Here is a 288,358-nt window from a genome sequence, read left to right on the forward strand (position 1 = left end):
CCCCCCCCCCCCTCAATCAGAGAGAAGCTAAATTTCCTCATTAAGGGTGGATAGCTACTTGCGATTTTTCCCCTGTAATGCGACAGCGATGATTATGAAGCCAATGGTTTTTAATGGTTTCATACTCGTTTGCGATGTTTCAGCAGAAGAAATCTGCGATATTGCTCAGTGTTATTAATGGGGCCAGCGGCAGCAGCGCTAGCCCCACTGAAAACATAGGGAGAATATCGCGCACTTTTGCCACAGCTGTGACAGCTGTGGCAGGAGTTTGCTTCATCCCCATAGGGGATGAAGGGATCCTCTGCCACAGCTGTGACAGCTGTGGCTGAAGCCCCGGATGTTATCCCATTGCTTTCAATGGGGTCGGCACTGCTGGCGGCCCTATTGAAAGCAGTGGTTTTAGGCAACCCCTGCAACATGATTTTCGGGGAAGGACTTGCTATATAAGCCTTTCCCTGAAAATCATCCCTAGCTGGTGAAAAAAACAAAATAAATCTTTACTCACCTCTCCGCCGCTCAGACGAGTCCTCCGGCTGGCTCCCCTGCACTGCTGTCCAGCACTTTCAGCAGGCGGGGATTTAAATTCCCCGCCTCCTGAAAGGGCTGTGCTGATTGGCTGAGTGCTCAGCTAATTACAGGCAGCGCTTAGCTATTCATTGAAAGCAATGAGATAGCATCCTGGACAGCTGGGACAGCTGTGGCAGAGGATTCCTTCATCCCCGCGGACCCCGCGGGGATGAAGTAAACTCCTGCCCCAGCTGTTGCAGTAGTCCGCAATATTCTCCCTATGTTTCCAATGGGGGTAGTGCTGGCCCCTTTTAAAACACTGGTGATATCGCAGGATTTTTGTTGCACTGCGAGGTGAGTGTTTTCACTCGTGCTCGCAGAGTTAGAAACAAAAACGCCAGCGGGTGTCCACCCTTACGGGAAAAAAATTCCTTCCTTACTCTAATCTAGCAATTGGAATAGTCCCCGGATCACCGACTCTTCTAGAGTTATTAGTGACTAGAACATATAATATTGTATCATTTAAGAAAGGCGTCCAGGCCCGTCTTGTACTCATTTAATAAATTTGCCATCACCACATCCTCAGGCAGAGAGTTCCACAGTCTTACTGCTCTTACAATAAAGAACCCCCTTCTATGTTCGTGTAGAAACCTTCTTTCCTCTAGACGTAGAGGGCGCCCCCTTGTTACTGTCCTGGGTATAAATAGATGATGGGAGAGATCTCTGTATTGTCCCCTGATATATTTATACATAGTTATTAGGTCGCCCCTCAGCTGTCTTTTTTCTAAACTAAATAACCTCAATTTTGATGACCTCTCTGGGTATTGTAGTCCACCAATTCTATTTATTACTTTAGCTACCCACATTTGTACCTACTCAAGCTCTGATATGTCCTATTTGAATACCGGTTTCACAGAGGCAGAGAGGCTTAGGAAAGTGCTAAATTATAATTTTTTTTTTTTTTTTAAATTCAATTTTTTTATTGAGGTTTTACATTTAATAACAATAATACTGTTAACTCTCCCCACATGGAGAAACTTTATGATACCTTCTTTGCCAACATTTGTACATAGAATGCAATAGGAGTAGGACCTGAACCTTACGTCGGATACTAAACGTTTTATGCTATATCAGGTTCCATATGGTTGGGCTCTTTCCATAAGTGCCTGTGGGGATACAGCTATTAACGATAACCAAAAATTATAAAGAAAACGAGTCATTACAATATGGGTGGGGGGGGGGGGGGGGGGAAAGAGAAGGAAGGGAAGAGAGGGGTAGGGTATAAGTGGTTTAGGGGTTCAAGGATGATGACTTCCTCAGTTTCTATTCGGGTATAGCGACAGAATTCACGTCTCAGATACTGCCAGGGTCTATTTGTGATTTCGGAAAAGATAATTGGGGTGAAGGGCATTTCCCTATCCCCAACCTATCTGCCTTCCTTACCAGTACGCCAGTCAGCCAACTTCTGTCCGACTTACTCAAATCGTATCCGCCTCCAGGGGGCCCAGATCTCTATAAAACTGTCATGAGCGTCCCTGTTCCAACTAGACAATTCTTCCATATTGTAAATTTCGTCAACCTTCGTTCTCCACTGGGAGAAGGTAGGGGGCACTTTTTGCATCCAGTAAACTGGAATCAGAGCCTTGGCGGCATCTACCAGAAAGGCCAACAGCTTATCTTTCCGTGGGTGAAATATGGTTGAAGGTTTCCACATGAACAAGGTCTCTGCTTTCAAAACGAAATTCGGTTTGATTTGTTGTAATGTTCTTCCTATTTCCACCCAGTAGGTGGAGATAGCTGGACACTCCCACCAGATATGCATAAAGGATCCTATGTCCTTGTCGCAACGCCAACATCTATTGTGAGGAGCAAGCTTATAGGCATAAAGCCACTGTGGAGTCTTATACCAGCGAACTAGGAGCTTATAATGACTTTCTTGTAACAAAATGCACTGGGATGCGCCAAACGCTGTTTGGAGAATTAATTTTGTATCTGTTGGGGAGATAGAGATGTTAAGTTCCTTCTCCCAAGATTGGAGAAAGTTAGGTTTATAATCTATTGGTGGAGCTATAATTTTTTTCCGGAGTAGCGTTATAGATTTTTTGTTGAATGTGTCTCGGCTAAGAAGTTTTTCGAAAGGGGTGTCCGGTCGTGTGGAGCTATGTTTTTTCTTAAACACCTCGATCGAGTGAGTTATATGGGCTCTTTGCAAGAAGGTGATCGAAGTTTGGGGTAATAGTTTCCCTATAATCTCCGCAGTTTCCCCGTGTATTTGGGTTTGTAAATCTTTTATTTTTAGAGGGGCAAAGACTCTCCAGATATTCCTGGTCATTTCATCCATTGGTTTTCCCAGGCATTTATTGATAAGGTTAAGAGGGGTCATTGGAGATGGCGCGGGAGCCAAGTTGGATCTCAGTTTGTCCCATACTTCTAGGGGGCCCTTCAGCAACGGGTTAATTTTTTTGGATCTATAGAGACCTTTATTGGGAAACCACAGATCCTCTTTTAGTGTTTCCCCGTATGTATCTTCTGCCAGTGAACGTACTATAGTATCTCCAGAGGTAGACACTAGTTCCCTCCAGTAGCTAAGTTGTGAGGCCAAGTAAAAATCTTGGATACAAGGCATGCCTATCCCTCCTTCCTCCTTCCTCCTAACCATAAGGCTGTATGCCAATCGTGGTCTCTTCTGTCTCCAAACGTACCCAGAAAAGGCTGAGCGTAATGATTTAAAGAAGACTGGTGGGAGCGCAACTGGAAGCATTCTGATTTTATACAGGATCGTAGGGAGTACATATGAGTTTAGCACATTCTTCCTACCAAACCATGATATGAACGGCATGTCATATTTATTGAGAAGGTGTTTAACTTGCGCTAGCAAGGGAATGAAGTTATGTTTATAGATATTTTCTACCTCTTTTGTGATAATTATCCCCAGATATTCAACTGATGAATTGGACCATTTAAAGGGTGAGCCTGTGCTCAAAATTTTAAATTTGCTAGGAGGAAGAGTAATGTTCAGGATGGTAGATTTCGTAAAGTTGATTTTGAAATTGGAGATCTTGCTATATTCTTCGAATAAATTTAGTAGATTTGGGATGCTCTTTTCTGGGTCAGAGATGACAAACATCACATCATCTGCGAAGGCTGCCGTGTGTATTTCCTCGGAGCTTGTTTTTAGTCCTTTTATATTGGGGTTTAGTCTCACCCCCTGTAAAAGGGGTTCCATTGAAAGTACGAAGAGGGTTGGGGAAAGGGGGCAGCCCTGGCGAGTGCCGTTTCTAATATTAAATGGCGGTGATAGTAGATTATTTATTTTTATTCTGGCGTGTGGTTCTTGATATAATGAGAAAATCGCTGAGATAAATGTTGGAGGAATATTAAAGTGAGTTAGTACTTTTTTAATGTATGTCCAGTCCACCCTATCAAATGCCTTCTCGGCGTCGGTGCTGATCAAAACTAAGGGGATATTCTTGGTTTTTGCATATTTTGTGGCGTGAAGGAGTCTATAGCAGTTGTTTTTGCCCTCCCTGCCTCTAACAAAGCCTGTTTGTTCCTTGTTTACAAGGGATGGGACCAGATTCTCCAGCCTCTTTGCTAACAATTTCGCCCAGAGTTTAGCGTCTACATTAATCAAAGATATCGGTCTGTAGCTGCTACAGAGTTCCGGATCTTTGTTTTCTTTGTAAATAAGCGTTATGTGCGCTTCTTGCGCTTGTTTCGTAAGTGTTTCTCCGGTCATTAGTGCATCAAAGAGGTTTTTTAGTTTTGGGATTAGTGTTTCTCTAAAGACTTTGTAATAGGTGCTTGGTAGGCCATCCGGCCCCGGGCTTTTCCCAGCGGGACATTGCATCACAATCTCTTCTATTTCTTGCGTGGTTATGGGGGCCAAGAGGGAGCTGTATGCTTCTTCCTTTAATTTTGGGAGGCTTACAGAGTCCAAAAATTGGTCAATATGTTTTTCTCTCTCCATTTGGTTTTCAAGGGGTTTTTGTTTTTTAAGGTTATATAAGTTTTCATAATAGCGTTGGAAACTTTTTGCGATTTCTTGGGATGATGAGGTCGCTTTACCTTTATGGTCTTTAATTGTGGCTATGGTATTCCTTGACTTTGTTTTCTTAATTAAAGCTGTGAGAAGTTTGCTTCCTCTATTACCATGTGCGTATGTCATATGTTTAAGGTGAAGATGTTTTTTATTGTGTCTAGTTTCCAGCAGGTTTTTAAGTTCGCGTCTGAGTTCTAATAAGTCCTTTTGTTTATCTGAAGCTTGTGAAAGCTTTGCAGCTTGTTCCATTTTTGCTATTTTAGATAAAATTGTATCTATTTCTGCCTGTAGCTGTTTTTTGGTTCTAGAACCTAGCGCTATAAAAAGGCCTCTTATATAGGCCTTGTGTGTTTCCCACACAACCGGGAATTTCAGATCCCCCGTGTCGTTTAGTAGAAAAAATTCAGACAACTGTTTGGACAGTTGTTTTTTATTCTCCTCTGAGTCTAGTAGAGAAGTATTTAGCTTCCAGCTCCACTCCCCAGGGCCCTCTCCCTCAAATCTGATGTCCGTATGGACGGGTGCATGATCAGACACCGTGATGGTATCCATATATGCTTTTTCTATTTTTGTTACCAGTTTCTGGGATACGAGGAGGTAATCAATCCTATGGTATGAGGAGTGCATTTGAGAGAAGAAGGAGTAATCTTTTTGAGATGGGTTAAGGGCTCGCCAAGTGTCCACCAGACCCATTTCCGCCAAGGTTTTATTCAGCTTTTGGATTTGTTTTTGGGAGGTCCAGGAACGACCAGTTGAGGAGTCTACTAACGGATTAAGCACCGTATTTAGATCTCCTCCCAGAATTATCGGTCCTTCTGCAAACTCCTTCAAAATTTTTAGTTGGTCTATTAACCAATTGACTTGGTTAGCGTTTGGCGAGTATAAATTAGCAATTGTTAATTTTGCCTTATTTGAGGTGCCTTTAATAAATAGTGTTCTGCCTAATTCGTCCGAATATTTAGCTTTAAGGTGGAATGGCAGAGCTCTATGCAGGAGAATTGAGACCCCCTTGGAGGCAGAAGTCGGGTGGGCATTGTGGAAACACTGACTAAACTGACGCCCCGGGAATTTGGGGCAGTTATTAGCTTTATAGTGTGTCTCCTGTAGTAGAAGCACTTTCGATTTGTACTTCTTGACTAGTTGAGAGACACTATATCTTTTCCGTGGTGTGTTAAGACCCCTGACATTAAAAGACGTGAATCTTACCGTCTCCATGTTTCCCGATCTGGTGCTATTCTTTATTTCTTGGTAGAGTGGTTGTACTGGTGGACGTGTGGGCGCTCTAGATTGGGCAACCTCTGTGGAGTTAGAGTAGAGAGAAGTCAGTGGTTCCCGGCTTTCTTCTGTGCTTCTGAGGTTACGGTCTGCGCCCTGCTTAGAAAGAGTTGTCAGAAGATTAGGTTAGGTAAGTGGGGGGGGGGGGAGGGCTTGATGAGGATAATCACGAGAGGTATAGGAGGGAAGGAAGTGGGGAACAAACAACACTAAACACAAACAAAACGTAAGGACCACGTGCGTAAGAAGTGGTTAGTGCACGCTGAGTCCAAACCCAGTCCTCTTTTCAGAGGGACGACTAGGTTCTGTCACTCGGAGAGGTCTAGCCGTCTGGTCGAGGCGGTTGAAAACGGTGGGATAACGCGTTAAAGCTGAAGTTTGAGTAACTTTAAGATACCGTGAGGTAACAAAAGAAAAGTCTAACAGAAAATAAAACGAAGTTGCCTGGTCGGGAAGGCACGATCGGTCTCCATCTATAGGTGGGGGGTGTGTAGATGGTCCATCGGGTGGATTTCTTGACATCCTGCTGGAACAAGGGAGAAAAGCTCGGATGTAGAGTGTCCAGAGAAAGACTATGTCCTTATGGACAAGGAAGTTGTATTATGTCCTTTATCTCAAGTATCTTCAGGAGTGTTGTCTTCTCTATTCTTCTTTTTTTGTTTCCCTCTGGGAGATTTGGTGTGGTTAACTGTACGCCATTGCTCTGGGGTGGGAAGAGGTGGGAGTTGCGGGAATTCCGATATTGGTAGCCAGTTAGGTAGCTCAATTGGGTCCAAGTCTAGGTGTTTCCAGTTATTATGGAGGTCTTCTGGGGTGCGTATGTTAATTCTCTTCCCCTTGTATGTAATGCCTAGACCAAACGGGAATAACCAAGCGTATCGGATATTTTTGGTTTTGAGGGCCTCCAATAAGGGTTTGAGCATTCTGCGCTTCGCCAGTGTCGAGGGCGCGAGGTCTTGGAACAGTTGAATCGTATCCCCCTCATATGTTAAATTTCTGGCACTTCTGGCGGCATTTAGTATTGCTGCAGTGTCTGGGAAAGCCATGAGTCTGCATATGATATCTCTGGGGGGGTCATTAGCTGTGGGTTGTGGCCTCAGAGCTCTATGAATCCTCTCTATGTTTATGGAGGTTGCTCTGTCCCCCCCCAGTAAGTCTGTAAAAATTTCTCGGGCAATCTTTCCCAGGGTATCCTGCGCCCAAGACTCCGGCAGGCCTTTTATGCGTATATTTTTACGCCTGCTCCTATTCTCCATATCTTCTTGTGTAAGGAGCAGTCTATTAATCTGCAGGTGCTGTTCCTTAACTATCGTGGCAAGCTCTCCTGAGTGTGTAGTTATGGAGGTGGCTGAGCTCTCTAGTTCCTCCACCCTCCTCCCCATGCTCCTTACCTCTTCCTTTATTTCTTGTAATTCAGCCATTACTGGCTTGATTGTGCTGAGCAGAAGGTCTTTCATAAAGCCCTTGGACAAAGGTTCGTCCTCTTCACCTTCTGATGAGCTTTCTCTCTCTCTTGCTGAGACCAGCGCTGCCGCTGCTGCCGGCGCCATCTTGCCTGCTCCGTGCGGGGAGCGGGAGCTCCGGTCTTTTAAGAACCGCTGCATGTCAGTCTGGCTGCGAGCGGGGCGAGGTGTCCCCTGTTGTTCTCCTCCTTTCTCTCTTGTGATTTTCCCCATTGTTTCTGCTTATTGCCGCTGTATGGAGCCGGGAATCGTGCTTAGTGAGGGAGCGCTGCTCTCAGGCGTCCATCACAGTCCGCGGCCAGGCTCCGCCCCCCTAAATTATAATTCACAGAAAAACTCCTACAGAATAATAACCTAAAACAACCGTTTTTTAGATAAATAATTAAAACCATGGGGTGTAAAGGGACAAACACATATACATGTAAAAAAGAAACCACAGTACAAAGGTGAGCAAAACCCAAAGATGTAAAAAGGGGGTGAAGAAGGCCCTGATGGATGGTAGGGCCTAATAAATGGGGGATTGTAAGCTGGATAGACCCCCCACATAGATATCATCAGGCTAGTTAGTACCTTGTTGGGGTGTCTGACCCCAGCCCTCAAAATGGAGGTCGAGGACTGCGGCCAAAGATCCACAACCAAGGAGCCAAAGATGTAAAGAATGCTTGATGATAAACGCTAAAGAGGCCGTCTTTACAGCCATGTAGCACCCTTAGGGGTGTCCAGCAAAGGCCCTCAGTGACATACTGAAGACAGGTAAACCAGACCCACAGAGGGGTACAGACTGAACAGTATAATACAAAACTATTGGATTGGTGTTCCAACAGTATGTAGATATATTGGATGCTCAAAAAGACCGTTAATGCTCCATATGATATCGGGATGCTGTGGTAGGAATGACAGAGCTCATAATAATCCAATTTCAAAATCCACAGATATTTAGAATGCTCGACGCATTTCTCTGGCCGTACGGACAGAACATCAGGAGCTTAATGTGGTTGAAACTATCATGGAACCACTTGCCCTATATATATATCAGACAAGGCAGCTAAAGGCTGGTGAATAAACCTAAGATGTACTAGCCAAGATTATTAGGACATGAATGCCAGATAAGCAGATACAGACATCAGTCCTGATGGTGAACTGATGGAACCACCAGCTCTGATGGTGGGCTGGTGGGAGAAGGAGAGCCACAGAGTGAATGAGCTGTCCCTCCTTAAATAGCCCCAGGTTCACTCCCCCTACATGGGTGGAGTCGCTCAGTTAGCCAATGGGCGGGCGCCACAATTTATGGTCACATGGGTAGCATCCAAGGGTAAGTTGTGGGCAGAGAGATGAACAGCAATGTATTCATCAACACCCATTATTTCCAGGCACAATCTCAGCAAAAGAGCAATGTCAAGAGTCAATATCAACACTCACAGTCTCCAAAAAGTGCGCAGTCAACACTGTGATCGCCAAACTCCCCTTTACCAGTCACCAAATCATTGTGCAGGCAGCCAATTGTGTGTCAGGCACAGTACTGCAGGTTTGGCAGATGCAAGCTACTTCTCTCTGTTATCAGCTCTCACCAGGATACTAATCCAGAGGGGGGATATACCCCACGTAATATGAAACAGGCAAGATACAGCCAGGTTAGAATGATGCCAGGATCAGCTGAAATCGGTTTCACCCATATGTCATAAGTTGTCATGCTCAATAAGGAGTACGAAGCTTGATGCCACCATTAGTTTGTACATACATTGGTACCATTAAGTGAGTTAATAAGAAAACCCAGACATATTTGTAACAAGAAAAATGACACACGCCATGAATTAATCATTACTTCTACCATTGGTTTGTACCATTGGATTGGCGCATTGCCAACGTGGTTCCAATTTACAAAACGGGGAGCAAAAGTGAGCCTGGTAACTACAGGCCAGTAAGTCTCACTTCCATAACCGGAAAACTTTTCGAGGGGATTCTGAGAGACGCCATCAATGAGTACCTCAAGGAGAACAAGGGAATAACTCTTCACCAGCATGGATTCATGAAGGGTCGCTCATGTCAGACAAATCTGATCAGTTTCTACGATGAAGTAAGCTCTAGGCTGGACCTGGGAGAGTCTATTGATCTCATATAGCTGGACTTCTCTAAAGCCTTTGACACCGTGCCACATAATAGGCTGATATACAAAATGAGGCAGCTCGGATTGGTTCGTACTCTGATTGGACCACAGTCACTTGCGGGGTGCCACAGGACTCAGTATTAGGACCCATTCTGTTCAATATATTTATCAACGACCTGATAGAGGGGCTGCACAGCAAAATATCAATGTTTGCAGATGACACAAAATTATACAATATAATTAATGCAACGGAGGAGAATATACGGCTACAAACGGACCTGGATAAGCTGGGGGCTTGGGCAGAAAAATGGCAAATGAAGTTCAATATTGAAAAATGTAAGACTATGCACATGGGCAGGAGAAACGGATGTCACCAATATACACTTAATGGGGTACCGCTAGGGAAAAGTGCTATGGAAAAAGACCTGGGGGTACTAGTGGATTGTAGACTAAACTGGAGTAACCAATGCCAGTCAGCTGCTGCAAAGGCAAATAAAGTCTTGGGGTGTATTAAAAGAGGTATAGGGGCGAGGGATGAGAACATTATCCTTCCATTATATAAGGCACTAGTCAGGCCTCACATGGAATACTGCGTACAGTTCTGGTCACCGGTGCTCAGGAAAGATGTTACAGTACTGGAGGGGGTTCAAAGAAGGGCAACTAAGTTAATACATGGAATGAAGGGACTAGAATACCCAGAGAGGCATCAAAATTGGGATTATTTACTCTAGAAAAAAGACGGCTAAGGGGCGACCAAATAACTATGTATAAATACACGATGGGACAATACAAGGATCTCTCCCATGATCTGTTTACACCCAGGACTACGACGGTAACAAGAGGACATCCGCTACGTTTAGAGGAAAGCAGGTTTCATCACCAACATAGAAAGGGATTCTTTACTGTAAGAGCAGTTAGACTGTGGAACTCTCTGCTGGAGGAAGTGGTGATGGCAAAATCCATAGAGGAGTTTAAAAGGGGACTTGATGTCTTTCTGGAGAGGAAGGATATTATAGGTTATAAATCTTAGTTAATTGTTAATCCGGGTATACAGGCAGGTAGGAACTATTAGGGGTTGATCCAGGGATTAGTCTGATTGCCATTAGGGAGTCGGGAAGGAATTTTTTCCCCAAAAGGGCTAATTGGCTTCTGCTCTTGGGGTTTTTTGCCTTCCTCTGGATCAACACAGGAGGATAGAAGGCTGGACTAGATGGACATTGTCTTCATTCGGCCTAACGAACTATGTTACTATGTATATTGGTGGGTAAAGGGTGTAGACGGGAAACGTTTATAAGAACGCAGTAAAAGAGATGACCTCATTAAGGCCATCAGGAGCAAGAGACCACAACCGGTAGGTCCATGCAGCCTCTATCTGTCGAAGAATTTGTCCACATCTCCTCTTCTTCCTGTGGGGCGAATGAGTTTGACACCCTGGAAATGAAGAGCTTTCAGTCCCCTTTATGGTATTTGTGTAAATGGACCGATAGGCGTTTCCTCGTTGCATTGGATATTGCTAACATTGTCCAAGATGTGACGTCTAAATTGTTGTGTGATTTTTTCCTATGTAGTTAAATGAGCAAGAACATGTTGCCAAATAAACTACATTCATGGACCTACAGTTTATATAGTCACGATGTCTGTAGGTCTTACCAGTGGAGGTGCTCATAAAAGTGCTTCCTGTGTGGATAAGTCATAGGCTTTACACGAACCATCATTCGAAACGTAACCACTGGCCTAGGCTGGTCTAGCCAGGATGCCTGATTGGTAATAGGTTTGGAATGGCTATGAAAAAGAGGATCTCTAATGTTCCTCCCCCATCTTGCTGGCACCTCAGTAAGAAGGCCACCTAGATTCAGGTCCTTTCTCAAGATTTTCCAATATCAGTTAAGAACATGGCGTACCTGTCTAGCCCCTAGGTAAAATGTTCCTATAATCCAGATCTTATTACTTTTTTCGGGTCGGGAGCGAAGGACTAGTAGGTCCTCCTTCCTGCAAGAAGTAACAAAGTCATGAGCATCATCCAGAATTCCCTTAAAGTAACCCCATTGTAAATACCTATGAATTACAGTAAATCACCAGACTCCTTATCATACATAGCTGGCCTTGTCTGAACAGTTACATCGAGCTCTCAAGAACTGCCCCTTGGGGATTTCCTTTTTTAATGAGTACGGATGGAAGCTACGCCTGTCAAGAAGACTGTTGGCAGCTGTCGTCTTATGAACACCTACTTAAATACTGGTGACCAAAACTGTCCACAATATTCCATGTGTGGTCTGACCAGTGACTTGTATAGAGAAAGAACAATGTTCTCGTCATGTGCCCATAGACCTCTTCTGATGCACCCCATGATCCTATTTGCCTTGGCAGCAGCTGCCTGACACTGGTTGCTCTAGTTAAGCTTTCAGTTAACTAAAATCCCCAAGTCCTTTTCCATGCCAGTGTTCCCAGTAGTTTCCCATTTAGTGTGTAATGGGGACATGTATTTCCTCTGCCGATGTGCAGAACCTTACTTTTATCAGTGTTTAAACTTCACTTTACACTTTTCTGCCCCAGCTTATCCAGATCCTCTTGCAATCTCCTTGCATCTTCTCTTGTGTTAATGTCCTTACATAGTTTCGTATAATCTGCAAATATTAATATTTTACTGTACAATCCTTCTACCGGATCATTAATAAATATAGTAAAAAGAATAGGTCCCAAAACTGCTCCCTGTGGTTCCCCACTAGTAATTGTGACCCAATCACAGTATGTACCATTTATAACCCCCCTCTGCTTTCTATCATTGAGCAAGTTATTTACCCACTTTCACACATTCTCGCCGAGACAAAGCATTCTAATATATGTGTGTGTGTGTATATATATATATATATATATATATATATATATATATATATATATATATATATATAAATATATGGATAACGTATAAATCCAATGTACCAGGAGTTGGTAAATCACAACATGACCACATTCACTCACATTATAGTGCAGTCGTTGGTCACATGATGTGTCACGCTCAAAGTTGCTGCATAGCCCTGGTCTAAAAATTTCTCTCTTCTGTTTTTGAGTTTAATGTGACTCCTGACCATCACTTAACATTCAATCTAGCTTTCAAGACACAAAATATTGGGACAGCTGTATTACAAAATGCATTAGTATTTATCCTAACTATCAAGCAGTTTTTCACTACTCCACGATGTTGCAAAGAAAGACTTGTATAAAGAGTCTAACAGAGACTTGCAGGAATACTGCCTTCCAATAGGTGGTGCTGCAGAGGTATTGTTCCATCTCCTATATTTGCATATTATCCAGTGGAGCATGAATGACCTTATAAGTCTTCTCACTCACCTTCTAGGTGCTCTCCCTAAGGAGAAAATAAAACGTTCCTGACCCACGTCACAGGACTCTTGCTAGCTGAGCCAGAAACCTACTGCACACTGATGAAGAGCAAACACCCCAAAACAGCTGTCTGTGTATGGATTCTGGCATGGTGTTCAATTCCCAGTCATTGTTACAAGGCTTGTATAAAGAGTCTAACATTGACTAGCAGGAATGCTGCCTTCAAATAGGTGGTACTGCAGAGGTATCCTTCCATCTCCATTATTTGCATATTACCCAAAGGAGCATGAATGGCCTTAGAAGTCTTTTCACTCACTCATCCTCTAGGTGCTCTCCATAAGGAGAAAAGATAGCATTCCGGACTCATGTCACAGGCCTCTCGCTAGCTGACCCAGAAACCTACTGCACACTGATGAGGGGCAAACACTCCAAAAAAGCTGACTGTGCATAGCTTCTGGCTTGGCTTTCAATTCCCAGTCATTGTTATATAGCTTGTTTAAAGAGTCTAACATTGACTGGCAGGAATGCTGCTTTTCAATTCCTTATATCTCTCATGGAAGCCAAGGTAGACTAAAGGTGATCAAATGATGGAAAATTAACCCTGACCCATAGAAAAGCTGAATTATTTTAGATTAATTTCTTCACATAGGGTTCAACACCATTTATATGACATAATGTATTGGCAATGCAAATTATACAAACAGGAAAATTCATCGTTGTGCGTTCTGTGGCAATAATTAAACTAGATGTGTTCAGAATAGAGATGAGCGAGCACCCAAATGCTCGGGTCCGCGTTATTCGAGTCAAACTTTTCGTAAAGTTCGAGAGCTCTACTCGAGTAACGAACCCCATTGACTGCAATTGGAGACTCGAGCATATTTGTATGAGGCCAGCCGTGTGCCGAGCTTTTTTTTTGTGGTTTGTGTGTTATCTCTCTCTCGTAAGTAAGGTATCTATAGGAACATGTACGAGGATAAGACATTGTACCATATCTATAGGAACATGTACAAGGAGCACATTGTGCCATATCTATAGGAACATGTACAAGGAGAGCATATTGTACCATATCTATAGGAACATGCACAAGGAGAACACATTGTACCATATCTATAGGAACATGTACAAGGAGAACACATTGTACCATATCTATAGGAACATGTACAAGGAGCCCACATTGTACCATATCTATAGGAACATGTACAAGGAGAGCACATTGTACCATATCTATAGGAACATGTACAAGGAAAGTACATTGTACCATATCTATAGGAACATGTACAAGGAGAGCACATCGTACCATATCTATAGGAACATGTACAAGGAGAGCACATTGTACCATATCTATAGGAACATGTGCAAGGAGAGCACATTGTACCATATCTATAGGAACATGTACAAGGAGAGCACATTGTACCATATCTATAGGAACATGTACAAGGAGAGCACATTGTATCATATCTATAGGAACATGTACAAGGAGCCCACATTGTACCATATCTATAGGAACATGTACAAGGAGCCCACATTGTACCATATCTATAGGACCATGTACAAGGAGAACACATTGTACCATATCTATAGGACCATGTACATGGAGAGCACATTGTACCATATGTATAGGAACATGTACAAGGAGAACACATTGTACCATATCTATAGGACCATGTACAAGGAGAACACATTGTACCATATCTATAGGGACATGTACAAGGAGAGCACATTGTACCATATCTATAGGAACATGTACAAGGAGAACACATTACACCATACCTATAGGAACCTGTACAAGGAGAACACATTGTACCATATCTATAGGAACATGTACAAGGAGAACACATTATACCATATCTATAGGAACATGTACAAGGAGCACACATTGTACCATATCTATAGGAACATGTACAAGGAGAGCACATTGTACCATATGTATAGAAACATGTACAAGGAGAGCACATTGTACCATATCTATAGGAACATGTACAAGGAGAACACATTGTACCATATATATAGGAACATGTACAAGGAGAACACATTGTACCATATCTATAGGAACATGTACAAAGAACACATTGTACCATATCTATAGGAACATGTACAAGGAGAGCACATTGTACCATATCTATAGAAACATGTACAAGGAGAACACATTGTACCATATCTATAGAAACATGTACAAGGAGAGCACATTGTACCATATATATAGGAACATGTACAGGAATAGCACATTGTACCATATCTATAGGAACATGTACAAGGAGAGCACATTGTACCATATCTATAGGAACATGTACAAGGAGAACACATTGTACCATATGTATAGGAACATGTACAAGGAGAGCACATTGTACCATATCTATAGGAACATGTACAAAGAACACACATTGTACCATATCTATAGGAACATGTACAAGGAGAGCACATTGCACCATATCCATAGGAACATGTACAAGGAGCACACATTGTACCATATCTATAGGAACATGTACAAGGAGAGCACATTGTACCATATCTATGGGAACATGTACGAGGAGAACACATTGTACCATATATATTGGCTTGTCCAACATGACAAATCACTGTGATATTATAACATAATATTAAACCACAGTGGATGGTTCCATTGACTGTGAAGTACTCTTATATCTTACATTTGAACAGCACCATATATTCCCCTGGTGGCAACATTCAGTAAAATTTGTTTTCTTTGAGAAATTTAACCCCCCTTACCCATTGATTTTGCAGACCAACTCCTATAGGGTTCTGAATTTCTAGTTTGATTATGTTAACCTCGTATATGTGTGTTCATCTGATCCTATATTCGATGTTTGGTTTGCATTGGCATTTTCAGCAACAGAGGAAGCAAGACTGTGCTGTCGTCACATTTTCTTTGGAATGCAGTGTAGAATAGTGGCAGTTGACCTATTGTTACAGTATTTCACATAATATTCTCATGGCTAACAATGTAGGGTTAAAGATAATCATTAACATTTGGTGTTTGTTATGTATTGCTATAACTATTACAATTTATCGAATTTTATGTAGGGTTCATCCTTAATGATCAAATATCCCAGGATCAGGGAGTTTTATATCCATCTTTAAATCCTCAATTGGTTGCCTATGAAAAAGGTCCAATTATACTCCCCACTCCCCTTTTAGTTGACTTCATTACTTCAAAAAGAGATACAGTTATGTTAATCAATATTATGGATATACAGGGTGATTCAAAAGTCAGGGCCACCCAGAATATCTTCTCAACTAAAAGAGATACAAGTAGGAAGCTTTGTAGGAGACGTAGATGGGTAGGGAAATAATTTTGGCACTATCATGGTTCCTGTTGGACATCTTGAATTCAGCCAAAGAAACTTCAATGGAAAGAGGGTCATGGGATAAATGGGATACAGGACTTAAAGGTAGAATTTCATCAGCAATGGATAGGTGCAGTCATTTTTTCCATACTTTCAACCATTTTCAAGTTATGGATGATTTCATGTTGAACTTAGAACTTGATAAAGACCCTTGGATGGAGGGTTGAAACGTCGTGTGGGCACAATAAAGATTTATTCTTTTATTTAACCCCTGGAGTGCTGCTCTCATACATACTTTGCTGATGATTTCATGTTGCGTATAAATAGAGTTATGTTGAATCATGTGGAAAGACTAATTGCATGTCTTTTCAGGTGCTAGAAGATGCCGTTAATAATCCAGGACAGAACTGAGATCATCATGATGATTCAGAATATGGTCACACATTTGTAATGCCCACTGACAGAATTCCAGACTTTCAAGGACATCTTGGCGTAACTTCTGTTGCAGCTGCAGTATGTATGGGTGCCGCTTGTGTGTCTTGAGGATCCTTACAACAGTTGGTTGACTCACACCATTCTCATGTGTCAGTCTCCTGGTGCTTTTCTGTTGACTTTTTATGAAAGCTGCTAGCATAGCTGTCGACACCTGGGAATCGGAAACACTGCTTGGATGATCAGTTCTGAGTTTTACACTACCAGGTTCCCTGAACTTCTGAATCAGTTTCCTGGCACTTTATGCACTCACTGGTTGTCTTCCTGGGTGTTCTTGATATAAAGGCTCGGCAACCTCACATGAGCTTCTGTTACCGACCATCCGAATGATCTCAATTCTGTCCTGGGTTGTTAATGGCATCTTCTGGTACCTGAAAAGACATGCGATTAGTGTTTTCCATGCCACATAATTCAACATTTCAACTTTATTAATACTCAACATGACATTATCCATGACATATGAGATATGTAAAATATGACTAAACCTATCAATGTCTAATGGAATTCTACTCTTAAATCATGTGTCTCATGATCCCCTCTCCATTGATGTTTCTTGGGCTGCCACCAAGATGGCCAACAATCACCACCATAATGCCAAAAAGTTTCCCCTCACCCATCTAAGTGTTCCTACTTGTATTTCTTTTATTCAGGAGATATTCCACATAGCCTTGTCTTTGGAATCGCAATGTATTTTAACTCATCAGTATTTTAGAGGATACCTGACTTATACCAACTTTACAACATAGCCATATATTGAGAGGAGCGTCCAATACTTTCTCAGTTATCTTAACCCTTTGCAATCCAATTGTGGATTCAAGGTTTCCTAGGGGGCTTTCTCTTTCTGCCATTATACAATGGCGCCATCTGCTGGCTAGACCAGTACTGCGGTATGGGACATGCTGGAGAGGCCCCCAACAACAGAGCGGCCATTAATATACAGTAAGAATACCCTGCCAGACGTCTTCCGACATCGGAGCTGTACAGCCTTCAATCAGAACGTCTTCAGATGTCAGACAGTGGATTGGAAAGGGTTATTATAGGTAAGGTTTGTACTATTTATCTTTCCTACTTTTATTTAAATATATGAACATGAAATGTATTTACCTTGATTTGCAATGTATTGTACACTGATAATATGGGTTGGTACTTTTGATGAAAGTTTAATAGAACAACAATAGTATGGCACCCAACACTCCATAATCCCGTTGCTCTGTTATTGTAAAAGCAATAGAAGAATCATATTAAGTCATCAAGTGCTACACTGTCAGATGTTTAAAAGGGGTTTATCCAGGACTAGGAAAAAGGGTCTGCTGTTTTCCAGAAACAGCTCCACATCTGTCCATTGGCTGTGTCTGAAATTGCATTTCATCTCCATTCAAATGAATGGGGCTCAACTGCAATAACCAACACAGCCAATGAACAGAATTGGACCTGTTTCTTGAAAACAGCAGATCCTTTTTTTTTAGTCCTGGGCAAACCTCATTAATTTTCTGGAATATTTATTGATAACCTTGCACATGAAATATACATATGAAGTATCCACAGTGCAGAAAATGTGGAAGGTACATTCCTGGTATCTAGTAACTAATAAGCAAATCTAGATTGCTCTGTGTCATTTGGGATATTTTCAAGGTACTACGTGATTAATATCAGTATAGGTGACTCGCCCTAAAAGGTTAATGTTGCCATGGGGACAAACTAGAAAGGGACAACTAAAATTGCAGGATCGCTGAGATCGGTAGAAGCTGCAACAAATTGTAAGTGAGGCCGGCCTTTGAACAGACTTTGAGACTGTGGGTGTGCGCAGGGAAGGAAAGTACACATGGAAAATAGACAGTTTATAATTTCTCATCTCTCGACCCCCATTCTCAGATTGAGCTATTTTTGCAAAGGGGAAGGTAATATGGATTCTAATCCCGGCTCACCTTTGGAGTGTGCAAGCCCCAGATTTCAAAAGACGTTACATGTAAATTTCTTAACTTCTATTTCTGTGGAACTGTATTATCCATAGTAAGATGATGACAATATTAGTTGGGTGGTATTGCAACATTATAGTTACTGATACAATGTGTCAAGAGAGACACCTGCTGCACCATATCCTGAATTCTGCGTTACTATTCCCCCCCCCCCCCCCCCCCACACCCCCCTGAGACATTATTGTGCATCTAATAGTAATAGAATAGTTGATTCAGATATCACAATGAAAGATACTAACCTGAACGGAATTAGAAGTCCAGATATACATCACTTCAGGCAATAATAGCCAGGAATATGCTTGACAGACAAGGTTGGGTACCATGCATGTCGCCATGTTATTTGTCTTGGTTTTCCTAGTTCATGCATATATACTGCCAGGAGAAGTCGAATCATTCATTTTTCTAGGTAGCAGATGTTGCTATTTGTTCTATAGGATGAGTACATAGGGGCCACACATAAATGTTGGATATAAAACTTATACTGTATTCAAGAAGCTTTCAAGATAGGTAGGACAGCATATGTCACAGGTCCTTCCTTGGTCTAATATATGATGAGACAAGTCGAACTTTAAGCATCTCAAAGATGGTAGGGCGGTTTCTGACTTACCCTGTGTTATGATCCATCAATAAGTCAATGAGTAGATTGCCAGACTATTATTTGTATGATTCAGTGGACTCTATATGCAGGTCTTATACTGGCCAGTGACATGCATTATACATTGTAAACAGCTGATACACGACAATCCGATGCACCAAGATAAAAAATAACCTCATTATTTACCATATTTTTTATTCCACTGTGTCCAGGATTTGGTATTATGGAATCATGTAACATCTACAGTATGATTGACAACTAATTTCTACTGTGCCGCGTTACTCTTGGTGGCCTGTACTGTATTTTTCATACTAGCACACAACTGGCAGGGATGGGTAGATATAATGGTTTGATTTTGGAATGAAAGGACATAGAAAATAAAAGGTTGATGAAATGTAAAATACACATGTCATATATAACTTATTAATGCCATTAGGCATCTAGACATTTAGGATCTAAAGGTCCATGCTTAGATTTTGATTTCTGGCATTGGCTATTAAAGTTTTGCATTAAAGGGGTTATCCAAACTATATAACCTACCACCCCACCAATCCCAAGAACGGGGGTTCTGTGTCCCTCTACTCCTTACTGCACCCCCTAAAGTGAGGCGGAGATTGAGTGGAGTGGCAGTCGCACATGCGTGGTGCTGCTCCATTCATTTTCAATGCGACTGACGGAGATAGCCGAGTACAAGCGCTTGGCAATTTTGGTTAGCCCCATTGAAAAGAATAGAGTGGCGGCTGCACATACGTGGCAAGCGTTCTATTCAGTCTGATGCCACTGTGGGTGGGAGAAGCAACCCCGCAGTGACAAGAGAGAGGGGGACACTGGATTCCCATTCTCAGGATTGTGTATAAGTTGACTTAAAGTATAATTTGATAACTTAAGTATAAATTGACTCAAACAATGTGAGCACATAGAGTGCACATACTGTATTTTTAAAGTTTTTTTGTTGAGAGTAGGGAAATTGGGAAACAGGAAGAAGAGAACGGTCCTAGCAGTTTCTATGCATGTTAGTCAAAAGACAATGGTGCTTATATAGAAGCAAATGTAAAATGTTATAGCCACAGCTATGTCTATATATACTCTAAAACAACTACAAACTTAAGTTCTATTAACCCCTTTAGTGGCACGCCCAGAAAATCTCCGGAACTGACCCTGCAGTTAAACCCTGGAAGATTTCCGTGGACAGCTCTAGTGCTGAAATGCTGGCCAGGACACAGTTATTGTGCCACTCTACACGTTTGCCACTGCGAATAACCCCAGGAAAATCTCCGGGGCTTGCTACACTGACATGGTAATAATAAGCCTGCTACTTAAGGGGTTAAAGGAATTTTTGTATGTCTTTTGATGCATTTTATGAATGATGATTCCCTTATGAATTTATTCATAAAAGTGCAACATTTAAAAAAGTGGAAATTGCAGTTAGTATCTGAAAATGCATTTTGCTTTAAATTTTATAGATTTTTTTTTTAAATTGTGTCTGCCAATCTGTCATCTTAAAAAAATGTCATCATAAATCAGTGTCTGTACTTGTCACAGCAGCAATGCAAAAAACTGAAAAAAAATAAGTCAGTGACTAAAAATATTAAATAAAATTGAAAATATACATTGATTAATTTCATAACATCTACATTTCCATAACGTTGAATACAATTCTAACTGCATCATGATTAATCTTGGGGGGACCATGGGCTCAGAAAAAAAAGTAATTCTGAGGGGACACTTTCCTTATATACAGAGTATTTACATGTCCTACAAGTAGAGATGAGCGAACGTACTCGTTTCGAGTAATTACTCGATCGAGTACCGCCATTTTCGAGTACTTCAGTACTCGAGTGAAAAGTACTCGGGGTCGCTGGGGGGCGGGGGGTGCCGTGGGTGAGTGGGGGGTAGCAGCGGGGAGGAGCCCTCTCTCTCTCCCTCTCCCCCCCACTCCCCGCTGCAACCCCCCACTCACCCACGGCGCCCCCCGAATTTTTTTGCCCGAGTACGGAAGTACTCGAAAATCGCGGTATTCGGGCGGAAAAGGGGCGTGGCCGAGCACGTTCGCTCATCTCTACCTACAAGCACAGATGTAGCTAAGTTCAACTTGACACATAATGCATTAAAACTGTGGGACAGAACCTTTTTTTGCCTTTTCAATGGCTTTTGTTGTGCTAAGATCACTTTTTGCAGCAAGCTATCGGGTAATCTTTGCTATATCTATATAGGATCTGCCACCATGATTGGGGTGCCTTTTTATATAGCAAGCCATCCACTCAAAGTGAATGGGAACAGCTGTGCTATATAAATAGTCTAGAGGGGGTGGCGCACCAGGCCTATATGCATAGTGCACTAGAGATCAAGCTTGCGAATATTACATCTGTACCCTTAGAACAGGCCATAAATATTAGATTGGTGGTGGCCTGACTCTCACCGCCCCACGACAATCAGATGATTGAAGGGACCATGGATTAGTGCATGCACAGCTCTGGGCTTCAATACCAGTCCAAGCCACTCCTTAAAGCACAGATCTGTGCCTGATAAATAATTATGGTGACGTGAAGCTTTCTGAAGCGCCACAGCCCCTTCATCTGATTGGCTGAAGCACTGACAGTCGGACCTCCACTGACCTTACATAAGATGACCATCAATTTTGCATAGTTATTTAACCCCTTTAACACATTTTTGGTGAATCGACTCAATAAAAAATGGTCCCTAGCAGAAAGCCATGGACTCCAAACCAACATTAGGGTGCATTCGCATGTAGCGGATTTGGTGTAGTGGAAATGATGTACCAAAATCTGCACTATTGATGCAGATTTTGATGCGAACCGGCAGCAGACTTCACCCCCTTCAATTGAAAGGATGAAATCTGCTGTAAATTCATGTCAAAATCTACATTAAAATCCACAGTGCAAATTATGCTGTGGATTTAGGTCCAGATACGCCCACTTGTGAATATGCCCTTAAATAGGATTGTCCTCTGCAGGCCCTTTAGGACCCAAAACCTAGAACCAGGATCTACTGGTACTCTAGTGGGCCAATCTATTACTGATTATGACAAATATTTTCATAACAGCTACGACTGTGATGCTTGAAATCATGAAAAAAAAAATAATAATAATTTAATGTCATAACGTCACAAGGTGGACATCGAACAATTCCAAAAAGCTGCTTTATTTGCAAAGACCACTTACAATAAAGTGCAAAATTTGCCAAAATGTTGCACTTTATTGTAACCGGACTTTGCAAATAAAGCAACTTTTTGGAACCGTTAGACTTGGTTACATTGTATTTTCGGGAGGCGGCACTTCATGGTCTCCTGCACAGCGGGGAAGTTTACCTGGCACTGTCCTACATACCATATTGTTGTATATATAATAATAATTCATTCTTCATCGTAAACCAATTTTCTCCAGATGGGTGAATTAAAAAAAAAATACACAAAGTAAGCCCGTTATATATAACCATAACAACGTTTTATTACCATTAAGACTAAACTTGTATTGAAAAGATTTGATATAACAAGACAAGAAAAAGCAATAGCAAATTTTAACTATCAACTAGATTATGCATAGCGAGTAACTTTTCCTAGTACTCAGGGAAGAGCAGAACATTTTTTATTATGTTTTATTTTTTAAAATATAGAACGGTACAGAGCACAAACATACTAAAATTATCAGTGCACTGGATGTGGGAGAGCCGATTCTTCCTTCGTCTTTTTAGCCCATAGCTCTTGTTCTTGTATCCATCAGAAGAACATTAAAAATAAAGACCCAGTTTTTTTGTTTTTGTTTTTGTTTTTTTTGTTTCTACTGTGCATTAAGAAAAAATATTCACGACAAACATGACAACATATCAAACAATATTTCTACACAAGTTACCTTGATACGCTTGTCAATCAAGTAGTATAAGAAAAACATTTTTTTAAGACATATACAAACAGAACTAGCAAAGGAGTACAACTTAATAATAAATTAACAGAAAGTCAAAAAAAGAAAATAACTTTATATATATATATTTATATTATATATACACGTACACACACAAGAAATGACACAATAATATGCTTCTTCCCATAGTTTAAGTAAACAAATAAATAGACTAGCCAAACCTGCTATAATTGATATTGGCCAAATGCATTACATCAGCAATTAAATAAATACGTGTTGCAAGCAACATAAAAACAGTGTTTTTAAAATGTGCCAACGCAGCCCTGTTATATTGGAATGGGCCGTAAAGTGAACTCGAAAACTTTTTTTGTTTTTTTAACAAATTTAAAGCAAATGTTTTCCTTTTATTATTCTAAACACATTACATTTAACTATGATACTAAGATATGTAAATGATTTCGTAGCACCTACAGCTCAAACTAAGGAAGTTTTTGCCCCAACCCAAAACCAAACGAAACAAGAAAAAAAAAAAAATAAGTAAGTTTTCTTTTGTTCTGCAGATATCCCATACTGATGACTTAAAGAAAAAAATTGTCTTGCAATGCACCTCTTGCTTGATTTGGGTTTTGACTGTGTGGTATTTTGGGGACCTGTGTAGTACACTCTCCCTCACTCAATAGTATAGTTTGCATTATGCTATGAAAAGATACGAAGACCAACTGTATGTAACCCATCTTTCAAAAAACATTCTACTAATCCAATTTAAAACATATCTTGTTCTCTAAAAAGTTACCAGTGCAGTATGAATGACAAAGTTGTCAATTTCCCCTAAATTAGCCAGTCAAAATATTATTTTATTTTTTTCTCAAATCCAGATTCTCTTGTAAAAATTCTTTATATTTTATAAAAATAGATTTTTCTGGAAACCCATTTTCAGCAAAGAGACAAACTCTTTGGCAACATTGTTCATTTATTTAAATTGTTTTGCGTCATCAGGTATTCTGACCTAAATGGTCCCCTCAGGAAACTCCTTTCAACACCTAAGTCAAGAAACAATACAATCGAATGCAAAAGTCATTATTTTTGTTCCCTTTTTGCAAAAACTTACTATATTGTTTCTTTTTTTTTTTTTTTTTAATTACCCTTTGAGTGTCAGAACCTTTGCTATATTCCCACACTAAAAGGACTTCTGGAAAGGAGGAAGGAGGGGGAGGAGGGGGGAACCGGTCACCAATCTGAAAGGATTTATTCAGTGAACAGAAAAGAAAAGCTGACAAAGAAAAGAAAAAACACACTTTTTTTTCTTTTCTTTATAGTGTTACATTTGTAAAAATTGTTGTTTTTTTTCAAGTTTTTTTTAATTATTTTTTTTTTTATTTTTTACTTCTTCAAATGAACTCATGGTCATCTTAAAAACAGCCACCTTCAAAGAAGGTGTAAAACTAGCCGGCTGGGTTAAAAAAGCCCTGCTCATTGTAATCTATGTATATTATATTCAACGACAACAGCTATGAAAGAACATTCAATGCATCAAAGTTTTTTTTTCTTATTTTCTTTTTTCTAAGCATTATAAAATCCTTTCCGGTTTATCATAGGATATCCAATGGTAATACTTAGGCAACATTGGCTTATAAAGTCCATGGTTGGTTATAAGCCATTGAGAGTCAGTTTTTTATTTTTATTTTCCGTCTTCTTTTTGTTCGTGAACAGAATTTTTGTTTTCAGGTTGATGTAGATAGGCTAGAAATTCAAGACTTGTGGGTTTTGTTGGTTTTAAAGGAAACCTGCAGAACTCTGTCTCCCAGGCGGTATCCATTAAGGCTGGCAATAGCCATAGCTGCTTCATCATAATTGGTCATTGTGACAAAGCCAAATCCCTTGCATTTGTTGGTGTTGAAATCACGGATGACTTTGACATTGTTGACTGCCCCAAATGGGCCGAAAAGCTGCCAAAGGACACTCTCATCTGAGTCGGGAGAGAGGTTGTAAACAAAGATACACCAGCCAGTACCCGTGTGCCCAGGGATGTTCATTCCAACCAAGCTTGTCATTCCATCAATAGTGATTGGAGAAAACCTAGAAGGTGAGAAAGGAGAGGTCATCAATTATGTGAAAATACTAAGTTATGGTCAAAGGAAAAGAAAAATGTTAAACAACCACGTCCAAATCTTTGAGTCCAAAAACAGTCAAATAAGTAAAATAATAATGCTAGTAATAATAAAGATAATTTTGTACACATTTCCACTTTTCTCAGTAAATGCTAAAGTTTGAACTACTTAGAAACATAAGGGCTTGCTCACATATGTCTCGAGATTGGGGTCAATTGACGTTACTGCTCCCCTTGTTTTCTTAATGGCAGTCGAATTTTTTTCAGTTGGACATCTTTTAAAGCTATTTGCCTTGCCTAAAGGTGGCCTGCATGCTATATTTCTTTGGGTGGGACAATAAGGCCAATGCTCTGCTGGATGCGAAGAATGGGCACCACATATAGGTCTATTGTACCTATCTAGTAGACTTTCTTACCATTGGAGGGGACTTATTTCCCTACATAGGGTGTTTTTACTATGCTTGAGTGTATTTCTTCTCACTTCTCTTGGTTGGTTAATTGGCTTCTTATGGTGTTGGTCCTTGTGGGGGTGTGCGGTATTATTCTTTAATTTCTTGTGTGTTTTTATACATAGGGTACAAATATTAAAAGTGTTTTTTAAGCAGTTTTATTTGTATGTTTTTCGATTTTGTTATTCTTCATACATTGTTAGAATGCACTTAATATACAGTAATAGAATATACATTGAGGGATACTGTAAATGGACTTTTTATTCTTTAATCTGGGCCACTATAGGACTTAAGAGTTGTCATTTTGGTGGAAACACAATATACTAAAGCCCATGTATGGTTTCTCCAAAAAAGATGTGCAGTGTCATTTTTAGGGTTATCTAGGGAAAAAACTTTGCAAACTGCTCACTGGGGTCAAATAAAGACATCATACTCACCCAGTCCCCCATCACTCCTGTTTCACTGTTGTCAGATACCCCACTGCTCTCCACTTTCCTGCCCCATCAATAGGACATGTGATCGGTGCATCTGATCATCGTCCAAAGTGAGCCAGTGATTGGTTGCAGCAGTCACATGTCCCTGGTGTCAGTGACATCATCACTAGCTCACTGCAGCCGGAAGTAGAGAGCAGCAGAGTACCAGGCATCAGAGACACAAGCACAACAAGGGTTCGGGTGAGGTAAGTATGCCTCGTGTTATGCTATTCCACTGCAGTGAGGAGCATTGAGAAAACAAATTTCTGGATAATGCCTTTACCTAGTTAATATAGGCTGTTCTGAACACTAGAGATACATGACATGTTGCACTAGAAATGACCTTGAATTCTAAGTCACTACATGATTTGCCAGCTGGATTGCTGATAATGATATTAAGATTCAATATTACATATTGAGGATAATTATAATTTACATGAATTGTTAATATCTGCTATAATGACCAAACTAGAACTGCGTGTTAGATTTCCTGACTACTGGATGTTTATTAGCTTAAGTATCTCAATTAAATTAGATAATTGCATGCTTCATTGCATATAAACAACATGTTTGGAGAGGTGTACAGAATGTGTGGAAAAAACTCCAAATCAAATATTCTAACAATTTTATCATAGTCATTAAACCTGCAAACAAAAGAAAACTCTGTGACAGTTAAGGTGCCGACAGCTCCACGGATCATTCATATTAATGGATGCTATTCATTCTATTGACACTGAGGTATACCCTAAAGCTCTAAGATTCCAATGCAAATCCTATAACAGCTCCCAGCACCATCATGCAGCATAATACTTGTGTTGTTTTATGTGACAGAGAGGCTTTCGGCTTCCTCAGAGGTGGGGTCTAAGTTGGGCGGTAACCTCTGCACCTCCCTTTAGCCTTGCCCCTGAATTGGGAAAACAGCAATGAACTTAATTTGCTCACAATCTTTTGCAGATTATTTCTAGCATAGTTATTAAAAGAGTGTTTTCTTTATTTAGCTACCATATGTGCTAACATTTTCCCGCAATTGTGGTAAGCATTACTTATAGAGAAAATTTGGGTCATAAATTTCCTCTGCAGATTTAGCAGATTAAATACACAAGTAAGGGATGTACATGTAATTAAAGGGCTTCTGCCATGATTGAAAGTTACTTATCCACAAGATAACTTTCAGATCAGTGGGGTCCAAGCACTGTGATCCCCTCAGATCATGATAATGGGACACCGATGTTTCCTGACACTGGTTGTAAATGTGCACTGCAGCTCCATTCATTACAATGGAACCTTTTTAAATTAAGTATCTCTGGTGGTCAAATTAAAATTAATGGAGCAGTGCTGTGTGTGTGCAACCACTGGTGCCCTCACTTTAAGGCACACCAGAGCCCTGTAGGGGTTCCTACGGTCATACCCCCACAGATCTGAAATCCATACTCGAAAATCATGATGCAACGCCTTCATCCATCAGTGTGCATGTTACCTTTTAAAGGGGTTGTCCCAATAAGACACCCCCTTTTGTTATGATCAATTAGGGTATGGACATCATAGAGTGGGTCCCCTTTTTTCAGGACTCTATATTAGAGTAGAAATCCACAAACGAAGAAGATCTCACTCTGGCAAACTCATCCTGGCCATCTGTTCTATGGTCGGCAATAGTAAAGTTCCCTTGAGTGGCTAGTGAGTAGAAATATATGGGCCGCTAATTGATTTATCAACACAATCCCTGTAAGGACTCCAAACATGGAATCTTGCCATGGTCCTACAACGTGTGGCAGGTCATCCACAAATGGATAACACTTACTATAGACAGTTTAGTTCATGTATATACAACCAAATGCTGCCATATACCTTAAAGACATAACCCCACTGCATTGATATATCTAATAACCAGCGTAACTGTTGCACCTTAACTGCCAATAAAGCCCACCTGTGAATAAAAAACAAAATAGTGAAAAAAATATGGAACACCACAATGTACTGGCATCTTCATAAATGAAAACCAACATAAGTCCCAACGTAAAACAACAGAATGTCACATGCTGGTGGGGAAAAAAAGAGCAATTAAACAAACACAAATAAAGTTAGTGAATTGAAAAAAAATAACAAAACAAACAAAAAAAGAAATAAATTATAGCGCCAATCTGTGCCAACATGGACATCTGGCATTCTGTGAAATTCTAATTACCTCTTAACGCCATAGGCCATATTAAGCAAATTGTCCAGCCTGAAAGAGAAGGAGTGTCTTTGGGTTAATGTCTTACAGATGGTAAGAGAGCTCAATGGAGCTGTTATTAATGACGTCCCTTTTCAACAGAAAGACAAATCGTCTACTATTTGATTAGGCTGATAGCGCTTCAGCCTGTAGGAGTCAATCAAGCCGCATTTCATACTCCGAAAAAAAGCCTCCAGAAATGTAACATGCCATTTTCAACTCTTGTTCTGCACATTTGGCCTTGGCTAGAGAGGAACTTTGGCTTATTATTGCACTACTTGTGAAGAGGCCCTCTTAGATGTAACTATGTAGTTTGTGCAATTTAAAGGGTTGCACAATTTATATATATATATCTGTTTTTTAGAAACAGCACACAATGGTCTAAAATACTCATCTTAGCAATCTCCTACTGCTCCCACGTTCACGCTACCTTGGACTCCATTGATGAAGTGTCGACAAGACATGTGACTACTGCAGTGGTGGCTTCAGTGATGTGGACACATCATATCATCACAGGCGTCCAGTGAATATTACTCCTTTTGTTAATTTTAGACCACTGTAAGCTGTTTGTAAAAAAATGTCATGGGGTTGGACAACCCCTTTATGACCGCTATTGAAGTCACCTGCAGCTTTGGTGTGAATCTAAGCTAGATGCAAGTAGAACTGATGGGACCATTGGCTTCTAAGGTCTCAAGATGACAAATGTTATGCAACTCAAATCATGTGAAAGTCACAGCTTGCTATTTGGGTCATGTATCCATCTATGGTCATATGACCAGTCATTGCCTGCCTTAAAGGGGTTGTCTAAGATTATTTATAATACCACTCTTGTCCAAAACCTCTGTTTAGTATTGTAAGTCAGCCCAGTCACAATGAATATTGTTGAGTACTCGACCAGGAAAACTCCAGTCCATGTTTTTTGTCTGGTATTGCAGTTTAGCCCAATTCACCTAAAAGTGGCTGAGCTGTAATACCAGACATAGTGGTGCAATTCACTGGAAAAGAAAAAAGTAGACATTTTTTTTCTAATCTCAAACAACCCCCTTTTACAGTTAGATGAATCTCATCATTGCCAGGATTGACGCCAGTGGTTTTATCGATGATGTATTTTTCTACCTCTCCGAAACCATCATCCTTAATACAAGTTAAACATTTCCTATTGGAATGGCTTGTATTGGTCTCATTTAACTACCCCGGTATATTGTCGAGAATAGCAGTGCCAAGGGGAAAGCAATTGTGTATTTCCATACATTTAGCTATATGGATAGGATATATCAATTATTCTCTGAACATATGCCATCATTAATAGATGTGCATAATTAAATAAACCATCTCCATCCCTCCAGCTGGGCTTCTTACAATCATAACACATTTTTGGCACATAATATATCACAACTTAGAGCACTAGAAGCATTAGTGGATTTATATCTCAGAAGCCTATAGGCACAGTTTGTCTGCCACCTTATGCCCAGCTCATCAAGTAGGTCACACCTTAAAAGACTAAGAAGCACTGGTCCAGAAAACAGCATCATTCTTGCATGTAGGCTGTACGGTATCTGGTTTTGCAGCTGGTCCCCATTCAAGCACTTTAATAAGGACCAATCGCCAATTTTTTTTAAGGAAAAAAAAATTAAAAATATTAAAAAATAATGAAATTGTTAAGTGGAAGCTATTACAAATTTGGTAAAAAATACAAAAATACCAATTTTTTATGACTCATTCAGATATACTTTGTTACACTACCCTGATGAAGAGGCCCAAGTAGCCTCGAAAGCTTGCACTCTTAACCCTTTGCAATCCAATTTTGGATTCAGGGTTTCCTAGAGGGCTTTCTCTTTCCTCCATTATACAATGGCGCCATCTGCTGGCTAGAGCCAGTACTGCGGTACGGGACCGGCTGGAGAGGCCCCCGACAGCAGAGCAGCCAGTAATATACAGTAAGAATACCCTGCCGGACGGAAGCTGTACAGCCTTCAATCAGAATATCTTCAGACTTCAGACAGTGGATTGGAAAGGGTTAATATCATAATTTTATATGTTAGCAATTAAAAGTTATTATATTTACAAGATTACTTTGTTTCTCTTACTGAGAGCAATACCACATGGCTCATGCAACGTATGCAAATGACCTGACTCCATTATTCCCATAATGCCCTTGACCCCTTCCCATAATCACCCCAGCAGTTTAGAACCGGGAGATCTGGCGGCTCTGAATAAAAGAGCATTGTCTATAGTAGTATCATCATCAATGATGATAACTGTCGTATTATTACTCTAGACACCACTCTTTTACATACAGCTGCGAGATATTGCGATTACTAGTGCGATTTCTCGGCTCTGATACTTTACGCTTTCACAGAGTATGGGAAGGGGCCAGAAGCATTATTGGAGTCTCAGTGTCTGGAAGTGCAGACCTGACTGATGCAGGAAGTCATGTCATTTGTGTATGAGGCACATATATTTTTGTATTTTTTGCCATTTTTTAAATAACTTCCATTAAAAAAGTAATAGCTTTGTTTAAAAAAAATAAAAAATGGTGGTAGGTCCTCTTTAAAGGGATAAATATTTGATCCCTGGGGCCCCGAATGTCCTATATAAATAGAGCATGGTGGTGCACATGCTCAGTCACCTGCTACATTCAATTCTATCGGGTATTCAGAGATTGCCAAGTGCATCGATCTCCGCCCGGGCCAAATAAGTGAATAGAGTGGGGTTGAGCAGACGCACCACTGTGCTATATTCATATGGGGCATTCAGGGCTTTGGCCTTGGGATCGTTGGGGGACCAAGCAGTTGTACCCTCAGCGATCAGACATTTATTTCCTATGTATAATGGGAAAACCCCTTTAAAGGGGGATTTCAGGCACTTACTATCAATGACCTATCCTCAAGCTAGGATATCAATAGTTGATCAGTGGGGGTCTACCACTCGGAATCCCCACCGATTGGCTGATCCTTCAGCCTGCTATAAGTGTAGCAGGGCTGGACATGTAATAGACAGCCTTACTCCCATTGAAATTAATGGGAATGATGCTTTCTATGGCACTTCTGGCTCAAACTGCAATGAGGAGCCATAAGTGTAATAGAAGCCATCGTTCCTATTGATTCAATGGTACTGAAGCCTTCTTTTACACTTCTGGCTCTAATTGATGCAAAGGTCTGGCCCCACTGATTGGCAGGGTTCCCAAGCAGCAGAACCCTACAGATCAACTATTGATGACCTATCTTTAGTAAATGCACAGGATACCTCTTTAAGTATGAGTTAAAAAGTTTTTGCTGACCTTATAAAATGAAACAGAACATTGCAGTGTGCTTCTGATAGCATCTAGTGTGCCTTGCCTGCTTGTCCCTCCCAAGGTATCCTACGAGTACCTACGTAACTTATAAATACCCATAACGGACATAAAAATGCTGAATTTTCAGTGCATTTCTGTGCATGTTTTCCCTTTAGCAGTTCTCCCCTTCCAAAGTGTCAACTACAGGCATAGACCTGCCCCACCTAAATGTAATTCCTCCTTCACTATAGAGAACTGTGTAAAAGTTTTAGGCAGGTGTGGAAAAAAAGCTGCTGACAATTGTTTCAATAACAGTAGGCGTCTGATTGGCTCTTCAGGAGGACAACGACCCAAAACATTAAACCAATGTCATTAAGAACTATCCTTGTTGTAAAGAAGAACAAGGAGTCCTGGAAGTGATAATATGGACCCACAGAGCCCTGATCTCACATTATCAAGTCTGTCTGGGATTACATGAAGAGACAGAAGGATTTGAGTGAGCCAACATCCAAAGAAGATCTGTGCTTGGTTCTCCAAGATGTTTGGAACAACTCCCATGCCGAATTCCTTCAAAAACTGTGTTGCAAGTGTACCTAGACGAATTGATGCTGTCTTAAAGGCAAAGGGAGGTCCCACCAATTATTGATTTGATTTAAGTTCCTATTTCGTTCCTTCACTTTGCTTGTTAATTGACAAAAAGAAACTATTAACACTTCTATTTTTGAAAGCATTCTTACTTTGCAGCATATTTTCCGCACCTGCCTAAAACCTTTGCACAGCACTATAGGTGCTTGGTTATATGTTATAGAAAATGAGTACTCACAAGCAATGAGAGGCTTGATTAGAAATTTTTAATTACAAATGCTTTCCCTTTAAATGGGTATTCCGGAGAATGGGCCAATTTTACCCTAAGATTTACATTTATTGCCATTATTCTAAACGTCCATCTAAATCATCAAACTTAATTCCAGAATCCGTTTTTGCTGACCTGCTTTGCAGCCAGATTTCCACATTATTATTTAAAATCGCCCCCAGAGAGGGAAAAAAATGACATCTTCCATAATGCCCCATGCCAGTTAACGATTTGAGTACACATTCACATTACATAATTTGAAGGCACTGAGCATGCCCGACCTGTAAAACAGCGGACGTAACCACTGAATACCAATGGAGCACTAAGCAGGCGGGGGGCAGGACTAAATCTTTGCAGCCTTGTAAAACATTATATTGCAAAATCCCATGCCATCGCCTTATGAAGCATATAAGTGTCACTTTGAATTGCTGGAATACCCCTTTAAAGGCTGTACAGCCTAAAAAACTGAATTGGATATAGAGGAATACATGACATTGAGTTAATATGCAAAAATGTGCAAAACATCGACACAATCTGCCATCAGTTTCGCCTTTTTCTTCTGGTAGTCAAAAAATGTTAATTATACGTATTGCTTGAATTGCTCCTTGATCGACAGAATATAATAGTTCATGCATTTCGGTCTTCGGCTGTCAGAATTGAGTTGATTTTGCCAGTAGACGGTTGCTCCAATTTTGGAACAGTTACAGAATACAGGATGTTACATTTTTGGAGGGTTTGAGGAAGAGAAGAAGGGGGGGGGGGGGGGGGGAGGGGTTGCGCTCACCAAAAATAGCTATACATTTAGGAAGAAGGCAAGCAATAATTAATCTTTTTTTCCAAGCTCTGCATGCGCAGATATTAAAAAATGATGACCAGTAAAGGATTTCAGCTTCCCGGCTCTGCCTGCCAGCTCTCTGAAGCACCACAGGAGAATATTGGAGAGAGGTTGATCAATACCTTCTGAAACTTGGCAGAAGATTAGTTCTCAGCCTTGAATAAAATGGGCCTTTGAGCAGGTCTGAGTGAATAATCAATCTATCTTATACAGAGATAAGGAGACATCCTCACTTACACCGTATTACCCTCTTTTCACATTAAAAAAGAAGGCATTCACCCTTTTGATGCTGCAGACGTGGACCTTGAGAATACCAGCCCGGTGCCACGCTGCCCGGGAAATGGTTCTTCCTGTCATTTAACGCTGCATCGGTACTGATTTTTCATTCAACGAGTTCTGCATATCCAGACGCTTTGGTCTTTATTTGCATATTTTCCAGCCAGTCGTACAGTAAGTAATCTCTTACTATACAGATGAGGAAACTAGCCAACAAATCAATGACAGAAGATACACATATTAGCATAAACAACGTCTTGTGCTGTCGCTACATATGTCTTACCAGGCCCCAGTGCTCTCCATGGATTGAATTAAAATGAGTGATTTATTATAAAGCGATTAGTTAAAAAATATCACATTCAGTACATTAGTCATTAGAGACTTAGCAACATGATGATCGTGGTAGAATGTACTGAATCCGACTTATAGTTACCTGAACCGCTGTGCCTGGTGATGGAGAGGGCCCGGGTAGCGCCTGTTGGGGGACTGGTAGAGCTGCGAAAGTAGCGCTTGGCTGGTTTTCTGACTGGGGTTGTTGGCGAATTTCACAGTTATCGGTTCAGTTGCTCCACTTGGCTTCTGTCCATTCAAACCCTTTATGGCTTCCTCGGCCTCTATTCTCTTGTCAAAACGAATAAATCCGACTCCCCGAGACACACCTGCAGGAGGAACATTGTGAAGACTTTCAACTTCAGTAGCTTTTGTCTTTAGCGTTGGTCAACAGCATGTCTATTAATGCCGCTCTCTGTAGAAGGAGAATCGCACCTTTACATTGGAGTATCTTAAAGGCACTGGCGTAACTATAGGGGATGTAGGGGATGCGGTTGCACCTGGGCCCAGGAGCCCTGGGGGCCCATAAGGCCTCTCTTCTACGTAGAGGGAGCACAGTACTATGAATAAAGCATTATAGTTGGGGGTCCTGTTACAGGTTTTGCATTGGGGCCCAGAAGCTTCAAGTTATGCCTCTGCGTTAAGGGTTAAGAGAAGTGGGGGGCCCCAAGATAAACTTTTGCACCCGGGCCCATGACCCCCCAGCTACGCTCCTGCAAAGGGGTTCTATAAAAAGAGAAAAGATAGTTTGTTTTTTTTCCCCACAAATTGCGCCATTGTTGCCTCTCGTGGGATTTGGTAGCTCAGCCCTATTCAGTGGAGGGGAGCTGGTTTTAGGATAAATTGGGTACTTTTCTTATCTTCTCATGCAACTCTTTTAACCCCTTAAAGACCAGGTTGTTTTTTACCTTAAGGACTAGACACTTTTGAGGGATTTTACCCATGTGGTGGTTTAACTGCTCTATTTTTCACAGACTTTTTTTCCCCCCATTTTTTAGTTTTATTGGGGGTAAAAAGCTAAAAAAAAAAGTGTGTTTTTTAAATTAGTATATTTACACTAAAATAAAGTATGGGACTAGGTTCCTCATTTTGTGTCAGACGTTTTGATATATAATATGTATGGTTTCGGATTACAGGACGCATATGGCGACGGTTTTGGTTGACCCCCATGACATTTTTTGTTTTTTTATTTGACACTTTCCCACTGTAGCCGGGGCATCCATAGGAGCCCCAGTTACAGGGAAAAACATCCCCCTGTAGTGAAAATAGTCACTAATAGAGCTGATCAGGATCTGCTAGGACCTTGCAGCTCTGCTGTGCCAGGGGACCCTGGCGGTCATGTGATTGTCAGGCTCTGTAGTGGAAGAAACACTTTCACTTCTTACATTGGGTGATCATTGGGTGCTATGTACCTCTCCTCCGGGTTCTCAGCTGTGACTAACAGCTGACAACCCGACCTGCTCCTGCTTGATTGCAGGAGCAGAGGCTTTAACCCCGCGCTATATTTCTGTGATCAGGTAGGATTAAAGCCCAGAACTAAGTGCCATAAATTTACAGAGCTTGGTCCTTAAGGGATTAAGACTGGTTGGTGCAATGGCAGAATTCTGATGAGCAGTAAGACGGACGAGGTGAACAAGATCCAGGATTTGGATTGAAACGCGTTCTCCATGTGAATCTTAACCTATATTGTTTGGCGCAGTAAGAATAAAGCAAGCACTCTTTCGTAAAGTCTCCAGCTCCCCATTATTTGGATTTTCTTATCAACCGCTGTGACTGGGAGGTGTGGCTGCTACAGAAAGAGGCTTGCGGCTACAGAGCCAGTGCAAAGGCAAGAGATAGGCTGAGTTTATTGTTCATTCATTTACTGTGGTGCAAACCTAGTCTCAGCGCCGCTGCTCCCCTACAAGCTGCTGAATACTCCACAGCTTGCACTCTTCTGGGCATCCACTTCATGTGGACACTGTCAGAGCAATTAGGCAACATATGTCCCGGCACTACAGGTGAATGAAATAGGATTCCTTGGCACATGCGGTAGGCCTTTAAAGGATCCAAGAGTTATGGACACCTTTGCATCAATCTGTTTTTTTTATTGAATTGCATCTATTATGTGATAAAACACATTTTTGTAACTGGTTCAAATTTTAAAAATTCTCTACCGTTTTTCTCCTGCAGCCTGCATAGAATCTAGAACAGCCAGTTGGGCTGTTTCCTTAATTCAGGCCACCAGTGGTCATGGATTCTCATCTCTGCCATGATTACCGGAGATGGGAAAACCCCCGTAACCCCTTAAGGATGCGGCCATTTCTTTTATATATATGGTTTCTCCTCCCCGCTTTCAAAAAATCATAACTCTTTTATTTTTCCATAGCTGTATGGGGGCTTGTTTTTGAATTTGGCCATAGTACCATGTATTATAAAATGTACGGAAAAACTTTAAAAAATTTCTAAGTGGAGTGAAATGAAAAAAAACACAATTTTTTGCAATCTTGGGGGTGGGGTGGGGGGTGCCTTGTTTCTGTGGTGTACATACCATGGCAAAAATAACTTGCTAACTTTATTCTATGGGTCAGTACGATTATGACAATATTACATTCATATAGTTTTATTTTGCTGGACTACTTTTAAAAAATAAAATATCTTAAAAAATATATATTTTCTGCCGCCATGACTTCCTTTTCCATCAGTGGGGTTGAGAGAGGGATTGCTTTTTGCGGGATGACCTAAGCTTTCTAGTGCTACCATTTTGGAGTACATATGACTTTTTAATCGCTTTTTCTTAAATATTTTCTTGGAATTGGGGTGACCAGAAAAATTAAATTCTGCCATTCCGGAGTCTTTTTTCTCTGATAGCATTCACCGTGTGGGATAAACACTGTTTTAGGGAGTACAAGAGGGGCCTGGATGCATTTCTTGAGCGATACAATATTATATGCTATCATTATTAATAACTTCAGAAGGGTCGGTGATCCGGGGATTATTCTGATTACCAGACTGGAGTCAGGAAATAATTTTTTCCCTTAAATGGGGAAAATTGGCTTCTACATCATTGGGGATTTTTCCTTCTTCTGGATCAACATTGGTGGTAATAGGCTGAACTGCAAGAATATATGTCTTTTTTCAGCCTTACATACTGTGTTATTTTGATAGGACAGACTTTTACAGATGCAGCAATTTCAAATAAATTTTTTTGGTTTGATATTTTTATTCTAAATCTGGGGAAAGAGTTTTTTGGGGAAAAAAATTCCATCTTTAGGTCCTGCTACACACGGGCGGATTGGACCCGGTGGGAGTCGCGCAGCGGAGTTCGACCCGGTGCCTGTCCGGCGACCCCTGTGTACCTGTCCAGTGTCTTCTGCGAGCCTGCACTCCGTCTCGCGTGCGCAGTAGCCGCCGACGCGTATCCCGCAATACTTCCGCAGTGCTCACTGTTGAAGTGCCGTGGGACGGATGGCTTCCAGTGCCTTCAATAGAAGCCGGACGCGTGTAACCCGCACAAAATCGCAGCATGCTGCGATTTCTTCTCCACGAGCGGAAAATTGCAATTGGTTTCCGCTTGTGGAAATGAAATGACATTTTGCCTATAAATGCTATGGGATTGTATTTCCTGCTGAGTCCGGATCATTTATTCGATATACTACAATACTTTAGTATTACATTATGGTATTTCAGCCGGCAATGTATTAAGACATACAACAGGCCTGTTTTAATAGGCAGAAAGCCTATTACACACAAAAAGGGTTATATTTCCTTAGAGAATGGATAGACTTTATTTACGTAACACTGGAAATTGATGGATTGATCCATAACCAACAACAGTCACTTACCTGTAACTTGATCCACTAAGATTCTTGAGGTGATGATGCGGCCATACTGTGAAAATAACTGTTCCAGTTCCTTCTGCGTCATGGTTTTTGGAAGGCCGCTGACGTACAAGTTGGCATCACGGATTGATGCAGAACTGGGCCGGGCATAGGAAACCTGACAAAAGGGAGGAGTTTGTCATCAGACCGCTGGTAAAGAACCGTGATAGGGACAAGATGGCTGGAAGAACTTTCTGTTTAAAGGGGTATTCCAGGTTCAACAAATCAAGTGTATTAATTGTCTGGTGAAAAGTTATAAAATGTTCCAATATACTTTGTGTATGAATTTCTAACTATTTCCAAGATGTCTGCTTGCTGTAATGCAGTGGGAGCCTTAATTGCTTATGTCTAGAAGTTGCAAATTTGCCCTGGTCATGTGATCTGCGCAGGTGCTCAACCTTTTACTGACTAGGCACCACATGACTAGGAGAGATTCGCAACTTCTGAAAGTGAATGAAATTTCCCATTTATTGACGGCAAGCAGAGATTTTGAAAACCATTAAGAAATGATACAGACAGTATATAAAAAAAAACTACACAACTGGCTTTTACGGATGCAGCAATCCCATATATATATATAATTATTTTTTAATTATAAATACGGGAAGAGTTTTTAAAAACGTTTAGTGTCCTTTATTTTTTACAATAAAAAAAAAAAATTTTTTCACGTATTCATAGAGTTTTTTTTGGTCGTAAAGTGACCTGAACTTGCAATCATTTGATCATGGGTTTTCCCACAAAGGTCATTTAGCACCTATCCATAGAATCTCGGGCACCCATCCAATGCCAACATTCGTCCATTGTAAATGAGCCATTAGGGCATCACTGATTACTAGATCTCCCCCGTTCTTCTTCTTTACATGACTGCAGTGTGGGAGAAATTGACAAAATGCTCGTTCCCACAGTTAAAGGGTAAATAGTATGGGAGCCCTGACTGGAGGAACCCTTTTACCTTATGACCTATTTGAGCACTTCATAGAGGGGTCTGCTTCTTATGACTCCACTCTGCGAACATGGGGCATACACAGACCTTATGGGGTCGCATGGCTAAACTCAGAATGGGGCCCTTCTTGGCTCCCATTCAGTACTTGTCTCCCCCCACACCCCCACCTGCTGAACCATTATCCCCGAACCACTGGCTGACATCAAATGTGTCATTACAATGGCTGTAGTCCTCAGGGCACCATTAGACTCCTGCACACTATCCACTGACAGAAGAAAAGGGAGGAGTCAGATGGTGAAATGAGCACATGTTTCTGTAGGCTGGTGGTTCAGGGGCTAAAGGTTCCACAAATGGGGCCTGTGGGTGCCCATAGCAGTCACAGAGGGACTTTTGTTCCGTGATAGGCAACATGATCATATATAACACTTATGACATGATTGTGGATGGGCACCCCGAGAACCTCCCGCTGATACCAGCTGAGAATTTAGAGAAGCCGGGCATATGACCTATAATATATATTAGCAGCACTAATCAGCTATATGTTTGGCTTCGCTATAATTAAGGGGATGTACCAACCAGGCCACCACTTTTAATGTCCTTCTCTGAATGTTATTAAAGGGAATGCATCACCTATATTTTTGACGAACTACATTCTGATACTGAAATATTTTCCCTTTTTCTAATGTTTTAATTTTTCGATTGAAGATTTTTAAAATTATATTGTCTGTACCTGACAATACGGGCAGCCATCTTGCCTGAGATTATGTTAACAGACATATGCTTTACAGCAACATTATAGGTCAAAAACACAATGAACGGGAGATGACCCATTGACTTCTATGGGAAAGTCTTCCAGGCATGTTTTGTGACCAGTGCAGAGGGCATCGTGCAGGAGGGGGAGGAGGTGAGCTGTGACCATCACTTATTATGACTAGGTGTCACTTATTGTAATCCTGCCTGTGATGATAATTAGATGACTGCCAATAAGTTTTCTGTACAGAACAGCCAGTCTACTATTAAAGCAACCCTCCGATCCTGGACAAACAACCACTTCTCCGCTTACATAATGCATGTTACGTATTAATTAGCATCATTAGTCTAAGACACTACATGCTGCTTTGATTGGCCAGTGCTGTCCACATGATTAGCACTAACCAATCAGAGCAACATGCAGTGTCAGACTACAGATACATACTAATGTACAGTGTGCATCAGGTAGTCAGAGAAGCAGTGCGGCCATCTTTGTTTGTCCAGGATCGGAGGGAGGGTCGCTTTAAGCTTAGGGCTTATTTAAATGAATGTCAGAGATTCAGTTTGAAGCCTACGTCAGAGGCGTAACTATAGGGGATGCAGGGGAAGCAGTTGCACCCGGGCCCAGGAGCCTTAGGGGACCCATAAGGCCTCTATTCCCTATATAGGGAGCCCAGTACTATGAATAAAGCATTATAATTGGGGGCCCTGTTACAGATTTTGCATTGGGGCCCAGAAGCTTCAAGTTACGCCTCTGGCCTACGTTACTGATTTCCATTAAAATACAGGACCAACTAGCACTACATACAGAGCTATTTCATCCTGTAAACTGACAGACAACCTATTATAATCAATGGGATCCTTTCAACGGCCTTCAGCCTCACATAATGGAACAGGAAAATGGAAACTATAAGACACTAATGCAAACGAAGCCTCAGAGCTCAGTGTAAAAACTGCAGGATTTTAGGATCTCATCTTAAACATCAATCATGGCATTAAAAATTAAACGAAAAAAAAAAAAAATGCCGAAAATTCTTAGAAAATATATTTAACATAAAAACTTGATTTTTACAATAGGTCATTTTCTGATGACACACTCCCTTATAATGGAATTGCTTCCTATTGTGAGAGAATGTATTCTATTATTGTACCGCAGAAGCAAGATGACATGTCAACTATCTGCAGTCCACAATGATTACTTTTCACTGCAGGCTGTGCTCTCCTGACAGCAACCACAGGCAATGTAAAACTTCCCTGCAAAATGAAATGAGCATTACTGATAGTAACACTACACTATCCTACCAAAAGTAATTGGACACCTGAGCAAGAATCGAAAGTAGTATTAATTTCCATATGTTAATACTTAGTGGGGCTCTTTTGGCCCTAATGACAGTGGATACTCTCCGTGGTATACTATCTACTAATGTCTGATATACTTCAGCTGGTATTTCCCTCCATCCATCCTGCAAACATCTGGAGAGTTCACTCATATTTTCTGACCCGATGTTCCAGTTCCTCCTAGAGATGTTCACTAAGGTTCAGGCTGGGACTCTGTGCAGCCCGTCCAATCCTTGAACATCCATATCCTCAAACTAACATTTAACAGCGGTGGATGTGTAACGAGGTGCGTTGTGTTGTTGGAAGTATTGCTGACTATTCCCAGAGTATTGTCACATTGTCGGCAACACATTATTATCTAGGAAATCAAGGTACACCTCCATGTTCCTCATTGCTTTTGTCACTACAGCCAACGGACCAAGACCATGCCACGTAAAACATCCCCAGATCATAATGGAGCCTCTGCCATACTTAACTGTTGGCACAACACACTCAGGCAAAGGGTGTTCCCCCAGGCATTCTCTATACCCAGGTACATCCATCTGATATGAAGACCAGGTAACGTGATTCTTTACTCCATAGAACGTTCTTCCATTGCTCAACTGTCCAATGACAACGCTCCTTGAACCCCTGTAGACTGGCCAATGCAATGTTCTTCGTGATGGATGACTAGCATACACCGGCATAACCCGTATATCCAATAGCATGCTGCCCCCGTCACAAACAATGGCTTCTACCTCCAAAGGCTTGCATCTTATTTAGCATGTTTAAGGGCCCGTGACATGCTAATAAGACACAATCCATTCTACCGATAGGGATGTCTAAATTCTTTTGGTTGGATAGTTTAGGGAATTGTTATTTCTGCAACTTCTGAGAAGCTGCATATTAAATAAAGTAACTCTAAACTGCAATCAATGGAACTCCGCATGACACGAATAAAAAAACTGCTTTCCATTAATCTTGATATCCAACAGAGCTCCCTTAAGACACATCAAGCCCAACCAACCCCCAAACACAAGTGATCAGTTTCCATCTTTATCTGCTTCGAGTTTTAAAAATAGCTGTTGACTCAACAGAGAGAATGTGACTAATGTTAGATTCAGCAGAACGGATAAAGAAAGACAAACTTGCAGTTTTGTATGATTGGCTGAATGTGGGTTTTCTAGTTCAGCGCTCAGAGTAACTGTAAATACTGCTTGTAAGATTCAGTCTTGGAAACATGTATCTCAAATGTCATTTGTAGGTCAAACATTGCTTTTGTGATTTCAGCTTCCAGTCTGCAAGAATAGCAGCAATACCGGATAGGAAAACAAGAAAGAGGTTCAATTAAAGAAAAAAAAAAATCAGATTTCTGATTTCGATCCACAGTACCGCGTTATCCACTAAGTCATTTTATGCGTAGGCTGTCTGAGATGTTTATCATAGGCACGTTATACCATCACCTCAATGTTTTCTGTCACCTTCAGTCTGTTACTAATGAGCACATGCCCCTGTTGTTCTTCATGTGAGGGTCCAAGTGCCTTCTACCCTTCAGCATCATTTTGTTTTTAATCTAAGTAGGCTTAAGATTCTGCGCCGATTTATTTCTTAAAGCGATCTTCTGGTCCAGAAACAAAGATGGCCTCACCAGCTTCTCCGCACATTGTGTATTAGTATGCATCATTAGACCAAGACGCTACACCTGCTTTGATTAACCAGTGCTGGTCAGTCGGAGCAGCATGTGTCATAGATTACCAATGAATACGATGCCCATCAGGTAGTCTGAGAAGTGATTTGGCCATCTTTGTACCTCCAAGACTGGAGGGATGCTTTAGAGGGCTTGTGCTAAGTTATAAAGTTATCCCTTATCCACAGGGTAGACAACAGTTTTATGATCGGTGATGGTCCAACTACTGGGTTGGTCCCCACGTCAATAGAGGGTAAGTTGCGAAGCCAAGCAATTTACTTCATTGACAGCACCAGAGATTGCCAAAACACTTGAACTCAGTAATTTCCAGCTCTGTCATCGAGGCAACGGAGTGGCGTAGCGCCTGCATGACTTCTTTTCAGTTTACTTGGGGACCGACCAGAATTCAGGATCGGTGGGGGCCCCAGCAGTCACACCCTCACTATCATAAAGTTATCCCTTATCTTGTGGGTAGGGGATAACTTTATAATTTGGCACAACCCCTTTAAAATATCCTTAAAGCAGTTGTAGCTTAGTTTTTTCTGATCTCCTGAATGGAGGATAGATCATCAATAGTTCATCGACTTGGGTCTACTGCTTGAAACCCCAGCAGATCGAGCACCAGCTGTCAACAACATAGGGATATGGTGAGGAAGCCATTATCTCCAACTCCTGCATAGTGGCTGGTACTGACAATGGCCTCTTCATCAGCTGATTGGCTGAGGTCCTGAGTGGTGGATTCCAACTGATTAATGATTGATGAACTATAGTTACATAGTAATGTTAGGCTGAATGAAGACAATGTCTATCTAGTTCAACCTGCCCCCCCCTTCCCTTGTTGATCCAGAGGAAGGCAAAAAAATAAGGCAGAAGACAACTTAGCCCATTTGGGGGGAAAAGATTCCTTCCCGACTCCATAATGGCAGTCAGAATAATCCCTGGATCAATATATATAGGTAATCAATAGTTTTTGCCCGCAAAAACGCCTTTAAGTTATCCAATACTGTGACTAGGGGGTAACTTGCTATCATGGGACAACCCCTTTAAGTAATGCTATACATAGGTTATATTATTCCGAGCAACGTTTGCAGCACAACTTTTATTAAAGAATACCTCTTACAATTAAAAATGCTAAACGCAACCATTAGCATAACTGTGTCCTCACCTTGATGGTTTTGGTTTGTAGTCTGAGTCCATTTAAAGTGTTAATGGCTTTTTCTGCATCCTTTGGATCAATGTAATTAACAAATCCATATCCTAGGCTTTGCCCTAGATGGGAGAAAGAAACAGCAAATTAGGGACCAATCATCTTATCAGTCGGAACATGATTTACATAGAAATGATCTCCACCAAGGTCAACCAAGCTAGGAAGGTCAAAAGACTTTTTTTTGGTATGACAGTCAGAACAGAAGCTAGAAAGCGACGGGCTGATCTTGTTAAAAGGAAAACGTGAAATTATCTCAAAAGATAAACATTTCAACCTGTCATGTAAAATTAGTGAGGACTAAGAAGCCTGTAATATACTTAGCAGAAGAAGGTTTTCTGGTTTTAATGACATTTTTTGGTTTGTAGCAGTAAAGCTGGCCCGAGGTATTATGATCTCATGGTTGAAGCTATGAATTTTAACAAAGCCATACTCTTGTGATTATTACTGAGAATCCTCAGTAAGAATGATCACTGTATCAGGACATTACCACTTATCATGATTGATAGGTGTCTGAGACCTCTGCAGTTGGGTTTTCCTTATCTGAAATACTCAGTACAAAGGATGAGGTCCATGATGACCTATAGAAATTGTACGGGTGTTCTAACAACTTTTTAAAAATAGATCCAACTCTCTTAAAATAATAAAAGTAGTGATACTTACCCATCCTCAGACCCGCCGATCCTCCCGGTCTTTACTTTGAATGGAAACCACTTGATTGCTGCCGGATATACAAGGAGAATGGCGGCAGTCACCATTCCATAGCAAAGACCAGGAGGACTGCAGAGCTGCAGCACTGGGAAGAGGACTGGTAAATATCACTGCTTGTATTATTTTAACAGAGTTGGATATATTTCTATAAAAGTTGTCACAACACTTGGACAACATCTTTAAAACAGCATCTGTCATCAGAAAGTGCTTATTGTTTTATGGTATCTGAGGGTACTGGTTTTCCTTGTAGAGGCCATCAGGTTGACACAGAGAGTTTTATAGGCCATGCAATGCTCCCTGGGAAAAAAGTATGCAAATGAACTCTCACTCCAGAAAAACTGTCTCTTTATTGCCACCTATTGGAATATAGCTACCCTATAAGTCAAAGCCTGACTTTTTTGCAGACTTTGTAGCATGATTAAGGAAAAGATGTCCTAATTGCAGCATTCTAATGGGTTAAACAGCACCCACTGAGTTGCCCACTGAAAAGTCTACTCCTGATTGGGGGCCAACTGGAGGTATATACTTTAATCTTTATGATAGGGGCAAATGTGGGTTGGGAGTCTGGGAGGTCATAAGCCCCAGGTATAGGGTATGCAAGAGTATCCTCACAGCAGGGGCCGATTGGGAACTTAAAATGGCCCTGGAAAAAAATCTAAAAGTGAACCTATTTTTAGGTGAGTCCAAATAACAGGGGAGGCCAACACAATAATTACTGATGCTGGATCTCTATTTTGAAAGGTCATCCATTCATTGCTTGTTCCTCTGTGCCTGGATGAACTGAGTGTAGTGTACAACTGCACCAGCTCAGATCTTTTTTGCAGCAAAAAGGAAGCAGAAGGAGGTGTTTAGAAGAGACGCTAGCACCATCTTTATGCTTCGCAGCCACGCTACCCTCTGTACTAAAAGGTCCCCCACCACTGCCAGCCTCCAGGTGACCCTGTGCCCCATGAGCCAGCATCAACGCTAGTTGAAGGGAGCAGTGGGTCCAGGAATTTGCCCAAATGCTGATTCCAGCCCTGCTTAAACAGCCCATGACTCAACTGGTCTACCAGAATTTCTTCCTGTAGAGCCTATGGCCCATCTGCCTCTGCCTTCGAGGTACAAACAATAATAGTTACTATTTTGGGTATAAGCTCACTTTACATGGTGCAGAGGATTAAGACCTGTTGTGGGCTAGAAAAGGTTGATCATTAGACCTCTGGGTACAACTCTATAAATGCAGGGGTCGACATATATAGATTTGTATGTTGGAAGGGGCACCAAATAGCTTTTTCCTAGGGTGAAAGAAGTCCTAGCGGTTCTGTAGTTAGGGTCTTCTTTCCCTATGCAAGTCACTGCCCTTGCCCTGTATCAAAATACACCAGTCAAGGCAAAGTAGGTTGTTGGCACCCTCTCACAGGCAGCTAACACACAGAGTGAACATGCCAACAATCCCTTTAGTTATGCTTCTGGGTCTTAGTCCTTTTTTGATTGGCTAAGGGGAATTATCTGACCCACCTACTAGCTTCTTTTAACCCCTTTAGTAGTACGCCCAGAAAATCTCTGGGGCTTGCTGCACTGACCATGCAGTAAAACCCCGGAAGATTTCCGTGGACAGCTCTAGTGCTGAAATGTGCAGAGCACTGAGCTATCATCTGAAATCTTCTAGGGTTTTAATTACATTGTTGACTCATTTAAAAAACCTGCCCTGTGAGGCATGGTTGGTAATAATACACCTGCCACTGAAGGGGTTAAAGTGTTTTATCTGTTTAAGTTAATGAGTCAAGTTTGATAACATATATGGTAAACACATAATATTGTACCCACTAGTATAGTTATTGATAGATATCTATCTTATGATAATTAACAGGAAAACTTTAGTTGGTACTAGAGATGAGCGAGTATACTTGCTAAGGCACATGACTCGAGCGAGTAGTGCCTTAGCTGAGTATCTCCCCGCTCGTCTCTAAAGATTCGGGCGCCGGCGGGGGGTGGAGAGCGTCGGAGGAGAGTGGGGAGGAACGGAGGGGAGATCTCTCTCTCCCTCTCTCCCTCTCTCCCCCCCGCTCCCCGCCGCAACTCACCTGTCACCGGCGCTGGCCCCCGAATCTTTAGAGACGAGCGGGGAGATACTCGGCTAGGGCAATACTCGCTCATCTCTAGTTGGTACCACAAAGGATTGGTTGAACCTGAAGGAAGGTACATAAGCAGTAAACTTTCTATTTTCTACAGCTATTTCCATGCTGAACATTGGAAAATGATCCAATTTTCAACTTTGATGGTCCATAGGACACATTCTGAAGTCACTGAAAGACTAACGACAGCTCAGCAGCCGCCTATTTATAAGACTAAGGGGTTTGTAATTTATGCTTATTAAAATATGTATTCTCTGCCTTATTCTTTGCACATTCAGCAACAACAGTTCCCACTACATCCTACAAGTTTCGGCACCCTCCTCCTAAGCTGCTAACTGCTGGCAGCTTGTCTCTTCCTGTGCAAACTCTTACATAGGACATGATTAAAAATGAAGTATTGAGGTTCAGCCTAATAGGTTACTGCCATTAAATAAATACCTGATTATAATAATTGTACAAATGACAGCTTGTGTCCATATCCAGTAACATTTCAATGTCATAGAGACTCATGCAGCACCACTAGTTTTAGCAATTATTTTAGGAATTAAAGGGCACCTCTACATAAATGTCATCAAGTTTATATATTCATCTTATAAATTGCAACTGTATATCTTGACTAGGAAAGTTGTGTAATTATCTTTATAGCTCACATAGCGGTTGTCTTCCAGGGGTGTAATGGCAGCCATATTGGTTACCACCTATCTGTCCAAGAAACAGATAAAATATGGATAAACAGAAATTTTGCCCCATGAAATTCCTTTTTTTTACTTTTAGAACCTGTCAATCAAACAGTTCATCAAAGTAACTTAGTTGGGAAGGTCATGTTGCTATGGTAACAAACCAATGCCAAAAAAGACCCATTCTTGAATGGAAGATGGGAAGACCATATGCCATCCCATTTTTGATTTACCAAGAAGGCTGCAGAGATTTTCTAACTACCCAATACACACTGAACACTGCCCTCTGATTGGCCAGTGCTGATTATATGAGCAGCTCTGGACAAACAGACAGCAGGTATAGTGCATTGGTAGTCTAACACTTCCAAAGCACTGTAGGGTATTAGGTAGTCTGCAGATTGCATTGGCCATCTTGGACGTCTGAAAATGGGACTAGGAACTGGTAGATCAGAGGGAGGCAGAGAAGAACAGGGAACAGGTAATATACCCCCTCTCTCCCCATTAGGTTCTGGGACAGATGTCTCTCCAAGAACTGGAGTGTTGCTTTAAGCCCAAGTCAATATCCCACTATTATAACTCCGTTTACACCACTCTTTATTAAGGGAGCTGTCTGGTTATTGGATAGCCCCGATGCAATATGGCAGACTGTACTAAAATAATAAACTAAAATATAATCACCCCTCCACGGCCGCTGGGATTCAGAGCTGCAGCCCCGCTGTGGTCCTGGTGAGTGTTGTGACAGATGATGTCATGGGCAATCAGGGGACCACTGCAGCCAATGAGAGGCTGCAGTGCTGAAACCAGGAGAACGAGCGATGCTGCTGCAGCGGTCCTTGATTTCCTGTGACATCATCTGTCACAACACTCACTGGGACCACAGCGGGGCTGCAGCTCTGGATCCTGGTAGTCGTGGAGGGGTAAATATATTTCACTTTATTATTTCAGTACAGCTGATAACCGGACAACCCCTTTAAGTTGGCACATTTAGGACTGCCTAAAAGTCAGCAAATGAAATCTATATATGCTATGACTAGACGTAGAGTTGCACTTAGCATCATCAATCTAATGCTGGGTTTCCCACACTGCAGTAACTGTACGAGGTGAAATCCTGCACAATCGTGGGGTTCAATGGCTGCATCATTTTTTTTTGGTAGAAGGGCAGTATTACTATCAAAATCTTGAGGCCATTAGCCACAGCAAGTGGGTGGGATTTTAACAGTATGTGGTTGTTGTGGAAACCCAGCCTTTAGCGCGAAGGCCATGCCCACTTACTGAAGACCACACCTAACTTTCTGAGCACTTTTCAAAATTGGTAAGTGATGAGAAAAAACTTGTGTGTACCGCTATTTTGTGTCCGGTGTAAACCGATTTATAAATGTAAAATGTCGGAAGCTCGTCTGGAAACAGACCGGCCCCCGTCATAGTCAACGGGATATGTTCAGCGCCACCATGTAACGGTTCTGTCCTGCTACTGGGTGCCGTTTTCCTGCTCCATAAGGGAGCAGGATTATGGTACCCAGAAGTGCAAATGTGAACGACCCCTTAAATAGTCGCAAACGCACCAAAAATATTAAGGCTGGGTTCACACGGGGTGGAAATCTCACGGAATGTCCGCAGCGGCGCTGCACGGAAATCTCACAAGATTTCTATGGCGCGGGATTTGAAGCAGCTTTATTCCGCTGCAGAAATCTCTCTCCATATAGAGAAGTGAGACGGCAGCGGGAACGGTGCTAAAATTGACACGCCGCGGATTTGAATTCCGCGACACGTCAGTTTCCGTGCGGATTGTCGGTAGCGGGGGAATGAGATTTTTGCAATATCTCGTCCCCTTTGCTGGTTAGTTTCGGAGGGTCCGCACGAATATTCCGCGGCAAGTCCACGGCAATTCCACCCCATGTGAACCCAGCCTAAGAGATATGTGCCTTTTAATAACCTCCAACTGCAGAATGTTTTTCTAAAGATGCTTTTACACAAGTTGGGATATTCCATGCGGGAAACATCTGCACCAAAATCTGCATATCTAACATGTGATTTTTTATACGGATTTGCCGCGGAATAGTTGAGGTTTTACAACAGCAGATTCGCCATCGCAAATCCGCAGCTAATCTGTGTCACAACCCTCGTTAGACATGCAGATCTTGGTGTGGATAGTTTCCATGTGGGATATTCTGGCTTGTATGAAATCACCCTAAGACTGGTGTAAGAAATGAAAGTCTTAGTAAATGTGGGCCAGCGTCTTTGACAATGTTTGACCACTGAGTCACTGGGACAAGACAATCTAAATAAGTAGCAAGAGCCCTAAGTGTCTAAACATAGCGGAACCTTCATATAAATGAACAGGCATTTATGTAAAAAGTAATCTGAATATTTTAGTTTATTGCTATGAAAGGACATTCACATTCCAGAAAGATGAATAAATTATACTAATTTTTGTGCTTTTGAAGACTAGAAGATTTTATGCTATTTGCCTTTGTGCAGCTAACAATTGCAGCTCAGTATGTTCTATTTTGTGTTCAGAAATAACCATCATCTCTTCCTGGTCTAAGAAATAGGAAATTGGGTCTCGGCAGTGAAGCATGATTTCTAAAAAGAACTATACTGTCGCTATTTCCGCTCGCTTGGTATGGAAACGGTACTTTAGTTCTACAGGAGGAAAATGTGCAAAATATGATATCCACAAAGTCTATATGATGTTATCATATTACTATTCTATTATACTTTATACATAGAGTATAATAAAATATTACACTCCCCAATATGGCAAGAACACTAGGCGTGACCAAATAGAACATGATCATAGCTCCCAACACGATCTGACCATTGGGCATGATAGTAGTACAAGTCTACAAAGGCATACAGTAGAATATTACATCTCCCAACATGCCCATGTAAAGAACTCCCCTAAAGGGTTAAAATGTTGTTGCGGAGATAGACTGAAAATGTTTCAAAAATTGTGCCACCTGCTTATGCCAAAATTTGGCACAACAACACTGAGCATGCTCACTGGGACTAGTATAGAAGGAGGATTCTCTGCTATAAAAATGGACAACATGTGCTACGTAATGAGTTGTGTATGAGCTGTGCAGAGGAGCAGGACCAGGGGTGGACAGAGGAGTAGAAGAAACAGCTGCTGCTAAGGAGAAGATGCACCAGGATGGCAGAGGAATGGAGCCTGAGCCAGAAGGGTACTGAAAGACCTGCTGTGCCTGTTGATAGAAGCCAAGACAGAGAACATTCTGGAGTATGATAAGGACCAAGGACAGTTCTATCCTGTCCTCAGGCAAGCCGGGGTCGGCAGAAGTGCTGATTCCCACCCCCGAGAAACTGTAAGTGAGGCCGGCCCCGGAAATAAAACACTAGGTATGCACACCAAGTAAAGGGTTAAACTCTAGTTAGTCAACAGGCCAGCTGCAGAGGATAGGGCTTATACTTAGGACACGACAAACACTTTTCCAGAGGAAAAGGATTGAGAAGCTGGTGTGTCGATTAAAAAGGATATGCTTTTCTTTATTCCACTTGTGCCATTGCATATCCACAAGTAAAATCCAACAGAGGACGCGTTTCAGCTAGGTGATCAAAGCTCCAGCAGGAGCTGAAATGCGTCTGATGGATTTTACTTGTGGATATGCAATGGCACAAGTGGAATAAAGAAAAGCATATCCTTTTTAATCGACACACCGGCTTCTCAATCTTTTTTCTCAAGTGTTTGTCGTGTACCTGTTACTGCTTGGGTCTGGGCTGGAGCTGGGACTACGTGGGATGAAGCCAAGGTAGTGGGCAACTATTTATTTTTCTACGTATTATACTAAGGACGCCCAACCTTTGCTAAATGGTTGATACCCGAGTTCATAGACTATGCTACTTAAAGGGACATTACACATATATACGGGAACCAGCTTTTCTAAGAGACTGTATCAGAGTGTTAACCCATAAAGGGAAAGCGGTGTGTTCTATCCTAAACCTGTGTTTCTCTGAGACGGTAACGTTATTAGTCCAGTGTTTTTGATATTGGTAATGAGGTATTACTGTTATTACAGATTGCTCACAGAGTGTTATTATTCCTATGTTTCAGTAAGCCATAGTTAAGGCTCAATCACTTCAAGGTAAAAGTCAAACTGCAAAAGTATTATTATCTTATCATTGTTCATTTCCATTTTTTTTCTTTCGATAAATACTGTACACCTTGGTTACTCCATTTTCTACATCATTTTTTCCCTTCCTCTGGATCAACCATTGGGGAATAGGCTGAGCTTCATATACATGTCTTTTTTTCAGCCTTGCACACTATGTTACAATGTGTCCAGAATCCTGCATGACTATACCACCACCTCCGATACCCAGACCACTGGATATAGCCATTGCTTCATACTTTATAAATAGAATATGACATCTCCCAATATGATCAGACCACTGGACATGATCAGAATACAATGCTATTACACTATATGCATAGAACACCACACCGACCTACATTATCCAACCACTGGATACAACCATTATGCATTCCCATGTTTCAGTATACATGACACATTACACTTCCCAAGAAGATCTGATCATTGGACATGACCAATATGCAATTCTTCTCCAACCTATATCAGTGGTCTCCAACCTATGGCTCTCCAGCTGTTGCTAAATTACAACTCTCATCATGTCTTGCTGACTAATCATACTCTGAGCACATGTGGCATTATAGTAAACATGGTTGACTATGGGAAATCCTAAACCAGTATGTACAATGAGTGGTCCTTTTATTGAAGACATTAGTCCTTTCAAGATTGAAGCTTGGAAATTAGAGCCGTGACCCCAAAGGGCAGAAAAAAAATCACGTGGCAAGTTTTCTGTAGATCAATTTCAGCATGAATCCACAATAGATGGTGAAATCCTGCAATCAGAGACTTCAAACGAGGCCTACTCATCAGTGCCATTAGTACTGAGCAAACCGAACCAGTAGAACCCTGTTTTGAGTTGAAGTTTGCTAAAACAGGGTTCCACTGGTTCGGTTCACTCAACATTCGTTTTGAACACTGGTGTATAACAATGTCTAAGAGCCATAAAAGTCCAGTGTAATATTCTGAGAGCGTATATAGACACTAAATATCCAGCGGGGTTGTTGATCCGGGTCTTGTAGTTAGGTAGGAACTTTAAAACGTTGATCCAGGGATTATTCTGACTGCCATAATGGAGTCGGGAAGCATTTTTTCCCCCCACAATGGGCTAAATTCTCATTGGGTTCTGCCTCATTGTTTTTTTTTTTTGTGCCTTCCTCTGGATCAACAAGGGTTGTTGGAAACAGGCTGCACTAGATGGACATTGTCTTATTTTAGCCTAGCATACTATGTTACTATGTTTTATGGCTCTTGGCCATTAATAAACACCAGATTTAAGGGTTTGTGAATTTCCTGTTCAGTTTGAAGTAATTTGGACCAAACTCAACTGTATGCAAAAATTCGGTGAACCAGCCAAATCGATCTTTTCAAAAGTTCACTCATCACTAGATACTAGACTAGCCGGGAGCCAAGATTTCATACACTGCCAACCTTGTGGGGTTTTCTTGTGTGGAGATTATACCAAGAATGGTGTGATCGAGGGAAACATCCAGCTGAAGGGGATCACGTGCACAACTCCTCGAGAGAAGGGATCAGAGGAGGATGTCAAGAATCGTTCTGACAAACAGGCAATGTGCGGTCAAGCAAATACAATGCTGGTGCTCCAAATAATGTGTCTGCATGCAAAACTAATTGTTTGTTAGCACGGATAGGCTATAACAATAGATGACCAGTTCCAGCGTCATTGCTGTCCAAGAGAAGCAGAAAGGCAAAACTCTGAGGGGTAAAAGAGCACCGAAGTTGAATCACTGCCTAGTGGAAAAACATTGCCTAGTCAAAAGAATCCAGATTTCTCCTGTACTATGCTGATGGTTTGGTTAGAATTTGGCACCAGCTTCATGAACACATGACCCCTTTATGTCAGCTACTCAGAGCATATCAGCACCTCCATCTAATTTGCAAGAAGCTTCCGGTCCTCATAGGCCAATATTTCTATAAAACGATTTCAACACCTAGTAGAATCTATGCCAAAATAAATTGCTGAAGGCCAATGGAGGTCCAACGCGCTACCAGAAGGGCGCTCTAATAAAGCAGCCATTGAGTGTTCCTACGTCTTTGTTGTAACATTATTTGCATCTTTCCAAGTTCCACATAAACATTCATGTATTTTGCTAAATATAACATTCTACATTTCCAGCTTCCTTCTTTGCATCTCAATCCTGCATTAACATTATCAAGCCAAATTATTTCAAAACTCATTTCGACTTGTGCTCAGTCTATTGAATAGAACCGTAGCTTTGTATCCAAGGGCAACAAAAAGAAAACACGAAAGGCAAAATATGCATTCAAAAATATAAACCTGTATATAGTGTACGGTGCAGGATGTTCCAGATGGAAAGTGATTACACTATTGTTATTTGAAGGTGACTTATTATTATAAAACCGTCAGAGAGCAAAACATCTAAAATGTATTTATTCCTCCGTGATGCTACCTACGTGCGATGGCAACCGGCCACCAACGCACAAGATATATTGTCCTGGTCATCCAATCATTACTCAGAAATGGCAAATAACCTGCTTAAGGATGCTTCAGGAGCCTTATCATATGCCGTACCGACCCATGGGCACTGCAACATTGTCACTTCTGCAACATTGTCACTTCCTCTCTATGTGATTGAGAGATAATAACGATAGTTCCACAGAGTACTTTAAACCTCTCAACTGTAATTCAAACAGCAACAGATGACTAATAAACCGAAACAGCGTTTTTGGTGGTTAGTCTGTGGCCTCAGGAACCGGTGGGAACAACAACCGTATATTCTCCAAACTTCTTAAATACACCAGACCCACTACTTCTGTTGGTTGTTGTCGTAGCCCTTGGACCAGTGCATCTTCACCACCCCCTCTACACATACCAGCCGGAGCTCAGCTTCCCATGTCCTAGCACTTTCGGATGGGTTGTCTTTCAGCCTAGTCAACTTATCAATTTCTATGTAAACCTGCCCCTTGGTGCAAGGGTTGCCTGGTTATATGTCCTGTGCACTGATGCTTACTGTGCTAGTGCATTCTATGTTGCAGAGCTCGGAGTGTTGAGTAGTTTGGCTAGTTAGAATAGTACTTAATTTCCCTAAGTTTCCGTGATTTAATGTTTAGTATCAGGTCTTGCCAGTGTATCTCGAACTAGAAATCGGTCCCTCTCCTGCAGTTGGGTCACCCTTTTCAGGGCAGGTGCTCTGCTTAAGATAAGCGTCCAGTTTGAGCAGTTCTGGTAAAGTAGCTTGCCAATTTCTCAGCTCCTCACTGCCCTTTTCTAAAGTACTATTTGTTATTCTGGATAGACCTGGATTACCTGCCCACTGGTTTGACTCTGTGTTTGGACCTAGCACATCCGGTGGTTTTAACTAGTAGTACCAAGCGTGACAGTTGGACTTCATTGTATGAGAATATTTCTGGTGGGTATCATTAGCAGTGAAGCTCTTTTGGGTTACAGAAGGCCACATATACTTTGAACTTAACAAACACACAAATACAGATGCAGCAGTTGCCACCTTGATCGACAATGCGATAGGTTAATAGCACAGCATGCCACGGAGCTCTATTTTCCTAGAATGGCCACTCTCATTCACTTTGAGTAGGTAACGCACCATAAACCATACAAGTACCATAAATGCACCACACTATCGCTGTAGCACACCATGGTGCTAAAGATGACAATCGTTATATCTGTACTTAACCATCGGATGAACATACGATATTACTTTAATATTATGGAAAATTGGTAACATTTCTACTGCTTCAGAACTAGTCATTCGGTCATTATAGACTCAACAATTAATGCTTGACCTCCCCTACCTTTATCGGATCTTCCAAATTTTTAGCACCTCTATGGCCCTACTAGTGGTCTAAACAAATAAAGGCTATTTTCTATGTCCTCTGACTATGACCAATATATTATTTGGTACATATGATGGATAATCTCTTGGGACTGCTTACACTTTAAGGGTCACAGTTGTGTCTTTTTCTTTTCTCCAGCTACGCTATAGGCTTTTAGCCCTTTAACATATGTGTCTTCTATTGTCTGCATGCCTTCATGACTCTATCACATCTTACATTCTACTTCATAGCACATCTCTATGCATACCGTATTCCACCAATCTCAGTATGACTTTGACCTTGTACAGAAGGTGTATGGGTTACGTGGATTTCTATAGGATCTGAATGTATATTGCACAGTGGCTATTACTGGATTCCTGCTGCACAAATGGAAGCCTCTCTCATGAATAATGCAAGCTCTATGCCGTGCAGAAGGCGGCGGCAGCAGATGTGCATAGAGAAGAGTCAGCAGTGTAATTCTAAGGTTAAAATAATGCAATCCACAGGGATCAAAAGGTAAAAATAACCCTCCTCTAACGCAGAGGCAGCAGACTCGGATTCATTCTGCTGCTCCCGTGTATTCTGCTGATAACACACAGTCCTTGTCCAATGTCACCGGCAGCAGACTGGTGGCTCTCCGCATTCAACTCTGATACAAGCAAATGCCGGAAAACGTGACTTATGCACACTTCAATCATTAACCTAATGTATCTCATCCCTGCTGACCACACTGCAAAACAAATGGGAAGAGGGAAGACAATAACCAATACCATTCACTATATTGTTACCGAGAAGGAATTAACCAATGCTTTGCTGCATCTACAAAGCATCTTCTGCATACAGTAACTTCAACTGAATCAGGCAACCTAAGCACTTGCAAGGATGACTTTATACATAGATAGACAATAAGATAACATATATTACTAATATATATACAGTACCCTATAAGTCAATGTCTAATACATAATAGAACCTTAAAGGGGTTGGACCAAAATTGTCTTTTATCACTTAGTCATAGGATAAGTGATAAAAGTGTGGTTGGTGAGGGTCTCACTGCTGAGATCCCTACCAATCCCAACAATGGCTATCCCATATTCTCTCTCTTCTTCAATGTACCCACCACTGTGAGAAGGAAATTGAATGGAATGGCGGTTGCATATACATGATGCCACTCTGTATATCTTCAACCGGGCGGATGGAGATAATCGAGTTCTTGTATTCGGCTATGTCGGGCAGTCCTATTCAAAGTGAATGGAGCGGCACCATGCATATGCAACCACCACTCCATTTAATCTCCTCCTTACTGCAGGGGTTACAGTAAGCCTACAGTGAGGAGTAGGGGTAATACAGGACCGCATTCTCAGGATCAGTGTGAGTCTCAGCAGTGAGACCCCCACCAATCATAAAGTTATGTGGACAGAGGATAACTTTTCATTTTGGGATTACCCCTTTAAGTCATGATTAGTAATAGCAGCCAAACCAGAAAAACTCAGACAGAATTGCTTTAGAGCCCTGGACTACAGTAGTGAGATGTCTGTGAAGCAGTTTTTGGTACTTTTACTTTCTACTTGTGGATGTCAATGGATGGATTGGATTGGCCAGATAGTGGTGGATGGATTGGTTGGCCAGATAGTGTGGGCCTAAGCTGACCAATCACCACCTATATGTACACATTTAGTCCGGGTCTTCGTCATGGAGGACGACAGTTATACTTTGTCTGTAGGTGTCTCTAGTCATATCAGCGGCTTTTGTCCTGCTCCAATGTCAGATAGGTTTGTATATATATATATATATTTTTTTTTTTTTTTTACTCCTGGGGTGTTGTGACATTTAGATAATACTTTCTTGTTTTCACATATATTAAATCTTGGGTTGTTATATACAGATAATATAATCCCTGTATTTACAACTAGGGGAGTTAGGCTTGCTGCAGGTTTCTGATGTGGGGTCACCCTCATCAGGGTGGGTGCTCTGCTTTTAGATAGGGTTTCATCACAGAAGTGGATTAGAGTCAGATTTCCCATCTCCCTGAATTTTGGTTTCATTATTCATATTTTCATTCCTTGCATTAATAAATTCTGTGAATATCCATCCTCCTATAGGACAATAAATTACATCTCATCTGGACAAGGTATTTTACACCCAGACGTAACAGGTTATGGATAAAGGCAATCCATAAAATAACTGGGATGAGGCTACTTAACAGCAATAGGGGACGGAGTTTTTCTGGTGTTTTTGTTGGCAAAAATTAAAACAGTCTGTAGAACTATTTCTGCCATCAAAAATACCGAAACCCGATGGACCTCAGTATATGTCAATGTGGTGCTTCAGGGTTTGTTGGTACCATTTGAGAATGGATTCGACATTGCTGTCATTTCTCCATTATGAATGCCGATCGTGACAACAGTACAAACAGAACCTAATAGGTATAAAACTAATGATAATATAAAATAAAGAAAAGAAAACAGTCCTCTACTATATTAATATAAATGGTAATACACATGCATATATAAACATGTACTGTGGAAGCTAGGTGGTCAGAATAGTGGAAGCATGCACTAGGAAACTCACACCATTGCTTATGCATAAGACCTTATGTCTCATTGAAGCCATTAGCGCTCCCCAAACCGCTGGACGGCATTCTAATAAATTGAATATAATATATATCTATTATGTTTTAACACAGAGGCCAACAGTGTATGATACTGGCTTACAATAGGAATGCTCTGCTTACGAAAAAGAATTATTAATTATGCTCATTAAAAATACCAGCAACTTCCACATCACATCAAATGTGGTTATCTAGAACATGCAGGAAGAGGTCTGAGCAGAGATCAGTCCAGGCTGATACTTAAGCCAATCAAGCAGATCTGTACAGGATAATATCTAATCATCTATTCTGCCCTGTCCTGTGCATGCTCATGAATTAAAGGAGAACAGCACATTAATGCTTCTCCTTTTAGAAGGAACAAGCTTGGTAACATGGGGAAGCCTTCATTAGAATGTCCGTGGCCCCTCCTAATGAGGAACCACATTTGGGTAGAGGACTGTATTAATTAGCTAACAAATCTGGAGATGTAATTGGTAACAGCCTACTTAGCAAGGTCTTAAAGACCCCATTCTGGCTGTCCTTTCGTCTGGTTGCTTGGTTTCCATCAGAGCATCTATGACCTTCTCAATAGGTTCCCAATCTAATAATGGACAAAGAACATTTTATTTCTAGACCATCACACTAGCTGATGGACAAAGAATATTTTTTTCTTGACCATCAAACCAGTTGATGGACAAAAAGCATTTTTTTTCTAGACCATCAAACCGGCTGATGGACCAAGAATATTTTATTTCTTGACCTTCACTCCGGCTGGTAGACAAAGAACAATTTTTTTCTTGACCATCCAATCAGTTGATCGACAAAAAACATTTTATTTCTTGACCATCAAACTGGTTGAGCAAGAAGCGTAAAGCAGAATCAGATAATTTCATACAAATTCCTAGGTAAATAAAGTGAAATAAGTAATTATTATCCATTAGGGACACCAATGCATTTCCCTGGTCTTATGAAGATCCAGTGGTGTCATTCACATTCCAGAGTTGGTGTCACATTAGTAATTAATTAATGCTATTATTTTGGAGGGGATAGGTGATTGACAGTGTAGCCAGAAACTTTTTACTTGCCCCAGTTTTTTTTTAAGTTTTCAGAGCAAAGGGGACAATTTTGGGTGGAATCATTCTTTAACATTGAGCTTCCTGCTATGACCAATGAAACCAAACTTACAGACAAGTCATAGCCAAACCAAGAGTTAACCTTCAGCTCAATGAACAATAAGAAATCCAGTTTTCAGTATCACATACACAAAATGGCCCTGAGCGCAAGGAGCCTTCAATGTGTCATACATTGTAGACCCCTCCGTCACCAAGCGAGATTGTATTAAAAAGCAGTAACAAACACTACTGACCTTTCCCAAAGATAGGGCCCTCTTCAGTAAGGGATTTCCATTTTGTGCCAGTAGCTAAATCCTTCAAGTGTTCCTCCAAATGTGGGCCTATGGCAAAAATCCTTAGTGAATAGGGCCCAATAACAGTTACAGCTTGCTATATTTAGTGTATATATATATATATATCATGCATGCACAATATGAAAATTTGGGAGCATAATCCTCCTCCAGAAATACAGGAGAATATAAAATATAACAATAGAGTATATTTACAGGAAAACCATCATAGACATTCTTATTTTAATTAGTTAATAAGTATCATTTGTAGACATTACTCTATGGATGGAGTCAATACAAAGTTGGCCAAGTGTAACATACGGTAAAGGTCTACTGAACAGCACTGTAACAGAAATGGACGAATAGTGCTTAGCGCTGCTGCTTAGTTGAGGGTGGAAGACTGTTACAACAAAATGACATCAAGAATCGTCACATCTTAAAGCATCCCTCCAGGCTTCCCATTACTAAGGTTCATTCCCTTCAGTCTATGTGTGGCAGGTGCTGAATTATCTTCTTTTTTTCACTAGTAGATAAGTGAACTGTATTTTATAACTATTCTGTCCTTGCTCTGCTGGAAATCAACTCTCCATATTGTACACTGACCTCCTGCTGAGCCTGTGATAGACTTGTTATACACAGCAGCCAATCAGAGAACATGGAGATGCAAGTGAAAGGACAGAGTAGCAGCCTGAACCAATGATGAGACAAGGGGCGTGTCTCCCTGAACCAATGATGAGACAGGGTGTATCTCAGACTCCCTGTAGTTACTGCAGTGAAATGGAACTCACAGATCAAAGCTCTAACCTAATGGAGCTGAGCTGAAAAGCAGCAAAAGAACAAAGTTTGAAGAGGATAGCAGATAAGCATCTCCTGTAGATCCTGATTTATATATAATTTTTGAGCTTCTGACTGGACAGTCCCTATAATTAACTGTTAAACCTACATATAATAGTGGTCATACATGGTCCCATATAAGGTAAAAGAATGGTTCTGATGACTAGGAGCAAGTGATACTACATGAAAGGCTTGGGCTTGTTCATTCAAAACCATTCAAAACCTCAGTCGCAGATTTCCATTAAAATCGAGGGTAAACTAGTACTGCTTTGTCTTAGAAAATGCCAGACACAATTAAAATCAATGGGGCCAGCTTGGTAGTATTCCATTTTGTCAAAGGTTGGAGCCTTTCAGCCTTTTCCTGCTCCCATAATGAAGCAGGAAAACAAAAACTATATGTGAATGAGCCGTTGCACTACATTAAAGAGGCTTTCCCACAAAATGCATTCATTACCTATCCACAGGATGAATGATAAATGTATGATTGCTTGATGTTCATCTGCTGGAAACCCCAAAGATCACAAGGACAGCGTCCTCCTGGTGAGTGCAGTAACGATGCGCATATGTGAAGCCCACTTCATTCATTTCTATGGAATTGATGAAGGCAGCGTCTCCAAAGACAATGCATAGAGCAGTGGTCACGCATGCACACGGCCGTTCCATTCACTGGGAGGACTCAGGGTGCGCTATTCTTGTCACATAGTATGTAAGGCCAAAAACAGACATATGTCCATCCAGTTCAGCCTATAATCCCCCAATGTTGATCCAGAGAAAGGCAAAAAAAAAACAAGGGGGTAGAAGCCAATTTTCCCCATTTAAGGAAAAAAAAAATCCCTCTCGACTCCTATGTGACCATCAGAATAATCCCCGGATCACCAACCCTTCTGAAGGGATCAGTGACTATAACATGTAATATTGTGTTGCTCAAGAATGGCATCCAGGCCCCTCTTAAACTCTTGAAGTGAATTTGCCATGACCACATCCTCAGGCAGAGAGTTCCATAGTCTCACTGCTTTTACAGTAAAGAACCTCCTTCCATGTTAGTGTAGAAGCCTTCTTTCCTCTAGATGTAGAGGACGTGCCCTTGTTACAGTCACAGTCCTGGGTATAAATAGATGATGGGAGAGATCTTTGTATTGTCCCCTGATATATTATACATAGTTATTAGGTTGCCCCTCAGATGGCTTTTTTCTAAACTAAATAACCCCTATTTTGATAACCTCTCTGGGTATTGTAGTCCGCCCATTCCATTTATTACTTTAATTGCCGCTTTGTACCCGCTCAACCTCTGATATGTCCTTCTTGAGTACCGGAGCCCAAAACTGTCCACAATATTCCATGTGTGATCTGACCAGTGACTTGTAAAGAGGAAGAACAATGTTCTCATCATGCGCCCCTAGACCTCTTCTGATGCCTCCCATGATCGTACTTGCCTCTGGGTGTCCCAGCACTTGGATCCTCTGCCAGGATACATTTATCTATCCTATCGATAGGTGATGAATGTATTTAGTAGGAAAGCCTCCCTTCCATAGTTATTACATAACATTAAGGAATCCTTCACATGTGCCTTAGGGCTCTGATCGGGCTTTCTGTTTCTCTGTTCCATTTTTAGAGCAAAAATAAAATGAATTAAAATGGACTTAAATGCTTTAATTTTTTTTCCTCATTGATTTAAAAAAAGTTTTCAAAAAAACTGAAAACTTTTAGTTGCTTCCATTCTGTTAGGTTTCAGTTTTTTTTAAGGGAACAGATAGTGCTGCAGACAGAAACCTAACAGAGCGGAAACAAACTGAAAGCTTTCCTGTTTTTGAAATCCCATTTAAATCAATTGGGAAAAAATGAAGTGTTTAATTTAGTTTTATTTCCGTTTCTCTGCTCCAAAAATGAAACAAAGTGATGGAAAACCCTAATGGAGCCCTAAAGCTGTATTCATGTGGGTGACTGCGATTTTCATGCATTTGCCATGCGTTTTTGCAAATCCTTGGTGCCTACCGTGTTTCCCTGAAAATAAGACAGTGTCTTATATTAATTTTTGTTCAAAAAGGTTTAACCTTTTTTTACATGTATAGCTGCCTGGACACTAAATTGACTTTTTAAATTAACTGTTAGCAGGGCTTAATTTTGGAGTAGGGCTTATATTTCAAGCATCCTCAAAAAGCCTGAAAAATCATTTAGCATCCTCAAAAATTCTGGAAAATCATGCTATGTCTTATTTTCAGGGTATGTCTTAATTTCAGGGAAACAGGGTAGATGTCTGAAGATAGTTAGATATTTGAACACCCTTTGCTATTGGTGAGACATCTTCCTATGTAGGGTGGGCTTAAGGGGGTTGGATGAGAGTAGAAAAAGTTGCCATATTTTTCCCGAAACAGCACTACTCTTATCCATGCCCCATGTCTGGCATTGCAGCGCAGCCACATTCCAGTTGGATGCAATACCAGACACAACCCAACCAGACAAGAGTGGCGCTCACAACCCCTTTAAGACAAGATGATCATTGGACTGTAGAGTGAACCTCTGCTATGTATCCGGAATAAAGAGCCTCTATAAAGAGGTATTTTGGGAATAAACATGTTTTGCAGATCTTATGGTTAATCGTAAAGGAGAAGATTCTAGACAGCTGCCATTTCCTCTGCGCTTTTGTAATGTCCCACACATGGGAACAAAACACATTTGATTGTGATTGAGGGGGGAAAAAAAAAGGACAGAATTTTAAATGCAGAAGAGGAGGGCGCGAGAGAAGGGAAGCGGAGACAAGCAGTCTGGCAATTATAGCTGCCAATGTAGGCTTGATCGGACTATCACAAACAATATACTGGGCCTTGCAGGATTTCGTTCTCATCTGATGCATTGAGGAAAAGATCACGTAGCTTAACTCTTCTGTGGAAAGCTCGGCGGTCTTAGCATGAATTAGATTCTAAGCATCTCCTGATAGAGATTTCCTTGCATACATTGCATGGGATTTAATAAATACAAGCATTCGCTGCATTAATACCTTAGCCGAAACCTTCTAGAGATTTCCCATAGAAGCGGAATGTCTTGTCAGTCACTTCCGATGGTCCATTCCAATAACTATAGTCTGTAGCTGCATATATGTTCTATATGTGCAGGGTACAGAGCTCAACCAATGTATAGCTATCGAGAAAGAATATTATCCGCCGTGTAATATAGATGATACGAGTTATTACATTTTCCATGTGGCGTTGGTCATAAAGAATAGTTTTTCATTATTATATGTGGTACATTGATAGAAGAGCAAAATATGCAAAAAAAAGCTTATTAAAGGTATGTCAGATATATAGGGTGGGCAATGGAAAAGTAGACCTCCTATGAAAGCTGTCTTTGTTGTCCATAGCAGCCAATCACAGCGCATCTTTCATGTTACCTCGGAAGTATAAGAAATTAAAGATGCGCTGTGATTGGCTGCTATGGACAACAAAGACAGCTTTCATAAGAGCGGGTGCTGGGCTCCCTTTTTTGTGCCTGTTCTGTATATACTCATTGTCAAAAAAAGTCCAGATCCTGGAAGGAGTTGTCAATTTTTTGTAAAAAACTCAGCATGCAGTTACAAATGATGAGAGTTGTGGTGATTAGATGAACGGCGTTGCCACATGAGGTTCTAAAAGTGGTTCCCCCCATGGCCTATAAAACGCTCTCTAGTCGCCTTGTGTGTAGTGATCTCTTCTGTAGAGCTTGTTGACCACTAGACGCCTCTACAAGTTTGAGAGGTTTATCCAGGTTTAGTTTGGGCACTGATGGTCGTGTTCATGTCTAGAAACCTGGGGGTGAGCACCTCAATCCTGCTTTGTTGTGGAGTAGCACACCACTGCTGGTGTAATGGTCGGAAGGGGGGGGGGGGAAATCGCATACGACAGTCAGTCACCCCCAATAGAACATGTATGGGACCATCTGGGACGCCAACTTCGACAGCCTACGAATTTGCACAATCAAAAGGCTCAGTTACAGCAAATGTTTAGCAAAATGCCACAGGATACCATACAGAACCTGTTTGCCTCCATACCCGCCCCTATCAAATCTTGTATGCCAGCTAGATGCAACCCAACATAGTACTAGAGCCGCCATGCCCCCCATATCACATCTTGTATCCAAGCTAAAGACGATACAACAGGGTACTAGAGCCTCCATGCTGTCCGTATCACATCTTGTATCCAAGCTTGAGGCAGTCCAACAGGGTACTAAAGCCTCCATGCCCACTTATATCACATCTTGTATCCAAGCTAGAGGTAGTACAACAGGGTACTAGAGCCTCCATGCACACTTGTATCACATCTTATATCCAAGCTAGAGGTGGTACAACAGGGTACCAGAGCCTCCATGCCCACCTATATCACATCTTATATCCAAGCTAGAGGTGGTACAACAGGATACTAGAGCTTTCATGGCCGCCTGTATCACATCTTGTATCCAAGCCAGAGGTGGTACAACAGGGTACCAGAGCCTCCATGCCCACCTATATCACATCTTGTATCCAAGCCAGAGGTGGTACAATAGGGTACCAGAGCCTCCATGCCCACCTATATCACATCTTATATCCAAGCCCAAGCTAGAGGTGGTACAACAGGATACTAGAGCTTTCATAGCTGCCTGTATCACATCTTGTATCCAAGCTAGAGGTGGTACAACAGGGTACCAGAGCCTCCATGCCCACCTATATCACATCTTATATCCAAGCCAAAGCTAGAGGTGGTACAACAGGATACTAGAGCTTTCATGGCTGCCTGTATCACATCTTGTATCCAAGCTAGAGGCGGTACAGCAGGGTACTAGAGCCTCCCTACAAGAGATCAGTTCTCTGCAATAAATTCTCCTTTTGCTCTGATATTGTAATCACTTACTTATATTAAAGGGGTTGTCCCGCGCCGAAACGGGTTTTCTTTTTTTCAATAGCCCCCCCGTTCGGCGCGAGACAAACCCGATGCAGGGGTTTAAAGAAAAAAACGGATAGTACTTACCCGAATCCCCGCGCTCCGGTGACTTCTTACTTACCTTGCGAAGATGGCCGCCAGGATCTTCACCCTCGGTGGACCGCAGGTCTTCTGTGCGGTCCATTGCCGATTCCAGCCTCCTGATTGGCTGGAATCGGCACGTGACGGGGCGGAGCTACGAGGAGCAGCTCTCTGGCACGAGCGGCCCCATTCAGAAGGGAGAAGACCGGACTGCGCAAGCGCGTCTAATCGCACCATGGAGACGAGGACGCTAGCAACGGAGCAGGTAAGTGAATAACTTCTGTATGGCTCATAATTAATGCACGATGTATATTACAAAGTGCATTAATATGGCCATACAGAAGTGTATACCCCCACTTTGTTTCGCGGTACAACCCCTTTAATGTTACAATTACACATAAAACGTTTCATTGCATTCTGACAACCTATATTGTTTTGGACAATGAGTGTATTCGACATCCATCAAATTAACTATTATATTTATTATATGTCCTTGTATCAATGTACCATGTGCAATAATGAACAAACTATTCTTTCTGACAAACACTACATGAAAAATGTAATTATAACGCACATCATTGTTTGATACTATATTTCCCTTTTTCTTGATAGCTATACACTGACTTAGTTATTTATCTTGCACACAGTAAAAAGGAAATTCTACTGAATCAGCAGATTTTTCTGCTGGAGGGATACATGAAAGTGATGCGGCTTAGTTCTTTATTCCGCAGTGTATCTGTCCTGTGTGCACCTAGTGATATGCTCTCACCTGGACTGGTTGTGCAAGATATGCATACAACTACCCTTAGCGTTTTATCCCAGAACAATGGTGGTATCCTGGTGAAAACAGGAAGCCGGAGCTGAAAGCCCCTGCTGGTTACCGGGCGAACAGCCTCTCCCACTATGAAGAACTTTATTAAAGCTATGTATTAGGACCCCGGATTGAAGTCTTCCTCAGGCATAAAATACGTGGATATAAACAATACCTACCTTCATATTGTATAGTAATCTATTGAGAGTGTTTTATCCTGAGGAAGACTCCTATCAGCGGTCGTAACGTGTATCCACTTAAGTGAAAAAAAGATGTTAACTGCATTTAGGAAACTTTCTAAATCAAACCACCCCTAGTATAGATTAGATGTCTGCAGCTCGAAGTTTTTGGGCCCATAGATTCCTATGTGGGAAGACATGTAGCAGCTATTATCGCCTAAGTATGGAACCAACTCTCACTAAAATATATGGTACTCACTTCCTTCTTATGATGCAGATTATGACGTTTTCTTCCAAAAATAACCCCAAACCTGTCCATGGGTTGTGTTTTGTTGCAACTCAGTTCCATTAAAGTGAACAGGGCTGAGCTGCTATACCAAGATGCTATCTTACCAAAAGTATTTGGACACCCCTATTAGTAGAACAGATCATGTCTTATTAGCATGTCAATATGTCCTAAATCATGCGACATAAGATGCAGACCCTTGGAGGTGTCCGCCATAGTTTGCTTTTCTTTGTTTCATTTTAAGAGGTTTTCCGGTTGTAAACTATTGATGACCTATCTTAGAATAGGTCATCAATAGCAGATTGGCTGTAATCTGTTGCTTGGGACCCCTGCTGATCAGCTGTTCACTGGGCTGGTGCACTCATGTACTGAACTGAATTTGGCAGGAGGCAAACAGCTCTGTTCCCACTGCAGTGGCCACGCTTGGTATTGCAAGCAAAGTTCCCATTCATTCCAATAGGAACTTGGCCTGCAATATGAAACCTGGCCACTACAGTAAGAATGGAGCTGTCTGCTTCCTGCAGAATTCAGTTCAGTACATGAATGCACCAGCCCAACTAAGAGCTGATCAGCAAGGGTTCTGAGCACCAGACTCACGCTAGTCTACCACCGATGACCTATTCTGAGGATAGGCCATCAATAGTTTAGAACCAGAAAACCCCTTTAACACGCCTCGGTCAGAGGAATTTACAGAGGTTAAACATGGCAGATAGTTGTTACATTAGTTTACTCGCGGTTCGTGACATTTCCTCTAAAACCCAGGTGGCCAAATTAACTGTGAGTTATGTGATCACAAGGTGGAAGAGAGAAGGACATACCACGGCTAAAACAATAACCGGACAACCTAGGGATTATTCGTGGCGCTCGCTTTTCCACTATCCAGGAGCAAATTGAAAATCTGCAAACGAGTGGAAGCCAAGTCCGTGTCAGCACCGTATGGAACTGCATGCCATTGAGTATACGGGTTATGCACAAGCCGCCCATCACAAAGCCACCACGATTCTTGATCAGGTGTCCAAATACGTTTGGTAGGATAGTGTACAACCCATTGATAGGTCTGCTGTTTTTGGGAGTCACCCTGCCATGTTTTGTAACTCTAGACAAACGCTGTATGGGTCCAGCCTTACATGGTGATAAGTCTGCAGCATGTGGATGAGATTTGGTAAAATGTAATCCAATTTCCTGCTACTGTAATATGCTGCAGATTTTCCACATACAAATCTGGTGTCCAAAATTTGCACACGATCCAACCCCTGTGAATATTCCTTAAGGGGTTGTCCCACTTATAGCTATTCATGATCTATCCTAAAGATAGCAGATCAGCAGGGGTCTGTCACCTGGGACCCACTGGCAATCATCTGTTTTCTGGGGTCAGTATCTTTGTGTACTAAGCTGTTTTGCAGCAGGAAGCAGACAGCTCCATACACTGTGCAGTGGCCCATATTGGTATTGCGTCCACTTCAAATGGACACTCTGTAGTACCAACCCAGGCCACTGTGCAATGTACAGCGCTGTTTGCTTCCTGCAGCAAAACAGCTCAGTACACAAAGACGCTGACCAGGGGAAACAGCTGTCCTATCCTGAGGATAGGCCGTCAATAACTGGAAGTGGAACAACACAATCAAAGTGCCAAAACTCAATTATAAAACTACATACCGCATATGACATCTATCATATCCTTCATGTCATTAACAGATGGTCCATGTACTGGATTATATCCATATTACGTTCCACACCATATTCTCATGAGTGGGATCTGTCCATATGAGCTTAGTGAGTGGGACAGCGCTGTAATCTCAGAAAGGAGCAGTCATATTTAAAGGGCTTTTCTATGCAAATACTATAGGTCAGGATAGGTCATCGTTAGTTGATTGGCTCGGGTCCATTGCATAGGACCCTGGCCGATCAGCTATTAGTGCAGCAATACACAGGGGTCATAGTGGAAGCAGTTGGTTCTGACCCCTCTATAGTAGCCACTGCTTGAATTTGCAGACACAGCTGTCATTGATTTTAATTACGAGCGCTGGGCTCTACAGAGGGGTCAGGACCAACTGTTTCCTCTCCGACCCTTTGTGGATTATGATGTTGACAGCGGGTAACCCCTCAACTGATTGGCTGAGGTCCCAAGTGGTGAACCCAAGCTGATCCAACTATTGATGACCTGTCCGGAGGATAGGTCATCAATAGCATTTGCATGAAAAATGCTTTTAATTCCAAGGCTGCTACCTCCACAGGGGTTTAGTCCTACAGCTTGGGATGATAGCAACATTTTAATAGGGAGGAATAAGTGTTAACGTTTGCTACATTGTAGTAAAAAGGAAACAGCTTTGAAACTGTTACATCTTAAGGGATTTACACATTTTTGCTATAAAAAGCTCCATATGCAAAACTGCGCTTCTGCGTTGGAGCGGATGGTCCTGAAGGCAGCGTGATATTAGGGTTATGGCGCTAGTTGGCCGGTAATTGACATGCTAGATTTTGGCTTGCATAGACTGTAATACATTCATCTTGTTCTTGCTGTCTTTGAGTGCATCTTGCAGCAGGTACAGCACTTGCAGACTGCTTATTAACCTAGATCAGACATGACTTGCTTTCACTGTCTGTCACTTGAGCTGTTCACAATTTAAAGACTTTTCATCCCCACCGCCACCCCCAGGCCCTGAAGCAGCTCGCTGTCATGTGTGTTTGTGTGTCGGGGGTGTTTTTTTCTAACAGCTGCCTCCTCTACCCCCTCCTATGCAAATGATGCTGACTGGCACACACGCCGCATATTGCTTTATCTGCACGGTCTCAGCATTGGCGGCTCTGGATATGTATAGATTTTAATTCTCTTTGAAATAGAAGCTCATTATAAATACATCATATGACTCCAGGTCTTTCCTGACTACGAGTTAAGGTGCATTCACATGGGCGATAAAATGGCGCGAGGTTTGTGCATAGGGGGAAGCACAAAACTCACACGAATTCAAAATGCGTTCTTTTCAATGGGTCTATTGACATAGGCGATTTTGCTTCCGTAGTATGTTGTATTTTCATGCAAGCCTCACATGGGAATCGGACATGCAGTTGTGCGATCTCCCATATATCGCACAGCAAACGGATGTAGTGTGCCCTCCTGAGAATGTTGGGCGCGACTCACGCTCTCTAATGTGGAAGCACCCTAATGCAGGATATTACAAGGGGACTTGTCCAATAGTCATTCAATACAGAGTACTTTCTTGCATAAGAGCTGCTGTAGACAAGCATAGGCACAGATATGCTCGCGATAGCGCAACTTTTTGCGCTGTGAAGGTCGCGCTATTGGAGTTTTTAACCGTACTTTCTATGGTGAGGATATACCCATGTCATGATTGAAAAGGCTGTACAACCTAAGGGCTCAGTCACACGGGCACATTGGCGCCTGTGTTACTGCAGGAGGAATACGGACGTACCTCAAGACAGACGTCTCTCTGCAGTGCCGGGAGAAAGAACATGTGATCGCTTTCATTGCCCGTCATGTGTTCTTTCTTCAGCGCTGCAGAGAGACGTCCGTCTTGAAGTACGGTCGTCTTCCTCCTGCATTGAGGGCTCAGTCACACGGGCGCATCGGCGCCTGTGTACGGGTGCCGACGCGCCCGTGTGACTGAGCCCTAATTTGTTAGCGGTGTTATTGATTTCCCCCAAAAAATTGCGCAATTTTTTTTAGGGATCCAATGCACCCCCACAGACACCTATTGTGCCTTTAGTGTGCAAATGCGCACAAAAATAGAGTATGTAGCGTGTTTTAAAAATGTTCCCCTTAAATTATATTTTTATGCCTGGACTGGGCAAAGTATCAAATATGAAAAACTCTTAGCTTGGTCCAGCCCTCAGCCTGGCTAGAAATGTATTTCCCCATAAAATCTTATTTAAAGGGATCCAATCAAGTTGAACATGGGGTCTGATCTGCAGGCAGCATGTTATAGAGCAGAAAGAGATGAGCTGCATCTTTCCCACCACTCTCGGCTGTTTATGGAAAACAGCTGACCACTAATGGTCATGACATCTATGTATGCCAGACCCTGAATATCTGTATACCAATATTTAATCAGTTGTCTGATGAAGAGGTCTGTGAACCTCGAAACGTGTTACCTGCTGGTTCTAAATAAAGTATATTTTTAAAGAGACCAATGTCATCAACTCCACTTGGTTTTGAGTCAAGGGATTGCACCAGAGCTTTAGTTCTCTTTGGGATCTTTCGCACGGGTGGAATTGACCCACAGGATACACCACAGGCCGTGGTAATTCTGCATTAAAATCTGCAGGCTACCTGCACATGTTTGTGTGGATTAAATCTGCCTGCAAATTTGCATCAAAATCCACAGTTAGACCAGTGGATTGTACGGATTTCCATAGCTTTTGTGGTGCATCCTGGCGGAAATATTTTGCCTGTCTGGAAGGCCCCTTATACCGCCCTTCATCTTATGTTGAACGTGGTATCCTATCTGCCACAGCAGGATATAGAGCAGGGGGAGCTGAGCAGATTGATATATAGTTTTGTGGGGGAACGATTTAGTATAATTTGACACTTATTGTTTGAAACCTCTGCTAACTTTAGGTTCAGGAGTCCAATGGGCGGTCCTACTCTGTGTACACGCTCAAACAGTTAAGGGGGTTTTCCCTCATCACACTATTGATTACCTATCCTAGGCCAGTAATAGTTGATTGGTGGGGATCCACCAAGAGTCCCGCTCAAGAGTCCCACCTATCAGCTGATTGAAGAGATAGTGGCGCTCAGGTGAGGTTGTGCCTGGTATTGCAGCTCAGGGCATGTGACCAATGAAAGAAAAGTCACGTGCCTAAGAAGAGGCAGCGGCGTCCACTCGAATGCCATGGTCTCTTCAATCACCTCATTAGCATCGATCCTCAACTATGATATTTCATCAATAGTTTAGTTCCGGAAAACTCCTTAAAACTATCAGTCACAGATTAGGACCACCCACTGGACTCCGAAGTTCAAAATTAGCAGAGTTTTAGATCAGTACATGACAAGTTCTACCGAATCTTTCCCTACAAGACTATATATCAATCTGCTCTATAATATGCTTTCTGTAGATAAGACTACAAATTCTATACGACAGGTTCCCTTTAAGGATCGCAGAGGTATCAAAAATGTGGTATATCGGGCAAAGTATCATAAATTTTGTAGTGGCAGTGCCTGATACTACAACTTCCTGCAGCTCAGTCCCATTCAAATTAATGGAACTGAGCTGCAAAACCGGGCACCACCATTATCAAATGTACAGCGCTATGCCTGGTAAACAATAAACAGTATGCGCAGCTCGCCAAAGTGCTACCACCCCTACAGTCAGCTGATCAGCAGGGTCCCAGGAGTTGGACCTCCCACCAACCCAGTATTGATGAACTATATAACAATATGGTAGGCCATCAAAATCATGAGAAAAACCTTTAAACTGGCCATAGACATAGTCAATCTGTCAGTTGTTCAAAGTTGTTGAACAACTTTTCAATACATTGTAATACTTAACAATCCCTACCAATCAGCTGATTTAAGTAACAGCAGCACCTGTACTAGGCACAGCACCGTGCACTGAATGGTGGCTCTGTCTGGTATTGCAGCTCAGTCCTACTTAAATGGGACTAGGTTGCTCTCCCATTGATTGTGACGTCATAGGCCTGAAATGACGACAGGTCATCAATAGTTTGCACCCTGAAAACCTCTTTAATCCCACTAACGTTAATGGGGATGAGCTGCAATACCAGAAGACCCAAGACAACCTCTTCAACTTGAGTTATCGCGAAGGATAAACAAAGGAGACCCAAAGGGTTAAATGGAAATTCAACTTTTTTAACCCATCGAATGCACCTCTGGGTTATGGCTGCAAACAAAGAACCCACTAAGTTCATTGACTATTCCCAATATATGGGCCACCGTATAAGCCCATTAAGCAAAGTTTATAAAGAGTTAGCGCCCGGCACCCAGTCATTTTTCTTTGGCCTCATTTAATCATCTAGTTTCTGCTGAACAGGTAAGAAAGTTTATCTTTTTTTTCCATCCTGGCCTCTGTACAACGGCGAGGGTCCTGGAGGGACTGGTTTTATTGTTAATTTAAAAAGCCAGAATTAATTACGTTGTGGAAATGAAAGTTATAATAAGCTCACTTTATGGCTACGCTGTGCCTTTCGAGCTTGTTCCTTCTCAGCATCTTTACAAGACAATACCAGATATGAATCATAGCTATTGACTGCCGACTTGTCTTATTTATGTATTTGTCTTCTCTTCGAAGAGCACTTATTCCTGTCCATTATTGCTCAGTCTTTTTATAGTCTTGGTGGTGACGGGCTTAACTCACAGCAGGTGGGATTCGATATACGGTCTTGTAAGTGATGAAATGGGAAATGCCAAGATATCTGCAAATTAACAGTATCATTATACCACTCATAATGAAATCATCACACAATGCGGAGCCTCTATGGTAATTCCATTTTCATGCCTAGTCTCAAGGTCTATGCCAGCCGTTATCTACCAGAGGGTTGGAGGGAAACTGACATCTTAAGGGAACCCACTGGTTTGAAAGGAAATTATTTTTGACCTAAAAGTGACCAAAAATGTTCATTATAATAGCTTTTTTAACGTCAATTGGTTTCTTTTCATTCAACATTTCTCTGTCCAGTGTAAACTGTGGCTATTGATTTTAAAGTGACCCTCTGGTTTCTGGACAGAAGTTTGTCCCAGGACAAGAGGGGCAGTGGATATATTACCTGCAGTTATTCTTTTCTGTTGCCCCTGCGATCTGCTGGTTTCAGCCCCTGTTTTCGGCTGTCTAAGATGGCTGTAGGAATTTTCTAACTGTCTAATGCACACTGTGCACTGGTCGCTGATTGGTCAGTGCTGATCATATGAGCAGCTCTGGCCAATGAGAGAGCAGGTATAGTGCATTAGTAGTCTAACACTACCAATGAATTGTGGGGATTAGGTAGCCTGAAGATTGCGTTGGCCATCTTTGATGGCTGTCAACTGGACCTAGAACTGGTGGGCTGGAGGTACTGCACAGAAGAAAAACTGCAGGTAATATCCCCCTTTCACCTCAAGCCCCAGGCCATAATTTTTTCTCAAAACTGGGGGATCACTTTAATAGAGGGTCAAAAGGGTCAGGATAGATCAGTTGCATTAGGACAAGCTGAAGAGAACTAATTTTCCTCCCTGAAGTATAAATCTTATCAATGTTCTTTGTATACATCCAATACACAAGAAAAAAAGTAGGGAATTCACTATTTTCTGTGAAAATGTTGGTACATAACCCAATTCTAATTTGTGACCTGAAATATATACTGACCTACACTAAAATATTAAGCAATTTCAAAAGTAGTGATGTCTTCATAGCAATTTAAGAGAAAGCAAGCTGCAAGGCTCCCGGGCAATGAAGAACGAACTTTTGAAAAGTTTGGTTTGGTCAGTTTGCTGAAGTTTGGGTTGATCTGAATTATGTTCGAACCAAACTGAAAGTTCACTAAGATCCCTAAACCTGGCGTATAGCACTGTCTAAGAGACATAAAACCCTGTACAACACTCTTAGACAGTGTAATCGACCAGTATTCAGGAATAGTATTGAACGAACCAAACCAGTAGGACCCTGTTTGGATAGAACTTTGCTAAAAGCTTGGTTTTGATTTGTGCTGAACCAAACTTTGAGCAAAGTTCGACCGGAAACGGGGTTCTACTGGTTTGGTTAACTCAACGCTACCACCGGGACTGTGTGTTTCCTTATTCTTACTGCTCCAGGCAATCTGTAACTGTAACTTTGTTCATGGCAAGGCTAACATTCGCAATCGCCCAACATGGGTAGGTGCCAGAATGCACTGGGCTTGGGAAGCATTTGGAAAATATGTATAAGCATGTTGTCACGGGTTGGTAGACATGTGCACCCACTTGACCAAAAGCTCAAATATGCCTGGAGCTGTCCCTGGTTGATGAGCTTTGCTATATCCTATATGAGAGTGCCACTAACAGTAAAAACGTCAGTCTTATATACAAGCTACGGTATAGTTATATCCAAGTTATATTCTACATGGGAAGCCTACTATTAAAAATAAAATTGCATGCTCTCTAGGGATGAGCTTAACACAAAGATACTGAGATCTAAATTACCTTGAAGACATAACCTTCAAAACATACATTTTAATATTTTTTTTCTATCAGGTAAAGCCTTTTAGTAAGACAATATTTAGCATATCGAGCTAGCACAACTTGCACAAGCCAGATTAATAAGGACTTCCTTACAGTGCTACTATTATCTAAGACCTTTAAGGTGCCCATACACATTAGATTAAGCTCAAAACAAACATGCTGATTTTGGTGGGACCGTCCAATCATCTAGCGTGTATGGGCGAGTTCCGACTTTCCCCCTAACAGATGATACTGGGAAAATGAAGGATCGGGCATGTTGGATTTTGATGACTGATCCATTAGTTTTCAAAGGGGATAAGCCTCCACCAGAGATGTTTGCTAGCAGCTTACTCTCTTCTGTCCTTTGAACCAAGTGTGCTTGTGTATGAGGGAGTCGGGAAGAATAGCTGCAGCCAAACACGTATTCAGCTTATTGAAGATGTAAGGGCACTTGAGTGCCGAAGCGAAGCGTGTGTTTCTGTTACTGTATTTGTTGCAGTCATGGCTTATGTGCACCTGTGCATTTATTTGTTGGAGGTGCTGATTTTGTTTCTGTTGCACTTGTGGAGCAGTGACTTTCTCCATGTTTGTCTTGCACTCCGTCCACCCATCTGTCACTGACCCTTTAACCCCTTGAGTGGCACGCAAGCTCCACTGCTCATAGCAACATAGCCCGGAAGATTTCCGGGCTATGTATCACTATGGGAGCTGCAGAGCACAATGCCACAAGCTGTGACAGTGTGCTCTGCCTGCACAGTCCCACAGAGAACAAAGCAAGGGCTTTGAAAAACCAGCAGAAGATATTGCCGACATGCCGGCAATCTCCTGCACTGGTTTGTTTACAGGTTGCCATAGAGACCATCGGCTTGTCAGAAGCAAGCCGATGGTCTCTGTGGCAGGGAGAGCTGGTTGTTAGCTGTCAGAGGACAGCTAGGTACTAGCTCTTACAGCAGAGATCAGAGAAAACCTCCGATCTCTGCTGTGTTAACCCTTTACATGCTGCAGTCTATGTGACTGCAGCATGTAAAGGGCTGTCACTGCAGCATGTAAAGGGCTGTCACCATCGGACCCCCGGAATGTGATCAGGGGTCCTGATGGGTCCCTGTGGAAGTCCCCTAAAGGGACAAAAGAAAAAAAAATTTAAAAAATTTAAAAAAAAGTAAAAAAAAATTATAAAAAAAAATTATAAAAACACTTGTCTCCCTTTACTTTGTAAAAAATCAAAAATATAATCACACATGTGGTATCCATGCGTCGTAATGACCCAGAGAAGGAAGTTAATACATTATTTAACCCCTTAATGACATGGCCCCTTTTTTTCTTTTTTCCCCATTTCTTTTTTTCCTCCCCCCTGTTTAAAAAAATCACAACTTGTCCTGCAAAAAACAAGCCCTCATATGGCCATGTCAATGGAAAAATGAAAAAGTTATGGCTCTTGAGACGCAACTGCAAAATTAGTTGAAATTCAATGATTAGACCATTTAAAAAAACCTGCCCTGGTGGGCACGACAGGGTGGTAGGAAACCCGCCACTCAAGGGGTTAATTAGGCTATATAGCCTGATATCCTACTTTCCCTGAATCCATTAAGGCTTAAACCAAAGAGAAGTGTCTGTTAGAGCCAGGAACTTGTCCAAATGTAATAGTTGCCTGAATGTGGCAGATGGGCCCATGTGTCTTGATCAAAATATGAACAAGGAACCTTATATACCAGAACCAGAATATATCTGTGTGTGTGTTTCTGTTTCTGTCTTTGTTGCAGCCATGCAGGCTTGTATGCTTTTAATTTATTTATTAGAGGTGCTGAATGTGTTTTTTAATGTAGGTGCACCTTTAGAAGTGAGTTGCCCCTATACAGGGAATTACGCTGTTCATGCCTATAGTTGGGTGCCAAACAGCTCACTCAGCTGCCAGCTATTTCTCCTAAACCCCCCCATACAGATCCATGTTCATTTCGGCCAGGCATGCAAGTGTTTTGCATGGAAAGAGTGCAGAAAGCCACTGCCAGACACCTCTGATAACGGCTTATTGCCTGGGAACAAAAGGATCAGGCAGCTGAAATCTAAATGCCTAATCCTTATTTCCCCTGACATCTGTTGTCAAGGAAAAGTTGGGAGGCCGCCATACACATTAGATTATTGGCTGGTCCAGTTGAAGTCAGTGGGTTCAGACAATCTAAATCTAATGTGTATGACCGCCCTAGCACTCAAACGTTGCAGAAATGCTGCAGTTTTGTTGCGGAATTTCTGCAGCGGATCCGCAGTAAAACTGCAGGTTAGAGTTCAGTAAGAAATCCGTTGCGTTTTTTTTTTCTAGGATTTTCTTTAATCTCATTCACTTTAATAATAAGCATTTACGCCTGGGGTTTCTTCAACATGTGACCGCACCCTTAGGCTATTTTATTAGTGGGATCCTCCAATGTGAGCATTGTCAGCATCCCTATGTGAAGTCTGCTCTTGCAGCTATGATGGAGTTGTGCGGGAAGTGTCAGCTACTACTCCCTCCTAACATGAGAATCAACCGCTAGGGTTGTCATGGCACTACGCAATTGTCTCCCCTATAGCATATAGATGCAACAAACTTGAACTTGACTTTTTCAACTTTTGTACTGCCATTTTAAAAGGGTTATCCCACTAAAAACCATTTATCACGAATCCACAGGTTAGGTGATTAATACCTGCTTGCTAAAGATCCAACTGTTGGGACCCCCAACAATCCTGAAATTGGTGCACTCTGTATGCCCCATGTGACTGAAGTAATGACATGCATGCATAACCAATGCCCTGTTGACTTCTATGGGAAGAGAGGGAGATGGCCAAGAGCAACTGTGTATTTAACACGTTAAATGTCAAGTTAAAGTTTGCTACTTCTGTACATGTTACTGCTTATGATTATCTGTTCATTTGGTACTTACTGTCCCATGTAACCTGCACCTAAAACAGTAAAAAAAACAAGAGCACAATCTCTACACACGTACCTGTGATTTTGTCCCGCACCAGCTTGCAGGATTCTATTTCTCCAATGCTGCCAAATAGACTCCTGAACTCTTCTTGCGTCATGTTTTGCGGCAAATAGTTGACTATGAGGTTTGTTTTGCTGTCGTCTGTAGCTGCCCCTGTCTGCATCGGAGAAGCACAGTTTCGACTATTACTGGATGGTCCATTGCTCGTATTGGAAGTTGGGCCATTCGACACCTGAGGTTCCATGGTGCTAATTATCTGCAATAAAAGAAGCAGAAGAAGGATCAGCTTGTGACTGTGTGTACAGAATACAATACTCTTTCACTTGTGTTGAAGAGTCTATTATTATGCAAAATTGTGGCTTGTAGAGCCATCAACGCTTCTTTATGTTTTTATCGGAGTGAACTTGATGTTTGCGTAGCTTCTGTATGTTTGAGCAGCTAGACAAGGGTCAAGATTCAATAGAAATCATTTCAAGGTACTAGAAAGCAAATGTAACAATATCTGGCATGCATCTATAGTATATACACTAAATGGCCACTTTATCACCGCCCCCGTCTAGTAGCGTGCCGGATGTCCTTTGGCCTTTAGAACCGCAGAAGTTCGTCATGGAATAGATTCCAGTAGGTGATAAAAACATTCTGCATTCTGAGTATTGGGAATAAAATCTAATTTCATCACCATCTATGTGTCTACCGATGCTTTCGTCAACACCGTGTACGAATAAACAGATAGGTTTTTCAATGTTCTTTGTCTTTTCCCACTTAATCAACCTCATGCTGCGTCTTACATAACATTACCTTATTATTGTTTATGTGGCATGGTTTCAGATAGAAGGACCTTGCGGTTGTGCTCAGGTAGGTCTGCATGTTTAGTAGAGGACCACTTCTTGCAGTTGCCATAGATTAGATGGCGGTGCTGACATGTTCTGACCAGCTGACAGGAAGGGGTCATCGATTCATGCTGCTTGTGCCAAATTCTGAGCAGGACGGTGCAACTAGAATCTGCATTCATCTGACCAGGTGATGGTTTTCTATTGCTCAGTGATATAATTCTTGCGCCCTTTCACCTACCAGGTCTCGCCTCTCTGTTTCTCAAGGGGCCATTCACATGGGCATATTTCTCATCCATGGGCCCATTATAGGCAATAAGATGTTTTTTGACATGGACCATCGCGGCTTACCCTATTCTAATTCATATCATGGACAAGAAGCGGACATGCGATCTCCACTGCCTATGGGTATTAGGCAGCACCTGTGTGCAACTTGCATACACCCATGTGAATGGGCTAGGCCGGTCTCACACGGACGGGTCGGATTCCGCATTCAGGAGCACGCAGTGGAATCCGGCCTTGTCCCTGGCCAGCGACCGCACTTACCTTGTATTGTGGATGGCTGTGGCGGCTTGCCATCTGTCAAGCGCAGTACAGATTTTTTTTTATCAAATGTGTGTCTTTCCTGTGCCATCCTAGGCGATGATGCAGGTACCCGTGACCTTTCCGCAATGTCAAATTGCAGATGGGTCGCGGGTCGGACAGCTTCCATTGACTTCAATGGAAGCCGTCCGTGTGGAATCCACACGAAAATAGAGCATGCTGCGATTTTATTTCCGCAAGTGGAAATCGCAATTCCTTGAATGTATGCAGGATACCGCGGATCGTCCACGTGGGTGACAATCACAAATTTCCAAATTCAGATCCGGTCGGCTGAGACCGACCTTAGACAGCAATGGTACTGGAACTAGTTTTCTGCTTTTATAGTCCATCTATGCTAAGGAACGGCGAGCTGTGTGTTCAGACATGATAGTTGGAGCAGCAGCATTGTATTCAACTGCAGTTTGCTTGATTGTGCACTGCCTGTTCATCAGAATGATTCTTGACATCCTCCTCTGACTCCTTTTATTGACGAGTTATTTACATCCACAGGATCCCCTTTCACCGGGTATTTTTCTCGATCACACCATTCTCTGTATACTCTATGCAGTATTACATGAGAAAACCCCACAAGGTTGGCAGTGACATCCTGGCCCCGGCTAGTCTATCACCGATGACCAGTCTTATTGGAAGTCGCTCAGATCACTGGATTTCCCCATTCTAATGGGGATTTACATTAAATCTGATCCACAGATAACTTATCACATAGTTTTATGCTGCATGGGTCTCATTTATATACAGGGGGGCTCCAATCGTGAAAGGGCCAGGGTTTGTAATAAAGTGGCCGTTCCACCTACTTAACACAATGATCTGTAAATAATCTGTATTCTTTCCTTCTTTTCTCATATGTATTCTACAGAACTCCGAGGCTCCTAATAGACTATTCACATGTAAATAATGGTACAGTAACTCCAGAGTCCTGAATGTGAGGACGAGTATTCAGCACAATGCACTGATTGCTGGATATAACTAGAGACCTGAAATGCAAATACAGCATTAATTCTATAAAAAAACGCATTTTTGTTGTGCTGTCCTTGACAATCTGTGATAAAAATAAATGGCCTCTACTGAATATGCAGACCTTCCTGAGTACAACCGCAAAGTCGTTCTATCTAAAATCTAGCCACATAAACAATAATAAGGTAATGTTATGTAAAACGCAGCATGAGGTTGATTAAATAGGAAAAGACAAAGAACATTGAAAAACCTATCTGTTTATTCGTACACGGTCTTGACGAAAGCATCGGTAGACACATAGAGGGTGATGAAGTTTGATTTTATTCCCATTTTGCAATACAGTTTTGGTCTGTCTTTGGCTTCAATGACCACAAAAACCCTCCTAGGTAGGGACAAAAGCGTGGGAGAATTTTCCTTCATTCCTCGAGGAGAGCTTTCATCCCAAAGTTGCTTGATAGGACTGAAATCTTGATTTTGGGTTGGCCAATAGAGTTTTCAGACATTCTGCTTCTTAGACCAAGCCTCCACATGGCATACTGTATGACATGATGCTTGGTTATGTTGGTAGACATGGAGTTGTACCAAAGTATTGCCAAAGGATAGGTAATGCTACATTGTCCGGAATGTCTCTGTACCCATTGGCATTGAGGGTACGCTTCACTATAACCAATGGCCCTAGCGCTTCCCAGCAGTAAAACCCCCAACACCATAACAGAACATCCTCCAATGTTCACTGTTGGATGATGCAGACGCCTAGAACTTGCTCTCTAGGCAACCGTCACACCCATCTGATCGGAAGATGGTGTACTGTGATTCAGCTGTCCACAACACTTGCTTCCACTCATTTACAGTCCAAGAACAACGCTCCATCCACCATCGCAGGTGATCCTGAGCATTCACTGCTGTGATGTTGGGCTTGTGTGCAGCCACTCGTCCAAGGTAACCCTTCACATGTGGTTCCATACGGAGGGTTCTCGTGCTAACACAACTTCCTGGACTCCCAGTTCCCTGACCTTTGAGCCCCATAATGTAGTTTTGTGGGACTCATAGGGAATGAGAGGTTCCCTTTAAAAACAGACCAAAAAAACCAAAAATATTGCGAAGCATATGCCTTTTAATAAATTTGGCGTAAATTACTTCAACAAACTTCAGTGTTAGACTGGTGTGTGAAATGCTCTTCCTAATAAACCTCAAATAGAGTAAAGTAATGTCTACCAATGAAGAGCAAAATCACATAGTAGTCTGTAGTATAGTGGTGTGATTGGAAGGAACGTGTCTAACTATGCTTAAAAAGGTTGTATCAAAATTAACTTTTATCACCTATCTTTATGATAGGTGATAAAAGCCTAATCTGTGAGGGACCCCCGACGATTCCGAGAATGGAGGTCCCATGTCTCCTTCCCCTGTGAGTAGGACATTGAATGGAGCAATGTTTGTGCATGCACCGTGCCGCTCTATTCATCTTCAGTGATACTATCAGAGATAGCTAAGCTTGTACTCTGCTAGTTACATTGCTCCCACTCCATTCAATCTACACAACATCCCAGGTGGGAGCAGCGAGCCTGCATTTGCGAAAAGAGGGGGCACAGGACTCCCCATTCTAAGGATCGCTGGGGATCTCCCACCGATCAGACTTTTATCACCTATGCTGTGGACGGATGATAAAAGTTGCTTTTGGTACTATCCCTTTAAGAGTCCAACTTCTTAAGATACAATTGCAGTATGAAAGCAAAACCCTCAACAGTCTACTTCGGTACAACCCCTTTAAGGACAAATGCACCCAATTTATTAAGAGGCGTGAGTCTTAATACATTTGGCACAAATTGATCCAACGAGCGTCAGTGTTCGAATGGCATATGAAATACTGTTCTTCATAAATCCCTCCTTTATAGTATAGTGATGTCTATGAAGTGCAAAATCACAGTAGTCTGTAGTACACAGTATAGTGGTTGGGTTTGAAGGAACGTGTCTGACAATGCTTAACATGGGCAGACAGACTGTGCGGTTGGCTGATTCACAAGTCCCAAGGGCATGGCAACTGATAGTGCCCAAAACCCATCTTCTTGTCCCCTCCCAGTAGATTATAGAGCCTTTTAATAAGCTCTTCCATGAAGTGGCCAGTGGAGCAGGCTGGCTGACTATATCATGTGAGAGGAGATGTATCACCCATAATGATGACTACATACTGATAGACATTCAGTGTTTCTAAACCATTGTTACTATCTGATTTTGTATTCTATTTCCTGTACATGATTATGGGGGCGGCCATCTTGCCTGAGCTGCTGTTAACAGCATTCAGTGATATGCTTTACAGCAGCCACATGGACTGTAGTCTGGAAATTTACATGATCTCACCCGCAAAAAATTGCTAATTAATGACCTTGTTGGGCTTTACATACAAATGAATAGGCTGCAGATTGGTTAATGTAAGGAGTATTCTCTGTTGTTAAGAGTTTTCAGAGTTCTGCTACTTTCTGGAATAAGAGTCAAACTCTGTTAACCTAACATGGACTGGATGATAAAACTGCAAAAGTACATCGAAAATATATAGTTTAGGAGAAAAGAAAATAATTAATTTAAGGGATTAGTCCCAAAGCTCTAGAGAAGGAAAGGGTTGAGCATCTACTAATAGGGATGTGATCCAAATAGTAAAGTAGATTTTGTGAGATAGTTAGCAGGGTGCTGCCAGTCCAATTACTGCAACCGTGGGCAACGGGGCGTGAAAGGGCTCGTCATGAAGAAAAGAAAATAATAGACGCAACCCCTTAAAATATAAGGCACATTTAGACAACGGGATTAAACAGATATTTCTTTATTCCGTGTTTCCTAAAAATAAGACAATGTCTTATAATATTTTTTTGCCCCCAAATAGGCACTAGGTCTTATTTTTAGGAAATGTCTTATTATTATACCTATCTAGCAGGCTCGGTCCAAGTCGCTCCTGCTGCTCTCCAAAGCTCCAATGTGCTGAGCCACGGCATTGGTTGGCCAACTTATAAATCCTGCCTCCACCACACGATGGCTGTGCTTGATGCTCAGCCAATGAATGCAGTGCTTGAAAAACCAATCATAGCCATCGCATTGGTTAATCGTACGCTGCATTGATTGGTTTTCGAGCGCTGATCAGCCAAGAAGAGCCATCACTTCCTGGAGTTGGGATTTATGGTAGTAATCTTCTGTGGGTAAACAAGGACTGCAGGGCGCACAGCTGAGCTCCGGACAGCAGCAGGAGGATCCAGACCGAGCCTGCTAGGTATTTCTTTTTTCATGTTATGGAGTAGGGCTTATTTTCAGGGTAGGGCTTATATTTCAAACCTCTCCAAAAATCCTGAAAAATTAGGGTAGGGCTTATTTTCAGGGTAGGTATTATTTTCGGGTAAACAGGACACTTAGCTCAACAGGAAGCACATGACACGTTTCGGGGACACAGCCGCTTCTTCAAAAGTGCTGGATAGAGTACGTTAATGTTTCTGCAGAGGATCTAACTGCACACTGTGCCAAAGTACGGTGTCTGAAGAAGCCCTCATAGCACTGCAGTTCTTTTTTCTTCAGGAAATCTAACTTTTCCTACCCCACTGAGTATACACACCAACTCTTACTGGATTCTGCCCTATAGCTTTTTCGCCAAAGACCTCCGAACACCTCTAGTTTAATTATGATCACCCTGTATGTATCTAAATCCTTCCATGCAGCCATATAGAGTACATTTAAAAGTGTAACTCAATAGGGCTAAAGGGGATAATCGCAAAATATAAATCCTCTGTACTTTTAAGACTTCTCTCCTTGTTCTTGACCATGACCTATAATACAGCAAATACGGACAATAACTGCTGCCTGCTGTGCGCTGGGCTTGCAGACAGCCTAAGTAGGTAATTTACATGATAGACTACAGAATTAATATACACATTATACATGTTTCAATACACAAATTCCATTAATTTAAGTTGGGGAGCTCATGGGGAATATTTACCAGCTGAATAACACCGTACTGAGAAGCTTACATAGCAATAAGTATTATTTCATAGGGAACATGGTTATATTGTTGCATAAGAGCACTTCAGCTGTAAGAATATTACATATGGTATTCAGAGCTGCTACATATCTATAGCATTGGATGCTGTACAGTATATCAATTGGCGTTGAGTATCTCTATGGCACAACTCACACAGTGATCTATGGTATGTTGTTCTACATCGCGAATGCCTAAAGTATCTATAGTAAAAGTTTTAAAGGGTTTTCTGGGCAAAAACTATTGATGACCTATCAGGATAGGTCATCGACAGCTAATTAGAAGGGATATGTTGCTCCGGATTCCTGGAGATCAGTTGATCATCTGGCCCCCTGTCAGTGCAGGAAGGCACTGACGTCATTAACAAGGTCAAAGGTAGAAGCCTCATAAAGGACTTCATTCCCATTGAAATCAATGGGAGCTGAAGCCTCCTATTACATTTCCAGCACTTCTGGCTCCAACACTGCAGTCAGATGCAGAAGTGTAATAAGAGGCAGCAGTCCCATTGATTTCAATGCGAGTGAAACCCTCTATGGTGCTCTCACATCTGACTCTGATGATGACGTCCAGCCCTTCTGAATTGACATTAGGCTGGGCGATCAGCTGATTACTAGGAATCCGGACTGGCGGGTCAATGACCTATTCTGAAGATAGTTCATCAATGGCATTTGCCTGGAAACCCCCTTTAAGCACTACATATCATGTCATGGTGCAGAACAGAAAATATGAAGAACATCAATGGCAGAATGATAGTGTCTACACAGTGACGGACACTGACAGAAGGCTCCTTTGTAGGTACATTGATACACAACAGTTAAAGAGGTTTGTCCAGGCCTAGACAGAAGGGTCCACTATTTCGCCAGAAGCAGTGGTCAGAAATGCTATATTTTCTCCTTAGGGAGAGCACCAAGATGGTGAATGAGGAGACAAAAGGCCATTCATTACCCAGAGGAGCATGAATGACCTTTTGAGTCTCCTCACTCACCATCTTGGAACTCTCCCTAAGGAGAAAAGATAGTGTTTCTGACCCCCCATCCCAGGCCTCTCACTGGCAAAGCCAGGCTCCTACTGAACACCGATGAAGGGCAAATGCCCTAAAACAGCTGTCTGTACATGAAGTCTGGCTTTGCTTTTAATTCCCAATCATTGTTTCAAGGCCTGTATATAAAGTCTAATTTTGGCTTGAAGGAGTGCTGCTTTCAATAGGTGGCACTGTGGAGGTATTATTCCATCGCCCTTATTTGTATATTACCCAGAGGAGCATGAATGGCCTTTTGAGCCTCCTCACTCACTGTCTAAGTGCTCTCCCTAAGGAGAAAAGATAGTGTTTCTGACCCCCATCCCAGGCCTTTCACTAGTAAAGCCAGACTCCTACTGAACACTGATGAAGAGCAAACACCCTGAAACAGCTGTCTGTACATGGAGTCTGGCTTTGCTTTTAATTCTCAGTCATTGTTACAAGGCTTGTATAAAGAGTCTAACTTTGGATTGAAGGAATGCTGCCTTCCAATAGGTGGCACTGTGGAGGTATTATTCCTTCTCCCTTATTTCCAGAAACAGTGCCACGCCTGTCCATGGGTTATGCCTTGTAATACAACTTATTCCCATTCAAAGGACTTGAGCTACAGTGCAATAGCACTGGGCCCCGGCACCCTGATTTGTAAGAACAATGTGATCATTATAGAGCCTCTATCTTGTCTCACTAGCAAATCCTCCTGCGAACAAATTTCTCTGTTGAGATACAATCTCACAGAAATTGTGAGCCAAAGGAATCAATCATTCCATCATACAGCATCCAGTGCCGGGCTCAGCTTAGATGGTACCCTGTGCAGAATTATTTTGGCACTCCGCCAATCCCGTCATAAAAAAAAAAGCTATATAGGTTGTAATGATAGGCAGCGTGTATGTATTCTACTTGTGCAGCCGGCAGCAAGATAGCAGCATATCCTCACCAGAACATCTCAGTGAATAAATACTGTACTAGAACCAAGCTCGTAACATAAATACAGCTCCACAACCAAGCTCATAACATAAATTCAGCAACAGAGTCAAGCTCATATCATAAATTCAACACCAGAATCAAGCTCATAACATGAATACGACACCAGAACCAAGCTCATAACAAATATACAATCAGGACCAAGCTCATAACATGAATACAGCACCAGAACCAAGCTTGGTATAAAGATTCAGCACCAGAACTAAGCACATAAAATAAATATAGCATCAGAACCAAGCTCATAACATGAATACAGCTCTAGAACCAAGCTCATAACACAGTATCAGGACCAAGCTCATAACATGACTACAGCACCAGAACCAAGCTTAGTAAATAGACACAGCTCCAGAACCAAGCTCATAGCATAAATACAGCACCATAACCAAGCTCATAGCATAAATACAGCCCCAGAACCAAGTTCAGTATATAAATACAGCACCAGAATCAAACTCAGTACATCAACACATCATGAACAAATCTCAGTATATACATGGAACTAAGCTCATAACATACATACAGGGCAGAACAAAGCAATTGCTTGTGGGGGTGCCAATGTGCTGACCATGGCACCTTAGAACATCAGAGTGGAGGAAAGAGAACCAGGAGGAGGTTGATTCATGTAGCTCCACAAAACACTGCCACAAAGAGGAAGAAGATCAGCTGACCAGGCGGAGCTAAGAGAGGTGATCGCCCCCAGCCTACATCCACCTAGTCCCCTCCAGAAGATGTTCATCGGCACCCCGTGCAACCACATGGGTGTCACTTATCTAATGCTGGCCATGACAGTATCTTATATTGTAGTAGGAAGCATAATTCTGGGTTATAGCAGGGGTAGGGAATATGTCCTGGGTGATGGGTGCCAGGGAAGGCGTCAATGAGCCACTCATCCTTCGTCAAGATATCTAGATGCAGGACTAGATCAGTGAACTCTTTGCCCCTTGTGTTTAAAGATATATCTTCTATGGGCCTCACATGGCGCAGAGTGTTAAGGCAGCAGTATGCAGTCCTAAGCTCTCACTCATGACCTGAAGGTTGCGAATTCAATCCCTGCATGGCTCAGGTAGCCGGCTCAAGGTTGACTCAGCCTTCCATCCTTCTGAGGTCAGTACCAAGTACCAAGCTTGGTGGGGGGTAATAAATAAAAAAAATACCTGAAAGAGCTGCGGAATAAGTTGGTGCTATACAAATAACAAAATGTATTTCTTTTTATTTCTATGGTGCCGGTGGCCCCCCTTTGTCTATAGAGCCCCGTGAAGCTGCCTATATGGCATATCCTCCCCTAGTTTTACAAACATAAATCAAAATTAATTCTACAAACCCCACATTCCGGTGATATATACATCCGCTGCCGTACACGCCTTACAGAAAGGTATATAGAATAGCATTGCGATGAATTTTTTTGAAACCATGTCACATCGTATCACAGGGATGATTTAGACTTGAGGCTTACGGCCGTATTCTGTGAAGTAAAGTTCCCACAGTAACAGACTGCTCTCATTTCCCAGAAATAGTAAGCGCGCTTTCGTTCGCTGTCATGCATCACGCAGAAAAAGCCTCCTAGAAGCATCTAAAGTGATGGGAGCTCAGTCACATCTCCCTAGCTCCCTGGCAGGTCTATACAAGCCATTGTGAGAACCAGGCCTACTGCACATCCACCTGCGTCTAGGGCCGTCACCTTGCGGCCCCCTCCTCGCTCTTGCGTTCGCCAGCCTCAGCATTTACTTGGCTGCGCACAGTCCCTGTTAATGGCACTTGTGAAGAAGCCTCCATTAGCGTGGAAAGAGAAATCTTTCAATGTGTGTATGACACCCGGTGCCACTTCGCACCTGCTCTGCAGATCTGCTAATTTCACGCTTGCCGCTTCATATCAGGAATCCTCTCAGACAGATTGAGGTCCCCTAACTACCCCTGGTGTAGACGAGCGCGCCCTTATGAATGCGTAAGATATGGCTTCAAATATGGATTTTTTTTTAAAGGTCCATTTATTAACCCCTTCGATGCATTAGGGGAGGCAGCGTCTTGTGTTCACGACCTTTGGGTGTCGGAGCAGAAGCAAAATTCATGAATTGCCTTCGATCTTCTATTGGCATGCGAAAAGGTTGGCGAAGAACAGCAGAATTTAGAAGAGTCATCCAATCAATGCAAAATACGTCTATAGAAAGCAAGATCATGCAATTCATATGAAGAATGAAAGCTATTACTCTACTGATGTCATGTTATGCCTTTCACCTCATTCCTGACTATCCCTTTTAACACTAGATTTGTCTATCTACAGATGTGATAGCTTTCTGTGTCAAGTTCCTACCTTAAAGGGGCTCTACCAAAATGGCAAGTTATCCACTATCCACTGGATATCCATTGAATAGGAGATAACTTCCTGATTGGTGGGGCCTGAGCCCCCCGTTAATCTCAAAAACTGGGATCCCACATCCTTCTCAGTGTGGGGTTACTGCACCCCCGTAGTGAGGAGGAGGCTGAATGGAGCTCTGGTTGCACAAGCACAGTAGCACTCCATTCGCAGTCAAGATACCTGAGTGGTACCCACTTGGGTATTTCTGTTTGCTCCATTGAAATTAATAGAGCGCTAATCGCATATGCAGGATAAGGGATAATTTGCAATTTTAGTACAGCCCCTTTTAGCACTTGAAAAGCTATTGTTCTCTTAAAGAAACACACCAGTTTCAGGAGGGAGGGACGGGTATATTACCTACAGTTGTTATGTGCCACCCCTTCGATCTACCAGGTTCGGCCATCCAAGATGGGCACAGGAATTTTCTAACTACCTAATTCACACTGTGCACTGCTGTCTGATTGGCTAGCCTTGATAACATAAGGAGTGCTGACCAATCAGAGAGCAGGTATTGTGTTAGTAGTCTAACACTACCGATGTACTGGGGGGATTAGTTAACATGAAGATTGCATCGACCATGTTGGACAGCCAAAAACAAGACCTAAAACTGGCAGTTCAAAGGGATAGCAAAGAAAAGGAACAGCAGGTAATATACCCCCTCCCTCTCTGGATTTAGTCCTGAAACTAGGGGTCACTTTAACAGAACAAAAAAACATTGAAAAGCAATTGAAAGGGCAAATAAACCGTGACACAGAACGTTATCTTAAGACGCTAAGAGGCAAGTTAATCTTTGCTATATATTTACCTACCTACCTGTCTATCAACTATCTCATATCTATCTATCTATCTATGTATCTATCTATCTATCTATCTCATATCTATCTATCTATCTATCTCTCATATTTATCTATCTATCTATCTCATATCTATCTATCTATCTATCTATCTATCTATCTATCTATCTATCTATCTATCTCATATCTATCTATCTATCTATCTCATATCTATCTATCTATCTATCTCATATCTATCTATCTATCTATCTCATATCTATCTATCTATCTATCTCTCATATTTATCTATCTATCTATCTCATATCTATCTATCTATCTATCTATCTATCTATCTATCTATCTATCTATCTCATATCTATCTATCTATCTATCTCATATCTATCTATCTATCTATCTCATATCTATCTATCTATCTATCTCATATCTATCTATCTATCTATCTCATATCTATCTATCTATCTATCTCATATCTATCTATCTATCTATCTATCTATCTATCTATCTATCTATCTCATATCTATCTATCTATCCCATATCTATCTATATATCTATCTCATATCTATCTATCTATCTATCTATCTATCTATCTATCTATCTATCTATCTCATATCTATCTATCTATCTATCTATCTCATATCTATCTATCTATCTCTCATATTTATCTATCTATCTATCTATCTATCTATCTATCTATCTATCTATCTATCTATCTATCTATCTATCTATCTCATATCTATCTATCTATCTGTCTATCTCATATCTATCTATCTATCTATCTATCTCATATCTATCTCTCTCTCTCTCTCTCATATTTATCTATCTCTCTATCTATCTATCTATCTATGTATCTATCTATCTATCTATCTATATCTCTTATATACAGAACACACAAACCTGCATTCCATTCCTTTCATGAAGATAGCTAAAAATACAATTCAGCTTAACGATGGCTCCTTTATAACATGGTAACACCTCCATATACTGCAGTATGCTTTAGCTGTATATATAGGTTTACCCTTCTAGACTTTATAAACCGTCTGTTTCCTTATTGGTGCTTTTGTGAAAGATTCCTTGTATATAGCATATATCATGGGGAATATTTACTAGGTGTCACATGGGCGTTCCGCACATTTATGCACGCTTTTGTGCTATGTATTTGCACAATAAGGGCTCCCACCCACTAGCGTTTTTTTACTGCGAAATTCGCGTTTTTTTTTTCTGCAGGGGTCTTTGGGCTATGGGAGTTGTAAAGCTAAAATCGCGATTGCGCAAAATCGCGATTTCGCGGTAAATTGCGATTTTGCGCAATCGCGATTTTAGCTTTACAAGTCCCATAGACCCCCTGTAGAAAAAAAAAACGTGCGAATTTCGCAGTGAAAAAAAACGCTAGTGGGTGGGAGCCCTAACATTGCATATTTGTGCACATACCCATTCGATGAATAATAATTTAAGTACAGGAAAAAAACTTTGGCCTAAAAGATAAAATTATAATTTTCTATTTTAGGCCAAAGTTTTTCAATATACTTAAAGCAAACATTTGAGAATCTTAAAGGGCCACTCCGGTGATTTTTTCCCCCATTCATTATGTAGCTATTCCACAGTATGAGGAAGGGTTACCTCCATTAGTTATTCCTTTCTATCTGAATCTCCTGACCTCTTTTTCCTCATATGGTCATGTGATCTCAGTTCTGAGCAGCTCAGATCTACTTGGGTTTATGTGGTCTGAAACTAGTCAATTTCACATTCTGCATGAATCCTACTACAGTAACTGCCTAGATGGGGGCACAGGCACGCCTGTCTTAGTTACTGATGATGATCACACAGCTCCTGTCACATAGTTATAATAGGCGAGATCACAGCTCATCCTCCTGACTGTATTTTTATGTCCCCCCAGCAGGCAGAAATGGTACAGTCTCTAGCTATTTCAGTGCTAATGCATCATGGACTAGATTTGAAAGTGAAAGTAAACAATGTCATTCTCAAGATGGTGTCTGATAATCATCAGACAGGAGGCTGCACTGTGTGGAAGTCACTGCAATAACAGAAGAGAATTCCAGAGTGTAACAGGTAATGAGAAAGGGGAGGGGGGGTGAAGAGATGGGGTTTTACCGGAGGGGCCCTTTAAACGTTACATAAGTATTCCTCCTGTAGCAGCATCAGTACCATATTTATATCTCTGGATGCTATAAGTGTAATATAACATGTCTTGGCACCCTTTCCTCCAAAATCAACTCTTTCTATTACTGTACTAGGACCTGTATACTACATATAGTGTTATATTATACACATATATATTTAAGTGAGACTACAGCACCAACAAATGGGAAATGTGGCCCTGAGTAACAAGGTCATTTGGGACTTCAGCTTTGTTCCCTATGAGCTTCCAGTACATTGTGTTATAGCTGGTGATGCAGAGATCATATTCCAACCATATTTCCTCTACTTAGAATCAGCAAAAACAGTACAGAAAGGTCACTTTGTCCCAAAATTGAGTTTTTTTCAAACCAGATAAGAAGTTTTAATGTTGCACAGTGCTACAGACTCTAACAGGATCTGTAGTCGAGGCTTCTATCAATTCAACGGCAGTAAAGGAATGTTTGGAAAGTAGAGAAAATAGTTTTTTTCCCCCATAAACAGTGCTGTCTTCATCATCGGCTTCATCTGGTATTGTAGCTCAGCCTCATTCTAAGTGCTGTAATACCAGACATAGCCTATGGACAAGAGTGGCGCTGTTTTGGGGAAAAAAAGCATTTTTTTCTAACCTCATACATCCTGTCTTAAGAAGTATTCCCATCTTCTTTATTTCATAGTCGCATAAGTATCTCATAGGTGGGGGTCTAGCGACTTTTGCTACACCAGGTATCCAGACTAAATGAAAATGTGGCCATCTGCTATGGGAACAGGTTCCACCAAGCTTGGATATCCTAAAAATTTGGAGCCACGTGAAAATAGTCCCTGTTTAACTCATCTGGCAGAACAGGGGTCACACCTTACTGACAGAGGCAGAACTTGAAGCTGCTGGGCCTCATTACAAAACCTGTAAGGATGGCTGTACGCGGGAAAAGTATCAACCGAAGAGTCTCCCAATAGAGAGAATATAAATTATCGTTTTTCCGTATAACACCAAGTGACAAGTGAAAGTTCATTCGCTAGTCTCTGCATTTCAGCTCACCTAAAAATAGTCGCCAGTTGATTAATTATATTACATTAATAATTATGCAGGCATGTGCGTAGTATTTTTGTGGAACGAACAATGCTTTTTTGCGTGGCCATTGGCACATTTTACTGCACTTTTTCCGTGAGCACGGCATGTGCATTTACACACTGCAAAAAAAAAAAAAAAAACACCAATTGAAACGACTAATTAGTCTAATGCGTTCAAGATGGTTTTTTTTTCCCAGCACAATCATGCAGTGTTTTACGCATCCACTAGGATATTTTGCACACATCTGCGAAATATTGGCTTCCATTGGGAATGTTGGTGCACAAATGCGCAGGAAAATAGAGCGCGCAGCATTTTTTTCGCGCTAGGGAAATATACACATGTGAATGAACCCATGGAAATCAATGGGTTCTATTCTCTGTATATTGTGCACGCGTCGTACTGGTCTCATATGGGGAAGAGAGACACAAACAACATTTTAGCGCTTCAATAGCCGCGCTAAGAATCGCGATTATAAGAGCACTAAATTGCGTGAACGGACAACAGCCGCTATTCTCTGCGAGTTTACATGGCTGGCTGCGGCATCTTGCAGTGCACTGATGCCACAGCCCCGAAATCCCTTGGCCGCCAGAACAATGAAAGACATCCCCGCAGGGAGATTAAACTCCCATAGACTCCCATAGGAGACTATGGAACAGCAGGCAATATGCCATCAAAAGATAGGACAAATCCTATCTCTTGATGGGGAGAAATCTCGACATCGAAAACTCATGCCTATTGCGCAATCTTTTGACACATCAAAAAATCGCTCATCTGAAAAAAACGATTGGAAACCATAGCTTCTTTTGGCTGCGATTTTTGGACGCACCTACTGTGCGTCAAAGTGACTCTCGTGTGAAAGAAGCCTAAGGCCTCATGTCCACGGGGAAAATCAGGCCCGCTACGGATACTTCATGGAGAATCTGCAGCGGGTCCCTCCTGCCCCGCGGACATGAGGGCTGAAAATAAGAATAAACTCACCTGCTGCGGGTTGTGCGGTTCTTCCCTTCTTTATGGCCGGATCTTCTTTCTTTGGCCGGGCGGATGTGCTTGGCACGCCGGCATGCGCCGGGCACATCTGCCGGGCCGAAGAAAGAAGATCCGGCCGTGAAGGAAGGAAGATCTGCATCGCCCGGAGCAGGTGAGTTTAATTCAGGCGCGGGTCTCCTGCGGATCCGGACGGCTTCCATAGGCTTCAATAGAAGCCTGCAGGAGCCGTCCCCGCGGGAGACCTGCACGAAAGTGGAGCCAATGTCCATTTTTTTTTTATGCTCCAGAATTTTTTAAATTCACTTTTATTGACCATCCGTGGGTATTTATCTACCCGCGGGTGGTCAATGCATCCCTATGGGGTGCGGATCCGCGTGCGGGTGATCCACTGCGGATTTTAATTGTTCTTTTGCCCGTGGACATGAGGCCTAAGGCTCCAGGGAGCGGCGCACCCATTACAGTTACGCCCTTACTTAATGATCTGAAGGCTAAAAAAAAGGGTTATTCCGTTACCGCGCTTTAGTGAAATGTGTTTTTTCCGAAGCCAGACCCAAACCAGCGTGTGTCCATCCAAATGAGACGTCACATTGTCAGCCGCGATATTTACTTTTATCTTTGGAACCGTTTATGCGTCTCCCGCTTTACAAATCAACAGCTCTGTCAATACATCCGTTTGATTCCAGGGTTTAAGACGAACCTGTCTCAACATTGATAAATTGTCATCCGGCTCCAGACAAAGCAGCCTCTTATGTGCAGTCATTTTACTTCTTGATCTCGTTACTATGATTCATTTGGCAAAATCTTTCTATCGGTTAGCAACGTTCAGGCACGTAAACCTGCGCACCGCCTGCTGCAGATTCTATTCCCTTCTTCCCACTTTCCGACAGAACAGTGCTTTTTAGGCTGCAAGACAAATTATTCCGTGTCTGAATGCTTTTTAAAAAAGCAAATTAATTCTAGCAGCTAATGATTTAAATTGTGGCATGACCTCTATCTCTAATTTACACTTGAATTATTTATCCAGGAAACGGCGCAGTCAGGAAATCTGAATCATACCTTTTTACTACTTAAAATGCCAGGCTGATTAATTAAGATAAATAAATCAAAATGGAAAACAACAAAAAAGTTACTTTTATCTGTGATTACAATTTACCAAACCGACAATGAAGCTCCATAAAACAAAAAGTAGATTTTTTTACGCTCACAGTTTATAGACAGGAAAACATGGCGTTGTGCCGTTCATGAAAGCTAATGCATTATCCTATATACAGATAGCGGTGGAGGACGCAGCCGGAAAACTGCAGCAAAATTACAGATTATACAGACAGGGGGACTTGTTTTTTGTATGGCGCCAACTTACTCTACAGTGCTTTCAGGTAATTTATTTATTACCCCTCCAGCAAGCTCATTTTACCAACCTCAGAAGGATGAGTTGACCTTGAGCCAGCTACCTGAACCAAGCAGGGATTGAACCTGCAACCTTCAGGTTGTGAGCAAGAGCTTAGCACTGCATACTACTGCTGCCTTAAAACTCTGCACCACAGGGGGCCCAACCAAGAATCTTGTGTGAATTTGGTGTGTTGCGAGACTCACAAAACTTGCACGACTATGAATTGAATGAAGTCATATACATGAGCGATGTCCTATCTCTTTGCCTTCCTTGGAAAGCATTGCATGGCGTTGAAAACAATGGGATACACTTGCCGATCCTCTAACACATCTGTAAGCCGTATCGTAGGCTCGCTACTGCACAGTAGGGATGGGAGGCGTTTTTGTCAGAAAAACGCTTTCCGTCGGCATGAAAACGCACGTTGGGGAGCACAATATCGAGACAAGCTTCTCACCCCCATATCGCGCCCACCTGTGTGTAGGTAGCAACTTCACACGGGCGGATTCACAACTACATTTCAGCGCAACATATTTGCACAGTGAAAAAACTTGATTTGTGCGCATGACTGTGCTAGTACCGTATATTTCTGCGCACGCAGGGCATGTTCATACGCGCACGCGACACCCCTCCACCCTGATTTTAAAAGCTATTTCGCCTAATGAGGTCCAGGCCTGTGCTTTTTCCTGTGGCTTTGCTCATAGTGTGGCTAATAGAGATGAGCGAGTATACTCGCTAAGGCACATTACTCGAGCGAGTAGTGCCTTAGCCGAGTATCTCCCCGCTCATCTCTAAAGATTCGGGGGCCGGCGGGGGGCGGGGAGCGGCGGGGGAAAGCGGGGAGGAACGGAGGGGGGATCTCTCTCTCCCTCTCTCCCCCCCGCTCCCCGCCGCAACTCACCTGTCACCCGCGCCGGCCCCCGAATCTTTAGAGACGAGCGGGGAGATACTCGGCTAAGGCACTACTCGCTCCAGTAATGTGCCTTAGCGAGCATACTCGCTCATCTCTAGTGGCTAATAGTGTGGTACCGTGTAAGCCAAAAAAATCCATGTGATTCTAAATACTCTTGTCTAACGAATGTATTATAGAGGTGATTTCTTTATTGACTAACCAGAAGAATTCTATATGCAAAATTTGAAGGCTGCTTGGGCCTCTTCATCAGGCTGTAGTGCCTATAATTCCTCCAGCCTGATGAAGAGACTTAAGTAGCCTTGAAAGCTTGCCTATATAATTCTTCTGTCTTTTTTTTTATAAAAGAGTATTTAACAGGACAAATATCAACGGGAGTAACACAATAATCTGCAGAATACCCAAAATGAGGTGGGTTCCCAAAATATTTTATGCATTTGGATTATATACAATTCCCTCCTTCACCTGGTATTTCCCATAAAAGTTAACAAATCGGGAAAGACATGCTAGGATATTCTGAAGAAAAAAACAAAATAGATGCAGTGATACTTTTAAACATCTACATGCAGAGGTAGAGTACCACGATGGTCTAACCATAACGTATAGGACCCTAAATATACAATAACGTATAATGGATGGATCCTCCACACATGCTTTTGTGCTCGGTGATATTCTGCAAAACAGCACTCCTCTGGAAGGAAGAGAACTGTCTATAGAGCCACTTCATATTCTATTGGAATAGTGGAAATAGAATATGATCCTCACCATGATAATATAGAGACAGAACAACATAATGGGTTAATAAAATGCAATATGGCTGCCTACTAGACTACCCAGCTCCCTACAAAATGGTATAAACTAGGATTTCTATGTAGAGTATAGTAGATATTGGGACAAGACTGTCACATTTAGGTTCCAATATACAGCTACATTATGTGAAAGAAGTGTTTTCTGTGATCCTCTATAAGAGGTGGACAATGGTACCCTGTACTATGTATAGCATATATACACTTCTATTTATCCTGCTCCGAACCAACCAATCAATCAATCATAGCTTTGCATATCTCCAACACTGTAGGAACAGCAACATGATTGAGCCAAGAGTAATGGATGACCGACAGGGGCGTGACTATAGGGGGTGCGGTTGCACTCGGAGCCAGGAGCCTTAGGGGGCCCATAGGGCCTCACTTCTCTGTATAAGGAGCCCCATACTATGAATAAAGCATTATATTTGGGGGCCCTGTTACAGATTTTGCATTGAGATCCATAAACTTCAAGTTACGTCTCTGGATGACCCCTCCACACTACACATGGCCACTAGTGCCCAATCTGTGACTTATGGGCAGTGTGCAAATTATGGCAATTCTAAGGTCCAAGCACTACTGTCCTATGAGAAGAGACCATTTAGAGATTGTCTCTGCTGGGTATACTTCCTCTTGGACCCATATCTGTTCACTTTCTTGGCCACAATGGTCGCGGTGTCTTATGGCCAGATGTCACTGATATGGTGCCGTTGCTTCTATTACTGTTAATGTAGCTCTCTTATGGAGCTTCAGTATGTGACTGTGTTATTTAGTCGATATTATTGCTTTTCACTGTTAAAAAAGGGCAAGAAAACAAAAAATTATCGGATGGAACTCAAAAAGCTCTAGATCAACCAAAAAGATTGCACCTTAACTGGATTTTGTCACTTTTAGTTGATCAGCGGGGATCTCGAGTTCCCTACCCATCTTCTATTGATGACCCGAGGATAGACCATCAATAGTATAAAATGAAAAAACCCCTTCAGGGATTTACTCACCTGGTGCTATAAAGAGACCAAATGTAAGAAAGGACCCCTGTACAACCAGAGACCAAGATTGGTATTAAAATATCCACAATACAGTTTTGGTGGTTAGGTAGCTACTTTATCAGATGAAACCCATCTACCCAGTCTTCTTTTTTATTATACATGAACCTCTTCTCTTCCCTCGGTGCTTCGTTTGGTTGTGCAAAGATGCAAAGGCAACTCATTATTTTTCATTTTTATAATCCATACATTGCTATGTCTCCCTTTAGTGGTGCCCTAGGCATTGCCTGCCCATCATCTTCACCCTGCTATAAAAGCTGACACTAACATAGTAGCTACTCTAAATTACCCTAATAGATTATACTATGTACTATAAAATACAGATTGGTTTTTAACAATATAAAAATCATAAAAGGGGCTTTCTGGGCAAATGCAATCGATAACCTATCTACAGGTCTGCTGCTCAGATCCCCAGCCAATCAGCCAATCAGGTGGCAGCTGTCAGTGCCACAACACACAGGGATACAGAGCAGAAGCAATTAGATCTGAGCCATGTAGTGGACGTCACTTGTAATTGCAGACACAGCTCCAGGATTGTCCCACAGTCTGCACGAGCAGTGCAGACACAGTACATGTTGCACTACACACAGATAGGTAGAATACAGCATCTCAGCCAGCCTGTACATCCAAATAATAGTCTGACTAGTTTATCTATTTATATAGACACATAGGAGGACATTTACTAAGCCCTGTATTTCCTGTGCCGGGTTTAGTATAACTTTCCTGGGTGCATACATGGAGAGGCGGATCCCTGGCAGGTCCATGCACCTAGAAAGAAATGTATGCCAGGTCTGATCTTGTGTACATTTGTAGTATAATTTACACCAGTTTCTGGCAATAATTATACATAAATCTGTCGGTTTGGGGCGGCCACACCTCCTCCCGACAAAAACCACCTACTTTTCTAAAAATTGTCAGGGCCGACGCAGAAAGGAGAAATGTCTCAAAATTTTGCGCAAATACACATTTAACAAGAAAAAAAAAAGATTTCTTTACGCCAGAAACTGGCATAAATCCTTTCAGAGATGTGCCCCATAAGCTGGCTGAGGTGACATTTTGGGAGGTCGGCTTGCAAGCTGGTAAGGTCACACAAATGCCAACTCTTGGATTCTCACCTATCACATGAATGGTAGTCCATCATATTCTCGATAGATTTGAGTGGAGAATATGTGGCTGTACACAATTGTAGCCACCTTTCCATTGACATATATGGAGAATGTAGCAAACCACAATAACCACAATATTTCCTGTAACTGTACAGTGGGCCACCAGAATGAATCTTACTGGTGGGCCCTTGGCACCCAGCACGACACTGCAAAACTCCCATTAAAATCAATGGCAGCTGCACCTGAAATTACCAGAGCACCCACTAGACAGGTGTCAGAGGTAACTGCTTCTGCTCCATGCTCATGTGTGTTGTGGCCCCGAACAGCGGACCCCTGCCAATCAACTATTGGTTTGTAACCAAAATGTTGTTGGATGATCACATGACACACTAAGGCATTTATATATGTGCACCAATAGAGGGGGACTTGATACCTAATTCTTTATACTGTAGAAGACACTGTGGCCCGCACGCTGGGTGGTGGAGGTTGAGGGAGAACAATGCCGTGCCACCTATTCACCAATGTAGCAGAGAAGGACGTGGGTGGGAAAAAGCAGGGAAAAGGGAGTCACAATAACCATTTGGCTCAACTGCTTCTCCTTCACCAACCTGTAGCTAGCACCGACAACGAAACGGTGTACATGGATGTAGAGCATGATGTGGGTGGTGCCAAGCCATAGAGGAGGCAGTGATAACTGGCTTTTGTGCCCAATGGTTCCTGCTGCATTCAGAGCAACATTAGTGTCTATGGAAGTAGGAGCACAATGTAAAGAGACCTCTACATTGGTTTGCCCTGGGTATTTTGTATATTTGAAATACCTGATGGCTTTGCATTACAGCTGTTATTCTTAACTCCACTAAATAATTTATGTGAGTATATATATATATATATATTGCTGTTGTTATCCTGAAACAAGAACTCTGCCCTAAGGGCCCATTTACATGGTCACAGGAGTTTTACGTGCGCCTATCGGCGCCATAAAGCTGCCTGGACGGCAAAGGGCCCAGCGCATATACGCAAGGCCGCAAGACCGTGGGGCCTGGGGAGACATTCCCCCTTCCCTCCCCCTCGCCGGCTCACCTCCTCTCTCCTCCCCTCTGACCGTTTGCAATGGCAGGTGGAGCTTATCTCTGCCCCCTCCCACTGCAAACAGCGGCAAGGGGCGGAGAGGAGAAGAGAAGAGGGATGGAGTTTAGCAGTCACGCTGCTAAGCTCCCTCCCACCTCCCTTCTTCGGCAGCTAGCATAGGCTCCCATAAGAATATATGCAGCTGCCGCCGCCTGCGTGTAAGCACCCGGTTGGGCACTTTACACCAGGGAAATACACCCCTGTGCACTGATGCATTGTAAGCCAATGCATCAGAGGGGCAGCGTATATCGGCCGGGCATGAAAACCCAGCCAATATACGCCCGTGTGAATAAGCCCTTAAGTAGATGCATTTTCCATCATAGTCACCATCCTGGGACAGGCTATCTATTAGTATATACATAAGCATGCTAACAATAGAAAATACTGTTGCAATTTGCTTGTAATGGTATATTCAAAACCCCGTGGCTAATGGACCCGGCATACTGAGGTCAACTTATTACCTGTCTAATTCAGTGACAGCACTATATTCATAAAGTCAATTTATATTTCTGCATTTCCTTTTTCAAATGTGCTAAATTGTTCCGGCGCCAAGCAACTAGTGACCCAAATATACAGGATCACATGATTCTTCAAAGAGTGATCAAAAGACTCAACCTACTCAATGCTACTAAGGAACCCCTGTGGCTATAAGTAATATCCATTCGCACCGCATATCTAGAACCCTTCACCTTTCACGGCATGGATCTCAAAATAAGACCATATATTCTATGTAATCTAAAAAAAGCTAAGAAAAAGGACACTCAGCTATAATAATGTACAATTCTATATTTTACAGGTTGAAAAAAGTCTTTTTTTTCACCAGAAACAGCATCACTCTTGGGCGTGGGCTGGATCTGGTATTGAATTTACAGCCCCATGTAATAGGGCTGAGCTGCAATACCAAAAACAGTCCATAGACAAGAGTGGCGCTGTTTCTGAAAAATGAAGCAGAATCCTTTTTACTAATCCCGGGAAGCCTCTTTAATTATAAACTACACTTTACCAACACCTACGAACATATAGGCGTTTTCGCCGCGTTTCCCGCGATTTTTCCGCGCGTTTTTCGCGGCGTTTTCGCGGCTTTTCCATTAATTTCCATTGACTTTCATGGGTGCATTAGGAGAAAAATAAGGACACATATGCAACTGACAGTTCCTATGTTAAAAACGCAAACGCAACGCAAAAAAAACGCCAGTGGACAGGAACACATGTTATCTCTATGGCTGTGCAGGAAAAACGCAAAACGCAAAACGCAGGTAAAAAAACGCCAGTGGGTGCTCGCCCTTAGTTTGCAGTTTTCTGTTGAGGACCCCAATGGCAAAAATCTACTGCTATATCCATATAATTAGTAAGGCTGTAAGTGTAGGTTCTCTTCTGCGTTATGTCTAAGGCCTCGCACACATGGCCATATTACAGAACCATGTTGTGCAGGTCTATAATATGCTGCCCATATCTTATTATGGACCCATACCTGTGTGTGCAATAGCGGATTATAATAGAGGCGATCGGGAGGTCCCAATCTCCTCTATTGTAATCCGCACTGCTAAACCTCCAGCTGCAGGGAGAGGAAGGGGTTAAATGCCTTAGTACTCTCACAGCCTTCCATCTCTGCTGAGTGTGATCTCACAGGTACACAGCAGGATGCCATCACTCCTCCCCCTTCCCTGCCCCAGTACTAGGAGTACAAGGAGAGGAGTGATGAGGTCCTGCTGTGTGCCTGTGAGCTCCAATGCAGCAGAGACATAAGGCTGTGTCTAGTAAGGAATTTAACCCCTTTTTCTCTCTGCATCCAGAAGTTTAGCAGTGGAGCAGGGCTGTTTACCACGGCTGCTCTCCCATGACAGAGAGAGGACCTCATTACTAATTAGGGCCAGTGAGGATGCTGTTACTAATTGGGGAACATTGGAGGACCTATTACTAATTGGGTTCACAGAGGGGGTGGTGGGGGCACTATCACTAAGTGGGGTCACAGAGAGGGCCATATTATTGAGTGGGGACACTGAAGAAGTTACTACGGTATTACTGAATGGGGCCACAGGGAGCACATTATTACTATGGGAGGCAATGAAAAGTTGATTAGGGGTTGCAGTAGGGTGGACAGAGTAAGCAGAGGCTGGAAAAAATCTCAATGATGGATCTGGGCCCAGAGAGAAGAAAACAGAGTATGGACAACCTCAAATAGAGACAATATCATGTGTGATCACTGGAGGTAACTGTGCGGTAAGCACTATCAGAGTACATGTAGTGGACATTGGTGTGAATTTTCCGCAGCGGAAAATCTGTACCAAAATCCACGTCCGTTCCGTGTCAAAGACCAAAGTCAAAATCCACACCAATTTCCGCTACGTGTAAACGCACCGTTACAACGTAGAACCTGTATTTCAGTGCATTATATGGTCACTATTATTTAGAGTTATACTAAAGTTGAGCCGCTGTATCTAAGCCCGCCACATTATAAAGGTTGTCCTATAGAATATAATTTTGCGGGGAAAACCGCAAGTTCGTGCATGGCTGGATGTTACACAGTGGAAAAATCCACAGCAAATCTGCACCAAAATCCACACCATTTGGTGCGGATTTTGATGTGAATTCTGGTATAGATCCGCCCAATTGAAGGGGTTAAATCTGGGGCTGATTCACGCCAAAATCCATACTGGATTGTTATTGTAGTGCGTGCTTATTTAATGTTTTACTAAAGAATATTCTATAGGGGAGGGAGGCGCACTGTGTGTGTGTGAGGAGGGCAAGTTGTGTGAAGGGGCCCATGGGCCCCTTGATCTGTATGCCTACGGATGAAAACACACTGTGCTCAGAGAAAATGACCGGCACTTCTGTTAAATGTGAAGACACCCTAAAACACCATAAAGCTGGTGCATGGCAGATACTGCAGTTTTCGGGTGCCATATTGAGCCATAATACTGGTGCGTTTAGTTTAGTAAGGATTACTTTACATGGGACACGTTGTTCAGTGAATGGAGGCGGATCACCAGCGATCTCTTAGGGCCGCCCACCTCCATTTATTGTGAACAGGCAGTTGTTCAAAGAGGAATGACTGCCTGTTGAGGGCTCAGTCAGACAAGCGTTATTTTTTGCACACCCATAGGCGCTTAAAAAGAGTGTTTGTAAAAGAACCCATGAGTTCCTATAGAAGCACTCCCATGAGAGAATGTTAGGCACGCGATACGGCACGCACCTAATAGAGATAGGACCTGCCCTTTTTTTTGGTGCGAGCTGTATAGGAGTTTCCAATGACTCCTATGGGGGCAGGAGTTTATGGAAACTCCTGCGCTGGGAATAGATTGCCTGGTGCTTACAGCAGGACATTTAAAACCTGCTGCCTAGAAGCACATTTTAAATGTCTCGTTGTAAATTCCTGTTAGTTCCTGCAGGGATGAGGGGACACCCTGAGGATTCCATTAATTCTCGCGGAGTTCTATCAGGAATTTACAACGAGACATTTAAAATGTGCTTCTGGGGGGCGGATTTTAGGGCTTTCCCCGAGGTCTTCCCTGAGAGCGTGGGAGGAGAGCGCAGGGCTAGAGGATCCAACTTCTAGCCCTGCCCCTTCTCTGTGAAAAGCCCTATAGCCCCACCCACACTCTCTGTGCTATGGGGATATCCCTCGGCGATCCCCATAGCAGGGAGGGAGAGCAGAGTTATGGGGGATTTCCCTATTGCAGGGAGAGAGAGCGGAGGTATGGGGGATTAACCCATAGCTTTGCTCTGTCTCTCCTTGCTATGGGTTAATCCCCCATAGCTCCACTTTCTCCCCCTGCTATGGGGAAATCCCAAAGCTCCTGAAGCAGCTGCGCTTTTTAAAGTGCAGCTGCTCCAGTGAACAGGAGTTTGTTTTTTTTCATGCGCGTTCAACCTATTGGTGCGCAAAAAAAATTTCTCGTCTGACTTGAGGCCTTAGGCCTAAAGCAGGTGAACGTGATTTTGTCATCTTTTGCGACGGTGAAAATCACGTCAGCAAAACATGAAAAAACAAAATAACTGATTTCAGTGGTTTTGTTTTAACTATCGGGATTCTCGTGCGTTATATCGGGATATGCGCAGAGTTTGAATAGTCAAAAAAACACAAAACGCTGGTTCATACGCAAATATGCTCCATAGCGGCGCGCATATCTGCACATGCACCCACGTGTTTAAGCCCTTACACTCAGCGAGAGCTTGCTTACTAGTCACTTTGTTCTAGTGAGCAGAAATGAAGGGGCTCTAAAGTAATGAGCGATATATACTTACTCGGTATCCAGTTGGGTCCCACGTTTACACGGATCAACTATCACTGAAAATCGCTTTTTTCAATAGTTATCCCCCGTGAAGCCCCCCTCAGGTCGCTCTTACACAGCCCGCTTTTTTACAGCGTTCAGCGTGGCATTTCAAGTTCCATACAAAATGCTATAAAATGCTCCCATTTCCGTGGCATCCCTCAGACTAGCATTCGAACCCTATGATTTTCGAGCCCTGTCTGCTGTATTTTTGTGCGTTTTAGCGCTTATCAACGCATTCCGTCCTCCATCACAATGATGGGGTGCGTTAAAAGCCCTGTCAAACGCTGTAAAATGTGTTCGAAAATGCCACGCAGTTTCTAGCACAGCATTTTGTGAACACAGCCTTAGGCCCCTTCACATAAGCAGATGTGTATTTGCACATTTCTGAGCGCTGCGTATTTTTGCTTTTTTTTTTGCGCATCATTTGCACACAGCAAAAAAATATGTACCGATTGAAAAATGGCGAACTAGTCTAGCGAGTTCCAGATGTGTTATTTCTCCTGCGCAATTGCGTAGTGCTTCATGCATCTCCTAGCCAAAGCAATGGGCTCTATTCTCTGCATATTTGGACGCAGAAATTTTGCGGGCGCAAGTACGCCCGTGTGAAGCCGGCCTTAATCTCCTTGTATGTACATTCCATTATGATGCTACATTCCTGCTAACAGAATCATCTCAAGACATAGCTACAAAAAATCCGTAGATGATGATGAGACTGCATATAAATCGCACCATACGCTAAATCCATTGTTTTTATGTAACGGAGAGTAAGTGGAGATAAATGGATTTCTACAAGCAGAAATCTCCCGGCGGTTCAGAAACACCTCTGTATATAAGACTGAAATCATCGAAAATTCTGCTAGAGAGCGAATGTACCATCTCTGTTCTGCCGGCGTGCAAATCAGTTTAATCTGTGACTGATCATAGATAGCGCTCTCATCTCCACCCGAGTCCACGCTTAAGCATTGAGCATTGTACTTGTGTGTAACATCAGACTCATACTAAGGCTGCCTGTCCATGGGCGAATTTTCATTGCGTTTCCCGTGGCGATAATTCGGCCACGGGGAACTCTGTGAACGCTTTCCATAGCGTTGCTATGAAAAGTGCAGCCCCCCTGTCCACAAGAATTATAGCGATTCTCCGCTCGCAGGCGGCAAAGCGCAGCATGCTGCGATTTTCCATGGTGAGCCTATCTGTCAGATAGGCTCAGTGCAGAGAAACGTCAGCTGTCTCCTGCTCCCCGGCGGTGAAGATCCGCTGCGGGATAGCGCTACGCCCGTGGACAGGCAGCCTTAATACTGCATAGTGATATACAATACAGCCTAGGAGAGAAGAAGATGGAATCAAACGCAAAATCCCTCCACGTACGGATGTGTCCACCTATAAGTATAAATATGGATTAAGAGCTTGCATCCCCAGGATATATGATAACAGTATGATCAATGACTCGACATTTCCTAAGAGGACTGGTGTAAGATGACCAACTTTTAAAAAAAAGCATATGAAGTTACTCTGCCAGGAGATTTGTATGCTATATGTTTCTATAGGTTGGCCATTCGTTGGTTATGAAGCCAATTGCAGCCGATTAAGAGTTGGCTAGCATGTTGTGATATTTTATCAAATTTGTATCATGAGAAATTGGACTCATTAAAGGGGTTGTATCAAGAACCACTTCCATCACCTATCCACAGAATAGATGATAGAAGCCTGATCGGTGGAGGCCTCACCGCTGATACTCCTACCGATCCCAAGGACGGGGCTCCTGTGTCCTCTTCTTGGTACTGTGGGATCACTGCATCATCCATAGATAGGAGGTGATTGAATGGAGAGCTGGTCGCACATTCACTGCACCACTCTACTCAGTTCATTCAATCTCCGGGGTGCAGCAAGCTGGAAATGAAGAACAGGGGAGGTCAAGGGATGCCTGTTTTTGGGATCGGTAGTATATAAGTGGTGAGACCTCCACCAATCAGGCTTCTATTACCTATTCTAGGTAAAGAGTCCTATTTCTCATGATACAAATTTGATTCAGTATCATGACATACTAGGAAAACTGTAGACAGGCTGCAACTAACTTCATAACCACTGAGTGGGCACATATAGAAATATATAGCATACACATCGCCTGACAGAGTAACTTGAGATCATGTTTTGTTTTTTTAAGTTGGTCATCTTACACCAGTTATTTCACGAAATGTTGGGTCAAGAGGAAAGGCAAGGAAGGACACATCTGTATGTTAATTCGGGTCTATTGGCAGGGACATAGTTGAGGGTAGGGCTTGGCAGGACAGCTTGGGTACCACAAAGCCACTTTACTTTGGTCAGGGTATTTACAGTAGATGCAGAGCTAAGGTAATGAACTCAATCTTTTCCCCAAGTGACTTCTGGGAACCAGTGCTAAATATCCAAAAAACCCAAGAACCACCAAAAACAAAACCTGACTGGGGGTCTATAGTACTAGGCTTAAAAGCAGACAAGGGAAAAGGGCTATAGATAATATCATCCTGATGCAAAAATATAAAGTGTTTGTCCCTGATGACTTTTACAGTTGCCATTAGTGAAATGTATACTGTACATGTGATTCTACACCCAACATAAATAAATTTGTCAACATCTTCAATTACCTTAAAGGGGTTTTCCAGGACTATGCTATTTATAATGTACCGTCAGCATAGGTTATCAATAGTTGATCCGCCACTCAAAATCCTCACCAATCAGCTGATTGAAATGACAGTGTTGTTCAGCTGAGCACTACTGTCGCTTTAGTCCATACCAGGCACAGCACTGTCCATTGTATAATGGCTGTGCCTGGTATTGCAGCTCAATCCCACTCACTTGAATGAGACTTAGCTGTTAAGCCATGTGACCAATATATGTGACATCAGAGGCCTGAGAAAAGGTCAGAGCACTCACTCGAGCACCACAAGTGGACCCATACCGAATAACTATTGATCAACTATAATGAGAATAGATCTTTAATAGGTTAATGCAATAAAATCTCTTTAATTCTCTGGGATGAGGAAAATGTAAATGGGTTGTCTATGATTCATAAAAGGGTACTTTTTTTTACCAGAAACATTGCCCCCTCTTATACATGGGCTGTGTATAATATTGCAGCTCCACCCCATTGACTTTAAGTAGGCTGAGCTGTAATACCAGGAGCAACTCTTAGATGAGAGGGGGTGCTATTTTGTGAATATAAGTAGCCTTTTTTTTAACATCAGTGGTTGTAACGGGCACGTGAAATACATAATGTATACAAGGAGTATTCCGGTTTTACTGGTAAAGTATGAAAAAAGGGATGTGAATCAATTTTCGGGACCATAAGAATAGCTATGCAGATTATGCAGTCTATATGGTGGGATAAAGATTTTCTAAAGTCTTGCCATGCAACCTTCTATTCTGTACAGATAAATATGACTCCATGCTATCAAAACCTTTGACAATATTGTGACATGCTAACAAAACCTTTGACAAGCTGTAATTCACTATCACTGACAGTGTTGTAACTTCTGGGTTCTCTGCTGGGTCTGGGGTGATGTCAACACGGCACCTCGGACCATGTGATGCACTGGCATGCACTGTGTCATTCAATGCTAGATGCCAAGGGTACTCCTTTTTACAACCTCTTTCTGTTGCCCTGCTGTTTGCAATTCACTTTCATGCATAAGACGTACAGCAGGCCTAAAATTTTGCCAGTAGTTCACTGTCTTGCACTTCCTTGCCCTGATTTCCCATACTACATTGCACAGTCTGTGGTGCAATCAGCAAGGGAGCAGTATCTAAATGCTCACCCTGAGGCTTTTCCAGGACGAAAAAGCATTCTGGCCAAATGAAGAGTAAACCCAATGTAATGTGTGTGTACATACACAGACATAGACACACACACACTCCCAGGAGAGGCAGATATTGTGGATATCACTATCACAGTGTATGCAAATCTGTCAGCCTGCAGTATCTAAGTGCAGGGGAGCACCCCTGTGTAGATAGCTCCTTCCTTCATTGCTAAGGAACCCTCCCTGTGTCCAGAGGTGTAACTTGAAGCTTCTGGGCCCCAATGCAAAACCTTTAACGGGGCCTCCAACTATAATGCTTTACTCATAGTACTGGGTTCCCTATATGGAGAAAAGAGGCCTTATGGGCCCCCTAAGGCTCCTGGGCTCGGGTGCAACCACATCCCCTGCATCCTCTATAGTTACGCCCCTGCCTGTGTCCTTGTTACTACAGAAGCTCTACACCTAATGGAAGTGGATTGCAGATAAGCTAGAAGAGAGACCCCTTAGTGGCAGCCACTTCCCAAAATTTTAATGCAACTATATTAAAGAAATGAGGCCAACACAAGCCAGTCGATGGCCATAAGTTGTCTGAAAAGTTAGTGCCCCTTAAAAAGTTTTATTCCAACTTCAAAAACAAAATTCATAGATGTCAATAAAATTGTGCCCCTAGTGGCCAAATTGGCATGCAAGACCAGCATTCATATTGGAACTTTTGCTGTAAGTCACAAAGAAAGCAGAAGGGGGGGGGGGGGGGTACATTGACGACAGGGCATACTGCTACTTGTACTGCAGAGTACGGTAAGCATAGAATATTCAGTGACTTCCCACGCCTCGTGCGGCGTGATCCGTGCATCTAATCATGACAAAGATACGTCTATTTATAAGTGTCCAAGTGTAGTTTGTTTGGAAAATATCACCCTAACAGAATTCCAAAGAAGTTAAATATTAGGGGAAAGACAGAAAACATGCTGTTACCATCCGATTCGGAGAACAGATTGCTATTCCTAGCAGCCTGGAGAAGTCCAAAATATTATCTATGCATAAGAAACTGTTCCCTGCACCTTTGTGCCAGGAAAAGAGATTGTGGTAAATTGCGCTCATGAACTATTCATGAGCTCTGATTTCATATTATTTCTGCTCTTCATTAATGAAAACATGTCTTACATCCAGCCATAAGGAAAAGCATTTAAATATACAATATCGTATGAGTCAGGGCAAAGCTAAAGCCAGGCTAGATTTACATTCTCCGCTCCACCAAACACCTGCATCGCTCCTCGTCGTTAGAAATGCTAATGTCCTACGTATGATGTGCAAACACAAGGAAATGAGCGATTTGTCCTCAATTCATTGTTGGATAATTGACACTTGGGTTGATTGTATAATAAACCAAGCAGATAACTGTTCTGGAACTTCGCTGCATTTTAATTCATCTATATAGAGCCTTTATACGCCGATTGGCCACTTTATTAGACACCGGACCTTTCACGGTTGGAGCTTCAAATGACAAGTTAAATAAATAAAAATAAATCTTGTTATTTGTATAGCGCCAATTTATTCTGCAGCGCTTTCAGGTAATTTATTTATTACTCCCCACCAAAACTCATTTTACCGACCTCGGGAGGATGAGTCAACCTGAATCATGTGGGGATTGAACTCACAACCTTCAGGTCGTGAGTGAGAGCTTAGGACTGCATTACTGCTGCCTTAACACCACACAAGGCTCTAAGTTTTCCATGGATCAGTGTGAATCCACATTGGATAGGAAGATCCAGCAATTTGAACGACTTCCTATGAAGACTGGTCATCGGTGCTAGACTAGCCGGCACCAGGATTTCATTGCCAACCTTGTGGGGCTTTGTTGTGGAGAGCATATACCAAGAATGGTGTGATCGAGTAAAACATCGAATCATAGAGAATCCTGTGGACGGAAACAACTTGTTGCTGAAAGGGGTCAGGGGAGACTGTCAGGAATTGCTCTGATGAACAGGTGGGGCACAGTGAAGCAAATTGCAGCCAAATGCAACCAAATGGTGCTCCAACTAATGTGTCTGAACGCACAACTCAATGTTCCTTCGCACAGATGGGCTATAACAGTAGAAGATCCTGGTCAGATGAATCCCAGATTTCTGTGCACTTTGCTGATGGGAGGTAAGAATTTGTTGGAAGGAACATGAATGATGCATGATTGGAAGATGCCTTCCTGTTAGGTGTAAACAGGCAGGTGGAGGTGGAGTAATGGGGTGCCACACCCTGGGTCCTCCGATACCTGTGGATGGATGCTAGGATGAACTGTGATTTTGAAGGCCAAAGGAGGTCCAACGTGCTACTAGATGAGGTCTCTAATAAAGTGGCATTCAGTGTATGTATACTACAGAGCAACAGATTACGGTGGATGACGCTGGCACTCCAACTTCTAGTAGAATCCCAGCCTTCACTTCTAATAGGACCTATGTCGCTTCATTCTGTTTTATTGTAAAACCTGTTAGCCTCCAGAAAAACAAAACATTTTCTACATATAAGTTATTAAAAAAAGAGAAAAATCTGCACTATTCATGTACTTTATGCAAATGACCCGATTCCCCACAGGAGATAGATCTGAACTTCCGGTCCAAGGTCTGCCTCAGTACTGTATTATAATAGGTGCTATATGAAGCTACAGTAGGACCCTGTAGACTTCCATGGTGTTACTGCTCTATCAAAGGGGTTTTTCCAAAATTATAAATCTTCTATCCGCAGGATAGGGGATCAGTATCTGATCGTTAGGGATCTGGCCGCTGGTACCTCCTCTGATAACAAGAACTGGAGTAACAAGGGTCCCCAAATAAATTGGTCATGCCTGCGCACTGCCGGTCCATTCATTTCAGTGGGACTGTTGGTGAAAGCTGAGTGCTTGAACTCCGATATCTCTGGCAGTTCCATTGAAATGAACGGATCAGCAGAGTTTACGTTTAAAGTGTACATGGGTTTTCAAAAACATTTTCCAAATCGGCTTGGATTTTCATTAGCGGCTGCTTTGCTGCTGTTTGCATCCAGTTTGAGCTCTATCAATTCTGCTTTTCATGTAGATTTTTCTATTTTTTTGCTGCCCTGTTATTTGCAATCCACTTAAAGGGAGGGTTTCCACCCGACCAATACACCACGGACCTGGCCAGTAAGTTCTGTACTGGCCCTTTTAATGTCTGGTAAAAAAGAAATTCTGCAACAGTGTGGTACCCCGGCCAGGCAGCATCCTTACAAGTCAGCAGGATTGTTCCAACTCGCTTATTACAGACGCTTCGGATGCCGTGCTGAAGCAATCAACTTACCCCTCCCCTGGATCTATATGCACTATGTACATACACCTAATAGCAGTAGCACAGCATCCGGGGGAGGAGATGGCTGATTGCTGCAGTGCAGCATCCGCAGCATTTGCATTGATTGAGTTGAACAGTTCGGCAGGCTTGTAACAATATTGCTCGACCAAAGTACAGAGGGCAACAGTATTACTTGTTGGTGGTACTATGGTGGCATATAAGACTGGCACTATAGTGCATTTGAGTCTACAAAACTTATCAGGGCATCTGGGACTGGCACTATACGGGAATCTAAGGCAGGCATCGTGGGCGCAACTCAGGCATGCAGTATGCGGCTATATGAGCTTACTGCCTTTTAGGGTCATTTATGGAAGCATACAAAAGAACAGCTATGTGGGTGTCTGTGGCAGGCATTGTGGGGGCATCTGAGACCTTGGGGGCAGGGTCCTTCAGAGACATCTGTGGCAGGAACTTTGGGGTCAACTAAAGGAAACACTACGGGTAGGGTTGCCACCCGGCCGTTAAATGCCTGGTAAAAAATAATTGCTTCCTGTGAGCACCTCTGGCTGAGTGGCAACTACTGAGGCCACTGAAGGAGGGTGCTACTGCAAGAGCCACTGAAAGGGGGCACTATTACCACAGGGACCGCTAAGGGATGCACTATTACCACTGGGGCCACCAAAATAGGGTGCTATTACTACTGTGGACACTGAGAGGAGGCACTATTACTATAGGGGACACTGAAATAATGGAGGTAAAAATCATGTCATGATAAGCAATTCCCCTGACCATGCCCCCTTTTATATTGGCTGCAATTTCTAGGGGGCAAAGGTGGCAACCCTACTCACAGGTAGGGGTGTCCTAAGCAGAAATTCTGCCAGCACTCTACTGGCTTGGACTTCCTCTCCCACACTTCCTTGCAGCTGATTGGAGAAGGCCTAAGCAAGGCAGCATGGGAAGTATCTAAATGCCTGCCCCTCTGTTGTATGTAGCAAATAACAGTGTCCTCATGTCCTTGTTACTAGAGAAACCAAATGCCTAACTAAGCTGATTTCTGTAGGAAACAGACAGCTCCGTTCCCACTGCAGTGGCAAGACTTGGTATTGAAGACCAAGTCCCATTCATTTCAATGGAAAATTGGCCTGCAATACCAAGTCTGGCCACTGCAGAGGGAACGGAGCTGTTAGCTTCCTGCAGAAATCAGCTCAGTACTTGAGCACACCAACCTGTTGAACAACTGAATGGTAGGGCTCTTGGGCAACTCACTCCCTGCTGATCTACTATTGAAGACCTATGCTGAAGATAGACCGTTAATAGCTAAGAACTGGAGAACCGCTTTAACGGATATGAGATTAGCAATGAGTTGAAACAAATATGTTTTACAACAAGAATGAATGGATACAACGTACTCATAATTTGTTACAAAGGGAAACGTTTGTCTTGTTTACGCTCAGGGCACAGGTTCAACCAAATCCTAGTCTCTCTGATATAAGATCCATGTCACACTCCTGTAGTAGGCTTTTGTCTATGAAGGCTCTCGGGAACCGCTGATTGCTGTGATATATAAAACAGTAATGTATGTATATGATACAATTCCTTTGCTGGAAGCCGGCAGTACAGGCATTTACAAATGTCAAAATGAGTCATATTACAGGGAGTCTATTGTGCTAGTCAAGTACATGTGGACAGAAGCGAAGACGGGACCGACTCACTAAACACAGAAGAAAAGGCTACGTGATCAACTGAAGTATTAATAGAGCGTAATATAAAGTAATTAACAATACGCCGGGACCTTGAGATTCACGTGTGTACTACACCAAGCCGAGAGAAGATGAGATTTTATGTAAAAATGTAAATGAAAATTCATATAACTACCTGAAAAATCCTTTGATGCACATAAAGATGCATAAAAACCCACATACAGCATGGAGAAAAAAAAAAAAATTAATGGTATTTTCTTGTTAGTGTTTTTTCTTACCCCACATGTGATTATTCTTAGTAAGTTCTTACCAAGTAACTTTGTAGATATGAGACCTTTTAATGGCTAACAAAAGGAAGGATCCTGAGAGGCTCGAAAGCTCGCTAGAACAACATGTATTTTTGTTAGATATCATATCTACAAGATTACTTGGTTTCTCTTGCTGGAAACAATCACATTTTGCTCTACTGGCTAACATAGTACCACTGGGTATTTGTATAGCGCCAACTTATTCCACAGCGCTTGCAGGTCATTTATTACTATATTATTATTTATTGCCCCCCAGAAAGCTGGGTACTCATTTGATTGACCTTGGAAGGATGAACCAACCTTGAGCCGGCTACCTGAACCTTGTGGGGATTTAATGCGCAACCTACAGGTCATGAGTGAGAGCTTAGGACTGCATACTGCTGCCTTAACGTTCTGCACCGCACAGGGCCATTACAGTCTATGGTCAAATATAAAATGTACTATATACAACGGGGCAGATTTACTAATAGTCAATGTAAATGTAATCTACAAATGCACTAAATGTATCACAGTGGCTGGAGGATACATTTGCAGATCTTCTGACATTTTAACGTAAATTCATACCACCTATTGGTTGGCTTAGGCTACATTCACACCGGCCTTTTCACTTTCAGCCATAATTCTGCCTCTGTTTAATTGTTTTCCGAATTAAAGTATGGGGAAAAAAGGAAACATTAGGACACACCATCAATAGTAGATCAGTGGGGGTCTGTTGCCTGAGACACCCACCGACCAGCCATTCGCTGGGTAAGTGGGCTTATGCACTGAGCTGATTTCTGCCAGAAACAAACAGCTCTGTTTCCTCTACAGTGGCCAGACTTGGTATTACAGACAAAATTCCCATTGACGTGAATGGTAACTTTGTCTGTAATACCAAGCCTGGCCACTGCAGTGATAACGGAGCTGTCTTCTTAATGCAGAAATCAGCTCAGTGGGAAATAAGCACAATGGTCTGGTGAACAGCTAATCATAGTGGGTTGTGGGCATCAGCTTCCCATGAATTTACTATTGATGGCCTGTCCTAAGGATAGGCCATCAATAGTTTACAACTGGACAACACCTTTAAGGTCACACCCCTTTTACACTAAGCCATGCCTTCTTGTACGGTGACCAGCAGTGGATCCTTCTTTTTGGTGTATTTATGATTAGGTCGAATACTTGTTGCAACATTATGCCACAGCAGGGCACCAAATTCTGGCACATTTTACAACCACGTCAAGGCTTGATCTGTTTAGTAAATCTGCCCCAACATATTTTGGTGAAATTTTAGGGGGAAGTCATATATTATTTTTTTTTCTCAAAATGCAGTATGCTCTGGGTACTACATTTCTTTTCAGCAGTTGTTCCTAAAAGCTTCACTAAAGGCCTTAAAAAACCTAAGATATAGCAAAATAAAAACACCACAAAAAATGCTATAAAAAAGGTTTTGCAGTTCATCCTCATCCACTTTAATGGGGATAAACTGCAAAGCCACACAGCCTATAGAGAAGAGTGGCGCTGTTTCTGAAAAAAAAACTAAAAAACTTTTTTTCTACTGACAAACTGCTATAAAGGTCCATTAGGTAAGAGTGCTGGGAGTTCTCCTCTTGCTTAGTAAGTGTCCAACAAGAACATATAAGGAAAATATTTGCTTATTGCTAGTAGTCATAGGTTTAAGCCTGCAGGTACTCTATTTGAATATCCCATGATAAGGCTCCCTGCTGGTGGTGTTGAATAGTTTAGCCATAGGCGTTGGCATTGTGTGAATCTAAATTAGCATTCATATCAATATTCACATCCTTAATGTTTTGAATTGTGGCCAATGAGATGTAACTATAGGGGGTGCATAGCGTGCAGTTGCACTCAGGCCTACTAGCCTTAGGGGGCCCATAAATTCTCTTTTCCCATATAAAGAGACCAGCACTATTAATGAAGCATTAGATTTGGGAGCTCAGCTCCAGATTTTATACAGGGGCCCAGAAACTTCAACTTATGGCTCTGGTGACAGATACGGATGTACATTCATAAAAAGCAAGACTGGAGGCACACGGTCATGAGAACATGTTCTGAAAGGTTTGGGACAGTAACATAAAGCATTTTTCATGTGACGAATTGCCAATATATGCAGCAATTTTGAGAGGTCTTCCTCTATGGCAAATCATGATACCTCCCAGTTCATTGTCTCCCTGCAGATGAACTCAATAACTGACCATAAATGGTCCAATCATCACCCTGATTATCCTAGTAGGACAAAATACTGGATGTTAAGCATGAAGATCATAGATAACAGAGAGAACCTATGCAACTATTGGGCCCTTGAAAAGGGAAGAGACCATTCCTTGTCATTCCATCCTTTTTTGGTATTGGGGGCATGAACTGGTGTAGGACTCTGCTCTCCAGAGGAACGGCATCTTAACAAACAAGAACATGAGAAGTTGGCTTATGGGTCATTGAAAAGGCATACAGAAGGAAACAAATGCCAGAACCTTCTGCTCTGAGGGGCAAAACAGGATATCATGATAAGGGGTCCCTGTTAATCTTTGCTGTAGGGCAAGATCTCTTCTATGTGCTGCTGGTCACCATTGTGATTTAATGGTTGAACTACACCAATAAATGTACATGGATTTTATGGAGGAGGATTGGAAAACTAGGACAACGTGATTCCAACCTGAAAATACTACAACACCTTCAGGTCTCCTTCGCACGAGCGTATGCGTTTTTGCAGTCACCCGCACGTGACGTAAAATTGCGTGAATGAAGAAATGACGCAATCAAATCCCGAGCCTAATTAGCGCTTTCTCATCCATTCATACGACTGGGTGTGATGTATTAGCGAAAATCCCTCACGCGGCATAAATCCTCGGAATGACTTCAAATGCCTAAATAGAACCACATGTAACCTTTTCACAGCGTTGGACGCAGCTAAACTGCCTCCCCCTCCCTTTTTCCCCAGCTCCCATAGGAGTCTATGGGAGCCACCAGCGTATATCGGTTGAAAGACCAGGCCTATCGATTTCAGTAGCGTATGTTCTATTTTGTATGGTGTGACATTTTTACGTGCCGCAAAATTGCCCATGTGAACAAATGCATAGGATTCTAACGCCTCAGATAGTCACGTTTTTCATCTAGGCCTAAAATACGCGGCTTCATAGCCACGTAAAAACGTTCATGTGAATAAAGCCTCAGATGGATAAAAATGGAACATTTCTTGCAGAATTAAATCATTTAGGTTATAATATATACCATAATACAATAAAATATAATTGGGATCAGCATAGAAAGCCGTCTAAGAGGATTCTTGAAATGAATCAAGCAAAATTTGAAACTTATCGCCTGGATTGGATTATAGAATATAAGGAACTCAACTCCTGCAAAACTGGAGTCCCACGTAATATTTTATTCATTTGGGTTTCGGTAGGGGAGCAACAAGTTAGAAAAGAGAGCTTGGAGTAACGCATGACTGCAGGATCAGACTACAAAAGTGGTTTGTTTGTAGTCTGTAACCATGGAGACACGTAAGTCTGTAAAAGAGCTGTAGGCACAAAACAGTATTGTATTTTGAATCTAGAGTTTTTGTAAAATTGCTTCATTTTCTTTTTAGAGTATTGGAGGACCAGAAATGGTTAAAAAATACTATGCATATCATTTAATGAAGAGCTTAACTGTTCTGAAGTGGAATTTTCATTCCTATTCACATCACAGTAATCTATTAACTAACTATTTTTAAAAGGTGTAAATACTTATGTGTAATTTGCCAACAGATTCGTTCTTTTGAAACCTAATTAATGCTTGGTCCCATATGTTTGTCTATATAGAGTGCTGTAAGGATGTGATATACAGAGTAAAGTCACAAAGACTGATTCAGTGCTATATTTCAGTAGCGTACTTTAATAGGAAGGCATGGATGCACTACAGTATGGTATGGTACATTGACCCCTGGGGGTCCCGGAAGATGGATTTCAACTTGGTGTTGAGGTCTTTGTAAGAGATAGACAGTCAAACCCAATTGCAAACTTGAAGAGTAGCATGTGAGAAGCAGAAATAGACTTTTTGCATCTCTCGAAGTCCTATGGAACCACTGTTATGACTGAAGTAAGGAAAGCGTAGTCAAAGTGGGGTGGCTACGATGGGGACAGACCATCCAGGAAGTCCTCCACCATTGTCTGCAGGAGAGTCAGGTACCGATCCATGTTGAGAGTCCCTGGAATGAACAGAGGTCCAACGACCGCTCAATGCATGCATTGTAGCAGAAGGAGGCCACCTCTCTAAGTCATAGCAGTGGTTGCATTCGACTTGGAGAGACGTGGAAAGCAGATCTCTGCTTCTCAGATGATGCTCTTCAACTTTGCAGTTGGGTTTTTCTCTCTCTTACAACAGCCACAACACCTAATTGAAATACATGTTCCAAGATCCCAGAGGCCCATGTGTCATACCACCATGTAGCGATGTATAAATATAAAAAAATGTATTGTTGAGAACAGTGTGATATATAATATATATACAAAATATCTGCTTTCTACAGTATGCAGAAGGATGAAGGAAACCTTGTTAAAATATGCCACCATTCCACCGCGACATATTCCATGAACCATCTGATTTGCTCTATTAGTCTTTATCCACACATTGCTCCATTTCTTTATTAAAAAAACAACATAAAATACAAAAACAGCCACCTTCAATGTTCCATTCTACTCATCATAAATATCAAACTCTATTTGCATTTAAATTTAGTAACGCAGCCTTGTCCTTAAAGTAAGAAATTGGAAAAATGTATTTTCTCATATAGGATATGGTTTAGGGTAATCTAACACTGTAAGTATTAATAGGAATATTAGATGTGCATGGATATTATTGGAGAGTGAAGAACACATCCAAACTTTTAGTGACTTTAATCGACTAATCACATACAATTGTAATGGACTATAAGAAAAAGTAACTAAATAGATCTGAATAGTTTGGGATTTTGTGGGAATCAAGATAGAATTCCAAGTGGGGACCAAGATGTCACCTTCTCGTTAGATAACAGGCTGATAACAAGGTGTCCTGTCGCTGTGACCCCCAGTGATCGGCTAGGATCTGAGGGCAAACAGCCGGCAGGAATACCACTTCATCACCACTACAATAAATTAGGCACTATATAGTACTATTATATTGATGTAATGCAAAATGTGTTGGGTCTTGGAACTTTTTCTGGCTGATCTCCACGCTGATTGATAAGTCAGGGTCCTGAATAGGGGATTCTCCTCCATTAGGCCACCATTACATAATTCAAGTATTTTAACCCCAAATGGAATAAGGCCTATCAAACCTACTTGATGGGCTACAATCAGAGGGTCCATCGACACAACCATGCAAGATGGTCCATTCATATAAGATGAGTTCTACATTCCGGCACATGTATACAATATATTTGCTATACATTTTCACAATGGTAAAGCATCCAATGTTCTTCTATGAGAGTATATCAAAATGTTATGTTTACCACTAAAAATAGAGTTCTTTTATATAAATTGCTTCTATAGTTTTATGCAAAAGGTCTGGAAAAAAGCCCTGCAAAATAATAAGAAAGGAGTCCTAACTATCCAGGGGCTCCTGACTCAGCGTCGCTTCACATCCTATACAGTAAAATTAAGTATAAGGCCAATGTACGATGAAAAAAGGGAGGATACTTTATTCGCACATATGCAACGTTTCAGCCTAGCTTTATAGGGTATATATAAATAGGGTGCAATGACATGGGCACAGTACATGTAATGCTCATGTTGGCTATATGCAATGTCAATCATTGGACCAAGGCTCATAATTTCCAGTAGTTATGAAAATCAGTTCCTGAGGTCTGAACTTTAACATAAGCACCACTGTTTTTTCATATCCTGAGTAAGTTTAATACTTCTTCTTAAAGGCATGAGTGACATGAGCCAATACAATCAATACATGGCACCTCAGTGACTCAGTAGACAGATGGCCCTTAGGCTTTTTGCATGTGGTGTTTCAGTTGTTGGAAGATGCACATATTATTGTGTAGCATTGATACAAGTTTAAAATTGCCATATGCATTAGATGAATGTCGGCCAAACCTGCCAATTTCGGCAGGACCTGCTGACCATCTAATGTGTATGTGGGCTTCCCAATCCTCTCAACGGCAGAGGTTGGTGGAAAGAAGGGCTGGGTATATTGGATCTCAACATCTCCAATCCCTTTCTCTCAAGGGAGATAAGTCACCATTAAATGAAACTTATTCCCCTGCTCTCTATGGAGAACACTAAGCTCAACTAAGCCAAGCATGAATGTGAAGGTGGAGGGAGTCTTGAGAAATAGTTCTTGGCTGAATGATCTTGTATGGGCAGCTTTAGAGCCATATCATTAAGTTAAATATTTAATAAGCTGAATGTAAAGATTCCCATACATATTAGATGAATGTCGGCCAAATATGTCGATTTTAGCAGGACCGGCAGACCATCTAATATCTATGGGGAATTCCTGATTCTCTGAACAGCGTATGTAGGGAGAAGGAAGGGTTGGCATGTTGGATCTCAACATGTCTAATTTTGTTGTTCTCAAGGGAGATAAGTCACCAATCGGTTGTTGGCCGATTGAATGTTTAATGGCAGGTTTAGAGCCATATCATTCAGTTATATATTTAATAGGATGATTGTAAAGATTGTCATACACATTAGATGAAAGTCAGCCAAACCTGCCGATTTTAGCGAGACCGCCTGACCATCTAATTTGAACGGGGCTTCCCGACTCTCCAACAGCAGATGTTGGTGGAACGAAGAGTTGAGCATGTTGGATATCAAGATGTCAATCCACTTATTTTCAAAGAAGATAAGTTGCCACCAGAGATGTCTTATTCCTCTCTCCTTCTTGAGAACACATACATGCTCAGCTAAGCCAAGTGTGTTGGCGTATGGGTGGAGGGTCGGGAAATGTGTATGAGCAGCTTTCGAGCCATATCATTCAGTTATACCATATATTGAATAGGATGAATGTCCCCTACCACATTAAAAAATGGTTCATGTACTATAAAAAGTTCGGGTTCTCCGGCCCATAAGGTAAACGCATCACTAACAGCACTTCCACAAAGAACATACATTGTATAGAATAAAACAGGAGATGCACTGTCGGTGGGTGGAAAGCCTCCAGGACATGCGGTTATGCTATTGTCATTCTGTGCCCTCATTCAATGGTTAATATTTTACAGCAGAAAACTGGATGTTCTCATTGGAAAATAAATTTCTAATCATTCCTCTCAACTATTCAAAACTGTGTTTTGCTTTGCTCCAGGCTTTTCTACAACTCACCAGGAGCTTCTAAAAAAACTCAGAGATGGGACTCGGCAGAGCTGACAACTTCCACGTGGATGTGATAATTATTTCACTATGCCAAGATCCTGTACATCTGGCTACAGCCTAAAACAAGGCGAGATCATCAACTAGAAAGATGTCTATTAAGACTGAACTAAAAAATACTCCATTTTTAACACAACATCTGCAGTGTGATATGTGGGGTATTGGACATGGTAGATACACATATACAGTGTTTTGGTTCGCACTTAACAAATGGATACAAGGAATCATTAAAAAATAATTATGGTCCTTGTCATAAATATATACCACTAACTATAAAGTCAATCATTGTGTATTATCATATGTTTTATTTCTCTTCTTCTATGTATTAGTTGATTCCTATATCTCACGGTTTTGGGGGTTAGCCTCAGGGCTGGATTGGCCCACCAGAGTAATAGGAAGCCCTAAAGTAAGGTCCATCCAGACACAATAATGGGCACTTAACATAATAGACCATTTGGAGGCAACTTTGGAGCAAATTACTTCCCACTAGGGACTCGGTCTTACAGGTTGATTTACAACAAGACAATTAGACCTTCTTAATGATGTGTTATATACAAGCTTTTGTTTTATATATAGGTTAGTAATCTGCTTATTTGTTATTTTCATGTTTTCCTAAATTTATGTTGACATTTTGGCAGCTTTGAAATCCAGGGCTGCTTTAACCATAGGGCAGACTGTGCATCTGCGTCAGCCCCCTGGTAGTGCCATATTCCTTGGCACCAATTACAACTGTATCCGAGTCCTCAGAATGCAAACACAGTTGAAAAGGAGTGAGGAGCATAAAAAATAATAGAAAAAGTTATATTCACCTCTTGTGTGGTCTCTGCTCATGTCCAGATTCAGCGGTCATGTTCCTGTCTAAGCACAAGAGCATTGGGCAATCCACCAGTCTAAGTACTCATTGAGGATGGGGATTGGCTGCAGTGGTTATGAGCTTGGACAGGCATGTGATGGCTGCACCAAAAAGTTAGCAGAGACCATAGGAAAGCCACAATGAGCAATGCAGGCTGTTTTGGGTTTTGGATTAGGGGAGTATTAGTGTTTATTTTTTTCCCCACAAAAAAGTTTGAGAATGAAGGGGAGATGGTGGAGGGGGAGCATTTTAATACCTGCGCACTGGGGCCACGCGAGTATTATAATGGCCATGTCAAAACCAATTACTAGTTTTCCATAAAGCTGTAGTCTACAAGTTCCAATATTTGCAACCTACAATAGTGATCCTTAAACCAATTAGCATTGTAACCTATAGGACCCATGGACATGACTGAACAGACAGGACAGATGCTTTACTAAAATTGAAAATGCACTGCCTCCTGGTTCTGTTCATGCCACCACACCCTCCAGGTTGGCTTGGCATGTGCTTGTTCCTTACCTCCCCACCTGTTGTAAAACTGTAGGAAGACAAGGGGCCACACAAACTGGGAAATGCTACTAATTGACCTTATAGTTACAGAGGTCATCTCTATGAGTGGTCTAATCTACAGACAAGACCACTGTAGTCAGGTGTAGAATTAGTATTAAATTTTTGAATGGTGTAAGGTATTTTGCCTTAAAGTCTAAGTCAGATTTGTGTGTATTGATTTTTCATGCAGAATAGGTTTTTTCATGCATAACAGGTTTTAAAAGTCCCTGCAGAACAAAAATGCATTTATCTGGTTTTGCATTGAGTTTTTCTTCTTATTTATTTAGAAAGCATCATACTTAGTCTGCAGGCTATTTTGCATTCAGATTTCATAAAAGTGCACAAACTCATCTGGTACTTGTGAGTTTTCTGTTACCACTTTTTTAATATATACCATTCGATGCTGTCTTGCAGACTATTGCCGCATTTATACCATCTGAATAATATTATAAATATTTATGTTTTGGACAAATAGAGAGTTTAAGAAATAAATGGTGTTTTTAATGCATATGTAGAGGTGAAACATTTGTGAAATTATTTAAAAAGTGGTGACAGATAACCTACAAGTACTATAGATGAGCGAGTATACTCGCTAAAGGCAATTGCTCGAGCGAGCATTGCCTTTATCGAGTATCTCCCCCGCTCGAGACTGAAGGTTCGGGTGTTGGCTGCGGGCACGGAGCTGCGGGGGAGAGCGGGGCGGAACAGAGGGGAGATCTCTCTCTCCCTCTCCCCCCCCCGCTCCCTCCTGCTGAGTGCCGCTACTCACCGCTCCCCCGCGCCGGCACCCGAACCTTCAGTCTCAAGCGGAGAGATACTCGCTAAAGGCAATGCTCACTCGAGCAATTGCCTTTAGCGAGTATACTCGCTCATCTCTAACAAGTACCAATCAACTCCCTCTCTTCTCTCCTCTTTCAGAGGCTGTGTAGCATAACCACACCTACTCAATACTACACAGCTATCTCTCCATGTACCTCATCCCTTCCGCGAGTACCTGCTGGTCCATTCCCTCTCATTGCTGATAAGAGTGGTAAAATTCAGCAGGAGTGAATTACAGCACTCTGTAATAGTAGCTTTCTCTGCTCTCTTCTGATCTCCACAATCCTCTAGCACGATCATGCATCCCTTCATAATAGCTCAGTGGAAAGGCAGTGCATGCATGTTCATAACAGGGCTTTATATATAAATAAGTATGTTAAAATGATGAGTGCTGGAAATATGTGATGCTCAATTGGATGCAACCCCCTCTAGGGATAAATAAAATAATATCATTCCACCCCTTCTAAGCAGAGCTTGTGCATAGACAAAGAAGTCAAGCATTAAAAAATGATCATCAGCTCATATTCAGCAAGCACGTTAAGTCCCTTATCTGAAATCTTGAATTTATAGTATGACTTGTGATTACATTATGCAATAGTAAAGTCCCAACTATAATCAGTGGCGTAACTCTAAGCCCCCCGACCCCTACTATTCTGTGTAATTTATAGCATTTCACTTCCCATATGTGGCAGAGCTCTATCGGCCCCTCACAGGCTGCAGGGCCCGGGAATGATCATAACCTATAAACCTCCAATACTTACTGTCACTTCAGCTGATGTTTACTGAACCACCTATATAGTTTTACTGATTAAAGCCAGATATTGAAACACATTCCATTTTTCTAATCCTTTTTTGCTTTTGTTGTATTCTACTGTCTATCTATCTATCTATCTATCTATCTATCTATCTATCTATCTATCTATCTCATCTATCTATCTATCTATCTATCTATCTATCTATCTATCTATCTATCTATCTATCTATCTCATATCTATCTTTCTGGGAGGCTGTATTGCCTGAGCCGCCAACAACAGCATTTAGAGATATGCTTTTATAGTATTCACATAGCTATTGACCCATTGACTTCTATGGGAGATTCCTCTAGACATGCTCTGTGAACTGTACAAAGGTCATTTTGTAGGGGGGAGGAGGTGAGCTGTTACATTGGCTGTTACAAATGATGGATCCTGTGTCATCTATATATAGGGGGGTTACCTACAATCTAGTTATACCAAGGACCGTGGCAAGGGGGCACCCTCTGCATCTAGAGTAAAGAAGGTTTCTACATCGACATAGAAGGGGGTTCTTTACTGTAAGAGCAGTGAGACTATGGAACTCTCTGCCTCAGGACATGGGGATGCTGAACTCAATAAAAAAGTTTAAAAGCGGCCCGGATGCCTTTCTTGAGTGTTACAATATTACATGTTATAGTCACTAATTAATTCAAAAGGGTCAGTGATCTGGGGATTTTTCCGTTTGCCAGATTGGAGTCGGAAAGGAATTTTTTTCCTTCAAACGGGGAAAATTGGCTTCTACCACATGGGGTTTTCTTTGCCTTCCTCTGGATCAACATTTGGGGAAAAATAGGCTGAACTGGATGGACATGTGTCTTTTTTGGCTTGACATACTATGTTACCTATCACTGTAATCTTGCCGGTGATGATAAGGAAATGACTACTGAAAAGTTTTCTCTACAGAACAGTAATTATCAAAATATTATTAGGCTTATTGGTCAGTGTGAAAACTGCAGGATTTCAGGATTTTTTTAAAACTACAAATCGAGACATTGAAAAGTAAAAAGAAAATCACCCAAAATTTTGTAAAAAACATGAAAACCTGATTTATACAATAGGTCATTTTCTCAGGACACATTCCCTTTAATGACATCAATCATCATGTCACTATTTACCGTGTTTCCCCGAAAATAAGACAGTGTCTTTATATTAATTTTTGTTCAAAAAGGTTTAACTTTTTTACATGTATAGCTGCCTGGACACTATTTAAATTGACTTTTTAAATTAACTGTTAGCAGGGCTTAATTTTGGAGTAGGGCTTATATTTCAAGCATCCTCAAAAAACCTGAAAAATCATTTTGCATCCTCAAAAATTCTGGAAAATCATGCTATGTCTTATTTTCAGGGTATGTCTTATTTTCAGGGAAACTGGGTAGTAAAAGCCCTCCAACAAATTCACATGTTATTTATTTGTATGGGTAAAGACTCACCAGAATTCATCTCATCAATTATATTATCCTAGGGCTACTATAGAGACCTTCTAATGAGACCCACCAAAAAAAAAAAATAACTAGAACCCGACCATCCCTTAGTGCTTGTTGTATCTGCAGAAAGTGGTACAAATATATAGGGCAATTGCCTTGCCTGCCCTTAATTAACTTCCTCACCATTATGTAATTAAAATTAATTTATGCGGCACAAACAATACTTTACCATTTCAATCACACGAGCACAAACTCAATATGAAGTTATAAAGAGCCCAATACATAATCTGCTTTTTAATAATACCCAATGATCTTCTCTGCAAAAATGCTAATTTGAAATGAATAAACTAGCAGGAAAGGAGTCTTTGAAAATTAAATAAAACATAGAAATATTAAGAACACAGTGTTAATTAAACTCTCAGGGGGTGATGATTTAGCGCAGTGCAAATGCCTTATAATTGTATACCTGGAGGATATCAAGTTGACAAATAGCTTCCTGTTAGAAACGAAGAAAAATATAGCAAGTAATCATATAGTGAATGACAGACCGGAGAATTCACTATATGACAAGCTGCTGCTTGACACTTTAACTCTACAGATGTAGCAGAGCTGAGTTTGTTATTGCAGCAGGCTATGTGGCATAATATAAGGATGCGGTATCTGCAATTCTATGGGTACAGAAGAGGGCTGCACTTTACCTTTAGGACTCATGCCCACGGCCACATTGGATTCCGACTGCAAAATATGGCAGCGGAATCAAACCCGGCGCCCGACAGAGACCCCATATTCACCTGTGCAGGGCAGGACGCGCCGGCACTGGACTGTGAAGCGGATTCTTGTAGTATTTCCGCAATGTCCACTGCGCGGAATATCGCTGGACGGACGGATTCCATTGACTGCAATGGAAGCCGTCTGTGCAATTTTCCGCACAGAATAGAACATGCTGCGATTCTCCTCCTCGTGTGGAAAATCGCAGTTGATTTCCGCTCATGGGCAGAGGAGAATTCTTTACCATTGCATGTCCATGGACGGACATAGCTGTGGGATTCGCGGCGGGTGTCTGGTCGTGAATGCTGCAGTGATTATCCATCCGTGGGCAGTAGCCCTTAGGCGAGTTTCAGGCAAGGGAATAATCCCATATCCGTATTTGGCCAGTAAAAAAGAATCCAGCGAATGCAAATACGGAGGCCAAAATGAACAAAAGTAGCGCATGTTACGTTTTTTTAAAACGTGACCATGAAAAAAATGGCGACGTGAATAGATAAATAGATTTATACAAGGTCTGTATTACAGTCTGCAAAAGACGGACCAAATATGGAGGAAAAATACAATTGTCTAAAAACGGTCTGAGGGCTTAGTCCCACGGGCGCATTGGCGCCCCTGTTACTGCGCGAAGAAGACGGCGTCACTACAAGACGGACGTCTCTCTGCAGCGCCGGAAAAAATAACCACATGACCGGCAATGGAGCCGGTGACATGTTCTTTCTTTCTGCGCTGCGGAGATTCGTCCGCATCTGCAGTGCAGCCGTCTTTTAGTGCAGGAACACGGGCGCCAATGTGCCCGTGTAACTAAGCCCTGAAGCTAACTTCACACGGGCGAGTACGATATCGGGCAGTGAATCACGAAACCGTTTTGCATCACTTCAGGGAAGTAGCTGACAGCTGCGGTGAAGGATTGCGGAGTTCCTACCATTTTTTCATTGCATCGTGTGCAACTAGTACGCGATGCCATGCTGCAGCCGGCCCCATTGAAAACAATGGATAGGACGTGCCGCATTCAAAAGAATAGGGTTCATATTCATGCGCAACTCACAAATTTCGCGCGATTTTCTCGCCCATGCGAAGCCGGCCTTAGAGTTCAAACATAGCTGCTTATTTACTATTCAAAATACGACAGTTTCCTGGCGCAGGTTATGACAGTAAACGGTCTTCTATGCTTGAGCCACATTTATTATATGTTTTAGACACTTATGGACAGGTTTTTCCCGACTTGTCTGAAAAAGGGATATGGCCTAAATTGCACTGCGAATTGGGCCCAAATCGTTGCGCAATATTTGGTGTAAACTAAGCCAGCCAACAGCTTGTTTAAACTCAGACTAGACCGTCTTACAATCCAACAGATTTATCATTCAGTGATCAATCTAGTACATTTTAATGCTGCGTTCACACAGGGCGGATTTGCCGCGGTTTTGCCGCAGCAGATCCGCCCGCGGCCGCTAATCTCCGGATTAGCCAGCCATGTGGACGAGATTTCTCAGAAACCTCATCCACGTGGGACGGCTAGTCCGCTGCGGTAAAACAGCAGCCGCGGTTTCAAAAGATTGAGCATGTCTGTTTACCTTTTTTTTTTTTTTGTTTATTTACGTCGCGGCCGCGCTCTCCTCTATGGGAGCGCCGACCGCAACGGAAAAGCATGCGGCCGAGCCGCTTCAAAGCTGCCGTGGCTTAAACCGCGGCGGTTCTCCCGGCGGGTATCTCGCGGTTTTTGCTGCGGCCAAACCACGAGATTTCTGACGGGAATCTGCCCTGTGTGAACCCTGCCTAAGGCTGTCTAGTCTAAGCTTGCGCTCTCCAACTTGTAGACGGTATTAGTAAATAAGCCCCATATTGTAGAGGCTGCATATCTTACACTGCGGGTTTACATATGGCACATTAACCATGTATTACAGTAGCAGCCAAATGGATGAGATCTCAAGAAAACTCCTCTACGGACTCCAGGAAAAATCTGCAACGTAAATTGACGGCGGTGCTGATTTTTCACAACGGATTTCACCGCTTCAAATCTGGGGATGAAATCTGCGCAAATCCACATCAAAATCTGCATGTAAGACTTGTGGACTGTACAGCAGATTTTGATGTCGATCTGCACCAAAAACCACCCCAGATCTTCCACTATTGAAATCCCCATGTGGTCCCTTAGACCTTGTAAAGACAGAGTTCTTATGCGCGGATTCCGCGCTAAAATACACGTTACTTTGTCCTGTCGTTGATTTTTTTCGCTTGGAGATTTCAAGTTTATGTCGCGGGAAAAAAAAATTGACGTGAATTCCGTGTGGAATCCATGTGAAAAAAATCGGTATATGGATTAGCCCATTGAATGGGGCTAAATAGCGTGCGAATCACTGCAACGCCAATCAGAAATCCATGCCAACCACACGGATTTCTAATTCGAATTTACGTCAACTGAAATCCACGTCAGACATTTCCCGCATGAATACTGATTGTGGCAACTTCTGAGTCGGCTTCACGCAGGGCGTGTTTGCATGCGCATATTAGTGCGCACAATACAGAGAGAATAGAACCCATTGATTTTGTTCACATTTCTATATTTTGTGCGTGCATTTTGGTCCCCTCCAAAATTTTGTGTATCCTCATAGAAGTCAATGGGGGATGAGCAAATGCATACGCAGTGTGCAAGGAAATGTATGAAACGCTGCATACAGGCTTCTTCTGACGACCGTATGCACAATTGCGCAGGCCTCCGCACAATGCATTTGCACAGCGCACGAGGTAGCTTTGCGTGTGTATCGCCGTCTAGTACTGTACTTTTTGCACACGCAGGTCCTGTTCACATGTATGCGCACAAAACGCCCCCACGCCTGATTTTACAGGCTATTTAGCCTAATGAGACTCAGATGTGTTCTCTGTTTCATAGAATTGCGCAGCGCATTGTGCATTTGCGAACCTCCCATAGATTTCGCAATACACAGGGAGATGGAGCAGGACCTATTTTTTCGTGCACATACTAAATGCGTGCGCAAAACACGTTCATGAGAGTGAACCCACTGACATCAATGGGTTCTATTTTCTGCGCATTTTTTTTTTTACGCACACAAATACGGTCATCTGAAGAAGTCCTAATAAGAAAAAGAACACATCTGGAGCTCATTAAAACTAATTAGCCATTTCAATCAGTGCGTCTTTGCTTGCCATGCGCTAATAAACATGCAAAAGTACAGTAAAATCCGCCAATACGCATGCAAAAAAGCCTTGTTGAGTGCGCAAAAATGTTTTGCTGCGGTGCGCGCAAATGTGCATATGCTCATGTGAAGGGGCTGTAGAGGCACCACATGGCAGCACATGACTACACATAGGCGTGAGGTCAGCTCAGCCAATCATGATGCACAACTGCTGAATGACAAATTAAACTCTGCTACATCGATATTTCCAAAAACTGCGTTTGCTGAGAACCTAACGCCTTGTTCTGCTGAGTTCTCAATAGAACGATTGCACAGATACTATATCCGAAGACAATATGGACCCCATGAAAATGATTCCGTCAGCCGGTGTCTTCCCTATGGCGTTTGATTATATTTCTATCACTTCGATACATCTCCGCTGTTTTTAATGAATACATTAAGGACGGCTGCAGGTTGGTGACGCCAGAAGCATACTGAGTCTGATTCTGAGAGTAAGCTAAAACGCCGAGGACTCCTGGTTCTCTCCCACTCCTACTCCGTCTTTGTTGTGGATGTAGAGCTAACAATTAGTAGCATCACATACTGTGAGCAGGAAAGCATAATCCTACATACGGGCATTCGGCTACATGCACACGGATTGGGATTCACATCATACAGACTGTGAAGAATGAGTCTGAAGAGCAATAAAAAATGATACATTCCAATTTCGAAGAACAAAAAAAAAAAAAATCTCACCCCCATAGATCACAGATAGATCACCAAGATATGTACAAGAAAAGGGGGTTTTGATTCAATTATTGAACTATGATGTATCTAGGACGGTCTTTCCCAACTCCAGTCCTCGCGACCCCCGACAAGTCGTGTTTTCTGGATTTTCTCAGTATCGCACAGGTGATTATTCTCTGTGCCTCAGACATTGCCCCAGGTGTTCTTACTATAGGAGATCCTGAAGACATGACCTGATGGCTTTGAGGACTTGAGTTGGGAAACGCTCATCTAGGACAAAGATGTCCTACTATGGCCGTAGGCACATGGATGTGAACGGGTTCCGAGTTGGGTTGTAAGGAACCATAATGCGGCACTTATAGAAGTCTTTGGTTCTTTACTGTGCATCCGTACAATTATATACTGAAAGACAATATTTTTTTTTATCTCTCGGTGTCCTAAGGAATCTGGGAGAATACAAATCACAGCATGGTCCATAGCGTGCTATATTATGGAGTCGTTCTGCTTTCTAGTGGAAACCAACCTCTATAATGCTTGTGGCACTGTTGTGTGCCCATGGCTTTAACCGGGTAATCTGTGGACATGTGGCAGTGGCAAAAGTATAGATCTTGAGTAGATCTTTAACAAAACCAGTATTGCCTTCCATTCTTAGCCCAAGGGCCTTTTACACAGCTGATAATCAGGCACAAATTCTTGTCTGACTGTACGTTTGCCCAATCATTAGGCCATGTAAAGGCCTAATGCATGGGCACCTGACAGCCGTCCCATGGACAACCCTTCAACTATCACTCATGTGCTTTACACGGTAGCGAGGGTGTTCAATTGAGTGCAGGCAGAGTGGGCCAGGGATCATTCCGGAACACTCACCTCCATTCACAGTAAACAGAAGTTGTCTATAGATTGGACGGTCCTGTTTACACAGCCTGATAGTCACTTGGCTTCTAGTTTTGCTGAAAACGAAGCAACTCTGACAGGTGAGCGATTCCCCATTGAGTGCCCTCTTGGCGGTCACTTGTACACGGGACGATTATTGCACGAATTTGCTATTTCCAGTTAAATTCAGTTTATAATCACCCCATTTAAAGGGACCTTAAAAGGGCCAATAATTAGCCAACAAACAAGAAAATACATAATAATGCTCACTGGTCAGCTGCACATCTCCCGGTGTAAGCAGAAAGATGACAGTGATTGCTATATGGGGATGAACGATTGTACTAATGATCAGCCCCATACAGATGATCCTCCGCTGTTTGTGAATGGCAGTGGAAGAGTGGAGCTTATAGCAATGGGCACATTCTTGGCTTGTCTGAAAGGATCCTTAGGTCTAATGCATACAGTAGAACTGCTTTCATGGACTCTGTATAGAGGCTTTTGATGTCTTTGCAGATCCCCGTTACGGAGCTGTAGGAACTGCATTTGCCGCCATATGGTGCCTTGGTAAACAATGCTCCTAGTGAAGAATACCTCCATTATAAGTGATGCTGCATAACAATTTTGTTTCTACATAATAACACAGTTTGCAAGGCTGAAAAAAGACATACATCCAGTTCAGCCTATTATTCTGCAATGCTGATCCAGGGGAAGGCAAAAAAAAAAGGGAAAATTGCCTTTGACTTCATTTTAAGAAAAAACATTCCTTCCCAAAACCAAATCTGGTCATAAGCACGTAGTTCTGTGGATCACCGACCCCTCAGTGACGATAACATGTATTATTACTACACTCAACAAAGGCATCCAGGCCCCTCTTATATTCTTCTAGTGAGTTCGCCATCACCACATCATCAGGCAGAGAGTTCCATAGTCTCACTGCTCTTACAGTAAAGAACCACCTTCTATCTTGGTGATGAAACCTTCTTTCCTTTAGACGTAGAGGGCACCCCCTTGTTACAGTCACAGTCCTGGGTATAAGTAGATGATGGGAGAGATCTCTGTAGTGCTAACCCTGTAATGGCATTCCCTTCATCTGCCAACTTTTTAAACTTGTTGGGGTGGCCAATTCAGGACCAGCCTCCCTTGATCTCTTCCCTCTACCCCTTCTTCTTACTGTCACCCAGCTAGCTGCCTGCTCATTCTGCATTTCCATGTTACCATCCACCCCCACATCTACCCCTGCGAATGTTGGCCTCAGTAAGCAGCAAACTTGTAATGTTGTAATTTGGTTGATAGTCTGGACTGTCCGTTTGTCCATCCATTTCATCTGTTTTGTCAGAGTCTAGCCAGCCAATCACCTTTCTATCAAAGTACACCTGTTTCTGTGGATGTATAACAGAAGGAGTGTTGCAGCCTGCCATCACCATGGAAGTATCTTGTGTCAGCTGTTTGGAATACCCCTGGATTCCCCTCTTCTCTGCTGCATCATCGCCTGCACTGAATGTTCTGATTGGTTGTCTGGGAGGTGGTTTTCCTGGTCAACCAATCAGAGATATCGTTATGTTATATACTCCAACCGAGCTCTGTCATGAGGACTGCACATGTCATGTCCATACAGGGGAAAACCATGATGCCCTGCATTGGTGTTACCAAATAGGTCAATGAAGGACAGAACAGACACAAGACTGGAAATTGTTTCCCTAACTAAACAAGGACTTGGTGGGTCCCTGTCTAAGAGCAGGGCCATTGTCCTGATAAGGACGGCCCTACGTCTCATAACTACGGGGCCTAGTCTATCCCTAGATGATGACAAGAGATAACTGGACACAAGTACAAGTCAAACAGGAAATATTGCCACAGCAAATACACAAAACGAGACACGGATTTGGGCATCCGCACATATGGACAGAAAGAAATCGGACATCCACCCACCTGCGGACGGAGGGGACTCGGGCATCCACATACTTATGTATGGAATATGTTCATGCATCCTCATACTTATGGACAGCAAGACAAGGCCCTAGTGTCTGCCTATCAACAGACAAAGGGTAACAAACAGGATAAGGCTCGGGCATCCACCCACCAACAGACTGATGAGCAAGTGAACAGACAAACTAATAGACAGACGGACGGACAGACAGAGGAACTGACAGATGAACTGACGACACACAGCATAGCATGCACGCATCAACATGACAGACAAACTGGATCCAGAAGAACAGAGCTTAGAACGAAAACAGACAGAACAGGAACCAGATAGACTAAGCTCTGGCAAAGCCGCATGCACCCAACAGCAGACATAGGCAAAATGACCAACCCTCATGGCAGGCGTGGTCAGATTATATAACATAATTATCTCTCTGATTGGTCAATTAGGGGAACCACGTCCCAGACAACCAATCAGAACATGCATTGGAGGGGGAAGATGCAGCAGAGAAGAGGGAACCCAGAGCTGCTCCCAACATCAGATATCAAGTACTTCTATGGTGACTGGATGCTGGAAAGCTGGCTGGACTATAACAAAACGGACGGATGGTACAGCCATATCACAACGTGACAAAACTCCTTTCCAGGATGTCAATGAAGCTCAATGTTGCTAGCTGCTCATTTAGATCCAGGATCTGGACTTCCAAATATGCAACATGCACACATCTCAGACAACAGTATACACCCTCAAGGACTACATACATAGCACAAGATGCACACTTGACAGTATTGCCAATCATGAAGCACATTCCAATTAAAGAAGATGGCATAGATAATACAGTAAATGATAAAAGCGAATAAACAGAAGTGACTCCATTCTAAAGTCCTTGAATCTAAAGTCCCTTAATCCCAAGTCACAAACTTAAGGCAAAACCCACCGTAGGTCACATCCTGCAGCAACTTTTTCTGTCCGCTTATAAAACTCTTCTCTGCAGTAACTATTGCAATGAATCCGCAATTTGCAAAATAAAAGGCACATGGTACAGTATAGGACCGTAACAGGATATACACACCATATTACGATTTCCTACGACTGTGTGCAGGAGGCTTCATATCAAAGCATCATAGATCCAGAAGATTAATTAGGATAGACCATTAGCAGAATTCGCGCAACAGCATGGTTAGTCAACTGGAAATGCTGGACTTGTGTTTTACTCAACCCTATTTCTGGTAAAGGAGCCTCATGTGGCACAGAGTGCTAAGGCAGCAGAATACAGTCCTAAGCTCTCACTCATGACCTGAAGGTTGTGGGTTGACTCAGCCATCCATCTGAGGTCAGTAAAATGAGCACCCAGCTTGCTAGGAGTAAAGATGACTGGGGAAGGCAATGGCAAACCACCCCGCAAAAACAGTCTGCCAAGAAAACATCACAATGTGATTACACCCTAGGAGTCGGTCACAACTCGGTGCTCGCACCAGGGGACTTTACTTTATTAGCGGTATCACACGAGCGTATGCGCAGAGACACTCGCGATAGCACACCATTTTGCGCTGTGAAGGTCGCACTATAGCACACGTATCTGTGCTGTTTGTTGTGCTTTCTGCGCTGTCGAAGACAGTTTACATCGGCGAGGTACAGAAAGTTCTTTTTTAGGGCTTCTACACACTAGTGTTTTTTTTAACGCTGTGATAGCACTGCGTATTGTTTATGCAAATGTCCATGGGACTTTCTAATGTTAAAATCGCATCACACAAAAATCGTAAGTTCGTGCTTCTGCGATTTTTGTGCGATGTGACTTTAACATTAGAAAGTCCCATTGACATTTGCATTAAAAAAACGCAGCGATATCGCAGCGTAAAAAAAAAAGTGCTAGTGGGTAGAAGCCCTAATACTGCAAAGCGGCTGTCTTGAGGACGGTCTTCTTAAGGAAGATGGCCAGTATGCATCATATATTATAGAACTGAATATCTGCCAAACTCGGTCTAGTCAGGGCAAGGGGGTGGTCTCCTATATAGATAGATATATAGATAGATGGTGTCTGTTGTGATGCAGAGCAAACTATATATATATATATATATATATATATATATACACACTTTATATATATACACACACATAGTTTGATTTGCATCACAATAGTCAGCATCTCCAGGTTCCCTCAGCGAGTTCCTTTTTTTGTTCCTTTTTTAACAAGCACAAGCACTACACACTGGCCAGGTGGCAACTGTTTGCCGGGTCCCCCAGAGACAGATCCCTGGCATGCCGCTGTAAACAGAATATTCCTTACTCTGTGTGATTGCATGTAACATCTGCTCCGTACATGTGCAGGAATTGTAGCAGTTTGTGCACTGAAAAAAAAAAAATCTGAAGACTTTGTAGAAAAATACTTTGCGTTGTACATTATAGATGTAGCAGAGCTGAACCTGTTCCATCCTATTGTAATCGACCATTATACCATCCGTGCGTGACCACCAAACTGCCGCTAAATGTACAGCGGTCGTGATGCAGAAACGACGAGGCCTGGATGTCATCCGGCTCTGCTACATCTTTAGTACCAAGATTTTTTTTTTCCTGCGTAGCCAAAATCATTTCAGTAAAAACTAAAGGATGTGACTTCAATAAAATGCACGGCTGGATAAAGCCCTGCGGATCGGTCTGGGTTGTCGCTGAAAGGGTTAACCTTTCATGCAGAAGAAGGAGTGCGGAGCAGCATTTTGTTCGCTAGCTCTGCATTTTGTACTGTGCTGCAGTCACATCTTTGCAAATGTGCTTGCACATCCATTTCCCCCGACCTTATTGCAGCCACTCCTTCCAGCGCGCACGGTCGCCCTCGCCACGTCTCCATCCAATTTAATTAAAGATTCTGTGTGCTTCTAAACACTTCCTTAGCCTTTCAAGATCACCTGATCCTCTGGGGATACAGAATAATGAAGGATGGTGGAGCAGAGCAGGAGGAACTCTCCGTTTCCACTTCTTCCAGTCTTTGAAACAAGTCTGGGTGAAAATTATGCAAGGCCAAGTAAATGAAAGGCCATTTAACCACCTCATTGCCCTTCGATGCGGGGGGAAGGTTCTATAATGCGCCAGGGCATTTATCCGCTAGGCATTCGCTTCCTCCTTCTCTCTTCCATAGATGGAACTAAATTAGTTTCTTGTGATGATTTGATATTGCTGTCTGTCCCCATATGGAAATTCTGATATTAAAGCCAGTTATAATGATGGTGGGTCAATTATAGAAGGGCGCCAATATCAGGGCAACGCAAAGGTTACATTCACGCCATGTATGAGCAATACGTTTGACTACAAACTCCCAACATAGAGTATATATCTGGCATGCATATAAACTACCAGGACGGGATTACGCAGCAGGACGCAGACAAATCCGCAGCTGCAGAATATGACACGAGCATCCGCAGGCCTGTGACAGGCAAACGTGAAACGCTGCGATTATGCGTTTGGGAAATTCCCGCACACGGAACGGGGAGAATAGAACCTATTGATTTTAATGGTTTTGTTTTTTAATTTTTTTTTTTACCCCGGGCGCAAACAAATCGGACCTGACCTATCTTTCTGCGTTTTGCACACTAAATACTTCCATAGAGGTCTATGGGAGGTGCGCAAATTACGAACTTCTGCTTGGTGCGGAATTTACCATGGTTTGTCGTGCGTTATGCAGCCTATTCCGTCCGCTGTGAAAGTTACCATAGGCCGGAATCACACATGTGTATTATCGCACGCACTTGCGCAATAGAACCCATTGATTTTAATGCGTTCGATCACAGGCGCGTATTTTGTGAAAATATTCAGCATTCTCTTCTATTGTTCGGCACATTTGCGCAGGTGAAGAGCACAAGTTGAACTCCTTAAACTAAATGGTAATTTCAATGGCTGAGAACATTGTTGCATGTTTTTTTTTGCGCACGCAAAAAGTACAGTTGTGCGCACAAATACACAACACCCATTCTGCAAATGCGCACGTAAATACATATACGCTCGTGTGAATCCAGCCTAAGGCCTTCTTCACACGACTGTATACGCATTTGCACGTGCATGAACGTAGCATTTTTGCAAAAGGAAACAAGACTGTTTTTCGTGCGCATCGGCGTAATTTACTGTACTATTTGCGCCTACAAGGCACGTTCATTTCAGGGCGGCAAACAAAAACGCATCAATTAAAATGTCTATTTAGTTTTACTGATTTCCGGATCTGTTCTTTTTCCAGCGGAATTGCGCAGCATATCACATCTCCTAGTGTATCGCACGCACATTTGTGCAACCCACCCTCATTGACTTCTATGGGGACATTTAGTGTGCAAATACGCAGAAAATAGAACACGCAACCGAAGTGCGCGCAAAATATGGAAATGCAGACGAGCCTATTGAAATCAATGGGTCCTATTCTCTGCGTATTGCGCGTGCCAATACCCCCGTGTGAAGCCGGCTTTACGCTTCTTCCTTCATGCAATTTTTTTCTTCGTGGTGTTTATTCTGAAGATTGCAAAATACGTACAGAATTTCATGCATTTTTTGACAAGCGCTGTATGGGTGATTTTTTTTTTTTTCATACAGGCACACATTTTTTCAGGCCTTTTTTCCCTCTAGAGGAGTCTATAAGAAAACACTTTAAAAACGTCAATAGTGCGATTGAAAGCAAAATGCGTGGAGCCAAGAAATACCACAAAAAAGAAATAATGGAAAAAAATCTATGCATGTAGTGCAAGACAGCGGAGGAGTTCTCAGCTCCCCCAGCCTTACTACTCCACCCCACCGAGTGCGCGGAGCACAGCGCCACCGCTGGTAGACATAGAAGAAAATACAAGGAAGTGCTGCAGTTGTCCAGGCCATGACTAAGTGCTCACTGCTCGAAACATGTAGGCATGTAGAGTACCCAAGCTGGGGGAGGTTATCCATGCTTTTACTGAAATGCTGAACTACCCAAATCCTTTTCTACCATCTGCGTTCTATGCATGAAGTGTGTTTCATATTTCCTGTTTCCATGTGTCAAAACAAGGTGGTGAGAACTTGAAATGCAACATTTTGATACAAAACACTACGGGAGAAGTTAAACAACTTGTGTCAGACTTCTTGGAATGAAAAGTTGCAAGCTGCACTTACAGGAAAATGTGCAAATTCTTTACCTTTTTGCACTTTTCTAAAAGTGGGTGTGGCCTCCGTGGCCCATCAGATTTAGGGCTCATTCACACGAGTTTATTTGCACGGCGTATTATGCACGCAATTTTTGAGCATGCAATATGCAGAGAATAGATCTTTTTATTGGGTTCCTTCATTTGAGCATATTTTTCACATGATGTGCAATCCCATGAAAAAATACGTGGCCCGTCCTATCAGTGGGGGGGGGGGGGGGGGGGGCAAATACACGCGAAACACACAGAAAACCTGCGCTGTACATTTCCGTACAAAATCAATGCAATTTTGTGCGTTCTTTTTTATACAAGTAAATACGCTATGTATTTACGCAAGTAAAAGACTACCCATAAGCAGAAAAACGGAAAGCAGCAGCGCATTTTGGCCGGTGACTATGCTGTATATTCATGGATAGAAATACGCCCATGTGAATGCAACCTTACTATCGTTTACACCAGAAGCTAATTTAGTAGAAATTATAGTGGAAATCCATGCCAGCTCAGCATTTTACATCTTGGCACACGGACTGGCCATACCTACCAAGGTGCGCGCCCCATAATAAACTTGCTTTACTTCACCGCAGGGCAGGCTTTACTTGGCGCATAAACTGCTACTCTTAGTACACTCCCCCCATTGTGTAAAGCACCCTCAGGCCACGTTCCCATCTACCTCTTGTGTCCCGCCAGTTTTAACGCTGAAGTGGGACACAACTTGATGCTATTTTAGTGCACTTTTTGCACCAATCCGATAACCATCCGATATAGTCCTGGCATCAGTTTCATTACAACACCAGAGGAAAAAAAATCTGAACTGATGCAAATATACCAAAAGAGTATCCTCTTGGCGAATGCTTGGTCGTTTGTTGTCTGTATACATGTCAATACAGATGTATACAAAAAATGTGCAGTATATTTTTGTGTTATGGGAATCAATGGCAGCTGTAATCCCTATCAAAATTGGGATTATTCACCCTGGACGGTTAACTGGCAACCAAATAACTATGTATACATACATGAGGGGACAATACAAGGATCTCTCTCGTGATCTGTTTATACTCAGGACTGCGGTGGTAACAAGGGGGCATCCTCTATGTCTAGAGGAAAGAAGGGGGTTCTTTACTGTAAGAGCAGGGAGACTGTGAAAACAGGCTGAATGAGATGGACATTGTCTTCTCTCAGCCTAACATACTATGTTACAGAATCTGTATACCATATAGTTGCATGTCTGTGATACAAGTTGCCCAACCATGGTATGAACTGTACCTTAGAATGTTTTCACACTGCATTAGGGTTCAGTTCAGGGTTTCCCTCTCTCTGCTCCAGTTTTGGAGGAGAGGAACTGAAAACAAAAAACTGAAAAAAAACTTTTTTCCCCCATTGATTTCAATGAGGTTTAAAAAACAAAAACAAAAAACCAAAATCACATGTAAGGGCTTCCGTTTGCTTCCATTCCATCAGATTTCTGCTTTGTGGATGAAAAAAAAGTGCAGTCTGCAGTGTTATGTTTCCGTTAAAAAAAAGGAAACCTAATGGAATGGAAGCCTTTCCGTTTTTTTTTTTTTAACCCCATTGAAATAAATAGGAAAAAAAAAACAGACCATTTTTTTTTTTAGTTTTATTTCAGTTTTTCTCTTACAAAAAAAGGAGCAGGGAGACGTGAGCCCTGAACTGACCCTAACGCAGGTGTGAAAGCAGCCTTACAGGGAACGACAATTAGGTAGCATAGATAACCAACAGCGTCCCAGCGAACCACCCTGCACACTTCTTCTTCTAAGACCAAGTAGAAAAAGTTTGATTACTATTATAGAATTCATATACTATTATTGTTACATAAATCATAATTATTCCGTACATAAATACTGCTATTTAGTGATGATGATGATGATTAATGTCGCATCTGTACAGAAAAGTCCAAATGTCTAAGATATTGATGACTTTGTTTCCCTAACATTTCAGCTTGTAACGCTGACCGCCTGCACAGACTTCTTTCACATCAGCGTTACTAACTAGTATGATATAGATATGAATATTTTATTACCTATGAATAGATTCATTTGCCTCGTGTCCCTGTAGATTCTATTCATATGTAGCAAACTGTGTATAATATAGGACAGGAATATATAACAGCTAATAATAACTAATTAGTTCCTATGTATCAGAGAGGATTACAATGCAGTAATAAAGGGCAAAGTCTCCCATACAGAATAACGACCCCATATAATGACTGTTACTGTTTTATTTAGATCACATTCATGTAACCACTGAATTATTTTAAGGATACTTCAGAAAATTGGATCCAAATGTACAATCTGCAGGGATACCCCCAGAGGTATAATCGTTTTACTTCTAAAAAAGTGCAAAATATGTATCATTTTTATGAAACTGAATGGCGTAGAAAGCTACTGAGAAACTTCAAGAAACAATATCCAAATGTGAAGCTGTCGAAAGTATTCAAACCCTTACTCTTTTGGCATACATTCACCTCCTAGAAACCTATGGGAACACTATACTATAGTAATCTATTATCTATCTATCTATCTATCTATCTATCTATCTATCTATCTATCTATGTATCTATCTCCTATCTATCTATCTATCTATCTATCTATCTATCTATCTATCCATCTCATATCTATCTCTCTCATATCTATCTCTCTATCTATCTCCTATCTATCTATCTATTCATATCTATCTATTCATATCTATCTATTCATATCTATCTCCTATCTATCTATCTATCTATCTCATATCTATCTATCTCATATCTATCTATCTATCTATCTAATATCTATCTATCTATCTCTCTCCTATCTATCTATCTCATATCTATCTATCTATCTATCTCATATCTATCTATCTCATATCTATCTATCTATCTATCTCATATCTATCTATCTATCTATCTATCTATCTATCTATCTATCTATCCATTCATGCTGTATAATCACAATGTAGATATTGATACCATCCCTATGAACTCTAATACATTTTCGGATGACTTTAATGGTGTAATGGTCTCCTTCAGCTTATTGTACAACGTCTTTACATACCTTTGAAAATGACATAATGGACCATCACATAGGGTCAACTCAATGAAATATATTTGATCTACCAATTCTAATGCTAGTTATTCAGTCTGATACTTCTTTCAAGCCTTTGACCTTACAGGAAACACACAAATGTATAAAAAGGTCTTTTCGGTAATATTGGTGTTTCCGATCACTGTGAATAGTTGGGCACCGTCATTTTCTATATCTGCACTCCTATTTGTGTACACCTCCTATTTTTCTCTACGCCACACAACCCATCATGTGAGCAATAGCCATGTGTAGAGACGTCAGGTACTGAGTGAATGTAAGGCTGAGTTCACATTTCCATTCAAAAGTTCCTTTTCTCTATTCTGTGACCGAAAACAAGAATGAAAAAAATCTGCATGCCAGATCTGGTAAATGGCGAAAATCATCAGGGCCTGATGGTACCCATTGACTATAATGGGTTCCATTTATTTCATAGTCTGCATCATTTCTTCTAACAATTAGGATGAAGATCATGATAGAAAATTTTAAAAGAAATGTGAGCAGAACCTAATAAATCATCAATGTTGACCCAACAGTGTAAATAATTTCATAGTTTCACTTTGCCGCCCCTAATCTGTTTTTCCAATTTTGTATCATTCCCATTATCTTGGAAACATTATGGACTTCCATTAAGATGGCCAAGTCAGGGTTCAAACACATCTACGTACCCCAGTAAACCTAATGAAAATAGCAACTCAACTTAAGATGTTTCTCCACTTTGGAAAATCTCTTCCTTAGAATGGATCTCCAAAACAGTATTCTATGGCTGAGACCCTCAGCTGTAATCTGTGGTGGAGGTTGGTGGCAACTTGTTCAGTTTCCCTGCAGCACCCCCACAGGGAAAATTAGGTATTGCATGGCGCCCATTGAAATCGATAAGTTGTCTGTGGCATGCATGGACTTGTTAGATCCCCCAAAGACAAACCTTGTAAACAGTCTTTACTCTGGCTAATTGGGAGAGGTTCTAAATTAGAGACCCTAACTCTATTAACTCAATATGCCCTAACTTTTTGAAACTCTCAAGCAGGGAAGTTTAGTAAATTGAAAGATAATTAAATATTAGTAATCGCTGGCAATCTGTGTAGTCACATGGTCATAGGGGGGTCTTATTGATATAAGGGTAGCGTATTGCTATTTGTTATTAGAAGCCTATGTGTTAAAGTAGATGGAAGCCATTTTTGCTCTTCTTTATGACCCCCCCATTAATCCAACTCCTTATATATGCATTTCATAATTGAATATACAGTAAGGCCTGTGTCACATGAGCATACGTATATTTGCGCATGAGCTACATGAGCGTAGCGTTTTTGCGGAATGAACGCGAGCTCCGGCATATTTTACTGTACGTTTTCCATGCACAAGGCGCTTGAAAAAAAATACACACCAATTAAAATGGCTAATGAATGAGTTATTTTTTCTGCACCATTGCACAGTGTTTCACGCATTTCCTTGCATATATTGCACGCTTTTGCGTATCCCCATTGACTTCTTTGGGGACTATGGGTGCGTGAATGCACATGAAAATAGAGCATTCTGTGTTCTTTTTGTGCAACCGAGATGCACAGTAAAAATGTAAACGAACCTATTAAAATCAATGGGTTCTATTTTCTGTGCATTCTGTGTACACATTTTGCATGCGCAAATACGCCCATGTTAAGGGGGCCTAATACCTCCAAATGTCTGTCTGACTTGACAAAAGTCTTTATGAGCTGTCATGGAGATGCAAATATTTGCATCTTAATCCTTCCTTTCTGCATCAGCTGGTTCCTGTTTGGTGGACGGCTGCATCCGAACACTTATGCTTATTGCTTTATAAGGCAATCCTTTGTGATGCCGTAAATGTGACAGAGCCGGGGGTCAGGGGTCATTGCCAGGGTGCGCATTTAAAAGTCCCTTGGAATCAATGTAATGAGAAAAAATTGACTACGCAATACATAAAGTGTGTCCCCGCCAGTAGACAGAGCCTGGGGCTACAAGAACTACATGTAGAAGGATGTCTCATCTCTTCACTTAAGTATTTACTTTAAGCTGCTTGTTCTTATAATGGTGTTCGGGCCCGGGCATCTGCAGCGCTTCTTCAGTTTTTTTGCTATATGATAGTATATTCAGCAAGATCAGGCAGCATTGGGCAGAAATATGGACACAGGACACCCAAATACAGAACTTAAATGCGCAATTGCCCCATTAATTTAGTGCATTTTACGGAAACTGGTTTCACAAACTTTTTTTTTTTTTAAACGCTATGTTTAGAAGTGGCATTTTTCTGGGCGTATTTTGCCATATTTTTTAGATCAACTGCCAGATGTTAGCCGTAGCCAACCCTACTTGGCAATATACTACAATGCTGTAAGTGGAGTTGCCACATTGCGCCAATCGTGTTAACAATTACTACAGCCATAAATTGATAGAGAGTTATGAAATGTAGGAAAAACTGCATTTTTTGCGCTATTTTTTTCCACTTGTCGTACGCTTTTTCAGTCAGTGGCATTTTGTTACAGTTGGAGTTGTTGCATAGGCTTCTCTAAAGAAATACATAAAAGTATATGTGACTATAGAAAGAAACGCCACCCAAGAAAAGGTTTATAAAAAAAATATATAAACAGGTTCGACAATCGCTGGCTTTTTTTAAAATGCATTTTTTTTAGGTTCGGAAAGGACGCCTCGGAGAGCTGATTCTATAAGTTAAACATTTTAAATAAACACAGATGTAGCAGAGTTGAATTTGCCCATTAAGTGTTCCGTCTGTGCATAGATAATTCAAAGCTTGTTATAATATAACCCTATGAACCTTTTTACCTAATATTTGGTATTTTTAAAAAATATTTCTCAATCGCTTTTATTAATATTTGTCAATACTGTTTATTCATATTTCTCCCTAACTTTTCCTATTTGTCAATAACTTTTATTAATATTTGTCAATAACTTTTTGCCTTACACATAATGAACAATAAATACCTTCTTCATCATTCTTTCATTCACTGACTTAGCAGAGCTGACTTACTGATATCATACCTCTAAATATTAACCAGCGGTCTTATTTTAAAACTCTAGATAGCACCCTCTAATATTAGCATGCTTGGTGCCATGTCACCAACTCCACTCTACTAGATCTGGGAAATCTCTGTTTTCATTTGCTTTTTGGTACAAAGTTAATACGCGTATATTACATAACACCGGACCGATGTTAAAGTCGTCATTTTTTGAAGAAGTGCATTTACTTCATACCCTTGATTTTTGGGCATTTCAAAAAAATATATAGGCAAACATCCCATAGAGAACGAAGGGATAAAGTAGATTGGACTAATCGTTTAACCTTCACAGACTGTCACCTTTGTGGATAATTGCTCAGCCTTGAAGACATTTACCAACACAAAAACAGAGGGAGGAGAAATTTGAGGATCTGTCCCCCCCCCCTTTCCCATCTGACAGGCAGCTTGAAATTCGACATGCTTTTTTATGACGTCCCACCAAATAATCTTTGCTTAACCCTAAACACCCTAATGACATTCAAAAAAAATACTGCATTGCAGCACTTATTCAATACGTCTACACATTCAGCTGTCCCATAGACAAATAACTGTGTGAAAGGTATGCTGATTAGTAATTCAGCCAGGCTTGGTGTTGTTAAATCCTCTCCCCGCCCCCCAGGGAATATTTCTCATAGATATTTCTTTTATTTCTCAGCTACATTCATATCACCATAAGCCAAGAGGCTAAACACACAGTGGTGGGAAAGGACGCTACTCCACTCAACAGTCCACATAGCAAGGAGAACTGGCTGGTGGTGCTCAGTGCAGGACAGATGAAGATGACGACGGTGCCGATGCTCTGTGCATTTGGCAAACAAAGAGGTAAAGAATAAAAGGAAGGAGGGGGTGTTCCATGGAAATCAGTGGCTGCTGAAAGGCACTGATCATTTCAGAACAAAGGGAATGAGAGGAATTGGATTTAAAAATTCACAAAAGAAGACAGATCCTACGACAGCCAACACAACATCCTCAGGAATAGCTGGATTGACCGAGGCCTGTGCGCTGCTGTCCAAGGTGCTGAACTGTTAACACACCGAGAGAAGCAACAATGTTGCGAATATTGTCTTCTCACCAAATGAAGGGAATCAATAGAACATGTTATCAGTTTAGGATAATTTGCTGAGGTGTCCGTGGAAACTGTTGGGTTTACGACAATATAGGAACATTTACAGCAACCGCTGAATTCGGAGGGGATTTTAACTACTCCTGGATATTTGTACATCATAGTGGTCAATCTTCACCGGGAATTATTTCTATCAGCACAAGCCATCTAAATCTATACATCTACCCAGTATATATCTCTACGCCTTCAACCGTCCCTACAAAGTATAGGGTTACCGCTTCTGCTACATTGTATATCACCCATACTCTAGCATATGCATTCAGACCGGCGACTTGGTTTTCCCATCTATTCTCAGTTCTCTGATGGTAAATCCATTGATCAGACTTCCTATGAAGTACGATTGAGCGTCCTTGTACAGCACATTTATGGGCACCCCAGTTATGTTGAAACCTGAACCACTTCTACGCCATTTCCAGTCTCGATGGGAAATAACGTAGTTTTTTTTCATTCTTAGACTGAAGTTTCACTTCTTCTAGCCTCCTTACATAATTCCAAAGTGAATGCAGTAAAACGGCGATGTTTCTTCTTCTTCTTTCCCCTCTGGGCAATGTAATTTGTAAGAAGGCAAACAGGAAGTATTAGTCAAAGCATAGCTCGGATAGTAAGTTAATCGTAGCGTTATTACATTTTTCGCCATAGACCAGCGAAGGAAGATAGCTATATACGCAGAAATCCTTCATTATTACGACACATGATATTGTAATAGTAACGCAACGACTATTGGATTGGTCTACAAAATGATTCTACCTTAGTCTCCATCCAGGCCGAAACACTAGCTATAATGCATCAACACCCCATCCGCACACAAAAGTCCAATGCATGCACAAAGCACATACAAATAATACATAAGGTTTCTAATCAGATAATATAGGATGCGATGCACGTCAGAGAGGAATACAATGTAACAATTCTCTTCCATTACCAGCTGCCTCTCCATTATAGACTATAGTCTGCCTTTCTATAACATTATTCATTTAGTCAACAAGATGGAAATTGAGGTGTTGTGTGCACTGGAGTGAAACACATATTTTGATTGCAGGGTTTAAATGTCCCCCGTACTGATGTATGAATGTATTTCCTTACTCAACAAAAGGTTTAGACACCGAACAGTTGAATTCCATTATTTTTCTAACTTTTTCCCGAAATGTCAAAAAGAACACCATCCAAAAAAATACTCCATCAATGCATCACCACATTGTGATGACCTACAAAGCATAACGGTACGGAGTTACTATGTTAATACCGGAGAACGTAGAATCCTAATGGAATCGATTCATTATTATGGTACTTTTTGACTATAGGCTGCACCGCCACATCCGATGAGTAGACTTTTTTTGTATCATTTTACCTCCTCCTACGATGACAAAACAATAAAGTAGTGAAAGTCAAGATGGTAAACTATAGGTTCCTTTTAGAACATAAAGCGTCAAGGAATATTCTGCTCTCTGCTTTAAACCAGTTGGGGGACTGTTCCATCTCAACCCCCTGCTGGTGCTGTAAAGCCCATTCTGAAATATCTAAAATAACTATTTACGGTAACTGTATTGTTGTAGGAAATCCACTTTGATTGAAGAAAGTCGTATAGGTATACATCCATCCGCCTATATAGAGCTGCACAGTTTTATGTATAGGCATACTCTTTATATAGGCTTGCCCCATTGTTGGTCAAGGTTTCGCTCTTGTTCAGTCTCTCCATAACACATAGAGAGACAGATGCTTAAAAATAGTAATTCACTGTACATCTGTGCTGAGATGTAATTAGCACCTATATATACAGAATAATTAAAGTTGAGACTGCTATAAAGCAGTGCAGATAATAGCGGTAACCCCAGTGCCTTTTTTTTTTTTTTTTTCACGCCGCTTGCTATATTCCCAAATGATTGCCACCTGCTCCCCTATCTCCGCTCTTTCCCTAGTCGTTTCCTCGGCAACCTTTCTCTGGCTTCCCCTCGGAGCGATAGCTTTCGCTTAGAATGCTCCATCTAATCTTGTTTGTTTTACACCCATCAAAACAAGCAGACAAAGACAATTCCTCAAGAATGAAGAAAAGGCACTTGGAGGAGAGAGAAAGAATCCTTAAATTGTAGGAAAGGGGAAAGTAGTAGCGTTTTGTTTTTTTTTCTTTTTTCCTTAAAGGTCCAAGTCTACAACAGGTTCGAGGGATTAGAAGGAAACCGTAAGGTACATTGTGCCCTGTGTCCCTGCAGCGTTCAATGAAATGCCATGCAGGTCACGACTGCAAAGATTCAAGTGTGGCACTTTACACCCATTGTGAGAAAAGCACACAAAAGGAGCGTCAAGTAGCTACATGCTCAGTGTTTTGGGGGAAAATGAAATAGAAGACAGCTGCACTTATTTAACATATGGGCATTCTGCGGCAAATGCTTTTTTTTTTTGGTGGGGGCTCTTTTTTTTTTTTTTGCTTTAGGGCAGAAAGCTTTCAGCAGTAAAGGGGGAGAAGAAAAAAAAATCTTGACACGGCCAAAGACTCATGTAATTCAAATGAAGATTACACAGCACCAAGTAATTCTGTGATAGACGTGCACTGACATTATAGTTGTCAAGGTCCTATCCTAGATTGAATGCAACACAGCAGCAGTCACGCGTTCGACATGAATAACCCATGTAAAATCAGAAAAGCCCGAAGGATTGGGGGGGGGGGGGGGTAACAAAAAAAAAAAACAGATGTAATTTCAAATTGCTTCGAAAATCGGAAAAAAAAAATTAAGGAAAAGAATAGCAAGAATAGCATCGGCTGTAATGCACTTACCATCTTTAAGCCATTCCACTCCATCTGTGACTATTGAGATGGAGCCTTCAAGCTTGTCACAGTGTCAAAACCAAAAAGAGCGTTATGTAAAAACTGACATTCCTTCTTACAGTACTGCTGGCAAGAGATGCTACGAAGGACACACCGCACACGCACACACACTCACACACATACATACACAGAGTGCGCGCTCAACCACACGCCAGCCTCCTCCTCTTTTATGAGGTCACGGCAGGGAACTCTGAAATACAATATGCAGCATTTACCAAGCCCCTATATATTACTCTCATGAAAGATTACCATACTGATGGAAGCGGACCGACCGAAATTAGCAAGCGAGTTTTTTTTTTTTTAAAGGGTTTTTTTTTTTTTCATGAGGTTTCAAGAGTCTTTGTGCAAGAAGAAACACAATGGCAGAAAAGAAGCCTCACACACAATATCGCAGGTTAAATGGAGACGGATGATCGAAACGCTATACACAGTATGTAGGGTGTTTTTTTTTGTGTCTTCCACAAGCATGCAATACTGGAATGACCTTGACAGTAATATGCATTCTAATACAAGCCTATTAGCACGTGACAAATCACTTGAGGAACGACATAAATAAATAAATAAATCAGCCCCACCGCTACTATCACTAAAAAAAAAGCAGCAACAGCCACATTCAAGGCTACTAGAACAGGGGGGATGCAGACACAACATATCGACACATCGAGCGGAACTCAAAACACATACACATAGACACACACACACAAAAAAAGGAATGCCATACCTACCATCACCATTCTTAAAGTGTTAATATTTTCTCGCTCTGCGCTCCGACTTTTCTCCTTTGCAACAGTTATTTTCAAGAATGCTTTATTATATGTTTTTGGAAGAAGAAAAAATAAAAAAATAAAAATAAAAAAAAAATAGTTTGTGGGGGTTTTTTTTGGGAGGGGGTGGGGGGAGGGAATTGTCTCTGAGTTTTTGTTTTTTTTTCCAAATCCACGAACCGACCAGCAATAATATTTAAAAAAAAAAAATGTCCAGCTTTTTTGAAAAAAAAAAAGAAAACAAAAGAAAAAACTAAATATATAAATAAATGTAAACTCTATCTCGTCTTTTGCGATAAGTGAAGAGGGAAAAAAAAGAAAGAAAAACGGAAACAAAAAATAAGGAAAAAAAAAAGAAAAGAAAAAAACAGAGAGAGACAGAGACTGTGTTGATGCCTCTCGAAAGTAGGGTGTAGATATGAAAATTGGATAGAGCCTAGCTAGAAAATTGCCTTGCTGCTTGCATGCATTTATGGGACTATCTGTCAGACAAAGGCTGCACCTGATTGGCTGGGGGAGCCGGGGAAGGCGGGGCTATGCAAGGTGCTATTGAAATTGTCTTCTAACAGCTAGGGAGCTTAACTCTTTGTCTACTGCGAGATGCTTTACTGTGTGTGCTTTTGAATAGCTGGCTTGCTGCTGGAGCCTGGGGGTTAATAGCTCGCCGACGGTCACTGAAATGTGCTTTGTATTTTGTCAGTTTGACCAGCTGGGCACTTTGGCTCAAAAGTATTAGTTCACGGGTCATTTCCAAGCGTGCAAGCTGAACTCATCCAAATTATTGATTTTAGACATTACACTCTGAGTCGAATAGAAGAAAAAAAAAACATAATCGGAACAATAATAGTAAATAGGAGGGAGGAGCCGCTCACATAGAATTGGTTATAGAGGCTGCAAAAAGATCTGTAATTTGGATATATTAAGGAAGTCACATGGGCAAAAGTAAGAATTAATAGGATTTTTTTTTTAGATTACTAGTTAGTCTAAGGACGAGCAAGTCAGTTGCCTTTACGGATGTAGCAAACGTTAACTTGACATTTATGATATGATAACTTCGCCAGAATGTACTACAATGCAGTGAATTGAGACGATGCGCCGGTCATGTTAATGCTTGCTACATCTGTATAGGACAAGTTGACTTTTAAAAGATGATTGATGGCTTTGCCTAGCAAAATGTTCTGTATCAGCAACCTTAGAAGGAGGCGGCAATTCTTTAAAACTGTTCTCGGCATTGACATAAGTTGTCCCTCTGACCTTCTCGTCCGTTCCGTTAATGTTTTACCCTGAATGTTCTGCTATTAAATTGTAAATTCCTGAAGTCCAAGAGGGTGCGAGTGTCCACCATGCTTTCATTTGTGTATAAGTACCAGCTCTTGGTGAAATGGAAGCATCTGAGGGGTGTGTATTTTTGGTAAAGCGCAATGAGGAATCCACCAGCGCTAGACAGCCGCCACATCTGTGCTGAGCAGCAGCAGGAAATGACCCTGACAGTATTCTATTTAGTTGGAAGGTGGATCATATCATCATATAAGATGACCAGACAGGGTGTACGTTCGCTGGTGAAGAAGACTCAATCATGGTCGCCAATACAATAAATGTGGGGCAAGCCACTTTTTCGTAAACAACCGTAATCTGAGAATTAGAACTATTTAATGAAGATCATTTGATTTATTACAATTGATTTCTTGCAATTGGCTTTGAGCCAATTGCAAGTGAAACCTCTTTGAGATGACCACCCGAAATTGCATTCAAAAGTGGTCTTCTTGGGGAATGGTCTTCTCAAAGAAGACAATATGCATAATATTTGGTAGAATTGAAAATCTGTCACAGGAAATCGGGTTGGGCTCATTGATGGCCTTCCAAAGAGGTGGCCATTTGGATAGTTGTCATTGTATACGCTGCATGTTTTTTTTACATTCGTCTGCAAGTATGATGAAAAAAGTCTGCAAGATATATGGCTTGCTCCAAACTCCAGATGTAGCAAACTTTAACTTGTCATTTAACCCATTCTAATACAAACTCAACTACAAAATACTACAATGCTGTAAATAAAGTTATCATGATGCACAGGTCATGTTAATGATTGCTACATCTGTACCTGCATTCATGTAACATGTAGTTCAATTACCAGGCACACCAGGCATTACACCTCCAACATGTCCAAAGAACCTATATACTAAGGTGATTGTCCTTAATCATTCACAACCCATAAAGCTAGGGCTGAATGTTGACTTTGGTCGTGATCTAGATTTTCCAGCCAAAGATCGTAGTGTAGCCCTGCGACACTGCAAAGCAGTGGAAGTCAATGAGGTTCTATAGCAGTTCAAAAGTTGCTGTGACTGTTGGTCATGGCAACTTGAGACCTGAAACGCAACCACATTGACTCCCTTTAGTTTGTGATGATCTTTGAGATCTTTGACCGTGTGATCTGTGTTGTGGCCAAATCCACCATGTTGGTGCTGGATCCATAGGATGGCCAACTACGAAGTTCATGATTTCGACTTTATGACGAAAGTAAGACTTATATGACATGTAATAGTGGGAGGAATCTCAGGCACTGTACTGTATACTAGTTCTATATAATTACATCTCTTTACCCCCCAAATTCCCCTTTATCATCTATCGTATACAGTATCATCTATATCTACAGTATATATTATCCTAGGTGGAATCAATAGTCTTTTGTAACAAATGAACTTTGCCGCCCTAGGCATGTGCCTAGTTTGCCTACATGGTAAACACACAGGAGGCGTGGTCTATTGCAAAAACATGCATCGTCGAGCAGTGCGATAAGCTGCCTATGAGTTGTAAGTGTCCTTATTGCTTTATAGCGATCTATAAATTAAAATGATCTTGTGATGTGTTAATAGTCATGCTACCCCAAAGTTATATATCATATCCAATGAGATCATATTATGAAGCCATGCATTACACAGAGTGGTTCAATCTACTGCGACCCAGACCAGGCAACAGGGCTGTATCATAATCCTCCACTTTTGAGTCCATTAGTTGCATCATATTTACGGGAAGCATCTTGGGACATTTCTTTCCTATTACTGATCTGAAGATCAATAGCAAATTGCTTAGAAGGAAGAGAGAGAGTATTATAACATTATACAATTGCTTCCACTTTTTACTTTCCTGATACATTTGTATTTTTTTCCCTGGAGGCAGCGAGATAGAAGACGTTTCATAATGTGCAGGAAGCATTTTAAGGGATTTTTGTCCTTATTGATTAATGTAAACACCGAGAAAAGTCATTACTGTGCAGAAATGCTGAGAGCACAAAATGTTTCCACTAAATTAGTGAGTCAGATGTGATTGAAGGATACATTTAGCACAATGCAATGACTAGAGGATACCGTGATCACTTATATTCCGGTACGGAAAGCAGAGATTGGGTTCACGTATTTATTACTCAACTGCCATGGACTCTCTTAGGGCAATTGATGATATTGTACTAAAGTTTACTTTATTCGAGAAGATAGAAGACGCACCAGCATTGACTTCAGGGGAAGTTTACGGGCTACAAAACAACCACAACTTTTTCTTACCTTCTGAACCTTGCATTGGATTGAATGCTAAAAAGCATAATCAACAGGCCAAGAGAGAAATAGACCCTGCAACGTTTGCCAATGCAGTGCCATATGGCAGTATACAGTAATATACAGTAGTATACAGCTCCAGACAACACTAGTAAAATCCCAGGCCACATTGTATTATCTATCTATCTATCTATCTATCTATCTATCTATCTATCTATCTATCTATCTATCTATCTATCTATCAATCTCATATCTATCTATCTATCTCATATCTATCTAATATCTATCAATCTTTCTAGTATAACTTGCAATAAAGTCCCCAAAACCAATCAGACACTTGCTTTTATAGTCTATACTGCAGTAGAATAATAAAAGCTAAATTCTGATTGGTTACAGTGGTCGAGTGAGAATTTTGCAGCGACCCATAATAATAGCAAATGACGCCACAGTTCTAATGGCGCAGTTCACAATTGCACATAAACATTACAAAATAACCATCGAAGCATTGCCATTCTTTATGACACTCATGTGATCTCCTACTATTACCAGATGCCAAAACACGCACCGATTGAGGGATATAGGTAATCTATAGGTGTCTGCAATCATTACAGTATCACTTTCTGCACCTCTTTACTTTGCTACTACACATAGAATCTAGAAGTGATAGTGATTTTAAAACACAGTAGGACACAAAATGTATTATAATCACCATAACTGGTCATGAAATGTAGGAAATGTAGTTAAGTTAACATAACACGTTAAATGTCAAGTTAAAGTCTGCTTCATCCGTACCTATGACCATATAAACACACACAGACTACAGGTAGATTATTATAATCATGGGCCACCTATTGCTTTCGGTTATGGAACCCCCTGCGTGGCTCCAATTGCTTAAAGCAAGAATTAAAGTCCCTTGATCCTGTGTAAGGGGGCGCTATCTGTCCAGTCTCAAAGTTGTCAGTTAACCCTAAAGGTTTAGTAAGGCAGTGAAAAAGACAACACGTACTAAAACTAGCAAGGCAGGTGCCCTTGGTCATAAAGGAAACAGTCACCATTCATTAAGCTCTATTATTTGATGGTTCAAAAGTGCAACACACATAGCGATACAAAGTGTACACAAATAGACACATAATGCAATGAGCCTATCAAATGCCTTATCATAAAACATCATGACAGCATTATAGGAAGACTTTGTATATATTCAGCTTGCAAGTAGGGATTAGGGCAATGTGACGAAACGCAATACACTATTTTTTACTCGCTTTACTGATTTCAGGGACAACGTTTGTCCAGGAATTGTCGATTTACTTTCAAGAATGGCCTGGTGATACTAATAGCCCATTAATTAGCATTAGCCAAGTTTAAATATTCTAGTTGTCCATGGGTCTTAAGTCAAAGTTAGATGTTACGTCTTTTCCCATGATACGGAATTAATGATATTATAAGCTACGATGTACGGTAGGGAGTATCGATGGGAGCTTGGATCGAGACGATCACAGTAAGTGCACCTATTATAGTAACCCCTCTGCTATGTATACACCTCACCTGGTTTGTTTGGTTGAGGTATCGTTCTGTAATGGGTAGATGCTAATGACATTGCTGTATCCAAAAACTTGCAAGCCTCTATATACAGAATTGTGCTTCGACATTGAGGATACCACTCATCATATAGAAACTTGGTAACATATACACAAGAATATAAGAAGCTGTTAGGATTCTACACTTGCTAAGATCAGCTATGCTGAGGAAAACACTGCAAGGCACAAACAGAAGGAAGGAAAAAAAATATAGTCAAGGAACTCGTGCACAGACGATTCCTCCGAAATCAAATCAAAAGGTGATTAGATTGCCTTACCCTAAATGAGCAGCCTTGTAAGTCATTAGCGGCAGCAGATGCATGTAAAAGGGACGGATTCATAGTGTATCTCTCAGCCTGTCTCCAGCAAACATCCTTTCCAAACGGTATGGACATCTTAACATCACAAGAAATCTGCAGCGTCTCTTATAGTCCAGATGGGCTACACCACAAGCCAATTCAGCATTAATAAACACCTACTCTGGGCAGCTTGCAAGTCATACTTCGTACTACCATAGGCAACAGCAGGCGACTGACGCACTCATTAACCTCTATGCTGTCAAAAGGACTAGGAACGCAATACACTGGAAGCCCCCTTGGCTGCAAAGAGGTTTCAAGATCACGGGAGGGAAGAGGAAAAAAAAATCTTGATTTTTCGCAAAAACCACAAAACAACAAACCCTCTTTTTTTTTTTTTTAAATGTCAAAATCAGGTTAATTTATCTTCATTTAGGAAAAAAAATTGGGAATCATTCTTCATTACAGCAGTTTAAAGTCACACGAAAAATGTTAGACTCGCATAAGAAAGTGTCAAATTGTTACCTCATTATTTAATAAAGCAGCATTAAGGGTCCTGGTGATTTCAAACATCTTGCCAGAGATAAGAAAAAGGAGCCTTTGCTATGCTCCGTCTGCAAAGGGTCTGTCCGAATTGTTCTTTCCAAGAGAGTCAATAGGAAGATTCCCTAGAGTTCGCACATCAGAGCTTCTATTCAGCTTGCTGGATTTTCCCCCTGATCAAGCACACAGAGTACAGATGGATAAAGCAGCATGGACTGTTCTCTTGCAAGGTTACACTGCTACAAACATGGCTGGTGTTAAAAGTATTCTTTCAAAGTATCAATTCAAAGCATATCCACTAGGTGGTTCGAGAGCAAACATGCAAATAACCTTGGGTAGAAAAAGGGACCTGGAGCTTCTTGGTTGGATGTGCTAAAACAGGTATATTAGCAGCATGCACCCATGCCTGCTGTCCCTCCAATCACCCCTTGTATACTAAATTATTTGTCACTGCCCACTGCAATCCCCCCCTTCGCATCACCGAAGAAGAAACTGCTTGCAGTCTTCTCAGTAGATTCTGGAGGTTAAATCCATTGAGTGAACAAATGCATGCTTTGAAATTTGTTGCATTGCAACTGCAATCCGCTGAGCTTTACAATTAAACGGATGGCAGGAAATAGGACGTAAATGATAGGGATACAAATAGGATAGATTGGTCTCCGCATCTGCTATAGCACGCTGAATACATTACTGCTACTCCGTATGTATGGCTCAGGCTGATATTCCATCCATGCAGGTATTGTACGAGAGTTCGTCTAATAGAAAAACATGGATGTTGCTGGTATGAAGGCGGCGATGTCAGCTGCGGCCATTCTATTAGCTCGGGGTACTTGATCAGATACGGAGATGGTATTGTGAAGGGCATGAGAGAGCGAGGATGTTACTCTTCACTTTTAATGGGATGTTACTTTGAAAAATATATTCGGTAAAAGCTGAGAGGAAAGGCGAGCGAGGTAAATGCGTAGGAGCCTATATGAACCCTTTAGTGTCCTTGTTCAATACACTTTGGAGATAAAGTTGGGTTTTAATGTTCAAGCTATACGGTATATGTAGTCATGTCTATAGTCATACATGCCGCCAAGGGAGTGCATATCATGGTGACACACTATGAGAGAAGAGGCCCAGTTCTGCTTAGTCACATCTACTTTACTTGTGTGGGATCTTCCTTTTCAGAGAAGCCGAATTGTTAGCAAGTAGGAGGACGGGAAGTTGGCTTGTGGTGAAGGTGGTAGGGGTAGCAAACACCCGGCCCTGCTGGACCGGTGCTTCCAATGCTATGATAAGGGGCCAACTTTGATATTTCTTATAAGGCCTCCTTTCTTCTTTGTATACTACTACAGATTGTAATTAGTCCGATATATAGAACATATGGTTATTTTAAAGGGTTGTATTGAAATTTGGGCATTTTTTCTGTTGATGACCTCTCATAGAGAATGGTCAACAATAGATGATTAATGGGGTTCTGCCGCTCAGAATCCCTGCCAATCAGCTGATTCCTGCTGTCAACACAGACAGTGCCAGAAGAAGACTGCTCTGTTTGTAGTGCAGTGGCCTGGGTTGGTATAGCAGGTACAGCTTTCATTGAATTCAATGAGAGCTGTACCTGCAGTACCAGACATGGCCACTGTAATGTTGCCAACGCTATCTGCTTCCAGCACTGATCACATTGACAGGGGCACCAGGAATCAGCTGATTGGTGGAGATCTTGAATTGCGAACCCTTGCCAATCAGCTATTGATGATCTGTCCTGAGGATAGGGCATCAGCAGAAAAAAAATGCCCAAAGTCACGGTCAACCCCTTTAAAGGTCACAATTACTTAAGTACATTAAACAAGTTTTCTATGCCTGTCTTAATTTAAAGTGCACTGGAGTAATATGTGCCAAATTTTTAAAAGGTACATACTTCTAAAAGTCTTCCTGCCTATTTCTATTGATGACCTAAAAATGACTTGGTGCCATGTTTTGGGCAGCGCTAAACGTAGCGCTAGCTGCACTATTAAAAAAAAGTTATACTCACCGATGCTGGCGCTGTCTGGGTCCCTGGTGCTGCTTTCCGGGGCTCTGGGCAGTTGTCAGAGGATCTTTTGCTAGTGACAGGGTTTGAAGACCCAGCCTCCAGCAAGAGGTTGCTTTGATTGGCTAATCACAACCAGCGCTGAATGCACCAATCACAGCCATTCAATGCATTAATGTCTCGCGGATCAGCCAATCAGAACAATCTCTTGCTGGAGGCATGGTCTTGAAACTCCATTGCCAGCAAGAGATGTTCTGCAGGCACAACAAGTGCCTGGAAGCCTGCAGGGATGGCGCCTACTAGGTGAGTATTTGATTTTTTTTTTCAGCATCCTTGGCCATGTTTTCAGCCAAATGACTAAATCCGCTAAATGAAATATGCAGTCATTGTGCCCTGAGCAAATTATTAGCACAGCACCTTTGGGGAGGCTGTACAATGATGAAGTCAAAATAATCCCTTTCACTGGTGAGGCGCCTGGGTGATGGTACTCACGATTACACCACACTGAAGCTTGAATATCCGAATACTGGTTGTCGGTCTATCAGTTTCCACTGGTGGTCTCTCTCTTGATCATCACTAAGCACTGGTGGTCGGTAATTGCAGATGACATTTCCTTGGATGATCGGCAGATCTCTCCTCTGGCACTCTCATTGCAACAGCTCAATAACACCACTTCAGTGATCTGAGTTGCACTCTCTCTCAGGAACAGGGGTACTGGGGCAGCTCACTCCTCACAAGGCTCTCTGCAATAACAGCTGAGTCATCACCCAGCCCAGGAACAGCACCTACCTTTTATACCAAGCCCATCAGACAAGCAACAGGCAGCTAACTCCCTCATAAAACACAACAAAGTCATTTCACCTCTGTGAAGGTACTAGCAAAAACTTATATAAAATACAGCCATAATGTACATTGATACAGTATATGTGCCATGGGTATTAAACCTCTTACACTTACATGCAATCTAATATAGAGTGGAAAGCTACTTTTTAGGAGACAGTATGCCCCTTACCTACTGCGTCCTTATGCAATTGCACATATGATGTGTCCACCCAATTCTAACCACTGCAGTTCATCTTTATGTCAGTGCAGACAAGAGCTGGAGAACACAGAAGATTGTGATCAACTGAAAACAAACATCCAGATTGAGCAATGATCATCCAAGGTCTTTGGGTTTTATTAGAAGACTTAATTAGCAACCTATCTAATGTATATGATATGACCAATAGATGACCAGGAGATGAGCAGAACAAGGTGCTCAGGTCCTATGCAAAGCAAAGCACAGAATTACCTATTATGCAAATGCCTGATTATATACTGATTCTTCTATTTTGGAATTTAACTAATTGTCAACTTATATAGAAAGGCAAAACAATAACAAACTAAATTTACCCTCATAGTCACTGAGCGCTGTATTTGGTAATTTCAGCTATTAGAAAGAATAGACCCAAAGCATCTATACCCTCTAGGTAAAAAAAAGTGGTCTTCCTGCTCTTAGTATCCAGTATCAGCCTTCATTTTCTAAATCTGAAAAGAAGCATGGTTGGTTATTTACTATGGTTATAGTTCCAGTGTTGTTATACCTAGTACTTTAGCTAGATTTACAGATACACTTCCATAACCTATGCCCCCCCCCCCCCCCCCATTATGTATTTTAACTTTCCTTATTGGGGTGCCTCTCTTTGGAATATATACTATGTTCAACCCTTTAGGATAGATTTTAAACACATATCAATATTTTTAGTGTCACCTTATCTATTAGGCCCCCAATAAGGCCCCCAAAAAGCCAAGCCATGAGGAGGATGAAAGCACTGCCTGTAGAGCTCAGAGACAGGATTGTGTGCAGGCACAGATTTGGAGAAGGCTAAAAAAATTCCTACTGTTCCGAAGAACACAGCGGCCTCCATAGTTCTTAAATAGAAGAAATTTGGAACAACCAGAACTCTTCCAAGAACTGTCGAACCACCAAACTAAGTAATCAAGAGAGAGATGGACCTTGGTAAGAGAGGTGATCAAGAACCCAATGTTCATTCTGGCTGAACTCCAAAAATCCTGTGTGCAGATGGAAGAAGGTCAACCATTACTGTAGCCTCCACCAATCCGGGCTTTATGGCAGAGTAGCCAGACAGAAGCCTCAGTAAAAAAACACCAAAAAAGATTACCTGAAGTTTGCCAAAAAAACACCTAAAGGACACTCAGACTGTGAGAAACAAAATTCTTTGATCTGATGACTCCAAGATTGAACTTTTTTGTCCCCAATTCTAAGTGTTATATCTGGAGGAAAACAGGCACCGCTCATCATCTTCCCAACACCATCCCTACAGGGAAGCCTAGTGGTGGCTGCATCATGCAGCGGGGCTGTTTTTCAGCAGCTGGCTTGATGGAAAACTGAATGGAACAAAGTACAGAGATAGTCTTAGTTAAAACCTGTTCCAGACCACATGGGACCATAGTCTCGGCAGAAGGTTCACCTTCCAATAAGACAGTGACCCTCAGGGAACTTTCATTGCAGCAGAATTTTTTTGTAGCCTTCTCCAGATCTGTGCCTTCACACAATCCTGTCTCTGAGCTCTACAGGCAGTTCTTTCCTCCTCATGGCTTAGTTTTGGCTCTGATATGCATTGAGAGCTGTGAGACCTTATATAGATAGGGGTGTCTTTTAAAATTATTCTCCATCAACTGAATTTACAACAGGTGACTCCAATCAAGGTGTGAAACTTCTCTAAGATGATCAAGGGAAATTGGAGGCCCCCAGAGCTAAATTTGAAGTGTCCCACCAAAGGGTGTGAATACTTACATAAATGCAAAATGTAAACAGCAAAAGCACTGGGAGAATATACAAACTCCATGCAGACATTGCCCTCGCTCAGGTTGGAACACAGCACCACAGTGCTGCAAGGTAACAGTGTTAACGACTGTGTTGCCCTACTGCACCATTCCCATGGCAGCTAACATGGGTATGAAAAATAATTTTGCATTACTAATAGTAATTTGAGATCATAGAAAATGGACAGCACACCCTTGCATAACTATGCAAAATTCATAAGGATTTATTGAAACAATTCCAGAAAGTTGCAGGAAGGCAGCATTTCTGGCAAGAGTCCTTTATCAAGCTGAGGCGAGAGATTAGGGAGCAAAGTTTTTCATACTTACTTAAAGGGGTTTTCCAGAGAAATACTATTGATGACCTATCATCAGGATAGGTCATCAATAGTTGATCTGCTGGGGTCCAACGTTCGGGACCCCGACCAATCAGCTGAGCGGGCGCATGCTGTCAGCACCACAATAACACAGAGGTCGGAGCAGAAGTCTCCGATGCAACATCTGTATAGTGGCCAGAGCTTGGAACCGCAGGCACGGCTCTCACTGGAATTAATGGGCCGGCGCTTGAAACTGCAGGCATGGCTCCCATTGATTGACCTGAGAATACGTCATGAATAGTATTTCACTGGAAAACCCCTTTAAGTGTGTGTTGTCCATTTCCTGGGGTCTGCGATTGTTGAAGCCAAAGACAGTATGGCTTTAGGATACAGCTCTACACCTTCAGCATAAGAGGAAAGTGCTGTAACTGTTAATAGTAGTTTCAGAGACGACATTAAAGGGTTTATCCAAGATAATTTATTTCTAAGGGTAGCAAATGTTGCAAACTAACAAAAGTTCGATCCCCTGTCAGTCTAGTGCCACTGATGTGATCCTTCCCATCGGGCTTTGTTTACATGACTGCAGCAGCGATGTGCCAATATACATATGTAAAGCACTAACCTAATGGGTTAAAATGTTGCCATGGAGATGGACTGTGACTTGCACCAAATTTTGGCACATTTGAACTGAGCATGCTCAGTAGGATCTTTCTGGAGATTGCAACCTTGGTAATAAAAGGGACCCTTTTTTTGCTGAGTAACAGTGCTGAGCAAATTAAGCTGGAAGTGCTGGTGAAGTTGAGCTTGAGAGAGCTGAGGAGCTACTGCCTATGAGGAGAAGCTGCTGAGAAAGGACAGTGACTGGAGTCTTCCTGGTGTCTGGAGCCAAGAGAGAGAAAAAAAAAAGACAGTGCTTTGTTTCCAAACCAGCAGGACACCTTGATGGCAACAAGGATTTGTGGCAGATGAACGTTCCTGACCCTGCAGTAGCCTGGATCAGTCAAAGTGAGTACTCCCACATGACATATTGTAAGTGAGGCTAGCCTCAATCTGACAATAGGAGTGCACACGGAGGGAAGGGCTAAAGACAGTGTGTTAGCAGGCCTACTATAGGAGATAGCGCTCATATTGAGAACACTAAAATCATACAAGTTTCTGATGCTCGAACCTGGCTTTTGGATTGTATTCTTTAAAGGGAAATTATGCAGGAATATGGGAACCAGCTTTTCTAAGAGACTGTAATTGAGTGTTAAAGGGGTTGTCCCGCGCCGAAACAGGTTTTTTTTTTATTCAATAGGCCCCCCGTTCGGCGCGAGACAAACCCGATGCATGTGTTAAAAAAAAAAAAAGTTTAGTACTTACCCGAATCCCCGCACTGCGGCGACTTCTTTCTTACCTTACTAAGATGGCCGCCGGGATCTTCACCCACGATGCACCGCGGGTCTTCTCCCATGGTGTACCGTGGGCTCTGTGCGGTCCATTGCCGATTCCAGCCTCCTGATTGGCTGGAATCGGCACATGTGACGGGGCGGAGCTACGAGGACCAGCTCTCCGGCACGAGCGGCCCCATTCACCAGGGAGAAGACCGGACTGCGTAAGCGCATCTAATCGGGCGATTAGACGCTGAAATTAGACGGCACCATGGAGACGAGGACGCTAGCAACGGAACAGGTAAGTGAATATCTTCTGTATGGCTCATATTTAATGCACGATGTACATTACAAAGTGCATTAATATGGCCATACAGAAGTGTATACCCCCACTTGCTTTCGCGGGACAACCCCTTTAACCCCTTAGGGGGAAGCTGTGTCATTAGGTCATAACTGGACATCGTATGGAATGGTGCTGATAATACTCAAGAGTTATTGATATTGTTCTTTTGGGATTATTTCCTACTGTCCACAAAATATCATCCTTGGGATCTAATTAACCGTAGTAAGCGACAGGTGAGTCTAAGTAAAAAGGTTTAATTGTGTATTCATTATTGCCATACTATTATTGTTCACTTCTATTTCTATGTTTATCAGTACATACAGAAAACTTTGGTTACTCCATCTGCTGCATCATATCCTGAATCCTTCATCGCACCCGCGACATATAGGCAACTGCCTCAGCAGTGTACAGCATAAGACCGCAGAGGTCAGTGATAGGCTGCAGTGGTCACATGTGTATACAAACACATCACAGCTGCAAAAAAAAAGCCTATCAGAGAAGAATGGTGTTGTGGCACCAAGCAAACTGTTGAGTATACCTTCTTTTTTTATTTTACAGCATTTGCTAGCTTTAGAAAAAAATAAATGACCTCAGAGAAGTTCTATTTGGCCTTCCGAAGAAACTGTAGAAGGATAGGATGGCTAGACGCCATTAAACAAAGTTCTTTATCTTGAATTCATTCAACCCTAACTGCACAGTAAATGCCCAAGCCATATACTGTATACCATAGAGGTAGAGCACACAGCTGCTATGTGGTCATTACATTGTAGGGGCCTGGTCTTGGTTGGACCCTCTGGTACTTGGTGGTGAGAACCTATGCTGGGTTCTCCATTCCAGAGGAGATATATTATTAGGGCCCTTTTACATTGTGCCTGACAGTCATCCCAGTCATTGCTCCTATGCTTTTACACAGGAATGAGGATTGCTCAGTTAATAGTCTATGGGGGGGGGGGGGGGGCGCAAATACTCATAGAATATGCAGGGGAATGCGTGAAACACTACGCAATTCTGCGAGAAAAAGAACATATCTAGAACTCATTAGGCTAAGTAGCCATTTAAATTGGGGCGTGTTTGCCTACCGCGCACAGATGAACATGCTCTGGGAGCGCAAATGGTACAGTAAAATATGCTGATATGCACGCAAAAACGGAAACGCCTTACACTGAACGATATCGTGAGATCCAGTAAGATCAAAATAATAGTTCTATGTATAAGGAATTGACCAAAAGCTCATAGAAAGGGGATATAAGAAGAAACAAATGCCAGATACTTCTGTCATGGGTGACTAAATTTGCCATTATAAGGCCTTCTTCACATGACCATATTTGCGCGTGTATTTGCGAACGCAAAATCTGCACGCACTTGACACAAGGAATAGAACCCATTGACTTCAATAGGCTCGATCTCATAAACATGTTTTGTATGCATATTACATTGCCCTTCAAACCTCATTCATGGGCAGGCACACTGGGCTGTGGTGAGCGTATTTGCGCTAACGCCCATGGAAAAAACGTAACCTTGTAAATGTATTGGATTTGCTACATGACAAGAGGAGATTGTTGGTTCCAGAGGGTAAAGGAAGGAAATAACTAGTGAGCCGTCCAGAGTGTTACATAAGAAATGTTCCATCCAATGCACATGTTTTATCACATAGGCAGTGTGAATTTGTATGTTCTTTAGCACAATACAAAGGTCTCCTTCCATCGCACAGTAAGTACATCATCCTGGAGATGTGACAATGCCTGACAAAGGGCTTATCACACCCCTAAGTGCATCTCAAGGGCTATGTGTTGTGTCTGATGATGGTCTGGACTACGTTCATATCTGTATTACCAGTGCAAAGCTTTACAGCTTAAGAAGCTTAATAGATTCACATTGTTTTTGCAGTGTATGTCAAAGTTATATGTCAGGAGGACTTCCCGATGGACGCCCCCAACGGATGCCTTCCAGGGATGTCAACGTACAGCCGTACAGTGCCATACATTTTCCATAAGCTCCCTTGTTTAAAAACTAGTATACAGAGTGGTAAAGAGCCTCATGTAGTGCTGAGTGTTAAGGCAGCAGCATGCAGTCCTAAGCAAGTTCAATCCCGGCATGGTTCAGGTAGCTGGCTCAAAGTTGACTCAGCCTTCCATCCTTCCAAGGTCAGTAAAATGAGTACCAAGCTTGCTGGGGGTAAAGATGACTGGGAAGGCAATGGCAAACCACCCCGCAAAAATAGTCTGATGTCACCCTAGGAGTAGGTCACGACTCGGTGCTTTTATACAGTGTGGTATACGGTTTTTGGCAGAATGCAGTGGACGGCGCTATTCCACAGAGCACACATGTCAAACACAAGGCCCGCGGGCCGAATGCGGCCCGCCACCTCATTTTCTGTGGCCCGCCAGCTGTGCAGCAAGTTTCCTCACCCTCTGTGCGGCTGTCAGTATGAGATCGTCTATCAGCTTGTTTTGTCTAGTAGAGCAGACAAAAATAGAGGAGTGCCGATAGCACACTGACAACGGCCGCGGAGGAGGGAAGAAGCCTGCAGAAGACATAATCTCTGGTGCTAGGAGAGTGATGCTAAAGGAAGAGAAGCAGCTGCAGGAAGAGAGCCTGTCAGCGCTGAACTCCTCTCACCGGCACTCCCTCTGTTCATGGCAGCAGATCTGGGGAGACATCAGGGGCCCAAGTATGCAGGAGGATAGCAGCCAGTATACCTGCCATTGGGACCACATTGGATGCAGGTAAGTATATAGATGGTTCTGCCTGGTATATAAACATATTTTTTTGCCTTGTATATAAAAATGCAAAAGTGTCCTTGCGTGCGTGCGCGCATGTGTGTGTGTATATATATGTGTGTGTATATATATAAAAAAAGTGTGCACCTGTACGTGTATTATATATATATATATATATATATATATATAAAATCGCATGCGCCTGTGCGTGTATTTATATATGTATATTAGTGTGTGTCTGTTTGTATTTGCGTGTCTATGTATGTATATATATTTATATATACATTATAAATATATATATATATATATATATATAATTGTGTGGGGGTCACTTTTTACTACTGGGGCCACCACTGGGGACCCCTTTACTACTGGGGCCAACATGGGGGACCCATTACTACTGGGGCCACCATGGGGGACCCTATTACTACTGGGGCCACTATGGGACAACTATGACTTCTGAGGCCATTATGAGGGTTACTATTACTACTGGGACCACTATAGGAGCACTAGGACTAGTGGGGCCATCATGGGGATCGCTATTATTATTGGGTCACTATAGGGGTTACCTACCACTAGGGCCACTATGGGTGATCCCATTACCAATGGGGTCACTATGGGCACCTTATAACTACTGCGGCCACTATGGAGGACCCTATTACCACTCTGTCCACTATGGGGTTCGCTATTACTATACAGTCTTACAATTACAATCGGCCATTTGAAGGCAACCATAAGGCTGATGTGGCCCTTGGTAAAAATGAGTTTGACACCCCTGCCATAGAGTGAAAAAAAGGGTATATGAACAGATACCAGTGCAACAGAGGTCAAAAGAGATAATCTAGAAGCAATAGGAGGAAACTGAAAGGGAGGAGACGCAAATTAGATATTAGAAAAAACTTTCTGACAGTGAGGGTGATCAAAGAGTGAAACAGGTTACCATGGGAGGTGGTGAGTTCTCCTTCAATAGAAGTGTTCAAACAAAGGCTGGACAAATATCTGTCTGGGATGATTTAGTGAATCCTGCACTGAGCAGGGGTTTGGACCTGATGACCCTGGAGGTCCCTTCCAACTCTACCATTCTAGGATTCTATGATCTATGATATGAAGAACTTTGTAAAATTCAACATTTAGGCTGTTTCCACATGGTTGAGAAAATCGTGCGAAGCACCGCATATCACACTCACCCGTGTGAAGTTAACCTTAGCTAACTTTGTGACATTTTACTTAAAACACACCAAAATAAATATTTTGTGCATCCCCTTATGTATTGCATGCGCATTTGCGCACCCCACATATACTTCTATGGGGCCCTTTGGTGTGTAAATGCGCACAAAATAGAGCAAGTTCTATTTTTCATGCACAAGGGAACAGTTAGTGAATAGAGATGAGCGAACGTACTCGTCCGAGCTTGATACTCGCTCGAGTATTAGCGTGTTGGAGATGCTCGTTACTAGAGGCGAGCACCACGCGATGTTCGAGTTACTTTCACTTTCATCTCTGAGATGTTAGCGCGCTTTTCTGGCCAATAGAAAGACAGGGAAGGCATTACAACTTCCCCCTGCGACGTTCAAGCCCTATACCACCCCCCCTGCAGTGAGTGGCTGGCGAGATCAGGTGTCACCCGAGTATATAAATCGGCCCCTCCCGCGGCTCGCCACAGATGCATTCTGACATAGCTGAGGGAAAGTGCTGCTGCTGGTGCTGCTGCTATATGGAGAGCGTTAGGAGTTATTTTAGGCTTCAAGAACCCCAACGGTCCTTCTTAGGGCCACATCTGACCGTGTGCAGTACTGTTGAGGCTGCTTTTAGCAGTGTTGCACAATTTTTTTTTTTGTATATCGGCCGTGCAGAGCATTGCGTCCGCAGTCTGCAGTCATTGTACAGAGTATAGGGCCAGTACTGGTGAGGCAGGGAAAGAGATATTCAGGCTATATAGGCAGTGGACTTTTTCCAAAAAATTGATCGCCGTCATCCCGCCAGAGGGAAAGAGTATACATAATATTATACGCTGCCTACAGTATCTATCTGCTGGGGGTAGTAGTCCTAATTAATACGCAGCTAAGCGTTACAGCAGGCTTGCGCAAAATTGTTTCCTGGATCTGCTGTCTCTGTTACATGATCGCCGTCATCCCGCCAGAGGGAAACAGTATACATAATATTATACGCTGCCTACAGTATCTATCTGCTGGGGGTAGTAGTCGTAATTAATACGCAGCTAAGCGTTACAGCAGGCTTGCGCAAAATTGTTTCCTAGATCTGCTGTCTCTGTTACATCAGCGCTGTCATCCCAGCAGAGGGAAAGAGTATACATAATATTATACGCTGCCTACAGTATCTATCTGCTGGGGGTAGTAGTCGTAATTAATACGCAGCTAAGCGTTACAGCAGGCTTGCGCAAAATTGTTTCCTGGATCTGCTGTCTCTGTTACATGATCGCCGTCATCCCGCCAGAGGGAAACAGTATACATAATATTATACGCTGCCTACAGTATCTGTCTGCTATATCAGCTCAGCATTTTTTAAAAATAGAAGCAAAATACTTAAGGCCTACTACTGGCCTTTGGCCGCTTGACTGCTTCTGCGCTGTGAATTCCACTAGCTCAGTCATACGCACCTACGTCTCACTACAGGCGTGCGCAAAATTGTTTCCTGGCTCTGCTGTGCGTTCCGTAAGGGAAGTCAGCCTCCAACCACAGGCCAATAAGCGGCACATTTAATTACAGCGTTCTGTTTCTGCACTACTGGTAATACAGCATGCTGAGGGGTAGGGGTAGGCCTAGAGGACGTGGACGCGGGCGAGGACGCGGAGGCCCAAGTCAGGGTGTGGGCACAGGCCGAGCTCCTGATCCAGGTGTATCGCAGCCGACTGCTGCGGGATTAGGAGAGAGGCACGTTTCTGGCGTCCCCACATTCATCTCACAATTAATGGGTCCACGCGGTAGACCTTTATTAGAAAATGAGCAGTGTGAGCAGGTCCTATCGTGGTTGGCAGAAAGTGCATCCAGCAATCTATCGACCACCCAGAGTTCTGCGCCGTCCACTGCTGCAACTCTGAATCCTCTGGCTGCTGCTCCTCCTTCCTCCCAGCCTCCTCACTCCATTACAATGACACATTCTGAGGAGCAGGCAGACTCCCAGGAACTGTTCCCGGGCCCCTGCCCAGAATGGCCAGCAATGGTTCCTCTCCCACCGGAGGAGTTTGTCGTGACCGATGCCCAACCTTTGGAAAGTTCCCGGGGTCCGGGGAATGAGGCTGGGGACTTCCGGCAACTGTCTCAAGAGCTTTCAGTGGGTGAGGAGGATGATGACGATGAGACACAGTTGTCTATCACTCAGGTAGTAGTAATTGGAGTAAGTCCGAGGGAGGAGCGCACAGAGGATTCGGAGGAAGAGCAGCAGGACGATGAGGTGACTGACCCCACCTGGTTTGCTACGCCTACTGAGGACAGGTCTTCAGAGGGGGAGGCAAGTGCAGCAGCAGGGCAGGTTGGAAGAGGCAGTGCGGTGGCCAGGGGTAGAGGCAGGGCCAGACCGAATAATCCACCAACTGTTTCCCAAAGCGCCCCCTCGCGCCATGCCACCCTGCAGAGGCCGAGGTGCTCAAAGGTCTGGCAGTTTTTCACTGAGAGTGCAGACGACCGACGAACAGTGGTGTGCAACCTTTGTCGCGCCAAGATCAGCCGGGGAGCCACCACCACCAGCCTCACCACCACCAGCATGCGCAGACATATGATGGCCAAGCACCCCACAAGGTGGGACGAAGGCTGTTCACCGCCTCCGGTTTGCACCGCTGCCTCTCCCCCTGTGCCCCAACCTGCCACTGAGATCCAACCCCCCTCTCAGGACACAGGCACTACCGTCTCCTGGCCTGCACCCACACCCTCACCTCCGCTGTGCTCGGCCCCATCCACCAATGTCTCTCAGCGCACCGTCCAGCCGTCGCTAGCGCAAGTGTTGGAACGCAAGCGCAAGTACGCCGCCACGCACCCGCACGCTCAAGCGTTAAACGTGCACATAGCCAAATTTATCAGTCTGGAGATGCTGCCGTATAGGGTTGTGGAAACGGAGGCTTTCAAAGGTATGATGGCGGCGTCGGCCCCGCACTACTCAGTTCCCAGTCGCCACTACTTTTCCCGATGTGCCGTCCCAGCCCTGCACGACCACGTCTCCCGCAACATTGTACGTGCCCTCACCAACGCGGTTGCTGCCAAGGTCCACTTAACAACGGACACGTGGACAAGCACAGGCGGGCAGGGCCACTATATCTCCCTGACGGCACATTGGGTGAATTTAGTGGAGGCTGGGACAGAGTCAGAGCCTGGGACCGCTCACGTCCTACCCACCCCCAGAATTGCGAGCCCCAGTTCGGTGGTGGTATCTGCGGCGGTGTATGCTTCCTCCACTAAATAAACCCTCCTCCTCCTCCTCCTACGCAACCTCTGTCTCACAATCAAGATGTGTCAGCAGCAGCACGTCGCCAGCAGTCGGTGTCGCGCGGTGTGGCAGTACAGCGGTGGGCAAGCGTCAGCAGGCCGTGCTGAAACTACTCAGCTTAGGAGAGAAGAGGCACACGGCCCATAAACTGCTGCAGGGTCTGACAGAGCAGACCGACCGCTGGCTTGCGCCGCTGAGCCTCCAACCGGGCATGGTCGTGTGTGACAACGGCCGTAACCTGGTGGCGGCTCTGCAGCTCGGCAGCCTCACGCACGTGCCATGCCTGGCCCACGTCTTTAATTTGGTGGTTCAGCGCTTTCTGAAAAGCTACCCACGCTTGTCAGACCTGCTCGGAAAGGTGCGCCGGCTCTGCGCACATTTCCGCAAGTCCCACACGGACGCTGCCACCCTGCGCACCCTGCAACATCGGTTTAATCTGCCAGTGCACCGACTGCTGTGCGACGTGCCCACACGGTGGAACTCTACGCTCCACATGTTGGCCAGGCTCTATGAGCAGCATAGAGCTATAGTGGAATACCAACTCCAACATGGGCGGCGCAGTGGGAGTCAGCCTCCTCAATTCTTTACAGAAGAGTGGGCCTGGTTGGCAGACATCTGCCAGGTCCTTGTAAACTTTGAGGAGTCTACCCAGATGGTGAGCGGGGATGCTGCAATCATTAGCGTCACCATTCCTCTGCTATGCCTCTTGAGAAGTTCCCTGCAAAGCATAAAGGCAGACACTTCGCGCTCGGAAACAGAGGCGGGGGAAGACAGTATGTCGCTGGAAAGTCAGAGCACCCTCCTGTCTATATCTCAGCGCGTTGAGGAGGAGGAGGAGGAGCATGAGGAGGATGAGGAGGAGGGGGAAGAGACATCTTGGCCCACTGCTGATGGTACCCATGCTGCTTGCCTGTCATCCTTTCAGCGTGTATGGCCTGAGGAGGAGGAGGATGAGGAGGATCCTGAAAGTGATCTTCCTTGTGCGGACAGCCATGTGTTGCGTACAGGTACCCTGGCACACATGGCTGACTTCATGTTAGGATGCCTTTCTCGTGACCCTCGCGTTACACGCATTCTGGCCACTACGGATTACTGGGTGTACACACTGCTCGACCCACGGTATAAGGAGAACCTTTCCACTCTCATACCCGAAGAGGAAAGGGGTTCGAGAGTGATGCTATACCACAGGACCCTGGCGGACAAACTGATGGTAAAATTCCCATCCGACAGCGCTAGTGGCCGAAGGCGCAGTTCCGAGGGCCAGGTAGCAGGGGAGGTGCGGAGATCGAGCAGCATGTACAGCGCAGGCAGTGCAACAGTCTTTAAGGGCCTGGACAGCTTTATGGCTCCCCAGCAAGACTGTGTCACCGCTCCCCAGTCAAGGCTGAGTCGGCGGGAGCACTGTAAAAGGATGGTGAGGGAGTACGTAGCCGATCGCACGACCGTCCTCCGTGACGCCTCTGCTCCGTACAACTACTGGGTGTTGAAGCTGGACACGTGGCCTGAACTCGCGCTGTATGCCCTGAAGGCGCTTGCTTGTCCTGCGGCTAGCGTCTTGTCAGAGAGGGTGTTTAGTGCGGCTGGGGGAATCATCACAGATAAGCGTACCCGCCTGTCAACCGACAGTGCCGACAGGCTTACACTCATCAAGATGAACAAAGCCTGGATTTCCCCAGACTTCTCTTCTCCACCAGCGGACAGCAGCGATACCTAAACAATACGTAGGCTGCACCCGCGGATGGAAGCATTGTTCTCTATCACCATCAAAAACGTGGACCTTTTAGCTTCATCAATCTGTGTATAATATTCATCCTCCTCCTCCTGCTCCTCCTCCTGAAACCTGACGTAATCACGCCGAACAGGCAATTTTTCTTAGGCCCACAAGGCTCAGTCATATAATTTTTGTAAACAATTTTTATACGTTTCAATGCTCATTAAAGCGTTGAAACTTGCACCTGAACCAATTTTTATTTTAACTGGGCTGCCTCCAGGCCTAGTTACAAATTAAGCCACATTAACCAAAGCGATTAATGGGTTTCACCTGCCCTCTTGGTTGGGCATGGGCAATTTTTCTGACGTACATTAGTACTGTTGGTACACCAATTTTTTGGGGCCCTCGCCTACAGTGTAATCCAATTAATTTTTTGCCCACCTGCATTAAAGCTGACGTTACATCAGCTGTGCTGGGCACTGCAATGGGATATATTTATGTACCGCCGGTGGGTTCCAGGGAGCCACCCATGCTGTGGGTCCACAGGGAGTAGTAACTGCATGTGTCTACTTCTAAAGAACCCCAGTCTGACTGGGGCATGCAGTGTGGGCCGAAGCCCACCTGCATTTAATCGGACGTTACCTCAGCTGTGATGGGCACTGCAATGGGATATATTTATGTACCACCGGTGGCTTCCTGGCACCCACTCATGCTGTGGGTCCACACGGAGTTGTAACTGCATGTGTCCACTTCTAAAGAACCCCAGTCTGACTGGGGCATGCAGTGTGGGCCGAAGCCCACCTGCATTTAACATGACATTACCTCAGCTCTGATGGGCAATGCAATGGGATATATTTATGTACCGCCGGTGGGTTCCAGGGAGCCACCCATGCTGTGGGTCCACACGAAGTTGTAACTGCATGTGTCCACTTCTAAAGTAACCCAGTCTGACTGGGGCATGCAGTGTGGGCCGAAGCCCACCTGCATTTAACATGACATTACCTCAGCTGTGATGGGCAATGCAATGGGATATATTTATGTACCGCCGGTGGGTTCCAGGGAGCCACCCATGCTGTGGGTGCACACGGAATTCCCATTGCGGAGTTGTACCTGCCTGTGACTATTTATAAAAAAACGCGGTCTGACTGGGGCATGCAGACACTTTGACAGAATGAATAGTTGAATAGTGTGTGGCACATAGGTTCCCCATTGCTATGCCCACGTGTGCAGCTCCTGATGGCGGTGGCACAGGATTATATTTCTCATTGCTTCTGTACAGCATTGTGGGCTATCGCCCCGCCCCTTTTAAAGAGGGTCGCTGCCTAGCCGTGCCAACCCTCTGCAGTGTGTGCCTGCGGTTCCTCCTCATGGCAGACGCACTTATAAATAGACATGAGGGTGGTGTGGCATGAGGGCAGCTGAAGGCTGCGCAGGGACACTTTGGTGTGCGCTGTGGACACTGGGTCGTGCGGGGGGGGGGGGGGGGGGGTTGGTCAGCATGTAACCCAGGAGTAGTGGCAGCGGAGTGTCATGCAGGCAGTGATTGTGCTTTGTTGGAGGTAGTGTGGTGCTTAGCTAAGGTATCCATTGCTAATGAGGGCTTTTCAGAAGTAAAAGTTGTTGGGGTGGGGGGGGCCCACTCTTGCCGCTATTGTGGCTTAATAGTGGGACCTGGGAACTTGAGATGCAGCCCAACATGTAGCCCCTCGCCTGCCCTATCCGTTGCTGCGTCGTTCCCATCACTTTCTTGAATTGCCCAGATTTTCACAAATGAAAACCTTAGCGAGCATCGGCGATATACAAAAATGCTCGGGTCACCCATTGACTTCAATGGGGTTCGTTACTCGAAACGAACCCTCGAGCATCGCGATAATTTCGTCCCGAGTAACGAGCACCCGAGCATTTTGGTGCTCGCTCATCTCTATTAGCGAACCCATTTGAATCAATGGGATGTATTTGCGCAGATTTTTTACACACCTTATATGAGCGTTGAAACCCCATTGATTTGTATTGGTGTATTCACGCCTACATGTTCCGCGAGTGTCCTATTTTGTTGCGTATTACCGGTAGTCTATCGATGCATAAAACATGCAGTGAATACGTGTTACATGTGCATTCGCTGTGTATCTTACACAGGTTGCTAGGAGACCTGAGAGGGATACTTCTGATATTATTTGGGTCTGCTTGCGATTTTTTTGCGGACGAAATATATGTAGTACATACATAGGAAAAAAAAAACCCAAAAAATAGAATACCTTTAACCCCTTAATGCTACAGGATGTAAGTTTACATTCTGGGCGCATGGTATTCAATGCAACAGGACGTAAACTTACTTCTGAGCCCACGCCTTTCCACAGCAGGAGCCGGATGTGGCTGATCACTGATCCCCGATCTTAACCCCTTACGCTTCCCCCGGTCAATGTACATTGCTGCATGTAAAAGGATGCGCTCCCTTTATGACATCAGCATTTCGTAATGTAATCATGGAGGGCTGATGGGTTGACATGGCAACCTGATGCCATACACTGGTGTCTTAGCTTGCCATGGTTTGTGATCGCTATTGTGAGTGATAATGAATTGTAGTACAGAAGTACTGCAATGCATTATCCTAGTGTTTAGAGCTTCTATATCAGAGCCTTACAGCCACGGGGACATAAAACAAAAAATGTAGAAATTTAAAAAAATAAAACAAAACATTTTTTGTGCACATTTCCTTCTTTGCATAAAAAATGTTTTTAAAAACCACATATTTGGTATCATTGTATCCATAACAATACATAGAATAAACTACTTATCCTGCACGGCAAAAAAACTTATAAAAATAATAATTAAAAAAACAGAGGCAAAATGCTTATTTTGTTTATTCTACCTCCCCAAAAACGCAATAAAAGTGATCAAAAAGGCCGTATGTACCCCAAAATAGTACCAGTAAAAACTAAAACTACAGTTCGTCACGCAAAAACAAACCTTCAAAGAGTAGGACTTTGAATGTAACAATGTAAAAGAGATAATTTCTGAGAAAAGGATTTTATTGTGCAAAAGTGGAAAAACCTAAAACAATTGTATAAAAGTTTTGCAATACATTATATGCACCCAAAAATATACTACTGTTTGCAACGCAAAGACAAGCTCTCATACGGCCGTGTCGATGGAAAAATTAGAAAGTAAGGGCTTTTGAAAAGTGGAGATGAAAATCCCCGAAAACTCATGCTGTCCTTATGGCCAAAAAAGGCGCTGGGCTTCAAGGGTTACACAGCAAATATGTATATAAATGCACAGTAAATGCGCCACGTATTTTGCGCAGCAAATACTCATACGCCCGTGTGAGAGAGGAGATGCAGAAAGGTGAGACTCCAGTGGTCCAACAAACTGAAGAACATCTCCTGGTCAGATGAGTCCAGATCACCGTGCTGATGGGAGGTCAGAGTTTGGTGCAAGCAGCATGAATTAATGACCCCTTCCTGCCAGCTGCTCAGAACATGTCAGCACCGCCATTTAATTTGTGGCAACTACAAGAAGCTTCCTGTCCGTATGGGCCGATATATCTGCAGATCAATTTCAACACCCATGGCAAATTGCTGCTGTTCTGGAGGCCAAAACAGGTCCAACATGCTACTCACCAAAGTGACGCAGCTTCTTCACTCAACTGATCAGTGAAACTCTGCCGATCAACTACTGATAACCTATTCTGAGGATAGTTTAATCCCAGAAAACCCCTTTAATATCCAAGAATGCAAAAAATTTCCTTGACTCTTTTGTACCATGCATATGGGAGGGCGGTCCAGGGTAAAGCCATTTTTCCCCATGAACATGGTGTCATCAGAGGTAGTGATGTCTGGGCCTTGCAGCATCCTCTCTGATGCACCAATATCTGTACTTTTTGCACAACAGAAAAAAATAAGCAGTAAAGTTATCGTCTTCTGGTATCACAGTAACAGTATGTTGGGCTAAAAAAACACATTTGTCCATCCAATTTAGCCTATTACCCCCCCCCCCCCCCCCACGTTGATGCAGAGGAAGGCAAAAAAAAAATAATGAGACAGAAGCTAATTTTCCCTATTTAAGGCTACCCAAACAGGGGCAAGTGTGATACCGTGCCGAGACACTCAGCCCAATATTGCGCTTGTTAACCTGCGTTTTACCTGCGGATGCAATGCAATTTTCATGCAAAATCACCTCACATCCCTTCTGTGGAATTCTGATCTTCTTGCGTGAGTTCCATGCGTGTTAGAAGATCAGAAGTGCTTCTGATTGATTTAAATGGGAAACCCTTGTATCACACTCCCAAGCACATCGCAATCAATGGGCAATGCGGTCCGAGAAATGCAAAAAAATACAACATTCCACGATTTTTTTATCTCGCCGCATTGAAGTGAGGGAAATCATCACTCGTGTATGATGCCATTCAAAAGAATGGAGTTCATATTCGCGCGCTGTTTGTGAGTCTCTCAACGCACAAAACTCACGCGAGATTTACTGGCATGTGAAACCTGCCTAAGAGCTCCTGCACACGAGCGTATGCGAATATACGTTCACGACAGCATGATGTGAGTGCGCTATGAATGGAGACCTTTCACGTTTTCTCATAAACGTATCCGTGCTTCTTACTGTACTTTTTTGCACTGCTGGGCCCGATTTTAAACCGATTGAGCAGCTAAATTAGTCCCCGGTGATATCAATTGATACCACGAAATCGTGCAGTTAGGGTGGGTTCACACGAGCGTGTTTTTGTGCGTACTTAGGTGTGTACATACGTGCGCACTTAGGTACGAGCAAAAACACGCGTGAACACAGCTGCGTGCTTGTTGTCAATGCCTCCATTGAAAGCAATACTTTGCCGACACCACTGCATTTTTTTTCACGGAAAGGCTTTACATATAAGCCCTTCCCTGAAAAAGAAACATTTTAGCGTAAAAAAACAAACAAAAAAAAACTTACCTCTTCACCACTGCCGTGACCCCCGTGGGCATGAAGCCCTTCCCTGAAAAGCCATTGACGGCTGCCAGGTCTCAGCGGCGACTTCTGCCGCTGTCCCCGGCTCTATAGTTCTCAGCTATCAGCAGCCGAGGATTTAAAATCCCTGCCTGCTGGTAGCTGGGAGCTACAGAGCCGGGGACAGCAGCAGAGGTTGCCGCTGAGCCCCGGCAGGTAAGTATTTTTTTTTTTACACTATTTTAACAGGCTTTTCAGGGAGGGGCTTATGAAGCAACTTCTGCCGCTGTCCCCGGCTCCGTAGCGCTGCTGAGCTATCAGCAGCTGGGGATTTAAAATCTCCGCCTGCTGGTAGCTCTGATTGTGATTGGCTGAAGAGCTCAGTCAATCTCAATCAGAGCTACCAGCAGATGGGGATTTTAAATCCCCGGCTGATGATAGCTCAGAACTACAGAGTTGGGGACAGCGCCAGAAGTAGCGGCTGAGCCCCGGCAGCTGAAGGGAGGCGAGTATGCTTTTTTTTTTTTAACACTACTTTTCTTGGATTTTTAGGGAAGGGCTTATGTTTAAAGCCCTCCCCTGAAATCCAATGACGGGGTGCCGGCAACAGGATTTTCTACTGTAGCTGTCATGTGTGACAGCTGCGGTTGAGAATTGATGTAGCAGCAGGGAATTCTTTTGACTAGCGGGGGTGAAGGAAACATCTGCCACATCCGGCAGATGTGTTCTTCATGCCCACGGGGGTCACGGCAGTGGTGGAGAGGTAAGTTGTTTTGTTTTTTGTTTTTTTTACACTAAAATGTTTCTTTTTCAGGGAAGGGCTTATATGTAAAGCCCTTCCCTGAAAAAGAATGCAGGTATGCCGGCAGACCATTGTTTTAAATGGAGCCGCCGTCAGCAGCCGCGGCTCCATTGAAAACAATGCGTGCATTCCCAATGGTGCATGCATGTTCTATCTTTGCAGGCACACACCTGCAAAGTACGGACATGTGCACACACCATAGGGAATGCAATGATGCAAATACAAGCATGTTTTTGTGCGTGCGTATGCTCGCACAAAAACACGCTCCTGTGACCCCACCCTTAGACTCCTATGGTGCTTTAGATGCACAAATACACACAAAATACAGCATGTCACGTATTTTTACTCCAACGGAAATGTGCATGCAAAAACACTAAATGCGAGGGACCCCATTGAAATCAACGGGTTCTATTGTCAGCAGTTTTTACAAATTATTTTGGGTGTTCAAAACGTGTGCAAAATTGCCCATGTGAAGAAGCCCCAAGGGACAAAAATGCCTTCTCAACTTCAATCTGGCAATCAGAATAATCAGTGGATCAACAACCCCACCAACACTTTAAACCTTGTCCTATTGAAGTACCTCTGCTTGATTTCCTTCCAATCCCTTCTTAACATATAACACGATTTTGCTATGTACTCAGAAAATTGCCAGCAATGTTTTGTAGAACAGTTGTCATCAGGGGCGTAGATAAAGGCTCATGGGCCTGGGTGCAAAAGTTTATCTTGGGGCCCCCCAACTTCTCTTAACTCTTTAACACAGAGGCGTAACTTGAAGCTCCTGGGCCCCAATGCACAACCTGTAACGGGGCCCCCAACTATAATGCTTTATTCATAGTACTGGGCTCCCTAAATGGAGAAGAGAGGCCTTATGGGCCCCCTAAGTCTCCGGGGCACGGGTGCAACCACATTTTCTGCATCCCCTATAGTTACGCCAGTGGTTGTCCTATTCATGGAGAAAGCTACTGTATCTAGAGAAGACGATTCCGAACAATGAAACGCATTTTATTGCTGCACGTAGCAGAAGATGAGAGGTCACTTAAAACACTTCCGCGGTATTGATGTTGCATCTAATATCTTAAGTTCACCACGTGATTATTCATTCTGACAGCACTATTGTTTCTCCCAGGAAGAAATGGGTTAATTTATCAGCATGATGAAAGGTACTTGCATAAAAAAAGCCACAAAAAAATGAATGCCTTCCACTGTTCTGCACCCATCCAATCCCAGGATGCTTTATCTGATCAATAATAAGCATTCCCTGTTGACATTACACCATCTGCCTTCCTCTAGTGCTAAGTGCAACTCAACTGTTATAAAGAGACTTATCTCCGCCGCTCATAGTCATAGCCCCACTTAGCAAATTGTACATAAGATGCAGCAGACTGAAAGGATGTATCCCATGACATCAGGGTCATGGACTTCTGGTACTGTTAAAAATAGTGGCACCCTTTCCATTGTGACTATCTTTGACATTTAATGAAAAATTCTCTTGACTTGTAATGGGCTTCAGGCTGACTGCTAGTTCATGAAACGGTTACATCTGCTCTACTAATGTGAAAGGAGAAATTGTTGAGATTTGCAAAGAAGTCAGACTGTTGGCATAGATTGTAGGACACAACCAGCAGCTTGACCATGAAAGTGAAATTTCAGTTCTTCATGTTTGCACACACACTTATCATTAAAAAAAAATTGTGCCCCTAGAAGAAGTTCTCGTTTTGCTGCGGAACTCAGCATGAAGTTACATCTTAGGCAGATATGCAAATGATTAGAGTTGCGGTGATTAGAAGAACGGTTTTACTAATTGAAACCTAAAAGTGGTTCCCCCCTTGTCCTATAAAAAGGCTCTCGGAGGCTCCTTGTGTGTAGTGACTAGAGATGAGCGAACGTGTTCTTCCGAGCTTGATATTCGTGCGAATATTAGGGTGTTCGGGATGTTCGTTATTCGTAACGAACACCATGCGGTGTTCTGGTTATTTTCACTTCCTTCCCTGAGACGTTAGCGCGCTTTTCTGGCCAATTGAAAGACAGGGAAGGCATTCCAACTTCCCCCTGTGACGTTCAAGCCCTATACCACCCCCCTGCTGTGAGTGGCTGGGGAGATCTGATGTCACCCGAGTATAAAAGTCGGCCCCTCCCGCGGTTCGCCTCAGATGCGGTGTGAGTTAGATGAGGGACAGTGCTGTTTGTACCGGAGCTGCTGTAGGGAAAGAATTGGTAGTTAGTGTAGGCTTCAAGACCCCCCAAAGGTCCTTATTAGGGCCACTGATAGCTGTGTGTTGGCTGCTGTTAGCAGTGGCAATTTTTTTTTTCTCAAAATCGCCTCTGCAGACCGTTGCACCTGGCATTAGGGACAGAAGTGCTGCATAGGCAGGGAGAGTGTTAGGAGTGAGTGTAGCCTTCAAGAACCTCAACGGTCCTTTCTAGGGCCATATTTATCCGTGTGCAGTACTGTCCAGGCTGCTGTTAGCTGTGCTGCATTTTTTTTTGCTTCTCAAAATCGCCTCTGCAGACCATTGCACCCTCCATTGATACTGCAGGGAAAGAATTGTATAGGCAGGGCGACAACACAGTTGTTATTCATTGAATATACGCAGTGCTGCCTTTTGGTGCCAAAAACCGGAAAATAATTAAATTTGTCCTGCCTCTGTCCGGCCTAACGCCGGTGGACACGTGTGAGCTGCGTCTGCAACCTGTAAAAATCAGACGCACCCAGCTACGCTTTACTGCTGGCTTCGCCATTTGCTTTCCTTAATTGGGAAAAAAATACCTGCTCTGCCAGAGTTATAATAACTCTGCTACCCTCACGTTCTGTGACACATAAGCAGGGACACAGCACAGTTATTAAACTTCTCATGTTCATTGAATATACGCAGTGCTGCCTCTTGGTGGAAAAAAACTGAAAACAAATCTATTTGTCCAGCCTCTGTCCGTCCTAAGGGCTGTGGACACGTGTGAGCTTCGTGAACAACATTGCTAAATCAGACGCACCCAGCTACGCTATACTGCTGGCTTCGCCATTTGCTTTCCTTAATTGGGAAAAAAATACCTGCTCTGCCAGAGTTATAATAACTCTGCTACCCTCACGTTCTGTGACACATTAGCAGGGACACAGCACAGTTATTAAACTTAGATAATTCATTCACTAGAGGCAGTGGGGCCTTTCGTTTTCCAAAAAGGGCAAAAATTATATTTGGCCTGCAGTCTTGCGCCAATTTATTTCCTGCCTGTGAAATCAAATCACTGGTAATACAGCATGCTGAGGGGTAGGGGTAGGCCTAGAGGACGTGGACGCGGCCGAGGACGCGGAGGGCCAAGTCAGGGTGTGGGCACAGCCCGAGCTCCTGATCCCGGTGTGTCGCAGCCGACTGCTGCGCGATTAGGAGAGAGGCACGTTTCTGGCGTCCCCACATTCATCGCCCAATTAATGGGTCCACGCGGGAGACGGTTATTAGAAAATGAGCAGTGTGAGCAGGTCCTGTCCTGGATGGCAGAAAGTGCTTCGAGCAACCTATCGTCTACCCGCAGTTCTGCGCCGTCCACTGCTGCCAATCCGAATCCTCTGTCTGCTGCTCCTCCTTCCTCCCAGCCTCCTCACTCCACTACAATAACACCTGCTCAGGAGCGGGAACACTCCCAGGAACTGTTCTCGGGCCCCTGCTTAGATTGGGCAGCAGCGGTTCCTCTCCCACCAGAGGAGTTTATCGTCACTGATGCCCAACCATTCGAAAGTTCCCGGGGTCCGGGGGAAGAGGCTGGGGACTTCCGCCAACTGTCTCAACAACTTTCTGTGGGTGAGGAGGACGATGACGATCAGACACAGTTGTCTTGCAGTGAGGTAGTAGTAAGGGCAGTAAGTCCGAGGGAGCAGCGCACAGAGGATTCGGAGGAAGAGCAGCAGGACGATGAGGTGACTGACCCCACCTGGTGTGCAACGCTTACTCAGGAGGACAGGTCTTCAGAGGGGGAGTCAAGGGCATCAGCAGGGCAGGTTGCAAGAGGCAGTGCGGTGGCCAGGGGTAGAGGCAGGGCCAGACCGAATAATCCACCAAGTGTTTCCCAAAGCGCCCCCTCGCGCCATGCCACCCTGCAGAGGCCGAGGTGCTCTAAGGTCTGGCAGTTTTTCACAGAGACGCCTGACGACCGACGAACAGTGGTGTGCAACCTTTGTCGCGCAAAGCTCAGCCGGGGAGCCAACACCAACAGCCTCACCACCACCACCATGCGCAGACATATGATGGCCAAGCACCCCGCAAGGTGGGACGAAGGCCGTTCAGCGCCTCCGGTTTGCACCCCTGCCTCTCCCCCTGTGCCCCAACCTGCCACTGACATGCAACCCCCCTCTCAGGACACAGGCACTACCGTCTCCTGGCCTGCACCCACACCCTCACCTCCGCTGTCCTCGGCCCCATCCAGCAGTGTAGTTCAGCGCACCGTCCAGCCGTCGCTTGCGCAACTGTTGGAGCGCAAGCGCAAGTACGCCGCCAAACGTTAACCGTCCGCATAGCAAAATTCATCAGCCTTGAGATGCTGCCGTATAGGGTTGTGGAAACGGAGTCCTTCAAAAGTATCATGGAGGCGGCGGCCCCGCGCTACTCAGTTCCCAGTCGCCACTACTTTTCCCGATGTGCCGTCCCAGCCCTGCACGACCACGTCTCCCGCAACATTGTACGCGCCCTCACCAACGCGGTTACTGCCACGGTCCACTTAACTACGGACACGTGGACAAGCACAGGCGGGCAGGGCCACTACATCTCCCTGACGGCACATTGGGTGAATTTAGTGGAGGCTGGGACAGAGTCAGAGCCTGGGACCGCTCACGTCCTACCCACCCCCAGAATTGCGGGCCCCAGCTCGGTGGTGGTATCTGCGGAGGTGTATGCTTCCTCCACTAAAGCACCCTCCTCCTCCTCCTCCTCCTCCTCCTCCTCTGTCTCGCAATCAAGATGTGTTAGCAGCAGCATGTCGCCAGCAGTCGGTGTCGCGCGGTGTGGCAGCACAGTGGTGGACAAGCGTCAGCCGGCCGTGCTGAAACTACTCAGCTTAGGCGATAAGAGGCACACGGCCCACGAACTGCTGCAGGGTCTGACACAGCAGACCGACCGCTGGCTTGCGCCGCTGAGCCTCCAACCGGGCATAGTCGTGTGTGACAACGGCCGTAACCTGGTAGCGGCTCTGCAGCTCGGCAGCCTCACGCACGTGCCATGCCTGGCCCACGTCTTTAATTTGGTGGTTCAGCGGTTTCTGAAAAGCTACCCACGCTTGTCAGACCTGCTCGTAAAGGCGCGCCGGCTCTGCGCACATTTCCGCAAGTCCCACACGCACCCTGCAACATCACTTTAAGCTGCCAGTGCACCGACTGCTGTGCGACGTGCCCACACGGTGGAACTCTACGCTCCACATGTTGGCCAGGCTCTATGAACAACGTAGAGCTATAGTCAAATACCAACTCCAACATGGGCGGCGCAGTGGGAGTCAGCCTCCTCAATTCCTTTCAGAAGAGTGGGCCTGGTTGGCAGACATCTGCCATGTCCTTGGTAATTTTGAGGAGTCTACCCAGGTGGTGAGCGGCGATGCTACAATCATTAGCGTCACCATTCCTCTGCTATGCATCTTGAGAAATTCCCTGCAAACCATAAAGGCAGCTGCTTTGCGCTCGGAAACGGGGGCGGGGGAAGACAGTATGCCGCTGGATAGTCAGGGCACCCTCCTGTCTATTTCTCAGCGCGTACAGGAGGAGGAGGAGAAGCATGAGGAGGATGAGGAGGAGGGGGAAGAGACAGCTTGGGCTGCTGCTGACGGTACACCGGCTGATTGCCTGTCATCCTTTCAGCGTGTATGGCCTGAGGAGGAGGAGGAGGAGGAGGATCCTGAAAGTGATCTTCCTAGTGAAGACAGCCATGTGTTGCGTACAGGTACCCTGGCACACATGGCTGACTTCATGTTAGGATGCCTTTCTTGTGACCCTCGCGTTGCACGCATTCTGGCCACGACGGATTACTGGGTGTACACACTGCTCGATCCACGGTATAAGGAGAACCTGCCCACTCTGATTCCCGAAGAGGAAAGGGGTTCGAGAGTGTTGCTATACCACAGGACCCTTGCGGACAAGCTGATGGTAAAATTCCCAGCCGACAGCGCTAGTGGCAGAAGGCGCAGTACCGAGGGCAAGGTAGCAGGGGATGTGCGTAGATCAAGCAGCATGTACATCCCAGGCAGTGCAACAGTCTTTAAGGGCCTGGACAGCTTTATGGCTCCCCACCAAGACTGTGTCACCGCTCCCCAGTCACGGCTGAGTCGGCGGGAGCACTGTAAAAGGATGGTGAGGAAGTACGTAGCGGATCGCACGACCATCCTCGGTGACGCCTCTGCCCCCTACAACTACTGGGTGTCGAAGCTGGACACGTGGCCTGAACTAGCGCTGTATGCCCTGGAGGTGCTTGCTTGTCCTGCGGCTAGCGTCTTGTCGGAGAGGGTGTTTAGTGCGGCTGGGGGAATCATCACAGATAAGCGTAGCCGCTTGTCAACCGACAGTGCCGACAGGCTAACACTCATCAAGATGAACAAAGGCTGGATTTCCCCAGACTTCTGTTCTCCACCAGCGGACAGCAGCGATACCTAAGCAATACGTAGGCTGCACCCGCGGATGGAAGCTACGTTCTCTCTCACCATCCAAAACGGGGACATTTCTGCTTCATCAATCTGTGTCTAATATTCCTCCTCCTCCTCCTGCTCCTCCTCCTGAAACCTCACGTAATCACGCTGAACGGGCAATTTTTCTTAGGGCCACAAGGCTCACTCAAATAATTTTTCTGAACAATTTTTATAAGTTTCAATGCGCTTAAAAGCGTTGGAACTTTAACTTGAACCAATTTTTCGTTACACTGGGCTGCCTCCAGGCCTAGTTACCACTTAAGCCACATTAACCAAAGCGATTCACCTGCCATCTTGGTTGGGCATGGCCAATTTTTACTGAGGTACATTAGTACTGTTGGTACACCAATTTTTTGGGGCCCTCACCTACAGTGTAATCATAGTAATTTCTATGTTCTTCGCCTGCACTCATGGTACAGAAAGGTGTGTGGGGTTGGCCTACAGTTTAGCTACATAAATGTAACTTGTGCCTTGGCTATACTAAGGCTACTGAAATGGAACGAAGACTGCGCTCCCGCTATACTGCTGCTTCAGAATTGTTAATGGGGCCTGTCCTGAGTGCTACTATTGCTTACATGGAACGAAGACTGCGCTCCCGCTATACTGCTGCTTCAGAATTGTTAATGGGGCCTGTCCTGAGTGCTACTATTGCTTACATGGAACGAAGACTGCGCTCCCGCTATACTGCTGCTTCAGAATTGTTAATGGGGCCTGTCCTGAGTGCTACTATTGCTTACATGGAACGAAGACTGCGCTCCCGCTATACTGCTGCTTCAGAATTGTTACTGGGGCCTGTCTTGAGTGCTACTATTGCTGACATGGAACGGACACGTGGAGAGGACACGTAGTGCCTCAAAAACATCCCCCTCCTCCTCCAACAGGGAAAACATTCTTGGCAAATGCCTTTGCATTGGTTCGTCTGGTGGCAGTCCAAGAATTTCACCTTTACCGACACAACAAGAGAGCCCCCACACCATCCCCCCGCCACGGCCCACTTAATCCTGGCCACATTCCGAAAACCAACAAAATACAACCGTGCTACTAGGTCCGCAGTCACCACCACATTACCACCAACGCGGTTACTGTTAAGGTGCATATAACCACGGACACGTGGAGAGGACACGTAGTGCCTCAAAAACATCCCCCTCCTCCTCCAACAGGGAAAACATTCTTGGCAAATGCCTTTGCATTGGTTCGTCTGGTGGCAGTCCAAGAATTTCACCTTTACCGACACAACAAGAGAGCCCCCACACCATCCCCCCGCCACGGCCCACTTAATCCTGGCCACATTCCGAAAACCAACAAAATACAACCGTGCTACTAGGTCCGCAGTCACCACCACATTACCACCAACGCGGTTACTGTTAAGGTGCATATAACCACGGACACGTGGAGAGGACACGTAGTGCCTCAAAAACATTCCCCTCCTCCTCCAACAGGGAAAACATTCTTGGCAAATGCCTTTGCATTGGTTCGTCTGGTGGCAGTCCAAGAATTTCACCTTTACCGACACAACAAGAGAGCCCCCACACCATCCCCCCGCCACGGCCCACTTAATCCTGGCCACATTCCGAAAACTAACAAAATACAACCGTGCTACTAGGTCCGCAGTCACCACCACATTACCACCAACGCGGTTACTGTTAAGGTGCATATTACCAGTCTGACTGGGGCATGCAGACACCTTGACAGAATGAATAGTGTGTGGCACATAGCTTCCCCATTGCTATGCCCACGTGTGCAGCTCCTGATGGCGGTGGCACAGGATTCTATTTCTCATTGCTTCTGTACAGCATTGTGGGCTATCGCCCCGCCCCTATTAAAGAGGGTCGCTGCCTAGCCGTGCCAACCCTCTGCAGTGTGTGCCTGCGGTTCCTCCTCATGGCAGACGCACTTCTAAATAGACATGAGTGTGGCGTGGCATGAGGGCAGCTGAAGGCTGCGCAGGGACACTTTGGTGTGCGCTGTGGGGGGGAGGGGGGGCGGTTGGGCAGCATGTAACCCAGGAGAAGTGGCAGTGGAGTGTCATCCAGGCAGTGATTGTGCTTTGTTGTAGCTAGTGTGGTGCTTAGCAAAGGTATGCCATGCTAATGAGGGCTTTTCATAAGTAAAAGTTGTTGGGAGGGGGGGGGGCCCACTCTTGCCGGTATTGTGGCTTAATAGTGGGACCTGTGAACTTGAGATGCAGCCCAACATGTAGCCCCTCGCCTGCCCTATCCGTTGCTGTGTCGTTCCCATCACTTTGTTGAATTGCCCAGATTTTCACACATGAAAACCTTAGCGAGCATCGGCGAAATACAAAAATGCTCTGGTCGCCCATTGACTTCAATGGGGTTCGTTGTTCGAAACGAACCCTCGAGCATCGCAGGAAGTTCGTTCCGAATAACGAACACCCGAACATTTTGGTGTTCGCTCATCTCTAGTAGTGACCTCTTCTTCCGCTTGTGTAGAGCTTGTTGACTACTAGACGCCTCTACAATGCAAGAGAAGAGATTTCACCCATTACCAGAGTACTAGAGCCTCCATGTCTGCATGTATCACATCTTACATCCAAGCTAGAGGCAGTACAACAGGGTACTAGAGCCTCCTTGACCACCCATATCACATCGTGTGTCCAAGCTGAAGACAGCCCAACAGGGTACTAAAACCTCCATGCCCGCCCGTACCACATCTTGTATCCAAGCTAGTTGCAGCAAACAGGATATTAGAGACTCCATGCCCGCCTGTATCACATCTTGTATCCAAGCTATAGGAGGTACAACAGGGTACTAGAGCCTCCATGCCTGCCCATATCACATCATACATCCAACCTAGAAGTGATATAATAGGGTATTAGAAGCCTCCATGCCCGCTCATATCACATCTTGTATCCAAGCTAGAGGCGGTACAACAGGGTACTAGAGCCTCCATGCCCACCCCTATCACATTTTGTATCCAAGCTAAAGTGGCAAAACAGGGTACTATAGCCTCCAGGCCCCCAGTATCACATTTTGTATCTAAGCTAAAGATGGTACAACAGGGTACAAGAGCCTCCATGCCCACCCATATCACATCTTGTATCCAAGATAGAGGTGGCACAACAGGGTACTAGAGCCTCCAGGCCCCCAGTATCACATCTCGTATCTAAGCTAGAGACAATACAGCAGTGTACCAGAGCCTCCATACCCACCTGTATCACATCTTGTATTCAAGCTAGAGGCGGCATAACAGGGTACTAGAGCCTCCATGACCGACTGTATCATATCTTGTATCCAAGCTACAGTGCTCACCTCCACATCACTTTATAATAGGAATGACCGTTTGCACTCTTTCCACAGGTGTTCGGATATATTACTGTTGGCTCATGGCTAAAGCAAGCAGAGATAGTAGTTTGACCATGGAAATAAAATTTCAATTTTCTAATAGAGATCCATAAAAATGGCTAAAACACATTTTTCCATCCCTGCCCAATCACCTGATTGCCTGTCACACTCTGGAGGGCTTCTCTGGGTATTGTAGCCACTTACCTGTCTGATGCTGATCAGGCACCATCTCGAGAGTGAGATTTTTTATTTTCAGTTTCACAACAATCCCATGATGCATCAGCACAGCATAAGCTGAGGCTATACCATTCTTCCTGCTGGGGGCACATTATCATTACCTAAATAAGCTACAAACTATAAGTATACAGGATGAACTGTGATCTCCTCTATTATAACTGTGTGACAGGAACTGTGCGATCATCACCAGTAACTGTAGTAGATTTTATGCAACAGCATCATACAGACTAAGAAATGAACTTGATTCAGACATCATAACCCTAAGAAGATCTGAGCTGGTCAGAATTGAGATCACATGACCATTTGAGGAAAAGGAGGCCATGAGTTTGAAACAGAAAGAAATAACTGATCGTTACATTATGAGTGTATTTTTAAAAGTCACCAGAATGTCCCTTTAAAAAGATTGTGCATACATGCTCCCAACTAATCCAAATTTTATTCCCATGGTACGGTTGCTGGTTTTATCCTACTTTCTCCGCTCGCTTCAGCCATGAGACAATGGTAATATATCCAAATACCTGTAGAAAGTGTGCAGCAGCTCATTCATATTCTGAAGTGATGTGGAAGTGAGCACTGTTTGTGAACTCCAACTCAGATTAGTGTATGTGCAAACATGACTCCTAACTAGGGTTTCCACCTTTGTCACTAAAAATTACTGGCCAAGGTAAAAGTGGGTGTAATTAGGGGCATGGCTTGTCATAATGTATTTTTTTTTACTTTAGTTATTCTAGTAACTGTACCCCCAGTGGTGGCCTCAATAGTAATATTGCCCCAATAGTGACCCCAATAGTAATACTGCCCCAATAGTGAACCCAATAGTAATAGTGCCCCCCAGTACTGGCCCTATAGAAATAGTGCCAACTGGGTAAAAGACTCTGATAGCTTACTGCTGACAGCCACAAATAAGTTTTGCTGGCCACTAATGGCACTTTATATTTTCCCTTGAATTAGAACATTCTGATCAAGCTAAGAATCTATTATCTCATTTTTCTATCCAGTCGTTATTCAGACGCCTCTGCATTTTGCCAGTTGCTGCATTGGCTGCCCATCCACTGCAGAACTAAATTTAAACTCCTCTACCTCACTCACAAAGCTTTGCATGGAGCTGCGCCACCATACATCGCCTCCCTACTGTCAGTACACCACCCAGCCAGCTCATTCCGATTGGCTAACATACTCAGACTAAACACCCCTGTAATAAGAACCTCACATGCTCACCTCCAGGACTTCACCAAAGCAGCACCCATCCTCTGGAATGCTCTACCCCAAGGCATCCGGACAATTCCCGATGCACGAAATTTCAGACGTGCCTTAAAAACGCACCTCTTCAGGGAAGCATACCAAATCTCCTGACCTAGTCCCTCGCCCCTCCCTAAGGTGCCCCACCCTCTTTGCCTTCTGATAAATGATCTGTACATTAGATTTCCTATTGCCTGTGTTCCCCAACCCCTGCACCTCCTGTACCACCCCCAACCCATTTGTGTCTAACCCAATGTATCTCACATTGTATTTGCTGCAATTGTTGTATTGTTCTGCATTTATCCATGCCTGAAAGCGCTGCGGAATAAGTTGGCGCTATACAAATAAAGATTATTATTATTATTATTATCCAGTAGTCTGATGAAGAGACGCTAAACTTCGAAACACGTTACTTCTTGGTCATCAATAAAGTTTATACCTTTTTCATACCGCTGACATCTTCTGTTCCTCCACCCATCATAAGTTTCATGAGAGTCCTAGTTTTTTGCAGTACAGCTCTCCATTCTGTAGATATCCTTATGTTTTGCCTTGTCCGAACAGTTCTGATGACCCAGACGTAACTAGTAGGCTGTGGTAATGGCACCTTATACAAGCCTTATCTGTGTGCAAGTATAATACTAAGCAGGCCTCCCAATGTATTGTAGGTGTTTGAGTGGTTGTTCATCAGTATTTTGTACCTGTGCTACTTCCCTATTATAGCAATTTCCCTTCTGCATGCTGGTGTATGCACCCGCCCTTTTACCTATTTGTATGAGAAAGTATGATCACTTTTCAGTGTTTTTTTTTTAAATTAAATGGGTCTTTTAGCTCTAAATATTTGATGAGATATCCTCAGGGTAGATCAATCACTGATCAGTGGCCTCTGCCATTCAGGACCTCCTGCCAATCAGCTATTGATGATCTAGCCTGAGGATAGGTCATCAATTATTTAGAGCTGGAAAACCCCTTTAAGCCATGAGTCCAGCTTATGAACCCCCAGTGATTAGCTGATATCAGTAGTGGGAATTGTAGCTAGCTGCAGGCTAATTGCAGTATTACACTGTAGTCATACAAATAAATGGGCATTAATGTAATAATAAATTGGCTGGGTGTGCCAGAGTGGAGAAGATCATGAGTTGTGTCTCCACTCTATGATGTCCATATGTTTTGATGCGCATGAGGACAAGGTTGACCCTTTAATAAGAGAGGCCATGGAATTCCTTAAATGACTGGTCTACTAATAGAGTTTACCTGTCATGCAGACACCCCAGCTGCAGCTCGTCCTAGAATGTATGGCAGTAGGCAGGGGCGTAACTAAAGGCTCAGAGGCCTTGATGCAAAAGTTCAGTTGGGCCCCCCCAATTTGTACCTGTACCCATACCTAAACCTAAACCGTGCTGCACAAAGGTGTAACTTGAAACTCCTGGGCCACAATGCAAAATCTGTAACAGGGCCCCCAAATGTAATGCTTTATTTATAGTACTGGGCTCCCTATATGGAGAAGAGAGGCATTATGGGCCCCCTAATGCTCCTGAGGCCAAGTGCAACCGCATCCCCTGCATCCCCTATAGTTATGCCTTTGGCAGTAGGTGGTCTCACATGCACACCATTACTCCCCAAACAGCTATCTGTGCATGGTTTATCTTTTCCTTCTGGAGAAGACTCTGGTTTTAATTTATATTCCCAGTCATGTTACGAGACTTGTTAAAAGGTCAGACATTGACTTGCAGAAATGCTGCCTTCCATTGGGTGGCACTATAGAGGTACTGTTCCATCTTCTATTTGCATAAATTTCCCAGACAAGTATGGATGATCTTATAAGTTTCCACACTAGGAGTTCTTCCTAAGGAGAAACCATACCTTTCCCAACCTACCTCATAGGCCTCTCACCTAGCCAAGCCAGCAACCTACTGCACATGGATGAAGGACAAAAACCCTGAAACAATTGTCTGTGCATGGTTTATCTTTTCCTTCTGGAGAAGATTCTGGCTTTGGGTTATATTCATATTCATTCTATCAAGGCTTTTTAAAAGGTCTAACATTGAATCACAGGAATGCTCCCTGCAAATAGGTGGTTCTGCAGAGACGTTGTTCTATCTTGTCATTTGCATAAATTTCCCAGAGCAGCATGGGTGGCCTTATAAATCTCCTCCCTAGCTTCTCTCCTTAAGGAGAAACCATACCGTTCTTGACTTATTTTCACCTCCATAGGACCACCAGAGATAAGCAACTCAAATATCTCTTTTAGTTCCATTTAGTGAATGAAGTGGTGGTAAAAATTCATGGCCACCTGCTATTATACACTTCAGGGTGAGCTGCGGCTGTTGTGTCTTCATAACAGGTAAAACCTGTCATGAGACTACCCCTTTAATCATCTCACCGCAGCAACGTCTCAGGTTATTTTTCTGGTCTAGGATCCCTCCGTTCTGGTTTTCACAGGGTCTTATTCCCGAATTTCTACCCCGATAAGATCATAACTGCAAATATGGCTGTAGTATTAAGTTGTGACAACTATTTCCAACTGGCATGACAGGTGAAGAAATAAGAGCAATGGACAGCGGGCAGACTTATGTGATTATAATTTATAACCTTAGAGAAGAGAAGATCTCCTTGACTTCTCCCAGGCAAAGTACGCTTACATTCCTATGACATATGCCATCTCCTTGGCTTTCATTTCCCGCTATTCTACAGTAAAGAAGCACAATTGGTCTCTTTTGCCATAAAACTGTAAATGCGTTTTTTTGTCATTCGCTTAAGTGCCATCTGTGACCCTTAACTTGCAGCATGTTCTTTGTAGATTATTCATGCCTTCTTCTATTATTACATCCTAATAAAGACTTCTCTGGACAAGCCTTTCAGAAAACATTCCAGCCAAATTTGTTCTTCACGCTGCACAATCTGCCCCCGAAGTTAGTCCAGAGTGTGCTTTGTAAGACTACGCATGTAGCAGAGCTGAATTTAACAAAACTCATTAGAACATGCGTGAATTTAAAGGGTTGGGCCGGTATTAGAAAAACATGTTTTTTTATGGCTTGTGTCTGGTATTGCAGCTCTGTTCTATTGATATATATGGGACTAACTGCAATCACGTTTATCTAATTATCTACAACCCCTTTATATGAGTAGCCTGCTGTACAGAACCTGAGCTGGATCTGTGGGAGCTCTTCACTCAGGTCCCTCTTGTCATGTCTGTTCAGACCTGTCGGTGGAAATGACAACCAATAGACACAAATTGCAGAGACAGAGTTGTTAGACATACTGTATGAAACTACAAAATAGATGATAAAGTAAATGGAAACAAGTCCTAGGTTCTTTCCCTGGATCTGCCCTTTCTGACAACAGAGTGGCACCCGCCCCGAAAAGGACAACCCCACAGCTGGACCTTGACTAGATGTCCTATCCGTCTATAGATGTAATATAGAGGAAAGGGAAAGAACAGGGATGGGGCGAGACTGATAAGACTAATAAAAAGAAACCAATGTCAGAGTACAAAAGGAGCTAAGAAGGTTCCTAATACAGACTGACAGTAGTAATCCAAAATCCAAAGTACAACAACGGAATGCGCAAATTAGTACAACAAAGCTTCAGGACAAAGTCACACCAAATCACACAGAACCAGTATACAAGTACAAAAAAAGAGTATTACTGGCATCTTTGGTACAGAGGAGTCGGAATAAATATTCTAAGCAAATTACTGATAGGCCGGCTGGGATGATAGATGGCCATGCTGCCAATCAGTTTAAAGATAGAAGAGAGATGTTTCTCCCTTGGAACTCGGAAGCTGTTGCAACCCGCAACGCTGTGACACCTCTCTATTGCAGAGCTGCTGCAAAAAGGGTCTCTTACTGAAAGACCTGTTTCATCTTGCATTACATGGACAGCCTATTTACCCTGCAGTCGCAAAGGATTTACTGCCATTTCCTTCTCCCTTACTGCTGATTTTTCCGTCTTAACAGTGTGAACCTCATATGAGTTAATGGGGGTATTTCCCAAGATCACATTGGTTGCTCAGTGTATTCTATATCTAATTAATCTTTAATAGTCCTGCCTTCTCATCCCCCTAAACATCCCATCCGCACTCTCCGGTGCTCCACATCTGTGACATCGGGAGCGTGCACAGAGGGGCTTGAGCCCCGGGAAATTCAAAATCCCTTTGCTCCTGGCTGCCATGTGTAGCCAAGAGCAGAGGGATGGCACTGGGGACATGATCACTGTCATCCAGTGGATGACAGTGATCATGTAAAGTTAAAAAAAAAGTAAAAAAAAAAAAGTTAAAAATGTTTTAAAAAGTTAAAAAAAAGTTTAAAAAGCGTATGTTTCATCTTCCCTCACGGATCCATGAGGGAGGATGAAAGTACGCACATAAGGCCCCCAGATTTATCCAGGGACCTTACCCCAGCTTCTGCGCACACGCCCATCACCAAAATGGCGGACGCATGCGCAAAAGCTGTGGATTGCCAGGATAATTGAAAATCTTCCTGCTCCTGGCTACAAAACTAAGCCAAGAGCCTGGAGATTTCACGGGGGGCCGCGGTGAGCGGTTCCTGGTCACGTGTTCGCCGTTATACAATGGATAATGGCGATCACGTAAAAGTTAAAAAAAAAAATTGAAGTTTCATCTCCCCTCACTGATGCGATCGGTGAGAGGAGATGAAACTTTTTACTGGAGGCCTCCGTATTTGCACCCCGACGCGATCCTCATCTGTGAACTTACCCGGATTCTGCACATGCGACTGCAGGCAAAACACCGGACACATGCGCAGGAGTCGGGGAGCCCAGGAAACTTAAAATTTCCTTGCTCCCAGCGACCAACGGTTGCCGAGAGCCTGAAGCTGTGACGGGTGGCCTCATTGAGCGGTCCCCGGTCACGTGATAAAAAGGTAGAGATCTAACTCTGGCCGGTCTCACATGACCGGATAGGAATTACGGATTCCGCATGCGTCTGATCCGCGGTAATACGCAGATCAATCACATTGGATTACACAATTCCGCTCACATTAGTGGGTCAGAATTGTGTAATCCACTTGCAGAAAAGAGAACACAGCAGGTTCTATTTTATTGCGGATATCCGCAACATAGAGCCCATTGTGCTCCGTGGTCGCGGATATACCCGCAGCCCATATGCAACTACGTTGTATACGGGCTGCGGGTACCCGCGTCATCACTAAGCGACGGTGCGGGAAATACAAACAAAAAAAAAGGTACTGCGCATGACCGCCCGTGTAAGTACGCAGTTATGCGCAGTACATTATGCGGCTGTACGCAGGGTCACAGCCGGGCTCACAGCTGGGATCCGCTGCGGGCCTCCGCAAGCAGATTCCGCCCACGGCTGTGTGAGCCCGGCGCTATTCAGACCGCTACCTGTGATACGTATTTTACAAGAAGCCCCAGGAACGCTCGCCTTCCTGCAGTTCCAGGAGCAGCTTGTTGAGCACCTTCTATGTGAGACCGCAGCACCTCATCAAGCTTACGGAGACTCATGGAACGCCACTTTTTACACCCCATACCCACTACTGAGGTCAAGAAATTACCCCCAAAAAGCATGAGAGGAGGGGGATACCGGTTTTATTGCCCCATGGGCCCATTCCAACCAGCCTCCGTAATTACCCCTGTCTTCGGAAATACCACACAGTTCACATTATTACTTTTATCTAAGATTTGCGAATGCCAAAAAGGGCGCGGAGTGTGTGGGGGAGTGGGGGGGGGGATTTTTAGGGAGTCAATTTTTATTCCGTACAAATGAACAATGGGGCCTGGTATTTATTCAGTTGTGCCCTGAAATCCAACGGGTGTTCCCTCCTTTATAGGCCTTGCCATGGGTCCTGTAAGTAAATTAGGGTCACAATGGGTATGTTTCTGAACACGTGACAAACGGGGGTATCCATTTGGGGGTGAATGTCTTCATTTCTATGTGCACTGTACAAAAAAACTGTTTTTAAATTTAAAAAATTGCCCAAAAAATTGAGAATCGTAACTTTTTCCTTCTGCTTTGCTTAGATTCATTCAAATACTGTGGGGTCAAAATACACAGTACACCCCTAGATGAATTTGTTAATGGGTCTAGTTTTCAAAATGGGGTCATCTGTGGGGGTTCTTTATAGTTTTGGCCACTCAATGGCTCAATAAGTGGGCAATGGGGCCTGGAATTTATTCAGTTGTACCCTGAAATCCAACGGGTATTCCTTTCATTGTAGCCCTAGCCATGTGTCCTATAAGTCTATTAGGGCCACAATGGGTATGTTTCTGAACACGGGACAAACAGGGGTATCCGTTTTGGGGTGAAAGTCATCATTTATATGTGTGCTGTACAAAAAACCCTGTTTTTAAATTGACGCAATAGCCCAAAAAATGAAAATTGTAATTTTTTCTTACTGCTTTGCTTAGATCTATTCAAAAATTGTAGGGTTAAAATACACAGTACACCCCTAGATAAATTCGTTAAGGGGTCTAGTTTTAAAATGGGGTAATTTGTGGGGGTTCTCTATGGTTTTGGGCGCTCAAGAACTCTACAAGTGGGCAATGGGGTCTAAAAAGACTTCAAGCAAAATCTATGTTCTGAAAGCCACCGATTACTCCTTTCATTTTGGGCTCCGTTGTGCATGCGGACATTAGATTAGGGCCACAATGGGTATATTTCTGAAAACAGCACAAATAGGGATATCCATTTTGGGGTGCAAGTCTTCCTTCATATGTGTGCTGTACAAAAAAAGCTGTTTTTAAAATGACAGAATTGCCAAAAAAACGAAAATCCTAATTTTTTCCTTTTGCTTTGCTTGAATTTATTCAAAAACTGTGGGGTCAAAATACACAGTACACCCCTAGATAAATTCGTTAAGGAGTCTAGTTTTGAAAATGGGGTCATTTGTGGGGGTTCTCTATGGTTTTGGGCGCTCAACAACTCTACAAGTGGGCAATGGGGCCTAAAAGGACTTCAAGCAAAATCTATGTTCTGAAAGCCACTGACTACTCCTTTCATTTTTGGCCCTGTTGTGCATCCAGACATAAGATTAGGGCCACAATCGGTATGTCTCTGAAAACGGGACAAACGGGGTATCCATTTTTGGGTGCAAGTCTTCATTCATATGTGTGCTGTACAAAAAAAGCTGTTTTTAAAATGACAGAATTGCCAAAAAAACGAAAATCCTAATTTTTTCCTTTGGCTTGGCTTAAATTCATTCAAAAACTGTGGGGTCAAAATACACAGTACACCCTTAGAGAAATTCCTTAAGGGGTCTAGTTTTCAAAATGGGGTCATTTGTGGGTCTAAAAGGACATCAAGCAAAATTTCTGTTCTGAAAGACACTGACTACTCCTTTCGTTTTGGGCCCCGTTGTGGACTTAGATATAATATTAGGGCCACAATGGGTATATTTCTGAACACGGGAGAAACAGGGGTATCCATTTTGGGGTGTAAATCCTCATTTTCATGTAAACTATAGGAAAAAAATATGTCTTTAAAATGATAGAATTGCAAAAATATGAAATTTTACTTTTTCTCTAAATTGAATTAATTCTTGAAAAAAACCTGTGGGGTCAAAATACTCATAATACCCCTCAATGAATACACTAAGGGGTGTCGTTTTTAAAATGGGGTCATTTGTGGGGGTATCTATTATTCTGACACTCATGAGCCTTTCCAATCTTGGCTTGGTGTAGGAAAACAAAGTGTTTCTCAAAATGCTAAAAAGTAATGTTAAGTTTGTACGTCTCCTAAATGGTTAAAAAACCCGAAAGTTTTTCCAATGTGCGCCCAAAATAAAGTAAACAAGTGGAAATATAAATCTTAGCAAAAGTTTCTATATTATGTTTGCACATATTTAAGATATTGCAGTTGGAAATGTGAAAAAAATGACGATTTTTTCAAAATTTTCCCAATTTTGGCACTTTTAATAAATAAACACAAATTCTATCGGTCTTTTTTTTCCGCCTAGATGAGGTACAACATGTGGCGAAAAAACAATGTCAGAATCGCTTGGATATGCAAAACCTTTCTGGTGTTTTTCCATGTTAAAGTGACACATGTCAGATTTGCTAAATTTGGCCTGGTCATTAAGGCGCAAACAGGCTTGATCACTAAGGGGTTAAGGCTGGGTTCTCACAGAGCGTATTTCCAGCGGAAATTTCGCAGTTTGGCCACAGCGATAAACAACGAGATTTCCGCCGGGAAAACGCTGCTTCAAAACCCACGGCACTCAGCCGCTTGTTTTGAAGCGACCTGGCTGCACGCTTTTCCGTTTCTGTGGCCGGTGAATCCGCACCACAACACCGGCTTCTCCCTGCTTTGCCGTGACAGATTTGCTGTCCCATGTGGACGAGATTTCTGAGAAATTTCGTCTACAAAGCTGGCCAATTGAGGGATTAGCGGCCACAGACGGATTTGCCGCAGCGAAATAAGACACCCCCTGAAAATAAGACGTAGCACATATTTGGGAGCAAAAACTAATATAAGACGCGTCTTATTTTCAGGGAAACAGGGTAGTGTTACCGGTAAATGGATAGTGGTGGGAGGTGATGCAGGTGCTTCTGGGAACTGTAGTTTCTGCTGGTCATGTGATTGAGCAAAAGGACCTCCCTGTTTGTGCAGTGAAGAAACCGATGGGAGTGTAAATATATAGAAGAGAGGCACATGGTAAGCTCATTTGGGCATAAGGCATTATATTTAATGATATTAGGAAGGTACTGGGCTTTTGGAAAAAATGTTGGATTGTGGTTTAACCCCTTAAAACAAAACAGTACATGACTTACTATATTGGAACGGTTTACCAGTTTTGGTTCAGTTAGGGTTGCACAGGGTTAGAAGACTATGGCTTTCTTTCAAAAACAGCAGCACATTTTCCTTGAGTTGTGCCTGCTATTGCCATTCAGCTGCATTGAAGTGAGAGGGCTAAAGGCCCACATTTACATTAGGGAGAGGTCATCCAAACCCACCAATTTCAGGAGAACCTCCTGACTTTCTCCCAACAGATGATCCCAAGGGGAAATAAAGATCAAGCACGTTGAATTGTTCTTCTTCAAGATAAGCTTCAGACAAAGATTTGTAGCAGTGGCTTTCTCCACTCACCCAGTGAAAAACACGTAAACGCAGTGCCAAACACAGGTATTTTTGGAAAAACGTAGTCCTGTTTTTTATCTGAAACTCCTGATCTCTTTTTTTCTCAGATGGTCATGTGATCTTAATTCTGACCAGCTCAGATCTACTTGGAGTTATGATGTCTGAAACTATTCAATTTCTTAGTCTGTGTGATGCTGTTACATGGACCCTACTATTACAGTTACTGATAATAATCACACAGCTCCTGTCACACAGCTATAAGAGAGGAGATCACAGCTCATACTCCTGACTGTAGCTTATTTGGGTGAATATAGAAGGTAATGATAATGAAACTGTCCACCCAGCAGGCAAAAATAGTATAGCCTCTAGCTAATGCTGTGCTGATGCATCATGGGATAGATGTGAAACTGAAAGTAAAAAAATCTTTGCCTCAAGATGGTTGCTTATAAGCATCAGACAGGGGGCTGCACTGCATGGAAGTGGCTGCAATACACGGAGGAGACCTCCAGAATGTGACAGGCAATCAGGTAAAGGGGGCAGTGTGTTTTCACTGGAGTGGACTTTTACATTTAAAAATGCACAAGTGATTTAGTGATTTTGTGGTCTTCAGAGTCGGAACAGGGACAATTGGCTACTGTCATGGAGCAGGTTAGGACCCACTGTTCCACTGACGGATTTGACTTATAGCTACTCAGGATGGTTGTACCTAAGGGACCCCTGACCTTTCACCCTTTAGCCTCTTTTAAGATATCAGATATTCACTGCAGTGGTCCCCAGGCTACGACAGACAGAGACGTAGTCGATTTAACAGGCTGAGATCAAGACGGGCGGAATTTATACTATATGGAGAGACAGGCAGGGTCTAGGCAAGCACCAATCGGACAAAGCATAGAGAAAAGGCAGAGGTCAGGACAGGCAGAATTTGAGAAAGCTGGGTAAGCAGGCAAAGATCAAAACCAGTCAAGCAAGAAAAAGTAACACCTTTGCAGAACGCAATATAACTTATTGCTCTGGCACCTTCCAGTATGGAAAGGTGTCTTAAAGGTTTTTTTCAGGCGTAAACTATTGATGACTTATCCTGTCCTCAGAATAGGTCACCTTAATACCGTAGTAGATCACCAGAAGTCCGCCACTCGGGATGCCTGCTTATCAGCTCATTGATGTAACAGCAGTGCTCAGGTGAATGCTGTTGCCACTTCAATCATACCAAGCACAGCACATACATTGTATAGCAACTATGCCTGGTATGGCCTCTTCAATCAGCTGATTGGTGGTATCCAAAACCCCTTTAAATAACCCAAGAAGCATCTAGATTGGTAGGGGACAGAAAAGCTGGGTGTATGTTCAAGCCCGTTAAGAGGCAAGGCAAGGACACACACCCTAAGGGAAGGAGTCAATGGAGTCAATGGTAGGGTCTGCCACACAGGACATTCCGAGGGTTATGACCGGCAGAGAGCAGAGGTGAAGTGAGACCCCCAGGTCATGGCCAATGGCCATTACAAGAACCTTCTTGTTATACCACTAGCAAAGTTTACACTATGCATAGCACTGGAAAGGCAGTAAGTAAAATTTATGAATTTGGCGACTGCTATTTCGCAAACAGATCAAACGCCGTCATTTTATTGGCTCTACTTTGTAGCATGGTTTCCTAAACAAAAAATCTTCGATCCAGTAGAAATGCAAAATGCTAAGCTGAGTTAAGGTTTGACATTGTTCTTTGATTTCCCAACACTTATACAACATTCATTTCCATTCCTGGTCTTAGGAGAGCAAATGCACATTTGCATTATACATCTCCCTTTGCAATTTACATGTCACTTCAAAGCTCTGCCCTGAAATAGATCATACCTACAGTAAATGACAGGGATACATCACTAGCGAGAAGACGCGAGGAATACTGTAACACAACATGAAACGCTTCGCATTATGAATTATTAACCTTTAACCCTTTGCCCCAATTAACATTCGCCTGCTCGCTTATTGGTTCTGATACTTACTTCTGCATTACTTCTCCGGTGGAGACTACATGATAAATAGTTCTGCTCATACTAATGGCCTCTTAGTGTTGTAACCTGCAAGTCAATAGTCGTCCTCTAACAAATTAGGATAAATAGCGGCACACTTCCTGTCTCTTTGGAAATATACACACGGGACGAGTTTTTTTATTCTTAGTCGAAATGAATTTCCGCTGTGTGAAGAAACAAAGGGAGTAATGTGTCATTCCTTATTTCCAATGTCTGAGGCTTGTGACTGTTAAAGCAAGGAAGTCTGAAGATTGGTATTGTGATGGCGGTCTCGGCAGGACTTGTGTCATTCTATGCGGACAATGGACTTCCATTCTAGAAAAGGCAAATCTTGAACATGGGCCTTCTACAACTTTAGTGCTCGGGCACATGGCCGTATTACAGATGTTGTGTGGCCCTTTGTGTACTTATAGTTTTATATATAGGCATATGACTCTTTATATCATGTACTATTGCATGCTATGTCAGCCAGGTATTCTCCCCTACAAAAAAATGTGGCATATGTATTAAGATTTGTAGGCCATATTTGTGACAAACAAGAGATGAAATTGTGGTGTATGCACCGAAATTGCAACTTTTTTGAAGTTTTGCGCTGGACTTGTCACTTTATCGAAAAGTGGGTGGTACCTAGTGTTAGGTGGTGTTAGATTTGCTATATTGTACACCAGAAACTGGCATAAATTATAGCTGAAGAATACTCTAGCTTGTAGCTGGTGTAGATTTCAGTACAATGCAAAGGGATGCCGCCAGATGTGACAAATGTATGAAGAGGCTTGCGCATCTTAGGGCTCTTTTCACACAGGCGTAGCAATTTTCAGCTGCCCACATCGCAGCCAAAAATTGCCCGTTTTCTCGTCCATTCTGCCCCAGAATTCCGTGAGCCGATGGGAGAGACCTTAGCGCTGCTAAAGTCTCTCCCCCTCAACTTGCTGGCTGATTGCAGCAATAGAAGCTCCCATAGATGCCTATGGGAGCTGCCGGGAAGGGGAGGGAAAGGGACTTTAGCAGCGCTTCTAATGCTAAATTCCCCCCCCTCCCTATGGGAGCTGATAGCAGGGGGAGGGGAAGGGACTTTAGCAATGCGAGCCACTGCAAAACTCCTTCCTTCTTCACTTTTCTAACGGCTCTCATAGGCTCCCATAGGAGTCTATGGGAACGGCCGGCATATTGCGGCAAAAGATGGGACAAGTTTACGCGCCAGAAAATTGCCCATCTGAATGGATGCATTGGAATCCAATGCTTCAAATGGTCGTGATTTTTGGCCGGCTTGTTATCACGGCAAAATAGCTGCGATTAAAACGCTCATGTGAAAGAGGCCTTAATGGGATATTTCCTAGATTGACTTTTATCACCTACAGTATACCACTTAAAACCATACTAATCCTGAGAATCGGGGTCCTGTGTCCCCCTCTCTTCCTCACCATGGACTCACTGCACCCCCTACAGCGAGGAGAAGTTTGAATGGAACAGCAATCGACCAAGTCTGGTGTTGCTCCTTCTACAGGACTACCAGAAATAGATGAGTACTTCTACTTGGGTATTCCCATCAGACCCATTGAAATGAATGGAGCGGCACCATGCATGTTTGGCTACTACTCTATTCAATCTCCACATCACTGCAGGTGAGACCCTCATCAATCAGAATTTTATCGTCCATGCTGTCCAATCATGCCCGACAGATTCTCAATTAGAGATATCTGGAGTTCATGCTGGCTAAGGGTACCTTGGCACTTTACCAAGCACAATTGCTGGTATTCATGGTGTGAAGCCGCGCATTGTCTTGCTGGAAAACGGCATTGGGTACTCCCGGAAGATAAAGCAGTGCAACAAGTTACAGCATCTCATAAACATCATGGCCTGCTGACAACTTGCCCCTGATGCGTACTAGAGGTGATCAGCTGTAGATGCTGATGGTACCCCAAACCATGACTACACATTAATGATTCCTATATTGCCTCCAAAGCTTTGCTTAGCAATCATCATTGCTAAGACAGAATCTCCATTCATTGCTGAACACCATACTATGCAATTCATCATGGCAGGTAGCTATGGAGCCAGTGGTGTGCCACCAATGTAAGCAGACCACACAATTGCTATTGGGCTTGTGGGATGGGAGGGACTAATGACCCCGACCCCTGCCCTACTAATGACTCAGTGCTTTTGGGGGCAAGAGGACATCAGTGCTTTGGGGAGGTGGAGGGGAAGTGGGCGAGGGGAAGGGCTGTCTTCTCAGCCAGCCTATCAGTGTCTCTCTTTAGGTATTTCTTCTGGTCCTCTGAATAGAGGATGCTGGTAATACTCCTGTATTCAGGTCTCAACAGCTATTGGTGGTGTTAGTGTGCAGTGCTGCATTATTTGACTCTCTGTATATAACTTTGGACTTTAAACTTCTAACTGTGACTGTTCTCTCTCTCTCTCTCTCTCTCTCTCTCTCTCTCTCTCTCTCTCTGACTCTGACTCTGGACTTGATTTTTGGCTACTCTGTTGTCTACTCTCTTTGGTACTGCATTTTGGTCGTCTGCCTCCCTTGCTTCCTGAAGTACATCTAGGGACTTTTAGAGAATCCAGTTATGCTCCAGCTGTGGGATCACCCTTTTCAGGGCAGATTTTCCACTGATATAGTTGGGGCAAATCCCGGAACAGACACCAGACTCTCCTTCTAAGCCTTTCTCGAACTCTAGAAATATTTTGTACAACTAGTATTTAATTGACATCCAAGATCTGACATGTCATTTGACTTTACTCTGTCCCTGTCTCCTTGTGTGGATATTACAACAGGCCTGTATAAACGTGACACCCCCTATGTTATCGAATTTCTTTTGAGCCACAGTGACTGGTTCGCAATGTACCAGGGTCAGTATGAGATATAAGCATTTATAAGAAGATCTACAACTCTGGTATGTAAGTCCTGCAGTAAATATGAGCAGTCCAGTCTTCCGACTTGTGAAAGATAAAAGCCTTGTCAGTAAAACTGTTTACCATCCACAGCACAATCTCATGGCCTTTAAAATGCATTTTATTCTATTATAGTGAAAAAATTCAAAATACCCCCTGAAATATTCCAAGGTCCTGAAGAGCATGAGAATATGAGCTTCGTAGAAATAAGGCACACATATATAGTTTTTCTCTTAGGATAGATATATGGTCGTCACAGACAGGCTTACATTCACTTACTGTTCATATTCCAACCACGTCTGCTGGATGTTTGCTCCCTGTATCTACTACTCTTTCAGTAACATAATAATTACTGACTTTTATGGCATAAACCATACATAAATCGGTCAGGCCAGGGGAACCATGTACCTAACAGTAAAAAACGCCATGCCCCTGTAAAGAACTGCAGACAGCGGGATTGGGGTTTTCAGGGTTGATTTTAGCCCAATGGACATAGGGCGCAAGAGTCACCATTGCTGAGCAAAAAAACGCTTTATTAACTGTAAAACAGAAAAATGGTAACTTGTGACCCGGTGATCCGAGGTATTTCAGTCTGTCAATAAAGTTCAAGAGTCCATATGAACAGTTGTTAATTAGACCCCTAGTCCAGTTGACAAGGATCAGCGACAAATTATAATTGTCTCGCTAAACAGTCTTTAGGTCCGGTAGTGCGGAATACCTAAAACAACTCTACGCCCGGATGATTCTATTCCAGGCCTGCTGGCGCAGGTTCGGCGACATTGGACGGGAGGCAATGGAGGAACTATACTTTCGGCTTTCAGGCATCTTGACTTTCTCTGACCGGCTTGCTACTCTTTTCCCGGAGGACGGTAGATGTAGTGGCAGCATAGTCAGAGAAAGCTCTTTAAAAATTGAAAAAACTTTATTAATCCATGATCTTTAAAAGTAAGCAAGCACCTACACACTTTCCAGAGGGATGTGACTGCTATACCGCAGCACAAACTGGGAGAGACTCGCTTTACCCTTTGTCTACAGCTTAGCTGCCCTCTCTGCACACCATGCAAACTTTGCAATGGCTGTATATGTTTTTCCTGGAAGGAACTGTCCTTAGGATTATATCTGCTACACTATAGTGCATCAAGAGAGACTCCTGCTTCAACCTCTGTCCTGCACCAATCACCTCTCTCAACTACTTCCTGTCTTTTCTTCCTGCTCAGCTCTGTTCCTTCATTCCCACTCCCTCATAAAAAGACAGTACCATTACAAAGAAAACATGCTATAATTACACAGCATTAGACACCTTTAAATTAAACTGCATTCTATATCAAAGATCTCTTTTATTGCCTCCATATTAATCAGAGGCCTATGGGGATATAGTATGGCCCCAAAGGAGTCTACGAGCTCCAAATTACAGAAGTGTACAACATATGGTCAACTATGTTGATGAGAATACAGTGACATATCTACTATTAGGGGCATTAGGGGTAGACCACAAAAATGGTATGCAGCCTATTGGAGTTGAGACTCTATACCAAACTATGCCTCTGTAGCATGCATAGATGATACTGTGGTATTGAAATTAGGAACAACTATATCCCACAACAGAAAGACCACATTGTCTCTTGCTTAACAGGTTTATTAACAGGAACTGCGGGTACTTTGTACACTGGTAGTATTTTTCCTTCACTTTGGCACCCAGTACTAGTTTCGTGGCGCAGATGGTGTAAAGCTCGGGTAAATAAATAAACAACTTCTTTCTCAGTCACTCACTGCTTGGTTCAGCCATGCTCGGTCTTGGTGATTCATGGCCGACCATGGGAGTATAGCTCTTTCCCTTCTGCCCAGACCAATATCTAGTACATCACTCAAGGCATAGGAGCAGGATATGGCTAGTAAGGTACTGGCAGCTCATTGTATGGATTCAATGCTGGACTACATTGATCATGTGACCTCTTTGAAGGTCCTTCAGCTACATGACACATTTCAGCTATAATGGAAAATGCACATTAATAATTTAACCCCTTATAGTAAACACAGCCTGTTTTGGGCCTAAAGATGCAAGTTTTTTTTAAAATTTTCCTCTGCACTTTGTAAAACCCATAACTCTTTTACTTTTCCGTTGACATGGCCATATGGGGGCTTGTTTTTTGCGTGACGAGTTGTAGTTTTTAATTGTACCATTTTTTGGGGGTACATATACTGTACTTTTGATTTAATTAATTTCTTTTGGAGGACAGGGAGAAAAAAAACCACATCACTTGTGTTACTGGCTTTTCTATTCCTCACGCGACATAAATACATCAATCTGAAGAAGCCCTTATTGTGCTTTTTGAAAAGCAAAATAAACAACAAGAAAGGATTTTGGTTGTCTATTTTTAATCACATTCACCTTATGAGATAAAATGTGTTTTCAATTTATTGTTCGGATCATTACGAATCATGTGGGTTTTTACATTTTTTTTTACACTTTTAGTAAATGAAAAGCGGAAACTGCACAAAAAACTTTTTTTTCTTTCATATATTTTTATGTGCGATTTTCACTTATTTTTTTTTTTCACATTTTTTAGCCCCGGCATCCTATGATCTCTATGATAATACATTCCAGGCAGAAGGTCAGGGCAGGCAGCAGAGTAGCAATAAGAAGGTCTAGGTAGAAGATTAGGGCTGACCGCTGGCGTAACTATAGGGGATGCGGTTGCTCCCAGCCCAGGAGTCTTAGGGGACCCATAAGGCCTCTTTTCTCCATATAGGGAGCCCAGTACTATGAATCAAGCATTATAGTTGGTGGCCTTGTTACAGGTTTTGCATTGGGGCTTGTGAGCTTCAAGTTATGCTCTGGGCCTGGCAGTACAGTAGAGATAGCAGTGTCCTTACATAAGGTCAGAGCTGGCAGTACAGTAGAGATATAAAGATGTCCAGGCAGAAGATCAGGACAGACAGCAAGAAGAAGTCCATCAAGCAGAGCCAAGGTCAAGGAGTACAAAAGTCAGAAATCAAGCAGGATTCGGAAACCACAACTAACTGGGGCTTTGCCACAATGGCTAAAGAGACCAATTGCTTAGGCATCCACCCTAGGGTGTGGATGCTTAATATAGGATGTGCACAAACTGGATTGGAGACAGATTTAGAGAGTGCACACTGGCCCTTTAAGAAAGGGGCAGGAGTATGCATGAGCTCTACAGGAAGAGTATAGAGAGGCAGTATTGAACACAGCATGGTGAGCATGCGTGGAGGATGCCGGTGCCCAGTGCGCTGAAGGAACAGCGGTGCACCATGACAATATAATGCATGTAAACATAATCGTGCTGTATAATACTTCACTGGTACCTAATCATATTCTTCATTTTCCTCCAGTGGGTTATCTCCCTGGGTGAAAGGGATAGATTTGATTTATAGAAATGCAATTTTCTTACCTTTCGATTTACTACAACAAAGTATCCTTTGTACATAAACAATATACTCCCCCGGGTTGGAAAGAAAACCACATTTCTACACAAGAGCACTAATTACTAACAAGATCAGTTTGTATTAAAGCTGATCGGTGGAAATGTTTTGAAGACAGAGAGGAATCCACCCACCAACGAGTGAGAATTGCTATTCAATTAAAAAATACGGGAGGTGAACAGTTTACAAAACATGCATCGCAGACACAAATACATTTTAATTATACAATTATTGCTCACAAGTAAATTATGGGCCTTTTATGCCTGTAGACACATTATAAATCATAGGCGCATGACACACAATCCTGCTTTTAGGTCCCTTTATTAGCAAACTGTCAAAACGGAAAAAAAAGGTGTCATTGGATTTTTTTTCTGTTATTATTATTTTTCTAATTACCTTCATTATAATCATAGTTTATGCATTTCTTGGGTTATCTGAAATAATAAAACCCCAGTCAACTGAGAAAATGCTCATAATTGTCTAGATAGTTAATGAGATTCATGAGCATTTTAGATGCCGTTTTCAGCTTGCATGTTAATTTTCTTTTCTGGGATTTGGTAGACAATGTTTTTTTTTGCATATTGTCCAAGTGAATCACATCATTGAAGCTGTCTATGATGCACCCAACTGTCTCAAGTCACCACTCCAAATCCTTAATGTTTTCACACCTTTGGACCAATGCAAATGAGAGATGGAACTATCCTCCACAGTGCCATCTAGTGGAATGGTAGCTTCTCTATGAGTCAATAATTGACCTTTAGGCCTCATTCACATGGCAAAAGATGTTTTTTACGTGCACCCACCGGTGCACTTATTTCTAACATTTGTGCGCCCATTCAGATGACCCAGGCCCGACGCATATACGCCGAGGCCACAATGCCGTTGGGCGTAGGGACACAATTTAGCTCTGCTAAACTGTTCTCCCCCTTCACTCCCCCTCACAGGCTCACCTCCCCTCCCCCCCTGCAGCTGTTTGCAATGGGAGGGGGTGGAACGGAGCGTAGCTTAGTTCCACCCCTCCCATTGCAAACAGCCAGAGGGGAGGAGAGAGGAGGAGAGAGGACAAGAGAGTTTAGCAGTCACACTGCTAAACTCCCTCCCACCTCCCTTTTCCGGATGCTGTGACTGGCTCCCATAGCGACCGATGTATACCGGCCAGAAAGATAGTTCCATGACTATCTTTCCTGTCCGGCGTAAAAGCGCCTGGTGCTATATTGGCTGGCCGAGCGTTTTTACGCCACGGGAATATGCATGTGTGATCTCGTGCATTAGAAACCAATGCATCAGATGGTAGTGTATATCGGTCAGCCGTGAAAACGGCGGTCAATATGCGCTCATGTGAATAAGCCCTCATACAGGCTTTGCAACATGAGTAGGGGTATAAAGCCGTCTTCACATAATGTGCCTGATGTTAGAGTTTTTGCAGAACGAATGATGCTTTTTTTGCGCGTGCACTCGCGTATTTTACTGTACTTTTTGCGCCCGCATGGCATTTTCATTAGTGCATGGCAAATAAAATCTGCACAGATTGAAATGATTAATGAGTTCCAGATGTGTTCTTTTTCATGCGCAATTGCTTCACACATCCCCATGTGTATTGCGTGTGCACTTGCGCACCCCTCATTGACTTCTTTGCGGTTCTTTGGTGCGCAAATATACAGAAAAGTAGAACATTTTTAGGGGTTTTTTGTGCAATCGAAATGCATGTGTAAAATACAGAAATCAATGGGTTCCATTCTCTGTGTATTGCATGCGTAAATATACCCATGAGAAGCTGAGCTGAAGGCAAGCCGGAATACACATGTACATACAGCTGTTTCTTGGGGTTTGGGGTTCTTGGGATCACTGATGAGGGGTAGCATGTGGTGACGGTTAAAATATTATATATTGACTCATATAGCAGCTACCTTTCAATAGTTGGTGCTGTGGAGGATTATTCCATCACTCATTTGCATGAATTTTTCCCAGGGAGCATTGCATGGCCTATAAGACTCCCTACAATCTTGCTGTGCTCTCCACAAGTAAGAACATCACTCCCTCCGACACTGAACACACCTAATACTAAAAGTTAAACTAAAGTCATCTTGTAGATATCAAACCCTTTAAAGGCTAACAAAAAAGAATGATGTTCCAACTACCTTTAAAATCTACTTAGGATTTTTCATCAGGCTTCTGACAAGACAGATCCGAAGAATCATAAATATATATGCACCTAAAAGGACAGAACTAGTAGGATAAATCGCATTTAAAAAAATAGGACCTGCTCTATTTTTGTGCATATTTACACACCAAGGGACCCCCTAGAAGTCTATAGGAGGTGCACAGATGCACAAAGCCATGAAACGTGCGCAATTGTGAAGGAGCCCTTACATGGAAAATAATCGCTCTCAGGGCTATTTCAGACGACCGTATATTGGCTTGGTTTTCACGCCGAACCGATATACGGTGTCCTTGTCTGCAGGGGGAGGAGAATGGAAGAGCCAGGAGCAGGAACTAAGCTCCCGCCCCCTCTCTGCCTCCTCTACGCCCCTCTGCACTATTTGCAATGAAAGGAGGCGGGACGAGGTGGGGCTAAGTTCCATGAATTAGCCCCGCCCCATCCCGCCTCTCCCTATTGCAAATAGTGCAGAGGGGCGGAGAGGAGGCAGAGAGAGGACGGGAGCTCAGTTCCTGCTCCTGGGTCTTCCATCCTCCCCCTAATTAGCCAAATGCGGTGCTGGTGATACCAGGTATGCACTGTGTTTAGTGCATACTCATGTAGGCAGATGTGTGCAGAAAAACAATGGGTGCAAAAAAAGTGAGAAGGAACCCATTGAAATCAATGGGTTTTATTCTCTGCATTATACATGTAGGATTTTCACGCACGCAAAGTTGCGGCATAACACATTCGTCTGTTTAAGCCCTGAAAGGGCCACTTACAACAGATTATACGCATGGGCGTATATGTGCCCGGTATTATGCCTGTATTTTTTACATGCATAATACAGACAGCTTAAATCCCCATTGATTTGCATTGTAGTGTACCGACAGATTTTTTATGTGTATTTTGTGTACATGTCATATTTTCACAAAATTACCCATTAAGGGCTTGGTCAAACGAGCGTGTTTTTTTGCATGCCTATGTGCGCAAAAAGAAATGCTGCTCGCAGTTGCTGAAAACGTGTGAACCAGCAAAGTTTCATATGTGTAGCGCATGAAACTTTGCCCGTTCTCTGGAGCAGCTGTGCTTGGAGAAGCGCAGCTACTCCACGAAGGTCCCCTAATCACTGAACACTGACAGCGCTGTCACACTGTTCAGTTATGATGGGACACCCGCGGGGATGAAAGAATCCCCTACCACAGCTGTCATGGAAGACTGCAATGCTATCCCATTGCTTTCAATGGGGCTGGTGCTTCCTGAGAATCAGCCCCAAGTATAGAAAACAAAAAACATTATTCACATAGTAGCGTTGTCCGGGCTCCGGCGTGTCTTCTCTCTTGCATGCCAGCACTGATCTAAAGCACTTTCTTCTGGCAGGGGATTTCAAAAGCTCCGCCTCTTGAAAGTGCTGATCTGATTAGCTGAGCGCTCAGCCAATCACAGGCATCGCTCAGCCATTCATTGAATGACAGCTGAGCACTGCCTGTGATTGGTCACAGCTCTCAGCCAATCAGAGCAGTGGTCCCGGCCAGTAGAAAGTGCTTCAGAGCAGTGCCGGGGACCAAGTGACAAAATGCGCCGGAGCCCCGACAGCGGCAGAGAGGTAAATATATATATTTTTTATTTTGTTAATTTTCAGGGGGAGAAATATAAGCCCTACCCAGAAAATCATCTATAGTTGTAGGGGAAAAAAAAAAGATCACTCACCTAGAAGTGCTGTCCGTCTCTTCTCCCTGTTTCCAGCAGCCTTTGGTATTCTAGTGGTCGGGGATTGAAATATCCCTGCCTACAAAGAGAGCTGCCTCTGATTGACTGAGCGAGTGACCAATCAGAGGCAGCGCTCAGCCATTCATTGAGCGCTGCCTCTGATTGGTCACAGCACTAGCCAATCAGAGGCAGCGCTTTCTGGAGGCAGGGATTTTTCTAAACTAAAGGGTTTTTTTCTAAACAAAATAATCCCAATTTTGATAACCTTTTTGGGTATTGTAGTGTGCCTATTCCGTTTATTACTTTAGTTGCCCACCTTTGAAGCTGCTCCCAAAAGTGCACACAATATTCCATGTGTGCAAGTCACTGCACTGATTGCCCGTCAAATACAGAATCCAATTCAAACTCACTACCCTTATCCACAAAGCTCTCCACAGCACCGCGCCACCCTATATAGCCTCCCAATCTCAATCTACCACCCAGCCCGGGCCCTCCGCTCCGTTAACTAAATCAAATTAAGCACCCCTTTAATTCAAACCTATCATTCCCGCCTCCAAAACTTCTCCAGAGCAGCACCAGTCTTCTGGAAGGCGCTACCCAAAACTATCCGGGCAATCCTCAAAACATAAAACTCTACATGACTTATAACTTCAGGTGTGCATTAAAACGCACCTCTTCAGGGAGGCATACCATATCCCCTAAACCAAACCCCTCTGTACACCGCCTGATAACTTGATCTCTGTCCTACTGACAGCAGTTCCTGCTAGCCCCCATCAACTTCCCGCTGCAGTCATACCAACTCAGCCACTATACGGCTCAACCTGACCATTGTCTATGTGTATAGCATCCCCCACTCTCCACCTCGCCATATCGGGCACATCTCCAGCTCCTTTACATTCTGTTCACCCCACTATTTGAAGTATGTCAGCATTTGTGCTATGAACAAGGTTGCTTTGCACGCACGTCTGTGCATTTGTGTAATTTTTGCGCACACAAATCATTTAAATGGCTATTTAGCCTAATGAGTTCCAAATGTGTTCCCTATTTCATGCAATTGCGCAGCATATTGCACAGGTGTGTTCGGATTGCGCACACATTTGCTCACCCCCATAGACTTCTATGCGACCTTTGATGTGCAAATGTGCAAAAACTAGAGCAGGTCCTCCTTTTTTGTGCGTGCGAAATACGGACAATGTGTATGAACCCATTGATATCAAAGGGTTCTATTCCCTGTGTACTGTGCGCGCAAATTTTGCATTCGCAAATACACCCGTCTGATGGAGCCCTTATATAAACAGCCTCGTAATAACCATAATCCCTTATTTATCAATAGATCTTCAAATGTCTATTTTTATAAATTAAACCTCAGATCTATGCAAAAAATCTCCACCGGCGCGCTCCGTCTTCATCTTACTAGGCGGTTTACAACAGACAAACCAATAATTGCTTTTTTGGCTTTTGCCATTTTAGGTCTGAATGTCAGATTTTATCAGTTTGAAAAAGAAACAACCCAGAACTCCGTTTGTTTCCCCCTTAGATCGAGGCTTTGTAGGACCACTTGTCTTCCTAACACAAATGGAATATAAAGATGTCAGCCGGTCTTTGTATTATTTGACATGACATCCAAGGCAACAAATTACAACAAAGTAATAAAGCCAATACAGATACCTGTTAACCAATGCATCACTTCAGAGGCGGCGGCACAAATAGAGAAGAATGGGGGCTTTTATTGGCTTTTTTTTGTAATTTCTCTTCTCATAAAAATCAGTGGAAAAGTTTATAGAGTTTATTTTTGAGTTACTTGCAGCAAATGCGAAATCAGGAAGACTGTTTTTCTTCGCTGTCCTTAGTCAATTAGCTGTACAAACATACTTGTAGTACTTTATAAGGGAATTACACTTTATGAGAGGCCCCCATCTAATAGTGTGTTGGACCTCCTTTGCACCTCAGAACTGCAGCAATTCCACATGGTGTAGATTCCACTGGGTGCTGAAATCATTGGAATATTGGTCCATGCGGACTGGAAGCTTCTTATAGCCTAGCAACATAGTGTGCAAAGCCAGAAAAAAAAGACATATGTCCATCCAGTCTGGCCCCCACACCCCAATGTTGATCCAGAGGAAGCCAATTTTCCCCATTTAAAGGAAAAGAAAATCCTTCCTGACTCCAATCTGACAATTGAAATAATCCCCGGATCACCGACCCTTCTGAAGGTATTAATGATTATAACATGTAATATTGTAGCACTCAAGAAAAGGCGTTCAGGCCCCTTTTGTAGACTATTATTGGATTTGCCATCACCACGTCCTCAGGCAGAGAGTTCCATAGTCTCACTTCTCTTACAGTAAAGAACCTCCTTCTATGCACAGTGTAGAAACCCTTGTTACAGTCCTGGGTATAAATAAATGATGGGAGAGATCTCTGTATTGTCCGCTGATGTATTTATACATAGTTATTAGGTCGCCCCTCAGCCGTGTTTTTTTTACACTAAATAACCTTAATTTTGATAACCTCTCTGGGTATTGTAGTCCACCAATTCCATTTATTACTTTAGTTGCCCGTCTTTGTACCCGCTAAAGGTCTGATATCTGCTTCCTGAGTACAGGTGCCCCAAACTGTCCACAATATTCCATGTGTGGTCTGACCAGTGACTTGGAAGAACAATGTTCTCGTCATGTGCCTCTAGACCTCTTTTGATGCTCCCCATGATCCGATTTGCCTTGGCAGCAGCTGCCTGACACTGGTTGCTCCATTTAAGCTTACATTTAACTAAAACCCCTAAGTCCTTTTCAATGTCAGTGTTTCCCAGTCGTTTCCCATTTAGTGTGTAATGGTGACATGTATTTCCTCTGCCGATGTGCATACGGGCGAAGACACGTGAGCAGAACAGACGGAGACATCTAAGTGAGCACAAATGGGTGGGGACACGTAAGCGAGCACAAACGGGTTGAGACATGTGATTGAGCGCGAACAGGCAGAGGTTACGTGAGGAGTGAGATCTAGTTAAAACTCATTACTATCTTTAAGTTAATTTGTAGATCCCCACTAGAATGTGCTCTATGCTTGACAATGCCATCCAGTTACATCTTGTGCCATGTATGCAGTCCTCGAGGGGGCATACTGCTGTACGAGATGTGAGCATGTTGCATATTTGGAAGCAAGATCCTGGATCTAAATGAGTGACTTGCAACGCTGAGATACATTGACAACATGAAAAAGGAGTTTACTGATCACTGAGCAGGCACTTGCTGGGGTAGAGGTGCGAGTGGAGGGTAGTTCGGGAGAGAACGATGAGCAGGCTGCTAGTTGGGTGACAGAAGGGGTAGAGGGAAAAGAACCAGAAAGGCTAGTCCTGAACTGGCACATTCCTACAAGTTTGCAAAGTCGGTAGATGAGGGAGATGCCATTACAGGGCATTACTGCAGCAGGACATGCTCTCTGAATGCCAGAGAGATGACCACTGCAGTAAACAAGGGGAAAGGAGTGCAGGGCAGGCTAAACAGGTCCTGGTAGTGGGGGACTCAATTATTAGGGGGACAGACAGGGTAATCTGCCACAAAGACCGGGATCATTGAACAGTGTGCTGCCTCCATGGTGCTCGAGTTTGACACATCACGGATCGGGTTCACAGATTACTGGGAGGTGCTGGTGAGGATCCAACTGTCATGGTGCACATTGGCACCAATGCCAAAGTCAGAGGTCAAGGGATTTCAGAGATCTAGGAACTAAGCTCAGGGCAAAGTCCTCCAGGGTAGTTTTCTCAGAAAAACTACTTGTGCCACGAGCCACACCAGAAAGGCAGCAGGATCTTAGAGAGGTAAACACGTGGCTCTGGAGTTGATGTAAGAAGGAGGGGTTTGGGTTTCTGGAGAACTGGGCTGACTTTGCTATTGGCTACAGGCTCTACCGTAGGAACGGGCTGCATCTCAATGGGGAGGGTGCAGCTGTGCTGAAGAGAAGATGGCTAGAAGGCTGGAGGAGTGTTTAAACTTGGAACTGGGGTGGGGGGTGGGGCAATAAGAGAAATAGGGGGTAGATAGTGCAGACAGAGTTCTGGGATTAAGGAATGGAAATTGGGGTCGAGTAGGAGGAGAGGTTAGTACAGTTAGAACTGACTGAGCAGCTAATAGGACCATAAGTAACATAAAAAGAAACAACCATAACCATATAAACTGTATGGGAACAAATGCAAGAAGTCTGATCAGTAAAGTGGGTGAGCTTCGAGCGAGAATGTCTGAAGAAACTATGATATAGTAGGAATAATGGAAACATGGCTTGATGATAAATGCGACTGAGCAGGGATACAATCTCTTCGGAAGATTGATACCAAATGATACCAATAAACATGACTGGTCACCTCGCAATAAATGAGCCCTCATGTAACTGCATCAATGGAAAATTAAAGTTATGGGGGTCAGAAAGCAATTTTAAATTAAGTATTTTTTAAAGTAGTCCTACATTTAAAAGAAAACAAAAACTCTGTAAATTTGGTATTGTTGTAATTGTACTCATCCACAGAATAACATGGCACATGTAAAAACACCCCTGTAAAGGGGAAAAGAGCTTTTTTCCATTTCACCTCACTTAGAAATTAAAAGTTTTCCTGTACATTATGTGTTACATTAAATAGTACAATTGAAAAATACAACTCGTCTCGCAAAAAATAAGCCCTCATTTAGCTGTGCTGCTGGGTAACTGAATAAGTTAGAATTTTTTGAAGTAGGGGTGTAAAAATGAAAATGCAAAAAAAGGGCTGTTGTTGGAAGGGGTTAATAAGTGCCCCTCTAATTAAAGGGGTTATACAGTTGTAAACTATCAATGGCATATCCTTGAGATAGATCATCCATAGTAGATTAGTGGTGTCCATAATTTCGGGGGCCCTGGCATTCAGCTATTTACCAAACCAGTGTGTTTGTGCACTGAATGGATTTCTGCAGGAAGCAGACAGCTCCATTCTCATTGCAGTGGCCAGGCTTGGTATTGCAGTATAAATCCCCATTGAAATGAATGTAAACTTTGCCTGCAATACCAAGCTTGGGCACTGCAGAGAGAACAATTCCTCAGCTCAGTGCACAAGTACATTGGCCCAGAGAACAGCTGATTGGCAGGGGTCCCTGGTGATGGATCCTTCGTCAATCTGCTATTGATGACCTATTTTGAAGATAGACCATTGATAGTTCAACAATGGAAAACCCCTTTAAATCCATGAAAAGTTTTCCTCGGAATGTTCTGGCTGAGCTATAATAGCCGATTTGTGATGTCTTCACTACATGCAAACAGACCGTTTATATATAAATATCAGTATGTTTTCCTTTCAAATTGCAGAGCAGAAGTAATAACCACAGTGACAAAGTAACAATTGCAAAATATTGGGATGGATAGAATGGGATTATCCATTAAATAAGTTTGAATCCACATATACAAATGATCTTATGTGACTAATGTATTTCTTTGTGAAGAGCATATTATCTGTTTGTTTTGTTTAATGATCCCAGGAGAGGATATAAAGCTTCGGAGGATGCACTTTTCAAGTGGATTAAAGTTTGCATTAGAGAGAGTTACAGAGATTATTCCCCATCCAGTTAATTTTATACTGTAATCCACAGATAGCTCATCAGGTTTCCAGTGGAAGCCGGGGCTCAGTGAGAATAGCCGGCAGTATAGAAGCCTTATTTACTGGCTTTATCATTCTGAACTGAGACTCAAGCGTTTGCTGAAAAGAATTCTTTAACATTTCGCCGTAAACTTATTTATCTTTGCTGTTTAGTCCAAAAATCCCAACTCATTATAGAGGATATAAAGTTAGAAATGATAAATTACAAATATGTATGATGAACACAACAAATACACTCACACAGGTTTTTCAGGACCTAAAGTATAACTGCGCTTTCTAAAAACTTTTGACAGGTCAAAGGGACATGTAAAAAGCTTTCATCACTGGGGTCCGGCTGCTGAGACCCCCACCAATCACTAGAATGAGCAGTTGAAACTTTTGTCCAATCACTTTTTTGCTAGCTTAAAGTGACTCTCTGTCCTGGGACTGGAGGGGGTAGGGGGTTTATTACCTGCAGATGTTCTTCTCTGTTGTCCATTGGTTCCATTAGTTATGGTCCCATTGGTTGTTGCAATTTTGTAACTAGTGAATTTCACACTGTGCATTGCTCTCTGATTGGCCAGTGCTGTTCATGTGAGATGCACTGGCCAATCAGAGTGTGATGGAATTAGCTAGGGACGTGTACTTGTTGTCCTTGTTCACATGTCACCTGGTATTAGATCTGTTAGTTTTATTGTTGTATTTGGATTTTGACTTAGGCCTCATGCACATGGGCGGATTTGATTTGCAGAACCTGAGCAGGACATCCACAAATCAAGCCACACATAAGGAGACATGGGTACCCACAGAGCAGCTAAAAGCATGTGGATGTGATTTTTTTTCCCGGCGTGTGGATCACACGCACGGGAGGGGATCGCACCATGCTCTATTTTCCTGCAGATCTTGCAGGGACAGCTTGCCCAGGCGCGTCGGCTGGCATGCCCGCAAGCATCCACCTTGCTGAAGAAAGAAGATCCGGCAGCGACGAAGCAGACCAGGAGTGCAAATGGAGTGGTAAGAAACTGTCTTTTAATTCCTATGTCTGTGTGCACACACAGATTGCACTATGCGATTCACCGTGCCCGTGTGCATGAGGCCTTAAGGGGTTTTTTTTCTTAGATTTTTTGTAAAATATAAAATCTAAATAAACACAAATATTAAAAAAAAAAACTATGGCTAAGTCGAGAGAGTGTCCAAAATTAAGATATAATTGTATTACACAAATAAGATAAAAGTACAAAAAGATAGCAAAGACACTGAATGTTCTTATAGGGGTTATCTGCCTTCTTTTTCATTGATGTTCTATCCTGTGGATAGGCCATCAGTGGTTTATGGATCAGAGTCGCGGTTCGGGACCCCCCTGTCCATCAGCTGATCATCTGGACCACTCTCAGCGGGCTGGACATTGTCATTAGCCGTCAGTACAGGAAGTCTGAGCACTGGTTACACTCCCATTGAATTCAGTGGCAGAGCCGCGCTGCTACGGCACTTCCTGCTACTCTGCTGATCAGGATATCACATCCAGTTCTGACTACGGGAGGAGCAGGAAGTGCCAAAGCAGCAAGGCTGTCCTATTTATTTCAATGGGAGTGAAGTCAGCGCCTGCACTTCCTGCCCTGTCCACTTATATCCCCATCTGGTCCACCGCACTGGCCAACGGGCAAGACAATCATCAAATAATAGGTCATCATTGAAAAAAAGGCTAGACAACCCCTTTAATGATCTTTGTGATAGAGTTGGAAGTATATTATATCCCCTTCCACCCGTCTCCTAACTTCCATTATGTAGGTCAGCAAAAGTAAAGGGAAGATAGAATGACGGCAGGACCAGAGAGTTTATTTGTAGTCTGTAACTATGGACACACATACTTCTGCATAGGAGCTGTAGACACAAAGTAGTAGGATATTTTCAATCAATAGCCTTACATTCCTCTGTCTTGTCAGCATTTTTAGGGTAGTTTCAGATGGCCGCTACGGAGCGTAATTGCACATGAATGTTTTTCTTTTCCTCTGGACGTTCAAACTCCACGCCATAGCGCAGGAGTTTGAAAAAAAAAAAATAGCGGGACTAGGTCTTGCCCTATCTTTCCCATATGTAGTTAATACCTTGTGTGGGAAAGATAGGGCAAGTCCTATTTTTTTTTAGCCTGTACAATTAACAAGCAAGAATCCCAATAGTCAGGGGCGTAACTATAGAGGGTGCAGGGGATGCGGTTGCACCCGGGCCCAGGAGCCTTATGGGGCCCATAAGGCCTCTCTTCTCCAAATAGGGAGCCCAGTACTATGAATAAAGCATTATAGTTGGGGGCCCTGTTACAGGTTTTGCATTGGGGCCCGGGAGCTTCAAGTTATGCCTCTGTGTAGCATGGTTTAGGTATGGGTACGGGTACAGATACAGATAGAGGGGGGGCCCCAGCTTACCTTTTGCATCAGGGCCCCTGAGCCTTTAGTTAAACCCCTGCCAATAGTGATACAAAATCACTGAAATCAATTGTTTCGTTTTATCTTTTTATGCAGCCATCATCATCATGGCCGTATAACCGGACAAAAACACGTCCATGTGTTTAAGCCCTTAGTGCAAGAGAACATAGAGCTATAAAAACTTAGAAAGTAAAAAGGGTCCCTGATCTTCATATATGGAGGTAACAGACGCACTGTATAGGGGTGCAGCAATGAATTAATGGACATATTACTCCCAAAGAAGTAACATACGCTGAAGGAATACATGAGTGAACTCATCCTAAGCAGTTTATCTCCAGCACTGGTGACATTTACATTGATTGATATATGAATAAGTTAGTTTTGTGATATTTTAATAATCACTTTCAGCCATCTTTCTATTTAATGGAGTACATGGTTGAGACTTAAATCTGCTTTTACAGCACTTAACTTCTTCATGGGGCTAAAGAGCATAAATCCTCTTATGATCAAAACACCTGATTTGTCGACATTAATCTTAAAGGCAGAAAAGGTTTTAATAGAAGTTAGTTTTTCTTCCCTTTCACTTTAATTCAAGGTGCCCCTGACACATATCTAGATAAATGGGATTTAAGAAAATGGAAACTGAGCGTTGAAGCGCTAATTTATTGGAACCTATGGTGACCAACAGGGGGCTTATGTTTGCTATTCGTGTTGGTTGTCAACTCTGATTGGATGTCATGAGTGAATTTCCAGAGTTATTAAAAACCCTCTGCACAAATCTGCTTGATAAAGTACAGTTCCACCTCTGGCACCATGACATTCTTAGGTCCAGTGATTGGAACATAATCTGGTGTCCGCTCTTTTCTGTAGGATTACAGCTAACGCCAGTGTCACATGACCGGATTTCAATCGCGGTTTTCGCAATTCCTATTTCCGTGAGTGGATTTAAAATTGCAGCATGCTCTATTTTTCTGCAGAATCCACACGGAAGGCTTCCATTGAAGTCAATGGAAGCCGTCCAACCCGTCGCCCATCCGCAATTGACATTGCGGATAGGCCGAGGGTACCCGCATTATCGCCTAGCAATGGCGCAGGAAAAACAATTATTGAAAAAAAAACTGTACTGTGCATGACCGCGGGCATCAGCAATACAGAAAAGCAAGTGTGCACAGGGTGGCTGGCTGGAAACAGAACTGCAGGCTCCCGCATACAGAATCTGACCCGTCCATGTGAGATTAACCTGATATATGGTTTCCAAAACCCATTTTCCTAAATGTCCGGCTTATCACAGGGAATCCTGCTGCTGGAACTCAGTTTTCTATGGTGCTCAATGCTGAATGCTGCAGGGACAAAGAAACAGGACCAGTATGAGGGGTAAGGTGAGGGTAGGCAACTGCCTAGGGCACATCACCCCACAGGTAAGACGGGAAGGTCCGATTTTATTCGTAAACATTTTTTTTAACGTTTACCATTCTATACAATGAGCAATTCCATCAGTGATAGAAGGGCTCTTTGTTACAGGAGGCCCAGGAAGTAGTGAGCATGGTTTGCATTGCTCACCATGGTTTGCTCAAATCTGGTCATCCTCTACTTTAGCCCCCGGTGCTGAATTGAGTTCCAAAACCGCCCAAGTTAGGACTTAGTTTGCTTCATAGTCAGGACGTGGCGCAGTGTCCACAGGAATGGAGGACCCAGAGAACTGGAGCGATTTCAGTGGTAGCACGCAAACCGTGAACAGAGCGGTAGCAGTGGTGCCCAGACATAGAGAGTTGAAGAGAGGTGAGTAATTGAAAGGGAACTGGGGCTACATTCATTGTGAGGTCTGATCTGGCCTGAGTTGTCTGTAATTAATTACTTATAGCGTCTAACCTAGGGCTCTTTGTTAATTATAATATCTGAGCTGGGAGTCTGTTTTAATTTTCATGCAACTAAGGGGTCTGTATTATGGGGCTTGATCTGGGGTCAGTACAAAATCTGCAACTGGTACCCCCACCAACCATGTATCATTTATAATACTGGCGTCTATTTTTCTGACACAGGGGCCTTTGGGCACCCATCAGGCTCCAGTGCATAGGTGTGACTGCTACTTCTGCATCTGCTATAGCTATGCCCCTGGCCAATTATGTTTCACCAGCAAACTCTGCAATCTTAAGGAGAAATTGCCAGGACGATCTGGGCCAAATGGAGAAGAAAAGTGAAGTGAGATACCAGATTAAATATTTATTTTTGCCCATATTTGCTTCTTTAAAAATATATCTGAATCTCTTTAGAGAGCAGGGTGATTTTTAATTAAATTGGGAGTTGGGGGGCAACTCCCAGAATCAATGTCCCGGATCTTGCAGAATGTGCCCTAAGCAGATCAATGTGCCTGATCTGCTTAGGGCACCAAATCACCTCCTCACTGCTTCGCAGAGAAACATTATATCACATCTAGTGACAAAGAAAAGTTTGCAAACTTTTTAAGGGCATGTTGCAAATACATGAATTTTCTATTCTGACAACGGATAATGGAACATGAAATATTAAAGATCCCTATTTCTGCCTTCGTTCTCTTATTCAGAGGATATGTGACACTTTACAGGAATTCTTCCTGTGGGCTCAGTCAGACTATGTGTGCAAAAAAAATGAGCTCCACGCATGTTAGGAATGTACGTGACTGTAGCTCCGTGTCCATTGATTTCAAGGTAGGGGATGAAGGAATCCCCTACCACAGCTATGGCAGAGGACCGCGATGTTCTCCCATTGCTTTAAATGGGGCCGGCGCTGCAGCCTCCCCACTGAAAACAATGGGATGCAGGCAACCCTGCAGTGCTTTTCGGGAAAGGGCTTGAAATATAAGCAGTTCCCTAAAAATCATCCCTGGCTGCTGTAAAAAATAAAAAAAATATATACATCACTTTTCCGCCGCTATTGGGCCTGTCTTCTCGCTTGGTCCCCGGCATTGCTCTGAAGCAGTTTCTGCTGGCTGGGGATTTAAAAATCCCTGCCTCCAGAAAGTGATGGGTCTGATTGGATGAGCGCTCAGCCAATCACAGGCAGTGCTCAGCCATTCATTGAATGACAGCTGAGCGCTGCCTGTGATTGGTCACAGCACTTAGCCAATCAGAGGCAACGCTCAGCCATTCATTGAATTCAAATAGCCATTGCTGGCTAAGGGTGCATACACAATGGTGGATTTGCATTGGGAATCCAGAGCGGGCATCCACCTCCTGATTCCGCAGCAAATACCGGCCATAGCATGTTATGGAGAGGTGATTCTTTATGCAGTCGAGCAGAAACCAATTGCAGTTTCCACTCACGGATGAAAAATTACAGCATGCTCCATTTTTGCGCGGATTTCACGCGGATGGCTTCCATTGAAGTCAATGGAAGTCGTCTGATTCGCTGTCCTTCCGCAATTGACATTAGGGAAAGGTCGCGGATTCCGCGACTTTGCCTAGCGATGACACGGGAAAAGCAGGAGTTTAAAAAAAAATCTGTACTGCACATGTCTGACTGCTCACCGTGCGGACCATTTGCAGTACAGAGAAGAGAAAAATAAAGCAGGTACGCGCAGAGGCCACTGCTGCCAGGGCTGTATTCCACCGCCGGATTCTGCATGCAGAATCCAACCCTCCCGCGTGAATGCGGCCTAAGAGAAACACAAGGACAAGACTCCAGTGGGAAAAAGAGAGAAGAATAATAGGATCACTGAGCAGCAAAAAAACATCTCCTGGTCAGAGGAATCCAGATTCCAGTTGCACCATGTTGTTGGGAGGGTCAGAATTTGGCGCAAGCAGCATGAATTGATCAATCCTTGCTGCCAGCTGTTCAGAGCATGTCAGTGCTTCCATCTAATCTGCTGTAATCTCAAGAAGCTTCCTGTCCGCAGGGGCCGATATTTCAACACCCAATGGAATCTATGCCTGGAGAAATAGCTGCAGTTCTGAAGGTCAAAGGAGGTCCGACGTGCTTCTAGATGGGGGTCTCTAATAAGGTGGCCACTGAAGGCATGTGTTCCGATCTCCAAAGCTTTGCAATATGCATGAGGTCCTCTCCTCTAAATTACACAGAAAATGAGAATTGTTTTGGATTCTATCCCAAAAAGTAAGGAGTGATAATGAGATTAGAGGTAAAATACCAAACAGATCAAGAATTAGAATTCTGTCAAAATCTGCAGGTTTGTAGTAAACATTAAAGCAACTAAAAATGTAATACATACAATGTTCTGCCTTTCAGTTTATATCAAAATAACGCTATGAGAGCTAAATAAATATCAAATAAAAGTCACGTTCATTTGGCAGACTCCGGCGCTACACAGAATTCTGGCTTATTTTGTGTAATTTAATTAGTATTAGATTGGGATGCCAGTTTCGACACATCTCTGATAAGTTCACACATCGCATTATTGGTGTGTAATGGAGGCTTTGTAGGCTTACAGAATATCTGCTTATTAACCCCTTAGCGCTACAATCCGTACATCTGCATCCTGAGTGCATGCGGTGCGTATGGAGTGGAATGGGGGGCCGATTCATACATGGCCGGTGTAAGCGTTCTTTGACAGTAGACACCTGGTCGCGGCAGCCACAATCAGCCTCCATGCTGATCGTGGTTGTTAACGTTTCAGATGCCAATGTCAATTCTGAAAGCAGCGTTTAAATGCCCCAATCGGCATTCAGGGGTCCTAAATGCCAACACACACATTCCCCCTGTGAGGTGCCGTCCAAGTGTCATGACAGCTGGGGGACATGTAGTTTGCTCTATTTTCCTGCAAAGTTGCACACTAAACAGCACCATAGAAGTCTATGTGAGGTGTGCAAATGCGCATGCAATATGCAAATAGACGCGCAATATGTTGTGAGACTCTATGAAAAAAGAACACATCTCAACTTCATTAGGCTAAATAGTCTTTTAACCCTTTAAGGATAGGGCCCTTTTTCCCCCCATTTTCATTTTTTCCTCCCTCCTTTTAAAAAATCGTAACTCGTTGTATGAGGGCTTGTTTTTTGCAGGACGAGTTGTATTATTTAAGGGTGCTATTTAATGTACCATATAATAGACTGAAAAACTTTAAAAAATTCTAAATGGAGTAAAATTTTAAAAAAAACGACATTCCGCCATCTTTCGGTGCGTCTAGTTTGTACGGCACACAAACTGCAATAAAAATGACATGGTAGCTTTATTCTAAGGGTCAGTACGATTACTACGATACCAAACCTATATTTTTTGCTGTACTACTTTTATTTTTTCTCAAAGACATTTAATTTTTTAAAATTATTTTCTGCCGCCATCTTCTGCGCTCAATAACCTTTTTATTTTTCAATTGACATAGTTGTGCGAGGGCTCATTTTTTTGCCGGATATCCTGTAGTTTGTGTTGGTACTATTTTGGAATACATATGGCTTTTCGATCGCTTTTTACTGCATTTTTTCTGGGAGACAGGGTGAATAAAAAAGCGGATTTCTGGCGCTCTTTTTTTTTCCGACGATGTTCACCGTGCGGGGTACATAATGTGCTACTTTGATAGATCGGACTTTTATGGACGCGGCGATACTAAATATGTATTTTTGTTTTAGGATTTAGATTTTTTTCTTATAGATAAGGCAAAAGGAGGGTGATTTAAACTTTTATTACTTTTTTTTTTACAATTAATAAAACTTTATTGATCTTCTTTTTACTTTCTTTTTTAGTCCTCCTAGGGGACCACAACATGCGATGCTTTGATCACTCCTGCACTATGATGTAATGCCAAAGCATTACATCATACTGTGATCAGGCAAGCAGTTTATCAAGCCACCCCACCAATCTGCTTAGACTTTCAGAAGGCCCCCGGCTGCCATGACACCCGCACGACTCCCAGCAATCTCATCAAGATCGTTCTGGGGATTTAATTGACAGTACTATTTAAATGGTTAATAGTGCTGATCAGCCACGCAACTGATTGCAGCTATAACCCATGGGTGTCAGTTGGAATATACAGCTGGCGCCCACGCTGTATGAAGAGAGGTCACCCTGCGATCTCTCTTCATACATACTCCGAACCTGCAGGACATAACTGTTCATCCAATACCGGGAAGGGGTTAAATCAGGGTTGGGGGGTGTTGCTCGCGCATATGAACATGACCTATGTGCACAAAAAAGTACAGCACAATACGCATGCAAATCAACATTCTTCACTGCGCAAATATGTTGTGCTGATGTGAGCATATTTGTACATACGCTCGTCTGAAGCCACGCTCAAGACGGGCCTGTAGCCTGTCTAAGAGCTCATTCACTCTGGAGTATTTTCTGTCCATACTATGCATGTATGTTTTGTGCGCATAATACGGACATCATATAGTAAATATCACTTTAGTTTGGGGTATTCAGTCGTGCATTTTTACGCACATATTTTACAAGCGTAAAAAAATCACAGCGTGCCCTGTGTCCATGAAAGTCTATGGGATCACATAAAAATGCAGCAAGTATGCAGTTGCACGCATATTCACTGCGTTTTTACACGTGTTGGCAAGAGACGGGTCAAAAAAATAGTGACATCTATTGGGCCTTCTTGCATTTTTTTGTGTGTATGTAAAAAACAGTGAATATGGATGCAACATGTGCGCAAAAAACACATTTGCACCAAATATGCACCAGAGAGGCATATATACACGAAGTAAAAATGCTGCGTATCTCATGGACTAAAATTGCATACGCCCGTGTGAATGAACCCTTAATTGAATGCCTGCAGAAATACCATATACTGCAATACTTAAGTACTGCAGTATATGGTATAAAGGATCAAACAATCGCAAGTTTAAGTCCCGTGTGGGGACTAAAAAAAGTATAGGAAAAACAAGGGAAAAAGGAAATCTTTCATTATTGCAAAAAGTAAAGACTTGAACCCTTTTCTCATATTTATAATATAAAAATCAAAACAAGAAACCCCAAACATACAGACCCACTTCCATAAAAGTCCTGTCTATGAAAATAATGAATTGTTTATCCCACATGGTGAATGTTGCCAGAAAAAAAACACAACACACAGAGCCAGAATTCAGCTTTTTTGATCACCCCATATACAATTTTTTTTTTTTAAATGTTGTATGTAGTCCACAATTGTACCAATAGAAGCCACTAGTAATCCCACAAAAAAAACGAGCCCTCACACAACCCTACCGATGGAAAGATAAGGAATTAATGGTGGTCAAAAGATGGCGGCAGAAAATATATATTTTTTAAGAGTCTTACAGCAAAAAAAACTAAATAAGGGCTTATTCACATGAGCGTATATTGGACGGGGTTTTCACGGCCAGCTGATATACGTTACCATGAGATGCACGAGCTCGGCGTATATGCCATCGAGTGGAGGGAGATAGCGTAGCTCTGCTACACTGTCTCCCCCCTCACTGGCTCACCTCCTCTCTCCTGCCCTCAAGCTGATTGCAATGGGAGGGGGCAAGCGTATATTGGACGGGCTTTTCACGGCCAGCTGATATACGTTGCCATGAGATGCACGAGCTCGGCGTATATGCCGTAGAGCGGAGGGAGATAGCGTAGCTCTGCTACACTGTCTCCCCCCTCACTGGCTCACCTCCTCTCTCCTGCCCTCAAGCTGTTTGCAATAGGAGGGGGCGGGGCGGGGGCAGAGCTAAGCTCCCACCCCTTGTCCACAGGGAGCAATGGGAGGGGGCAAAACAGGGCAGGGCTTAGCTCTGCCCCTGCCCCCTCCCATTGCAAACAGCCAGAGGGGAGGAGAGAGGAGGAGAGGAGGAGGATGGAGTTTAGCAGTCACGTTACTAAACTCCCTCCCACCTCCCTTCTCCGGCCGCTGTCATTGGTTCCCATAGGAGTCTATGACAGTGGCCATAGTCCAGCCAGGAAGATAGTTCCAGGACTATCTTTCCTGCCCGATGTGAAAGTGCCTGGTCGGGCACTTTTACACCGCTGGAAATACGCCTGTGTGATCTGATGCATTGGAATCCAATGCATCAGAATATGGCATATATATCGTCCGGCTGTGTAAACAGCAGCCGATATACGCCCATGTGAATAAGCCCTAAATTTATTATTGTCGTAATTGAACTGACCCACCGAATAAAGTTATCATGTCAGAACAAGAGCCCTTCCCCAAAGATGGAGAAATTTAGTTTGTCTTTCTTCACTAAAAATTTTCAGTACATAATGTGGTACATTAAATAGTACAATTGAAAAATACAACTCATAAGAAAAACGTACAAAAAATGGAATTTTGCAATAATGCTGTATTCCAAGCAACGACTAGGTTTGACAGTTGCAAATGTTGACACAAATACTTGCATATTCATATATGACAGCGATAGATTCCCATAAGGCTAATCTCTTTGTAAGAAAGACCTGTTATGACAATTCCACCACAGCTGCCAACAGCCACACCAAGTGATTATGGGGATTTATATATCTACACTCCCAGGTCTGAACAGACTATTAGAAGCGGGAGGGGAGGACGTCCCCTTCACACCAATCGAAACAAAATAACTAATAAGTGATATCCCAGTGTAATCACACAACACCATCTATATTCCACCTCGGAAATCATGGCTTACAAACTGTCATACGATTTTGGCAGCAAAATGCAGAGAGGATTAGAACATATGGAAGAGATTTAATATCACCAGCTGCAATCTATTACCTTGAGTGTTGTGAAATTTCCTCTATCTCATATCTATCTATCTCTCTCTAATATCTCTCTGTCATATATATCTCCAATATGTTTCTATCCATCTCTTTGTCTCATATATATCTCCTATATCTGTATGTCTCTCTTATATCTATCTATCTATCTCGCTCAAATCTATCTACCTCTCTAATATCTCTCTCATATCTATGAGAGATATCCTATATCTGTCTATCGCTCTAATATCTATCTCATATCTCAGTAATTTATCTATCTCATATCTATCTATCTCCTATCTATCTATCTATCTATCTATCTATCTATCTCCTATCTATCTATCTATCTATCTCTCATATCTATTTACCTCTCTAATATCTCTTATATCTATCTCCTAGTCAGTCTGTCTATATCTATCTCATATCTATCTATCTATCTATCTATCTATCTATCTATCTATCTATCTATCTATCTATCTATCTATCTATCCAGAGGCATAACGTGAAGTTTCTAGGCCCCAATGCAAAATATGTGCCTCTATGCATCCCCTATAGTTATGCCCGTGTATCTATTTATCAATCTATCTATCTCATATCTATTTACCTCTCTAATATCTCTCTTATATCTATCTCCTATATCAGTCTGTCTATATCATGTCTATCTATCTAAATAACTCCTATATCTATCTCATATCTATCTATCTCATATCTATCTATCTATCTATCTATCTCATATCTCTCTAATATCTATGAGACATATACTATATCTGTCTATCTTTCGCTCTTATATCTATCTCATATCTCACTAATCTATCTATCTATCCCATATCTAGCTATCTATCATCTATCTATCTATCTATCTATCTATCTATCTATCTACTATCTATCTATCTCATATCCATCTATCTATCTATCTCATATCTATCTATCTATCTATCTATCCAGAGGCATAACTTGAAGCTTCTAGGCCCCAATGCAAAATATGTGTCTCTCTGCATCCTCTATAGTTACGCCCGTGTATCTATCTATCTATCTATCTATCTATCTATCTATCTATCTATCTATCTATCTATCTATCTATCTATCTATCTATCTATCTATCTATCCAGAGGCATAACGTGAAGCTTCTAGGCCCCAATGCAAAATATGTGCCTCTCTGCATCCTCTATAGTTACGCCCGTGTATCTATCTATCTATCTATCTATCTATCTATCTATCTATCTATCTATCTATCTCATATATATCTCTTATATCTGTCTGCATGTCTGTCTATATCATGTCTGTGTGTCTGCATGTCTATACAGCTCTCATATCTATCTATCTATCTATCTATCTATCTATCTATCTGTCTGTCTGTCTCATGTCTGTCTATCTATCTATCTCGTGTCTGTCTATCTATCTATCTATCTATCTATCTCATGTCTGTCTATATCATGTCTGTGTGTCTGCATGTCTATACAGCTCTCATATCTATCTATCTATCTCATATATATCTCCTATATCTATCTATCTATCATATATATATATATATATATATATATATATATATATATATATCTGTCTACATGTCTGTCTGTCTGCATGTCTATCTGTCTTTTGGTCACCGCTCCATTTATTTCAATGGGAGTAATGAAAATACCTTAGCAGGTGTGCCACTAGAGTACTGAGCAGTCCCTTTAAAAGTGAATGGAGCGCACTGGTGAACTTGGGCAACCAGCGCTCCATTCAGTCTCCTTCCCACTGCAGGGGAAGCAGTAACCCCACAGTGAGGCGGATAGGGGACATGGGATCCCTGTTCTTGAGATCAGTGGGGGTCTGAGCAGTGAATAGGGGATAACTTGTTATTCTGGTACACCTTCTTTAATGTACAGAGCTGTTTTACAGCTAGAAGCAGACAGTTTCATACATTGTTCACTGGTACTGCAGTCTTGACCTACTGATATGAATGGGACCTAAGCTTGCAATACCAACCCAGACCACTATACAACGTGCAGAGCTATCTGCTTCCAGAAGCAAAATAGCTCCATACAGTAAGACTTCAGCACTGGTGAACAGCTAATCTCCGGGGTCCCAGAAGGTGGAACACCACCGATCTGCTATTGATGACCTATCCTGAGGATAGGTCTTCAATAGCTAGAAGTGGAGCAACGTCTTTAAAATAATGAAAACATTACATTTGCAGATACTTTAGCGCTTGTAGGTTGCTGCTGTGTCTTCATATTTGTTTACTCTTCTAGTAATGATACCTTGTGTAGCCTCACATTTATCGAGCCAATTTCACCTATACTTACCTAAAAACTTCAGTTTTTTTTAACCAGTAATTAAAAGAAATGTCTTCGCACCTGAGGTCTGACGACCGTCTGCCGAGTAGCAGACTGTTTTTAGTATCTCTACTCGTTCTGGCGGCATCTCTCGGGAATATGTTTGTCTGCAGGGAAAGGATTGTGGGAGATAGGGTATCTAAAATTACATAGCATGTGCGCGCTTCTAAACATCGAAAAGTTGATATGATAATTGCCTTCAATACAGGTTTTTTTCTTTTATTTGTTGTGTTCACTTTCCTCTGGGAAGATTGATAATAAGACCAAACTGAGCAACACAAAAGATCTGCATGTTGGCTGAAGAAATTCTAATGTAGCATTAAAATGGAAATTTGCTATTAAAGGCGTTTTCTGGGTTATTGATCTCATATGTTTTTGGGCTCCCCATGTCCTAAACTATATAACATCAATATGCTCTCCATGGTGCTGAGCCACTCCACCTTACCTCCGGGAGGGTGTGTGTGCTGATATACATGACCTATGCTGGCCAATCTATGGCCACAGACTCTACGATCAAGGATCGGCCAGGAATTGGCAAGTGCCCATTACAGGGCTGGCACGTATTGGCACTACCCGGAAGTAAGAAGATACGTCTAGAGCGGCTCGGGAAGCACGCAACAGATGAGTGGGTTTATCTTCACTGGAACAAATAGTTAGTAAGGGGTATTATTACTTCTATGGGGGCAGTAAAGGGGCATGTCCTTGTAGCCAAAAGAGGAAGGCAAAAAAGAAGGAGAAGTCGTTCACTTCTGAATGACTACCTGCTTACTGTGGAGGGAAGTGGGTTTGCTGGAAAAATCCCCGCCCCGCTCCACTTCCATTCAGTCAGCGATGCTCGTTCCTGTACAAAAGATTATTACTCGCACGAGCTATCGGGCATTCATTGCATGACCGATCGTCCTGTGTAAAAGCACCCTTAGGGCGCGGTCACACGAGCATAGGCGTATTTACGTTCGCACGTGCGTAGCGTTTAATCGCCGGAAAGAACGTTTTTCGCCGATCACGACCAGAGCTAGAAAGCGTATTATCGTTTGCTCCTACTTTGCAAACTATCTTTTCGGCCATCGAATAAGCGTTGGCGCGTATTTCGGTCGCATATGTTCCGTCTTTTTTTCGGGTTGCTGTTTTTACGCGCCGTAAAATCGCCCATGCGAACGAATACATTGGAAACCAACGCCTCAGATGGTCACGTTTATATGATTGGGCGCAAAAACGCGCCGTTTATGCGCTCGTGTGAACGCACCCTTAGGCTGGATTCACATAGGCGTTTATCGGCCGGGTTTTCACACCCAGACAATACATGCTGCCCCTCTGATGCATTGGTTTACAATGCATCAGTGCACATGGGCGTATTTCCACGCTTTTATGTGGCCGGTGGCTGGTTGCAATGGGAGGGAGCCATTGGCTGTGACAAGGGGCGAAGAGGGTGCCGGAGCTTAGTACACTAGTTCCCTGCCCGCCTCCTCCCCTTGCAGAGAGGCGGCGAGGGGGAGGGAAGGGGGAGAACAGTTTAGCAGAGCTAAACTGTCTGCCCCCACCCAACGGCCTTTCAGGCTCGGCGTGTATGCGTCGGGCTCGGGCTGTCTGAACGGGCACACATATGTTAGCTTTGTGTGCCCATTTACTCGTTGTTATGGCACCAGCGGGCGCACGTAAAAATGCCAACAGCCGTGTGAATAAGCCCTTTACACGGGCGTATTTGCACGTTTTTATGTTGCATAAAATTTCCACATGCAATATGAAATATGAAAATAGAACCCATCGATTTCATTGGGGTTCGTTCTCATTGTACTGACTTTGTACGCACAAAAAAAGAAAAATCAGAGCTGCTTTATCTTTCTGTACAAAAGCCCACATTACATTACAAAACGCACTCCTATGCAGACGGCCGCGGTTTGGCCGCGCAAAATCTCACGTGGCAAACAAACCGCGGCATGTCCTATTTTTGTGCGGGGCTCGCACTCACCCGGCCGCCGGCTCCGGTCTGCGCATGCGCCGGCTGCGCGGCAGCCGGCACATGAAAGAGCCGGGGCCGCCAGGCGCGGGTGAGTACGCGCTCGTCTCTGCAGGCTCTGGGGTCGGGTCCCGCGGCGAGAATTCTCGCTGCCGGATCCGACCCGCTCGTCTGCAGGCGGCCTTAATCTGGCCCTGGCTATGCAGTGAGTTATAGCTTTGCACCTGCTGTATAGCTCCAGGTTGGGGATCACTGTAGAAGGGTCCTTGTAGCCTACGCAGCTTTTTTATACATATGTCGATTTTCCACTACTTTCTGCCTTTGTGTTGGCATCTCAGTGCTTCGTTTTCCTCCCACCACCTAAACTGATAGGTTAATTAGCTTGTGAGTAAATCAGTGACCTTCTTGTGTTCATGTGTAGAGGAATTATACTGTGGGCTTCGCTGAAGCAGATCTGGATTCTATACAGTAGGGTATACAGCTTGTACAATCATCCTGATGAACAGCTATATATACTGCATCCCACTTAGTGAGTAGATAGCCTGCGGTAGTCAAGAATATGAGAGCCGTACTTTTGCTATTGCTGGAGAGTCCGGGATGGACAATATCGATATCCGCGATCTATGAAGTGCACCAGAGATGCAGATATACAGTATGTGACTTTATGGTAAGTGTCATAATGGACAGATACCAGTACAAGAAAGAAGGAAAACAGGTGGACCAACCCAGAGATGGTGCCTGTTGAGGCTAGTAAAAGACATGTGGGTCACAAAATAGGATGATGTGGTAGTGTGGAGGTGCTGCCGACCAGATGAAGACCTCACTAGAAGTGTGCAAACTGGGGCACGTCTGCCAAGAGACAAGCTGAGGCAGCGCCGCCTTGTGGAAACTGGGGTTTGGTGTGCCAGATGGAGCTTACATAAAGCAAGTGCAGTGTCATTGTGAACTGTTTTTAGGCAACCAGCCACAATCAGCTGCATCTACAAGAGCACTAAGCACAGCATGTGGTTGCAAAGGCCTTTTGAAGGCTCCCAGGCTTGCCATATATTCCTTGCCCAATTGGCTGCTGGTAAAAGTAAAATACACTGCAGTACAGAAGTATTGCAGTATATCGTACTGCAGTATATAGTACAAGTGATCATATAATCCATAATTCCCTATGGGGACTTAAAAAGGTCAAAATAAGTTTAACACAGTTTTAAAAATAAATAAATAAAATAAAAAAACTTTTCCTAATATAAGCATAAAAGATGAAAGCAAAAAAAACAAACAAACATTAACTGGTATTGTCACATCTGTAAAAGTCAGAACTATTAGGCCGGCTGTCCACGGGCGATGCGGTATCCTGCGGCGAAGCTCCGCCGTGGGAGCCGCTGCCCAGGAGTAGGAGCCGCCTGCAAATCTCCGCTGGTCAGCCCTATCTAATAGATAGGCTGACCGCGGAGAATCAGGGCAATTTGCAGCATGCTGCCGATTGCCCGCCACGAGCGGAGAATTGCAATGTTTCTCCGCTCATGGACAGGTGCCAGCGCTTTCCATAGCAATGCTATGGGAAGCGTTGGCCGGCGAATACACTGCCATGGACAGGAGGCCTTAAAATACTGCACTATCTATAGTACACAGTAAGGGCTTATTTACATGAGTGTATATCTGCCGATGTTTTCACGGACGACCGATATACGCTTCCATCTGAGCTGTCTTCCCTCTTTCCTCCCCCTCACCAGGTCTCTGCCTCTCTCCTCCGGCTGTTTGCAATGTGAGGGAGGGGCGGGGCTAAGTTCCGCTTCATTACACCCCCTTCCATTACTGGCTGTGGACAAGGGGCGGGGAGGGGGCAGTAGCTTAGCTCCGTCCCTCCCCCTCCCATTGCAAACAGCCAGTTTTCATGGCCAGCTGATATATGCTCCTGTGAATAAGCCATAAATGTAAACAATTTTTGTGTGCATGAAAATATTCGTGACATGCTCTATTTTTGTGCGCATGTGCGCACCCAGCCACCATTGAAGTCTATGGAGGTGCACAAATGCGCACCCTGCCAGCATGAAATTGTGCACTGAACCATGCAATTTCGCGGTGTTAATCGATAACACTGGGGACTAATTCAATCATGGTGTGGGGGTGTCCCTTCATAACCCAATTACGTCATGCATACGCTCTTCTGCAGGAGGCCTCACTCAGTAGGTTGAGCGGCTCCTGTTAACTTGGGTTGATGATCGATTGGTTTTTAGTTCTGCTAAAAACCAAGCAACTCCATTAGGTGAGCGATTTGTTGCTCAGTTCCCTGTTGACGACCACTTGTACGTGGGACAATTATTGCCCAAAGTAGCTGTTTCCAGTGATAATTCGGGTGATTCTCATCCTGTGTAAAGTCCCATTGGGACACTGTATTTTAGCAAGAGTTACAGAAGACACAACATGGCAAGGGAGACCCCATCCTTGAGCACCCTCACTATTCATAAGGACGACACAATAGAGATGATAGACTTCACTGTCACATGATTGCAGGGAATGGCAAAAGATGAGATTATGCTCATGGAAATCAACATTATATACAGCACAGTCATTGTTTCCAGGGGAAATTTGGTCTAAAGTTAAGAACTCTGTTGGATAAGACTCTCAACCTTAGGTAACAAAGTAGGACCAGAGTGTGGTAACGGGCAAAACTGGAGCAAAAATAGAAAATCATGGCTCTATTTAGAAAAACAGCTACATGCGTAAGTTTTATTTCACAATAAGTTACCACTCAACATCTTAGATAGCTGCATCCTTGCACCATTAGCAGTATCTCCAGTGAAAAGTCAAATCATACTGGATGGACATGGACGACTAAGAACTCCCCAGCTCTGCCTCCTGACCACACTCCAAGTAATAACAATGCACAGATACACTATATATGAAAGAGTCAGTGGTAACACATGTGTGATCAATGCATTATCCTGAAATAAATATCTAAGAGATAGATAGATAGATAGATAGATAGATAGATAGATAGATAGATAGATAGATGTAAGAGAGAGATAGATAGATGGATAGGAAGATAGATGGATAGATATGAGATAGATAGAAGATAGATAGATATGAGATAGATAGATATGAGATAGATAGATAGAAAGATAGATAAATATGAGATAGATAGATACATAGATAGATATGAGATAGATAGATATGAGATAGATAGATAGATAGATAGATAGATAGATATGAGATAGATAGATAGATAGATAGATAGATAGATAGATAGATAGATAGATAGATATTAGATAGATAGATATGAGATAGATAGATAGATAGATAGATAGATATGAGATAGATAGATATGAGAGATATGAGATAGATAGATAGATAGATATGAGATAGATAGATAGATAGATAGATAGAAAGATAGATAGATATGAGATAGATAGATAGATAGATAGATATGAGATAGATAGATACCGGTAGATAGATAGATAGATAGATAGATAGATAGATAGATAGATAGATAGATAGATAGATAGATAGATAGATAGATAGATAGATAGATAGATAGATAGATAGATAGATATGAGATAGATATGAGATAGATAGATATGAGATAGATAGATAGATAGATAGATATGAGATAGATAGATAGATAGGAGATATATAGATAGATATGAGATAGATAGATATGAGATAGATAGATAGATAGATAGATAGATAGATAGATAGATAGGAGATAGATAGATAGATAGATAGATAGATAGATAGATAGATAGATAGATAGATAGATAGATATGAGATAGATAGATATGAGATAGATATGAGATACATAGAAAGATAGATAGATATGAGATAGATAGATAGATAGATATGAGATAGATAGATAGATAGATGATAGATAGATAGATAAATAGATAAATGAAAGAGATATAAGATAATATACACACGAGTATGTAATATAGACATGTATTTTGCATATACAGTGAAAGCTCTCCAAAAGATCACCTCATTGCTAAGACCATTCCTTTAGCCACACTTGCTTTCCTATGACAAATCTTCAGTGGCTCACTCCTCTAGAAGTCCATTCTGTGGGGGTGTCTTAAGAGGTTTCACTGTATATAGCAGGGAGTGCATATGTGCTGTATAAATGTAAATTATATATGCACATTATGCATGTACAGTATGTATGTAGGTATGTACATCATGTAGGTATATACAGTATGTATTTAGGTATGTACATCATGTAGGTATGTACATTGTATATATATATGTACAGTATGTATGTAGGTATGTACATTGTATATATATATGTACAGTATGTATGTGTGGTATATTAATAGCACTTCTTCCTTAAAATAGTTTTATGTGCTCAGAACAAATGCCTTGAAATACAAGCTAGATATATAGACAAAGCTGTTCCAAAATCCATCTGAATACATAAAAGAAGTAGAAAAAAAACCTGCATACGGCATTAACATTTCCCACATGGAAAGTGTTAGTCATAATGATAAGCAATAACCATGTGTTCTCTTTGCTTTTCATGAAAACAACGGATGGGATAATCGTTCTGTCAACAAATACAACAAGTCCAAAATGAACGTATGTCATCTACGCCGGGAGCCTTACAGTAAAGAAAATGAATGGAGGAACTTACATTGGTGTGGCAGGAATCCTCTGGTTGGGAGTTACTGTATAATCAGGGACACCTGCATTCAATGCCTCTTCCAAGTTCCACCTGTCTCTTTGTCTAGGATGGGCCCGCCTGTAACTGTACATGTAAGTTAGACACGCTCCACCCAAGACTTTGCTTTATGTTTCACCAGGTGAGGATTTGGGATTTCTAGGGATGTCGATCACAAATCCAAGGTTGCATTGAGTAGAGAATTGTATATAGGCACGCTTAGACAATAGCTTGATACTCTACAGAGGCTCTTTCATAAATGTCAAGAGAATAGTTCTTGCTCTTCCTGAAAGTAATGAGCATCAGTAACATGTACTGTATAAATGTAACTTAATACAATAAAGTATTATACAGATCCTTTACATGCCATTTGTTACACATTCTATTATGCTACTTCTTCTATATGTATCTAAGAAGGTCTAATCCAGCGTTACCCAACATATGCCTACCGAACGGATGCAAACAAATGATAATCCATGTAATACCGCTCTACGTTCTGGCTCATAGAGAGGGGTACTGCAACTAGTGTTGAGCGAACTGAACTAGTAGAACCCTGTTTTGGGTTGAACGCTGCTAATAGTTTGGTTCGGGACAAACCTGAACTGAGATTTTAGTGAAGATCTACGCATACATCGCTCACTGATGGAAATTATATTAAGAACAGCGTTGGAAATTACAGTTTTAGTATATTTCCCCCAGTAATTTTTGACATTATGCTAGTTATTACATTAGGATTTACATGCACAAAAGTTTGTAGAAAGTGCAGCGACTAGAGATGAGCGAGTATACTCGCTAAGGCACATTACTCAAGCGAGTAGTGCCTTAGCCGAGTATCTCCCCGCTCGTCTCTAAAGATTCGGGGGCCGGCGCGGATGACAGGTGAGTTGCGGCGGGGAGCAGGGGGGAGCGGGGGGAGAGAGGGTGAGAGAGATCTCCCCTCCATTCCTCCCCTCTTTCCCCCGCCACTCCCCGCCCCCCGCCGGCCACCGAATCTTTAGAGACGAGCGGGGAGATACTCGGCTAAGGCACTACTCGCTCGAGTAATGTGCCTTAGCGAGTATACTCGCTCATCTCTAGCAGCGACCATTTAACCTTTTGCAATCCAATTTTGGATTCAGAGTTTCCTAGGGGCTCTCTCTTTTGGTCATTATACATTGGTGCCATCTGCTAGCTAGAGCCAGTACTGCAGTATGGGACATGCTGGAGAGGCCCCCCGACAACAGAGCGGCCAGTAATATACAGTAAGAATACCCTGCCGGACATCTTCCGACATCGGAGCTGTACAGCCTTCAGTCAGAATGTCTTCATAGGTCAGACAGTGGATTGGAAAGGGTTAAGAAGACAGCATTTATTTATTTGTTTGTTTGTTTTTGTTCCAGTGAAAGCCTAAGGAGCTTGTCCAGTTGGAAACCACTGATGGCCCATTCGCAGGATGCGGCTCTTCACCCCAGGGCTCTTCCAGCACAGCCTGGTCTTCAGCATCCTGTCTCAGTCCACAGTGCGCTCCAAGTTCTTGGTTCATTCCGAACAGTCAGCGCCGTCCCTACAGGGGCGGCGGTACCTCAAGAAGATAGTGGAGGAAGAGCTATTGAGGATGCAGTGTACCCCTCAGCTAACTGACAAAGGGGTAATTGCCCCCCAAATACATTCTTTTTGCTGCGTTATTACCAATAAAGGAGTCTTAATTTGTTTGAATTGGAAGTTTGTGCAATTACCAGTTTCTTTGGTTCAAATTACTATAGATACTCCCTTTTTAGTGGAGTCGATATACTGCCTTGATTGGCAGCATTTCTGTGATTACCTGATTATACACTTTGCAAGCTGTTAAGGCCTGTAGAGATTCGATTTTGGGGGGCTCCACACACTTTTTTCTCTATATCCGCAGAATAGGCCATTAATAGTAGATCAGAAGGGATCTGTTATCCAGGACCCATGCTGATCCACTATTTGCCAGTCCTGTGCAATTCTGCACAGAGCTGATTTCTGCAGGAAACAAACAGCTCCATTTATACTGCAATGGCCAGGCTTGGTATTACAGGCTAAGTTCCCATTGAAGTGAATGTAATACCAAGTCTGAAACTGAGCTGTCAGCTTCCTGCAGAAATCAGTTCTGTGCATGAGCATCCCTGCCCGGTGAACAACTGATAAGCAGGCATCCCAGGAGGTGGACCCCTACTGATCTATTATTGATGGCATTGCCTACAGATTGGTCATCAAAAGTTTACTTGACAATCCCATTAAAACAAAAACTTTGGTTTCCACTGCAACTTTTCTGCTGTTGTCTTTTTTTTCTTCATATAAAACTTTTTTTTATGTTCCTTGCTATGAAGTTTCACCCTTTATAGTGCCAGCTGATCAATATAGGGTAATTGTTGGAATGTTTGGACATCTACTATAAAAAAGTGTACAGGCTTTTTCTTGCACCATACTTTGACCCCTTTGCGTGATCTTTGGTGGATGATTTTGGTGTCATTACATTTGTTACATGCTCAATACCGCTGTGAAATCATAAAATTAGAGTTTGATACATTAAATGACCCATCAGGCAACTTGAAAGTTTCTATGTTAAGACTAGCGGCGCTACTGCGCTTCAGCCAGTGGAATGTTGCTGAGCGACATTCATAACAAGCTGTAGATGGCGAACAGTTGAAGGAAAATCCTCGGCGAGAGAGAGAGAGAGAGAAAGCTCTGCTACACGCAGCTATATACACTCAGCTCTGCTACACGCAGCTATATACACTCAGCTCTGCTACACGCAGTTATATACACTCAGGCGTGCTACACGCAGCTATATACACTCAGCTCTGCTACACACAGTTATATACACTCAGCCGTGCTACACGCAGCTATATACACTCAGCTCTGCTACACGAAGTTATATGCACTCAGCCGTGCTACATGTAGCTGTATACACTTAGCTTTGCTACATGCAGCTACAGTGTTTCCCCAAAAATAAGTCTTATATTAATTTTTGCCCCAAAAGAGGCACAGTGCCTTATTTTCGGAGGGAGTGGCTTATACTCACTTGGTCCGTGGTGTCCCGATGCAACGCGATGGTCTCTGGCGGTGCTGTGGCAAGCTGCAGTGTCCTCCACGCTGACATAGCAGTTTCTTTCTGATAAACTGAGATTTGAATACCCCGCCTCTAGCAAAGCGAGAGCTGTGATTGGATCAAGTGCCAGCCAATCACAGACGGCGCACGATGAGCCAATCACAGCCATTCAGTGATGTCATTCACTGAATGGCTGTGAATGATTGAGCGCCGGGTGTGATTGGCTGGTGCTCGATCCAATCACAGTGCTCGCTTTGCTGGAGGTGGAGTATTTAAAGCCCTGTCATCAGAAAGAAACTGATATGTCAGCACAGAGGGTCCTGCAGCTTGCCGCAGCGCTGCTGGAGACTATTGCAAGGCACCTGGGTGCAGCAGACCCGGTGAGTATTGATGTTATTTTATGTAGATTAGCTAGGGCTCATTTTGGGGGGAGGGCTTATATTTCAAGCCTCCCCCGAAAACCGGAGTAGGTCTTATTATCTGGGAAACCGGTATATATACTCAGCTCTGCTACTCGCAGGTATATACACTCAGCTCTACTACACACAAGTATATACACTCATCTCTGCTACACGCAGGTATATAGTGGTCTACAGCTCAGTGACTGTATTCTCTCGCTGTAGTAGATCCAGTCTGTAGAGTACACCAAAGATACAAGATATTACTGCAGTATACACCGAATATACTGGGGGCTCCACAGTAACATATACTATACTAAGTGGTGTAATATACCGACATGTAATATACACTAATTGACTGTTGCCATGTCCCAAAACGTGGATGCCAGGATTGGCGGCTCACCTCACAAGTCTGTTCCCTCACTGCAGGTCCTGTCATACAGGCGGCTGCCATGCGGTGCAGGAGAGCCCCAGTCCTTGTCAGCTCCCCTGGCCGCCAGGTTCCTCTTCGCTGCCGGGTTGCTAGGGACGCAGCAGGGGCCGCCCCGCGCTGTGTCCTTGGCTCCATGGCCACCCATCACTCATTTCTTCTCTGGCAGGCCCGGGGGCAGGGTCCCGGTGGCTGTCAGACTCCCCGCCCCAATCAGCTGCTGGGGCGGGAGCTCTGACAGGATTTGTGCCAGTGTTGGTATTGTTTGACTCCCGTATTGACCCCGGCTTTTTGACTCTCTGCTTTCTGGACCTGACTTTGTTTTTGCCTGACCCCTTTGTACTGTGTACCCTCCTCTCGCCGACCCGATAATCTAACCATTCTACTGTTTGTTTGTTTCCAGTGTCTGTCTTCGTGTCCCGCTTCCCTAGTGAGTGTCGGGACGGTCGTCCAGTTGTCGCCCTGGGGCTTAGCCCAGGAGGGCAAGTAGGCAGGGACAGGGGTTGCGGGTTTCTTCAGGGACTTACAGTATGCCGGACCCCAGTCCTGCCAGTGGAAGACCAAGCGGCGAATGGTCAACAGTTCAAGACGAATCTTCGGCTCGCCAGTTCTTAAAACATTTACAACCATTTTACTAAACATTTAATGTTCGTTTAGTTATACTAGAAGTCAAGAAAATTAACTGTTTTACCCAAGTTTACATACAGGATTACTTGACTGTTTTATTCTTCTTGGATTTAATCCGTTAACTCTTTACCCTTAAGACGTCTTCATGTGACTTGATTTTTGTATGCAGATATAGATGATTTTATTGAAACTTTTGTGACAGCATGTTCTAGCCATATGCCATTACTTGCCCTACCCAGATTAGCCTTTTTTGTGACACATTCCTATCAGACAATTATGGCATATTAATTGGCCATTAATTGAATAGGTCTGTGCTGCAATGCCAAACACAGCCCATGAATCGGGGTGGCGCTATTCCTGAAAAAAAAAATCTCAGATCCCTTTTTCTACTCTCATATAATGCTCTTAATGCTATTCTGACAACTATACACTCTTTGTAAAAAAAAAAAAAATTAGCACCTAGAAGAAGTTATTGTTTTGCTGCAAAACTCGGCGTGCAGTTACATCTCAGGCAGATATACAAATGAGAGTTATGGTGATTAGATGAACGGTCTTGTCACCGGGCACTAAAAGTGGTTCCCCCTTGGTCTATAAAAGGCTCTCTGAGGCTCCTTGTGTGCAGTGGACCTCGTTTTCCATTTGTGTAAAACTTGTTGACAATTAGAAACCTCTACCACGCAATGAAAGAGACTTCACCTAGCCAACAGAGTTTGATAAATGGCGCATTATTGCAATGCAAGAAGCTGGATCGTCATATCGACAAATTGTCCACCATCATGGACATTCTGACTAGACTGATAGGAGATGTTGGACTAGGCAATGTGTGAGGGCACACACACAAGGCCACTGGGCTCAGAATGCGCTTGATAGACTACCAGTAGAGAGGATCGTCTGATTGTCCAACAAGCACGAGCAAAACCGGCTGAGTGCTGTGACCAATCAGAGGCAGTGCTCAGCCATTCATTAAAGGGGTTGTCCAGTTGTAAACTATGGCTTATCCTCAGGACAGGCCATCAGTAGTAGATTGACAAGGCATTTTTTGCCAGGAACTCCTGCCAGTCACCTGTTTGCTGGGTCAGTGTACTCATGCACTAAACTGATTTTTATAGGAAATGAATGAAAACTTTTACTGGAATACCTGTATGGCCACTGCAGTTTGGACGGAGCTATCTATTTTTCGATAGTACCATTTAACGTACCTTATAATGTATTGCAAAACTTTATAAACAAATGGGGGTGTTGTTTTTAAAATGTTCATGTTACAATGAGGGCTTATTCACATGAGCGTATATTAGCTGCCATTTTTACGTCCGGTCGATATACGCTCTCATCTGATGCATTGGTTTACAATGCATCAGATCACATAGGCGTAGTCTCGTGGCATAAATGTGCCCGGCTGGCAAATATACTACCGGGTGCTTTTGCGCTGGGCAGCAAAGATAGTCCTGGAACTTTCTTTGTGCGCGGAATAATTCGGCCGCTGCATAGACTCATAGACTGTCTCCTCCAGCTATTTGCAATGTGAGGAGGCGGGATGGGAGCGCAGCTAAGCACCGCCTCACTCTGCACCCTCCCATTGCTGGCTACGGACAAGAGGAGGGGGTGGGTGCTTAGCTTCCGCCCCCATCCTGCCCCCTCCCATTGCAAACAGCCAGAGGGAAGGAGAGAGGAGCTGAGCTGGCGAGTGACAAGGAAGGGGAGGCAATGGCATTGCGGCCTTGGCATATATGCGTCGGGGCCCATGCCGTCTGAATGGGCACACAAACATTAGTTTTGTGTGCCCCCTCATGCGTTTTTATGGCGCCGGCGGGCGCACTTAAAAACGCCTGCGCTCATTGGAACATTGCATTTATTCTATGGGTCAGTTTGAATACTGTGAAATCAAATTTATATAGTTTTTGAATACTTAAAAATAATAAAATATCTAAAAAAAAAATTCTGCAATCAGCTTTTGACTACCATTGTTTTTTTATTTTTCCTTTTATGGGGTTTATAATGGTTCATTTTCTGCAGGATGATCTGTTTTGGCATTGCATTTTTTTTTTGCACAGCCTTCAACATTCAATAATATTGCAAATTTTTTTTTCGAATGCAGATATTTTTAATAGTTTTTTTTATGCAATGAATAGAAAAAGGTTTTTTTGACTTTTAATATTTTTTATGTAATAATTAAAAAATCTTTATTCTACTTATTTTTACTTTCTTTTTTTAGCCCCCATAGGGATCTTGAACTTGTGATTGTTTGATCGCTTATACGGTATACTGTAATACTATAGTATTGCATTATACCTTATTTTGACAGACATCCTATGGCATCACAGTCTTATCACAAGGGATCTTTTTGGGACATCTCAATTCCGATCACTGCATTTAAATGCTGTTGTCAGAAAGGACAACTGCGTTTCAAGGGTTAACAGTCACAATCTAAGGACTTAATCACATGAGCGTATATCGGCTGGCCGTGAAAATAGCCGGCCGATATACGCTACTGCATGATGCACGGGGCAGCGTATACGCCGTCGGGCTGTCTTCCCCTTCCCTCCCCCTCCCCGCTCTCTGCAAGGGGAGGAGGCGGGACAGGGCGAGAGCTAGTGTGCTGAGCTCCCGCCCCTCTCCACCAATTGCCGCTGTTTGCAATAGGGGCGGTGCTTAGCATCACCCCCGTCCCACCTCTCCCATTGCAAACAGCGGCAAGGGGGAGAGAGAAAAAGAGAAGGGGATGGAGTTTAGCAGTTACGCACCCTCCCACCTCCCTTCACCTGCAGCTAAAATTGGCTCCAATAGGAGTCAATGCAGCTGCCGCCACCGCCGCCGTAAAAACGCCGTCTGGGAACTTTTACGCTGCGGAGATACGCCCCTGTGCATTGATGCATTGTAAACCAATGCATCAGAGGCACAGCAAATATCAGCCGGGGGGTGAAAACCCAACCAATATACGCCCGTGTGAATAAGTCCTAAGGCTGGCTTCAGACAACCGTGCGTGCAATTGTACATGCTTCAGTGCAACTTATTTGTGAGGTCGATAATAGATTTGCTTATCGGCACATAGTACTGTACTTTTTGCGTATGCAGGGCCTGTTCACATGTGCATACAGCACCTCCCCACCGTGATTTAAAAGGCTCTGTAGCCTAATGAGGTCCAGAGGTGTTCTGTTTTTCACAGAATTGCACAGTGTAGTGCACATTAGCCCATGTATTTGCACACCTTCCATAGACTTCCATAGAGGCTTTTGCTGCGCAATGCGAAGAAAGCTAGAGCAGGACCTAATTTTAGTGCGCATGCAAAAACTGTTTATGAGAATTAACCCATTGAGATCAATAGGTTCTATTTTCTGAGCATTGTGTGCATATTTTATTTTTTTTTTGCAAGCAAAAGTACGCACAAATACAGACTTCAACAAAGGAATTTATGCATAAATACGCTCACCGCAATGGAGCATATTTGTGCATGAATAAGGTTTGGAGATGGCAATTCTCAGGCTGATACGCACATGTTAGCACATAGTACTGTCAATTTTGCACTCGCAGTGCCAGTTCATACACATGCATGATTCTCCCTTACGTGGAAAGGAATGGCTATTAAAACCTAATAAAGGCAGCTCTCTTCTTCTGCCTGCATTGTCTGCTGGGCCGTAACCTTCCCCTTGATTTTTTTAACCTACTATAGACTTCTATGGCAGTTTTCTGTGTAAGGGCTTTTTTAGATGTGCATATATCAGCCGGGTTTTCACGCCCGGCTGATATACAATGTCCCTCCCACTCACCAACTCTCTGCTTCTCTCCTCCCCTCCGAGTGGTTTGCAATGGGAGTGGGCGGGATGGGGGCGGAGCTAAGTTCACAGCCCTTGTCCATAGCAAGCAATGGGATTGGGCGAGACAGAGCAGAGCTTAGCTCCACCCCCATCCTGCCTCTCCCATTGAAAACGCAGGAGGGGAGGAGAGAGGCAGAGAGCCGATGAGGGTGAGGGAAGGGGGGACTGCTTCGATGGAAGCATATATTGGCCAGCCATGCAAATGCCAGCCGATATACGCTCGTGGGAATAAGCCCGAAAATGAAGAAGATAAGGCAAGTCCTATCTTTTCTCACGTGCAGGAATTACTCACGAGAAACACGCTCATGAGAACAAACACATTAACCCCTTCCAATCCAATTTGTATTCTAGTTTTCCTAGGTGGCTTACTCTTTTTCTGCCGCTATACAACGGCGCTATATGCTGGCTAAAGCCAGTACTGCATGAGGTGACACGTTGGATAGGCTCCGACAGCAGAGAGGCTGGCAATACACAGTGAGAGAACCCCGACGGATGTCTTCCAACATCAGAGCTGTACAGCCTTAAATCATAATGTCTTTAGAGGTCAGACAGTGGATTGGAAAGGGTTAAAATCAACGGGTTTGATTTGCCACGTTTTGCAGGTGTGAGCTTCATGCACGCTCGTCTGTTTAAGCCCTAACACATTTAGTCCCTTCTGTGAATCTTATATTACATTAAGGCTCTTGTAGTCGAGTGAAAGCGCAAATACGCTCGCTCCTGTGCAACGTATTTTCGCAGTGAATTTTCTTCCCCACTCATAATGGCGTTTATTCCTCTCCTTTTGTTCACAATAGCTGCGCATTTGTTTGCGCATAAAGTCCCGCTAGCGATACGTCTTGCTATCATCAGTGACCCCGCCTCCGGTAATCACCCATAAATAGTTAATACGTGCAGCATGAGGCCATCCTGCGGTACTTCTGGTAATTTCTCAGTCTGCGGGAGAGGAGCTGAGGTTGGAGACGTCTTCTTATGATGAGGATGTTCTTTTGCCATGGTTGCTGTCGCATCACGTGAGATTTTCATGGCTATAAAAAGTTGCAAAATCCCAGCCATCTGAAGAAGCCAGGAAACTCACAAATTGTTGGCGTAAATCAATGATGGGAATTTCTTTGAGTTGCGGATCAGCATGTGGATAACATAAAAACTATCACACTAGCCCTATCAATAGGCAAAACTATCATGCATACTTTCTGATTCGGGTTACACCTGAGGTCTTAGCACACTTAGCACACTAGCTCTCGCCCCGTCCTGCCCCCCCTCATTGCAGACTGCCGGCAAGGGGCGGAGAGTGGGCGGGAGTTTAGAAAAGTAGCTGCTGCTCTATCCAATCACCTCCCATTGCAGACAGCCGGCAAGGGGCGGAGAGGGGTAGGGAAGAGGATAGGAGTTTAGCAGAGCTAAACTCTCTCCGACTGCCTGACGGGACCTTGGATGTCTGAACGGGCACTTAAATGGGAGATGCAGCTATGACTTGGTCACGGCTGCCTCTCATTAATTCGAATTTCGGCACGCTGTGGCCATAACATGGCCGGCTGAAAATCGCATCACCTATGTGAAAGAGCCCATAGTTTGTGACATGAACTTCATGCTCTTGGATATACAGGTTATACCACTGCACATAAGCCATCCATCACGAAGCATAATACGGACATCGGCACATCTATAATTGTTCAAGGAGTGTCGTGATTGGACAGTTGAGCAATGGAAGAACATTGTATGGAGTGATGAATCACATTACTCCATCTTCACATCAGAAGGACGTCTCTGGGTGTGGAGGAGGCTGGGGAACACCTTCTGCTTGAGTGCGTTGTGCCAACAGTTAAGCACATCAGAGGTTTCCTTATTGTCTGGAGATGTGTTACGTGGCATGTTCTTGGTCTGCTGGTTGCAGTGGCAAGAACCATGACCATGGCAGTGTACCTTGACAATAATGTGTTGCTGACAATGTGGTAATACTCTGGGAATGGTCAGCCATACTTCCTACAAGACAACGTGCCTTGTCAAAAATCCAACGCTGTTTTAAATTGGTTTGAGGATATGGATGTTCTACGATTGGACTGGCTGCACAGAGTCCCAACCTGAACCCGACTGAACATCTTTGGGACAAACTGGAAATTTGGGTCAGGAAATATGAGCAGCATCCATTTTCTTTGAGAGAGTCTGACAGGTGTTTGCAGGATGGATGAAGGGAAATACCAGCTGAAGTGTATCAGACATCAGTAGAAAGTATGCCATGGAAAGTTTCCGATGTCATTAGGGCCAAAGGAGCCCCACTAAGTATTAGGATATTGAAATAAGTACTACTTTTGATTCTTGCCCAGGTGTCTTTTGATAGGATAGTGATAATGTAAATTATTTCATATTACTGAAGTAAAGTTTCCCCAACTAAATGTCTTTTGAGTTGAGTGGGGGGCGGGTTTAGTGTACTTTCTGTATTTAGAAGAACCAAACTTAGGGCTTATTTAGATGACCGTATATCGGCTCGGTTTTCACGCCGAGCCGATATACGTGTCCTTGTCTGCAGGAGGGGGGGGGAGGATGAGAGCCAGGAGCAGGAACTGAGCTCCCGCCCCTTCCCTGTCCCTCGCCACTATTTGCAATGGGAGGGGCGGGGCGAAGCTAAGCGCTGGGACTTAGCTCTGCCCCCTCCTATTGCAAATAGTGGCAAGGGGCGGAGAGGGGGCGGGAGCTCAGTTTCTGCTCCTGGCTCTTCCATCCCCCCCCCCGCAGACAAGGACACCGTATATCGGCTCGGCGTGAAAACCGAGCCCATATACGGTCGTCTAAATAAGGCCTAATCCTGAGTACTCTGGTATTCCAGTTTGGGGTCATGAGCATATGATGATATTTTTCTGTGGTAACCTAAATCCACATCAGTATATCAGCTTCTAATAGCTCATTAATCGCCAGCGATTCACACCTCAGATCATTAGTGCAATGAAAGCTGGATCGATAGCCGGCTGCATGATGGTTTATCAAGTCTTGCTGCTTTCATCACATCGTTCAATTAAGTACTAATAGCCAATCAAGTGATGTTTGTGATGTATTATCATTTTTCACCTTTAGAGGTGGAGTTTTTTTGCACTCTGTAATGCAGGTTTTAATTAGATGTCTCTAGTCGTCATGTGTTAACAAATATTTCCCTTGTTCGTTATGAGCAGATTGTCATCACCCTCCATTCTCAATGCTTTCTATTGCCATTTTGTCTAAAGTGTAACTCTGGAATAAAAAAAAGAACATTTAGATTCTTGGCCAGTCGTATGGAGCTGTAGATCTCCCCAAAGTTTCACTTACCTGATTGCCACCATTGCAGAGATTACTGACTGCTGTCTACCAGCCAACGGCTGAAGTCTGTGTTGGCTAAGACTACATAACAGCTGGACAACACTGGCACGAAGTCTTCAGCAGTTGTAGTATTCCCTATGTTGACTGCCAGGAGGCTCATACTGGGGCTGCTCATTTACTGTCATGGCCAGCATGCCTAGTAGAGGACAGCAGGAACCTCTGACATGGCAGCTCTATGATAAGAACAGTTTTGGAGAGATCTACAGCTACATTCATTTCCCTTTGCTTATACAGTAGCAGAATAGTCTGCAGCACTGGCCGGGGGTTGTCACCATTCACATCATTCCATTGCAATATAAGGAGACTAAAAAAGCAGTGAGTATGATCACCTCTGATACACCACGACTCAGAGACTGAAGGCTCCTTCAGACGAACGTATTTGCGCACGTTTCTACGCACATATAAATTGCATGTGCAATACACGGAGAACAGAACCCATTGATCTCAATGAGTTCATTCAGATTTCCTTTTTTTGCACGCGTCCCAAAAAATAAAATGTGCTCTATCTTTTTGCACATTTGGTCAGCAAAGGGCCCCATAGAAGTCCATGGTGGGTGCACAAATGTGCAATATGCTATGGAATTCCATGAAAAAAGAACATATCTGGACCTCATTAGGTTAAATAGCCTTTTAAATCAGGGCATGGCAGTGTCCCATGCGCAAAACACCCTGCTATACGTGGGAAATACATTAAAAGGCGCCGATACGCGTGCAAATCTACCTCATTTATAGGGCAAATACGTTGCGCTGAAGCATGCACAATTGCACTTACGCTCACCTGGAGGACCCCTGACATCTCACAAATACCAAATTTTATTGTACATATATAGGCACACATAAGCAAAAGACAATTACCATAGTTTACAGAACACTAAACATGCAGTAAGGCTAACTTCATGCGGGCAAACGTGATATTGGGCCGTCCATTGCGCCAGGATTATAGGACATCGGCGGCTGAACATGTTGACCGATTGTATACACAGATGGAAAAGATAGATCTTGCCCTACGCTGGTGGCTCCCAAAGACCCTGATGTTATACATTCCATGGCTTAGACAGTGTTATACACCTGTTTTAGGACTTCTGGTTTGGTTCAAACTAATTTCGACCCAACTGAACTTTTTGCAAACATTCGGTGAATCGGTTGAACCAAACTTTTCAAAAGCTCACACATCACTAGCCAGGAGTGAGGAGGGTCAGACTATATGAGGGTCACTAGCCAGGAGTGAGGTGGGTCAGACTATATGAGGGTCACTAGCCAGGAGTGAGGAGGGACAGTATACGAGGGTCACTAGCCAGGAGTGAGGAGGGACAGTATACGAGGGTCACTAGCCAGGGGTGAGGAGGGACAGTATATGAGGGTCACTAGCAAGGAGTGAGGAGGGACAGTATATGAGGGTCACTAGCCAGGAGTGAGGAGGGTCAGACTATATGAGGGTCACTAGCCAGGAGTGAGGTGGGTCAGACTATATGAGGGTCACTAGCCAGGAGTGAGGAGGGTCAGTATACGAGGGTCACTAGCCAGGAGTGAGGAGGGTCAGACTATATGAGGGTCACTAGCCAGGAGTGAGGTGGGTCAGACTATATGAGGGTCACTAGCCAGGAGTGAGGAGGGTCAGTATACGAGGGTCACTAGCCAGGAGTGAGGAGGGTCAGAGTATATGAGGGTCACTAGCCAGGAGTGAGGAGGGTCAGTATACGAGGGTCACTAGCCAGGGGTGAGGAGGGTCAGTATATGAGGGTCACTAGCAAGGAGTGAGGAGGGACAATATACGAGGGTCACTAGCCAGGAGTGAGGAGGGACAGTATATGAGGGTCACTAGCCAGAAGTGAGGAGGGACAGTATATGAGGGTCACTAGCCAGGAGTGAGGAGGGTCAGACTGTATGAGGGTCAGTCCCTCGTATAGTCTGATTGGGGGACTCAATACTGTTTTTGGTCTGATCTGGAGACTGAATAAAGTTAGGGGTCTGATCTGTGGTCTAAAATTCATAAACGGTAGCTTGGCTGGAATTTGACTATATTTCAGAGCCCAGCCTGGGATCTGAGTATATTTATAGGTTATGGTTTGGGGGTCTGAATTAAGCTTGGGGTTTGAGGTCTGATATAAATTTAGGGGTTGAATCTAGGGCTGTATTATAATGTAGAGGATTTGAATATATTTAGCTTTACCCTTTTATATAAGCCTCACCCCTTGGAAAGCCCCCTACCCCTTGATAAGCAACCTGCTGATCAAGTATCACCCTGATATCTCTGGAAACCACATAACTTAGACTGTAGTTGCATCATGTTTTAGGTTTATCTTTGTGGACTACACAAGGAAAGCTCTGGGGATATATGGCTTCATTCTCCTAGTGGCCTAGCACAGTATTGCAGGCACACTTTCCATTTACTTCAATGAGAGCAATGCTTGAAGTACCAAGCTTAGCCACTGCACAGTGTACAGAGCTATCTGCTTAGTACATAGGTACAGTGGCCCCAGTAAACATTTGATTTGTGGGGATCCTGAGGGGTCAGGGCTACCAGCACAGCATATAGGCTTGCCACCCGACTAGTAGGCTACCAGCTGAGACAGGTATTAAGTTGCAAGGCTAGTGCTAATATTTATTTTCTTCCAGCCACGTCCGCCACAGCTGCTCTATGCTGAACTCTGTGTCTTCCCGGCCGGCCCGGATCTGCTTTGGTGATTAAACTGCCATGGTTGTTGATCAGGGGTGAGGAGGGCACACTTTTTCCACTGGGGGCACTATTGCTATTGAGGCCACTAAGGTGGCACACTCTTACTACAGGGACCACTAATGGGGGCATTATTACTATTGGGGCCACTATGGGATGCACTCTTACCACTGTGGCCACTTAGAGTCACACATTATTACTATGGGGGCTACTAGAATAATGGAGATAAAATAATACATTGTGATTCGCCACGCCCCCTCGCCATGCCCTGTTTTACAATGGTTGTTACTTTTTGGTGGCAAAGTGGCAACGCTAAGCTGTAATCGGCAGGCGGGCAGTCATGCCAGTACAAGGAGCGTATTTCTCAATCACCAAGTATCTTTATTACTACTAGAATAATAACTGATGACTAAGGGCTCCTTCAGACGAGCGTAAGCGCCAAAACGCTCGCCACAGTGTGACTTTTTGCAGTGTGAAAGTTGCGCTAATGTGCGCGTATCTATGTAGTTTACTGTACTTTCTATGCTACTATGGACCGTGCCCTTCGCCGCAGGACACACCCGCAATGTGATTTAAAATTGAGCCCAAAAACGTAGAATGTGAGGGAACCCACTGAAATCACAAAAACACGATGAATTGTGCAATTTAGTGGTGTTAATCAATAATACCGGCAACTAATTAGGCTGCAAAACAGTAAACGCAAAAGCACGTGATAGCGCTCCCTTTACTGCGCCATCAGGTCACGTTCTCACAAGTGTAATACGCCTACGCTTGTCTGCTGGAGCCCTGTGTTCAATATGTGTTCTTTCCCTGTGCGAATGCGCAGAAAAATAGAGCATGCATCGTATTTGCATGCGCATGCAAAATATGTGTATGTGAATGGACTCATTGAAATCAATGGCTTAGTTATATTCTCTGCATATTGCGCACGCAAATGCACGTGTAAATACACCCGTGTGACACAGACCTGTCGAAAATAAACCGGTTTTATTAATAAAAAATAATGATGATAAAAATAAATTATTATTAATATATATATATGTGACAAAAAAACAGCAAATACATTAAAAAAAAATAGTAAAAATTAAAAAACGTTCTGGTGTGGAACTAGAAGTCTCAGCAAGCTAAAGATACCATGACAAATGGGCAGATTTATGAGACTGTTTACAATAAAGCCTATCTTGGTTACCCATAGCAACCAATCACAGCACAGCTTTCATTTTGCAAGGACAGAATACAAAATGAAAGCAGCTCCGTGATTGGCTGTTGTTTATTTCAGACTAGTTCATATATCTTCCCCATTGTCCTGGTCATTTTTACTTGCTGAGACTTCTAGTTCCACTCCAGTAGCCTATACAGTGACATATCGTCAGCCGTGACTGCTGCGTGGGAACTGTGTATACAATCCCCATCTGCCCCTTCGTTATATACAAAGAGCGGCGCCTCCAGCACTTGATTAGCGCCGCTGGTGACGTCACACGTCAATCAGCCAATGACCCGCCCACGTCTTCCTCTTTCTTCCCGCGCAGCTCCTCCAGCACCTCGGACAGCGCCACTGGCCACGCCCTCCTTCGACGTCATACGTCAATCCCCGACGTGCTTCCAGTCCAGCCGTACTACGTCACCAGTTACCATAGAGACGACAGTACGGCGTCTCCTGGCTGTGGATGACAACAAACATGGCGGAGAGCAGCAGGAATACAGAGACGGGTCTGTTCTTATTTGTTTTGCTTCTATGACGTAAGATTGTGTGGACAGGGGGGGATGGGAGGGGGGCGCTGGAGAGACCGGTGCATAGCTGTGCAGGAACAACATGCAGCCATTAATTAGCAGCAGTGCCTTGAGGCTGTGAGGCAGACAGTATGGACGGTATGATAAACAGTGCAGCAGGAACAGAAGGGGTTAATAAAAATCTGTTCCTGCGGTCGGAACAGAGCGACATTTATCGACGCTCAGCGCTGAATTTCTCACTGGCATTTGTTTTTCGTGGCGCAATTGTTCAGATGGCCCTATGCGTTGTCTATATAGGGTGACCATACAGTTTTAACGGCTGTATAACGGGACAAACGGCGGATCTCAAGAGGAGTTCAGTGATTTCGCTTTTACTGCGGGGATTCCTCTGCCTTGATTTGTATGGCCGGGAGGCTATAGGACCTGCCCTGTGCTCCCCGCACGTACTGAACACACCATGTGGGGGAGGTCGGGCAGCCGCTATCTTCCCGCAGTTACTTTCATACTCCTGTGCCCTGGCGCGCAGTTTGAAAAGCTGGCAAGGTAGAAGAAATTTCCCTCATTCAGGTGCAGCTATGCTCTGTACCGCCGGGCGTAGCTGCGCCAGTGTGTTTAGGCCCTAACGAGCGATAATCAGTGAACGAGTTAGTTGTGGCGTCATTCGCTGTTTCACACGGTAATAGAAGGACCCTAAGGCCTCGTTCACACATGGGCTTTTTACCACGATTACCGGTAATCGCGGTTCAAAGCTCCCATCGCAGACATGAAGAAAACAGAGATTTTCAAGCACCGTCTGCTCTATTTTACTGCAGTTAGCATATGTCATCACCCATAACAATGATAGGGTTACTAAAGCCCGCTGTCAGACAAAAAGGAAAGTAAGATCGCAAAAAAAAAACGACTATACTGAGATGAGCGGGGATATACAGAGGTGAGCGGTGATATACAGAGATAAGCGGGGATATACAGAGATGAGCGGGGATATACAGAGATAAGCGGTTATATACAGAGATGAGCGGTGATATACAGAGATAAGCGGGGATATACAGAGATGAGCGGGGATATACAGAGATAAGCGGTTATATACAGAGATAAGCGGTTATATACAGAGATGAGCGGGAATATACAGAGATGAGCGGGGATATACAGAGATGAGCGGGGATATACAGAGATGAGCAGGGATATACAGAGATGAGCGGTGATATACAGAGATGAGCGGTGATATACAGAGATGGGCGGTGATATACAGAGATGGGCGGTGATATACTGAGATGAGCGGTGATATACAGAGATGAGCGGTGATATACTGAGATGAGTGGGGATATACTGAGATGAGTGGGGATATACAGAGATGAGCGGTGATATACAGAGATAAGCGGGGATATACAGAGATGAGCGGGGATATACAGAGATGAGCGGGGATATACAGAGATGAGCGGGGATATACAGAGATGAGCGGTGATATACAGAGATGAGCGATGATATACAGAGATGAGCGGTGATATACTGAGATGAGCGGTGATATACTGAGATGAGCGGTGATATACTGAGATGAGCGGGGATATACAGAGATGAGTGGTGATATACTGAGATGAGTGGGGATATACAGAGATGAGCGGGGATATACAGAGATGAGCGGGGATATACAGAGATGAGCGGGGATATACAGAGATGAGCGGGGATATACAGAGATGAGCGGTGATATACAGAGATGAGCAGGGATATACAGAGATGAGCGGTGATATACAGAGATGAGCGGTGATATACAGAGATGAGCGGGGATATACAGAGATGAGCGGGGATATACAGAGATGAGCGGGAATATACAGAGATTAGCGGGGATATACAGAGATTAGCGGGGATATACAGAGATTAGCGGGGATATACAGAGATGAGCGGGGATATACAGAGATGAGTGGGGATATACAGAGATGAGCAGGAATATACAGAGATGAGCGGGGATATACAGAGATGAGCGGGGATATACAGAGATGAGCGGGGATATACAGAGATGAGCGGGGATATACAGAGATGAGTGGGGATATACAGAGATAAGCAATGATATACAGAGATGAGCGGGGATATACAGAGATGACCGGGGATATACAGAGATGAGCGGTGATATACAGAGATGAGCGGTGATATACAGAGATGAGCGGGGATATACAGAGATGAGCGGGGATATACAGAGATGAGCGGTCATGTACAGAGATAAGCGATGATATACAGAGATGACCGGGGATATACAGAGATGACCGGGGATATACAGAGATGAGCGGTGATATGCAGAGATGAGTGGTGATATGCAGAGATGAGCGGTGATATACAGAGGTGAGTGGTGATATACAGAGATGAGCGGTCATGTACAGAGATAAGCGATGATATACAGAGATGACCGGGGATATACAGAGATGAGCGGGAATATACAGAGATGAGCGGGAATATACAGAGATAAGCGGGGATATACAGAGATGACCGGGGATATACAGAGATGAGCGGTGATATACAGAGTTGAGCAGAGATATACAGAGATGAGTTGTGATATACAGAGATGAGCGGGGATATACAGAGATGAGTGGGGATATACAGAGATAAGCAATGATATACAGAGATGAGCGGGGATATACAGAGATGACCGGGGATATACAGAGATGAGCGGTGATATACAGAGATGAGCGGTGATATACAGAGATGAGCGGGGATATACAGAGATGAGCGGGGATATACAGAGATGAGCGGTCATGTACAGAGATAAGCGATGATATACAGAGATGACCGGGGATATACAGAGATGACCGGGGATATACAGAGATGAGCGGTGATATGCAGAGATGAGTGGTGATATGCAGAGATGAGCGGTGATATACAGAGGTGAGTGGTGATATACAGAGATGAGCGGTCATGTACAGAGATAAGCGATGATATACAGAGATGACCGGGGATATACAGAGATGAGCGGGAATATACAGAGATGAGCGGGAATATACAGAGATAAGCGGGGATATACAGAGATGACCGGGGATATACAGAGATGAGCGGTGATATACAGAGTTGAGCAGAGATATACAGAGATGAGTTGTGATATACAGAGATGAGCGGTGATATACAGAGATGAGCAGTGATATACAGAGGTGAGCGGTGATATACAGAGATGAGCGATGATATACAGGGACGAGCAGTGATATACAGAGATGAGTGCTGATATACAGAGATGAGTGCTGATATACAGAGATGAGTGGTGATATACAGAGATGAGTGCTGATATACAGAGATGAGTGCTGATATACAGAGATGAGTGCTGATATACAGAGATGAGTGCTGATATACAGAGATGAGTGGTGATATACAGAGATGAGTGCTGATATACAGGCGCTGCTTATGTTTTTCTGCAGAAGTTATCAGTCACAGACCTTCTAGAAGTTTCTTCTCCTGCGTTGTCAGTTGCTTGTCTTCGGGTGCTTTCCCATCTGCACTCGGGTTTCCCTTTACTTGTTCTGGTCGGGAAGCAGGAAAGGGGAATCCCCGCAGCCGTACATCATCATCTCTGGACTAAACTTAGCAGCTCTGAACTGACCCCTTTAACTATAATGGGGTCCGTTCGGTTTCCGCTCAGCGGCCCGGCTTTTAGATGGGAAATGCAGCACTTTTTCTTTCAGTATTTTGTGCCGATTCTGCGACTAAACCTCTGATGCAGCACAGATGTGAGACCACCCTGACATGTGATACCCCACCTCTTTAATAAGTGAGGTTCTGCAGCAGTTGCAATGTGTATTCTACAGCTTGGTTTTATCTCAATCAGTGGTGGACAGGTACTCTATCTGCCCGTAGGCTGAGGTCACAGGTGTGCCAGTGTACTGTCACCAAGCAGCGCCATGCAGTACCCAGAAGCCTGTACGTTGTCCAATATTCAAGAAGCCTTGACATAGGAAGCCTATTCTCATCCTTGGAGATCGACCGGGACGTGACAGGATACAAGTCCTTGCTCTTACTAAAGAGTTACTACAGCAGCAAGTATACAGATGTAGTAGTCGTTAACATGGAGCATTGTGATAACTTAATTTACAGCATTGTAGTAAATTGTAGTTAAAGGGGTTGTCCGGGACTTTTTCTACTGATGACCTATGCTCAGGATAGGTCATCAGTAGTTTATAATAGGCAAGGTTGCCTCAGTACCGGGGAGCTGTGCCTGTAGTGCCAAGTCAGCCCACTGCAACGTTAACAGTACTATCTATTTGAGGGCTCCTTCACACGGGTGCTGCAATTCTCGGATGGCCGTAGCGCAGCCGAAAATCGCATGAACAAGAGGCAGCCGCGACCAAGTCCTGGCTGCATCTCCCGTTTTAATGGCCATTCAGACGGCCGGGCCTGCGGCATATATACGCCGCAGCCCAGGATGCCGTCGGGAAGGGGGAGAGAGTTTAGCTCTGCTAAACTCCCTCCCTGTCTTCGCCCATTGCCGGCTGTCAGCAAAGGGAGGGGGCGGAAGCTAGTGTGCTAAACTCTCCGGCTCTTCCCGGCTGCCTGCAATGGGAGGAGGCGGAATGGGGCGGGAGCTAATCTACCGCCCCATCCCGCCCCCTCAATTTGCCAGCAGCCGGCAAGAAGTGGAGAGAGGGAGGGAGTTTAGCAGCTTCCATAGGAGTCTATGGGACCAGCTGGCTAATTCCGGCTGAAAGATAGGTCTAGCCCTATCTTTTCCAGACAGCGTAAAAATGTCCGGCTAGAATGTGTGCCGTATGGGCTATCTTTTCTGGCTGGGTGTTTTTACACACCAGAAAATCACTCATTTAAATCAGATAGTCGTGATTTTCGGCCAGCTGGCTCCAGGATAGGTCATCAGTATTAAAGTCCTGGAAAGTTATCATAACATTCTAACTGTCAAGTTAAAGTTTGCTAAATCTGTACTTACATACATGCATTTACAGATGTAGCAAAAGCTAACTTGACATTTAACACATTATGATAACTTAAAGGGGTTGTCCAGGGATGTACTAGCAATGATGCATCCTCACGATGTTATCAATAGTTAGCTGGGGTCGATCTCTCAGAATCTAAGCTGATCAGGCATCCACTGTCAGCGCTGCTACACTCAGGGCGGAAACCCACTGGCGTTTTATTCTCTCTTTCGCTGCGAGAGCAAGTGAAAACACTCGCCTCGCAGCACTAGAAAAATGCTGGAATATCGCCAGTGTTTTCAATGGGGCCAGCGGCAGCAGCGCTAGCCTCATTGAAAACATCAGGAGAATACTGCGGACTTCTGCGACAGCTCTCACAGCTGTCACAGCTGTGGCAGAAATGCAACATGCTATCCGATTGCTTTCAATGGGGTCTGTGCTGCTGCAGGTTTGTGGCAACCCCCGCAGTATGATTTTCGGGGAAGGGCTTGAAATATAAGCCCTTCCCTGAAAATCATCATTAACTGGAAAGAAAAACAAACAAAAAAAAATGTACTCGCTGCTCAGACGCGTCCTCCGGCTGGCTCCCCTGCACTGCTGTCCAGCACTTTCAGCAGGCGGGGATTTAAAAATCCCTGCCTCCTGAAAGGGCTGTGCTGATTGGCTGAGTGCTCAGCCAATTACAGCCAGCGCCTAATAGCTAAGCGCTTATATTTCAAGCCCTTCTCCGAAAATCATACTGCGGAAACTCCTGCCACACCTGTCACAACTGTGACAGTAGTTGGAATATGTGTCTTGCGGCACTGACAGCAGGTGCCTAATTAGCTGATCGGCCGTGGTCATGAGTGATGAACCCTAGCCAATCAACTTTTAATGACCCCCTCTGAGGATAGGTGATCAGTAGTATTTGGAAAACCCCCTTAACAACAATAATCGAGTTTGCACAATGCACCAGTCATGTTACATCTGTACACATACATATATACATAAGGAAATGAATAGTGTTATGTAATATGTAGACTTCTGCATTACCAGATGGCGGGCTTCATGATCTATGTAATGCGGCTTTATTAATATTTTTGCTATTCTTCCACCTACAAAGACTTGAATTAATCGGACTAATTACATGCTGATTATAGCATTTTTTACTTGGGTATTTGAAGCCCGATGACGTATTGTTGTTTGTGTCAGTAGCATTAAATATTGTCATGTATTGTCACGGCGGTGCGGCTGTCACATTCATCCATGCCCCCGACATCTTATTAGATATCTTTACTTGTGATTGCGGTATTTATTTTCTTGGTACATTGCGGTCCACACAACTAACTGCTAATTGCTAGTAATAATTATTGTTAGGAAGAGACATTGCGGTGTCAGAGGCCCGACACACAATACTAATTATTACTAATGAATTATTGTTATGGTAATTAACCACTTACAGAGTTAGAAAGACCGGGAAGTCGTTTATATTACTAATCATATACTATTATCTATTAATTAGTCCCCTTTTACTCTAACTGCCTAACCTGGAATACATTGTTCTAGTTTGGGTAATTATCACAGTAAAGTTAGGTAGCTTTTCGGAGTTCGTAACAAAGTTTATTCACAGTTGATTTGATAAAATCAGAGCAGAAGTAGTTTGGGTAAATAGTAATAATAATAATTATTATTATTAAAGGAGTTATCCAGTTGTAAGCTATCAATGGTGTTTCCCTAGGATAGATCATTAATAGTAGAATGGTGGGGGTCTGCTGCCCAGGGTTCTAAAGATTAGCAGTTTTCTGGGTTGGTGTGTTTGGGCACTGAATAGACAGTTCCGTTCTCACTGCAGTAGTCAGGCTTGGTATTACAGCTAGTTCCCATTCATTTCAAGGCCTGTAATACCAAGCCTGGCCACTGCAGTGAGAACAGAGCTGTCTGCTTCCTGCAGAAATCAGTTCACTTAAAATAGCTGAGTAGCTGTTCATTTAAAAAATGGATCCAGTAAAATACCCAATGATTTCAATGGGAATAAAGGCTCGTTCACATCAGCGCTTCAGGCTTATGCTTACTTGCTTCATTTGAGGAGCAAGAAAACAGCACCCAGGGCTGAACAGGTCCATCTTATGATGCAACTGAACGACCCAGCCTTTAGGCTCCTTCACACAGGCGTATTTGAGAATAGAACCTATTGTTTTCAATGCATTGTTTCACGTGTCCGTATTTTGCGCATGCATTTTGGTCATGCAAAAAAAGCCATGACCATCTGAAGCATTGGATACCAATGTACTTGTTCAGATGGGCGATTTTTTTTTGGAGCATAAAATTGACTGGCCGGAAAAGATAGCACACATTGTGCGCATTCTGTACGGCCACTTTTATGCTGACTGGAAAAGATAGGTCTCATAGACTCCTATGGTAGCCTATGAGAGCTGCAAAGAGATTAGCACACTAGCTCCCTCCCCTTCCCACCCCCTCCCCTTGCGAGTAGATGGCAAGGGGCGGAGAGGGGGCAGGAGTTTAACATACTAACTCGTGCCCAGTCCTGCCCACTTCCTTTACTGGCAGATGGCAAGGGGTAGAGAGGTGGAGTGAAGGGGGAGGAAGTTTAGCAGAGCTAATGTTGCAGCAGTGCTGAGATCACTGCCGGATTGACTAAGTACGGTGCGGGTTTAAGACTTGGTTCTGCACTTTCTAGCTCAGTAGGTGTGACATAATGTAGTCACATCTGTAGGTAGTTACCTGGGTATTTACCTGGGCTGGATACTGAGCTAAGGTGCTGTGAATTGCCAGTTGCATGCTGTCTTAGCTGGTAGTAAGTGGCTCCCATGGAAAGCGTGGTCTCCGCTGTGACGTGAACAGCTAAGTGTGGTGTTTCCTGGGGTTTGCTTTGTCCTTTATTTTGTTGGTTAAGTAGGGTTACTTAGGTCCCAGGAACGAGTGCAGGCCCACATCTATCAAAGCGATCAGTCTGCTGTGCTAGGCAGGGCCCTCTCCCTCGTCGTCACATATTTAGGGAAAGACTTCCCAATTATTTTGTGTTGTTTATTTCAGTTGCTGCACATCATTTGCGGATGTAACAGCTAAACTCTCTCCCCCCGCCCGACGGTATTCTGGACTGTGCATATGCCGCTATTTTGCAGCATCAAAAAATCGCCCAAAAATCGCAACCATGTGAAGCATTGGATTCCAATGTATTAAGATGGACGGTTTTTGGTCACATACAAAAATGGACATCAGCAATCGTTTTTGGTCTTGCCCTGTCTTTTGCTGAGATACACTGGAAACTCCCATAGACTTCAGTTGAAGCGGAAAAAAAGAAAGGGGGGGGGGGGAGTTACATAGCATACAACACTGGGGAAAGAAGACAGCTGATATATTTAAGCATTAGTTGTCATTCTGAGGCTTTCTGCTGATCAATGATTTTTCCATGCTGCAGCGTATTTTTTTGCCAATACGCAGCAGCTGCCCGTGTTAACGGCAGAATATATGTGGCTAAAGATTGGGACTTGATCATGGCAATTCTTCATTCATGCGATTTTACGGCGCGTACAGACAACCGTAAAGTCACATACGGCTATATGAAAGAGGCCTTAGTAAGGCACAATTTCCATCATTTTAGGGACTCCAAAACCGGTAATCTGAATAATTCCTGGATCACCAACCCTTCTTCAGTAATTGTGACCATAGCATGTAAGAAAGTCGTCCAGGCCCCTTTGTACTCTTTTATCAAATTTGCTATCACCACTTTGGGGAGAGAGTTCCATAGTCTCACTGCTATTACAGTAAAGAACCCACTTCTATATCAGTGTAGAAATCTGCTTTCCTGTAGACGTAGAGGGTGCCCTATTGTTACAGTCAGTCCTTGGTATGAATTGATCATGGAAGAGGTCTCTATATTGTCCCCTGATATATTTATACATAGGGAAAAAATTACTAAGCCCGACATTTCTCACACCAGGCTTTGTATGTTTCCCCCCAGAGCATGGTGGCTTAATACAGGAAGAGGTGCGTCCCCATCAGCTCCGAGCACCTTCACAGAACAACTGGTCCCGACAAACTGTATATTTCAAGCATAATTTAGTGTCTGGCGTAACTATACATAAATTTGTTGGTCCGGGTTGGGCATGCCCCCTTCCTGACAAGCCATGCCCACACTGCCCAAAAGTGGTGAGGTTGCTAACAAGTTGCAAAATTTTTTGCCAAATTTTGCAACTTTTCTATGACAGCTTTCTGGCCTAAAGCCTTCTGGAGGGGGCGGTAGTTCACCTCTCAGCTGTTTTTACTATACTAAATACTCCTGATTTTGATTTCCGAGTTCTTCTGCACATTGACATTAGTTTGTCCGGGGCGGTACACCTGTGAGACTGCAATATAGTTGTCCTAAGACAAAGTCAGGGCTCTTTCCTACAAGTGCATAAATGGCAACGGCCTTTATTACGTTTTTACACTCACTCTGTATAAGTGGCTGAATGGGCGTTTTTCCGTGATCACGGCCAGCGTTTTCCCGTCCATTTACGCGACCGTAAGCGTCGTTTTTAGCGAAAAAATATACCGCACCCCGAAAAATCCCTCGCTCTGAGGCTGAGCGTATATGCGCCGGCCAGATATATGTTCTAATATTCACGCTGCCAGCGTATTTACGCGCCATATATTTGCTTGTGTGAACGGATGCATTGAAAATCAATGCCTCTCATTGGTGCCTGGGCGTGAAAACGCGCTATATATGCACTCGTGTGAAAAGATGAGGGAAGGGCTGGACGGGTCTCCTGTTTATTTAATATTCTTAAGTAGTATAACTTACAAGGTTTCCTGACATACAGGATTCTCGCAAAATTTTTAAAAAGGCAGAAACGTTTGACAAGTTCCCTTTAGGGCTTTTTCACACGGGTCGGAATCAGCAGCAGAAAATTCTACACCAAAATCCGCATGTCTAATGTGAGGATTTTTATGCAGAACTGAAAATTGCTTAATTCTACATCAAAATTCACATTTAGACTTGCAGATTTTGGTGCGGATTTCCACAGTGGTAAATTCTACCTCCGCCAGTTCCGTCTCATGTGAATGAAACTTTTTTTTTATCTGTTGTCAATTGTCAAAAACGCCTAATTATTGTGTTTTAAGAATTTGACACAGTAAAACATAAAAAGCAAACACTGCGAATACTTTCTAGAAGTGCTGTATAATGCACATCAACAAGCAATTAATATTTCTCCCTTCTCATCAACTCCTGCCTTTTGATCCTTCACTTTTCTGACTTCTGCTCCTCTTCAGGGCGGCTTCACACGAGCGTGTTTTTTTTGTGTGTGCATACGCACGCACAAAACACGCTTCTATTAGAGCCAATGCATTCCCTATGGCGTGTGCACATGTCCGTGCTTTACAGGCGTGTACCTGCAAAGATAGGACATGCGTGCACCATAGGGAATGCACGCATTGTCTTCAATGGATTCGGCTGCTGCCGGCGGCTTCATTGAAGACCATAGCCTGCCGGGACCCCGTAATTGTTTTTCAGGGAAGAGCTTTAAATATAATCTCTTCCCTGAAAAACAAGAATTTTAGTGTAAAAAAAAAACAAACATACCTGTCCGCCGCTGCCGTGTTCCCGCGCAGGGATGAAGAACACATCTGCCGCATGCGCTTAGCTCCGCCCCATCCCACACCCTCCAATTGCAAAGAATGGGTGGGGAGGAGAGGACAGGTGAGCCTGCACGGAAAAGGAGAGCAGAAGGAGGGCTGCTAAACTCCCTCACACCTGCGGACGCGGCCATGGGCTCCAGTAGGATCCCATGCAGCGGACGACGTATTCCGGCCCAAAAGATAGTTCCAGGACTATCTTTTGGGCCCAACGTAAAAACACCCGGCACTATATTGGCTGGCCGGGCGCTTTTACATCTCAGGAATACGGCCATGTGATCTGATGCATTGGAATCCAATGCATCAGATCACAGCGTATATCAGCCGGCCGTGAAAACGGCTGGCTGATATATGCTCGTGGGAAAGAGCCCTTATGGTGGGGATTTCCATTCAAAGGAATGATACACTTTTGGATGCGAATTTCGCCACGGATGATTTGATGTGGAATCTACGTGGATTCTGTGTAGATTCCACGTCACACCACAGTGAAATCCGTCATGAGAACATGGTCTAAAGGTTAGTAATGTTTCATAGTCTTTGCGGAAGTAAGGTTACATTCACGATCTCGTCCCCTATTGGTCCTGCTCTCTTCTTTATGATGGGTTCTCCATCCCGCCTTTTGACCTCCGAGTAGGATTAGGACGTTGGTAATAGCACACTCTTGGACCTCGTACCGTTACTCAGCCATGACTCCCCTCAGCGACACTATGTTGGTGATGACATGCGATGAGGTTGGTATATTGGGAGTTAATATATGTACCTAACGTCATACGCCGGGTACATTTTCAGACAAAGGTCCCTACATGGTTCTGCAGCTATAATCAGCTCAGTGTAGGAGTTGTGTCAGGAAGAGCTGTGATTTTTCTCTTTCACTTTGCTCATTCTTATGAAATGTTTTTCTTTTAATGAGGACATATTTTTTATAAGAAACACAGAAAAAAGTATGGATAAGCTGTACTTTACTCTGTTTGAACTATGAAATGTACTTTTTGCATGTAATGGTAATTATATGATGACTGCAAGTCTCACCTAAGCAAACTGCTAGTCAGTGTATGTTATACTGTTATACTGAGCTTTATACGTATACATGGACTAGGGATGGGTGGGTGGATAGCTACTCAATATTTAGGCAATTCAGGAGGTTCCCCATTTTTTTTTGAGCATCTTACCTAGCGATTTGATATGTTTTGGAGATGATTAGACTGACTTACAGTAGACTTCATCATAAGTCAATAAAACATCCTTAGTTTGTAACATCTAGTCTACTGTGATTTCTTAGATGTTAGTGCTTAAAGGGGAATTCCACTGTTTTCTGGTATGTCATTGGGATGTGTCTAAAAGTACAGTAGCAGGAAGGAGAACTGAAAGAGGTATTACCAGAATTCACTTTTATCACCTATCCACTGTGATATCACAATCAAGGTAAGGGCCCTTTTAATAGCAATAATTATCGCTCAAAATTTGTTTAAACAGCCAAAATTTGTTACGGTATACTACGCGTTATACGCCAGCCTGGGTGCCCAGCTGGCATACCTGGATGGAACGGGTAGAAAAGGCAGATGTAAATAACCAACACGAACAATACTAAGCAGAACTGAGGCAGATGGAAAAACCTGGCAGACACTAGCAAAGTATAGCAGACAAGCTGACAGAAGCAGGAGACCAACAGAGGCAGACTAGCTAGCACACTGAGGGGAACCAATAACTGGCAGTGATTGCAAGTCTCTGCCTGACCTTTAAACAAAAGCCTCCGCCCAGGGACAAAAGGTTTCTATAATGACTTATGAAAAACTCTATGAAACCTCCATGTAGCTGGCAAATCAAGTTCATAAGCAAGCGGGTTTACTACACGTGTGATGACAAAGGGACCCACGTAACACGGCGCCAGTTTCAAAGACGGAACCTTCAATTTGAGATTTCTAGAAGACAAATATAGCTTCTGTCCCACCCTGTAAGGTTCAGATACTGACAGACTCCCCCCACTACCCAACTGCATACGAGCCCCTGTTGATTCCAGGTTCTTCTGTACTTCTTTCTATACCCCCTGCAGCGCATCTGTTGCGACATCAGCTGCAGGACAGGCAGATGGAGTAGAAATAGCTGTAAGGAAACGGGGATGCTGACCATAAACGCAAAGTAATGGAGATACCCCAGTGGAAGAACAAGTATGGTTGTTTAACGCAAACTCTGCCAATGGTAGGAATTCTGCCCACTGATGAGCCTTTTCGCTAGCAAGCAATCGTAAATATTCCAATCGTAAATATTCTTTCGCTCAGTCTGACCATTAGTTTGCGGGTGGAATGCTGACAAGAAGGAAAGCGATGTTCCCAGGTTTCTACATAAGGCTCGCCAAAATTGCGCAACAAACTGAACACCACGATCAGATACGCTGTTCTCGGAAACCCCATGTAGACGAATGATGTATTTTTTTAAAAAAAATCTTGGAAGAGTGTATCGCAGAAGGTAGCTTCTTTAACGCCATGAAATGTGCCATTTTTGAGAAACGGTCTACAACAACTAGGATAGTGATGAACGTCTGAGACTCAGGTAGATCGGTGATAAAATCTACCGATAAATGCGACCACGGATGAGAAGGCACCGGTAATGGTCTCAGAGGCCCCTCCAGACGGCGCCACCGACTTTTACTGCGTGCACAGAAAGAACATCCCTTAATAAAGTCGCGGATCTCCCAAGACATGCCTGGCCACCAGTAGTGTCTAGTACAAAGGTCCATAGTCCCCTGAACCCCCGGATGGCCTGCGAGAACAGATGAGTGAGACTCTTTAATGACTTTAAGACGCAAGGTCTCTGGCACAAACCATCTGCTCTCCGGGACCCCCGAAAGAGAGTCCTACTGACAATTTTGTAGATGAGGAATGAAATCACATTCTACAACTGCCACCACCACCCCAGGTGCCAAGCTATTCTCAGGAGCCACTGTCTCACTTTCTGGTGAACCGAAACTCTGTGAGAGGGCGTCTGCCTTTATGTTCTTCTCCCCTAGAATATATGTAATGACGAGGTTAAACCTGGCAAAAAACAACCCCCACCTGGCCTGACAAACTGTAAATCTCTAAATGAACTTCCGCGAGAAGAACGCACATGGACTATACCCAGATCTCCCGCTGACTTCCTGAGACAATACAGCCCCCGCCCCCACCTCAGACGCATCGACCTCAATAAAGAATGGTCGCCGTGCGTTAGGCTGTACAAGCAGTGGGGCAGCCGTAAACGCCCTTTTGAGATGACTAAAAGCCTCTAGGGCCTCTGGCGATCATCTTACCAAGTCAGCACCCTTCTTGGTAAGATTAGTCAGGGGTTGAGCAATAACAGAATAATTCTTAATATATTTACGGTAAAAATTTGCGAAACCTAAAAACCGCTGGAGAGCTTTCAGGTTATCTGGTCTGACCCATTGGGAGATTGCTGCCACTTTATCAGACTCCATTTGAATCTCCGTGGGTGAAATCACATAACCAAGGAAAGGCACTTGTTTAGTACCAAAAATGCATTTTTCCAACTTGACAAAAAGTTGGTACTCCCGCAAATGGGTCAGAACCAGCCTCAGGTGCCGCACATGTGAATCACAGTCTGGGGAGTACACCAGAATGTAATATATGACCAAAAATACCCCAAGGAAGTCGTGGAAGACCGCGTTCAAAAATCCCTGGAACACAACGGGGCTATTACAAAGTCCGAAGGGCATGACCAGATATTCAAAATGTCCTAACAGGGCATTGAAAGTGGTCTTCCACTCATCTCCCTCTCGGATGCGAATTAAATTGTAATCCCCCCCTTAAGCCCAATTTGGAAAACCAGTGGGCCCCTACCACCTGATTCAATAACTTAGGAATCAGGGGCAAGGAGCACTGGTTCTTTACTGTAATTTTATTCAAAGCCCGATAATCCACACAAGGCCTCAATGTCCCATCCTTCTTCTCTACAAAGAAGATACCTGCCCCGGCAGGGGACCTGGACGGCCTGATGTGTCATTTGGCCAGAGACTCTGAGATATAGGACTTAAGGGCTTTGCGGTCACTCCCAAATTGAAAATGGCTCCCTTAGGGATGGGACTGTCGGGGATTAAATCAATACCACAGTCCCACTCCCTATGGGGAGGCAAAGTCTCAGACAGTTTCTTGGAAAATACGCCCTAAAAATCAGACAAATACTTAGGAATAAGTATGGTATCTGCTGAACACATGGATATAGTAGCTAAGTGACTATGACAGGACAACCCCCAATGTGTCAATCCCCGAGTGAACCAATCAAATCGGGAATTGTGCAGTGCCAACCAGGGCATACCAAGCACTACCTCAATGGACATCCTTTCAATTACCAAGAACGACAGATTCTCAGAATGGAGAACACCCACAGTGAACTGTAAAATGGGAGTCCTCCATTGTACAACACCTGCAGACAGAAGGGTAGAATCATTGCTAGTGAAGCATATGGGAATCTTTAATTCAGTCATCAGAGGTCTGACAAAACTTAAACTAATCAAATTGGCGGCAGCACCCGAATCAATAAAAGTTTGACCGGACCGAGTGAAATTCCGGAAGCCAATCTGACAAGGCACCAACAACTTATAGAGTACCTGTGATCCTAGGCGATCCTCCCCAAAATTGCCTAGAATCTGAAGTTTTCTGCCTGTTCAGACTAATGTTGTAGACGCTTCTGAGGACAAGTTGCTACACAATGTCCGGCTTTCCCACAATAGAGGCAGAGACGATAAATCATCCGGAACCATCGCCGTTCCTCGGGACTTAGCTGGTCCACTTCCATAGGCTCGGCACCAGAAGTTGGCATGAGAGAAGTGGGAGCAGGTCTGCTGGATTCCCTAGCCTTATGGGCCTGACGTTCCTCTTTTCTAGATCTCAGTCTCCTGTCAGCTTTGGTCGCCAATTCCATCGCATCATTGAGTGTCACGGGAGCGGGATGAGAAATGAGTAGATCCTTGACAGCGTTAGAAAGACCCAACAAATCACATCTTTAGGGGCGCTATCGTTCCAAGACGTTTCACCTGCATACAGTCTAAATTTAGAGCAATAGTCCTCTACCCACTGCTGCCCCTGACGTAGAGACATGAGATGAGATACCGCCAACCCCGCACGGTCCGGCTCATCAAAAATACCTCCATGTTCCCAAAAAACAAATCAACTGACTGCACGCAAGCTGAACTCTCAGGTAAGGAGTAGGCCTATGTCTGGGGGTGACCCCGAAGTAAGGATATAATCAATCCAACTTTCTGGGATTCTGAGCCGGAGGAGTGGGGCTGCATCCGAAAATACAATCTATATGCCTTCTGAAACACAAAAAACTTGCTCCTCTCCCTTGAAAATACCTCAGGAAGAGGACACTTGGGCACAGGAATAGAAGTGGCAGTAGAAACATGCACTAACTCCCACTGTCCCTGGGCCACCATACGACCGGAAAGGTCTTAGATCACGATCACTAAATCCTGCAACTAACTTGTGAGGGTACTTATGGCCTCCATTGGAGAGCAATTTTAAGGGCCAGTTATTATCTTACAGTATACTACCTGTGATATGCCAGCCCAGATGCCCTAGATCTCATCCACAACCCCTGTCCCTGACTGCTTGCCTCCACTCCTGGCTAACCCCAGGCGGGCAACTGGGCGGCGGTCCCTACTCTAACTAGGGACCGAAAAAGGGCCGCTGGTGTACCTGGATGGAAAGGGTAGAATACTGACAGAAAAGGCAGATGTAAATAACCAACACGAACAATACTAAGCAGAACTGAGGCAGATGGAGAAACCTGGCGGATAATAGCAAAGTATAGCAGACAAGCTAAAACAAGTAGGAGACCAACAGAAGCAGACTAGCTAGCACACTGAGGGGAACCAATAACTGGCAGTGATTGCAAGTCTCTGCCTGACCTTTAAACAAAAGCCTCCGCCCAGGGGTGGAGAGAGGGAGACAGACAACTCCCAACAGAACACAAAGGGAGCTTGTGCACGGTAGCTGCAGGCGCGCACGGCGCCATGCGCCACCAGTACCACGCCGCCCACGCCTGCCAGGGACTCGCGCCCCCGGTAGCCGGACAACAAGTCGGGGGATGCGCCCCGACCGCGGGTCCCCGTGTACCACCGCCCCGTGAGGACCAGTAACCGCCGCATGGTAACATAGTCGTTACATGTAAATGTGGGCAGTTGTGCACTATTCGTTCACTTGTCATTTAGCGCTGGTTTTTAGCATAAAAATAGTCGTCATCAGGCCATTCAAAATTCGCTCCATTTGAATGAAAATCGCTCAGTATTTTGAGCGGCCTGACAACTAAACAATGTATTCATTGTGTTTGTATTGCATATACAATGAGTACATTGTTAACTCTGATGGAAGAAGACAATGGAACCCTGATGGCCAGATAATCCCTCAAATAAACACACGGCTACTTGAGCAAACAACTAGTTCTTCTTTTACAAAGTTTACTTTAGCTAATAAGGGAAATAGAGCCATTATCTGTAAGTGTAATTTTATGCAAAGGTTTTGTCAATTTGTTCGTCCGTTTAAGTGATTATCTTTGCATGTAAATGGGCCTTTAGTCACAGCTGAGAACCCGAGGAGAAAGGAGAAGCATTTTTTAACTGCTTCTGCCTTCTCCTGTTCCTGGGTACATAGCACTCAATGAGCTCTATGTGCTAAGAAGTGGAAGTGTTTCTTCCACTACGCGAGCCGGCGATCACATGTTCACCAAGAGCCCCCTGGCACAGCAGAGCTGCAAGGTCCTAGTGGGCCCTGATCAGTTCTGCCAGTGACTATTGATGTCTTCCCCTGTAACTTAGGCTCCTATGGATGCCCCAGCTACAGTGTCAAAAAATAAAAAAAGACCAAGTGAATGACTCCTAGAGGTCGTATATGACGTCATAGGGGACATGTTAAAAAATTAGATACAAAAATACATTTTAAAAAATTACAGCATAAAATAAAAATATAAACATAAAAAAGAAATTGACCCAAAGCCGACGCCAACCAAAACCATCGTTGTATGCGCTCTGTAATCCAAAACTATACAAATTATATATCAAAACATCCAAAACAAAATGAGGAACCAATTCCCTGAGTAAATTTACGCTAAAATAAATTTAATTTAAAAAAAAACTATAAATGTTAAAAAATATCATTTTTTCTAACACCAATAAAACTAAAAAATGTGTGTGGGGGGGGGGGGGGGAAGATATTAAAAAAATAGTCCTATATTTCATGAAAAAAATGCAGGAAAAATCATTATGGTAGCTGAAGGCAAAAAATAGGGCTGTAAAACCACCATATTGGTAAAATCCATAAAGTGTCTGCTTCTTTAGCTACATAACAGCCTGGTGTATTTAAGGGGTTAAGACTTGCAATATATTATTGAAGTGATCAAATTCGAGTTCCCTAAGGGAACTAAAAAATTAATGTCAAATTGAAGAAAAATAAAATAAAAAAAAAATTAAAAACACATTTTTCCCCAGAAAACCACAAAAATTAAACAGAATTGTCATCACCACATCTTAAAAACCAAAGTATCACATTATTTATCGGGGGTGAGCAGGGGAGGGAGAGAGAGAGCGTGCTCACTCATCTCTAGTCATAATGGTTCTGACCCATAGAATGAAGTTAACATGCCATTTTTACCGCACCGTGAATGCAGCAAAAGCAACCCCCACCACCCAAAAAAAAAAAAAAAAAAGTTTTTTTTCCATGCCCTGTCTTCCGCGTGAAGGAGGCCTTAAAGCTTATATCACATGGGCTACAAAACTGTGAGATTTTGCTGTAATGCGACATCGCTACAAAACGCATGTATGTGAAGCCCATGGTTTCCAACGGGTTCTTTCAAATGAGAGATGTTTTGTAGCCTGAAAGAACCCAATGAAAACCATGAGCTTCACCTACATGCTTTTTGTAGCGATGTCGGATCGCTACAAAATTTTGTGATTTTGTAGCCTGTGTGAAAGAGGCCTTAAGGCCCCCTTTACACCGGCAACACAATATCACCACGACAAAATGACAGCGATATCACATAGATGATCCATGTGATATCGCTGCATTTTCTCGTGGCAATACCATGATTTTTGGTGCTACAAAGTTGCGAGGATTATTTGGGTGGGAACTTGAAATATAAGCCCTACCCTGAAAATCAACCCTAGCTGCAGGAAAAAAATGTAAAAAAAAGAATACATCACCTAGAAGCGCTGTCCGGCTTCACTGCATTTTCTTCCCGGTCCCCGGCAATGGTCTTCATCATCTTTTCTGGCCGGGGATTGAAAAATCCCCGACTCCTGGAAGCGCTACCTCTGGAAAGGAGGCCGTGTGAAGGAGGCCTTAGGCTCAGGATTAGAGATGAGCGAGCACGCTTGGATACAGCAGTTACTTGAGCGAGCATCACTCATCTTGAGTAAATGCTTACTGGTCCGAGCGTGCTGGAGGGGGCGGGGGTGGGGGTGGCGGACCGCAGGGGGTAGCAGGGGGGAGAGTGAAAGAGATCTCTCTCTCCCCCCTGCCACCCACCGCTCACTTCCGCCACCCCTCGAGCACGCTCGGCCTAGTAAGTAGTTACTCGAGATGAGCAAGGCTCGCTCGAGTAACTGCTGTATCGCTCATCTCTACTCAGAATACAACAAAGGAGAGGCTGCAGACTATGCAAGGAATTTATTAAAGGGGGCTTGTTGGAGAATTCTAGCTTTAAAAAGTTGATAATTCTTTGTGTCAGCCAATATTTCTTTCCCTTTTTCTGTTGTTCTCACCATTGTTTTTAAAATTAAGCAAGGCTTACGCCTCTTAATAAATTTGGTGTATTTTACTCCAGTAAAGTTTGGATCAACACCAGCCAATAAAATTATGCTTTAACCCCTTAAAAACTAGCCACGGTTCTGAGGTTTTGTCCTCAGTTTTTCATCTCTGCGTTCCAAGAGCTGTATCTTTAATATTTTTCCATCATCAGAGGTATACAAGGAAGTTTTTTTTAATTGTATCATTTAATGTACCATATTGGAAAACTTTTATAAATACCTCAAAAGATGTATTGCTCAACTGTCCAATAATGACGCTACTTGTAGAGGGGCCGATACATCTTCTTTGAAAGAACTCACCAGACATTTGCACGATGAATGGATGAAAGTGGCAGCTGAAGTGTATTAGATGTTAGTAGAAAGTATTGCATGGAGAATATCCGATGTCATTAGGATCAAAGGAGCCCCACTAAGTAATAATAATAATTAGAGTTGAGCTCTGCCAAACTTGGTCGTTCGAGTATTAGCGTACTCGATGATGCTCGTTACTTGAGCGAGCATCAAGCCGTGTTTGTCCCGCCCCAGTTTTTGGCTCCTCCCCACTGTGATGTGCCTGTTTTGGCCCCGCCGCGACGCAGCGCATGTCATTGGCAAATTTTTTGTCTGGCAGGGGAGAGAGAGAGAGAGAGAGAGAGACAAACCAACCTAGGGGAAAAAAAAGCTCGGCACCCGGCGTCCCATATACAAAAATGCTCGAGTCTCCCATTGTAGTCAATGGGGTTCGTTACTCGAGCAGAGCTCTCGAATTTTACGAAAACCTCGACTCGAATAACGCGGACCTAAGCATTTGGGTGCTTGCTCATCTCTAATAATAATCTTTGTTTATATAGCACCAACATATTCCGCAGCGCTTACAAAGCAGGAGAAACAGAAGCAAAACCACAGTTACATCTAGTAATCAGTTGATGGAAACAGTAGGGGTGAGAGTTCTGCTCCAACGAGCTTACATACTACAAATAATGGGGTGATACAGAAGGTAAAGGGGCTGGAGATGTGACGGTCTGGCGAGGTATAGAGTGTGGGATGCTATACACATAGACAATAGTCAGACTTAAGCCTATAGTGGCTGAATCAGTATGACTTCAGGGGGCAGTTGGTTGCGGCTAGCAGAGGTTGCAGTCAGTAGGACAGGGAGCATGTTATCAGGCGTGGTACAGAGGGGTTTGGTTTAGGAGATATGGTATGCCTCCCTGAAGAGGTGCGTTTTAGTGCACACCTGAAGTTATAAGTCATGTAGAGAAAAGAGCTTGCCAGCAGCACATCATTAACCCAAATCAGGTACACTGAAAATAATGTAGCAGCCACTTAAGAACATGAACCACCGTTCTCAAAGTAGGGCTCCTTTCACGTGGCCGTAGGCGTTTCTACGTGCGTCCGCCGGTGCCGTAAAGAAGTGTGAACGGGTGCACAAATCTAATGTTTGTGTGACCACTCAGATGGCTCGGGCCCCGGTGCATATACGCCCAGGCCACAATGCCGTTGCCCCCCCTTCCCTCCCCCTTACCGGCTCACCTTCTCTCTCCTTACCTCTGGCTGTTTGCATTGGAAGTGGGCGGGGTGAGGGCGGAGCTGAGCACCGCCCCTGCCCCATGTCCCCAGCCAGCAATGGGAGCCACCCCACCCCCTCCCATTGCAAACAGCCAGAGGGGAGGAGAGAAGAGGATAGAAGAGGGACGGAGTTTGGCAGTCACGCTCCTGAACTCCCTCCCACCTCCCTTCTCCAGCCACTGCAATGGCCGACATATTCTGGACAGACAAATAGTTCCAGGACTATTTTTTCGGCCCAGCATGAAACTGCCTGGTGCTATATTGGCCTGGCCAGGTGCTTTTATGCCACTGGAATACGGCCATGTGATCTGATGCATTGGAATCCAATGCATCAGATCATATCGTATATTGGCCGGCCATGAAAATGGTGGCCGATATACGCTCGTGGGAAAGAGCCCTAAATCCTAAGCAAAGAAAAATGGCAGCATAATTGGGTGCAAAAGTAGTAAAAGACTTTATTCTTCCATGCTGCCATGATTGTCTTTGTGGTTTTGGGTAGTGCGTTCCAGAGGACAGGTGCTGCTCTTAGAGGCTGGAATGAGGGGTTAAAGGGGCACTTAATCATATTTTGTTAGCAGAGTGGAGGGCACGGGCTGGGTTGTGCATTGAGATGAGGATGCAATATATGGCAGCACGCTGCTATGAAGAGCTTTTTGGATTAGGGTAGTGAGTTTGAGTTGGATTCTGTATTTGATGAGCAGCCAGTGTGTAACGTAGTGTTTGTGGATCCACTGTGTCGTCCTGCCGAGTGAAACCACCCGGCAGGATAGACAGCTGACACCGAGGTGAAGAATGAGCAAATGAGGGGACTTGGTACAGAGAACGAGTATGGGCCTTACCCTGAACTCAGATGGACTAGATATCCCTGTCCTGGAGATACTCCTGGTGGTGGAGAGGTCCAGACCGTCTTTCCTAACCCTGACTCCTAGACCTCCTTACCTACTTGGTGAGGATGGGAATCCAGGGTCAGATGTACCAAGCCACGCGGATATGCAGGAGTGGATATAAGATGGAAACTGGAGCCAGTCCTGAGCAGAGATCACAGATACAGAAAATAGAAAGACAAACAGAACCCAGCAGCAAAACACACAGGGAACTGGGAACACACAGACACAATATAAACTAGTTAAGGATACACAAAGAACTGAATACAGACTGGATAGCTGCACCAGCAACTTGTGTGCCGTCACCCAGGGAATGAACGACAACACCAAGCATTGTGGGTAAAGTCTGGAGGGTTTAAATAGGAAGCTGATTACAAATCCGCACTGGCTGGGTGGAGAAACTAGAGACAGTCAAGGGCCATTTACACGGAGCGATGATCACTAAAAAATCGCTAAAAAGCGATCATTTGAGCGATACTCATTGCTTCTAAACGTGTGGCCATCGTGCACTTTTGGTGCACTGCCAGTTGATCGTTAAATTCAAGCCAGCCTAAAAATCGTCCTGCAGTCTTATCAGGACCGCACGCTGAGTTCTCCGCGGGTAGTGCTGATAGCATTGCTTCAGCTATTTAACAGGTCGGAGAACAAAGGAGCTGAATGGAGATAAGAGCCCTCCGGCTGTTAACTGCATTCAGCTAAAGGCCTTATTTGCAATCTAATAAGCTATTAAGTAGCTGAGTAGCTACTTAATAGTTTATGCAAAATGATCATTCAAAGCTGTCACCCAAACTGTCTTCTGAGCGATTTTTGAGCGATCATTGCCCTGTGTAAATGGGACTTAAGCCTGTGAATGCTGGAAGAAACTGAAGCAGACTCAGGAGACAGGACGACGCCTTGGTTTGCTGGACCTAACAGTACTTCCTCTCTAAGATCTCCTCTCCTCTTGCCCGTCCTCTGAAAAAATGTACCAAATAAGGCGTGGCGCATTGATATTCTCAGAGGGCTCCCACGACCGCTTCTCAGGCACATAGCCTTTCCAGTCTACTAAAAAGTAGGTCTTTCTCCCAACCTTTTTGGCATCAAGAATAGCTTTCACCTCAAAGGTGTTCTCTGCCTGGATCTGGGATGACATCAGTCTGGGTCTTTTGGAGAACCTATTAAGTACCAGGGGCTTGAGCAGGGAAACATGAAATGAGTAGAGAGGGAGGGAGTCTCAATCTGTAGCAAGCAAAATTGATTCTTTGAATTACCTCAAACAAATCCAAGAAACGTGGAGCAAATTTGTAAGAGGATACCTACAACCTCATATTCCTCGAGGATAGCCAAACTTTATGCCCTGGTGTAAAGTTGGGAGGCGGCCTTCGCTTGCGGTCGGCAAACCTATTAATGGCCACCACCAATCTTCCAAGATTCACCTTGGTTTCTTGCCATATCCTGGAAAAATTCTCCACTGAGGATGCAGGTGCAGGAACATCAGAGGTGATAGAGACAGCCAAAGGAATCTCAGGTTGCTGGCCATAGACAATAAAAAATGGAGAGGCCTTAGTAATGAGACATTCTGTAGGAGAATTCTGCCCATGGTAGAAGGTTGACCCAATAATTCTGATAGGCATTAATGAAGTGACGGAGGCACCCCGATAGAATTTGAATCACCCGCTCCATCTGGCCGTTGGATTGTGGGTGATAGGATGAGGAGAAGTCCAAGGATATGCCCAGAAGTTTGCAGTGGGATCTCCAGAACTTTGACATAAACTGCACTCCTCTGTCCGATACAATATGTTTAGGGAATCTGTGAAGATGAAAAATGTGCTCAATAAACTTTTCAGCCAGCGGCCCTGTGGAAGGCAGTCCAGTTAAAGGCATGAAATGCGCCATTTTGGAGAAGTGGTCCACCACTACCCATATGATGGTGTAGTTGTTGGAGGGCGGTAGATCCGTGATGAAATCCATGGTAAAGTGTTGCCATGGGGTCTCTAGAATGGGTAATGGGCATAGCAGGCTCACGGGTCTTGACCTCATCATCTTGTTCTGGGCACAAGAGGTACAGGCTGACGTAAACTCACGAATATCTCGACCAGTGGATAGCCAGCAGTACTGCCGGCGGATGAGTTCATTGGTCTTTCGTAATCCAGAGTGTCCAGCTAACTTGGACCTGTGACCCCAGACCAAAACCTTCCTCCTCCTGGCCTTGGGTATGTAGGTTTTCCCAGGTGGCACACTTCCTAAGCAGACAGATGCCACAGTTATCAACCTAGCAGGATCAATGCTGTACTGTGGAACCTCCTCTACGTCCTCAACATTGTAGGCTCTAGATAGTGCGTCTGCTTTGATGTTCCGAGCCGCGGGTCGGAAATACAAAGGGAAATCAAGGCGTGCAAAACACAAGGACCATCGAGCCTGCCGAGGGTTAAGTCGCTAAGGGGTCTGCAAGTAAGTCAGGTTTTTATGGTCCATATAAATTATGACAGGATGAGCAGCTCCTTCCAATAAATATTGCCAAAATTCCAGAGCCATTTTAAGGGCCAACAACTCCCAATCCCCGATGGAGTAATTCCGCTCTGCAGGGGAAAAGGATTTCGAGAAAAACTCGCAGGTTCTCTTTTTCCCAGATGCAGCTTTTTGTAGTAAGACCTCCCCGGCCCCAGATGAGAATGCATCGATCTCCAGAAAAAATTGTCTCCCCTCCTCAGGTCGATGTAAAACCGAGGCTGATGAAAATGCCTCCTTAAGAGCTTGAAAGGGGGATTCTGCCTCTGGAGACCAGTGCTTGGCATCTGCTCCCTTTCTCATAAGAGCAGGTATGGGCGCCATCAGGGAGTAGAGGTGCAGTATGAACTCTCGATAAAAATTAGCAAATCCCAAGAATCGCTGTGTAGCTTAGAGTTTGGAAAATGAGGCCAATTCAAAACTGCAGAAACCTTCTCAGGGTCCATCTCTAAACCCTGCTTGGAGACAATGTACCCGAGGAAAGGGAGTGAGTCTTGCTCGAAGAGGCACTTCTCTAATTTGGCGAACAGTCAATTCTCTCTCAGACACTGGAGAACGGTACAGACCTGTCTTCGGTGAGTAGAAATGTCCAGAGAAAAAAACAGAATGTTGTCCAAGTAAACCACTACACAGAGATGAAGAAGATTCTGAAATATATCATTAACAAAATCCTGGCATCACAAGATATTCATAGTGCCCATCATGGGTATTGAAGGCTGTCCTCCACTCATCACCCTCTCGGATGTGGATGAGATTCTAGGCACCACGTAGATCGAGTTTTGAAAAGATCTGAGCCCCCCTTACCCGCCGCAACCTGTCGAATAGTTCAGAGATAAGTGGTAGTGTGTACTTGTTGTTGACCATGATTGCATTGAGCCCCTGGTAGTCAATGCATGGTCTCAGAGATTCGTCCTTCTTCACAAAGAAGAAGCCCACACCTGCTGGAGAACTGGATTTGCAAATAAATCCTCTCTGCAGGTTGAACTTGACATATTTGGCAGTAGCCTGTGTCTTCAGAAAAGACCGGGAAATAACTCTGCCCCATGGTGGTACGGTACCTGGCATCAGCTTGTTATGGAAATCGTAAGAATGGTGTGGTGGCAGACATTCAGTCTCTCTTTTATCAAAGATGTGCGTAAAACCCTGGTAAACCTTTGGAATGCTTTGCAGACTAGAGAAAAAGTGGGCGGTGCATATCGGATCAACGGTACACAGGCACCTGGTATGACGGTCCTTCCCCACTCGTTCTCCAATTCAGGGAAGGACTATGATCCTGGAGCCAGGATAACCCCAGAAGTAGCAGGCTGGTAGCCCTCAGAAGAATCAAAAAAGAGATTGTCTCGGAGTTAAGGGCACCAACTCTTAGTTCTAAGGGCTCTGTGGTCCTGTTGCAGCGGTTCTGGAATTGCTGCCTTGCTCATAGTCTTGTACTAGTTTTGGATGTGTTTCTACATCTTCTGGCCCAGTGAGTGTGGTATTAGGTATGACATGCTTGGTCGCACCTGTGGGTAATGCTTTGGCTATTTAACCTGGCCTGATACTGAGCTGAAGTGCGGTTGATTGTCAGTCTCTGTTTGGCTGAGCTAGCATTCAGAGCTCTGGTCCTTGAGCATCACTTACCTGCATCTCAAGCTAAGCACTGTGCTTGTTTCCATTTCTAGTTTTGGTTTTCTTGTGTTTTCCCTTTCCATCGTAGGGTCAACTAGAAGCCGATGTACGCGGTCAGGGCCGTACTTATCAGGGCGTTCGCCCTGCGTTCAAGCAGGGCCTCTCCCTGTGTTTGGGTATATGAGGACAGTGTTTCCCATATTTTGGTTCTATCCCTGTTTTGTTATTTGTTCTCTTGCATTTATGAGAGATCTGCGGGTGACAGATCCAGCGCGCCTTGGTTGGAAGTAACATAATCAACCACCTCACTTACTCAGTGGGATATTTTCTCTTTCTGTTATGAACCCCATTGAAGTTTTGTCAAACCAGCTGAGGACGCTGGCAGTTGAAGTTGCTGAAATAAAACAGCAGCAACCAACCCTGGGGGCTTCAGGTAAGGAGCCAAAAATCAAGCTACTGGACCATTTTTCTGGAGGTTGACAGAGATTCATTTGCTTTAAAGAGTCATGCAACCTGTATTTCTGATTATGCCCTGTGTCTTCTGGTGACAAGTTACAGAGGGTTGGCATTGTCATTTCCAGGCTGCAGGGGGCTCCACAGGTGTGGTCTTTTTCCTTGCTTCCCTCCTCTGAAGCTTTGTCCTCCATGGATTATTTCTTCAATGCCTTAGATTTAATCAATGGTGACCCCGATGGGGTGTTGCTGGCAGGGGAAAAGCTCAGAGGTATACATCAGGGATTCTCTTTCGTTTAGGATTTCTGTGCCAAGTTCCCTGTTGGGCAACTGAGACTCAATGGAGTGACCCTGCTTTGCGAAACCAGTTCTACTGTGATCTCACTGATAAAATTAAGAACTTATTGGTGGGTTATCCAGTTCCCCAAAGTCTTGATGAGGCAATGTCTTTAGCCATCAAAGTAGGTAGACAGATTGGAGAAAGGCATAATGAACTTTCCTCTACTTCTGTTTACTTGCCTTCTGAGGTGGAGGAACCCATGCAACTGGGTTCATTAGCTGGCAAGGTCAGTAGGGAGAAGAGGGGTCAGGTCAGAGGACGGTGCTTTCTCTGCAGTCGGACAGCACATTTTGTGCAGAATTGTCCTTGCAGCTGGTCAGCCGGAAAACTAGGTGGCCTGGAGGTTACAGGGAAGGTACCTCTATGCCCACAGATTGCCTGAATGTTGTCCTCCAGGCTGGGTCTTCCCACTGAGATACTCTGGGGGTGATAGTGGTCTGATCACAGTCTTTTTGTACTGTGGAGCTGGTGTCAATCTAATTCATCAGGATATGGTAAAATGTTTGGGGTTAGAGGTAAAACCTCTGGATTCACTCATTCCGGTCTCTGACGTTGATTCCATCGCCACTATCACAGAAGTGTTTGAAGTTCTGTGTTCTAGATCTTTGTCTCAAAATCGGATTATTTCATACAGAGAGTATCACCCTTTATATTATGGAATCCCTTTCAACACAAGTAGTCTTAGGTTTGCTTTGGTTGCAGTTGCATAATCCTGTGGTGAATTGGAAGAGGGAAAACATTTCTAAATGGAGCCCTTTCTGAAAAAAGTGTTGTATATCTGTATAGGTGTTGTTACGTTTGTGCAGACAAACAAACACCGGGCCCACATGAACGTGACCAGGTACACAAACTGGAACCAACTGACGACACACACTCGCCATGCATACCTGTACACATAAGCAGATGTTATAGCTATAAAAGTATGAGGTATTGGTTCGTATATTGGCCAAGATACTTAAGCCCGCAAGCCGCAATCAAGGCTCCTCGTTGTCTTGCGGGTCCCTACACTAGCAAGACAACTGACCCCAAACTGCAAGGAGAATGGCAGGGCCCTACCTAATAAGCAAGGCGATCGCCTCGATAGAGGCGGCTCTGCGCTGGAACCTCGGTCCTGACTATCCCTCAAGTGTTAATACACAGAACCAGAACAGACCAGCTTACAGAATACAAATCACACAGCAACACACTAGGGTTAGCATGCCAGACACACAACCACATAGAACAGAACCTCATCTTGCAGTGGGAGGATATTTAACTGCAACCAGACTGGTGGTGATTGGCTAGCAGAAAAACTCCAAACCCAGCCAGCTCAATCATTCCATACCTGTGGGGCTGTGCTGCTAGAAACCTATGTGGTACAACAGATCCCAGACAGCACAACCATAACAGTTGTCTTCCATGCAAGTGGATGATTTGCCTGACTACTTCTCTGACTTCTCTGATGTCTTTGCGCAGGAGGGCTTAGGCAAATTACCGCGTCAGAGGGAGGGGGATTGCTCTATTCAACTCATCCCAGACTGTAAACTGCCTAAAAGCCACATATATAACCTGACTGCTCCTTAGAGACAGGTTCCAAAGGTTTATATCCAGGACAGTTTAAGAAACACATCCAAAACCAGTACCAGACTATCAGCAAGGCAGCGATTCCAGAACTGCTGCAACAGGTCCACTGAATGGTCTGTGACAGTAGACTGCCTTCGATTGTGGTGACCACCAGGAGGGCTCTTTAGACACCGAATGGAAATCTGATGTTGGTCTACAAATTACTGTTGTAAAAAATTCCCAGCAGCACCGGATTCAAGGGAGGCCACCACAGGAACCTGGACTCCAGACAGAACCAAGCTTAATGGCCATTTTCACCTGGGGAGAGGAGGCATCCTCACCCAGGGTTGCCTTTCAGATGGATCCTAGGTAGTGGAGTTTCCCGGGTTGTGGGGACACTCGCTCACCAGGTGACCAGGCGCAGCGCAGTAGAGGCACAAGCCTATGCACCCGCTCCCTCCGGGACAGACTGAGGCAGTCGACCTGCATGAGTTCAGGCTCGCTGGATTGGACCATATGTGAAGAGGGTAGAGGTCTTCTGACACCAGGACTCGCCCAGCAGGACCTTCTCTCTTGTGGAATCTCCCTAGACCTCTCCTGAAACCACAGGTCGATCCTGGTAGTCAACAGGATCAGGGTATCCAAAGAAGTAAGAACTTCACACCTGGCTAATTCATCCTTTATGTGGCTGGTAAGCCCCTCCCAGAAGGCGGCTACGAGAGCTTCATTATTCCAAGCTAATTCTGAGGCCAGGGTGCCAAATTGTATCCCATACTGGCCCACTGTCAGATCATTTTGGCGGAGTCATAGAAGCGCGGAGGCAGATGAGGCTGAACGACCCAGCTCATCAAAGACTTGGCGAAAGGTCTCAATAAAGAGGGCGAGGTTGTTCACCAATGGATTGTTACGCTCCCACAGGGGGTTGATTCATGCTAATGTTTGTCCGAAAGATGAATTCTGAACTTAGCACGTACAGACAGGAAGAGATGTGGGTGGAGTTCAAAATGCAGGGTGCACTGATTCACGAAACCTCGGCACAAACCTGTGTCTCCCTTGTAGCGAGATGGCACTGCCAACTGGCGTCCAAAGCCAGTATCAACATTAGCAGATGGAACTGGTGCGAAGGCGGCTGCACTGGTGGAGGACTGTGAAGTGAACATGGCAGCTTGAGACACAGTCGAGCCGAGTACTTACTGCTTCGGTATTCTACCCGATGATACGCCAGCCCGGGTTGCCCTAGAACTTACCCGCAACCCCTGTCCCTGCCTACTTGCCTCCACTCCTGGCTAACCCCAGGCGGGCAACTGGGCGGCGGGCCCTACACTAGCTAGGGACCGAGGAGGGATGCTGGTGTACCAAGATGGAACAGGGTAGAATACCGACAGGAAGGGCAAATGTATAAACCAACAGAAAATATAAGCAGACCGAGGCAGATGGATACCCTGGCAGATAAAGCAAACAAGCTGAACACAGGAGACTGTCAGAGGCAGGAAGCTAGCACACTGAACAGAAACCAATAACTGGCAGTGAATGGAAGTCACTGCCAGCCTTATAAACAGAAGCCTCTGCCCAGGGGCGGAGAGGGGGAGGCGACACCTTCCAGCAGAATTCTATAACAGGGACTCGTGCATAGAGCTGCACTCACAGACGCCCGCACGCACCGCGACGACCAACCACCCGCGGCCCCGGCAGCCGCCGCATGGTAACACTTACATCATGCAGAAAGATGAGGATCTGTTACTGTCTCTGTCGCTTCACCGCGAGTTCCTGGAACAACTCTGGTAGGTCTCCATGGTGAGATTCAGCGGGATCCATGGCTTGGTTACTGTACTCAGCTGTGTCGTCCTGCTGAGTGAAACTACCTGGCAGGATAGACAGCTGACACCGAGGTGAAGAATGAGCAAATGCAGGGACTCGGTACAGAGAACGAATATGGGCCTTACCCTGAACTCAGACTAGATATTCCTGTCCTGGAGATACCCCCAGTGGTGGAGAGGTCTAGACCGCCTTTCCTAACCCTGACTGCTAGACCTCCCTACCTACCTGGTGAGGATGGGAATCCATGGTCAGATTTACCGAGACGCGCGGATATGCAGGAGTGGACATAAGATGGAAACCGGAGCCAGTCCTGAGCAAAGATCACAGATACAGAAAATAGGAAGACAAACAGAACCCAGCAGCAAAACACACAGGGAACTGGGAACACACAAAGACACTATATAAACTAGTTAAGGATACACGGAGAACTGTATACAGACTGGATAGCTGCACCAGCAGCTTGTGTGCCGCCACCCAGTGAAGGAACGACAACACCAATCATTGTGGGTAAGGTCTGGAGGGTTTAAATAGGAAGCTGATTACAAATCCCCACAGGCTAGGCGGTGAAACTAGAATGCTAAAAGAAACTGAAGCAGACTCAGGAGACAGGACGATGGCTTGGTCTGCTGGACCTAACACAGTGCAGTGACTGGAACTGGGCAGAGACCTCTGAGTAGCGGCTGGACAAAAAGCTAAGCTTGGCTGCCGCATTCAGAATGGATTGGAGGGGGGAGAGTCTAGTGCGGGGGAGGTCAATCAGCAGCAAGTTGCAATAATTGAGCCGAGAGTGGATGAGGGCAACAGCGAGTGTTTTTAGCGTGTCCACGGTGAGAAAAGGGCGGATTCTTGCAATGTTCTTGAGGTGCAGCTGACCTGTTCGGGCCCAAGATTGGATGTAGGGGGTAAAGGAGAGATAGGAGTCGAATATAACCCTAAGACAGCAGGCAGTCTGGGAGTTATGGTGGTGCCACACACTGAGATGAAGATGTTAGGATGAGGTTGGTTAGTAGAGGGCAGAAAAACCAGTAGGTCAGTTTTTGAGAGGTTCAGTTTTACATAGAGAGAGGACATAATATTTGAGGCCTTGGTCACAGGACCGTTTTTTGGTCCAATCTGCAGACGCGCTTGCGATCTGCAGATGTATAGACCAAATGCATCCCAATGGGATCGGTCACATGTCCGCTTTTTATGCGGATGTGGGATCAATTATGGACACAACGATTCGCAGAACGCGCCTATCTGCGTTCTGCGCATCGCTGTGTTCTATACATGCGCTCAATGGGGCCGGCGGCAGCAGCGCTGACCCCATTGAGAACATATACTAAAGATCGTTCTCCTCTGCCACAGCTGTGGCAAAGAAGAAGGATGTCGCCCATTGAATTCAATGGAGCCGGTAAAACAGCCGGCTCCATTGAAAGCAATGGGCTGCCGGCGAGTGCAGGATGAATTTTCGGGAAGGGCTTAAAAATATAAGCCCTTCCCTGAAAATCATCCTAAAATGTGTAAAAATATATATATACTCACCTTGTCCCTGCAGCCGGAGTTCAGCCGCGGCCGGCCGGCAGTTCTGAACTGCTCTGTGTAGTATTCAGCAGCCGGGGATTTAAAATCCCCGCCTGCTGAATGGGTTGCCTCTGATTGGTCACAGCCCTTTACCAATCAGAGGCAGCTCTCACTCACCCATTCATGAATTCATGAATGGACGAGTGAGTGCTGCCTCTGATTGGCTGAGCGCAAGGACCAATCAGAGGCAGCTCTCAGCTGTCATTCAGTGCAGCCGGAGATCAGCCGCGGCTGGCTGGCAGTTCTCCTGAACTGCTCTGTGTAGTATTCAGCAGCCGGGGATTTAAAATCCCCGCCTGCTGAATGGGCTGCCTCTGATTGGTCACAGCCCTTTACCAATCAGAGGCAGCTCTCACTCACCCATTCATGAATTCATGAATGGGTAAGTGAGAGCTGCCTCTGATTGGTGAGAGCTGTGACCAATCAGAGGCAGCCCATTCAGCAGGCGGGGATTTTAAATCCCCGGCTGCTGAATACTATACAGAGCAGTTCAGGAGAACTGCCGGCTGCGGCTGATCTCCAGCGGCAGGGACAAGGTGAGTATACATTTTTCTTTTTTTTTTTACACATTTTAGGATGATTTTCAGGGAAGGGCTTATATTTTTAAGCCCTTCCCGAAAATTCATCCAGTGCCCGCCGGCAGCCCATTGCTTTCAATGGAGTCGGCTGTATTGCCGGCTCCATTGAATTCAATGGGCGAACAGCGGACAGCGCTCCTTTGATCAGGCCCGTTTCGCCAAAAAACGCTGCTAGCTGCAGATTTTTCGGCGAATCATCGGCCCCGGTCATGCGATTTGCGGATGCGCATCCGTCATGCGATCCGCAAATCGCACGAAAAACCACCCATCTGAATGAGGCCTGAGACCGCAGACAGACAGTCGGTGGCGTTCTGGAGGAATGTTGCGGTGATGTCACTGGAAGAGGTGTATAACTGGGTAAGTATTAACATATGGAAATAAATAGTACTTTAGATTCTTACTCAGGTGTCCAATTACTTTTGATAGGATGATGAATAAACACATTCCGCCTGATATTTTATTATTCAGACAACTAGAAGAAAGAGCAGTGGCAAGAGATATCAGTATTACAGGTGACAATTCACATAGAAACTACGGTATGCCATGTTCCAAAATCCAGAGGCAAATTACCTACAGTTGTCCAATTTACCCAGAAGATTTGAGGCTAATATATCAGCTGCACAAGACTACCCCAATGATAATGGCCGAGATTACGGAGGGACATGTTTAGATATGAATGTGACGTTCTGTATTCCACATGCCTCTGATCATGTAAAAAATGCTAAATTAGTTTTTTCATTCTTCTTCTTTACAGTAATTCCATAAATTCAAGTTTGCATTCTTTCTAATATAGAATAGCGGGGGAAGACAAACATTTAGAAACATCTATCATAAAGCATACAATATAATTTTTGATGACATAGGGCAATGAATTGGCTCATTTACCAAGTGCTGGTAGTGCTATTTATAAATTAGCATTTTTTTTCCCCAGTTGCATAGAAGAAACAACATAACTGTATAGTAAAAGAATGCATTCTGCACAAATACTATAGAAAAAGACTGGAAGTGCAAGATAATTGTGTTTGCACAAGCACGAAAGGCAATACAAAAGTAGTTAAGGTGGTTGTGTTTAAACCCAGTGGGTTTGTATGGAGAGTCCCTGAAAGCTGAGCCCACTGCATACACAGCTACTGTAAACTGTTTTTGACAGCTGGCAACCAGCTACAACAGCTGAAATCAGCGTTCACCCCATTTGCAGCTGTTATCCCCTTAAATGCCTGGATTGGCATTCGGGGGTCCTGTAAGATGCCCCCCACGATGAGATCACGAGGTGCCATTCAGTTGTCATGGCAGCACCTGCGTAAGCCCCCCAGGGATGCTGTATATTAAGATTGGCCTGCGGCATGTCTTAATAGTATACCATTAAAAATACCATATATTGCAATACTGAAGTATTGCAGTATATGTTATAAGAAATCAAATGATCACAAGCTCAAGTTTTATGGGAAACAAAAAAAGCAAAAATTAGTGATTTAAAAAAAAAAATATTATAATAAATGTAAAAATAAAGGATATTATTAGGGATAAGTTAAAAAAAACACTTTTTCTGTATTTATAATTAAAAAAATCAAAACAAATAACCACCAGAACATATTTGGTATTGCCGAATCCATGAAAATCTGATTTATAAAAATAACACATTGTTCATCCTGCCTGGTGAACATTGACACTCGATCTTCAAGAAAAAATGGAATAAAAAATGATCAAAAAGTCATATGTAATCCAAAATCACACCAATAGAAATCACAGGCCGTCCCATAGAAGAAAGAACCCTCACACAACCCCATTGACGAAAGATAAAAAGGTTTTAGCGGTCAGAAGATGGAGGCAGAAAATATATATTTTTTAAGATACCGTATATTCCGGCGTATAAGGCGACTGGACGTATAAGACGACCCCCAAACTGTCGCCTTTTACCTCGGGAATACGGTGTAGAGGGGAAAAAAAGCAGTACTCACCTCCCACGGCATTCTGCGGCGCTGCTGCAGGCTGTCGCTCCCTCCTCGTCGCTGATAGAGCATTGCTTTCTGGATGCGGGGCTTTAATGCCCTTCCTCCAGAAAGCTAATGCTGTGATTGGCTAACTCAGGCAGCGTCAGCCAATGAAAGCTGGCGCTGCGTTAGCAAGTCACAGCCATTCAGTGACATCATTAAATGGCTGTGATTGGCTAACTCAGGCGGCGTCAGCCAATCACAGCCATTCAATGATGTCATTGAATGGCTGTGATTGGCTGATGCCGCGTGAGTTAGCCAATCACAGCATTAGCTTTTTGGAGGCGGCAATTTCAAGCCCCGCATCCAGAAAGCAATGCTCTGTCGGCGATGAGGAGGGAGCGACAGCCTGCAGCAGAGCCACAGCTTATTTTTTTTTTTTGGACTTTCTTTTTTTTTGTATACCCGGCGTATAAGATGACCCCCAACTGCAGAGCAGATTTTTCGGGGTTAAAAGGTCGTCTTATACGCCGGAATATACGGTATTTAGTTTTTTTTTTAAAACAACGACAAAAATTAAATTTGGTATCATTGCCATCCTACTGACCTACAGAATAAAGTTATAATGTCGTTTTTGCAGCACTGTGCAAGCCAGAAAAAGAATACCACCTCCCACCCACCCCAAGGATGACGAAATTGCAGTTTTTCTCATTTCACAAAAATAGAAATAATTATGATTTTTTTTTTTGAATGTGGGGAGCATAAACCCAAAATCGAAAAAAAAAGGGCGGCGTTCTTAGGGGGTTAATAGTGATTCATCTGTGTTATAATTATCCCTTCTTACATAAGACACTCATGGTGCCACTATGTACTGCTGATTGCGCTCTCATTAGACTGCCACTTATGAGAGGCTATACTGTGATGGTAAAAAATGAAGCATAATGTGCAAGATATCCTGAGAGAAATTATAGAATTAATTTTCATTATTTATTTTTATTAAAAAAATATTGAATGTGTTTTTTATTTCATTTGTTTTTTATATGTTGCAATAAGAACACTCTGGTCTTAAGGGGTTAATGGCATTGAAAGCTATCATCAACCTAGCAATTAATGTTTCATTGATCCAGGGGAATTGTCCAACAGCCATATGGGGTTAGAAAAAATATTTTCCCAATGAAACTTCAATTGGTAGAGTTGACCATTGGATATATTTAATTTTCCTCTGGATCAACAGATAGGCCCAAGAAAGGTTGAAATTGATATACTGGTACTTATTTTTCAAACTTTGTAGCTACTGTACAATGTGACCATAATTGCATAGAGCAGGTGAGGGTTAAAGGAGTTGTATCAGAGTTCACTTTTATCACCTATCCTTAGGGTAGGTAGTAAGAGTCTGAGTGGTGGGGGTTTTACCGCTAAGATTCCCACTGATCTTGAGAACAAGACTCCCTTTTCCCCTTCTTCTCTACCCTGCTGCACCCACCCACAGTGATGTCAGATTGAATAGAGCAGAGGTTGCACTGCTCCATTCATTACAATGGGGCTGATGGAAATAGCCGAGTACAAGCGCTCTGCTCTCTCTAGCAGTCCCACTGAGGAATCTTGCACACTAGCGACAGGGAATACTTACCTAAAAAGGCTCGGTCCAGGTCCCTCCCACTGCTCTCCGAAGCTCCGCCAAGCATCCTGCAGATCACTTCCTGGTTGCAGAATTCATAAATCCCGCCTTCAGGATGCAGTGGCTCTGATTGGCTGAGCAACGCTGGATGAAGCAATCAGTGCAGCGCTAAATGAACCAATGTGATGGTTCATCCAGCACTGCATTGATTGTTTTTGTTCGGCCGCTGCTCAGCCAATCAACAGCCAGCACGTTGTGGAGGCGGGATTTATGAATTGGCCAATCATTGCCGCGGTTCAGTCAATTTATGAATCCCGCAACAAGAAAGTGAACTTCTGTTGACGAACGAGGACTGTAGGACGCCTGGCGGAGCTCCGGAGAGCAGAGGGAGGACCCGGACCAAGCCTTTTAGGTAAGTATTCCTTTTTTTTGGAGTGTAGCTGGGGCTTATTTTCTGGGTAGGGCCTATTTATTAACATTAAAGTCACATCACACGAAAACCATGATCTTGTGTGTTGCAATGCAACATAAACAAAGGATCCACAGGGAAACATGGACTACATAAAATGCTGCGATTATTTTTTCTTCGCAAGATAGCATCAATGAAAACAGCGCCAATGTGAAGGAACCCATTGGAAAGCATGGGCTTCACATACATGTATTTGCTTGCACTACCGCATCTCGGGTAAATCACGTAATTTTGTCGTCCGTGTGAAAGTAGCCTGAAAATGATTGGAGCGGCACTGTGCATGTGCAACTGCCGCTACACTGAGTCTCCTCACTACGATGATGTAGTGAACCTACAATAAGGAGGAGAGGGGGACAAGGGATGCCTCCACACAAACCCCACCACCAGAGGGCATACATGTACGTCCTTTAGCGTTAAAAGATTTATATTGATGGCTTATGCTCTGAATAAAACATCAATATCAAATTCTTTTCGATCCTTCTCCTGGTACCCTACCAGCTGAATAAAGGTGCTATGGCATTCCCTTCATTGTTCATCATCAACAGCTCCATACATTTGTAGTGGCTGTTTCTGATACTACAGCTTACTGCCACTCAGTCCCATCCATGTGAATGAAATTAAGCTGCTGTACCAGGCACAGCCACGACAAATTGCTCAATTTCAGTGGCTTCTATTGAAGTCAATGGAAGCTGTCCGATCCGCGGCCCTCCACAGTTGCCATTGCGGGACGGCCACGGACTCCGTGGGAAAGCAGGAGTTTGAAAAAAAGCAAAACTCTACTGCGCATGTGCGGCAGCCAACACTTCCGCATACATCCGCAGTAGAGAAAAAAGAAGACTCAGATGGGTAAGCAGGGTCCTTGTTTGGTTCAGATTCCGCTGCGGGCTCCCACATGCAGAATTCAACCCGTCTGTGGACATGAGCCCTTACAAGCAGCTACAGCTTGTACCATCTCTGCCTGCAGGGAGGACACTTCTATTACCTTCTGTATTCCATATTAACCTTGACAAGTTACAGACCATAATTATACAGTCAGGAGGCTGAACTTTCATCTCCTACATTATTACTGTGTGACAGGAGCTGTGTGATCATCAACAGTAACTGTGATAGGAGTGACTAATTTAAGAGGAACACAAAACCAAGGACATTTGAGCTTGTCGTAACTGAAATCGCATGACCCACCTGACGAGGAGGAGTTTTGCTTAGAACAGGATACTTAACCAAGGTAATTCTAACCAACTTACATATACTGGGGGCTAGTTACATAACGAATGAAGAAAAGTCACTGGAGTGTTCCTTTAAATAATTAGGGCAGCCGCCCCTTAAATCAGGGGATCGGTGGGTGGTTTCTTGAGTCGTACCCCCACCGATCTGATATTGATGGCATGTCCTAGGGATACGCCATCAGTTTCACAGTCCCGAAAAAACCACTTTAAGTTACCAGCCCTCAAAGCTCCTTTATTTGACAACACCGTGGTATGAAATTAAAAATAAGACTACATCAGCAGGAGTCAGGCGGCTTCACCAGAAGTTACAATTGCCATATGTAACATCACACATAAATATTCAGTTGCTTTTGTAACCTCAGCACATGTCATGTAATAATATTAGGCTATTTGCTCCCTACCGCTACAGATAATTATTGTAAAGGTTCAGAATATGCAAATCTACTTTTCTTGCATTTCGTATTTTTCCAGAAAGTACACAGAAGGCTAATTTTTCCTCGTCTTTATCTGACAAGTACAATGCAGCACGCCTGATCCGAGTCCCATCCTTCAAACAGTTAAATGTATTGTCATTTTAAATGACATTTCCATTAGTCTATCTTGTACAACTGGTTGCCAGTTTTCTGCAAATTATAAATAGATTCTGTCTGCTGCTCAACTAGCTCATTTTTGTAGCACATAACAAATAACAGTATTTACAGTCAGTCATTTAGTGTTTCACAAATCCGAAGGTAAAATGTTCTGCCTCAGCGTAAAAATTGTGAATTAGCTGGCTGTAAAATGTAGTAATTGAAAAATATTTTGCAGAAAAGTAACATTCTCCCTAAACATCATTTGTTCAGTGTCGGACTGCATGCAAATTAAAATCATCCCGCCATTCACATGACTCCAAAAAACGCAGAATACTTTGAAAACATTTTTTTTTCTGAAATACGCTTAAAATATAACTAGCGGCCATTGTCGATGGAGCAGGATTCATAAGGATATGTTCATATCGCTATGTTCTATTTGTGTTCTTTTGTTGGACTGGTCTTCTAAGAATAAGCTGATCACAGAATGTCACCTGGTAATAAGTGTTACATTTTCCTGCAGCACCCCCACAGGTAAAATGAAGCATTACACAGCTTCTAATTAAATGGGTTGTACCAGAATTAACTTATCAACTATCCATAGGATAGGTGATAAAGGTGTGATTGGTGGGGTCTCACCACTAAGACCCCTACCAAACCTGAGAATGGGGAATCTATGTCCTACTCTTCTTGACACTGCAAAGATGCTTCTCCCACCCGCAGTGACATTAGATTTAATGGAGTGATGACCATGCATTTGCGGCTGCCCATCCGTTAATTTATATGGGGCAAACCATTAGTACTTGCCTAATCCAGCAGGCTCCACTCTTCTGTGCATCTTTCCCTCCGTCTCCATTCACTTCCGAGTCCTGCTGTCATGTGCCTGTCTGAGCATTTAACTGCTTCAGCCAATCACTACC

General features: G+C 43.4%; 2 protein-coding genes across 6 annotated transcripts in view; one reads left to right on the forward strand and one right to left on the reverse strand.

Moving 5' to 3' along the window:
- Nucleotides 1–24,088: 24,088 nt before the first annotated feature.
- Nucleotides 24,089–153,972, reverse strand: ELAVL4 (ELAV like RNA binding protein 4). 5 transcript variants are annotated; one of them, XM_066597618.1, is made up of 8 exons: nucleotides 153,716–153,972; nucleotides 77,158–77,398; nucleotides 58,924–59,010; nucleotides 43,505–43,608; nucleotides 37,607–37,760; nucleotides 33,886–34,111; nucleotides 28,188–28,226; nucleotides 24,089–25,052 (listed from the first exon to the last, which is right to left on the reverse strand). In XM_066597618.1, the coding sequence occupies exons 1-8, from the start codon at nucleotides 153,761–153,763 to the stop codon at nucleotides 24,725–24,727; spliced, it is 1,227 nt and encodes a 408-aa protein (XP_066453715.1). In that variant the 5' UTR covers nucleotides 153,764–153,972; the 3' UTR covers nucleotides 24,089–24,724. The 5 variants fall into 5 exon arrangements, with proteins under 5 accessions (XP_066453715.1, XP_066453714.1, XP_066453718.1 ...); XM_066597617.1 differs by lacking the exon at nucleotides 153,716–153,972 and adding an exon at nucleotides 153,173–153,625; XM_066597621.1 differs by lacking the exon at nucleotides 153,716–153,972 and adding an exon at nucleotides 147,734–148,134.
- Nucleotides 153,973–249,401: 95,429 nt separating this feature from the next.
- AGBL4 (AGBL carboxypeptidase 4) overlaps nucleotides 249,402–288,358 on the forward strand; it is a 1,858,614-nt gene continuing 1,819,657 nt past the window's right edge. Inside the window, exon 1 of the mRNA XM_066594768.1 lies at nucleotides 249,402–249,481. Within this exon, the coding sequence (XP_066450865.1) occupies nucleotides 249,439–249,481 (43 nt within the window). The 5' untranslated portion in view covers nucleotides 249,402–249,438. The remainder of the gene's footprint in view (nucleotides 249,482–288,358) is intronic.

The sequence above is a fragment of the Eleutherodactylus coqui genome, chromosome 3, assembly GCF_035609145.1.
Source record: "Eleutherodactylus coqui strain aEleCoq1 chromosome 3, aEleCoq1.hap1, whole genome shotgun sequence".
In the NCBI taxonomy this organism is placed as follows: domain Eukaryota; kingdom Metazoa; phylum Chordata; class Amphibia; order Anura; family Eleutherodactylidae; genus Eleutherodactylus; species Eleutherodactylus coqui.

Excerpts from the sequence above, each read along its gene's own strand:
- ELAVL4 (XM_066597617.1), bottom strand. The coding sequence starts at position 153,289 with ATGTCCATACCGTTTGGAAAGGATGTTTGCTGGAGACAGGCTGAGAGA. Across the intron at positions 43,609-58,923 it reads GGGCCCTATCTTTGGGAAAG|GGCAAAGCCTAGGATATGGA; the intron begins GTCAGTAGTGTT and ends TCTCCCATCTAG. Across the intron at positions 37,761-43,504 it reads TACAAACCAAAACCATCAAG|GTTTCCTATGCCCGGCCCAG; the intron begins GTGAGGACACAG and ends CCCTTTTGTCAG.